The sequence below is a fragment of the Tachypleus tridentatus genome, chromosome 1, assembly GCF_004210375.1.
Source record: "Tachypleus tridentatus isolate NWPU-2018 chromosome 1, ASM421037v1, whole genome shotgun sequence".
NCBI classification, from domain to species: Eukaryota; Metazoa; Arthropoda; class Merostomata; order Xiphosura; family Limulidae; genus Tachypleus; species Tachypleus tridentatus.
Genome location: NC_134825.1, coordinates 145,871,010 through 146,159,367, shown reverse-complemented (window position 1 = coordinate 146,159,367; position 288,358 = coordinate 145,871,010). Strand labels below are relative to the sequence as shown.

The 288,358-nt window shown below is 33.8% G+C and overlaps 6 protein-coding genes across 13 annotated transcripts in view; 4 read left to right on the top strand and 2 right to left on the bottom strand.

Annotated features, from left to right (window-relative positions):
* Positions 1 to 21,498: 21,498 nt before the first annotated feature.
* Positions 21,499 to 22,883, bottom strand: LOC143255705 (uncharacterized). Its single transcript, XM_076511826.1, has 2 exons — positions 22,272 to 22,883; positions 21,499 to 21,740 (listed from the first exon to the last, which is right to left on the bottom strand). Exons 1-2 carry the CDS (start codon positions 22,539 to 22,541, stop codon positions 21,690 to 21,692), a joined length of 321 nt encoding a protein of 106 aa, XP_076367941.1. The 5' UTR covers positions 22,542 to 22,883; the 3' UTR covers positions 21,499 to 21,689.
* An 18,069-nt stretch (positions 22,884 to 40,952) lies between these two features.
* LOC143233263 (lysophospholipase D GDPD1-like) lies at positions 40,953 to 115,739 on the bottom strand. The gene is made up of 13 exons (XM_076469285.1): positions 115,407 to 115,739; positions 102,890 to 103,033; positions 86,832 to 86,874; positions 80,930 to 81,035; positions 79,984 to 80,118; positions 79,597 to 79,642; positions 75,313 to 75,434; positions 56,112 to 56,201; positions 50,295 to 50,428; positions 49,392 to 49,523; positions 48,310 to 48,375; positions 43,881 to 43,932; positions 40,953 to 42,262 (listed from the first exon to the last, which is right to left on the bottom strand). Exons 2-13 carry the CDS (start codon positions 103,017 to 103,019, stop codon positions 42,131 to 42,133), a joined length of 1,188 nt encoding a protein of 395 aa, XP_076325400.1. The 5' UTR covers positions 103,020 to 103,033; positions 115,407 to 115,739; the 3' UTR covers positions 40,953 to 42,130.
* A 32,254-nt stretch (positions 115,740 to 147,993) lies between these two features.
* Positions 147,994 to 195,674, top strand: LOC143226210 (voltage-gated hydrogen channel 1-like). Of its 6 annotated transcripts, XM_076456909.1 has the most exons (8): positions 148,000 to 148,195; positions 148,381 to 148,520; positions 154,122 to 154,271; positions 154,715 to 154,739; positions 161,969 to 162,027; positions 164,205 to 164,309; positions 179,342 to 179,573; positions 194,575 to 195,674. In XM_076456909.1, exons 3-8 carry the CDS (start codon positions 154,140 to 154,142, stop codon positions 194,823 to 194,825), a joined length of 804 nt encoding a protein of 267 aa, XP_076313024.1. In that variant the 5' UTR covers positions 148,000 to 148,195; positions 148,381 to 148,520; positions 154,122 to 154,139; the 3' UTR covers positions 194,826 to 195,674. The 6 variants fall into 6 exon arrangements, with proteins under 6 accessions (XP_076313055.1, XP_076313024.1, XP_076313015.1 ...); XM_076456900.1 differs by lacking the exon at positions 148,381 to 148,520 and having other exon boundaries at positions 148,002 to 148,195; XM_076456929.1 differs by lacking the exons at positions 148,000 to 148,195; positions 148,381 to 148,520 and adding an exon at positions 155,018 to 155,205 and having other exon boundaries at positions 154,159 to 154,271.
* Positions 195,675 to 199,304: 3,630 nt separating this feature from the next.
* Positions 199,305 to 199,607, top strand: LOC143233259 (uncharacterized). Its single transcript, XM_076469271.1, has one exon. The coding sequence runs from the start codon at positions 199,305 to 199,307 to the stop codon at positions 199,605 to 199,607; it is 303 nt and encodes a 100-aa protein (XP_076325386.1).
* Positions 199,608 to 201,837: 2,230 nt separating this feature from the next.
* On the top strand, positions 201,838 to 271,011 carry Dpit47 (DNA polymerase interacting tpr containing protein of 47kD). Of its 2 annotated transcripts, none has more exons than XM_076456877.1 (12): positions 201,838 to 201,983; positions 205,208 to 205,356; positions 215,995 to 216,112; positions 230,409 to 230,570; positions 241,298 to 241,375; positions 247,546 to 247,613; positions 251,653 to 251,709; positions 252,455 to 252,541; positions 261,275 to 261,480; positions 263,824 to 263,914; positions 265,444 to 265,526; positions 270,243 to 271,011. In XM_076456877.1, exons 2-12 carry the CDS (start codon positions 205,216 to 205,218, stop codon positions 270,334 to 270,336), a joined length of 1,185 nt encoding a protein of 394 aa, XP_076312992.1. In that variant the 5' UTR covers positions 201,838 to 201,983; positions 205,208 to 205,215; the 3' UTR covers positions 270,337 to 271,011. The 2 variants fall into 2 exon arrangements, with proteins under 2 accessions (XP_076312992.1, XP_076313002.1); XM_076456887.1 differs by having other exon boundaries at positions 201,893 to 201,983; positions 205,216 to 205,356.
* A 15,316-nt stretch (positions 271,012 to 286,327) lies between these two features.
* LOC143226199 (uncharacterized) overlaps positions 286,328 to 288,358 on the top strand; it is a 14,883-nt gene continuing 12,852 nt past the window's right edge. For both annotated transcript variants that reach the window (XR_013014416.1, XM_076456862.1), the window contains exon 1: positions 286,328 to 287,999. Coding sequence is in view for 1 of the 2 variants with exons in the window: in XM_076456862.1 (XP_076312977.1) it covers positions 286,812 to 287,999 (1,188 nt within the window). In the remaining variant the exon portion in view is untranslated. The remainder of the gene's footprint in view (positions 288,000 to 288,358) is intronic.

The following is a 288,358-nucleotide window of genomic DNA, read 5'->3' as shown; positions in this document are numbered from 1 at the left end:
TATCAGACTGTTCTACGTTAGACCAAGGTGTCCACCTTGGTCTCTCTAAATGGATTAAAGGCACAACTAAGTAGAGCTAAGACTAAACAAGTACTTCAATACAGTTCGGACGAAGAACAGAACAGTTTATCATTTTAACACGACACCCACGGTATAAAATTTCTCTTGTCTCATCACATGTTATGAAACTGAAAACTGACTTATATTACAATAAGAGCGATGGTTCGGTAGTCAGGAAAGGCCGACTTGTTGGACACTAGGTTTCAACAAGCTCGTGTGAATTTTGGTTCGGTAACCAAAGAAGACCAGCTTCTGGGTCACCAAGTCCACTGACCAGAGAAGATTAACTTTCCGGTTCCCAGCGCTCAAGAAGCTCGTATGATTACTAAGACAAACTTAAGTGATTAGAAGCGGTCAATAGTCACATCTAGAAACGTGCCCCAGTTTTGATATGAAAAATTAAATTTACGAAGGAGTAGGTTTGGTATTACAAAGATCACACACATACAGATTAGTATTTTACTTTATATTTGCATATGATAACGAAATAAAAACCTGAATATGAATAAATTTGTATAATTAATTAGCACGATAAGTAGTTATTGCTTCAGTTCATCTTATAGACTCCCTAAAATCATTAGATGGTAGTCGTGAAAGATTTGCTGTTTTTACTCTGTACCCCCGTATAATGCATTTACACCATGATAAAATTTCTATAACATAAAAAAAATGCATGTGTACACAGACTTCTGGGATAAAACACGTAATTTCAAAATGAAACTTGACGTATTTCTACTCTTACCTGAAAATCTGTAATTGGTGCTTGGGATTAGGTCAGTTTGTCGAGAAATTGCAGTGAGATTGGAGATTTTCGTGCAAGGATTACCATTTGCTATTTTCTGCTGATTCAAATATTGGCCAAAATGACCACTAGTGGAAGACGTATAAGCAGTTGTGGTTGAAAGACATACTATATGAGTTTCCGCCGATGTACATTTCATGATATTAGAAGCGATTTTATCTTCAGTTTGAAGTTGGTATTTTTTTTCGTTGAAACTGTATGTTTTGTTAAAGTTAGTGTCGTTTATTGCTTGAAGAGGTTAATAACAAGTAGCCTAGAAATGGTGGTTTGTGTATATCGTTGAAGAGTATTGGGCATTTGTTGTACAGTCTAGCTCTTTATAGTGAGCAATTGTTATAAAGGAACGACAACGGTCTTTCTCTTGTTTAGATCTTACCCAAAAGATATATCTTGGCAACCAGTCATTTTTATCTCACATACAGTAGATATATCAGTCTTAGTTCTCTTCTATTTGGTGTGATAATTTATTATTAACGCCTTTTTAGAACTTATTTGAAGTTATTCGACTTGTATATTTTTTAACTAAGGTATATCCTTCAGTTAATCATACTCAGTTAATGCCTGGAACACTCGGTCGACCAATATATCTGAAGTTTCTGATGATCGACGTGTTAACAGCCGTTAAGAATATTCGACGTAGCTCGTAAAAAACTGGTCTTAAGATTCTTAACGTCAAGTAACCAGTGTGCTTCGTTTTAAAGTTACATTACGATGTTCAATACCACAGGTGAAGCATGTCAGCTCTATATCAGTGAGAACAACAGCATTGAAATTTAATGAAAGAAGTTTTTAGTTTGTTGACAAAGAATGTAATTCACTACATTGTGTTCAACTTCGGTCAATTTTGGCCTTGTCGAAACGTTTATACAAATACAAATAACTTTTAAACGTGATATATAAAATAGGTTGAAAATAACTTATTTTCAGCCATTCAGAAAGTGTAGTCTAATTCTTAATCACAATATTTCCTCACTTAGAACACATGGATTCATAGATTTGTTCTTAAATGACTTATTATGGAAAGAGCAACATAGATATATATACGAAATTAGAATATACAATTAACGTTTTTGTTAACCAGTGAGGTACCGTAGGATAGTTAAGTTATTTGTCTGGCTTGTTTCCCTTATTGTCTGCCTCTAAACATTGGCTGAGCCAATACCGTTCGATTTCAGAAGCTGCGACATCTTTAACAACCAATCAGGAAACGTGCTACAGATAATACCACACAATCGAAACATTGTCAGAAGCGAAAGCTTCAAATCAATGTGAAGAAATATTTCGCGTGTAGAATAAATTTATAATCTTGAATGTAGAGAAAGTAAATAATAGTCGTTTTTGTGAATATAAAGTTTAAGTATTTAAAGACACAAAATATACCGTGGTCAGTTATTCATATAGTTACGAATAACAGTCAATGCCAGGGGCATAGATTTTTTACACCCGATGGGGGGGATGATGATTTTTGTAGCCACTTATGTGGACTGTTCAATTTGCAAATGGTAATCTCTGATTATGTGAACCTGAAAGCTGTAAACATGCAGTCACAAAGTAATCTTGTTGCCACGATACTTCAAGGTTTTCATGTAGGTTTGTATAAGTGAGGTGTTGTGAACAGTTTTCAAAATGTTAATAGAATAAAGACAAATGTGTCACAAATTAACTGCCACATGAATTTATTCCTGCACACTGCACAGTATAAAAGATGGCCATTATATTTGACAAGGTTACTAATAACTTTCATTGCATGAATTACGTTTTCAAATATTAATAAAATTAGTAATTACCCTTGATAAGTTTATATCTACTGAAAAACTGTTCATATTGTTTGATAAAAATAATTAAAATGTCTTTGCGAACTTTTGAAAATTACACATCAATACAATGTAGCACATAATTATTCATACTTTTCATTGAAGTACGATTCATTTAGTCCTCTAGTCTACATGTTCCCAAACATAGACCTCCTTTGTAATGATCTGTTTATGAATTCATTCACAAGCTCTTCTATATTTATCTTGTCGACCTCATCTTTGTGAATGTGACAAACTGCCACATGGTTGAGGTAGCACTGAGATATGGTTGACCTTAACTACGCCTTTAACCGTCTTAATGCAGAAAAGCTGTGTTCACATTCACAGCTGGATACTGACATGCAAGCAAAATTTTCATGAGAAGAAACACTTCACTTAATTTCTGCTGGCTTTTTTCATGCATTTTACAGTAAGTATCCTTCGCACCTTTCAGAGATACTACTTTTGTTGTTCCTTTGAACATGGACAACTGAAACTTGAGCTGTTGTGCAGAGATTTCTGGATAGAAGTTTATAACCGAGTTGTCAATCTTGCCAGATGTGATCATGTTCTCAAGTGCCAGATATTGCCTAAAGCCATTGTTGTCTGCATTGAATCTAGTGGTCAGATGTTCTATGACTGTGTCCACAAATTCAAAATATTGGCTTCTGTAGTAATCTTTAGCTGTTGCAGAATGGTGTGTTAAGTTATCACCTGCGATCCTTCTGAGGGGTCTGCGAATGCGTGGTAGTTCAATAGGCACCAGATCTAGGGAAGTTACCTATTTCTCAGCTTCATCAAATATCTTGTTGTAATTTTCCTCTGTTCGCAATACCCACAATTGCTCAACTGTCATTGCAGATGTTTCAATCATGCCAGATACTGTCACTGATTTTGCTTGGAATGCACGGTTTAGTTCCTCTAATGCAGCTAATGAATGCTGAGCCATCAACAATCCTAAAACTGTCTTTCCTTTGTCAAATCTGTTCAGCAGACCTCGTGCTTTCACTGCTACATCTGATTTTTCATTTGCTAATTTAGACAAAGAATCAACAGTGTCACTGTAGTGATCATTAGCACATGTAATTGCAGGTAGGTGACACAACCAGCAAGTTGGACACAGTGGGCGGATGTATTTAACTGGACCATTGTGGCTGTCTGACGATATAATATTTTCAAAGATTGTCTTGTATTTGCCTGACCTCTGAAGCAAGACACCAAGTTCATGTACCCACTGGATAGAATCTCGAACACATTCACAAGCTTCAACTGCATGTTGCATTATTAAATTAGCCTTGTGTGCTCTGCAGTGAAAAACAAAGTTGACGGTTGCTTCTCTTTTATTTTTGCCTGGCATCCACTGTACGCACCACTCATGTTAGCGGCTCCATCATAAGTTTGTGCTCTTAATCCTGACAGTGGTAAATTGAGTCTAGTAAGTACATCAAGTATAGTCGAGGATATTGTTTCACCAGTTATACTGGAAACACTGTACAAACCAAGAAATGTCTCATGGACGTGACGGTTCTCATCTACGTATGGTACACATATTGCTTCCTGTTCGGCACCTGTAATATCTTGAGTGCAATCAACCATTAATGTAAAGATTTTACTTTGTTGCACTTCGTGTGCTATGTTCCTCAGTATTTGATGGCTGAACATCTCCATTATTTCATTCTGAGCCTGGGGTGATGTGAATGTGGTTTTCTTTGACAAGTAGGCCGTCAACCCAGGATCTTCCTCTTCCAGGAGCTTCATTAACTGCAGGAAGTTCCCCTCCGTATCAGTATGTCCACGTAATGTTAAACCTTGACGCAGTAAGAAACGTAAGCTTCTGAATATTTTGGCTAGACTTCTTTTGCATTCTTCCTGCTGCTTCTTTTTCCATCATGTAGTTGGACAGTCACTGGAGTTACATCAAGTGAAACTTCTGGAGATATAGCGAATCTGTGCTGAGAGGAGGATTGGGGTTCGTTGAATTTCTGTTTTGCCTTTTTCCAGTTGCAAAAACCGGTGGATATGAAGGTATACTCCACTGGCCTCTCCAATTTCCCTGAAAAAAGGCCTCTATTTTCCGCCTACGCACAATGAAAGCATATGTCTGATTGTCGAAGTGTAGCCATGGGAACTCATCAAACCACTTGCCCTGAGAGTTGATATTTTGAGATTTTGCTTTCTGTCGTGGTATTAGTTGTGCATCTGGATGATATGGCTTTCCACACTGTATCTGTGGAGTGTTAGATTTTTCATTACTGCACAAACTTGTTTCACAACTATCTGGTGGTTCATGATGTGCAATAGTTGCACAAGCATTTTCAGACTCGTTCTCTGATGAACATGGTATTTCCTCTGTATGGCAAGTTTTTATTCTTTTGATTGAGGTTGTTGGATTATCTGCATCTGCATTGTCACTTGTAGTACTTGTAACTGGCTTATAGAACTGTCTAATATCGGAAAGTTTCAGACGATTGCTTGTCATAATTGGAATCTGTTTCCCAGATGACTCAACAGGCTAAAATAAGTCTTTATTGAAAATCTCTAACGTACAACGAACGAACATAGAACAGAATGGAAGTAGAACTGAACTGTACAATGTATTTAAGTCGAACGCGCGAACCTTACAGTTACTACCGAGCCGACTGACCGCCTGGGCATCGCTGGGACAATAATGTGTGCTAGTTACAACACAAGTAATTACAAGTTTCTCGAAAAATACTTAAACAATCACAAATATATTATATTCCTGTTAAAGCTCATCAAAAGGCAAACACGTTGTGATATAATGTCTATAAGCACGTCTATTAAATAAAATCACCTAAACAAAAACTAGCAATACAATTCGAGTGGAGGCTTCAGGATGTTGAAATCGCTCCTTTTGTGTTCTAATTATACAAGAAAATACAATATTTTTACTATCTATGATAAGAGAATATATTGTTCTTTTGCCATAAAGCACCAGCACTTTATTAGAGGGCGGTGATAATCTGAAATTTCATGGATTAATGAGGGCCACAAACACAGGTCTAATAAGCCCTGTTGTAAAATCGAGGTTCAGAAGGGGGGGTGATGTAGGGCGCGTCTAGATCTGGGCGGCCCGAACCTGTCGTTAACTGTACACTGAACGAACACATGGTCAGCGACTTCGGCAGCTAAGGAGAGTAAGGCGTTTGACAATAAAACCGGTTAGACATGCATAAGAACAAATGGCGTAGGAAAACCGCACAATATACACATAAGATTGATGTAGCTACAAGCTACAAATGGCCTGCCAGATCTATATCACAGGAGTTTACGCTTGGGAGAAACATTTTCGAATTTAATGCTCTGTTCAATCTGTTGTGATGAAAATTTTACTTAATTTTACACTACGTACAAGACGTAGGTAGATTCTGTGATATTGCTTGCAAGCCTTGCATGTACGTATACTTAGGCCTACTGACTGATACTTACGAACTATTGCATAGTTCGAAAAGCTTAGAAGCACGCCTATATTAAAGATGTACATTTCGGCTACTGAAAAAGCCTACATCCAGGCCTAATTATGTAATTCGATTGGTAAGAACACGAGATTCACAAGAACAAACACAATTTGTAGGCGTGTGATGCAATAAAACAATTCAACAGACCAAACTGTAGGAAGGATGATTGTATGCACCATAACCCCCATCTAAAATGAAGGGGGGATGTATCCCACCCATCCCCCCAGGATCTACGCCCCTGGTCAAGGCAAAATAGTGAATTCGTTTCAGATATTTACAGATATGAATGTGTTTATGTTTAAATAATTAAATAGTTTTTACAACATCGTATAAAATTCAATGCAATATACACTTATCATTTAGAAACTCATAACGCATATATCTTAAAACTGATTCACACGTTCATGTACAAATATATTATTGTGTTTACGAGCACAAATTACACAATTATCTAAACATTCTAGCTTCAGGCTACTTTTTAAAGATAACCGACTCTGTGAGTTAATGAGTTAAAAACTTTAATAGCTAGTTCTAAGAAATTAATATTGAAAATACTTTATAAAAGAAGAAATGTGGTGTAACATGATTATAAAAGAAGCGATATAAATAACTTATAAACTAAAACATGGCTTTATTAATTTTTAATACAAATATTTATCGCATATTACGGACAAGATTATGTGGAGTTTGTGTTGTTATGCAGACATCTAGTGCTGCCACCAGATGACACTCTCCGTTTCGTAAAAATTTGTATGTGAGGATTTCAGCCGATTCTAGAAAATGCTGTAGAATAAAGAGTTTTAAGTAACTGCGCTTTAGAATAGTTTTAAAGAATGTTGAACCAATGGATGAAGAAAAGACATCAAGAACGTGGTAAATATACTGGTCATCCCTACAACTTTACCAGAAAAGAAAAATTAATACTTCTGTGTTTTTAGCTAATAAATGTGAAGATTTAGAATTGTTATAACTGATAATTTTGAAACAAGCACAAAAATAATTTTCTAAAATAAAATAATTAAAGCAAAACAGAAAACAAATTGAGACTGTACATACAAATAAATATTGCATATTAAAATAAAAGTTATTTTTCTGATATTTTTTATTTTATCTAAGGACATCTTAAAAAAGACAGATTTCCGTTTTTTTGCCTATAACTTAAAGGTACACCTGTGTTTAATAGATTACTTTTATGATGTTAAATTATCTAGTTTTAATGCTAGTTTGGTGGACTTGTTGTTTTTCAAGTTAATTCTTTTTTATTATCACAATATTCAGTTTTATTGATATCTCGTTTATCAGATATTTAACCAACTACTTATTAAAACTTCTGGTTGAAACTTCATCCAAATCATCACGAGTTATCATGTAGTTTTCATTGTAAAAGAGGAGATACAGAGTAAGTTATGATTATAGAAAAAAAGATAAGGGTGGCTTATGAGAAGTGTTGTCAGCTGCATTCCTGTCATAGTAAAGTGGTAGCTATTGTGTAACAACATTAATGAGATTTATTATTAGCTTAATGACATTATTTTCAGTTTCAATCTTAGAATAGTGTCAAATATTTTATTTTTAATATCAGCCCAGTAACTATAGTAGCTTTAAACACAATCCAGTATCATTGTAATGATAGATTTTAATCGTCCTACCAATCAAAACTTTAATTTTATGATGTTAAAGTAGTTTAATGATGATGATATTGCATTAGATTAATTTCTTCTGTAACAATAATGCATATATGTATTTTAACAGATAAATACATACACACACATGTATATATATGTGACATGAATAACAGCTTCGTTTAATACCATTTCATGAAGAATATTTATCAGTAGGTAAGTAATTACATATTTAATAACTAAATACAATAAAGATAACTCCACTACACCGTTCTCAAACGTGGATTGGCATAGCCAGAAGATTAAAGCACTCAACTCGTAATTCGCGGGTTCGAATCCCCGTCACACTAAACATGCTCGCCCTTTCATCCGTGAGGGGGTTATAATGTGACGTTGTTAAAGAGTAGCCCAAAGAGTTGGCGGTGGGTGGTGATGACTAGTTGCCTTCCCTCTAGTCTTACACTGGTAAATTAGGGACGGCTAACGCAGATAGCCCTCGTGTAGCTATGCGCGAAATTCAAAACAAACCATTCTCAAACATATTTTAATATAAACTGAGATGCTGCAGTGAGAAATCAGGACCTGGAAACCGATTTTAAATTAGTAACGTTTTCGTTTTCATTTCAAATATTTAAGTGCGAACTGGAGATGATAAATCAAATAAACCTCATGTTTTAGGATATGTTTTTACATTTTAATTCAATAACAATATAATATATTTAAACACTCACTTAACATTGTTCATTCGAAACCATAAACAAGTAATGATATTTTATCAAAATAACTTACCTGAAGATAAAATATACATATGTAAAAACGGCTGGTTTGGGTTGAGAAAAATTTTAGCTCCTCTACATAAAAAATTTTCTCAACCCAAACAAGCCGTTTTTACATATATATATTTCTCTGGAGCCCGGAATGGCCAAGCGTGTTAAGGCGTTCCACTCGTAATCCGAGGGTCGCGGGTTAGAATCCCGGTCGCACCAAACAGGCTCGCCCCTTTCAGTCGTGCGAACGTTATAATGTGACAGTCACTCCCACTATTCGTTGGTAAAAGAGTAGCCCAAGAGTTAGCGGCGGGTGGTGATAACTAGCTGCCTTCCCTCTAGTCTTACACTGCTAAATTAGGGACGGCCAGCGCAGATAACCCTGGATTAGTTTTGCGCGAAATTAAAAAAAAAAATCTCTCTAAGTGGGTTTTCTCGCCATCACTAATTACTTGTAGATGAACCCCCTTCTTCTTACTTTGGAGATTGCAGCTCAAAGTCAGAGATGTGTAAAAAATAACAATAGAAACGGTTTTCCAATTTTTAACCAGGTTTCGGCATTTAAAACATTTTTTTTTCTATTGTTAAAACCATTGTACCCGTGACGTTATATTTTGATAACGTATTGCATAATGGTACACTTGATAGTATTATTAACTCAGTAATGATACACTTTGTAGCATTATTAACTAAATTGCACTCTTGGTAGCATTGTTAACTCAGTAATGAGACACTTGGTAGCAACAGTAATTCATTAATAACATCTCATTATTGACGCATTTTCTTAGCTCAAATCCTATATTAGTAATAATGTAAAAAAAAAAAAGCATTAATATGTTCTTAGTATTAAAATCAGAACTCTACGAAATATTAACCTCCAAAAGTCTAGTTTATAGAATACAAAAATACTATCTTTACAACAACAAATAGAAAATATCTTAGCCAGCTACAAGAACTGAACAAATATCTAATTATTAAGTTGATGGGCATTAGAAGTTATTGAGCAGCAAATTGCATAACCAGTTCTGTTCTTAGTGAAAGTCTACAACTTAAACTTAACTCTCAGTCCATAATTGTTTGTCTTTTCCTAGCACTTGTAAATCACTTCAAATGTCTTGCCTTAAGTTTTGCAAGTTAATTTAAAGAGACAGCACTCTTTCTTCATTTCTTTTTCGAAGGCATGGAAAACACGTCAAACTGGCTAAAAATGAGCAAAATCTCTACGGGAATTTTTCAGTGGGATTATTTAACTAGAAAATTGTTGTAAGACAGGGGAAATAGATTGGGAGTGAGAACAAGAAACTTGGCAGAAATAACAAAACAGTTTCATCACTTCTGGTTCAAAACAGCTCATTTCACAGTAGCGTTGTACTCAAGATTTCCACTGTCTGAAGTTGTACATTAAACAATAACCTTGAACTTTGTTTCTACGGCAAATTATATTCTACACTAAGAAGTAAAAATATCCTAAAATATTTTAATCATGAAATACCTATCTAATTCAGGCTTAAGAGCTCTTGTATAAACCAGAAGTTAAATGGTGTGAATCAGAAAAAGAGAAAAGTGAAAGTATGAGATATTAGGTGACTGTTCGTGAAGAACAGTGAAGACAGTGGTATAATAGCTTAATGTCTAACAAGTAGAACAAACAAAAACACCAGCGATAGTAGTCACACAGTGTTACTATTGTGAACAATTCAACATGTCTCTGCAGCACCTGTGGCTATACCGAGGTGTGTCGAATGTGGAAAACTTCACTCATCCTGATGCTCGAACAACAAAATACTGAAACTGTAGTTAAATCCACATAGCCAATGTACACACAGAGGTTGTAAAGATATAAACAAATAAACCAACAACACTCAACAAACAAACAAAAACTACACACGTCCAAGTGATAAAACAACATCACAACAAACCAAACCTAAACAACATGAAGCAAGCATGGAAAACAATAAAACTCAGGAACAACAACAAAACATATAAACAGCTGAAAGTGAGGAAAAACAAAACTTCAATAACAGAAAGAAAAAAAAAGGAAAAGACATGGATATCGTTAAAAACATACAGAAAAACACATCATATCATACCTATAACTTCAGTTATAGAATACTTTCCTAACTTCACAGTCCAGCATATTAGTATCCAAGGTGCACCTGCTTCCAGGAACCACGAACTGAAAACATCTTCCGACGAACAAAGTCAGATGTATTAGTAATAAGTAAAAATTTACTATATGCAACCAAAATATTTAAATTCAGTGGGTATAAAGTATTAAGAAAAGATAGAATAAATAATCTAGACATGAATATGAAAAATCCCTACTATCATATTTAAATCAAGCCTTACTGTAAGTGAAATAAATATGCAAACAACAACTGAATGTATTACAGTATATACATATATTTAAATACAAGTAGGAATATTACAGTGACCAACATATACTGCTCGCCCAATAAACTAATACATATAAATATATCACGTAATATCTACCGTCATAACGGCAACTCCATATTTATAGATTATAATATCAAGCACAGAAACTCTGGATGCCAAACGACAAATATGAATGGAAGAAATGTATTATATTTCATAGAAGAAACAAATGCGGTATTACTAAATGATACAACGCATACATTGTATATACATGGGAGTAGTGAAATACTGGATTTATGTTACTTTGATATGAGAAAAAAATTGTAGAATTTAGATTAGGGCAAGTTGTCGATAGCGATCACCTCTTGAAATATGGTATGCACTTTACCCCTCATAAAAATAAAGTACACAAGAATGAAAAAAGTGATTATAAAAAAGCCAGTTGGGACAAATATGAAATACTAGTAGACCAACTACTACCAAAAAAACATTATTCTAATTGCCGCAAATTAGACGGAAATAGATGCATAGTCAAGAAATTACCGAGTGACTTTAAAAAACAACTACAGCAACAATACCGACACACAAACACTTAACAATAAATCATATATGGCAACCACAAAGAGAACTGCTAAACATGATCAGACCCGGCATGGCCAGATGGTTAAGACACTTAACTCGTAATCCGAGTGTCGCGGGCTCGAATCCCCATCACACCAAACATGCTCGCCCTTTCAACCGTGGGGGCGTTTTATGTGCGACCAATCCCACTGTTCGTTGGTAAAAGAATAGCCCAAGAGTTGGCGATGGCTGGTGATGACTAGCTGGTTTCCCTTTAGTATTATACTGCTCAATTAGGGACGGCTAGCGCAGATAGCCCTCGTATAGCTTTGCGCGAAATTCAAAACAAACCAAACCAAATATGACCAAAAAACGGGGTCAACTACGACGACGATATAGAGACCAAACAAGCAATACTATAAGAAATAAAATAAGAATAGAAGTTAAACTTCTGAAACAAGAACAGTGGGAAAATTTCTGCTCACAACTGAACAACAAAACAGAATCTAAAGATTTGAGGACCCACCTAAAACGATTCACAAACGCAGAAATAGTAACACGTAAATATCTACCACTGAAATAAATAGAGTAGCGCATACAAACCAAGATAAAGCAGAAGCATTGAAACAACTATTACAGAACACATCACGAGCCAGAAATGAATACTTGTTTCTGACAATGTAAATTAATTTGTAATAAAGAAAAAAAAATGTACAAATCACTTTTCCAAATAACATTTAAACAACAAATAGCGACAATACAATGGAACATCTGACTAAAGAGCAGTAACAGAAGTTCAACAAGCAATAAAAGTAACAAAGAACAAAGCTCCAGGAGACGACATACAAGCCTTGAACACTTCATAGCACTCTTTAATGTATAACTTAAATCAGGATACATCTCAATTTCTTGGAAGAAAGCGAATACTTTAATTTTTTATAAAGAGAGGGAAGCCAGCCAATAAATCAAATAGTTACAGTCCAGTCATCCTGACCAGCACGATAGGAAAAAATATTAGAACAAGTAATGAGTTACATAATCTTCACCTTTCTGGAAACAGCACTAAAATTACCCGAGGAACAAAATGGATTAAGAAAGTTCATACAGACAGTTAACCATCTACTTAGACTCACAAAATTCATAATATACAGTTCTTACAAATAAAAATGTACTGTCGCGAGCTTTTTCGAATGTCGAGAAAGCATTCGAAACACTATATGGCATAATGGTCTGAGGTTCGGTATGTCAGAAACAACTTCTACATAATATTATTCGCTGGCTGTCCAACTTTTTTGGAAAACAGGAAATGTAAAAAAAAATGCAGATGGAACCTTCTCAGAGTCATTTATTTCTGAGGCAGATGTACTACAGGAAGGATTAGTTAGCCCTATTTTGTTCACCTTATACATTAAAAACATAATGACTCTAAATGTGTTAAGGCGTGCGACTCGTAATCTGAGGGTCGCGGATTCCCATTCCTGTCGCGCCAAACATGCTCGCCCTTTCAGCCGTGGGGGCGTTATAATGTGACGATCAATCCCACTATTCGTTGGTTAAAGAGTAGCCTAAGAGTTGGCGGTGGGTGGTGATGACTAGCTGCCTTCCCTCTAGTCTTACACTGCTAAATTAGGGACGGCTAGCACAGATAGCCCTCGAGTAGCTTTCTGCGAAATTGAAAAACAAACAAACAGACTCTAAATGACCCGAATCATAGATATTCGTCGCAGTTTGGGAAAGTTCCAACTCTGTCTATAGCAGTTACAAATATCCAACCTCAATTGAACAGATTAATTAAATACTGCCGAAAATATCGTATTAAACTCTAAGAACCAATTATTCGTTTTCGCAAAATTAACAAAACACAACACATACCTGCCAGAACTCTATTTGAATGTGGAACTTCTTCAGACTAAAACATTAGCTAAATTTCTGAGTCTAACATATGACACAAAATTGATACAGATTGACCATATAAACAATATCAAAATTAAAGTTTGGCAGCGCACGAACTATGCAAGGAGTCTAACAGGGAAAAATAACGGAGTAACAGCTGAAAACATAGTAGAAATATATAAAATATACATACGACCAGTAACAGAATATACATCACTAATTTGGATAAATATAACATCAAAACAAATTAAACCTAGATTACAAACACTACAGAATACGCTATTTATAACAGCATATAGGGTACTTAGACCAGCTTCCTCAACATTTATGCCCAAATATGCAAATATAGAAACAGTAACCAATATACTCTTATATAGTTCATTAAATTATTTCGCAACAATTTGGCAAAAGAATGATCTACTATGTGAACTCGGCCGTTTTTGCATACATGGTGAGAATAACACTGAGTACCTTAAGTAATTAAGACCACCTAATACTAGATATGTATATCATCAATAATTTTAATTTACTGTGATAGCGTTAAGAAAGGTTATGTACATGGATGCTCTTGGAGATACATAGAATTACTGAACTTTAGCAAAATTGGATAAGTGAAAGTTATCTAACACATTAGTATTAATATAATTATATATATCGACATGGCTCTGAAAGGAGTCAGAGTGAAAGCGTGGACTAGCTAAACTTTGACCCTTTTGTAGTGATGAAGTAAATACTGGACACAAATTAAACAACTGAGAGAAGGAGAAATAAGCCTTTTTTAAAAAAAATCTGATTCTCCCAGCTCTATAAGACCTAAATTCCGATACCGGGAAGCAGTTCCACATTCGACAGTCAGTGCACATGGTACAGATAACACTGAACTAAATAGAAATGCCCCCGTTAGTACAGCGGTAAGTCTACGGACTTACAACTCAAGAGTTCGATTCCCCTTGGTGGGCTCAGCAGATAGCCTGATGTGGCTTTGTTATAAGAAAAACACACACCCAAAGAGGAACATTGTCCTAATCTATGGATCAACCCTGACTGTGCTAGCGTCGTATACGCCAGTACAATTGATTTTACAAACAACATATTCATAACAGTGGCCTGTGTTTACTGTTTCTAACGAGTATAATAGATGTAGATATATTGTAAAATATTGTTAAACGTCACACAAAATATATAATGGAAGGGGATCTCAACAGTAAACACAGTTTGAATGTAACAGCACTACAGCAAATATCATTAGACTATTGAATTTTATAAATAATAACACTTCTGTACTAACAAATAATTATACCCCTACACTGTTGTACAGCAACAAATATATGTCACATTCTTAATGTATGTACACGTATAACATCAAATAAATTAAGCCTAAAATGTGTAGAATTTCAGATAGGACAAGATTTAGATAACGATCATTCCCACTATGAAACATGTTCGATCTCATTCACATCAAAATTATAATTAAAATAAAGCCGATTGGCTCAATCATAAAATGAACTGTTACCAAATTCATTTAAAGCAAGTGCATCGTGATCGTCCGAATTAGACGATTATAGCCAAATTATAGCTGGGTGCATTACCAACGTAGCAAAATTAGAGTGCTTAAAACACAAAGAACACAAACAAACACTTGGAAAACACACACCAATGTAATAGATATAATTAAACAAACACACTCAAAAACAAAGTAAGAAATGAAATCAAACATTTAAAACACGAAAGCTGGAACTCATTCTTTTACAAACTAAATGATTAGGACGATCCCAAACACTTACAAGTACACAAAACCACAAATCTTAAAAAAAACTTATCGAACACTAGTTTACGGTAACAAAACCACTTATGCCAACAGCAAAAAAGCTGAAGTATTCAAATAATACCTGCATAACATCTTCAAACTACAAAACGACACCGATATGGACGACCTCTACCAAAACGATGTAAATAATAGTATTGAACAAAACGAAAGTACTTCGATTTTTGCAGTTAACTTACCAAACCATATAACACACTGGCTGCAAATGTTACAAGTGAAATAACAACGACCCAGCTCTTATTAACAATAATACATACCAGAAACAAAGGAACTGAGAAAGATGGCACACACGCCATATTACTAAAAAAAGGCATTCAGCTATTCATCAAATACATAAAGGCATTTTTCACCCTCTCCCTGTTATCATGGTATATCCATGACTCTTGGAAGCAAGTGAATATTCTCATGTTCTTTAAGGAAGAGAAACCAGAAAATAAACCAAGAGCTACCGACCAATCAGCTGTGTGGGCAAAATTCTCTAAAAATAATAAGTAACACATTATTTTCATATCTGGTTTGTTTGTTTTTTTTTTTAATTTCGCACAAAGCTACACGAGGGCTATCTGCGCTAGCCGTCCGTAATTTAGCAGTGTAAGACTAGAGGAAAGGCAGTTAGTCATAACCACCTACCTACAACTCTTGGGCTCTTTTACAAACGAATAGTGGGATTGGCCGTAACATTTTAACGCCTCCACGGTTGAAAGGGCGAGCATATTTGACGTGACGGGGATTCGAACCTACGACCCTCAAATTACAAGTCGAACGCCTTAACCCACCTGGCCATGCCGGGCCTACATATCTGGAAAGCAACTCAAAATTACCTGAGGTGTCCGGGAAAAAAAATGTGACTGATAGATTAACTTGTATTTTCTTGTCACTGGGGAAGGGTACGCTTGCTTGTCTAGCTATAATTCACGAAACATATTTAGTAATATGAAATTGAAAGTTTCAAACTGAATCACACCTTATGCGTACATGGGCTAGAAGACCGGGCCAGAAAATTCTAGGATTGAGTTATGGTCTCTCCTGGTTTTGAACTACGAAAGAAAAGACAATTAACCAGTAACACCCGCTATTACAAGCGATTTGTTTTATTGTCAGTCACTTTTATAACGCATCCATGGCTAAAAATGCAAAACGTATTCTCTGACACTATGTTTCGAATCTTTAACTACTACGTCACGGTTGGCCTTTTAGGAATACAAAATCTGTCGCTTAACCCTAGAACGACAGCGTTAAGTTTTCAATCATTTCTACCAGATGGTGTAGGATCATTGTGACTATACGACGGCGATCTAGGGTTCAATCAAATCAACACGGAAATACCAGAAATGTCATCTCGTGGCACTTATCTTTAGATTGCGATTTTTCAGGTTCCTTCCCAACTTATGGCCCAGTCTATGACTATTATTCTTTTTAGTGTTCTAAACTAAAACTGTAAGATACTGAAATCCCAGTGGTTGAAATCTACCCACTGACTCTTTAAATTAGAAGAATGATTTAATGAGTCAAATTGAACATTCTGACATAATTTCGACATAAAAGATGTTGTTTACTGTACCAGCTGTAGATATTTCCGGTCATAGTCACAAATGAGTCATTACAAAAACACAGAGAAGACATTACAGTCAGAAAATGGGTTATTTAAATCTGCCAATCACAGTATTTTATCACTTTAACCTCTTTCTTTTTATTACAAGTTATATAGATTCTTCAATTGATGTATTTAGATTTCTTTCACAGTATTTGATCGTTGAATATTTAATGTATTTCACTGTGCATTCTCTCGTAATTATAGCGGTACATAATCGAGTTATTTGTGAATTTCCAATTTCAGAACCTCTTGTAACGTTGGTACGTAACTTGCGATGCTGATTCGTTTAATTTTGTGACACATCACGCTTGGCTATTGTTAATTTTGTCGTCCATATTAACAATATTTGGCTATCAGTCTCAAATTGTTGAAAGTTATTAGTTGCTTAGGATTTTTTAAAACAAATTGTTTCAAGATTTTTTTACTTTCACTATGTACATAAAACTTTGATTGTTTTCAGATAGTTTCATAAAGTTACACAGGGAATACTCGTGATAAATGTACCTAATTTTGAAGTGACAGACTAGAGAGAAGGTAGCTAGTAAAATTCACCCACTAACAATACTTGGAATTCTCTAATTGAATAGTGAGATTTTATTGTCACTCTTATAACGCATCCATGCCCCAAAGTGCAGAATGCAACGTTATTGTTTTTGCATATATATATAAATACACATGTTCATTTTGATTTGAGAAAATTGTTAGGTTTATTAAATTAGTTCTACACATTGGATATTTCTAGTGAAGACACTTAATGATCAAAATCTCCGGTTTATCAAAACTGTGAGTTAACTAATAATTGTGTAGAACATAAACTATTTGCACATTCAAAGTTTATATATATAAAGGACTCAGCCAGTTGCGGAAACGTTTATTTATTTTATCTTAATCCTTTCCTTACCAAGGATTCTTACCCACTTAGGTGAATAAAGTTCTTTTTAACTAGTAATTCACACTCTAGAAAACTTGCAATCTGCGAATCGTGGATTCAAATCCAATCATTAAACAATAGTATCCCTTTCCGTGATGGAAAAGATTATAAAGTTATGACCAATTTCACTATCGATTAGGGTAGCCCAAGAGTTGGGGATGATTGGTATTCACTAGCTCTTCATTGTCTCGTGAAGGTTTATGTGAAATTCAGCAAACAAAGAAATAAACTCTATCCTGAAATACATTACACTTCTGTTGTATTCATTTATTCCTGTGTTCCGTCGTTACTAAGCTGAAAGTTACACAGTGGGCTATCTGTGCTGTACCCATCGTATCTATCAAAATTTGTTTTTAGCGGCATGAGCCTTCAGACTTACCACTGAGCCACTAGAGGGCCTTACTTATGAATCAGAACAATGCTAGAAGTTTTAAATAAGATTAGAATTAGACATTACTAAATATAAATTTGTTCTTATTTTTCAGTTTATACAAATATCTGACAATGGAACAATGTACAACTGAATAAAACCACTTCTCATTGATATCACTGATTTAATTTGTATGTTTGTAGCCACTTACATGATAAATTGCATCGAAGCTTTGTTTTTCACCAAGGAAACCATTCAATTTGCAAGTATAATAATTATAACAATGGTATCTATTAACCAAACAGTCTCCTTGATTTTAAAAACTGCTCAAACTTAAAATTAAGAACAGTAATAACTAAAAATTGCAAAATGTTCTCCCATTCTAAATAAAAAGGTTCTGGTATTATCTCGTGCCATAAAAATAATCTGGCTCGACTTGAAACTGTATAAAGTAATAAACACGTGTTCTTTGGAGCATACTCTTGAAAATGTTTATTTAGATTTTGAAAGCACGTGGTTACAATAGAATTAGAAAAAACGATACAGTTTCTTGCCAATTCTACAGTATTCATTAATTACGTAGGAAGCTATTGTGTTCATTTTCTGCACTTTTATAGTTATCCCTTGGCGCAGTGAATGATAATCTACTGTGATTAAAGTTTTAGCTATTAGTTCCTCTTTCCACCTAAGTGCTTCACGTTTCTCTGCAACGTAACAGTTCGCCTGATTGTCGCACGAGACACATTACCTAACTTGAGGAAACGCTGATCTTATCGTCTTTGCTTTCAAAGTTTCCTACTCGAACCTTGACGACAGGCATATTTCATTTATTCATGAGGTATAAGGCATGAAAACACTCGACTCATAAGAGTAGTTCAATTTATTACAGGTTCGAAGATTTGTCCTTCTTTAAAATCGTGTACTGTATCCAAACGAGTAAAATCATAGCCAGTAATTTTCTATTATATTATAATCAAGTCTCACGTATTTATTAATACGTTGTTGCATAAGGGAGATCATTTTTTTCACCTAACACCTCAGACATATTTCTTTCATAGTTTTACAAAATAGTATTCTTCCCTAGCATTTAGACAGGTGTATTCATAATTAGATATCCCATCAACTTAGAGAGGCTGGAGACACTAGATATGTGATATGTCTTACTTTATGTTTTGGATTTAAATAACGTTAATTTTGTCGTCCTTCCACAGAACTTTAACGGTTTGTTTTCAATATACAATTTATTGTTATTTTTAAACTTTGTATAAAAGCAACTTTTAACAGAACATCGCCTGTGTTTATCATTAAATAAGTAGGGATAAGCATTATTCGAATATCAACAATTTTGCACAAAAGGCAGTTGCTTGTTCGATTAACTAAATGGAAAATGCCTATCAATTAATATAACTCATATTAGTTAATAATAATAATAACTATAATAACAATGTAAAACTATTATGTATTAGTAACGAAAATTATTTAGATATCTAACATGCATCCACATGGGTTGGGGGGGGGGCAAGCAGTCTGACCAAAATACCTGTGTATGTAAAGGGAATGCATAAGTAATGCAGGAAAATAGTCATATAGATAGAGAAGAGTATTGACATGTGGTTAATTAATGTATGGCCCCGAGTTATTTTACGTCGACAGATGTCAGGGTCGTCAACACTTAGCTAATTATAATGATAAACGATATGTAGTTCACTGTAATATTAATTGTAACTAAAATTACATTAAGTAATTCAAACTAAAGGTACAAATTCTTAACTATAACTATAAAAACACTGGTATACTAACGGCACAAGATAATCGAATTAATATATTATTTATTTTCTGTTTCAAACATTATGAGCTCAATTTTTAAACCAAAAATAAAAATTACCAATATGTTTTAAATGCATGTCGCATGTAACTGTTTAACCAAACTGAGCTCCACAAATAGACTTTCGTTAGATGTAATCGGATTACGGGCTAAATTGAAAATGTTAGGTTTAAGTACAGCTTATGTTATTAGTTTGTCTTATTTTCTGGACTGTATTCTTACTTACCTCTTTACAAGATTAAAACATATACCTAACGGCAGGTCCCAAGATGCACTATTAGCTGATAACATCTCTGATGCATTTGCTTTTAACCTGTCCTGTTGCCAGTTGGCTCCTGTAACTTATAGCCTTATCGCCATGGAGATTGGGAGGACTAAGTTTTCTTCTTCACTCTTATCGCAGTCTGTAGTGGACATAATCGGATAAAAATGTATCTATCTCAGCACGGCTGGTGTGGGTTTTACCATTTTTTCTAATAATTTGTCGTCACGAATAATCGGATAAAGGTAAATTTCGTTAAAGCTGCTTCTAGTCAGAGATAAATATTATAATACACGTTTTTAACTTTGTTGTTTGAAAGTCCTCTTGTGGATTCATAAGTAAAATTAGAAATGTTTCGCTTTCATATTCTTTTCTGTATCATTATCAAAGCTGAAAATCATTTTGACTTTTGTTACAAGGTATTACGGATCTAAGTATTCATCAAGCAACCCATAATTTCTTGCTGATTGTCCATAAAACAACAAGAACAATTAGAACAGCCGTATTCAGTTTGTAGCTCCATACCACAAGTGGTTGAATTATTATAAAAATGGGCGCGGAATGGCCAAGTGGTTAAGGCATCCAACTCCTAATACAAGGGTTGCGGGTTCGAATCCCCGTCGCATCAAATATGTTCGCCCTTTCAGCCATGGAAGCGTTATAATGTGACGATCAATCGCACTATTCGTTGGTAAAAATAGTATCCCAAGAATCGGCGGTGGGCGCTAATGACTAGCGCTCTTTTCTCTGGTCTTACCCTGCTAAATTAGAGACGGCTAGCGCAGATAGCCCTCGTGTAACTTTGCACGAAATTAAAAAACAAACAAACAATTACAAAAATGAAGCGGCAGCATGTATGGATCCCACTGTGATCCATAAAAATTGTTTTTCAAACGCAGGTTGTCTGAGAACAAAAGTTTGAGATCCATTGGACTACAGTAAATTCGCATATAAAACTATTTATTGTTAAAAGTATTGCAAGAGGAAGTAAACTTGCAATTTAAAGAGAAAATATATGTATGTAGAACATAGCAAATATGTACAAATAATAAGAACATTTTTAGGGATGGCAGTGTTAGAAAATGGGAATGATACAGCTATAAATAGGTCATTCTTACATTACTTTCAATATAAACATTTAATGTTACACTGTAAAATACACGAGTACAAAATAGTTAAAGGTGAATTTTACAGAAAAAAAAAAAACTTTGCAGTCAAAAGAACTACTCCTACTGATTAATTTTGCAGGTTCACATTTTTATAAAACATATGTGCTAATAAATGAAACATAGAACTTGGCTATCCGAACGTTTTAGTTTTTACGTTTGCCGCTAGGAAAAGTACTGTGACGTAATAGTTGCCAAACAAACCGCCAACGCCAGAGCGTTGAATGGCCAATGAATACGGAGAAACAGAGGCGGAGTCTGTTTTGACTTTGTGTTCTGAACAGTGTCGAGTAGCGCCATGTCAATTCGAATCTACTCTGAACGAACCTAGAACAGTTACTTTTGACACAGATCTGACAAGTTCTACTGATGAGGGCAGTTCCACGAGCGAGAGTAGCGGAACTGTGAGTGACACTGAAGAAATAAGATTATATATTAAAACAACATGCTTTATGAGGTTTATGAGATTTACATTTAATATGACAATGTCAAAGTACTGTGTTAAGATTAATTTTATTATGATGAGTTATGAAAATATGTTACGGAGTTTATATTTGATTGTTTAGAAGTCTACAATTTTTTTTTAAATACATAACATGTACTTGATTACTTCAACATGCTCAAGACATAGTCTTATTTTAATTTATCTTGAAATGTTAAATTTGAAAAATGGTATTCTTCAAACTTTTCCATATGTAAAAATGATACAAAAACATCTACAGAATGATCTATCAGCTTTTAAACTTGGAATATACTCTATTTGGGATAGATTTGTCCACTTACCAGACCAGGAAATCAAGGTTTCACTGACTTTCAGGTGCCACAAATGCAAAACACGCTCATGAATGTGAAATGTGTATGTCTAGTTACATTCTTCAAAAACTTGTACTTTTAATTTATTATATTATACTAGTTATTGTTTATCGCTTTATACTGCACACATACCTTTAAGTTTGTTCTTTTCGTGATGGTAATGGATGGGTTCATAAGGGTGGAACCTGTACGCTGCAGGCTGAGATCAGTCCTTAGCTCTACACGAGGAAAGATGGTGGAGACGATCCTGTCAACTGCCGATGGTTTTATCAGTCTAAACCTGCCTGGCTTGAAACCCACGGAATCCAAAACAGTGAAATCCGACACAAAACATGAGCGTTCAAAGTGATCTGGACAAAGCTTTACATGGTGTGAAGGAGTCCAGTTCTTCCTGTTGACCATCCGCACCCATTGTCGCCACCTTGCCGATCCTTCTCCTTGTACGGAAACGAAAAGAAGCTTTTGCCCGATACCGAAGCGTTTTTACAAACATAAGCAATGCAGTAAACAATGTTATCATAAAACAAACATAAAGTAGCAATATAAAGACCAAAAATAGTCTCACAAAGTATGTAATCCAAAAAAAGCACCGATAGATTTACATAAAACATCATCACTTAAAGGAACAAAATGGTCGGCGCCCAACGAAGCGTGTTTGGCAACTACTACGTGATAGTTGTGAATCGTCACGGAAACAGCCGAACGACCGAGAGGAACTTGAGATCGAGGACCCGCATATTTCGTTTCATTTTTACTCAAAAACTAAAGTGTTTAAAACTATGGCAACCACACAGGAATTATATCTAACCAAAGTACAGTTTCTAAGGCAATTACTAAATTTGTTGAAAATTCACCTTAAAAAGGTCGAATTTACAAAATGTTTTTCATTATTTGTTTTGTGAAGTGAAGAAGTAGAAAAAATTGATACACATAATATTAAATTTTAGCACACATGTTCATAGAATACACGAACTTTCAGTCACTCCTTCATTTCATACATAATAAAGGATGGATTTCTAAATAACCGATTGTATAATGTGCGAAACACTGAGTTTTCTACATGCTACAGTCATATAATGTTAATCTATTATTATGTACTTAAGTTTTTTAAAGGAACACCAGATTTCTGTAAAAAAGCTAACTTCTAGGAGTAATTATAATATTTTGTACATTATAATTATGATTTTTTATTACTATTTGTTCTTACGACTAAGCGACGACATCGTGCACTGCCTATAAATACATGTACTCTATTTAGGCCTAAACTGAAGAACTAGTCGTATAGTTATCTTGACTGAAGCATGAAGAAAGATTAACTATTTGATGAGTTGATATCTTAGTGATTCTTTCTTGTTTTGCTTTTGGCCTTGTTTGGAAGAGAAAGAAATGAGAATGAGTGGCAATAATCTTTCATGATAAAACTCTTTGTCGCTGTTGATTTGTTAGCATCTATAACTGTATTATGCCTATTGAAAACTTTGGCCGGCTCTACATATAGTCTACAGGCTTTATGATAAAGAAAACGTATGTAGGACAAACAAACAAAATGTTATATGTCAATAAAAGTTTATTTATGAAAAGCATTTATTTTCGGACATAAAATTAATAACCTATTTTTATACAGATATTTATTTGTCGTTTTTGAAGTGTTAGGACGATATTTAAATTCAGATGTCAGAGTGGTGCTCTAGAGTGCTTTGGTAACATTATATTCCTCGTCATAACATAATAAACGTATTACGCTTATTGTATATTTAAACACTACTTTGTAATTCGGTTCTTTAGAGCTTTGCTGCGAAAAAAAAGAGAGTTTAAAATAGTATTTCAACCACACTTTGTCCAACATTTCTATACCTACCAACGCTTTTCTTTCAGTACCGGAGTTAATCAGTCTGCCTAGATTATATATCGTTGTAATTATATACTGTGGAAAGAGCATCGCCTTAATGTGGACTTGAATAAATAAAAGAGCCAATGAAAGTCGTAATTCAGAAGCACACAGACATAAATGACTGTTATACTTAACAATCTGCAGTAACTCATGATGTAAAAATAGGAAAAACAAATAAACAATAAAGTAAAACAGCACTAATATAATGCGATGTGAACAACGCACCTAACTGATAACATGCTCAGTTACCCTAGTAAAGAAATATACAAAACCTAGAAACAACTCATGAAATCATTCAGATAGTTGATCCAAGTTCTAATGGGAGAGATTCTAGTCAAATGCATAACCAATCTTGCTAATAATGTCCAGGATTCATTTCTGACACAAACACTTTCAGACCTTTCCTGAAGATGGCAGTAGACTAGTAAGTAAAACGTGAAATATATCCTAATTAGTAATTAGTATCTAACTAGACTGAAGTAAATGTGTAAATCAGTAACAAATATTAATATTCGATCACCAGTGTTGCTGTGAACGACGGTTTATAACTATTTTCTACCTTATATGCTTCCAGTACATGTTTTATATTTTCCTTTTCCTGAGTCTGTATATAATTAACATTTAAACATCTTTAGGTTGAAACGGAAATATAAGAAATAAAGGATTGCTTCATGTTAAAAAGTAATGGATATTATTTCTTCCTTAAATTTCACTTTATGTAGAGGGTTAATCTTATGAACAAGTTTACTTATATTGTCCTAATGTATATGATATTTTGTACGAGTAACGTGTTATTGTATCATTTTCACATACAAAGATCCTTTAAGCCGTCAGAAGGAAGTCACAGAAATAAATTTTACTATGATTTTGACGAAGTAAAAGGTTTATTTCATCTGTGTTTCCTTTGAAATATGAATCAATTTCAATTGCGCAGTGTAATAATTGATTTAAAGTTAGGTTTCTTGTAGAACAATGTTTGTTTGTTTTGAATTTCGCGCAAAGCTACACGAGGGTTATCTGCGCTAGCCGTCCCTAATTTAGCAGTGTAAGACTAGAGGGAAAACAGATAGTCTTGAGCTACTCTTTTACCAACGAATAGTGGGATTGATCGTAACATTATAACGCCCCCACAGTTGAAAGGGTGAGCATGTTTGGTGCAACGAGGATTCAAACCCGCAACCCTCAGATTACGAGTCGAACGCCTTAATCTACCTAGCCATGCCGGGCCACAGAACAATGTATCGTTGTAACCTTAGCTTTGTTAGTTTTATTTTGGATCTGTACGTGTTTCAAGGAAAGAAATAGATGGTTGTGTGTTGTAAGATAAAGTGGCTGTTAAGAATTATGTGTTATTTGAATGTGATAATTCGTGGATAATTTGAATTTAGGTTTAAAAACCGAAGTCACTCATCCTATAGGCAGGTTTAAGATAAAGAGAAATGGAGATTTTTTGCTTTTAATTAACTAGAACTATTTAAGTTAACGCACACCAACTGTTTAAACTTTTCATTGTTAGACTTATCAGGAACAGGATTAGATCATTTTCAGCCGTGATTGAAGGGACTAATGTTTAGAGCAAAGGTCGAAGCGGGTTATTTATCCATTGCTTAGGCTGTGTACAGCAGTTAGTGCTTCCTTAATTCGAGACTACTCTTGTCATAGGCAAATGGTAAGATCTTCTGCCTGCATGAATTTCTCATTAATGTGATTGCTAAGATTATGAATATAATATGATCGAATTTCAATCTATATATTATGCCATATGTATGAAAGACACCATTTAGAATCGAGATGACTACTATAACAAACAACACTCTCATAAAGAGTTTACTTAAGTTGTTGAACATAGTTTCAAATTTCCGTTTGGTTTGGAGGAGGGACACTCACTCATTGTGATCACATTGGATTTGATATTGGATAATTTTGCAAAGAAACCTGTTTCTTTTGTAAAATAATTTTGAAAATTTTAATTCTCAATTTTTTAAACTCTAATTTAATTTATTTGTTAAGTTCTAGAAAACCATACACTCAGCAATCCTTAAGCGCGAGTAACCTTGCACTATTTCAATGATGCATTAAATAAGGTATTAACCAATAACAATGGACCACAAATGTTTTTTGGAGTATATGCTAGTAGTTTGGGTGATACTGGATTATACATTCCCTGGGAACTCAGCACATGAAACAAAACAAAAACTCAACATATTAAGAAACCAAATAAACACAGCCACAAAGCTATGTTCACCTGATAAAATTAATGATGAAATCAACTAAATAAAACAATAATTCATCCATATTAACAAATTTCCTCCAAAAACTGTAGAAAAAATTATACGCACACACACCTAGACCAACAACAAACAAACAACAATAAATCCCAAGATGCAATAAACTACAGAACCTTATAGTGCTGCATACCATATGTTCCTGACATCAGCGAAAAAATAACCAACATTTGGGAAAACTCTTGTAACAAAACACAACATTCCAATAAATGCCAAATTTATTCAAAAACCAAGTACAAAACTAAAGTCTACACTGTATTAAACACTACACTGACAAACACAAAACCAACATAATTTATAAAATACAATGCAACAATTGTCACGACTTCTATATAGGAGAAACAAGCAGAAAATTGGAAACTATATTCAAAGAAAAAAAAGACACCTTCACATGTTTTTAAACACTGCAAATCAAATAAACACGGCATAACCATAGAAAACACACAGATACTAAGTAGGGGAGAAAATATAAACAAACTCAAAATCAAAGAAACTCTACTTATACAGCAACTAAAACCAAAATTAAACCAATATAAAGGAACATCTTTATACCCATGCTAATTAATAACCTAACATCTAACTGCAACGCTCCTCCAATCCTGTACCCGTTTATAATCTCGTCCCGAAGACGTGTCCGGCAACGGTCAGTTGCAAACCCTCTTTGTTAACCTGAAGATGACCTAGGAAGATCGAAACGTTGTTCTCTGCTTGTCAGTAAAAGTGTTAATACTCATACCAACCGTTCTGAGATACAATTCTGAATCAGTTTCAATCTATACGTATAATTACGGAGAAGTTCTAGTTATAGAGTAGAAATCACTAAGTGTGAAAGTAGTATTATCATCATGTTGAATATAAAACTAGTATGAGAGTGTAATGTAACACTCAAGCATTGTGCCTATCAATCATGTTATGTAAAGGTTCTGCACGAAAGAAATATACATTGTATAGTACGGTAGATAGAGGACACTCTTGACAAATCCCTCAGATAACGTTGTTAGTTTCAGTAATATAACCATTATATTTAACAATACTAGAAATGCCAGAATAACAAAGTTTCATCCACCGAAGGAAAATGACACCAAAACCACAATGGTGAAGCAAAGAAAACAAATAACCATGCTTAACACGATCAAAAGCCGACAAATGATCAATACTGAGGAAAATCCCATCTCTGCGTTCGATCTAAGTTGTCCATTACAAATTTCAAAAGGAGGGGCACTGGAAAGCAACTAGGTTGGTCCTGTAATACAAGTCCAGAAATGACCCGAGACAACCGATTAGCTAATATTTTAGTCAAAATCTGGTAATCACAGTTCAATAATATTATCGTCTACTTCCTTCCTTTGGAATGAAAAAATATTAAGAAAACCACGCTTCATTCTTGTAAGTAAAAACCGTGAGAAAAAATCTTCCGCAGAACCTTCACAAGTCATTGATAAAAGAAGGTAGGAAACACTTATAACATTCAAAAGTGAAACCATCTTCCCCTGGAGACGTGTTCCCTTTAACGTGTTGCTGAGCCTCCCTAACATCGTCAGTACAAATATTAGAATCACACAGCAGACGATCAGAGCCACTTAATGTTTTTGGAACAAAGACAAAGCCGAATCTTTGACGTCTTCCGACCCGTAAAGTGTAGAATAATATTCGTATAAAACAGCTCCAATATCTTTGGTACCAGAAACTATCATGCCATCTGCCGTATTCTCTGCTCAAACCTGTTCAGTTCGGAAAAATACTTGTTGGATTGTTCTTATTCCTCAAACCACCTCACATAAGACCTTAAAGCTATACTCTCTACCCGTTGAACATTCAAGTATGTTAACTCAGCCTCTATATTAGAGTGTCTGGTGAGACCACAAAGATGATATTAAGGTATATTCACGTTTTATAGCCCTCTTCAAGTATGCATGTCGCTCTCTGAAAGCCCGAACCCGACAAGAACCGTAAACTAAAGTAATTTGTTGTATAGCCTCATTCAATTTCACATACCATTGGCAAATATCGTTGTGATAATTAGGCCAACCCCGACCTCACTGAATTAAAAGATATACCGTTTCAACACAACCATATCTCTTAACAGGAGATTATTAAAATTTCACAACCCGTTACCGTGAGGTGCCGACTAAATTGGAAATCAGCTGTCAAAAGAGCGTGATCCGTTTGAGGAAACTCAGAGCGATCAAAATCCTCCAAAAAGGCAACACATCAGGTGTAACAAGAATTTTGTCAAACCAAAATTGAATTAGCAATTCACAGAAATAACCTTTCCATCTGTAAAACGGACGTGTTTCTGTTACTCTAAAGAGAATTGAAAACCTGGCGATTCGCATCCCAGTAGAATTCTACAGATTTATCCAACTTGATATTAGTGAGGCAATTAAAATCACCTACTATAGACACACTTACTATAGAACCAAAGTTAATAAACTTTCTTATAATGCGATTAATCATATCACTACGAAATGTTACATTATTCACTGCTTTAAAAACAGAAAATTAATTATTTATATACTGGAAAGATAGAAAACTTTTCTAAATAAACGTCTAAAGAATGGTTTAATTTTGTAATTTTTCAAGTTTGCTCATTTCTGTTTTTAGTTTGTTAAAATCTCCGTGTTATTTTATATATAAAACAAATTTAATCTAATATATTAATATGTGTAACAGGCTGCGCTATCGTGGGAACAAGAGAGCGTTGTTTTGAGGTATACAATCACGAGTGGGTACGTTATGACTAACTCGATGAAATTTACAAGTAAAGCAAGCAATATATGAGGCTGACTCCAATTCTACATCAAAAGATATATATACTTTATTAACACTTATTAACTTAAGATATGAAGGCACAATCAATGAAAAATAATAACGTTGACTACATAAAAATATATTGTTTCAGTATCTTCCATTAGTTCCATAATCAAAGTTAATTATATAACTTTAATGACCTTTATTTTATACATCATATTTCTACCTGGCAATATTATTAGTGAAAGGAAAGTAACAATTAAAACTTAGATGGGGTTAGTGTAGTGTAAGTCTCACATGTATAAATAAACTGCTATTTTCTCTCTGTATACCTTAGGAGCTTAGCTGAAAAAACAGAACTGGAAAACGTGGAACTGCATGGAGCAACTTCGAGGCCGGAAACAATCTGCTATCGGGGACAATCACCCATATTTTTGGTCCAAGCATCAGTTTTTACATGATTTGGGAACATAACCCATTCAAACTCATGGGGGTAGATTTCGTAGTGAGTGGACTCCTCTTGTATTAATGAATTGTACCCGGTAACTGGAGGCTTAGTGTCAAATAAGGCAAAACGTTACGGAAAAGGTTACTTGTTAAAACAGTTTCTTATAGTCTGTCTTGCATAAACTTTTTCCAGCCAAGTGGTATCAGGTTACATTTCACATCCTTGAACACAAGTATTTAAACCTACATATCCGTCTAGTTGAATCACTTTAAGTCAGAATCTTCTCCCTTATGGCTGACATGTAGATAATATTAGTTGTTCTTGACATATTGTATTCAAGTTTGTCTTTCGTTAGCATTTCACAACTATTATTTTGTAACATGTCCCAAGTTCATAGTTTAGCTTGGTTGATGCATGTGATCACTGTAAAGTAACAGTTCAGCTCGTGAGAAAGAAAGCTGAAACGTTTGTTTATTATTTTGCAACACGGCCATAAGCTTAGAGACTATAGTTAGCCAGTGATAAAGTACAGTTGAACTCTGGTTATTTTAGGATGCTTCACCCCTCCCTCCTTAGGGAAAACCTTTATATTCTCTAAATATTTTCACCGCAGTACCTCCATGTTTCTGCTTTAGTTTGTAGTTCGAATAATACTTCATTAAAGTAAACCACTTTCAACATTTTACTCAATTTACATAAGATTCATCCTATTATTAACAATCAGCTATATAATCCTCTAACTAATTATGAGTTATTTAAATGAATATAGATATACCAAATAATATTTTGAAACATGGTCATAAGCTCAAAGACTGTAGATAACCCGTCAAAAACTAAAATTGAGCTGTTTGGTTATTTTAGGGCGTTTTTCACTGCATTAAACCGTGTCTATAGAAAGAGTCTAGTCCTTCATAAAACTCTTCCACTGAACTTCTTTTCATTCTGAAATTCTAAATAAATACAAAAAAACTAAGACCACTATGACAGGCTTATCAGCATGTATGAAAAACCTTCAAAATCTTTAGCAGATCTTCTTGGAGAGACTAAAGAAACTTCGTCGACTCTGTATATTACGTCTGAAATTGGACTTCACGCTACAGAATTACATTAAGGTTTGGTTTTGGAATTTCACACAAAGCTACTCGAGGGCTATCTGTGCTAGCCGTCCCTAATTTAGCAGTGTAAGACTAGAGGGAAGGCAGCTAGTCATCACCACCCACCGCCAACTCTTGGGCTACTCTTTTACCAACGAATAGTGGGATTGACCGTAACATTATAACGTCCCCACGGCTGGGAGGGCGAGCATGTTTGGCGCGACGCGGACGCGAACCTCGGATCACGAGTCGCGCGCCTTACGCGCTTGGCCATGCCGGACCATTACATTAATAGTGCTGGTAAAACAATGTTCTTGTGTTAACACATGTTGATCTTGTAGACTGGTGATATGTAATTTTTATTTTAACTTCCAGCCAGCTGTTTCTATTCTGTTACGTTATTCAAAGGCAGATATTTACCTAGGAAGTGAATTATTGTATACTTACACTTTTCTTTTAAACTTCCAATTATGGGACTTTGCACATTTTCAGTAATGGTCTAATCATAGCTATATATTTTCTCTTTTAGTTTTAATTTTGTTCACCTTAACAATAATTTATATGATATTGCCAGTATATCTGTTATTTATAATTCCCTTCATAATCAGCTGAGTAATAATATAGTGAAAATTGGTTGCGTTTCAGTTTTATTGCTGCTTCAAAGAGGCAGAATTTAATTTCAAAGAATAAAGAAAACATTATAGCTGATAGATTATCTGTCACTGTACAAGTCTGTAAAACTATGAATCTAATTGATAATGACGTCTGCAGTCTTTTGTGGCAAATTTAAAGAAACAAATGAACACCTTTATTTAGAATGCAAAGATACAACTATTTTTTGGAATTATATCAAGCGTTTGTTTGAATTTCTTACACATAGTCTTGTTTGTATTATACAATTCAAGTTAACCATCGTATCTGGATGCTTGAACATAGAAAAATCACTATAACCGATTATGTTTTATGCCATTTCACTGGTTAAATACATGGTGTTCACATTCAGAAAATTAATAAGAAATGGTAAAGCTAAATTTAACCTGCTTGCCTACTATAGAGCTAAACTTAAGAATAAAATTTATTTTGTTTGGCTGAGATTTATGTATAAGGACCAAATACAATCGCTTATGAATTGGTGTATTGAAGTTGGTGTGGCTGAACAGCAAGGAGACAGGCTACACATAAAATTATCTTAATTCAAAGTAAGTTATTTATAGTATCATATTGCGATGTTTCTATAGTGTGAAGCCTGGCATGGCCAGGTGGTTAAGACGCTCGACTCATAATCTGAGGGTCGCGGGTTCGAATCTCCATCACACCAGACATGCTAGCCCTTTCAGCCATGAGGGCATTATAATGTGACGGTTAATCACAATACTCGTTGGCAAAAGAGTAGCCAGCCATAAGAGTGGCGGTGGGTGATGACAACTAGTTGTCTTCCCTTTAATCTTACTCTGCTAAATTAGGGGCAACTAACGCAGAGAGGCCTCGTGTAGCTTCTCGCGAAATTCAAAACAAACAAATTACAAGATTCCACCAGGCATGGTAACTTTATTATACGTACAGCAAGCACTTTCATGTTTCAAATTGTTATTTTGTAATGAAACTAAAGTTTAAAAAAATACCTGATAACATTTTGTTTTTCACAAATATTTCAATCTGCATGATCGAAAATATTCCTGCCATGCTGAGCAAAACTCCATGTGAATATTGTTATGATTTCTAAGCCACCGTCATTATATTTCACACGCCATTGACAATTTAATCCGCTCATCAATTTTTAGTTGACTAAACTATGATATTTTTGCATTATTCTTTTGAGAAACACCAGGTACAAACTGGATTAGAACCACCTTATAAAACAATGTTTACATAAAACTGTACTTTCTCTCTCTTGCCAATAGTGTACGACTCTTTGTTGCTATGGTTTATTCCATGAAAAATTCACCACCTGCAATATTTAACGTTGAGCCCCTCAGTAATACAGAGGTATGTCTACGGACTCGCAACACGAGAAACTAAGTTCCGATACCTGTGGTGGGCAGAACGTGGATGGCCCTTTGTGTAGCTCGCTGCTTGATTACAAACAAACTTAACATCGAAATTGATACATTATTTCAAATTCCAAACATTAATAAAATTCACAAGTATACTTTATTTTCCAATATTACTTTTCAGGTTATTCACCATAGCTGATATCATATTAATCAATTCTTAATGACGAAATAAAGTCCTTTGTCTTCTTACTTTCAGTTTTGTTATCGTTTATAGAAAACATTATAGCTGATAGATTATCTGTCACTGTACAAGTCTGTAAAACTATGAATCTAATTGATAATGACGTCTGCAGTCTTTTGTGGCAAATTTAAAGAAACAAATGAACACCTTTATTTAGAATGCAAAGATACAACTATTTTTTGGAATTATATCAAGCGTTTGTTTGAATTTCTTACACATAGTCTTGTTTGTATTATACAATTCAAGTTAACCATCGTATCTGGATGCTTGAACATAGAAAAATCACTATAACCGATTATGTTTTATGCCATTTCACTGGTTAAATACATGGTGTTCACATTCAGAAAATTAATAAGAAATGGTAAAGCTAAATTTAACCTGCTTGCCTACTATAGAGCTAAACTTAAGAATAAAATTTATTTTGTTTGGCTGAGATTTATGTATAAGGACCAAATACAATCGCTTATGAATTGGTGTATTGAAGTTGGTGTGGCTGAACAGCAAGGAGACAGGCTACACATAAAATTATCTTAATTCAAAGTAAGTTATTTATAGTATCATATTGCGATGTTTCTATAGTGTGAAGCCTGGCATGGCCAGGTGGTTAAGACGCTCGACTCATAATCTGAGGGTCGCGGGTTCGAATCTCCATCACACCAGACATGCTAGCCCTTTCAGCCATGAGGGCATTATAATGTGACGGTTAATCACAATACTCGTTGGCAAAAGAGTAGCCAGCCATAAGAGTGGCGGTGGGTGATGACAACTAGTTGTCTTCCCTTTAATCTTACTCTGCTAAATTAGGGGCAACTAACGCAGAGAGGCCTCGTGTAGCTTCTCGCGAAATTCAAAACAAACAAATTACAAGATTCCACCAGGCATGGTAACTTTATTATACGTACAGCAAGCACTTTCATGTTTCAAATTGTTATTTTGTAATGAAACTAAAGTTTAAAAAAATACCTGATAACATTTTGTTTTTCACAAATATTTCAATCTGCATGATCGAAAATATTCCTGCCATGCTGAGCAAAACTCCATGTGAATATTGTTATGATTTCTAAGCCACCGTCATTATATTTCACACGCCATTGACAATTTAATCCGCTCATCAATTTTTAGTTGACTAAACTATGATATTTTTGCATTATTCTTTTGAGAAACACCAGGTACAAACTGGATTAGAACCACCTTATAAAACAATGTTTACATAAAACTGTACTTTCTCTCTCTTGCCAATAGTGTACGACTCTTTGTTGCTATGGTTTATTCCATGAAAAATTCACCACCTGCAATATTTAACGTTGAGCCCCTCAGTAATACAGAGGTATGTCTACGGACTCGCAACACGAGAAACTAAGTTCCGATACCTGTGGTGGGCAGAACGTGGATGGCCCTTTGTGTAGCTCGCTGCTTGATTACAAACAAACTTAACATCGAAATTGATACATTATTTCAAATTCCAAACATTAATAAAATTCACAAGTATACTTTATTTTCCAATATTACTTTTCAGGTTATTCACCATAGCTGATATCATATTAATCAATTCTTAATGACGAAATAAAGTCCTTTGTCTTCTTACTTTCAGTTTTGTTATCGTTTATTTCGCATCGTATTACCTTTCATTGTGTGGGGTCGCTTAATTTGTTTGAAACATTTATGAAGAACTTCACGCAATGTTTTCAAAGAGTGTATAATACCACATACATGTTTTTTACATATATATAGTCTTGGACAAAATATTTGCACGATATTCTATGTTTATGTTATTGCCTACTTGTATACAATAGTTTGACAGATTCGTAACGAATCTTCATAACAATGACCTTAGGTTTACAAATATGGAAACATTTGTGCCAAAATCGTATATATTGTCATATATCAATGTCGCTATTGTGTTCTGACAAGTACTGTATCAGTTTATAAAGCTTGTCTATGGCTATGGCATAAATAGACCTAAGACAAATATTTTTGTTCTGAAAGTATATCAATTAGTAATAAAATTCGTATTGTTACTACTACACTCTAATATCCAGACAAGTGATTTTTTTTTCAGAACACCAAATCACGTTTCATATCAGAAAAGTCATTCTGCAAGCAAATGGTTGGAACGTCTTTTCAATCACATGGCTATCCTAACTGTTGAAAACTGAGTGATAGATTTACAATGTAGTACGTGCATTGCATCTAAACGTTATAAAGTAGATTGGAAACAAAAGAATGCGACTTCCATTCAATCCACGATCACACACATCACCAACTGTCTAAACTTTCAAAAACTGAAAATAACAGCTGTGAAATGTACCTCATACATTTCACCGAACCTTACTACCTAATAGCCCATAAAACAAGAAACTATTTCCTTTCAATCATTAATTGCACAAATTAATGACTTCTTAGCTTTGAAGACAAGACAGTAACTTCATAATGTAGAACATACGGCATTCTTCCATTCTTACTTGATGGCTCAGAGATCAAGAGGTCAATAATCTTTCGATCACTTTGCCATCTTAGCTTTGATGGTTGATTAGTAGTCTCAAAATGTAGTTCATATGTTCTGCCAGTCCTTGCTACTTGATGGCTCAAAGAACAAGGAAAGGCAATTCCTTTCTATAATCACGATTTCAACTTAATTATCACTAACTTTCTGTAATCAGTCATATGCACAATGATAGGGAGGCCAACAATGGAAATTTGTTCGCTGGTTGAATCTGGTAGTTGCTTATTTTCCTCCACTTCATCATCTGATTCGTTAATATCTACTCTAGGTCGTATATTAGAGGACTACCTTGTTAATGTATCAGGTATGTAATAATCCAACTAAATATCAGTTGCTTTTTTGCAGCTGGCACGCACCTCACTTGCATCTTGTTTCCACATTGAGATATCCTTTCTTTTACTATTTAACCATAACAATTCTTCTGTTTTTAAGATACTTTATAGAGTTATTGTTGGATGAATTTCTGTGCTTTGACCATCGTTGGTTTCAGGTACTCTTGGTGTCACTTGGAGGACTTTACATCAACTCTACAGGAAATATGAGCTATAGTATAAACAGACAGGTTGGATGAAAAAGCCTGTTATAAATGTTTATTCCAGATAATTATTTTAGAAATTAACAAACTTTGTAGACACCTACTTAATAGTCTGTATTACTCATTCTGCCAAACAATCATAATGGAGATAATAAGGTATAGTGTGAGCTTCCCTAACAACAAGCACTTTATTCAGCTCAGAAAATAGTTGTCTGTTCAAGTTAGTTCCTCCCTTTTGTGTGGATTTCTTTAGATGTTCTGAATCGTGTACCTAGTTTTTAACTAACATATACATTAACAGTCTGTGACAGTATATTTATCAATGGATAGGTTTTGACACACTCCGATACAAATGAAGAGTATGTAGCACTGATGTTTTGTAACTTCAAAAGTGGACCAATAATATGACGAGTATGTAGCACTGATGTTTTGTAAACTTCAAAAGTGGACCAATAATATGACGAGTATGTAGCACTGATGTTTTGTAAACTTCAAAAGTGGACCAATAATATGACGAGTATGTAGCACTGATGTTTTGTAAACTTCAAAAGTGGACCAATAATACTCAAAGTTTTCGAAAAAACAACACAAACAGAATACAAAGTATCTATGATGAACAACCAGAAAACGATCATAAAAGTGGCTGAACTTCTAAACAAAGTCAGTGTCTTACACAAAGTTATTGGTTCAGGATATCGCATGATCGCCAGTGATATCTGCTACCACAAATCCTTCATGAATGTTTTCAAAGCAACACGTATTCCATCTACTGATGTGCCTGAACACAGTCCTTATGACACAATTTTCATTACACTAAAACAGCAACTGGAAGTGGATTTGTTATAAAATCAGCAGATTTTTCTGATTAAATCTTTACACGATATGCACAGACAACCTGCATGTGATCAAGAAGTGGCCAATACAGATAACTATTGCTTGAACACACTGAAGTCAAACCTTGTCCAATACTATGGCTCCGATATCACTGTTTTAGAGCAAACTTTTGAATCAAAGTTTCTCTGTTCATCTGCAGTTCGTCTTGGTGATTTTATCAAAACTGTTGGACAATTACATATGGAAAATATCTTGATAAACAACATAAAACATTTTAATTGGGAAGTTAAGTAAAAAAAAAATTAAGATTGATGCACTTGGAAGTTAAGCAAAAGAAGGTGTTTTAACTTCCATTAGTGACGAGTCAGCATTTTAAGCAATCTTGCTCATCACTGTCTACATAATAATGTGGAAATATCTGAATCTGAATTATCAGATGTTAGAGCAAAGATGTTCCTCACAAACAAACAAACAAGACATCGCTTCTAAAGCTTTTCTCTCAACAGAGATTACCTTTATGTAAATGTAATAACTCAAAAGAGTTGCTCTTACTACACTAATCAACAAAGTGTTAATTTTAACAAACTATCAATTTCTCTTCTCAATGACCAAGGGTGAACAATAAAATGTGACATGTTACCTCCAGTCATGGCTAGTACACCATTCTAACCACCACAGATAAATCAATCACTTTCACGTGGCTGTAAAAAGAACTAACTAAAAGTGTTCTTGGGCTAAGCTGCAGGTACCTTGCTACACTGGATGCAAGTGTATAGGGTCTCTGCAGAAATGTTCTAGAATAAGGTATCTTGCTCAGTTTGAGGAAACCAACACATCTACACCAGATAGACATGATAAACAAATAAAACTGAACTTCATCCTTATTTAACAGTAACATGATTCTTTTGTACTTTTATACTTGAACTGAGTTTAGTTCATATTATTGTTGTCTGTGTTAATTCTGTGTGGAATAGTTTGTACCAAAATACAATTTATCATTAAATCATTGTATATAGATCAAGAAATTGTGACACCTGTATGATCTTTGGAGCCTCTTAATTATCTACAAATGGATAAAAACTGCAGTTACTATTCTTCTTGATATATAGTATTCTGCATGTTTCACAGTATTTTTGGAATTATCACTTATTAAAAATAATGTGTACAGCACAATTCACACTTGACTTCAATCTGAAGTATTTGGGGAAAGGGTTTGCAATTGCTGTTCATTCTTATTCTATTAATGTTCTATGTGACAAGTAAAATATATGTCAAACACGTGTTATTTGAGATCATACACAGGCCCCGATTTATTCTTCCAGCTTAACTGTTTAATTTTTTTGCATCATTTATGAATGAGTGAAGATTTGCAATTGTTGCTTAAATCACCACCAGTGTTATTAGGGTTATGTACAACTGCAATACATTATCTTCGAGAGCAACAACTCACATGGAACCAAAGCAGTAAAGTGTTATAGATGCCATTGTCAGAGAATACAATGTCAGTGGCAGATTTAATGTTGTGTGGGCCCAGGAGCTAATAATTTTTGTGGACTCAACATCCCAGGTAATTTTACATAGAATAAAATTATTGATGAGTCCCCTTTAGACCCTATCTAAATATGTCACTGTACAATATTGGACTAAGTGGCTTATACTTCCTACAACATTTCCGAAAGCAATTTCCCATGGTAATAAAATCACAATTGGAATGTGTGAAAACATTTATTACACAGTCCAGTTGTGGGGTGATCCAATAAATATTGTAGGTTCGAAGCTGGGCCAGTCCAATTACATTACAAATGTTTCATCTGTCTGTAGAATTTCACAGCATAAGTGCATGAAAGTGTTACTTCAGCACATTTTTATAAAATTTTCCAACCAATCAGAACTGAGGTTCTACTACAACCTTGTAGTTTTGTTTTAATTCTTGGTTTAGAAAGTCTTTGAAGCAGAGTGATCTGTAACTAACAAGCATTCTGCCTTCTTTCAACTAGTAGTCAGAGAGAATCCACAATTTATATATGTAATTATAAAATAAATAACAGAGGATGCATGTAATATACATTTGATGTTTTATTTCTTTTAGAAATGGAATCCAAAAAATTAAAAACTAAAGTAACAGAGCTGAAAAAACAACAAAACATCTCAATGAAAAAGTGATACAGTTTCTTCTAAATATGCAATTTTCATTTTATGAAAAAGACATACTGTTAGAGAAATCTAATACTGAAGAAGTTTCAGCTAATGTTTCAGTACCTCTGACAGTATCCCTCTACAAAACCAAATGGCAACAAAATCTAGAGCCAGCTCTTCCTGATTGTAACTTGTATGATGACCTTTAACCAGCTACTTCCTTATCTGTCCATAAAGATGTGGAAACACCCAGGACAAGCATGTCAAGGCAACTTACTTCACCAGCACAGAAAAGAGGCAAGACAAAGAAAAGCAAGGAGAAGGGTAGAGCTATAGTATTTACTAGAATTGCTCATTTGCAGTAACACTTGGTCCTAAGTGCAGATAAAAGAAGAAGAACCTACCCACATACTTCAATTCAATACAGGTGAACCTTTTTCCCAATAGGTAACCTCTTCAAACACTATTATTGATTAATTTAAACTTTTCTTTGCATTTGAAATTTCAAGTGATATTCTTGTTGAAACAAACTGGTATGCTCAATGTAAACAGTCACACTAGGAAAGTGAGCCCCCATTGAAAAAAATCTGTAAAATAGACTAATGTAATTTATGAAGATATTTTAGCACACCTTGGAGTAGCAACAGCCATGGGACTAAAGCCCTGTCCTTTTTGTTGACTTCTGGTCTACCTATCTTCCTTTCCATACTCTTTGTTCTCTAACAACTTCTGTAGAGACAGGTTTTTAGCTATCCATATTAACTTATATTTCAGTAACAATGCTAATGCTCTTCTTGGAAGTGACCCTAATTATGACAAACTTATTAAAGTTAGACCTGTCACAGACCATCTACTAAACTTTTTTACTTTACACTACTTTTCTAACAAAAAAATTAACCATAAATTGTTGGGTATGAAGTGTCAAATTGGTTTTCCCCAGTATTTACCAAAACAAACTGTCAAATGGGGTATCAAGTATTTGGTTCTGACAGAAGCTGTAAGTGGATACTGTCTGATGTTTAAAATCTACATAAGCAAAGAGAGACAAAAGACAGCTAAAAGTTTAATTAACAATTAACTGAAGTTTTTTAACGTAACTGTCCCTTCCTCTTCTTATCACTATTGTCATTGTACTATAATAAATTTATGGGATGAGTGAACCTGTGTGTTTTCTTATAGCAAAGCCCATCAGGCTACCTGCTGAGTCTGCCAAAAGGAAGGGGTGAACCTATGACCAACATTAAGTTACTATTCTGCTGCATGAAGGACAATAAAATACTTGTATTTTATACAAATAAAAGACCAATCAGTTAGCATTATTCTATAAGGCATTCAAAATGGACCTGATCACAGCCTTACTTCAAAGCACACCAGGTCCTTCTGGTATAAGAACTCATCACCTCTGAGACTTACTTTTAGCAGGCATTTTATTTCCCTACACTTGTTGAAAGAGGTAACAGAAAAAGATGCAGACCGTTTTCCTGACTATAAAGTACATACAAATTGTAAAATGTGTGATGAGTTTCTTTGTATGAAACACTTTGAAAAGTATCACACTAGTGTTACTCTTTAAAAGTAGTGTAGACTATGTAAAAGGTGCAAGTTTGCTTTTTTCCTAAAAATACCAAATCTTAGTAGCATTTTTGTATTGTTTTTTATTAAATATTTTTGTAAAGTTTTTTTATGCATTCACACACTTATATGTACAATAGTGATTAGCTAATTCTTTTCATTTTATTTTTTTAATCATCAATTAGATACTATTTACTGAATAATCTGTTACTGTCTCAGAGAAAGACTTGAGTATTTTTTGTCTTGGTTGTGGCCCAGGTCTTTGAAATCTGGGCCATTATTCACTTGCTTAGAGTCAAACTGAAGTTTGAATCAACTGATTACTTGAATGTTAAGTAGTATATATTTTATAATGGTAAAAAAATAAATGAAAAATGCACTAATTAATAATTAGATTTAGGTGATTATATGTGCTACTAATCATGAAAAGATAAGACTGACATCTAGTTGCCTTGATTATCATTACATACGTAATGAAAGCTAGACAGTTTATTTTGTAAAAAAATCACAAGATAAGAATGTATATTTCTTATGATAATTTATTATTTGCTCATCTGTTACTATGTTTTTCATACCATAAATATTCTTCAATAAATTTAAACCAGAATTGTAAAAAAAGCCTAAACATGTTAGAATTAATGAATTTTCATTTCCTTTGCTATTCTATGATGACTATTTCTTATCAAATTTGTATCTTAAAGGTCTTATATTATTTTACCCTACATAATCATTCCATTGCATACTGAAAAATCTTTTTTAAATATTTTTGTTAATTTTCTAATAAATAAACAATTGGTCTGATTTTTATTGATAATTAATAATCACTTATTGATACATATTCACAAGACAGGGCACATCTACCTATCTAATTAGTCACAAATAAAGAAAAGAAATATCAATTACTTCAATTACGTTCTGAAATTTAAGAAAAATACTTTTGGGTTTCTTAGTTCTTAATATCACAAATTGAAAATGATGTTTTAAAGTGCATACTTTACAGATTCACTATCCCCTAAAGCAACAGACAAAAGACACATCTTAATAAAATATGAAACATGTTTGTTCACATTGAATAATGCCAGGATTAGCTCAAATAGATCAAAACTACAGTCATCAACTGATCAATAAATATGTAAAAATTTCTGTTTCATGTTTCTGTGAAGTAAGTAGGTCTCATAATAATTGTAATAAGCCAATCAGTGCAAACTTAATTTGTACTATATTATTCAGTACTTGAATTCAGACTGATTATATGTTGTGTCCTGTAATGAATAAGAAGTCAATACTGAGTTACATATAATTCTGATTAGCACAGCGTTCATCGTGATTACTTAGTAATAGGACCAATGACAAGTATTACTAATATACTACTTTTGAAAAACAATAAACACTTCTAAACATACATGATTAAAAATAACAACAACAAATAAAACAATCAATGACATTTCATGATTACACCCATATTACTTAACATGTTTAAAAAAGAAAAATTAATTTGAAAATCACAAATTTATTTTTGAATATTCATGTTAATATGGAAAAATACTGTGATTTTCAAGTAAATTTATTCAAAAGATTTTTTTATTAAATATTTTCAACAGTGTAAACTTCTTAAATAAGTTAGAATCTCCCTTGTTTTTCATAGGTGAAGAATATTTAATGTTGAAGAAGTAGAAAAAATTGTTTTTGGTTAGGTAGCAGCTATAATCAACTCTGAGCTACCTGCTTCAAGTCCAAGTACTTTCGGAGCTTTGATGGGTAATCAGTCATCACACCAGTAACTCCAAGTTGAAAAGCATTTTCATAGTCTTTATCTTCATTTAGAACCCATAGGTAGGTCTGGAATATATACAATCAAACATGCATTATATAAAAACTATTCATAATTATTTAATTAAACAAAATTTAAACAATGTTCATCAAATTACAAATAAAAACATAAATGCAAATACAAACGAACAATAAAACCTAAAAGTAAAACAGATAATCAGTTACAGAGTACGAGTGCTTGATAACATGCGACTTTTATTAGAATCACAATATATAAAGCAAAGCTCAATGCGATATTTATAAAATTTAAGAAAGAACATTGTAGTTAGTTTTATAAACTAAGAAAGGCATTTTTGACTTTTTGAGCATCAAAGCCTGGAAGCTCACGGAAATTGGAAAAGTAAAAAGCTCAACAAGTAGGTTCCACATAAACTTGGTGAAATTCAGAAAAAAAATCAACATTTTGAACTGTGCTGTATACTAATTTTGTGCAGCAGAAATGACCCACTTCTAGATTGAATTGTCTCCTGTGATAAAAAGTGGATCATGCAGAAAGCAATCATTGCAATGGCTCAACCACGATGAAGCTTCAAAGCACTTCCAAAAGCCAAAGTTACACCAACAGAGGGTTATGTCCACTTTACAGTGGTCTTCAGCTGGCCATTATCCATTACAGCTTGCTCAATCAGGGCCAGAATATCACTACAGAGATTTACTATCAAGAATTGGAAGTAATGCATAGAAAGTTGCATGAAAAAATACCAGCATTAGTCAATCAAAAAGAATCAATCTTGTTTTATTATAATGTTTGGCCACATGTTACTCAACTGATGCTCCAGAAGCTCAACGAATTAAGCTACAAAGCTCATCTTGCTTACTCCCCAGACTACCACTTTTTTGGGAATCTGGACAACTTTTTACAGAACAAAAGATTCAACAACATAGCAGTAGCAGAGAATGGTTTCAAATGAATTTTTGAGCTCTAGAACTTCAGAATTTTATCATCATGGCATTAATATTCGTTTCTCATTGGCAAAAGTGTGTAGATTCACTAGGTTACTATTCTGATTAAAACGTTGTTCTTGATTTCTTTATTTATTTCTTATTAAAGTTAAAATTTAAAATTCCATTATTTTTCAAACAACCTAATAACTGGCAAACTTGTAAACTGCTTGTTTCTTGCAAGTTAATTTCTCATGACAAAGTCATAAATTACTTCTCACATCATTTTAATTACACTACACTGATGTAAATAGTTTACAACCTGCTCTATTCAGTGGTATTCAACCTTTTCCTTTAAAAAAAATAATTTATTTGAGTATTTATATTTTAAAAGTTGATAAATTTGGAAAGTGCTCAACTTCTGTATAGGGTTAATTATAAATGCATAACAAAGTTAAAGTCTGTAGCTATAATTTATTATTCCATATTTGAAAAGCTTAATTGAAAATGCAACTTAGTTGATTATATCAAAAATGTCTCTTGTCAACTGTAGATCACATAAGAATTTTCAATCTTTTTATCTCAGCAACATGAGATACACTAGTTCTTTAATGGTGTACATTATATTCTAATATTCAGTAAATATAATTTCTGTGTATTAAAGTTAAAGGAAACGTTTTTGTTTTAGCTTTATTAAAACAATTTAATTACTGCTTTTTGTATTTTCTGGTATATCATCTCTTACCTGTATTCCTCGCTTCTTTAAATGATGAAAAAGTGCTTTATTCATTAGCAGTCTGAAATACAAAAACACTGAATATTAATTTACAATCAATAAATATAGCTCAACATAGAATATAACAAACTTGATTGTTATTTTACTTTCAACTGCTACTCCAGAGTCAAATGGCTATTCAGATATTTTTACAATGATTATGAAATAACTATTCAAAATAAATACCATTTTGGACTCAAATTAGAATAAGTCAGATATATTAAGCATTTTTAATGTTGTAATTCACATTTACTAGTTTGTACACAGTACGTATGATATTCTACCATGTAATTACAGGCTACTTTATGAGGATATCCTCTCCAATATCAGCTTAGGCTACTTTATACAATAATAATAAATTAAAATAAGCATGCAACAGACCTGTGAATCACAAACTGTGGTATTCATTAGGCCCATGGATACACAAGCATATTTGCAAAATATTAAAAACAAAATAAACCTCAAAAAAGTGAAGGAATCTTGGTAAGTTACAAATGTCTTCTATTAGTCAATACTCAAAAGTTGCGTGCTGTTGGCTCAATCATAATTTCTTTTGATTTACTAATACATCATTTTTAAGTTTATTACAGAAATTATGTGCATTTTAGGTACTGAAATGACTCAGAAGTCTGACTGTAGGTATACAATGTGAAAAGAATGTGAGCCACTATCAAAGATTCCCTAAGATGTTGAAAGAGGTCTTATTTAATTGTGCTCTATACAATAATTCACTCATTAACCCTCTGAGTGCAGATAGATTGAAATGAACATATTGCAACATTTTTTTAACATACTACTTTAAAAATGTAATTAAATTACTGTATTATCAATGTATATCAATAACTGATCATACTAATAATCTTGGCATCAGATGCCATTAATAAATCAAATATTAATTATTTCTTAATTTCAAAAGGAAATATTTAGATAAATTGTGATTCTTTACTTTCTGTGCCACTTATATGACCTGAACTGCCTATTTTAAATTTTACCATCACCCCTACATAATGTTTTGAGTTTAACATAAATTACACATCTATATTACATATATTACCAAAGTAAAGTCTAATTTAATAGCCTCCAATCTTTTTGGTTTATGGAGATACAAATACGAAAGCCAAACCCACTTGTCATGCCTTCCTATCATATCCTGTCTTCATAAAATATTAATAATTATCTCTCTTATTTTTGATCTTTGATTATTTATATCAAATGGAGATAAAATATTTTGATTTACTAATTTCCATATAAAACTAACTCATTCTGCAACAGTATTTCAATTATTCAGCTTACAGATTCACTTTTACTATTGCCAATTTCACACTATCATTCAAGAGAATTTTTCTAAGGCATTAATACTTTAGTATGAAAGCCAATTAAATTAGAATTAAAATATTCATAAAGCATACAATGTCTTATAACTATTATGTGTTCTTAACTACAAATTTCAGATAAAAAATAATTATGTACTACCATAATAGATATAACAAAAAAGGTAAGGATAGGCTGGAACAAAAACAAGAGGCCAGGTGTAAGGGTAAGCAAATCATTAATGATTCAAAATGAGAAGTAAGACATCATAAGATGCGACCTACATGCAACAACGAGAAAGTGTTTAGAATGAAAGTAACAAAGGAAAAAGTGAGGACAAGAGATAAAGATGGCTTCTATGGCATTTAGAGGTGGCAAAGAGGCAGCTCTGCAGTCTGTAAAAGAAACAGAAGATAAGCCACAAGTCATGAAATAAGAATATGAGAAATGAGGCAATTTGTTGAGGAACTGGAGAAAAAAACTAAGTTTCAGAGACACCAATTCGTAAATATTGCCAGTGAGATTACAAGACTGCTTAAAATTAACATGTGTGAATATGATAAAACTCAAACTACTTGAAAATAAAATACAATTTATCCAATAAAATACTGCATAACAGCCAGCTACAAAGCTGTAGATTATGAATGTTAATGTAAGAAATGAATTTTGAAGCTGGTGTAGACAACATTTCCAAAGATGTGGTGAAATGGAATCCTACTGAGATATTTATGATGCAGCAGGCAAACCTATGGTTAAGAGTCAGTGTGGACCAACAATGAGAACTCAACACTTTGATTAATTGATATTGGCCAACTTCTGAGAAAAAGATGAAGAAGGTAGAAGGAGAGAAAAGAGATTTTTCAAAATTAACTTAAAGTATCTGCAGGGATACGTATAATCATTGGCCTGGCATGACCTGGAGGTTAAGGTGTTCGACTCATAATATGAGGGTTGCAGGCTTGATTCCCTATTCCACCAGACATGCTTGCCCTTTAAGCCATGGGGGCATTATAATGTAATGGTCAATCCCACTATTCATTGGTAAAAGAATAGCCCAAGAGTTGGCAGTGGGTGGTGATAATTAGCTGCCTTCCCTCTAGTCTTACATTGTTAAATTAGGGATGCCTAGTGCAGATAGCCCTCATGTAGTGTTGTGCAGAATTCAAAAAACAACAAAAAAAACAACATATAATAATTGTAGAAATCTTTGAATACTAAGCTACGATAATAATGTACTACGAGTAGGAACTTTCAAGAAGCACATTGAACTGCCTAAAGGTCTAAAAGATTGACAGGAGATGCTTATTTCTGAAGAGACAAGGAATTTGAAAAATAATGTTCCCCATGATAGCACCTCAGCCTCAAAACAGACTTACAAAGATACAGAGATTTATGATGTAAATTAAAGAGGGGAACAAGCTGCAATAAACTTTCATTTGAATCAAAACTGAAGTTAAATAAGAGTAGTAGAAGAGAGAAAAAATTCCCTGAAATAACAGGACTGAAGATGTATGGTACTGAGAAAGGAAATTCCAACAGAGGTACCACATATAAGGAAGCCCCATAGAAATGACTGTGAAGAAGCCATTTTCCTTAGAATGAAGGACACCTTTGATGGTAAAAGACAGAAAACTATAATGTAAGAAGCAGAGATTTGTAGTGTCATAGAAGATAGTTGAAGCACTTCTTGAACTATACTGATTCAAAAATCCTGATGTACCAAATACTGTGTTAGCACTCAATGAGATGTAGAGTTGTGAACAAATCATTCAAGAAGTATGCCCAACTGGGCAGTTAACTGAGTACATGTAAGAAACAAAATGGATGAGAACATCACAATAAGCCAAAAATATAAATTTTTGTGAATGTACAGAAAATCCAGCAAACCAATACAATTTGACAGAAGTAGTGAACTGAAATTAGCCTCTTACAGGAAAAAAACAAAACAAAACAAAACAAAATGGGATGGTAGATGAATGGTGATGAACTTCATCCAAAGGCTGTGAATAAAATAACTTTTATCATAATGTCATGTATTCTAATAGAATACAAGATGCTTCCAGGAAAAGGTTAATTGAAACAGGTCTTCAAGTTCCAAATTTTTCTAAGAACCAAAAAGAGATGAGAATTAAAACCTAAAAAAAGTGAGATAATGAATTTTGAATGTTCCTTGAAGAAGGAACTTTGAAATTTCATGATCAAGAATTTGGAAGTAAACTGAACCTGAAGATGAAGAAAAGACATTTAGGCTAGATTGAAAGGTTTGTCAAACCCAGGGGTCATATAAATGAACCAATAATACCAGATGATTCCTCTCCCCACCAACAGACAAGATAGATGGTTTGTCTTGCAGAAATAAGTAATTTAGTGAGTCAAGAAGATTCACCTTTCTTAAATCTACATTTAGCAAACTAGTATATTCAAATGACATGAGCAGAAGAAAGAATGTCAACAAAAAGAACTTGTTGGTCAATTTGAAAGAAACAACTAGAAGAAATTAGAACTAATTGAAAAATCCTGTTGTCAACAATGAAAATGAATAGGCCTAAGCAAAAGCTATATAATTTCTTTTTCATCACATGAAAAGGGCTAGCATTCTCCAGTTAAGCATGTACATGGGCATGCCATGGTTGTTGATGTACAGTTTAGAAATAATAACTAGAATACATATTAATAAGGACTGGCAATGCCACCAAAGAATTTTCCTGTAAAAAGTAAAATTTCCAATATTGGCAGAAACATAAGCAGCAGCAGTACTTAATTTCAACAACAGAATTCATCTTCCAATAAGAAAATCTAAATTATGGCAGAATATATAGCTTACAAATGTACAAATAACCAAGTGTAAGATGGGAGAGTGGATGCACAGTATGCACTGTAACAAGGACATTAAAAGCTTTGAATCATGTGAGTGAGTCAACAAAGATTTCAATATCTGAGAAATAAATCTTTCTGATCCGAACTGTTATTCACCTATATATTATACAATCCTACAATGAATCTAACTGGAATTAACATACAAATATTCTGCATATTAATGTCTTATCTTGTAACATCATAATTAAAGTGAGCATATTAAATAATTTACCTGTTTATTAACCAAAACAAAATACTGTAGCTTTTCTTCTTTAAACGTTCTTCAAATGCAGGTATTCTAAAAAACAAAATTCATTACTAATTATTTATCAACAGCAAGTGTAGCAGGTTTTGATCACATGTGATAAACAAAGAAAGCATTTTGTTTACATAACAAATGTTTGTACAACCGAAGCTTGATTAAAAAAAAAAGTAATCTGGTGATTTTAAGACCACATACAATAACATTTTTGAGCTATTACAATGGTTATAGTGCAGAGAACTTTTTTCATCAATTTTTCTAATAAAGTATTGTATCAGTACTCAACCATAGTACATAAACTAAACCATCTTTATTTTGTTTTCTTATATATATATATATATATAGAGTTTAACACCCATAATATACAGATGTTCAATATGAAGATGTGAATGAGTGTATACAGGATGAGCTGATTTTTCTTATAGGTAACAAGGTGTTAACAAACACTGAACTCAGAATAAAATTTGCTAAATATTATCCTGTGATATTCTCAATTTTTGGATTGCTTTTCTTATTCCTCTCACCATCTCAGTAACTGGTACATCTAGTAAAAGAAACTTTTCCAAAATAAAACTTATTAAAACGTATAAAGACCTACCAGAGATTAACAATGCTGTAAGAACATCTAAACAACTTGGCTATATTGCATTTTGTAAACAATACTGCCAGAGACTTAGAATTTGGCAATCTCATAAAAGATTTCACTTTCATAAAAGCTTGGAAGATTTTCATATACATATTACAAAACCACCAAATGCTTGTAAGAAAAGTTTATTACCTGATGGATGCCTTCATATGTTGTTGAAAGTCAGTATTAGTCTTCCAGTTTTTATTTAATTCTTTTGATTCAGTAACTACTAATGAGTTACTACTATAGCAACTGTAATTAAACAGTTTCACAGACAAGGCTATGCCACTTCACACATTGTATTTTACCAAATATATACAGATATGTATAGTTCAAAATACAACCTAAAAAGAGACCTATATGTAATTATCAAATTAAAATTGTGCATAAATAAAGGTTGTGATGTATGTTTTTTTTTTAAAAGTGTCTTAAACAGCTCAGACTGTATTTCACGGCATGAAAGATCCCAAATCTACTGGGAGTTTCTGGCATTTTCAGACCCTTTCCAATAAAGGCAGGGACAGAAGGGCTCCACAGATTATCCTTGCTTTTGGCTCTGCAAGGAAATAAAAGGTCTACACTCTATAGTTAAGACATACTGGCCAGAGAAAGTGGACTAGAGATACACAAAGATATACTTGTTGATGACTGGAAGAAATAAATTATTACAGATGCTCACTTGGTTACAATTTGCAATATTTTTAAGAATTGTTTAACACTGCTCTCTTGTATATTTTACAAGTTAGACTGCTTACTTCTTCCAATTTTTTTTTCCTGATTTGTTATTCTTCTTATTGTTTTGTTTAATGTAATACTGACAGTGTTGTTCCTTCAAATATTTGTGATTGTTTGAGATATTTAGTTACAAAGACCTAGCTAGGAGCTAATTTATTAATTTCTGTGATTTGTAACTCTTGTATTATAGTTAGTAACTTTGTAATTTATTACACTACCATGGTAGTAAAATGGTTGTTTGATAAATTATAGCAATAGCACAAAATTACCATTACAAACCAACTAGCTTCTCTTGAAAACATTACATAAAAAAGATGAGTCATAGAAATAAAAGACTTTTTAACAAATCTCAATTTTCCAAGTAAATAAGTTAGATATACAGTGTATTGTTAAACATTTATATGAGCAGATACAAACACCTTTGATAAATAAGTTCAGACTTGTGTAAATAAGCAACAAATATTCAAGGAAAGGAAATGTATTCCATTTTAATTTGCAATATGAAAACTACAAGTCCTAATTGGCAGATAACATTTCTTGTTGTAAGTTTCATTAATTTTTTTTTTGTAAATTACACTAAAGGCAAACCTACCTAGCTAAAACCTGGGGCATAAATAACTCTAAACATGATTCTCGTAGTGGCACAAAAGGTAACAGACCAGTATACATCATCAAGACTAGAAGAAACACTTTCCTTGCAGAAAATAACAATGGGATATTTGGATTCTAATAAAGAAACAATAACAAAACATAATTACATTCTGAAGCTCATTACTATTACTGGAAGCCATACCAAGAAGTGTACATGAAACAACTTTCATCAAATGTTACACTGGAAAATACACTTGAATATTCTGAAGACAAAACACATCATCAAGAATTACATTTCAAATAGTAAATGAAATAAGTAACTAACAGTTTTTATTACAACACGGCCTATACAGAAGTTTATGGAGAGAATAATCTTCACCGAGAATTGCATTATAAAACACATGAAAATTAAGAATATCATATTAATCAATAACGGTTATAAAACATAATTACTGCAAAGATCACAACCATAATTAATAGTTACAAGAATTTACAAAAATACACATGTTTCTAAAGATTACAAATATCATTAAAAAGTTGCATTATAACACTGATATGAGGATTCTGCAAAATAATAACTACAAAAAGTCATAGTTTAGATGCTGAAAATGGCAAAATAGTAGAAAACCAATAGGATGTAACATTATTATAAATGCAGGTTAACTGCATTATGAGAAATGTGGATAATTACACCTGAAGTTACTTTGCTTTTATAACTATAAAAAGTTACATGTAAATGGAATACAAAAGCTACCACTGCACTTCCATAACATAGCTAACTATTAAGCAATACTTTATTACTCAGTTTTCATAATATAACTAACTAATGAAAAAAAGTTACATTATGGTACACATACAATAAAGTAATAAACTAACTACTGTAAACAAAACAACAAAGTGTTTAGTGTTTAAGAAGTATTTTGGTACCTATTGACTTAGAGATTTAATTTTGGACACTAAAATATGAAGGAAGATGTTTTAGGACAAAGCTCATAATGAACCTGTCACAGATGCAGAAAGGGGTTTCTATATAAACTGCTTCAACAGGGTACTGGACATAACTATTTCTTCTCTTTAATGGTAGATTAATTTGATTAATTGAGAATGCACCACAAATGTTTTGGCAGTTACAGTATAGTGTTGCAAGTCTGCAGACATTCTGCTGTGACACACAACAGAAAATTTTATACCCACCTGTATTTTAAAACACAAACTTCCATACCAAAATCAACATTTCTAAGTAACATCAAAAGTTTATTAATCTTCATATTTAGTGTACCAGAAACTCAGTGGAAGTGTTTGAGTTCAGTAAACAGGTAATATTTTGGATGTCCCTGTTTTGATTTGATAATTGCTACATTCTCTCAGGCATTATTGCAAGATATTTAATCAGTGTTCTTTGGACTCCAAATGTCTCTAATACACACCCATACAGTTTCTTTGTACATAACTTTGATTTGTTGAGTTCATCTATCAAATCCCAGATCTGCTCAATTGACTTAAAATATGGGCTCTGTGGGGGTCATTGCACCATTTGAATGTCTCCAACAGCTTCTTTCTTAGCTAAGTAAATTCTGCATAGAATGTATGAGTGTTGAGGGTCATCATCTTCTTGGTAGTACAATTCTTTACCAATAACATGCAAACCACAAAATATACTATGACAAATCAGTATCTGACAGTACTCTTGCTGGTCCACTATTCCATCTGTTTTGCAAATATTTCTTGTTGCCTCAGTAGAAAAACACTCCCAAACCATCACTTTAGCTTCCCCATGCTCATTGGCAGGCGAGATGTATTGAAGTAAGTATCTTTCACCATTCTTTAACTGGACATACAACCTGTTCTATAAACCAAATATTTCAAAACTTGGACTCATCCTTCCACAAAACCCTTTTCCAATCATCAACAGTACTTATCAGCAAATTTCAGTCTCTTGACATTTGGAGAACAAAGAAAAGTTTTTTAAACAGCTACATAATCAAACATTCTATTCTTGTTTTCTTGATGCTGTAGATATGGACATTTTTCTGTCATTTGGTACACAATTGTTTATCTCATATTTCAGATCAATGGCAATCTTCTTCCTGTCCCTAGAACTACACAAATGAAAATACTTATAGTATTGTTGAGTTTAGGTGTTTTGTCTCTTCCTTTCCTATTTTCAAATTTACCCATTTCAGTTTCAAAATCTAAAGTGTACATGACAATGTTGGAGGAATATTTCAAGTCTGCAGCAATTTGTTTGAGAGTCCAACCAACATCATGTAAAGCTTTTATGCAAACTTTCTGCTCTACTGACAATTCTTTAAGCTCTTTTGTCCTATGGCATTACAATAAATCTTAATATATAGTGTTAAACACTGTTTTTAACAAGGTTTGTTTGGTGAGTGCTATTGAACTGATTTCTTCTAGCATACATCACTACAATATATTAGCTCCTTGCAATATAATTAATTAAGATACTGCATGGGAAGCTGTGACAGTTATTTCAGACCCTAAATTTTATCAGTATTTCCATCCAAGTAGATCACTTATGAAATGCCCTTCATACAAGTATATGAAAATTCTATAGAATTACAAGTATACTCACTGGTTCATCAGTTGTCAACAGGGTTCAGCGAAGCATTAACACATTGTTGAAACTTACATTCTGTAATAGCATGGAAGTAGTAGCACCATGAAATGGAAGGAATGATAAAATATTCTCTTGTCCTAGCACTTCTGCACAGTACTGTCGGTTTAATAATAACAACGAGAATTCCCAATGTTTTCTTTTGCACAAGTACACACTTCTAGAGCAGCCCATAAGTGAAACTTAATATAAAATTACATAATGAAAATCAGAAGGAATAGAAAACTTCATTAATAAACATTAAGACTGGACTGACAAAAAATCAAAACTGTCTGACATCAGGGATAAGTATCAAAATATAAGCTATGCACTGAAAGAACAAATTCAACATCTAATGAATTCAATTCAGCAGTTTTCAATCAATGTTAAATTCTCTGAATAAGATTACTGTTATTGTTAAAGCAGATGAGAGACTTTTAGGTTTTATTACTATAGGCACAGCTAAGTGTAAAGTTATGATATTAGGCTTGATACTTTAAGCATTTCTTATTTTAAGTAACTACTACAGCTAGTACTAGATTATAAGATAATATTATTATTAAATATTATATTAAAATAGTTTTTCTCAAGTATTAGCTACAAAAGAAAGATAATTTAACTTAAAAGATTAAATATTGTTTCTATTACAATTTTATAACTGTTGATAATTTAAGACATTAGTAAAGTGTTTAAAATTAGGATTTCATTATGTGAAACTAAAAATGTGCATCACAGGTGCAGTACTGACATTGATAATTAATTGTACAAGTGATGGTTAATAAAGGATTTGTTGTTAACACTTATTCGCACCCCAATGATATTTCTGAGTACTTACAATGCTAGAAACTGGGTTTCAATACCTGTTGTGGGTAGAGCAAAGATAATTCATTCTGTAGTTTTTGTGCTTAATTCCAAACAAACAAAAAGGTTTATTTGCAGTTCAATACTATTTAATTTACATTTGAGTGTAACATGACTTTCATTAAAACTTAAGCTTATTCAGTTATTGTTAAAATATAAAACAAGTAAATTGTATTATTATATACATATAATCTAAAAATTAATATTTTGTCACATCTTGTTTTAAACTTAATTATTTTAAGGACTGAAAAGTAGATTTATGGAAGCCCGTACTGAAATTATACAATTTGTGTGTAGAGACTATGGGTAAAAAGAATGATAAACTACAGTAAATGACAGCAGGATTTTAAAAGGAAATTAAGCTTTTGCATGCTAAGGATACAGTGGTTAATAAAGATTTTCAGATAGTTAAAACAGTTAAAATATTAGTTGTGCTAATATTTGTGAATTTAATTACAAAAGTTTTATTAAGTAACAGATTTCAACTTTTATTATGTAGATTAACTTCAGGAGAGAAAGATAACAAAGGAACAGATAGGAATGGGAACCAAAAACAAAGGGGGAAATTTTAATAGTAGATTCTTTAGTACAGCACAAGTAGATTATGGTATACAATAGCAGGAGTGAAGGATATAACCAATAGAGCATGTGATACAGTAAAGAGTACTAGTCTTTGTAGTGCACACATAGGCTATTGATGTAGGTAATTGTAAGTCAAAGGAACTAACTGTTAAGTATAAACTATTGATAAAGGCATTAAAAGAAAAGAGTCATAATAACTTTACTTTGTCAAGACTACCATCAAGGCTTCACTGTTCAGTAACCTATGTATAATTTCACCTAAGACGGAATGTTATGGAATAGCAAGTAAGCAAGATGAATTTGTGGAAACATAATTAAAAAAAGGTAAGCTTTTTGGAATGAATGGTTTACATTTAAATAGGATAGGGATTGGCTTGTTTGCAAGGACTATTAACTCAACTGGAAGAGGAACTACAAACTAAGATGAGACAGTGAAAAGGACCAGAATAATGAAGAAAAATAAAATTTAGTGAGAGGTATAACATGAAAATAAGGTAAAGTTTTAATGGTAGGTTAAAATGTTATTGTTGTAAATCTTAAAGTCTAAGAAGTAAAATGGGTGATTTCACAGAACTGGTCAGAGTAAAGGATTCCGATATTATTGGAATAACTGAAACCTGCATAAATATAGAAAATCATGATGACAGTAATTTATTTGAAATATAAGGTTACAACTTTTTAAAAAGGGACAGAGTACTAAAAATGGGAAGAAATGGCTTTATATCTAAAAAGTGAGTTACAGAATGTACAACTTGATATCACTAAAGATAACAGCAAGAAGGTTTAATCTATTTGGGTCTCTGTTAGTGGTTATAATGGAAGAATGCTTTCAGTTAGAATTTGTTATAAACTACCAGATGAAACTGATGAAATTAATGAAAAATTCTATGGTGAGTTGAAGAATTCAACCATTAATAAAATTATGATTATGGGAGATTAACATTTCTTCATCTGTGTCTAAAAATTTAGAAGCCATATCATGATGGAAACAAGTTTTAGAATTTGTTCAGGATAGTTTTCTTCAGCAATTTTTTATGAAACGTACTACAGGTACAATGATTTATTGTTAACTTCTAAAACGAAATAGTTGATAGAGGGAAACAATTGGATTAATGTGATCAGTTCCGTTACATATGATGTTTTGCTCAAAAGGAGATAAGGAATACAGAGATATTTTAGATCCTAGTAACCTACTTATAATTTTATTCCCATAGTTAAGTCTTGGCATCATCCCTGACATAATACATTAATATTGCCCTTTTCTTTGAAAGCCTTTATTCATCAATTGTACTTAGCAATTATCTTCTTTGATCTATCCATTCCTATTAGTCCCTATGTGTATTACAAGGACTGTATCACCACTATCATGTTTTACAATATCACTTGTTCTGTCATTTATTTCCTCCACCCTTGTCTATGGATAGCATAAAGTGATTTTTCCTCCCTATTCACCCCACAGTCTATTTTATTCACACAAAACCAAGCATGGAGGAGTGTAGTGCTTTGGGTATAATAACCCGTTGCAATGTAAGCTATTTGGCAGAGCTATTTTCAAGATGAATGATCATTAGATAGAGTATGCCCGAGTGTAAAGGCATTATGTAGAACTAACCTGTAATAAAATGGGTTTACCGACATTTATAACTAAAATACTGTTTATTACAAAAGGGAAACTATGTGGAAGATTACATATTCCTTAAATTTATTGGTGTTAACAGAAGCTACAGATAAAACAGGAGAATTGTACTAAAGCATACTTACTTCTCTGAAACATTTGCTTGTGATCCGGTAGCTAAAGTTTCCCCATACAGTTATTTCTTCTCTTTGATATTTCTGAATCAATTTATTTGTCTATATTTAATAAAAACAAAATTCTTTAGTAAGTAACATACATAGAATTAGACTATAATTTTACTTTTTCACAGTTATGTACACTGAAAAGTTCAGTATTTTACAGATTGGTCCGTCTTATTATTTAAATGGATATTAATACAAAGAATATCTTTATCTCTTTATCTTAATGCTATACAAAAGGGGTTATGATTGAAGTTAGTTAATAAAATTAATTAATGAAAAACAAACTATAAAAATTGATAAGACATTTCAACAACTCACACAGGGTAGAAAAACAAGAGCCAATACCAAATAAACAGTTAGACACCTTTACTTATCAATTCATATTGTCAGCAGCCTATAATTTTCCTTCACATAATCACTGAATTACATTCTCCAATCCCACTAAATAAATGACCTGTAATTACAAATCCATAAACCACTTGTTTTCTATACTTTGAATAAAAATTGTGTGTTTTATTCCTAAATGTATTATAGATGCAGCTGAAATATGGACAAGCCTTTATAGAAAAATAAGAAAGCATAAAATTCTTCAAAATTATATTGATGCACTAAGTTTTACTCAAGTTTCACAGAGCTTAACAGAATAACCTTTATAGTACATGACATCATGATGTTACTCATCTACACTGTATAATTGTTAGTCACAAAGAACATATAATGGCACTTTTTAAAGTAAAATTACTGGTCATTACACTGAAATAAGGTGGGGAAGAATAATTCATCTTATCAATTATGCTCTAAAGTAAGTGTACAAACCTGTGCAGGCTTTTGATGAAAATGTAAAATTATTTAAAGCTTTAGATATAACTGATAAAGAACAGTATAAGTGAAATTATCAATAACTGTATTGTAATAACAGCAAAGAACACTATTTCATCTTGTGAATTGTGACCTAAAGCACATAGTCCGTGTGGACTTTGATGGAAAGTTGATTGATTGATTTAGTGTTTTATGGCACAAAGCAGCGAGGCTATCTGCGCCAGACATTTGGTAAAAATGTAAAAAAAATAAAATAAATAAATGTAGTAATAGACATAAATGGAAATGAAGGTAAACCAAAAAAGTATAAAACCAATGTTGACACCTAGTCTACAATGTTAAGATAGAAGGCAGAGTATAAGAAGTTGTAAGGTATTTACTCTAGCAAAAAGGTAATGATCATAACCTGCCAGGAAGACTAACAGGTAAGTTCAAGAACCACCGTCAATCACCTGAAGTTGGTCTTTCCAGTCCTGGTTCCTGGTTATGTGTCATAGCAGCTATTATCAAAGTGTAAAATAATAGAAGTTTTAAAAGACAAAATCGTAATAATGAGTAGCCAAATGTCCAGTAAAAAGATAAAAGTCAAGTAAATGGAGTAAAATTTGTAAAAGTAATTGAAGATAAAAGCAAAACGGCAATTAAAACAGAAAATGGCGTAAAAACCAATGTTGACATTCAGTCAACAAAGTTCTAAAGAACTACCTGTAGCAGAATGGTAATGATCATAACCCGCCAGGAAGACTAACAGGTAAGTATAAAAACCACCATCAGTCACCTGAAGTTAGTCTTTCCAGTCCTGGTTCCGGGTTACGAGTCAATATGGCCAGTATAAAAGTTAAGTAGTAAAGTGTGAAATGATATGCAGCAAAAGTATAATAACAACTCGCCAGGACGACTAACGAGTAGTTCAAATGGATAGTTCAAACAGTAGCGTTAGTCACCTGAAGTTGGCCTTTCCAGTCCTGGTGTCTAGTTATTTAATGTTCTGGCCATTGTCCAATGTCAAATTGAAGGAGAGAGATTAAAACTGTAAAAGGGAACCACAATTAAAAGGTGTAATGAATAAATATGCAACACTTAAATGAGATTAAAAGATTAATGGCCATTAAAAAATTAAAAACATTATCAAGGTGGATAGAGTCACCATCACCAATAACTCTGTCCAATGTTACAGACTGACCCTGGGAAAAAATATGTTTAAAATATTGCCGTCAATGAGAATTGTAACGATGGCAAGAAAGTAAAACGTGGCTGATAGTGATTTGAGTGTTACACAAACTACACATTGGTGCATCAGTTCCAGATAAAAGAAAATGATGAGTTAAAAACTGTGACCAATCGTAGCCTAGTGAGAACAACTTCCTCCTTCGAACTTTACGGAAGCTAGATGGCCAAAGTCAATTTTGGGTTTGATTTGAAAAGTTTGTTGTCACGTTGCTCACTCAAGTGGACTGCCAGCTGGCACGGAGCCGAGCCTTGAAGACAACACCATAGTCCATGTACGGAATAGGCATAGGAGTGATGGTGCTGAAGCAGACATATTTAACTGCCATGTCTGCAAGCTCATTCCTGCGAATACCAACATGGCCTGGTATCCAGAAAAACTGGATTGAAGTAGCTGCTAATGAGAAATGGGCCAGTCGGTTTCGAATGTCAGCGAGAATATGATGTGAGCTAGCATTATAGCGATTCCAAGGCAAGTATAGAACTAAGCGAATCAATATAAATAGTGCAGTTGGAGTACTGCTCAGCTGCAATATGATCCAGGGCAAGAGATATGGCATACAGTTCAGCAGTGAACACAGAAGCTGTAGAAGGGATTCTGTATGCAACTACTGATCCATAGCAAACCATAGCAGAGCCCACTGAATTACCTGATTTGGAACCATCTGTATAAATGGGAACTGAATGATTGTTTGAAAGATATTCATTGAATAAAAGACGGTACTTCCAATCTGGAGTATCTGCCTTTTTTAGGTGACTGAAAGAAAGGTCACATTTGGGGGCTGTAATAAGTCATGGTGAAATGGGTCGACCTGTGGAATCTGCAATGTTATCCAAGGACAGACCCAATTCATCCAATTGCGCCCGGATGCGAAGGCCAAACGGGAGCAATGACAGATCGTCTGTTCTGAAAAAGTACTGCCCACTGAGGAAGGAAAACACATTTCCAGGTGGGATGCTTTGGTAAGGAATGAAGTTTTAAAGTATATTGAAAAGATAGTTGCAAATGGCAAAGGTGTAGAGAAGGTTCATGAGATTCAATGTATATACTTTGAACTGGAGAGGCAGGAAAGCCCCAGTGCAGAGTCGAAGTCCTTGGTGATGAATGGGGTCCAGCATCTTTAAGGCCGAGGGTCTGGCAGAGCCATAGACCAGTGATCCATAATTGAGCTTACGATATACCTTTAACATTGAACAGTGATCTGTCCCCCAACTGGTAGAAGAGAGAACACGGAGGATGTTCAGTGCTCTTGTCCATTTGACCCGAAGCTGCTTTAAGTGTGGTATAAAGGTCAGTTTACGATCAAAGATAAACCCCAAGAACTTGGTCTCCGGGACCACTGGCAGCAAAACTTCACCGATATGAAGTTCAGGATCAGGGTGAATACCCCGTCGAGGGCAAAAGTGCATGCATACAATTTTGGAGAGAGAGAAATTAAAGCCATTCACCAGAGTCCACTTCCGTACACAATTGAGGGCGGTTTGTAGTTGCCGCTCAATATATCTCATGTTTGACGACTGATATGAGATGTGAAAGTTGTCGACATACAGCCCATTCGCAACAGTGAGAGGAAGTTGTTCAGTGATGGCATTTATCTTTATACTGAAGAGTGTAACACTCAATACACAGCCTTGAGGGACTCCAAGTTCCTGTACAAAAGAACGGGAAAGTGTCGAACCCACACGAACTTTGAATCTCCTGTCCATTAAAAAATTTTTAATAAACATGGGTAGATGGCCACGTAACCCATATGTATGGAGGTCTCACAAAACGCCATACCTCCATGTTGTGTTGTAAGCCTTCTCTATGTCAAAGAATATTGATACAAGATGTTGGCAGTTGAAAAAGGCTTCTCTGATAGATGTTTCAAGACGAATTAGGTGGTCTGTGGTGGAATGCTGTCGACGGAATCCACACTGGGTGGGCGAGAGGAGATTGTTTGATTCAAGGAACCAAACAAGACGAGCATTAACCATCCTTTCTAATGTCTTACAGAGACAGCTCGTCAAAGCAATTGGACGGTAGTTTGAAGGAATCTTGGGATCTTTCCTGGCTTAGAGAAAGGTAAAATAATAGCCTGGCACCAGGCATCAGGAAAAACATTCTCCTGCCAGATCCGGTTGAAAACAATCAGAAGGACATCAAGAGAAGCAAGAGATAGATGGTGCAGCATGTCATAATGAATATCATCAGGTCCAACAGACGTACTGGCAGACCAATGAAGAGCCATTTTTAGTTCCACCAGGGTAAAGGGACAATTATAGTCAAAGAAACAGTCAGTTCAAAAGGAAAGAGGTGATCGCTCTGCCCGAGTCTTGATGGCCAGGAAGGTGGAGGAACAAGCAGAAGTGCTAGATACCCGGCAAAAGCTTTCACCTAGAGTGTTAGCGATGTTCCGAACATCAGTCACCTCCTGACCATCAGAGAGTAAGATCGAGAGGGGGACAGAATTGTAGTGCCCATTAACCTTTCGAATCCTGTCCCATATGATCTTGGAACTGGTGGTAGAAGATATGCTGGTTGTGAACTTATTCCAAGATTCCTTCTGGCTTTGACGTCTTACCCACCTAGCATGTCCACAGGCCCGTTGGAAAGCAACCCGGTTTGAAAGTGTGGGATATCTACGAAAAGTATCCCAGGCCCGCTTTTGAGCCATCTGTGCTAAGTGGCAAGCAGGATTCCACCACAGACGAGGATATCGTGGAAAACGTGTCGAGGTTTTAGGAATACACTGAGCAGCTGCTTGTATAATACAGCCAGTTACCGCTGCCACACAGTCGTCTACTGATGGCTGATTTACGATGGCAGGATCAAGTTCTGCGAGAGCAGTGAAAGTGGACCAGTCTGCCTGATCCAGCTTCCACCGCGCACGCAGGTAGGGTGGCATCGACCACGGCCAGTCTCTCTCAAAGGATTGGAAAATGATCACTGCCTAGTGGATTACTGTCAACCCTCCATGAAAAATGGGAGAATAATGAAGGGGAGCAAACTCAGAGATCAATAGCGGTAAAGGACTGACTAGGTGCATGAAAGTAAGTGGAAGAACCAGTATTGAAAAGAGAAAGATTGTGATCAAAGAGCATCTGCTCTACAGATCGGCCCCTCCCATCAATAATAGCATTTCCTCAGAGGGGATGATGTCCATCAAAATCCCCTAGGATTAGAAATGGAGATGGCAATTGTTCAACGAAAGCATCAAGATCTGATTGATCATATGTCTCTCCAGGGGACAGGTACAGAGAACAAACAGTGATGGTATGACCCAAGGAAACACGAATGGCTACAGCCTCCAAGGGTGTGTTGAGTGACAAAGACAGGGTGGGCACGTGTTGATCAACCAACAGTGCCACCCCTTCATGTATTCGACCATCACACAACCTGTCATTTCTGTACAGAGAAAACTGCCGAATGGAGACAGTATCAGCAGTTTTGAGAAATGTTTCTTGTAAAGAAAGACAAACAGGATGGTACGAAGCAATCAGCGTTTTGATATCATCCAGATTAGAACGTAAACCTCGACAGTTCCATTGTATCAAGGTGGCCATTTTTATGAACGGGTAGGTGAAGTAGCTGGAGAACCCTTTGGTTTATGACCATGTCTTTTTTCTTTACTGTCTTTAGTCGGAGGAGGTCTATCAACCTCCATGGATCCTGCTCTGGGTCGGGTGGGCAGGTTTTTGTTATTGGAAGGGGAATCCAGTGACTGAGGATGCGAACGAATAATTGTTTTGTCTCTTGTGGTGGGAGAAAAAGATGTATCAGAAGAAATGCCTGTATTTGAAACTGAATGATGTGGATCTTGAGATTTGTTGGAAGGTATGGGAGGAACAGAGATAGGTGTGGAAGGAGGTCAAAAGGCTTTTCATTTGTTTTGAAAACGATTCTCTTGGAGGCACAGAGAGATCTGTCTGCACTCTCACTGTAGTTGTGGAATGAAGTGCAGCAGCATATGTCGAGATGGAGTTGTGGACAGCAATTTCGAGCCTCAGGATAACTAATGTTATGTGTAGTTTTCAAACGCTGCACCTCTTTTTCCTCCAACCATTTTGGATAAGAATGAAAGTAAGAGGGGTGAGAACCATTGCAGTTTACGCAATGTGGGTTCATATCACAGTCATAGGCATCGTGGTCCTTGCCTCCACAACGAGCACATGTCAGGGAACCACGACAAGATGTCTTTGAGTGGCCGAATCTCTGACATTGGAAACATCGAAGAGGGTTTGGTATGTATGGCCGAACCCTGCAAATGAGATAACCTGCCTTGATGGTGGCAGGTGCACGTGGTGAAGTAAATGTTAAAACGAGGGTATTTGTTGGCAGTGTAACTCCATCTTTGCGAGTGGAGATGCGCCTCACTGCAGAAACTCCTTGAGTGGAGAGACAAGCGAGAATCTCTGACTCGGGGACATTCTTCAAATCTCTCTCAACAATAACTCCTCGTGATGAATTCAAGGTAGCATGGGGGTAACCTCAATAGGTATATCCCCAATTGCCTTTGAATTCAAGAGGAGTTCACTGTGGTGAGTTGTGGATGTTTCAACTAATATGTCACCAGATCAAAGTTTCTTTACTGACTTTGGAGAGCCAGCAAGTCCCTCTAATCCCTTTTGAATAAAAAAAGGGGCATTTGCCCTGAAGGTTTTTTCCGAAAGAGAATGTAATATAAGAAAATGAGGTACATGTGTTACTGATGTTGAAGATTGCTGTTCTCAGTATTCAAGACGTGGTCGCTTACCCATTGACTGTTTCTTTACAATAAATTTTTTAGAGGATCCATAGGAAAAAGAAAAATTTCGGTACCCACTGACCCCACCCACCATGGTGCCCTACAAGGGGACGCTCTACAAAGTCACGCAAGGACAATGCAGCAACGTCAGGGTTTCGTGAGCACTATACCCAAACACCAGCATCAGGCACAATGTCCACAACACCCGTTGAGAACTTCCAACACTGGTACTTGGTTGACTCTAGCCCAAGTGGACCAGCCGATTGACCCAAGGGGGGCCACCCAAAGGCAGCCGTCTACAGGAATTGAGGCCAAAGTGGTGTGTTAGGGTTGGACCCCTCAACCACCAGGATCCTCTCCTCCCCTTCACGGGTCGCCACACGTGTGTGGATGTTTAGATCCATGAGAAGGTAACCAGATAGAACAGAACCTTCCCTGGGAGGTCCCCTCACCACATACAGGAATCCACACTGAGGGGTTGATGGAAAAAAAACTTATAGGAAGCTCTGGATAAAACTTCTGAAATCAAAAGTGAGATGAACATTTGTATATACTTTTGGCTTGTTTTAATGTATTATTTTAAAACAAGTGGATCATATGCTGTTCATTTACTGCTGAAATTTACTGCAAACAAGTCAAAGACTCCTACTGTAAAGAATCCCACTCATGCATACATAAAAACTGACACCAATGATATTCTTGATCAATGTCAATTTATATTTAATACTTAAACTTTATTGTCAATAGATTACAAGTTGTTTTATTTATACACATTGCTTGCATATAATATAATATTTGAGTTGCCAGAACACTTTCTCATCACCTACTGTAGTCTCTAAACCTAACAAAACTTATCTAATGCTTTGTCAGCCCAACTCTTAATCTGAGGGTCACAGGCTCAATCCTGCATCCCACCAAACATATTAGTCCTTTCAGTTACAGGATGTTATGATCAATTCCACTGTCATTTAATAAAAGAGTAGCCCAGGAGTTGGCAGTGGGTGGTGATGACTAGCTCCTTCTCTCAAGTCTTTCACTACTAAATTGGAGAAGGCTAGTGCAGTTAGCCCTTGCATAGCTTTATGCAAAATTCAAAAGCACACTAATGCCTTAAAATTTCTGTAGATTTCAAAATATGAACTTAAGACAAAAACTTCTCCACAACCAAAAAATAACACCATAAACTGTTTTTATTTCTACTATTATCATAACCACCAATAATATTAAAATCTAGACTATGACATTTTGATATGAAATATTTTGTAATCTCTTAATGACACTTAGGAAGTTAATTTCTTTTACCTAAAATGTATTTAAATAAAACTATAGCTATTTCTCGAGAACCTGGGTTTTCACTCCTTGCCCATTTATGCAATGAGGACTCTTGCTTTTATGCCCCACTCAAATGCCTCAGGCAAATTTTATTTTGAAAATTTGCCTACCAGCTTCAATATGCTCTTTATCTGGGCACTGCATAAAAATACCTTATTCTGGTAATATAATCATTTTTTTCAGATATAAACTTGCTTTTAGTGGGGAAGTAAGGATGGGAGAGTGTCATTGGAAGTAAGTATTAATGGAAATACATTTTCAGTTCAGGAAAATGTTAATTTCCAAATAATAGTTACCACCCACTGACTGTAGCTAGAATCCCACAGTGAAATTGGAGGACCCAGTGCAAAACACGATCCATACTGAAAGTGTTTGCATAGAACAGGAGTGTATCACGAAGAAATTGGTACAAAAGTGGTGGAGCCACACCACATCCAGAAGATGTATGCTCTTCAACTGATACCTAGTCCTATATCAAAGGTGGAATAAAATATGAGTAATTATCAGTATAGGCTAACCCCAAACAGATTGCCAAGGTTTCACAACTCATTGTTGGAACAAAGGTGTCATGGTACCTATATCCTACATTGGTGGCTAGGCCTATTGAACCACAATATCAGATATATACTTTGACTGGATCCCAACCTGTAGCCATAAAGTAATGCTTTTAAAACTACTGGAATCACAATGAGAAAGTAAGCAACACCTAAGTGAAAGAACTCTCCTCAACCTGAAGATGTCCTGAAGGCATCACCCCAGGTTCAGAAAGACTGGATCATGCATGTTGTACTCAATCAAAAGAAAAGAACTCATTAAGTCTGGAATTATTAATGTTCATCCTCACTCTCCCACTAAAAGGATAAGGAGTACTCCACTTGCCCCTAAGATTATGGAGAGGAGATGGAACCTGTGCTCAACCAAGAACTTAGGATGGGACCACATCACATTCAGAATTATGAGATAGTGGAACACCTTCCATAGCCAACAGACTAAAACAAGGTTAATCAATGAGAAGGGTAATGCACATTTACTGACATCTTGGAAAAGCACCAAGGGATCCTAGTAGTGGGAAATGGTTGGCAAATGAAATGGTGAGAGAATATTTCCCCTTCCCTGGTTGCTAGTCTTGGGAAGAAAAAGACCTATCAGGGTAGAGCAAGGCATATACAGAATGATAAAGAGTCTTATGCACCTGGACTGCAAACAGCTCCAACCAAAGATTTCCACAAAACAAAACAATTTAAGAAAGAGGTGAAACAAAGAACATGAAGCTTAATAGCTCAAAAGGAGAATGAACCAGTAACTATAAAACAACTGTAAAATCTCAGGAATTGAAAAGATAGTTTGGGTTGATTAATAGAAGGAGATTTGAGTAGACCTGATAAGACTTCCAATATTTAAAACACTAAAAATAGTCGATAAGGATGCCTTATATGAAGCCACTGTATATGAAGCAAGCCCCTTCTTAAATGGTATATGACAGATATTTTTGAATAAAGAGGGTTTATTGTTCTTTGAATATGCCACTGACAATAAATAGTCTATTTCCAAAGATAAACAATCATGGTTGGTCTATGGAGATATTTAGTTAAGTGTAGAAAAACCTTAGAAGTTAAACCATTATGCCTGGCAAAGGACTGCATCACTTCTAGGCCTGAAGATTGAGTTTACAAACATCTGGGTGAAGAATATCTGATTGAGATTGTCACAACAGAAATTTCCAATGTGGAAGATATAGAGGCAGACATTCCTACAGATACTGAAGAAATTGGAACAATGCTTCAACTGGCTATTAAAGTGCAACCAAGAGAACGTAACAGGGAATAGAACAAACCATAGTCAGAACCCAATGCAATAGCCAAATCAAGGGAAAGGCATACAGATGTAAACCTGTCCAAACCCAATTGAATGCATTTTCTGACCATGCTTGATGATGAGGACACCAAAACAATTGCAGTTGAGAATTCTAATGAGTTGCAAAGGCATAGATTGTTGAAGACCCAAACTGAGAACAAATCCATTTAAAAAACCTTATGATGTAGCATCCATTCTGTTGGAAGAATCCAGATGAACTGAGACAAGTAATCTATAATTAACTTTATCACTTCAGCAACATGAGATGCTCAAAGACTGATATGATGGGAAGGAGCCCAGAAGAGAAGATCCAATGTACAAAAACAAAGGTCTCAAAAATGTGTGTCTCCTTGATGAGAAATCTGAAATACAATCATGGAACTGTCAGAACACATCTTACTAATCTTTTCTTTAAAAAAAAACAGACCTTGAATCATTGCCCAATGTACTGCAAAATGTTTTAAGAACACTGATATGAAAGATCAATTTGTATTCTGTTCAAGTACACTGGAATTCCTTATAAAGATAAGATAACCATCTATGAACAGAAGGATCTCAGGATGAGATGGTGGAATGGGTACCCCAACAGTAATGTTGCTCTGATATAACCACAATTCACAATTGATGGTGTTGCTCCTGAGTGATGGGACAAGATGGTCCAAGGGACAGGGCCAATTGGTTGCATATTAACTTGTTTGAAAGGAATGAGAGATTTGAGGCTACATCACCAAAAGAAAAAGAACCACCCATGCAGTAGGAGAAGAAGAATCAAGTAAAATCCTGATGGCTTGAAGCCTGATGGGGATTCGTTCCAAGGACAATAAAATTCTAAATTGTTATTGCCTGTTTACACTCATTTTTAATGTCCCTAGAACTCCAGCATGTAACATGGAATGAAGATAAAGATATTCTCAAAACTCCCCAAAAGACAGTAAACAAATCCTTTCTAACAAAGTCTCCCTATCCAATAAACACCAACAACAGACCAGCCAGAAAACCAAAGAAAAAATCAAAGGAAGATAGTACTGATAAGCTTCTGACAGAAATTGAAGATAAATACAGTCATGAATGTAAGATAAATACAAGAAAACTATGATCTGTTGAAAGTGATCACAGATTCTAATCTAGAGCTCCATAAGTCCAAAAGGGAGTTCATCTACTGAAAATCTAAATAGGCCTCCTCCTGGCAGTGATATACCAAAGCAAACAGATCATGCACAAATAATGCATAATTATAATTGAAAAAAATAACAGTAGAAATGCAGCTCACATTCAAATTTAAAATGTAAATAGTATATAAGCACAACACTCCTTTTGAAAGAAACCTGGGCTGAATGCTTTATCAAGAATAAGCAATCATATTATTGAAATGAGATGCTTCTATACAGTTTCTTGGACAGAGGGCACACTTGTATTGGCAAAACAGAATTTCCCCAAGGCATTTGAGTGGGGTATAAAAGGAAGCATTCTCAATGTGTAAAATGGGCAGAGTAAAATCCTTGAGACAAGAATTAGCTATGTTTTCAACAGATGACAATTATTTTTGAATTAATAAAACTGATTATTGGTCCTTTTATTCTAAAGACTTTATATAACATAAAACAGAGTTACTGTACAACATTATACAAAAACTGCAAGAATCTGCAGGTATGATTAGCACTGTCCAGTGTTTCTTCCAATAATTTTTCACAAGACTACTCTACTAAAACTAAATAAATTCCTCATTAAAGATATTTGTCCTCAGATTTCTTGCACTAAAACTAGTAAAGCTTTTTGTTCTGATGAATAATGTAACAGTGAAAACAAATTCACCCAACTTCAGAAAAACAAACACTAGAATGTTTAATATTTGGCAAGAAAATTTGTGGTTATGCAACATGACCTCTTTGTAAAAACTGATTCACACAGTGTAAATCACAGTTTCAGAAGAAATGCTTAAAATCGCAGTAATACTAAAACAATCTTTGCTTGCCAATGTTCTCAAATGTTGTTTCTATTCTATCTTCATTATTTCAGTACAGGGTGCATTTCAAATGCACAAAAGTGCAAACTGTGAATGTATAGCTGTAGGAAAGAAGTAATATCTCTGTGGTATTGCTTTGTAGCTGCCTTTAGTTACTATAAACTTGTATCTGTTAAGAAATTAAAAGGAAGCAAAAAGTAAGTGTTAAGTACATGGTAACAAGAGCAGTGTTAACAACAATGTGGTGGCTGGTCAATTTTGGTTACTTCTATATGAACCAGCATTTGCAGTATTTCACTTCCATTTACTTCCTACTGGATCCTTGGCTCTGTTTATATTACAAATAAACAGTAGTGAAAGGAATGTGACTGGGTTCAAGAGTAGCTATAAACTATCACCATAGCACCAGCAACAGTGGAGAGAATAGACATACATGTCAAGCCTAAGACCATATACATGAAGATTTTCCATACTTCTCCAGTTACTTGTCAGCCTCTTGGAGCTGATCAAATACTCAAACAGGTAAAGTTACTACTTCCATTCAAGCAAAGTCTGCCAGGCCATAGAAACTGACTCTAGAGCTAACACCAACCACCTCAAAGTCAGACCTGAATAAATTTAGAGATTTGTTCTCTGATTTCAAATTTCCTACTGGGTAGTGCCATGTGGAGAAGCATCAATGGTACATAACTAAAGTGCATCAACCATAGACCTTGCCCAAATACTGAAATGATCTGACTACATAAAAATCTATTAACAAGGTAACAACAGTATAATCATCAATAAAGAGAGCTCCTTCAGTTCATGACATCAACATGAGAATATTCACAATTACAAAGGCATCTTCACCCCCAAAAAAAGAGCCTGGGCACAAACTTCATGGCCATAGAAGGTAAAATCAACCACATTTCTAAAATAAATCACAGAACCCCTCATGGTTCAGCAGATACTGGTATTAAAGTGACACTGCAGAAAAAATAATCAGGAAGACAGAGGTCTAGACACTTAACTGGGAGAATGACTATCTCCTGAAGCATGAGGATCCTCTTTTACAGTTGGAGGAAGAAATAGTGTCTCTATGCCAATCTGGTGCAGACCTGGCTGAGAGCCCAACAAATCATATGTTAAATGAATATGGTTCATTTGAAATAAACTATTGTACTAGGAAACCTGTTGTTGGGGCTGCAGTAGGAAGCTCTGTTTCACAGAATTATGTATGTATATATTTATTTGTTGTTTTGTTTGCCTTTTATACATAGTGTCCCTATTGTGAGGTATAACTGTGTGAATATTACTGTGTATACTTTATAAGTACTATATCAGTAGTATATTTTCTGAAAGGTTTTGTTTTGTATTTTGACTTATTGCACTGGTAAAGGTTTTGTTTCAATTTATTGTTAAATTAGTTTTAAATGTTTTGAACTTTCTGTATTTCAGTGTGAAGTTTGTAAAGAGTAGTTTCATACTGTTTTATTTTGTAAAAGTTTTAATGGATTTATCTTTGTATTTTGATATGTTTTGCTTTTTGTAAAAGGTTACATTAATATATTTTATATAATTATCTAAGGGTTTACTTTATTTCATGCTTTTATGCAGCATTAAGAGGGTTTTTCTTTGTGTTTGTAATCTTGTGTAAATAGTATATTTTTATGTAATCTCAATTTGTACATTGTAATCATATTACTGTATAATATTCAGCTTGGTCATACATTTTAACATGATTTTCTGTTTTAATTTGTAATATTTTGTTATTTAAAGTATTACTTGTATGTATTCTAGAGCAAGTTATTTGTGGGAATGAGAGTAAGTTATATCAATTTTTTTGACTGATATGATTAATACCATATTGGCCTTATTATAGAGATGATCTCAAATATTAGGCAACTTCCACTTTCAGAAACCATTGGAAAGAAAACAAATCCAGTGTCATAACATTTTTGTAAGTCCATAAAATCAATAATATAACTGAAGAGCCTGCAGGTGCATTACTTGCAATAATTAGCAGCTACCTTGATTGAGCCTCTGGCATGCATGTGTAGACTGATGTTATCAGATTACTCAGGAGTGACGACAGATTAGAGTAGGGGGTAAGAGTCTGTGGTTGGCTGTGATTGTAAAGGTGACTATAAATTTTGCAGCCTAATTATTAATCAAAAACAATGCCTTATACTTGGGACAAATACAGTATCATTATTTATATTAATGGTACAAGTGTGTGTGTGTGTGTGTGTGTGTGTGTAAGCTCATCTCAAATTAATTTTTTTTTATGGAATAAAAATGAATTTCAAACAGGTACTTACACGTGCATCAGAAGATCTTACATAAGCTCTGTTTTTCTACCATAGCATAAACTGTTTTAAAGTTCCAATCATGACAAAATTTCAGTTATGGCAAGACAAGATTGAAATGTACCTGTTTAAATTTCATTTTAGTATTAAAAATGTAAAATTAAAATTGGGCAGACTTACCACTGAAATACTCAAAACCACAATATCCATGATGTAAAGAAGATTTGAAATTATGACCACAACTACAAGGCAAGAATATAACCACTTTACACTACACAGAATTTTTAGTCAAGCAGAGAAAAAGTAGAATCAAGAACAAGAAATAAATTATTACAAATTGATTCCAAGAAGAACTAGTTGGATGGACCAGCCTTACAGAAAAAGGAGTAAGTTTACTGAATACATATGGTTGGGCTGATAATGGTAAATACTTGGTGGCATTAACAGGTAGAAGAAATACTATGTTTTGCTCCTGCAGTAGAACATTCTTGGGTAAGCAGACCAGACTAGTAATACAAAAAAACATACTCCAGAGGCAGTTTCCCTGCATCATCTATATTTAACTAAGATGTCACAAACAAACCAAACTTGTGAGAACCTAAGAAGAACCAAAAATAACCAAAGCAGGCTCTGATAAGAGGCTCAACAAAAACAAATAAACACAGATGAAACCCATCCTGGTTGAAGCAGAGAGAGATTTGAAAATTACCTGCTGAGAGACAACATAAACCACTAGATGGCATCCTTAGTCAATTTCTAAAGTCTGTGTATGTGCGTCTAGGACTAAACCAAAAGTATTGATGACCAGCAAGAATTATTTTTTGTAATATATACACAGAAGCACACATGCACACAGATGTCTACTATATAATGAAGATAAGTACCTGAAGAGTAATAAAAGGTGACCAACAGAATCTTCAAAATGATGAGAATCTAATATGATAAAAATAAAATTGCAAAAAGGTACTGTAATTCATCCACATGCCACATGACAGTCTGAAGATATTCTCTCAAGGATAATAAGACTGAGATAATAAAGACATTGCCATATGAATGGAGAAAAATTCATTACAGGGAATAAATATTCTACAATGTATCTCTTGAAAAGATTCCATTCATGTAACATAGCAGCAAACCACCATTAAAGGACACAAAACATTCTGTGATATTAAAATAAGGGTCATACAGTGTAGGTAACACTACAGGAAAGAAAAAACCTGTAATCATGTCTTAGGGAAATAAGATCTAATCAGGATACAAGTGCACAACCCAGTATGAAAAAAGAAGAAGAAAAAAAAGAGTACCAGAAGCATCACTGACAAACATGCCCTTCCAAAGCAAGTAACAAAATTTCAGAAATGTGGGTATAACAAGTGTTGCAAAGGTTTCAAACAAAAGAGAACAATGCCAAATTATGAACATCCATATTCAAGTCCCATTGAGGACAATGTCAAGGCATACTTGAATACAACAAATGACCATAAATAAAATGTACAAAAGCAATTTTCAGAAGTGAGGATCTGAGAGGTATACAACTTTCATGCAATAATAATGGTTGAAAAATTACACCATATCTAGCCATAAAGAAAAACAATAAGTCTTACACATGAAAAAATGACAAGAAAATCAAGTAAGCCATGGAAGGATTGAAAGACAATAAATCAAATCACAAAGGCATCAACCATGAAATATTAACAAATGAGATTGATAAATTGTCAAGGAGAAATGTTGGCATTAATGTGATAAAATACAGAGCACTAATCAAGAGAATGTAGTGCCTTATATAAAGAAATGCATAACTGACAGTTGTAAAGCCATAAAGAATGTGAATGATGAGTATTTAAAGCTAAATAAGAAAATTCATTTGAGATGGGTGGCTTTTCATCTGGCACCATGGAAATCATGGTTGAATAACTTGGGCAATCAGAAGAATCCAGCAAAGTGATCTGCTGATAGTGACCACCAGCTGAAGGAGAGAGGTAGACAAAGAGAAAGATTTTCTCAAGGCTGGTTTGGAGCATTAACTGTTAAAGCATTTGGATCTGGAACAGAAGACCAATAAAGTGGCAGAAGATCATTGATTATCACTGTAAATACAGAGATTATAGTTTGACCAAACCAAAGCACTGAAGGATGAAAGTTCAACTCTGTTGTGAGAAACCAATGTACTCATGAAAAAGAATCTTCTAGAACACTGATAACCATGGATAAATGATAATGCAAATGTTGTCACAGAAGAAAAGAAACAGCAAAACTTGATAAACATTAAATAATAACACTTGCAGTACACAGTACTGTTTATCTTGTGTATCCCATCTTGAAGAAAAATATTTAAAATATTTTTTCTACTATACATATAGACTGTTCTTGTTCCCAGTTCACACACTTAATCTCCTTATATAGTAATATAGCATCCATCAACACTTGCCATTTTCTTGTTGATTTCTCTGGTAGGGATTTACCTCAAGAGAATGCCTCATCTTTGTCCTAAACTTGTGTTGCCCGAGATCTGTGTTGCCAAATCTATCTATATGGACGTTGGCATAGTTGATCTTGTACACCTTTTTCTTCTGCTAGCTAGTCAGTTCTTCACTTATGCCTATCAGCATGCATTGATACATTAGCACCTCTCAATATTTGTAACATGCTCTGATCACTACTAGCATTGTTGATCCATTTGTTAACTTGAGATGACCAGAGAAGTAGCATTTCCTTCTTGTGATGAATATGATGAGTTCCTTCCCTTCTGTTTCTTCTGGCAGCAGCATATGTGGTGACAGTAACTATTCTTGTTTATTACCAGCACTAGCTTCAACTGCTTTTATATTGATATTTCTGTTTTTGCTTGTTGGTAATGGACTTGTGCTCCTTTGCAATGTTCCCTGTTTTAAGACAAGCATAACATCTCTTTTCCATTTTGTTCATTGAGTTATCATTACCTTTGGTGGTATTCTGTTGCTGGTCAGCCACACTGGTTTCAGGTCTAATTGATTATTCTTGGACTTATCAATTATATTCTCTCCATGGGCTTCCATACACTGTTCTGCCAGCTTGATCATCTCATCCACATCTTTTGTACTAAGTTACCCACCTTGTGACAACTACTGTTTTTAAAATAATTCACTTTAAACATTCTTGTTATGAAAACTAAATAATCATTAAATATTAAATCACTAAACAAGCTAAATAATAACTCTTAAAACTAAATAGTCTTGTAGTCCCAAAAAATTAATTTGTAAGTTATACAGAATCTCAGCAAGAGCTTTCTGTAAAAGTAGATGGAGCCAAAACATGGCTACAAAGCAAGGTTTTGAACAGAAACTACTCCCTGATGAAAGAAATGATAAAAATAAATGTAATGATGTGTGTATCAGAATATGCATATCAGCATCTTTGATATTCACTTCTATCATCCGAAAACCTGTATCAAGGAGCTTGTGAAACAATTAAAATTGCTTCCATTTTAATTAAAAGAATGTGAAGAAAATGACTGAGACAGATAAATCTAATAGTGGTCTCCAATTTTCTTAAGTATCTCAAAGAGACAAGATCCATCATGTGATGGAGGATATAAAATGTAAGTTAAAAATAAATTAAGAGAAAAGTAAGAAATAAAGATTACAAAAGAGTATCTTAGCAGCATACTGAAGTTGTAATAGAAATAGGTTCAGATGTACAATTATATATACTTGGAAACAAGGAAAACATGCAGCAGAAGCTTTATTATGACTAGAGCCACCTTGCAAATCCTGCTCCTCAGACAAATGTGAATAAGCCTGCAGAAAACAACCAACTTGTTCTGAGGAAGAGGGTCATGACCCAACCTACTGGTATTCAAGACACCCCAATGTTTGATAGATACACCCAAAAAATTTGGAATTAACGACCTTAATACCACAGATTTATACAAACAGACAATGCAGTGATAAAAATTTCCTAAATGCTTATGGAAAGACTGATGAAAGCTTCAATAGAAGCAATGAGTGAAGCAGGAACAAAAACTAGCAGCTTAAAAAATAATGTGAACATTGAATTAATAACAGAAAAATGACTCCATCACATGAACAGTAGGATTGTTAATAAAGAAATCTACCTTATGACAAGAAAATAGAACTTATACAAGATCCACTGACAATCATAATAAATCATGTAAAAGATGCAAGAGCCCATGATTTGTCTTCATCTCCAAGTTTTATCCCAAAATACCAATACTATTCTTTTTTAATTAATTATGCAATTCTTTGCATTTGTTTTTTTACAACAAACTCACCACAAATATAACAGAATATATATGAATCATTTATACAACCTCTTGTTGCCCTAACTATGAATAAGTAGTGTTGAAAAAGTCATGTTGCATGCACAAACAAAAACTATCCAGAAATGACATCATTCAGCCTATTATCTGTTTTAAACACTAGTGTGGTGTGTTTATTGATTATTCTAGAATAATCAACAAGACACTCACACCACGACTGATCTTATGAAATCCATAGCCAGTGGTTGTCAACATTTAAGCAGAATAAAATATGAATCAATTTCACTGAAAATGGTTCACATATGTAAAAGTGTATTCTGTGAAAAATCCTTATGTATTGGAGAAAAATGAACATCATTTTCAGATTCAGCATAAAGGAATTACTGCAGAACATGTAAACATTTCAAAACATTAAAACCACCACAGGCTTGTGTAATGTACACATACACACACATTAAAAATCCATTTTGTATGAATCAGACTAATAAATTTCATTATGCTAAACCTGCACATAAAAATATATACACACAAGTCATGTTATTAGTATTGTCCTCTCTTTCTCTCTCTCTCTATATATATATGGAAATGCATGCAATAATTACAAATAAAGACACATCAGGAGTAACAAAATAACTGTTCATGATTTAAAAAAATCACATATCCTTTAAACTGTTGTTAAAAATAAAAGTTATTTTACCTCTTTTATTAAAATGTCATTATTTGTTTTGATATCAATATTAATAGGAATATCAGGATATTTAGCAAAAATATCCTGAAGAAGAGGAATCTTGCGGTCCTTCCCACCTTGACAACAATGACCTGAAGTGCCAAAACAAATAAAAAATCAGAAAATGGAGTTGTTAATAAAACATTTATCAGATTCATTAAGAGAAAATATAGGAAAACAAATGTTTACCTGCAAAATTACAAAACTCAATTATGAGTATAATTTCAATTGGAACATTATTTTTTTTATTCAATCCATACACTAAGTTCACTTTCATTGGCCATAAATAAAATAATAAAGATGGACCATGCATTCCCGATTGGGAAAGCCAACTAAAAAGACAGAATTCTTTAGAAAAGCAGGAATGTAATATTTTGATTTTTTCTGACTAAATAATTTAAATCCTTTTATAAAACAACAGAAGCCTCATCACAGAAACAACACCCAAGATCTTAATATCATTAGCAAATTAAAGTAATTTAAGGCTCATTCCTTCATCTATGTCAGTGGTTCCCAACCTTTTTTATGCCCTGCACCCTTAAAAAATTTTAATATGTTCTTGCACCCCTCACAGTAATTATTTATTTAAGAATAAAGGTGAAAGTGGCCAAAACAATTTTTAGAAGTAGTTTTTAATGATATATAAACAAAAACAAAACATTTGGAAAAGAAAAATTCTTACAACAAACTAAAAGTTGCATAAACCCTACATGGCCTCCAAAAAAGGAAATGTTATCTCACACCCCCTGGAACGCTATCTTGTACCCCTGGTTGGGAACCACTGATCTATGTCCTGAGACTAAGCAGCCCTGAGATACCCCACTTGTAACAATAATTGATGGTACAAATAAAGCAGATGTCAAAGTAGCATTTTCATGCAGCTTTAATGTTTTTCTCTAAATAAAAGTATTAGCAAAATTTGGAGACATCTAGGTACCCATGCAGTACCACTAGTCTGTATGGGATATTTATAAAAGTTATTTACATCAGGACAAGTCTGGCTAAGTCAATAATTTTTGCCACTTGGACAGATTAAATAAAACAAGTGTAGTTTATAAAATTCAAGACTTTTATCACATGGAATATTAGTTATACAAGAAGAAACTACCATAGCACAGAAAAGAAAGATAGGGAGCAATGATCCTTTATCACTTATTTCGTTAATCATATTTTTGGAATTCTTGGCATATTTGGTGTACGAAGGAGGTTCAGTAGATGTAACATTTTGGTTGCCATGCTCATGTTAAATATGACAGGATGGTTTGAATTACTAATTAGGCTGGTGTATTTTTTAAGTAGAAATTGTGGTGATACAGTGATAATGTTCATATCATATCATGAAGCCATAATATGGTTGTATTGATATGTTATCCAATACGATATGATTCAATTTATATATGTTCACAAAAGTGGACAAGCTTTTAGTACACATAACAAGTCTCTTGTATAAAGAAAATCAAAACTTTTAATAAAGTACTTTTACTAAAAATTAATGATTCAATAAATGAAGATGAGTACTGAGTACAAATATACACACACACATTTCTGTTTCTTTCACCAAAAAACCATTACATGCAAAGTAACACAACAAATTAACAGCAACAAAATAGATAGACAAATATTAACTTTTTTGTATTTTACTTCTCTTACTAACATTTTTTTTAATTATCATGTTTGATCAATTGAATGGCAGCTGAACTCTTCTTGTACTTGACACCAAACAGACTTACTGAGAGATATTTTACTTATTACTTGAAAATCAGTGATTCACAGTTCATCATATTAATCAATACAATATGTATCTAGCTATTGATGCTGCAATATGTTGCTTATCCAGATACAGAAGTTTTACCAATGGTTTGTTATCAAGTTTGACAGTTGTTTTTTGTCAGAAGAGTGATGATGTTAAACATTGATTTGCAAAATTTGATTTTTGAACCTACAGAATAACAGCTTCTTGTGTATGAACACTATATTTATGCTCCAATCATCTAACAGAATATTTTAAAGCTTATTTATAACTTACATAGAAAGCCAGATAAACTATATGTTTTGGAATATTATATACTGGCAATTGATTCATGGTGTTCAAAAATAAATACCTGAATACTACACAAATTCTTTTTTGGACATCAACATCATTGTGAGACTCAATGACAGGGAATAATACAACTAAGTTAACACTACAAATCTTTGTTTTTTATGTATGTATTCTTAAGAAAAGTAATTAAAAAGTAAAAAAATTCTCAGTTTAGTGTAATAAAACATCTAAAAGTTTACAATCCTGAGATTAAGCATAGTAAAAAATATATACAATATTCTGTTTATTGTACGTCTTCTGGAGACAGCTAATGAGCTTCATCAATTTTTTGCCTTTGATGAGTTTAGTGTAATAAAACATTGAAATATACACAAGTTTGAAGCTAAGCATATAGCCCATCCGTATTTAATGTGCAGTTTATCATAGGTCTACCAGAAACAGTTAATGGAATTGCACTGATTTAATGCTTTTGTTGGGAGGAGTAGTGCTAGTTGGAACAAAGTATAATTAAACCATAAGATTAAATGAAAATGAAATGTAAAAAGGTCAACATTCAAGACTGATAACTTTCTCATTAATAATGCACTTAGTATAGAATTAGAAAATTGGTATCTGTTGGATATACAAGACTAAGAGTTTAGTTAATTTAATGGTATGATATTTAATGATTATTTAGTTTTCATATGAAATGTGTTAAAAGTAAATATTTTAAAGGCAACAGTTATGACAAATTTCATTAAATAACATGGTAGGAGAGGTACATTACATATGTAGTTTAGTTGTTGTAGGCTCTTATAGTGTTGACATAATATTTTTAAAACTTCTAAGCCTTCCCTAATATATTTAATAATATTGCTACTACAGGGCTAGGTGTTTCTAAATTTTTCTATCACTTTTTATAAGTAAACTCAGACACATTTAGCAAAGTTAAGTCAGAAAGCATTAAGTTACTGAAAGTAAAGTTAAAATGTGTGATTGTTAGTTTAGCCATAATGAGCAATATCTGAAGTGAGTTTCACTGTGGTCTTTAATAATAGAAATAAAGGAGAATAAAAAAAAAAAAAAGTGAAAAAGTGTTACAAAGTAACTGAAACTATCTGTGTGGACTTTGACAAAAATCAGATAATTAAGTACTCGATACAAATGAGGTTACCCACAGGATAACCTAAGTGAATTTATAGCAAACTGTACAGTAAGAAACAGAGTATCGAAAAATAATTAATCATGTCAATTAGGTGTTAAAGTAATTGAACCCACCTGTGTTGATTTTTGAAAAGAAAAAAGAATTGTTTAGTTTTAAATACAATAGTAATATCATATAATGTAAAGAATTTTTGTACATACATTTAACTTGTTTAGAATATATTATTTTAAAACAAGTGGATTGTGTGCTGTCTCTATTGTTTGAATTTATAATAAGTTACAGACACTTACTGCAAAGAATCTGACAATATTAATCCTTTTATTTCATGTTTTTCAACTTTTTGTTTCATTGTACACTGATTATTTCTCTGCAGTTAGTGTTAGAATAGAAAAACATAGATGGGCATAAAATTTCAAAATTAAAAAAAACTTGATACTCATTGTGAAGGTTCCAGAGGTTATTAAAATGAAATATGAAAACTGATGAAAAAGTTAGTAAAGGTTTTAGAAATTCACAATGTTTACAAAAAGCATGCCACATCTTGTAAAGATACAGTTAATAAATTAAATTATATTTTCGTGAATATTGATTTGGTCCATTTGTCCTCCCTTCATATTTTGAGATTATCCCCCTAGTAGTTCAGTGATAAATCTCAAGGCTGATAATGCTAAAAACTGCATTTTGAAACCTGTGGTGGGCACAATGCAAATAATCAGTCAATTGTGTAGCTTTGTGCTTAACTAAAAAGAGGCCCAGCATAGACAGGTGGTTTGGGTGATCAACTCGTAATCTGAGAGTCGCAGGTTTAAATCCCTATAACACCAAATGTGCTCGCCCTTTCAGCCATGAGAGCATTATGTGATGGTTAATCCTACTATTCATTGGTAAAAGAGAAGCTCAAGAGTTGGCAATGGGTGGTGATGACTAGCTGCCTTCCCTCTAATCTTACGCTACTAAATTAGGGACAGCTAGCACAGATAGCCCTTGAGTAGCTTTATGCAAAATTCAAAGAACAAACAAACAAAACATTTATAGGATAAACACTACTAATAATATAATTTAACATTACCATTTGTAAAGTCCACAGGAAGGACACATTGCAGAGATGGTATATCCTAGTGGTGACAAAAATAAAATAAATATTGCATATATTAGAAAATTAACAACAACTATGAACACTATAAATGTTTATAGTTTAAAGACACTTGCTGGATTGTAACTAAATACACCCATCCATACAGACAGTAGAGCACTTAGAAATTAAATGGTGTGCACACAGCTTAAATATACCAAAAATCAAAAATTATCTAATAAAGCTAGGAAAGGAAACAGAATTTAATAAGATGAGTCGTCTCTATATCAATAAATAACAAGTGTACCAACATATGCACTTGTTAGTTATAAACTTGTTTCTCATAATTAGTTATTAAAACTGAATATATAAACATGTTCTTACATCATAATTTACATCAGAAATATTTATGCCACACCCTGCTAATCGGAGTAAGTTGTTATCATGGGATACAACAACTTTTCCATCTTTGGTAAGCTGAACATCTATCTCCAGCATGTCGTTTTTTGCTTCACAGCACTAGAATAATCATTCAGTTATAAACAACACGTATTAGAGAACATACTGGTATGATGCAATTTTACACTTAAAACTTTAGAAATATTGTATGAGGTACTGTTTTAAGAAAATTCTAAAACATCAGTATGTCAACTACACAAAATTCACTGATTAATCTTGACTAAAAAATAAAATAAGTCACGTGAATTAGATTCCTAATTACAATGTTATTTTCGTTGTTTTTGTTTTTTTTTTACAGAAACTAAGTATGTTTTTGAATATATAAATATATGTGTACATATAAACAAAATTAACATATAACACCATAATAATTGTTTAATGTAATTTACATTATAAAGATACAGACAAACATTTTTAAAGCTTATTCTGTAACAATAAACAGTCAAAAGTTTATCATATTCACATGTAGAACCCAATATCAGTTTGTTTACTATTTCATAATTCTACTTTGAATTGGCTAGCATCTAGCCATTATTCAAGGATTTACATAAATAGTAACAAGTGACTCACATACTCAATTCTTTGACCAACTCTCTTGGTCTTATGTAATCCTTTGAGCCTCCTACAATATTAGTTACTTAAACTTCTTAAATATATAATACTTTTCTCTAACTTTATCTCATACCTTTTTGTGAGTCAACCTGTTTTTATAACTGCAATAACCACTTTTCTCTGCAAGAAACATGCCTATCTTTAACATTTAAAAGTTTCTTTTAAATTTTTTTACATTTCATCAGTATTTCTAGTTGTCCATGTCACAACAGAAAATTCTTGTTACAACCTTTCAAAATTTTCTTTCTTAAATTTGTACCAAAATCTCATATTGCAGAACTTCATATGCAGTAAAACACCAAATCAAGCAGTGATCACTTGCACTCATGTGTTCCTCAATATCTACTCTATCAACCATTCCTTTACTTAAAGTTAACAATAACAAAGAACATTGTTATTAGTAGATTCTCTAATCAAGTTGTGAAGAAAACAATCCTCAACTGTTTCTAAAATCCTGTCTATCTCATGGTTTCACTTTCAAATTTCTCAATCTATATATGATGGATAACTTCACAATTATCACATGGAGCATAGATACAGTGCCTATTTTCCGACTGACCATATACACTGCTGGCCAAAATATTAAGGCCAATGAACATAAAGAAAAAATATGCATTTTGTGTTGTTAGACTTGAACACTTATTTGAATAGAGCTTTGAAAGATGAAACTAAGAAAATGGAAAATAAAAATAGAAACATTTTTTCAGCATTTAATAGGGAAAATATGAACACTATCAAATTAGCCTAAATACTAGCTGGTCAAAAGTTTAAGACCATACTGAAATGAAGCATTAATCGCTAAACCTGTAACAAAATTTAGTGATTTGTGTTCAAGCATTAGCGTTATCAATATGGGGTGTAGAAAAGTGGAAGGTTTTGTTCTCTGATGAGAAAAAATTTAACCTGGATGGTCCAGATGGCCTCCAACGTTACTGGCACGATAAGGATATCCCACCGGAGACATTTTCTACATAATGCAGAGGAAGTTCCATTATGATCTGGGATGCTTTCTCCTTCCATGGAATAATGGAGCTTCAGGTTATACAGGGGCATCAAACGGCAGCTGGCTATATTAGCATGTTGGAGAGAACATCCTTATTGACTGAAGGCCCTCGCTTGTGTGGAAATGACTGGATCTGTTAGCAGGACAATGCTGCAATCCACAATGCCTGCAAGACAAAACTTTTTCATGGCAAAAAATGTGATTCTTTTGGAACATCCAGCATGTTCACCCGAACTGAACTCCATTGAAAATGTTTGGGGGAGGATGGCAAAGGAAGTCTATAGAAATGAATGTCAATTCCAAATAGTGCATGATCTTTGTGAAGCCATCTTCATCACTTGGAACAACATTCCAGCCAGCCTTCTGCAAACACAATGCCAAAGTGAATTTTTGAAGTTATTCACAATGACAGCCATGCAACTCACAACCGAGACCTCTTGTTGGGCATTTCCTACCCTGTTTAGAACTTCTTTTTGGTATGGTCTTAAACTTTTGACAAGCTAGTATTTAGGCTAATTTCATAGTGTTCACATTTTCCCTGTTAAATGCTAAAAAAGTTTATTTTTCCTTTTCTTATTTTCAACTTTTGAAGCTCTACTTAACTAAGAGGTTGAGTCTAACAATGCAAAAATGCATTTTTTTTTTCTTTATGTTCATTGGCCTTAAGATTTACACCAGCAGTGTATATAAAGAAAGTACTTTGTGATGCAGTTTCAGCATTTCAAAGAGATTCATTTTTCAACATCAGGAGAGTAAAATTGTTTTTATTCTGAGGAAATCAATAATTTATTGCCAAAGTTTCCTCTGGATGCTAATCTTTTATTTAGTATATCTCCAATTTGGGAGTTAGCTTTAATTAAACTTTAAAATGCTGCTTATTATAATTTTCTTCTTTTACTTTAGCACAATAAATATTCATTTACTTCAGAAATGATTCCTTTATTTTATTTTTTTTCACTTGATAATGAAATTATTTTTGTTTGTTGGATCATGGGTGGAAAGGAGGGCAAAAAATATATTCTAACTCAACCTAAAATAGTAGTTAATAATAGTATATGTAAAGCAACTAGAAAGTGGCAAGAGCATGTCCCCCTTTTGTCCTGTGTACTTCACATTCAAATTGTCTCTTTCAATTCATTTGCAATAGGTTGCCTCACTTTTATTTTCCACATGCTAAATCTTCAAACCTGTTGTTTTTAGGGAAATCAAGTATTTATGCAAAGGAAAAAACCATGATTGAGCACAACTTTTTATTAATTTACACTAAGAATGCAAAATTAATATTTGTTAGAATGAAGATTCAGAAAAGTATGAAAGTATATGTTTTGATTTTTTATATCAGATACACTACTTATGTTCTAAATTTTTATTGCAACAGGAAGTTATTTGTATAGTAATTCAATTACATGATGAAACTAGTGATAAAAAGTAATATTATCAAGAGAGATTTCCAACAAATGTAATTTACAATTATCATCACAACATATTGCCATTAAAAATGGTAATTTCTGCTGAGTTATTTGAAAGGTATAAATGAAGTCTTGAAAGTTGTAATTTTCCTGTATTGAAAATGTATTTCCAATAGGTACTTCCCCCCCCCCTCACAAGATTAGCTTTTCCCATAATGTGCTGCCCTCTATTGGTAAACATGTTTACATTGCATGCCACAAGCATTAAGCACCCCCCCCCCATTGGAATCAATACCTGAACAATCATGACTAAAAAGGAAAACAGCACAAGTGTGAGAGGAGAAGTCAAGAAAGTGATCCCAACTGGATGAATATGGAAACTCAATCCCACAAAAGTAAAGTAAATAATGGAAAATGCATCCCATGGTATAGAATGGTTAGGGCATGAAGGACTGTACTCAGTAAAACAACTAGACCCAAGATCTCCTCATTGGGTACCAACATTCATGCAAGACTAGGGTAAAGATCTTACAAGCTTCATTTTAAACACTAAAATTATGGATGTGAGGAAAATATCAACCCTAGGACACAACACAGGATTGGCATTGAGCCAGAGATTTGGGAATGTGTCATCTGGTACACAAGGGAAGTCCATTGCATGCAATCAACTCCTACAACCATGAGGCTGGTCCAAAACATCCAAATGTCAATAAAATCTCTGTTGTAAGAGAGAATGAGGGAGTGCCCAGGATAGAAATGGAAGAATCTTATGTATACCCTCCATGACTCACTACAAAGAAGGAAGAATTGAGGGTAGAAATGGGTAACCCCGAACCTATGTGAGAACTTAAGTTAATTGGTTCATGGGGTACCTATATTTATGTGAGAGTATGATGAGGGCACCCAATCAAAGGATGAACTGAATCAAGATGCCTCACTTCATGGTATATGTCACTCAATATGGAGGATGGTATGCCTTCTACACTTGCAGAACAACACTGCCCTACTCTGAATAGAATAGTTATAGCCATCTACATGGAATCCATTCAGCATGATCCCTTCATGGTCAACCACCAAAGCAGCTTGGAACCATAAGTGACAAGGGCTTCCATACTCCACTGGAAGATAGGGGGGAAGAAATCATTGGACAGCCTGGAGAAATGGTTACACCTAAGGCAGTGCAATGGGTAAGCACAAAGTACTATTTTTAAAAGCAGACAATATCAATTTTTCAAACCAAAGTATGGCAGGGATGAGCAGATATCCCCTTCTGCTTTATCCATGCCATCAATGGGTGATAAAATCCAAAACAGGTCTATTTATGAAGAAAATATCATGAGGTTATTGAGTGTCCAGTGCTTTTGTGAAACATCCATCTCAATGGTAAGTGTGCAGAGCCATGAAAAGAGTGTATAAATCAACATGGCATACAGTGCAGATTTGTTTCTGCATGTGAAGAATATCTGATCAGTCACTACTTATCAAAGAACAGGATCCAAGAGATGAAAGTTGAGGCAAGGACTCTGAAAGGAAAGAAAGCATTAACAATGACTTATCTAGAGCCATAGTTGCACTGAAGTCTGAAGTATAACCCAGATGGTAAATGCTACTCTAAGGAAGAAGAAACTGTGACATGATGTAATGGGAGATGAATGTCCAAGGGGTGGTCCACACACCCAACTGCAAAATCTCTTCCACAGGTTAACAAATATGAGAAGCAAGAAAGAAGACATGGTGTCAAATTTGATGGAAGGTTGCATGGAATAAAGCAAGTTGGGAAGGAAACAAAGGGAATAAAGCCAACTGGATTAATCAGCAAACCCATCATGACCCAAAAGATCCCAATGACAAATCAGCTATGTTTGTAGGACCAGAGCCAAAGTGACAGACAGGACAATGTAGAAGTGAGTGTATGTCCACAGAACACCTCTCAATGTTCTTGTGAAGATCCTCATATAGGACATGGATCAAGGAGAGGAACTGCAAAATGTCATTAGAGTAAGATGAAGACAAGAATATTAGACATTGCTAAGATGATTCAGGTTTCATCCTCAAACAGGCAGAACTGAACTCAAAAACTGTTGGTACAGACATAGACAGTCTACCCTATGATAAGAGGGCAGACTGATCCAAAGCCCATAAGGGTCAAGGCATGCTGATGCCATCACCTAACTGGGAGGAAAAATAGTCAGTCTATATCAGTATCAGAGGACAAAGCAAAAAACATTTTGATAAGGTTGGGTGACAGAATCATGTAGTAGGACACAACATTAGTCATAAGAAATAAGAAAAATACCTAAGAAGTGAAATGTCAAGAAAGCTAAAAAGAGCCTAACAAAATCTTCAGATAGGGTTTGAGAAGGCACAGCAAATTCTGGCAGGATAAACAATCAAAATCCTCATCACCCTGGCTAGACTTGAAAGGCTCAAGAGGAAGAGAGACAACAGTAGAAGACCAATTCTATCCCATGTAATGCTCATTCTCTCTGTGAACAAAGGCCAATAAATCCCTCGATGGATCTCTCACCACTTTGACCTAAATTATGGTATCAAACAAATGAGATGCACTTGAAGTGGTAATGTTTACTTCACAATTCATGCTTGATACCAAACAAACAATTTTTTGTGGCAAAACACGTGTAAATCAAAGACTTCAAAAATAAATTAGAAAACATTTAAATAAAGTAAATTAAATTAAACCACCTCATGATGTAAGAAACAAAAAGAAAGACATCTAAATTTTAAGCACTGCCAAACAAGTAATGTTTCAATAGTAGCAAACAGAGGAAACCACATGCATCATGTGATAATAGTATTCTCCTATTGGTGAAGAGATGATGCATGATAATTCCCGTGATAGAAATGTTGGAATGTTATTCCAATAGGGAGGTGCTGAAAGCTTGTGGTATGCATTATAAAAAGTTTGGATATAGAAAGCTGCAGAAAATAGAAAAAACTAATATTGTGAGAGGAAGAAAGTACCATACTGGAATAAGCCTTTTGTTTTATTACAAACACCACATTTGAAATTAAAAACAATTTGATCTATTGTATTCTTTTTCTGATTATGTTACTTAATTGCAGTTCTAAAATAATAGAACTGAATGAATCACTAAACACTTTCTAAAATGTACAAATACCTTAGAGTGTAAAGCTGAGGAGCTGAATACAAATTATATTGGTATTTAAATATTTAAGCCTCTCAAAGCATGGTGCAACAAAAAAAAAAAAAAAAAAGGAAAAAAGAAAAATACTGAAGGTATTTGTAAACCTCATTTAATTTTTGAAATGATTAAAAATATACAAATATCATTGGTACAGTTCCACGGTTAAAATTGTGTTTAAACCTCATACCTGACCACAATGGTTTTATAAAATGCTTATAACTGCACTAACATTAAATTAATGACACAAAGTAAAAACATTAGAACAACATCTAGTTCTTCCAGGTTCTTCTTCATTCATATTTTCTTATTTCCTTTCTTGCTAGCAACATTTTTCAAATAATCATATGTAAAAACAACAAGAAATCCTTCAATAAGTTCTTACTATACTCTTTATTGTTTATATCAGCAGGGCCATGAATAGCCCGTAATTTTACTGGGTGATACAAGACAACAGCTGCCTTAGCATGTAAAAGTATAGTGTTCATTACATATTGATTACATGTTAAATCCTTTCTCTCAAGTAAAAATCCAAACAAAATACATTTATTACTGATAATTTAATTAATAATGTTTAACACTTACTTTTCAAAGGCTGACAGTGTATTCTCAAGATTTTCTGCTGCACCTAGACACACATCATCTTACATAAGAATATTCTTTCACCAATTGTCATTTTATACACAAATATTATATATTTATTGAGATTCATATGTTAGGGAAATTCTAGTAATAAAATTTGTGTTAAACACTCTGAATTACCAAGTGGCCAGGCTTTACAATTCAGTTTTGCTTAATATGAAAATGAATTATACACAAATCTACAATTATTAAAAGTTTTAAATAACTCTGCTTCACTTGCTCACCTTTAACTTATTCTTAAGAAACATACACTGTAAAAAAAATCTAAGTACATCATAATGATCCTGGAATGACATTCTATTGGTTTAATCAGTAAGTATTACAAATATTAAATCTTACTTCAGTAAGAATTCAAATATTTGGAAAAATCCATTACACACACACACACACACAAAAAGACAGAAAGAGACCTATCTATTAATTCATTATACATCAATGAACCCGTTAAACTATCTTTCAGTGTTTTTATTAGCTTGTGTCATACCTTTAAATCTTTTCACCAATTCAATAGACATAAGCATTAGTGTAATGATTAAAAAGTACATTAAGGTACCAAAATGCTCAATGTACTACCGATGCAGCAAATGAGGATGCAATCATAAGGGGATACCATTTACAGAAAAAGTAGAAAATAATAGAAACAAGAGAAGGATATCCATTAGGTCTGATAAAAATTCCAAACAGTTGAAGAGAAGAAAATCTACATAAAAACCAGATATATCCACAGAATTATTGGAAAAGATGGACAGCTGTGACCAAAGAATGAAACTGGTCGACTTTGTGGGAGATAGAAAACTATAATGAATACTATATACACAAAAAGCTTTGGTTAAAAAAACAAACAAATTTGTATCAAGCTTTACAAGTTCCTATATTTAATTCAAAACATTTCAGATTTCTGCTTCTTGTGAGCAGTATTTGTTTGTTTGTTTGTTGTTGTTTTTGTTTTTTTTTATCAAAGTGGTTCTTTTGTGAAAACAAGGCTTAAAACTTTGAATGAACAAGTATTCATTTATTTGATCTACTTTTGACTCTTGCTATATAACAATTATATTTTCAGTTGAAACATTACACATTTTATTTGTGTGTTCACAAATATGATAGAGTGGTAAAAAAACTGGTATCTTACTTATTCTGTGTCTTCCTATTATAGATGACCTTACAAATACAGCATAAACTACAATATCCATGGAATCTTTTTTTTTAGAACACTAAACATTTTTTGTACCATACCCAACAATTAATACAGCTGGACAGTGGTCACACTCAATGGAAAGATTAGCAAATGGGATTAAATGTGGTAAAAGTCCTACTAACCAAAAGCTGAGCAGACAAAGTAAGGAGGTGTTCTCTTTTCTGAAGGGAAACATTAACAAATTGGAGATGTTTTCAGTTGTACTATAAAAGTATCCTTGAAATCATTTTCAAAACAAAATTGTCACCTGAAATAATGACTTAGGTTTTTGTTACTGTGATACTTAATTTATTACTTGAAGACAAAAGCAACTATAGCAATACTTAAAACACAGCTATTAAATCACAATTTTAGTGTAGTGACCAAAGGTAAGTTGTTGTAGAATTTAATATCAATATGCTTTTCTGTTTTCTATTTGTACTTCTTTAACATTGTTGAATCTATATTTTAAGATGAAAAGTTATTTTACAAACATAAAAAAACTTACAGCAATAAAGAGGAAATGACAACTAAGAGAAAGACTTGATTATATGGCATGTTCTACAAAAAGTCCCTTCTGAAATGCATTTCTTTTACTGGAGATGCAAAGGATCATAATTATATTTTTAATCAGACCTTAAGATCAGGGTATTCCAAAGCTGTGACCCTGAGCTAGTGGAAGATAAAGAACATCAGATCTTTCTGTGCACTATAATATCTGGATGTCCAGAAAATAAATGTTGTAGTTTTTATGTGACTAAGGGTAGTCCCCAACTAACATTGCTTAATCTTTTGCTTTTTCACAAGGCTTATTATCAAGAAATGGTTTCATTGTCCTCTTAAGTCCATTAACTCTCTTCACATGGGCTAGATTAGTTTGACCAACCACTTGACCCTTTATCCTTATTTAAAATCTTTATAAATTTAATATTTCTTACAAAATAGTGTACATCTCCACAAAATTTGGAAATCTTTCAATAAACATTATAAGCCCTTCATGTTGAAAGAAATCATACCTTTTATTGAAGTATTTTTAATATACTAAAAACAATTTATCCTTAGATACAATAGATATTCATTTTGAATATATGTGTGCAAAGTTTCATGTTAAGATTGAAAGTACTTTTCTCCATCTCAAAAGTCCCAAATTACATTTGAGAAATCTCTAAAACCTCCTAAATACACATCAAATGTTTGTGTTCAGTACATCTTTATATTTTGCCCGATATTTTTCTACCCTAACTTCATACAAGTTTGGTCATTTTGACTGATCTCTTAACTCCTCCCAAAAATTCTAAAATAAAAATTACCCTCCTTTTCTTTCTTAAAGTGACTTTAAATGAAGCATGAAACTGCATTAGTTTATCCTACATAGCTTTAAACTCATAATAAGTATACATCTATTTATAATTAAATTTTATTCTTTTATTGTTTTTTTATACTGTGTCTAACTACTATCCATGCCATTATAAGTTATAAATCATTTGGAAAATATGAAACTCATATTGTGCTATGAAATTATATTATCAAAGAGCTAACTCTAAGTCACTTGTGTGCATGCCTCATGAAATGCATTTTTTTATGTTATCATTATCTTACCTAATTTAACCTTAATTAACCTAAAGAGATCTCTAGTTTTACATTTTAGTGACTTTTATAATAATTAATAAAGAAAAAGCAAGTAAAACAAAAAATAAAATACTTACTTATTTTTTTCTTGCTGTTCATGACACTTAACCCTACTTTTTATACTAATGGTAGTGGTGCATTAATCTTATGTATTTTATTTGATGCATTATATAATTAGACTAATAACATGCAAAAATAGACAATTTCCTGTAGTAATCACAATATTTTATGGCTTTACAACCATGTGACAAGAGTCATTACAGATTCATGAAAACTAGCTATTGCAATTCTCATGAAAACCAAACTTCTATTATTATAAGTAAAACTAATGCTTACCTATTCATAATACAACATAATAAGTTATTTGATAGATGAAAATTTTGACATTTTATTGGTTAAAGATAATACATAATTAAATGTAAGAGAACTATTAACAAATCCTAAAAGAGAGGATGCGACAGGTGGATATGACAGAAGGAGTCTGATTTCCCATTTGGTCACTCTATAAAATGTATAGCTTGTCTGAACAATCACAATTTTATAGTTAGTTATTTAATTGCATCTCAGAATGGCTGGTATGGGTATAAACACTTAACGATAAGCAGAGAACGTTTCAATCTTCCTAGGTCATCTTCAGGTTAAGAAAAGAGTTTTCAAATTGAAATGAAGATTTGCAGGTTGAGGAAGGTCAAAATGTTATTCTCTGCTTATCAATCAAAGTGTTAATATCCATACCAGCCATTCCGAGATACATTTTTATTTCAAGTGGGCTTCTCATCATTAAGAGTTAATAATTTATGTTTAGTTTTATAGCTTTTTAGGGAGGGAGGGATAAAATAGAGATGACAAGGTACATAGAGAAAATATGTTAGGGGAAATTCAGCCTCATAGAATTAGAATTTAAAATTTATATACTATTAAATTATGACTTTATATTATACTAATTGTTATAACAAACAAAAAGAAGTTTAATAAAATTGTGAATGTAAGACACAAAAACCTCATGGCATGCACAATAAAGAATACCTGTGGTGAGAGGGTTAAAAAACAAAAATGCTGCATTACCTGAGACTGAGTTCAGAACTAGAAAAAAATGTCAGGGATTGCACCAATAGTAGCTGACTCCTCCATAGGAGATATAAAAAAAAATTTCCTTTTATAATACTACCAGTAACCTTTGGGCTTATAGTGTCCTAATTTTTACCCATTTTGTTTGGCTTTTCCTAGCAACACCATTTGGTAATTTGTTTTTCAAGCAGTCTCATTTCTTATGACTGTTAATAAACACCTTCCACAATTGTTGTTTTCTCCTTATTAGTTAAGAGAAGATTGATATCATACCAAAAGAACCATGCCCAAACTTTATAAAAAGACTGCTCTCAAGCTTTTCAGATTCTTTATTTAGTTTTACACTTGCATATCCTAATACATCTCATCATACATTTGTTTCATTTTCCTTCTCCCTCTGAAGATCAACCAATTTGAATTTAACACACTGCACTGTGCAGAAACACAGGCTCACATGCACTATTTGGGTTTAATTACCCTTGCCCTATGAGGATATTGCATTCAAGTCCATGTTTGTGTGTGTCTTTCTGTACAGTGCAATTTGTTTGGACCTAGGCCGAATTTGTGGACAATCTTCAACAAATTTGGTCTAGGTCCAGATCCAAATCTAAATTCTGGAAAGCTTTGAAGTTTTTTTTTTTTTTTAAATAAAAGGAGGACAGACAATATTTGCAGTTTTCAGCTAATAACTCTGCAAAGTGTTACCAAATCTGTACCAAAATTTCATGGACACATTACAGTGGAGACTCCTCATCAGAATACCAAATACAATCTGGTTCATTGGTAATTCTAGACTTAAGAAGCATCTTCTGAATTTTCAATAGTGAAATTTTACATAATTGAATATAAACACATGTAATCTTTAAAAAAGTGTGTTGGAGTGGGGGTTGGCAACCTCTTTGATTGCTCGTTTTTTTCAGAAATACAAAAGGTAGTCTATTTATTACTTTTAGCTCTTTCCTCTTACACTTTTTGTGGCAAGTTTGAATACTCCAATAACATTATGCAGAATGTTTTTGCAATGTGAGATGATGAATGACTAAACAGCTCTCTCCCTCTCTTTGGTGTATTGTCAACCATGGTCTTTAAATATACTCTTCAAAAAAAGAAACGCAAAAGGCAAAATATGAGACAAATTGTTAATGAGTTTATTTAGGGGAATTCTGTATGACATGTGTCAAACTTTGCACATTCACTGCTGAACATCCAAAGTCTGCAAAGGCGAAGTCCACGCTCACTAGGTGAAGTTTAAAGTCACTCAACGTCAATAACGAGTAAGCCCCCTGTAAGCATCAATAACTGCTTGGCATCTCCTGCCCATGGAAGCTATGAGATGACGAATCACATCCTGTGGAATGGCTGCCCACTCAGCCTGCAAAGCTGCTGCAAGCTGAGGTAGAGTCTGCGGTTGAGGTTGTTGCCATCGCAGATGTTGGTCCAACTCGTCCCAAAGATGTTCGATGGGGTTTAAATCTGGTGATCTGGAGGGCCAGGGAAGAACGTTGATGTTGTGGTGTCTGAAGAAGACAGTGGTGAGTCGGGCTGTGTGAGGACGGGCGTTGTCATGTTGAAAAACGTCGTTGACGTTCACCATGATAGGTTGCACATGGGGCCTAAGAATCTCGTAGACATCGCAATGGTGGTCCTATCCCAAAGGTGACGTAACCGGATGTAGCGATCTTGTGCGGGCGTGGTCACACGAGGTCTGCCAGATCGTGAACGGTCACGAGTTGATCCATGTTGTTGGTGACAATTCCATAACCTTGTGATGGTGCTTGGGTGGACATTCACAGCTCTGGCAACATCTGATCGAGATTTGCCTGCTTCCAACGACCAATAGCGTTGTTGCGTTGTGCTTCAGTCAGTCTTGGCATAACTGTATTGCGTGTCAGTGGCTTAACACTGAGCTATTGAAACCAAGAACCCGTCACTTTTATAGGGATTTTGCACATGTTGCACTTGCAGAACATGCAGATCTCTCAAACAAATTTACTGGACACGCATGCGTTTTGGCGAAAAATACGATGCTTTCCTCCGTTGTCAAAGTGCACAACTTTTATTGTCATTTTGGTCTGACAATCAGTGCCTTAACACGTGTAACATCACATACTCTGAGCTTGTAACGTTATTACATATATTTCTCTTTAAAATAAAAAAATATCCCTTTTGTGTTTCTTGTTTTGAAGAGTATATGTTGACAGGTTTCTTCTGCTTCACCATCTGCAGTCTATATTTCTGTCCAGCTGATTTCCATTAGCCTCAGTGGTACCAGACATTTCTTCTACATAGGAATCCCAGTCTTCTCATTGTTGGATGTACAGCACCTAATCAACCATGACTACTTTCAAAAGCACCTTTTACACAATACTTTCTTGATTGGTGTTTGTAAGTTCATTGTGGAACTGGAATGTCCTAATTAAAAGGGCAGTGAGTATGTAATGCATGTTCTTTAGAATGCATGACTCCTGTAAAAGGTTTTCTTGTAAACAATGTTGATACTATACAGTGTTTCCAAGTTTTCTGAGGTGTAATATGGCCTTGATGGGCACTGACGAAGTGCCAGAGTTAAACACGCATTTTGTATCTTTTTAATCTTTTCCGAGGTGTATAACACATACTGATTACCATTAGTGCACAATCCATGATAAAGAAAATAAGCCTTTAACAGAGCATAATCAGGCAACATCTTTCAGTTATTGGCAGTGAAGTAAAATGATTTGGCTCACTGACAAAAAAAGTTACCATCAAAGAATACCTGAAATGTTTCTTTAAGTACTTCATACTTGTCAATGCTGGATTCAGGAAAAGGTAGTGCAATACACGATGTAGGATTTGAAAATTCCAATGTTTTAGACCACATGACAGAGGAGAATTTATGTGACCAGGGTATATAATGAAAGCTAAAATGTATCAAACTTTAAGTAAACTGAGTAGTTCACTTCACAAGGATGATCTTTAAGCTAAAAGAAATGAGTTAACAGCAAATTAGTTTCACTACTATATATGATTTCTGTACTAGACATTTAAGGCATATCCCAATATAACATCTATAAATCAAAATGACCAACTCAAAAAACAAGTTCAAGATGAAAATCCTGAGAAATTCCATGTGGCATATAGATCTAGGAGATTTAAATGATTAACCCTTTTGCAATGGGCCACAGGTCAAAGGCCATGTCATCTTGTTTGTTGCCTTACATTCAAAATTTTACCGAACTATTATTTAATGAATTTATGTCAATAAGTTTGAAATAAAATTGTAGATTATAATTCAAACTTTAATATTATATACACTGCTGGCCAAAATCTTCAAGGTCAATGAACATAAAAGAAAAAATATGCATTTTGCATTGTTAGATTCAACCACTTATTTTAGTACAGCTTCAAAAGATTAAAATAAAAAACTTAATTAATAGGGAAAATGTGAACACTATGAAATTAGCCTAAATACTAGCTGGTCAAAAGTTTAAGACCATACCAAAAAAAAGTCCTAAACAGGATAGGAAATGCCCAACAAGAGGTCTCAGTAGTTAGCTGCACAGCCATCATTGCGAATAACTGCAAACATTCACTTTGGAATAGTCCATATAAGCATTTGCAGAAGGCTGGCTGAAATGTTATTCCAAGTGCTGAAGGTGGCTTCACAAAGATCATGCACTGTTTGTAATTGACGTCTATTTCTACAGACTTCCCTTCCCATCCACCCCAAAACATTTTCAATGGGGTTCAGTTCGAGCAAACACACTGGATGGTACAAAAGAATCACATTATTCGCCATGAAAAAGTCCTTTGTCTGCAGGCATTGTGGATTGCACTGTTGTCCTGCTGAAAGATACAGTCATTTCCACACAAGCGAGGGCCTTCAGTCAATAAGGATACTCTCTCCAACATGCCAATATAGCCAGCTGCTGTTTGTTGCCCCTGTATAACTTGAAGCTCCATTGTTCCCATGAAAGGAGAAAGCACACCAGATCATGATGGAACTTACTCCACGTTGTTGTGTAGAAAACGTCTCCAGTGGAATATCCTTACCACGTCAGTAACGTTGGAAGCCATCTGGACCATTCAAGTTAAATTGTTTCTCATCAGAAAACAAAACCTTCCACTTTTCCATGTCCCAAGTTTGGTGCTTCTCACCAAAGTTTAACCAAGCTGTTTCATGGTGTGGAAGGAGGCATGGCCTATGAAAATATTTACAGTGTTTAAAGCCTTTCTCACGTAGATGCCATCTTATTGTTCTTGAGCCGCATTCTGCGTCCGTAAGGGCCTTAATCTGGTTCGACAATTGGTTGGTGTCTTGTCAGACAACACGTCAAACCCTCCTGCTCAACACCGGCACAATTTTCTTGTGCCGACCACATGAAATTCTCATTCCATATCCCTCAGGGTCTTTTAAGAAATTTGCAACAGCAATTTTACTATACCCAATCTCCCCAGCAATGGCACATTGAGAGAGACCTTGCTTTTGATGCTTGAGAATTCTGCCACGTTTAAACTCTGTCAACTTTTTAGCCTTTGCAATGTTTTTACCCAATATAACACAGGAAATGTTAGGGGGAAATGTTGACAACACTAATGCTTGAACACAAATTACTAAATTTTTTTTAAGTGTTTACCGATTAACGCTTCGTTTCAGTATGGTCTTATACTTTTGACCAGCTAATATTTAGACTAATTGCTAATTTCATACTGTTCACATTTTCCCTATTAAATGCTAATAAAATTTATTTTTATTTTCCCTTTTCTTATTTTCATCTTTCAAAGCTCTATTCAAATAAGTGGTTGAGTCTAACAATGCACAATGCATATTTTTCTTCATGTTCATTGGCCTTAAGATTTTGGGCAGCAGTGTATGATTTAGGTTGGCATGAATAGAAGATCAATATAATACAAAATAAAAAATATACATATATATAGCATTATCAGACATACTACTTGGACTAAACATTTGTATTTTCATGTTATAACAAAGCCATTGTAGCACAAAAAAAGAATAATTTATATTTACTTTTTTTTTTTTATGATGGTCACAAGGTTGGTTAAGTGACAGACCCCATGTAGTTAGTGTACATAAAATAAAATATGTCAAGTTTTACTGAAAACAAATGTTTGAGATTATGTAAGTAATATTTGAGATTTTTGGGATGAAGAATATCTTTTTTCAATGATAACATGAAATCACTTTGCATTAAAGACTAGCAATGAAACAGACTATTTTCACAAATAAATCATTAAAAAAAATTAAATTTTTTGTAAACCAAAAACTTGTAATCTTTACTAAAAGTGTACAAAATTTTGTTAAGATATAAATGCTGTATTAAAAGTTATAGTGCAAATATTTAGTGTGTGCAAATGTGTAAGCATAAAGGTTAAAGGAGAAAGATAACAAATCTGATGTCATAAGGTTGTTTATTACTAGTATTAAAACCATTTTTACATATGTTTCTTTGTAAGTACCTTGATTACAGAAATCCCATACTAATCAATTAATTGAATGTAACTGATCAAAAAATGTCACTAATTACCCAGCTCTATGGCATTACAATTGTCACATACGTCCTTGACAAAAAACATTTCTACTGAAACTAAGAATAAGTTGACAGAGATAAGAATATGATGGCTGTTGCTATAATGGATAAAGATTTACTGAAACACGTTTCAGGAAGAGAGTCTCTCTGAACTCAACATTTGATCCTCAATACCAGATTCACAAGTATCACCAGGTTTCAAAGTGCAACTGCACTGGTGATCAGAGAGTAGTTAAGGCTTTTCATACTCTGACACCATGGCAGCATTATCTCTGCAACAGTCTGGTCTTAACATACAGAACTCAGCATGAGAAGGATGAATTTTCTGTTTGGTCACTGGATGAGAAACTGAGATAGGCAGTAAGTAGGGCTTTTTATTCAAATGATAAGGAGTTAGAGAGTTAATAATAAGATATGGCTGCTTTTACTCCAGTTAGTTCAAACTACATAGAAGTGAAGAGGGGTGTTACCAATTAATAAAAAAACAAATCATTACTATCTTAAGGAGGAACATGGTGCAGAAGGTAATAGCTACCATGGTCTATGAGAAAATGGGTAAACTGCAAATTCCTCCAATGCCAACATGTAATAGCCTAAAAAACAGAGCTGAACAAATTAATGTAGAAGGATGTCAATGTTGTTTTTTAAATACTGTTATTTGGAGTCACTAGTTTGTTGCCTTATTTACTTTGGTAATAGAAGTGACAAAACACACTGACTTTCTGTCCAGAATAAAAAACCTGCAGCTATCAAAGAGTTACTGCTGTACATGCTGGTACTAAGTTGTTATTTAATTATGGACAAACTGTCATGGTTATCAGAACTGTAGATGTAGAAGTGCTTGAAGCTAACATTATAACTAGCATTACTTCAGCTGCACTACATCTCAGAAGAAATGTGTGCCTATTGAAGTATCTTGAGACACTAACAGAGGATTGTGTAAAAGTCAGAAAAACAAAAGGAACTCAGAAGACTGTTTGTGAAGTTTCACAATATATTTAAAGAATATTTTTTTACCCAGTTAGCTATGTCAGTCATAAATTTCATAGAACTACCATACAGACTAACCTTTATTGTTGCAGCAGAAGTTTTATATTTGCTGAAACAGAATAAATGTTAAAGAATACAGTAACAGAAACTCTGTTACTCTCACCAAATACACTCAAACACACCAATGTTTTCTAATGCTGCAAACAGGTGCATGCCATGCAAGATCTGCTGAAAGGTGTAGGTGATTCAACAATTCCATCTCATTTCCAAACTAAACTAACTGATAAAATAGTGTAATATATTGGTATAAAATGTGGTCCACATACCAGCCAAAACAATTTCCTCAATTGAGCAATGCAACTGTACTGCCAGGATACTTGTCAAAGTGATAGGGGACAAGTTGAATGATAGCAAAGGATTCCAATGTATGAATAAACAATGACATAAGCCCCAAAATGCTTCAAGGCATACCACATAAAATCAGACAGCCTGAACATGCCATAAAAGATGATGATAATAATAATAATAATCTGGACCTGAATAGTCATACAGATGAGAAATGGATGGAAGATGTATAGGAGAGAAAGTTTTTATCTCCTTCACTAACTGCTGAAATTTTAGATAGAAAGGCCTTGTCTAGGTACAGCAGAATGTAGTTGAAATGGTTCAGTGTATTGTGAATATTAAGCAAACACATCAGAATATCAATGACCACTAGTCAATAATAGGAGAAAATATATTTTAGGTGAAAAAGTGAACATTATCCCAGAGGTTCAATATGGTTTGTGATATCTGAATGAAGAATACAGAAAGTGCAACAAGGAAAAATAACCCAAACTTATTTCAAAAGTAATAACAAAACCATGAGCTCAAAACTTTTCTTCTCTTAGAAAAACAAAAAGTAGAATAAGGGAAACTTGTATAAGGCAACAGAGAAAGAAGTCAATCTTCTGTCAAACAACCACATCAAAAACTATGTGATGGGGCATAGTGGGATGCAAAGAGTTAAACCCATGTCTCAGAGACCACTGGTGGCAAATAAACTATTTCTTTTAATAAGCTTCCAAGGAAAATACAGACTGAAATGTGCCAATAAGGATGCCACTCAAGACATCAATTCCTGATGTTGTGCAATGGAACACAAAGCCAGCCAGATGTGAACTCAAAGAATGTTAACTGCTAGATAAAAAATGTCCAACCATAGCTGGTGTAAGATAGATAGCTAGTGAGGAAGGAGAAGATGTTAACACTCCTGAGGATACTGGAGTGGAAATCAGGACTAACCAAGGCAATATAGTGCTAGCAAAAAAATCAACAATACATTGAACAAATCAGTGCCAGACCCTTAGAGAGCAGACGGATTGGAGGGAATACATAAATATGAAGACCAATCTGGTCCTGGCTGAGAGCATCTACTCTCAAATCTAGAGGGTGAGGTACTGTAAACTAGAAGGATGGGAGCTGGTATTTCAATGGGTGGCAAAAGCAGCAACCTGTGGTATCCCAAGAAAAGAGCAGATCTAACGAAAAACTTGAGGATGAACCATCCATTCCATTGGAAGAATACCTTTGGAATGGAGTAACTGATTAGTCACTAAAATCATTACCCCTGGAACATGAGAAGTAAAAGAACAATCTAGTGTTTGCACATCAAAAAGGGAAGATACAGTTTTTGAAAACATGGAAATCTGGAGAGAGTGCTCCCTTGCTTTGAAACTTACAAGATTACTGTAAAATTATCCAAATGTAGCATTACCACCTTATCTTGCAACAATTTAAAACCCCAAGTCATAGCAGATTGAAAAACTAAAGTAATATAAGATTTTGAAGAGGAGAGAAGCTTCCTCTACTGTACAAAGTCAGTTAAATTCCATATAGTTTATACAAGCAATCCAACCCTGACAAGAAGCATCTGTCATTGTTCAATACCAGCTGAGATCCAGCAAAGTGGAATCAGACAATTTCACTAGACAATCCAGCACATCTGTGCAAATATTCCACTGGTCTCGTAACAGCTAAAGAAACGAACAATTCCAAGGATGTCCACATTCACAAAAGAGATAAAACTGTGCATGTAGGCAGAGAAGGAGACAACTGTATTTGGAGAACTACTCAATCCATGGCCCAAAGGCACAGAGAAGGTTGGACCCATCTTAACTCTATGACTACCACCTACTTACAGTGTAAACAGGTTGACAACTCTTGTGAAAAATCTTTATAAAGATGAAATTAGTTGATGAAATAGTTTTAAAATTTGAAAAATATATATTTTGCTTTTTTTTCCAACATTTATAATAGAACATTTATTTAATGTAGTTATTTGGACTTAGACTGAATAGTTCACATGCAATGAGATTTTCAATTTGAGTATAAAAGTACCACTTCTTACCTTACAGTCTTCAAATTTCATTTGCATAATCTCTAGAACACCCTAAATGAATATCAAATGCTTTTTAAAGTAAATGTTTATTTTTTATATTTTCTCTACCACCTCATTAACTCTAGATATTATCATAAAAGTACAATATATATTATTTATATTTACAGTTTATATTATTTTCTCAGAGTATTATGTATAATAGCTTGTGAAATTTATATTTCTAGCCATGGGCAAATCATGTGACAGTAAAAACTGTAGATTTAATTGTTGTTTTGGATGTTTATTTTCAAAATAAAGGAATAAAACTTCAATAATATAAAACTAAGTTATAATGTACTTGATAACAGCAATTTTAATTAAATAAATTCATATTAATTAAATTTTGAATGTAACTTAGTAACATGTACAGAAACAGCTCAAAAATGGCAGAAGTACTATATGGTTAATTTGGAACTGAAAAACACTCCTAAACGGAGGAACTACTGTGTAAAAGCAAGAATATACTTCCCTTTTTTGATAAGTAATTGCAGCTTCTTATAACAGAGTTTGAGTATGCAGTTCTGTCAATTGGCAGGAAGAGACAATGAGAAGCAGCCATCTATGTAATAGAGTGTGAATACTAAGGGAATGTAGATGTAAGAAAGCTCCAACTATCCAGAAACTCATATGGAGCAGATGCAAGGACAAATGGTATATGAAGCTGAAAAAAAAAACTGATTGCTGTGCATGAAATGGAGATAATGCCTCAAAGACTTAGCAACTGGGATATAATGGTAGGTATCTGTAAGTAAAATTTTGTCACCACACTGTCAATGACCAGTTGCCCATCTTTCTTTGGTACTACACACAACTAAGAATAAAAACCTTTGAGAAAGGAGGTGATGCACTCTGACTTCATTGTACAGAAGAGATCATAGATGGTTTGTGCTCAATGACTGGATGAAGAGAATCCTTAAAAAATGAAAAGCCAACACGTATGAAAGACAGGGGAAGAGAAGATATGAATTGAATGAACAATCTACTCCCGAAAACTTGAATGACCTGCTGATCTATGGTGAATGTCTGTCTCCCATACTAATACAAACTCTCTAAGATAAGTGATGTATGAAGACTAGATCAAGTAAAGTAGAATTCATACCAATACTTAGATGGGTAAACAAGAACTTTTTATTGGTATAAAGCTGAAGTGTTAGAGGAGGTAAGTGTGTGTCAGAAGACATTTTCAGAGCTATGATATAAGAATATAAATTTTCCTGACATAGAGGATTGAGTAGTGGATACTCATTTTGAGTATGAGGGCAATAAGAAGAACCCAATAATAGAACTCACTGATCCTGGGCAACACACCACAGGAGAATACAAAGAATATTGTATATACAGACAATAAGATTAAGTTATTAATTGCAAGAGAAACTAAACTGGAATTGGAGACCAGTAAAGCAGCAAAAGATGACTGATGAATAGATCCAGAGAAGGAGGAAAAAGTGGGTAGCTTATCACAGCAAACAGAGAGAGAACCCATCATTCCTAAAACAAAGAGGACAGCTTTAGCAGAAGGAGATGAGGGAAGTAGACACACCTACTAGTCTAGGATTGTAAAGTCAATGGGGAAATGAGGAATAATTTGAACAGCATTGATTTAAAATCTGAGGTAACTGATGGTACAACCAAAGTTAAAATAATTCAATCATTCATATCGTGAGGAAAATCTAGATCTAGGGTGTGTGAAAGACAAGTAAAAGCTCCAAGTTTGACTACATAAGCAAAGACTGAGGAATAAAGCCTGACCAGAAGGAAAAGCTTTGAACTGATAAACTACGTCATGATCTAGACAAGCAAATCAAAATGGGTAAATATGCATTTCTGAAACCCTGATGAAGAAATTTACATAAAATTCCAACAGGGTCAGTTATGAAATAAAGAATGTTGAAACAATGGTTGAGATGTGAAAGATCTAATACCACACTTCATTCCCTGATTTCTTAGAAACCACAAGAGGATAAGAATAAAAATTTATGAAACCAATCACCCCCATACTAAAAGCTCCTGTGAATAAAATATGGGAAAATATCTGATCTAAGAACTGAGCCAAAGAAAATCCTATGGAAAGGGAAATGAAAGTGGGAGATTTTAAAAAAAAATAACAACAAAAAAAAAATAAATAAAATAAACATGCAAGTCCCATGGAAAGAAAAACAAGCCAATAAGTGTTACAACTGGAGAAATGTGTAAATCTGATTCTTATTTTAAGAAATGAAAATCAATGATAATTACAGCTGTAAAAGCACATTGGATACTTTAGGTGTAACAGAGGTAGACTTGTCATTCAAAGCATTACGCACTTGGGTAAAGAAAAAAAAAATAAAGAAATACATTCTACAGAATTAGGGCTGGCTAGTAAGTCCTGCTCCTCAAATAATGGTGAAAAAAAAAACCTATGACCTAACCTAGTGACATCCAGCAAACCTTAATACTCATCAGGGGCACCTGCAAAACATCTGGCATGAATGGTATCTATATTTTGAAGAAAACTGTCAAGTTTTTATTATCAAGAATGGAGACATTATAAAAATTGAGTGAAGTAAGAACAGAAATATTAGCTTCAGAAGTAACTTTTATTATAAAATTTGTCACAGGAAAAAGGCTACATAATGATAACAGAACAGCTGCCAGGAAAGAAATGTATATTAAGGTTAAAAAAAATTATATAGGATCCCCTTGATGCAGTTAGAAAAGTCATAATCAATAACAGATTGGAGAATTATGGATAAGTGATGTATGCTCTCCAATATGTAAAGGATATTTGAAAACTCGTGTTTTGTTGATATTATTAAGTTCAAACTCAGAAAAAAAAAAAGCCTTTAGTATCGAGAGGTAAGTCTACATCATTTAAAATCTATGTTTTCAGATTTAACAAGTCTTAGATATTTACTAATATATATTTTTAACAAATAGATTTTACATCACACAAATGTATATTTAATATCAGAATAAACTGATGCATATTAAACTATTTAAAAAGTGTAAGATCATAAGGATACTCTGGAAGCTAATTTCTCTGGAACTACAACTGAAATTAACCTTCTCTAGGCACTAATTTTAAAGTTAGCAGTATCCATTATTTAAGTACATATATAAATCAATTAGTTATACAAGTAAAGTAATTTTTGAAAAAAATATTTTCAGAAGAATGTAGACATTAGAATTACTAGGAAAGAATAATGTATTATACCTCCTCTGTGGCTTATGTGACAGCAATGGAACTTTAGCTGCTTTCGTCGATGAATCAAGGTTGGATATTTGAAAAGTAACAAAGAAGACAAAACGTATGCCCCCAAAAAAGTGAGAGAAATGACAATCATTTCTGTTTGATAATCTGTGAAAATAAAATAGACATATATTTCATTTGCATACACACACACACATTTATTACCACTCCATAATTTCTCTATAATACATACAGTTAAGCTATAAGATATTTATTTTCAGACATTCACTATACGTGTTCACTATTATTAAATCACATATAACATTGTAATTCTTTAACTTTCATTGATATAACTATTTTGGAACAAAGGTGATAGTAAACAAAAGATCCTTTGGTGCCAAGTGATGTCAAACAATATTGCATACATAACCTGTGCAGTTTTTCTGAGGCAATATTACGTACATAATGAGATTACTTGTATATTAGTTCTTCAAAACAATTACGACTTTAATTACTTTATTATAAATTTCTGCTGATGTCAGCATTTGAAAATACACATGCATATCTACATGGCCACAAAACGAGGCACGTCAGTAAATTTATTAAAATCATGCCAGGGTCTTCACCATGTGTCAGAAAGCATTGCTCTAATTTAAGTATCCTAGTGTTCAATATACATGCTGATTTTAACTATTTTGCAACTGTTATATTTGGTTTATCAAATAAAGTTAGGCACATCAGTAATGTAATCATACTGTGAAAAATTTATATGCACAATATTAAACACACAGCATGAAGTTTGTAAAATAAGAAACATCACAAACAGTAACTAAAAAGGTTTTGCATTAACCTGTATGAAGTAGTGTGTATGAAACTGGTGTTTCTTAAATAATGAAATGGATCAGTTGTTTGATTACTGCCAGACTGCTATTATTTTCTTAACTCACCCATCTTCACTTATGGTTCTTCAAGTATCAATGGTTTAACATTTGTATACATGTGCAGTTCTTTGAGAACTAGACATCAATAATGAATTAGCTTAATGGGTTGTAAAAAATTAAATTAGTTGTGTTGAATATGGTTATGTAAGGCATTCTTATCCTAAAAAGATCAGAAAATGAGTTTGGGAAAAATGTATACTGATGTGTCTTATCAGGATTTAAATTATATTTTGCAATTACAAACTGCTGAATGATCATAGGAAATGAAGTCTTATTTTCATTGGTGTACATACTTAAGGGATGATGCACATGACCTTGACAGACATGCACTATGACATTTCATTCTCTTGTGAGCCCAAGTGCTGGAGTGAAATAATGTTATCAAAAGAAATGTTTTCCAAACTACTAGGAACTTACAAGTTACCTTTTCAAATACTGATAGGTGACTGTTTTCATAACATCCTTGTCTGGTTGAATCTGAAAACACCAATGCTTTAAAACAACAACTTCTGGACTGTTATTCAGATAGTTACGTACGTACGAGTTCTGTTTCTACTAAACATAACACAAAAACCAGTTCATTACTAGAGAAGGATTTAAAGGGATAAACTAAATTCCTAGTAAACCTGCCACACATTAATCCCTTCCATTGGAGGTATTACTATCTGGTTTCACTGAAAAGTCCAGCCTGAATGTAATGTGAAAGTAATGAAGGTCTACTCAATAAGAGAAATTCTATTGGTATTTCATTCTTTTAATAAAATATCTTCAGAAATTCTGATTAAGACAATATACGGTCTCATGCTGATAAATCTACTAGTGTCCTAAATATAGAATATCATCAGTGAAGCAGAAAGAGTAGAGTAGATAAACCATTTCCCTACTGTTGATACCATTGAGCTGTCATCAGCCCATATTCTTTCCCAGTGACAGTTGAGAATAAGAAAATGTAAGTAAGACTGATTTAGATTATCTTCATCAAATGCATTTACTGATATAATAAATGTTACAATTGAATGAAGGATGATGTAAACATTTCATTTCAAAGGAAGTTTACTAGTGCTCTTGGGTAACTATTGAATATATCAGGATCTAACTTGTATTTTAGTTGGAGTGAAAATAAGTAAATCTCTTAAAGGTCTAATCTGTGACCCCTGTTATACTAATTAGTTAGATGTTATTGTATTTTTACTATCATACTTTTATACTTGCCAAAAATAAGATTCTATAAAAAACTGATGTAGTTGAGTGAAACTCTAGTGCCTGGATAAGTATGGAAATTTGGAAAAGCATTAAAAGTACAATGGTATGCAAAATTATAAACAAGTAAGTGTGACTGTTGAAATATGTTTATTTGAAGTATCCTGTTGAGTATTTACCTGGGTAATTTACATTTCAAAAGAAAAAAGAACATTGTAACTTTATATAAGATTCAGGTAGAACCCTTTACAGTGAAGCATAAAACAAAAATATTTGCTTAGTAATTAGTGTGAATCTATGATATTATTAGTATGAAATCTGATACATCTTTCCTTTATGATTTCATCCCCAAATGTATCTTTCAATCACCCTAAAAATCTTGTATGGACAACCCTAACAATTTAAACCCTTGAACTATGTCACTTCTAGTTCTACAAGCATCAAATAAAACAAGTTCAACATAAAACAAGATTTCAAAATTACTATTAACAGCCTCCATAAAAAATGAAATAAAAAAACTGAAATTAAACCATTATGAGATAAAATTAAAATTCCATTGCAATTATGAAATATTTTATAAGACAGAAATATATGTGAAAATTTATATAAAAATCAAAATGCAAAATAACCATCATGAAAAAAACAACAGTTCACCAAAAATTGAGGATTATTTAAGACATTTACAAATACTTTTGCTATAAGCATTACAGTGTCAAGATTCATAGATGGACATGGTGATGGTGTCACAGGGTCCATCTCTAAGGAACCAAACTGGATCATTATCACCAAATGTCAACCAGAGTAGTTGTATAAAATTATCAGCAGTGATAAGGCAGACCCTCAAATGATGCATTAGGCTGGAATCTTCAGTTCTGTTGGACACTTAACCATAGCCTTCTCAGAAGACCATTAAGCAATCCACAAGATTCATGACTATTAACAAGCCAGAATTGAATAATTCCAAGTCAAATCAACCTGTGATACACTAGAATCACACTTCAGCACTTGCAAAAGTTTGCCCAGATATGGATAAGTGCAAATTTCATTTTCACCTCATTCAAGTAAATGCATTTACCACTGTTACTGCAAAACACTTTTGCTTCAAAGCTAATGAATAATTAATCAACATAACTTCTTATGCATTAATGCACACAGGCCTATCTTAATCAAACCCCTTGACCATGCAATTCATCACCTATTTGTTCACAGCACTTAACATACTTACTGATAGAAGTCAAACATAATTGGAATAAAAAAGCAGTTGTACCGATTTCACAAATAAATCCAAAATCATATTTATACACTCTATATAAAACTCATGTTATAACACTGACTAACTGCAGTTAATAACAAAATTCAAGGATAATGACTACTTTTTTTGTATACATCAACCAAACATGTTTCTGAATCAAAACTACTCAAAAACAATAAGTATACTAAATTTTCTATAATTTCAAGTGAATAAATAATTGGGATTTCAACTCCTAAAAACTGAATTGCATAATATATAAATATCTCAGTTATACTGAATAATACTTCTTTAGTAACACTAGTTAAAGGAAAAGTTCTCCATGTTTATCACATAGTGTGATGAAAATTCTCAAACCACTAAGTGTTTTCTGTTACATGTTTCAACCAATTTGAAAATATTTATTTGGTTCTATGACTGTAACATGCACAAAAACACACCTTCTCAGGCAAGTAAAATATTCTGGTTTGGAATATTCATATATGGTAGGTTTAGTAAAAATTGCAGTGATTAGCCTAAACCACACAGAGATAAACACAGTATGTTTTGTATTTTTCTATTACAGGTGAAAAGAATATATGGTGTAGTTCCAAATTTGAATACCTGTTAATTTGTAATTTCTCACTCAGAAAAACATGCACAGTATCTTGAGAATCTGCACAACACCAGGTGGTATACATGGTAAGCCCATTGTGTTAACTAGTGCTGGTTAGTCAAATAAGATATAAATACCAGAGTTATCAAAATTGAAATGTCTTTGTTTTACTGATGTTAATGAAAATGGGTCTTTATTGCACATTGTCAAGCCACTTGGGTGTCTTTCTATTAAGTATTTTAACCAATTTGTGGTGTATATTTGCTTTTGCTCAAATGTTAGGCCAATCCCTCACTATTACATACCACACAAGAACTTAAAATGTAACAGCCACAATGCCTTTTAAGTTGTTGATTTTTCAACTGAATATCTATACTAAGTATACAATAATGGCATCTGTAGAAAATCACTTGATAATTTGGAAAGCAAGAAACTTCTTTTCAGTAACTGATTTTTTTAAAAATAAATTGACTATACAACTTGTAAGTTAAACATTCAATCCCAGTCATGACAATTCAATAACTGTTGATGTTGACATTCCTGACAGTCATCATAGTGAGAAGAATTCTTTTCTAGTAGTACTTACTCATGTAACTCCTCTCACATAATAAGACAGGTACTGATATTTTCATCTTTCTCAAGTTGTGATAATATCAAATGCTAAAATACTCTCATCATAACAATTAAGCTGCTGTGGTATTCTAAGATAATCTTATTTCCCTCAAGTAGCCTGCAAAATCCACAAAATTACAATGTTTACCCTGAACAATCAAAGTCAGATTAAATGCTTAATGAAGTGCTTACCTGTCTCACCAAAAGGAAGAACTTTACTTGTACAGAACATAAAAATGTTAAAATTAGACCAAATAAAGAAAAATGGTTAACACTGCATTGGGACTGTAAGTTAGAACGAAATCTCTGAAGGCATCAACCTTATATTTTCTTCGTTAATATATCATGAATCTAGTCATAACCCTTACCATTACCTTAAAAATTCACCGCCTTCTGAGGATTTCAAAATTAAAAATAAATCTCTCTTCTCCACATCAATGAAAATTATTGGTTTGTTGTATTTTCAAATAAAGCTTCATGGTATAATAACCACAATTATCTAAAATCATTGTGATCTTAAAAACCTAGACAAAATTCTTTTCTCATTCAAATATTATTTACCTTTTATTTTCTTTGTAATGTCTTGATGCTTATGGCGTTGTAGTGTGATATTACCTGTGAGTAGTGAAACTGTGTGTTTTATAAGCATTACAAAATAAATAATCACCAGCAAAAACCAGTGAAATGATGCTTTTTGAGCCAAAATTCTCCTCATTAAAGTTTAACTTCATGTTTTTGCTACCCTGTATAGCAATAAGCAAAAGTGGTAGGACAAGAGAGTATTTTGTCATTCTTTCCATTTTATGGAACAAATTATTTCATACCATTACAAAATGTAAATTTCAATACTATGGTAATGCCTGACTAATCACTGCTGACAGCAGAAAAAGCCATGGTGAGAATATATCTTTCTTTAGAATTCCAATACACTTTTAACTAGGGTATTTCATATATGTTCTGCTTGATTGAACATACTGATCAAATCTATGGTTTGAAATACCTGTCATACTTTCCCATGCAGTGTCTTACTTGAAAGCAAGGAGATAATATATCGTACCCATATATTCTTGAAGAAATTAATTTAATACCATTGCACCTGATGCTGGTTGGACACGAGGGCTATCTGCGCTAGCCGTCCCTAATTTAGCAGTGCAAGACTAGAGGGAAGGCAGCTAGTCATCACCACCCACTACCAACTCTTGGGCCACTCTTTTACCAACAAATAGTGGGATTGACCATTACATTATAATGCCCCCCATGGCTGAAAGGGCATGTTTGGTGTGATGGGGATTCAAACCTGCGACCCTCAGATTATGAGTCAAGTGCCTTAACCACCTGATCATGCCGGACCATTTGTGGGATTGATAAAGGTGAAGTTGAAAATAGGAAACAAAGAAACAGAACACCTAAATTCAATGATACTGATATAGCCTTCGAGACAGAAGGAAGACTGCCACTGATCTAGAGCATTAAATACACGACCATGTCCCAAATGACAGAAAATTGTCTAGATCTACAGTAGGAAGAAGACTCAATGAGAATGGAATATTTCATCACGTAGTAGTTAAGAAACCTTTACTCTGGTCTCCAAATATTGAGAAGAGACCAAAATTGCCTTCTCCATTCACAACCAGTCAGCTGTTATTTGCCATAATTTAGTCAATGTTAAGTGCCTTAAATGGCAGCTTTACTCAAAGTACATTATAAACTGGAATGCCTACCAGTGTTCTTGTCACCTCTGTATCAACCAGACAAAATATGGGCTGTAGACCCTACAGTTATCCTGTTGACATCTGAAACATGCAAGTCAGTTCTCCCTTCCACAGCAACTTCCAGTTAAAGGCATCATAAGTACTGCCTATGATGTAAATATAATATGAGGTTCAGGGTACCAGTGCTTTTGTGGGGGAGATGTGTTGGTGGCTGGGTTGCCCTTGGTGGAGTCTAGGTTCAACAAAGAGCACTCACTTCAGCAGAACAGTCTAACATTAGTATAGTCATTGCACTTGCCTTTTTCTCATGTTGCAACTTGCTTGAAATAGCCACTCAAGAGAGTTGATAATCTTTCCCAAATACAAGTTGGGTCAGATCATTTCACTTACCAGCCCATTTTGAAGTTTACCAATAACTATGTCACAGCAACATATGATGGTCATTTATACAGCTTATGTGCAACCAGCACAAATCATCAATGTAAGCACCCAAGTTCTCAAATGGACCCTTCTTTCAAGCCTCAGAATCAGTTCAATTAATATGGTATTCTGCTGCATAAAAGTATCAATGAAGCTCAACAGTGACTGTTTTGTAGTCCCAGAACTGTCTCTCTTTCAGGTGTTTAGTAGCTTCAAGAGTTAAGTAATCTAACTTCAGGGTCATGCACCTTATCACTTTTTCCAGGACCCATCATTCCAGACAGTGAAATGACTGATGAAATTGTCCAAGTCTTCTTTTGCTGTCCATAAGTGATATCTACTTCACTTCCTTTACAGATGTCTATGATCTCAGTGTTGGACTCCCTACATTGGACTCTTGGCCAGAGATAGGCTGAGCCTTCCTAACTGCTGGAGATATGATGAGGCATACTGATGCAGAAATCCATGCATTTGAACAAGAGTTATATTCCTTATCCCAGATCATAGAATGGCAAGACACTTGTCATATTTCACATCTAATTTTAAACAGTGCTGTATTCAACATAATGTGCAACTCACTAAAATCTATATTTAGATGTGTTTTATTAATATTTACTTTTAAATAACATCACACTAAATATGTTACTCTATTTCTGTGTGACTTTAGGCTCCTCTACAGCCCATGTTTGCTCTGGCGGTAGGGCTTTCTTATTTACGGATCTCAAAATTACCTCAATTTATCACATTCACTTGTGTGTACCTTGCATTTCATCTGCTGGCAAAACATATCCTGCTGATGAACACAGCATATTTGGTCTTTCCTTATAGATCAGAGGTAGTAATAAACAGAGCTGTGGTACACACAATCCAATGCACTGAGATCATAGTTCAGAAGGTGAAGTTTGTTTTACCACTCAGAGTCTACCAGATAAAAGTAGTCCTCATTTTTTAGGCTTCAGCTCCAATAAGTTGTCATTGACTTTCATAGCAAAAGTCTGATACTCAGGAGAAGGTTTCTCTAGAGCCCAATGATTTTCCTAATAACCAACTACCTCCAGTTGACTCTTTCTTCTAACTATGAGTACTTCACTCTGAGAAAAAACAAAAAAAAACATTTCCATGGGTTATTTCTCCAGTATACCTAACTTTTTCCACAAGTATCCTGCAGGATCCACAAAGTAACAAATGGTTTCACTGCATACATTTCATTGAGCAATTCTTATATTTACTGTGTTATTGGCTCAATTTTTACAAGAAAGAAATAGAACAAGTTTGTAGACAATCACAATCTTTATTATTAACAATCAAAGTCAAGTTTAACACTGAAAAAAATCCTTGTATGTTTGAATGGAGAGAAAGAGAACTATATTTGTATTCATTCAATAGCTTACTAATGCAGGGCTTAAATGGAATTAAAACTGGAGTAATAAAAAAAAGCAATGAACACTAGAAATTGAGCAACTAAATTGACTAATCAGTTACCTAGAAGTAGAAATTATATCCTTTAGTGTCTCAAACTAATTGATTAATCAAAATTACAAATTAATTAATTAATGTTATGAAATAATCAATTTACCAAAAATGATGTTTCTGATTATTCCAACACTCAGCTTATTGAAATTATGACTACCTTAACTTTCATGAAAGAAATCAACTAACTGAAATTAGAATTTTCTATAATTTATTGTTTTTAATTATTCCCAACATTTAAGTAATTGAAATAATGCCACCGTGTTTATTTGTTGTTAAGCCGAAACCCATACACTGGGTGGGTCAGGAAGACATTTTGTGATTTGAGGTTCTTTGGTTTAATTCCCATTGCAACTAAACTAACCCTTTGTCTTTCTTATTGCAAAACTACTGAAGCTACCTACCACTGGCATTAATTTTTAACTGCTTACTAGAGAGAAGACAATAGCTGGTAGCACTCATTGCCAACTTTCTGGTTACTTATATATCAAATAAAGCACAATACTGTTTTTATCCACTACATTATGTTTCTAATTTATAGTGACCAAACTCTTATCCTTTCGTATTGTATAACCAGAGATTTAGGAAACGGGAATAGGGGATCCATACAAGTTGTTCCAGAAACTAATAATTTACTTAATGATATATAAGCAGATTTTGGTTTATGGAACAGTCCCAAAGGGGGTAAAAACCCTAGCCCTTCTATAAAATTTTGGTCTATATATAAAAAGAGGCACAATGCTGGGGGACAAAACTTTTTTTCCTAGAAATTAATAAAACATATCCACCAGTATCAAAAAGACCAATTTAATGTTTAAATGTCAATTATCCTATTTTACTGGTTTATTAGTTACAGCAGAAGTTTTTATTTTCAGTTTCTCTAAAGTCAACACAGCTGCAAGATATATAGCAATCTGAGTAACATGTAAGCCAACATTAATTGGCAATTTCTACATGTATACAATATTATGAATGTCAATTAAAAGTGTGGCCACAGTAACTTTTTGTACCTTGGCTTTTGCCAGGCACTAACACTGTGTGTGTGTGTGTGTGTGTGTGTGTGTGTGTGTGTGTTCTAGACTATAGTTTTTTTCATAAAACTGTTTTTCAGAATTTGTAGTGAATATTGGAAGATTTGGAAATTTTGACAATAAAGTTAAAAAACAACCACCTTTACTCTGCAGATTAGTGTTCATCAAGGTTATTAGTAAAAGAACTTTTTGTTAAAGCAGACAAAATGCTATAACTGCACAAGTGATAACTTAAGAAAACAGGCATCTTGCTTATGAATGCCAAATTATAAAAGTTTTAGGTGCATGCTTTAAATTTTTTTCTAAAAGATAATTGTAACCATTTAATTTTAACTACAAAATTTTAAATGTTTATCTTAAACATTTTTATTTTCATATCAAATCACATTTCTAGAAATAAAACACAAGCTTTGAATTTGCTAGACAGTATCCCAACTTAACTACTCATAACAATTTTGTAAATACACTTAATGATTACTAACCTCACTAATGGTGTTAAGTTACAATGAAAAAAGGGGGGGGGAAGCAAAGTTTCATGGAATTGTCAATAGTGCTACTACAGTTCTAATTAGTGTGGAGCTCTCATAAGCAAAATCGCGGATCACCTCTGTTCAACACACATCTCTGACAATGACATAATTTGAAACATTTAACATAAGTATTCCATCTAGAAAGCTTTGTCATTTCTCTTATTTTTTGTGAAAATAATTTATTGATAATTACATAGGGTTTAAAAAATAAGTTTATTTCCAACACTGAAAGTATTCAAGTTTCAACTAACTTACATATGATACATGCTTAAGTTGATGCCAAAACACCTTTTTTCAAAGTATTAATTGTTATTCTTGATGTTTCAGAGTGAAGAAATGTACAAAATTGAAACAAAAATTTGTTGTTTGAAAATGTTCCAAAGTAATACATTTATTTTCATCAACAAACATTCAGTATTTTTATCACAGTAGTTTTACAGAAAATTAAGGAGAAACTTTCAGAATGAGATAATATCATTTCAGTGTTATTTTCAAGTTGTTACAGATTGTGTAATATTTTTAAATTTATATGTCCACATACAACACTTTAGGATGAACAAAACTTACTCTAACTGCCATATATGATGATTAGATTTCCTCTAACTTTTCAAATATTTTTGGAGCAAAATTTTAAGACAAATGTATATATTAATTAGCTCTAAGTAGTTAAACAGTTTTAACTCAAAAATACTTTAAAACTATTTATTAGGACTACTACAAATTTTGAAAACAATCAAAAGCAGTCATGTAATGGTATTTACTCTACATTTGTGATACACCAGCTATCAATCTAGAAATTTTTTTAAACAGAAAATGTATTTTTTTTTTTTAGAAAAGTGCAATGGTTAGAAAAGTTAGAAGGTAGATAATACATGACATTTTTGCTTTTGCTTGTACTAGTTATAGGGAGTTGAGGTATACAAATAGATTAGCAAATACATTAACAATCCACCTCTAGTCAGCTGTATCTGTACTTCAAGCTATATTGAATCAAATATTTAAAGGCTTTAATCCTGTAATAAAAGCTTAGGTTCTTAAAATCCTATCAATTTCTCAATCTATATAATGTAAAGAAAAAATATTGTTTTTCCTTGACTGGTGTTACTCCCATTTTCAATGAGGGGTGTCACAATCCTGTGATTATCACATGACTCCCCTGTAGAACAAATCACTGTTTCTATCACAACATCTTTGATAATACAATGAACTCCAATAATGGAGAGCACATGATGCTTTTAGCAACTCAAACAATAGCATATATAATTAAGGAGAGGTTGGTTGTTTGTAGTCAAGTATAAGACTAAGCAAAAGGGCTACCTGTGCTTTGTTCATCACAGATATCAAAACCCAATTTTGATATGGTAAGTTTACAGACATACCAAATTAGAGACCTCTTGCAATAGCTACCTTGATAAATAGTTCAGAGGAAGGTGTGTGTTTATGCTTGTTTGGTGAAGTTGTACTGTTTCATACAAGTATTAAATGTGAAATGATGAAAGTCTATAGTATTCAAATATCACATATCATACCATCTTGTAGAATATCTTACAAAATCAAACAATTTAGATTTCCCAATAGTTAGTTCTAGTTCTGAACCCACAAAATCAGGGCAGATCATGTGATAATTCCTCGATATTACTTTCAGTGGCATGAGTAAGGCAAGAATGTCACTGGCTGTTTCATCAGATATACACACCAAAACATTGAGTGTGAAATTGCTTTGCAACTGCTATATACAACAAAAATACTTCTGGATAGATGAAATCAAATTTTTTAATGGTAAAGTACAGAGATAATATAAATTGAGATGTTTTGATGCTTTCACAAAGATTTGTCCCAGTTGTACTAGAGCTGTACTTCTTATTCACTCATTGTTCATTAATCAGTTTTTATGTTTCCTCATGTTTACTTGTCAGAATAAATGTTATATGTTGAGCTAGTTCCCTTTAATTTCACTAACTATAAATCTGTTATATTTCCTTTCAACAATTAAATCCTCAACCTTCTCATTACTGTAATGATGAAAGAATCCATCATACTGATATGTTTGAACAAAATATATACATATGTATATAACACTTAAGTTATGTTAGTATTCTGAATAATTACAAACTTGTTGCCCTGACTTGTGTTACTAATTTTCTGGTACAGTAATTGAAAACAAAAACAAAATTTATTATTACACTGCCAACATTATTTCATGATTTTTGTCATAAAACTTCACACAGTGGGTTATAAAACACATTATATAACTTTTAGATGCCAAATACCTAACTTTCTGAAAGCATTAATAAGAAAGTAACTGAATCTTAGATGTTATTGTATAAATACTAAATAGTAATATAAAGAAAGCAAATATATCATTTATAGTTATAAGTAACAATTTATGTAATTATTCATAATTTTTCAATTTCATTTCGTCAACTTAGGGTCCTATTCATTACCACGATAGCAATCAACAATAAAGATTCAGCAACAAATAATTTGTCATAATTTACCTTACGAAAACTTTGAATGAGACTGATGCTCGTGTAAAGCTAAAGCTACAACACACACCCATAAATAAATAAAAACTAATACTATCTCTACTATTACTATTAGTAGAGGTGATATTGTTAATATCAATATACGTATATTTAAACATAATTAACTAAAAATAACCCACAGATACTTTCCGTTCACCAAAGAACTAATAGCTAGGAAGCCCTGCATTTCGTTTTACGAATTTATGCAACTATAGTATAATGTGCCCTTTATTTAGATACGAATATTTGTTATTACCTGTATCAGAAGTAAAACGTTACAGCTTACAAGTCATATAGACCTATCGTAAACATTTGGGTTCTAAAAGATTAGGCTGCCTACTAATACTGCTATAAAATAAGGAAGAGTCCATCTCCCATTGACCTCTTTTATTTGTATGTCAAATTAAACAAAAACTAGAATTTAAAACTGAAAATCCATTACAAAGCTTAATTTAAAATAAAGTTATACAAAAATTAAATTGCATAGGCTAATCTTTCCTCTCAAGTTAAATTACCAAAGCACGAACGCCCCATCATATCACTCTATCACACCCATACAAGTGATACGAAAACAATATTTGTACATATGCAAATACTATGGCTCAAACAGAAATAATTAACACAAAAGCAATGTGAATTATATTTATTTCTTTTCAAATTTTAACAATCGTGCTTCGCTAATTGTGGTAGAATAAAAATACATTTATTTTCATTAATCACACTGTGTATTATACAAATGTGTGTTTTCCACTTCTCAGCTTCTAAATAATTTGTAATTATCAGTTTATTCAACTATTCATTCATTCATTTGTGGCCTGGCATAGCCAAGCGCGTAAGGCGTGCGACTCGTAATCCGAAGGTCGCGGGTTCGCGCCCGCGTCGCGCTAAACATGCTCGCCCTCCCAGCCGTGGGGGGTGTATAATGTGACGGTCAATCCCACTATTCGTTGGTAAAAGAGTAGCCCAAGAGTTGGCGGTGGGTGGTGATGACTAGCTGCCTTCCCTCTAGTCTTACACTGCTAAATTAGGGACGGCTAGCACAGATAGCCCTCGAGTAGCTTTGTGCGAAATTTCAAAAAACAAACAAACAAACAATCATTCATTTGTAATGAAACCGTTAAGTTTCCTTCGTCTTACATAATCACTGTTCTGCATGAATCCCAAGTTCATGCATGTGTTTTGCTTTCGATATGATCACTGAAGCATGAGCAGAGGCAATACCCTATTGTGGCGACAAACAGGACGATTTTTTTTATCAACCTCAGTAAACCATTTCTTTATGGACCTCGCTTTGTTCACATGGGCATTGTCATGCTGAAACAAAAAAGAGCCTTCCCCAAACTGTTGCCACAAAGTTGGAAGCACACAATTCTCTAGATTGTCATTGTATACTGTAGCATTAAGATTTTCCTTCATTGGAACTAAATAACCTAGCCCAAACCATAAAAAACAGCCCCAGACCATTATTCCTCCTCCACAAAACTTTACAGCTGGCACTATGCATTCAGGCAAGTAGTGTGCTTCTGGCATTAGCCAAAGCTAGATTCGTCCGTCAGACCGCCAGATAGTGAAGCGTGATTCATTACTCCAGAAACCTGTTTCCACTGCTCCAGAGTCCAATGACAGTGTGCTTTACATCACTCCAGCCAACACTTGGCATTGTGCATGGTGATCTTAGCTTATGTGTGGCTGCTCGTCCATAGAAACCCACTTCAAGAAACTCCCGACGAATAGTTCGTGTGCTGACATTGTTTCCAGAGGCAGTTTGAATTCGGTAGTGAGTGTTGCAACTCTGGACAGACAATTTTTCGCGCTATGCGATTCAGGACTCGGCGGTTTCGTTCTGTGAGTTTGTGTGGCCTACTGCTTTTTGGCTGAGCTGTTGTTGGTCCTAGATGTTTCCACGTCACGATAACAGCACTTACAGTTGACCAGGGCAGCTCTAGTAGGGCAAAAATTTGATGAACTAACTCATTGGAAATGTGGCATCCTATGACAGTGCCACGTTGAAAGTAACTGAGCTCTTCAGTACGACCCATTCTACTGCTAATGTTTGTCTGTGGAGATAGCATGGCTGTATGCTTGATTTTATGCACCTGCTAGCAATGGGTGTGGCTGGAATAGCCGAACCCACTAATTAGAAGGGGTGTCCACATACTTTTGGCCATGTAGTGTAGACTGTTTTATTTCAAGACGATAGCAGCACTTACTTAGCAGTGGGTGATCCATGTGATAATAGATGAAGTTCTAGTTTTGGTTTTTACTTTACAATTATTGAACATTGTCTATTCAGCTGGGTGACGGAAAGGTCAAAAGTACAGTTAGAAATGTGGAAGTGACCTATGTTAACAATAGTATAAGGGGCACATCTGTTGTGTCGTAGCTAGAAGCAAATGTACAGCTATTAACACATCTGATTTATTTATTTATGACTGTAGGGAATTTTTTTAACCAAGTACCGTGAGAAGAACTCAACAACGTGGGTGAATATACCAATGTGCTTGTTGGAACAGATATCTGCCTGGGATAAACACTGACGATTCAAGCATTGAAATATATTGGATATTGTAGGAGGGTATGATAAAACTCATTGAAAGTGTTTTGGTCATCTTCAGTGGTAACTGTCAGAAAGATGAAGGTATGCCTAGGTTCAACATAGAGTTCTGACGAGTAAATGAGGTAATTTCTATATATGCATTCTCATTATCATGGACAGATGGATGTCTCGATGCAATGAAGTGTTTTCATTAGTTTAATACCTTAGATTTGGTGTATTAATACTGGCAATTTGAACCTAACAACAGAAACAGAGCATAAACTGCTTTTAGCATGAGATATGCCTTACCTAAATTCCACATCATACTATCAGTCTGTGTAATGCTTCAGCTACCTTTGAAAAGCTGACAGAGTTCACACTAAAAGTAATGTGTGAGATGCCTTGTTCATGTTGATGATGTTTCGAGGTTTGGCCTCACTTTTGAGGCAGAATCTGAGAATAGCATTTCAGCATTTAAGAAATGCAGGCTTGAAATTGAACTCTAGAAAGTGAGCACTCATGTGAAAGGAGGTGGAGTAAAGCACTTACATTATTATTTGTATGATAGTTAGGTATGGTAATCAAATAGTTAGTTGGAAAAACTGTTGACCGAAAAGCAATCTATAGAGTGTATTATTTGGTGCTTACTAGATATTACATCAATCTTTGTAGGATCTTTATGTCAAAAAGGGAGTCCAAAAGTGTTGATTTGCCCCATATTTATAATTAATTATATATTTAGTGAAGTATGAAATAAAAATGAATTGAGTTTGACAGTTACTAGATGGTAATATCCTTCATTTCAGCTGTCTTGGCCAGGTCCACTGGGGACTCTATCTTTTCCCACACTGTGACTCAGAAACACCACACCTGTTCACGTTAGTGAACACTGTGTGTTGTTCACTTTCCTGATTTCTATTGCAAGCTTTCTTTTCATATGCACTGGAATGCCACTGTAAGTTTCTTAAAATGCGATTTCAAACGTGCAGCCAAATATCAAAATATTGTTAACATAAACCACGCATTTTCCCCATTGAAGTATTTTAAATATAAATCCCACCAGCTCCTTGAAAATGAGTAAATATGTAATACAGAATAAATAGCATAATATGAAATTAATATAAGCCACTTCTTGTACTTAGACCTGCTTTTATTGCCCAGCTTGACTTACTAATATTCTGATGCTAAAACCAGGCTGCTGAACCAACATGAATTTTCTGTTGCATCCAAACATTCATTTGCTCATGGGAAAGAAAAGGTATAATCATAAGCTACCACATTAACCCTTTCTTCTAAAATTAACATAGAATGTTGGTGTTCCTTTCTTTTTACGACATTTACAACTGAAACTAATCTTACATTCTCTGAAGGTTGTACGACTCATTCCCATGACATCCAATGTATTCCAATGCTTGTGATCTTTCTAGAGCACTAAAGGAATTGGCACAGAGGTTTCTTTATTGGACTTGTATTTTTTGTATCTATATGGCTCTGAGTCATGAATTTTTTACCAAATTAGTGATTTGTTTGCAGAAACAAATTGGTATATTTTCTCAATAGGTCACTGAGATTCTTTTGCTGCATTTGTTTTATATTGTTAGCACAATCCCCAATCAATTGCCTCAATGTGTCAGCAACTCATATTTTCTTTTAACTGTGTTGCAACTGCTATAATCTTAATATTACTGCTACTGTCAGTTACTTAATTTCTTTTACTGTGCTTATAATCTTCCAGCATAAAAATGAACAGATAACACCAGTAATTATAAAGCATTGCTGGAAGTTCACCTCTTGCAAGATAGATCATTATTTGAGTTAATGTTGCTTTCTTTATGGACAGGAAACAACTTGTTTTGTACGTGGCTTCTATTAACTGCATTACATGCCACTGAAAAATTAGAATTCATATGGATTAAACCAAGAAACACCACGTGCATGAAGATACTATTATTGCCTTTGCTGTATACACTCATCCAATAAATTGTTTTTCTGCTCGAATTGACTGGTAATGTAGGACTTTTCCTATTGCACAGGTAATTGTGATGGTCAAACCAATTCTAGATTCCATGTACAAAATAATTGTTTTTATTCTGTGAGTGACACCTGCTAGATAGAGCCAGAGGTTCACCTCTCTTCTAACTAGTCTATTACAATTTGTCAAGATGAAATTGGTATAAACTGGTCAGATCTATCCTCCATTTCTGAGTTTACCAGAAACTCAACTTCTCGCCTTTGCACCACCAGTGGCATGTACTAAACTCAAACCAGCCTTGATAAAGATAAGTTGACCATCAAAATATTTGGTGTTAGCAGTTTTTTGTTGTGCTCTCACGAACCAATGGCCAATCTAAACTTCGGCTCTGTCAGCTTACTGGAGAATTTGCCACAGTAACCGTTATTTGCTGCTGGTTATCCGAGACTTCCTAACCCAACAGGTAGTACCAATAACTTTCCCGACTTTGTTTCTTGGCAAAGTATGTAAGTTCTCCAGCAGTTCATAAAAATGTCGATGCTTCACTTCTCCCATTCTGGATTATATACAGGAAGAGTTAATGGCATTCTGCAGTGCGTATCACATGGATGGATCCTTTCAGATCTCTAGACCACAACAATAAACCTAAATACTCCTGCCCACTCACTGGAAACTAGTGTGGATGCATTTCAACACTGGGATTTGTGAGTGGCTGGTTAACCATTGTTCTAGGACTAACCCAATGAGATGGAGGCTCTTTGGTAGGTTGGTCCATCTCAGGGATAAACACAAACAGCAGATATTCTAGACCAAAAGCTTCTCTAATGAATGACATGAAGTTACCACTTTAAACCACGTTACCGTGGAAACTGCCTTTTAAGCGAGTTTTGCAAGACCATGTTGGTGCAATGTACGAAAAAAAGAGAGGCTAAACATTTAAGCACAATTGCATCAATCAGTAATATAATAGAAAATATGAATAGAGCTTATTTTGCCAGTAGGTGAAAATTTCGACCAAGAATGTTAACATTAAAAATATAAGCAAGTTCCATACATCTTGACTGGAAGTATGATAAGCTTTCTTCACAGCAACGTCTAGAATATTGTGATGAAGCTCACTACCAGAGCTGTAGCCAGTCATTTTTGCGCCCTGAGAAAATTGCACAAACTGTGCCCTCCTCCTCCCTTTTCTCGCGGCCCGTGTATTAGTCAACTGGTCGTCTACAAAGGTTTCCTACAGTGTACTTTTTACGGCGCTCGTCGTTGCGGAACAAATTTCTTATTCATGGTTGCTGTTACATCTAAATCAAGTATTTTCTTAACATAAGATAGTTAATATATATATTTTAGAGATAGTTACTTAATCACTAGAAAATAAATGAATTGCTCAACAAATTAACGTTCCGCATTTAACTGCAATAAATCTCAGTTTTTACTTTACTTTATAGCAATGACAGATACAGTAAAAACCCAATTATCCTGGTGAGCATGTTTTCTGCAATATTTGGTAGCCAGCAGAATTTTAGGGAGTCCCGAAACATTGGATATGATATTTCCTGAGTCCTGTTTTCATTTTCTTAAAAATATATAGATATTAAGAAACAAACTCGTAGTTACACCTGATGGTATATACTACAACACAATAAAATATGAACATAGTTATGATATATGTTATAACTTGAGAACCAGACAACATAGTTGATGAATGAGTGAAGACGGGAAATTGAGTATCATGCTGTACTAAGAAGACAATTTATTTTGCTTAATTCGGATGATGTGTTCCAATGCTAAATTTTTCTACTTCCCCTCATCTGAATAGTTCTGCAAAACAGGCATAGCGTTCGGATTGTACCTCCCCTTTCCGGTTTGGTTTGTTTTGAATTTCGCGCAAAGCTACACGAGGGCTATCTGTGCTAGCCGTCCCTAATTTAACAGTGTAAGACTAAAGGAAAGGCAGCTAGTCATCACCACCCACCGCCAACTCTTGAACTACTCTTTTACCAACGAATAGTAGAATTTATTGCCAATAACACAATATCACAAACACTTTATTCCTACCTACGCAAAACCGACTCACGCACACCACAAATATACGGCATCCTGAAACCTCATAAACCAGATTGTCCATTACGACCAATAATGTCCACAAATGAATCGTTTAATTACAATCTTGGTAAATACATAGCATGGGCATTCTCCAAATATGTAACATCAGCCAGCTCATTCATCAAATACTCTTTTAATTTCAAGTCTAATCTTAATCAACTTAATCATAAAGCCTTAATGGCCAGTTTCGATGTTATATCCTTCTTTACAGAAGTTCCAACCGCTGAAGCCTGCAAGATAGCCTTGGAAATCTATATCCGAGACCCTAACCCATTTACAGACATTCCCAGTAACCAGTTAGCAACCCTCATAGAATTCACCACGATGAAGACAAACTTCATGTTCAACAACCACAACTGCATGCAAACAAATGACCTAAGCATGGGCAACCCAGTATCACCAGTTCTAGCCAATATTTTTATGATACAAGTCGAAACACAAGCAATTAACACAGCATTACATCCACCACTATACTGGTACAGATATGTAGATGACACGGCTGCGGGATTCACATCTACAGAACACACACTTAATTTTTTTCAATCACATTAACTCTATAATCCCAACATTAACTTCACATTGAACAAGAAGAAAGCAATCAAATATCATTCCTAACCTCAAAATTACAAGAACCGATAAACAATTTAAAACAGAAATTCACCAAAAAATCACCCATACTGGACTACACATTCTTCGGGACTCAGCACATGAAACAAAACAAAAACTCAACATACTAAGAAATCAAATAAACCCAGCCATAAAACTATGCTCACCAGATAAAATTAACGATGAATTAGACAAAATAAAACAATACTTCATCAACATCAATAAGTTTCCTCCACAAACCATAGAAAACATTATACGCACACACCTAGACAGAAAGGAAAATCAACCAACAAAAGTAAATATATCTCACGAATCAGAAAATCACGAAACCATATACTGCTGCAAACCATATATTCCCAACATCAGCAGAAAAATAACCAACATTTGGCAAAAAATAGTAACAAAATATGACATTCCAGTTAACACCAAGTTTATTCAAAAACCAGGCACAAAACTGAGGTCTATACTATGTAAAAACTACACTGGCAAACATCACACCAACATTATTTATAAAATACAATGTGATAACTGCCACGACTTTTTTTTTGGAGAAACAAGTAGAAAAAGGGAAACCAGATTCAAAGAAGATAAAAAGTAACCTTCACACGTTTTCGAACACTGCACGTCAAATAAACACAACATAACCATATAAAACACTCAAATATTAAATAAGGAAACAAACATAAACAAACGCAAAATTAAATAAGCCTTACTTATACAACAACTCAAGCCCAAAATAAACCAACACAAAGGAACACCTTTATACCTATATTAAAAATAATATAATAAATAATAATAAAATAAATAATATAAAATTATATATTCAAAATCTAAGCTCGCCCTCTACATTCCGAAACTCAGTTACACAATCCATTTCAAACATGTGGTCAGCTTCCGGTCAGTTACCTCTTCCTTTCTTTGTGAACCTGAAGATGACCGAAGAAGGTCGAAACGTTGTTCGCTCCTCTACGTAAAAAATTTTCTCAACCCAAACAAGCCGTTTTTACATATATATTTTTCTGTACAACTGGGTCTTCTCGACATCGCTGAAGGTTTTGATAAAACTAAATGTATTGATAATGCTAAGCTTACAGCTCATAAAGTTGTTTTGTTATGTCGTGTTTCGCATTATGATAAAATAATACACAATAAGAATGCTAACACTATAAATAATAAAGATAATCCTAATGATACTGATTTTGTTTTATTCTGTATAATTTAATATACATAGATCTGTTTCTCCCACAACTGATAAAGTTACTAAAGACAAGTTTGAGAAAGTAAAACAGTGCATTTATTTATATCAGAGATAGTGTTTGAAATTATAATGTTAAACTCAAATTATCAAAATGGACCAGTTGCAATGAAAAACCTCCAAGTAATGATGATAACATTATAGAAGTTAGTATAAAATGTCAAGGTTTTGTTATAATTAAAACTACTATATTTTCACAGAAAACTGATGTTGCACGATATTTTAATAAAACTCTTAACAGCAACTCCATCAAAACACTTGAGTTAAGAACAAAAGATATACTTTAAAAAAGACGTTTTTAGCGCAAAGCTACATAATAAGCCATATGCACTCTTTATATCACGGACAGCCAAATCTGCATTTTAGCACTGTAAGCTTGGAAACTAACTGTTGACCAATCAGAGAGAAAACATTACTTGAGAGCTCAAAGCTGTCGCACAGAAATATCCCGATATACTCAAATGTTTCAAATTGCATCTACTTGTTCATTTACACTTGTTATTTGAAAACATACTACATTCTATTCTGAATAAAATTTAAAAACATCATATCAGCAATAAGAAATATATTTCAAAGTTAAAAAAGGACGCGACGTTAATCACTCCATAAACAGCACTTTGTTTTTCGTTTTGAATTTTGCGCGGAGCTACTCCAGGGTTACTCGCGTTAGTTATCCCTAATTTTGAAGCATTAGACTAGAAGGAAGACAATTAGTCAACAGAACTTACTGTTAAATCTTGGGCTACTCTTTATAAACGAAAAGTTTGATTAAGTGGCACAAGAAAATGCTTCCACGGCTGAAAGGAAACATGTTCAGCAACATGATTCGAAGCTGTGACTCCCAGATTACGAGTCGAGTATCTTAACCACCAAATCCCACATTCTTTTTCTCATGGGTATCATTTATTTATATATTTCTAGTTCCTCTTGATAACTGTAAATAAGTCGCAATGATTTTACAAAAAAAGCACCACTCGCTGTCTTTACCTCTTGAGATATCTCTTACCATAATATTTACTTAATTTGTTTGTATGTCGTTAAACACATAGCTACACAATATATTACCTGTGCTATGCCCACGATGCGTACGAAATCCGATTTTTAGCATCGTAAGTCTATAGATTTATTGCTGAGCCACTGGAGGGGGGCATTATATTTTACTTAACATCTATCTTTGATTCAACATAACACTTAATAAACGTGAATTTTATTTAGTTGTTTCAAGAAGATTCCCTTATAGTACGCAAATTCGAAACCAACCTTAGATCCACACTTTGGTTGTGTTTTATGGCCGAGCTTCTCTTAGCAGATGGAACTACAACCTCACGTTACTTGTTTATTTTCTATTTATCCTGAATAATGTCGGATCTTTTGTTAAATTCGTATTTATTCACACTGATTCTCGAACAAGATCAGTTCTTTAGTGAATTAGTAACTAGCTTGCATACACAAAAAAGTAGAAAAAATCCACGAAATCTATTGTCTTCCTTTTTTGAGTCTCAGCAACCTATGATTCTTAAGTATTATTTTAACCTATCTTAAACACTGTAACATAATTTATACTACTTCATAGTGAAAAAAGCTGCGAGTAAAGACCTCCGAACTATATCTTAGTTGTTTGATCAATTTTGATGAGAGTAACCTACTTTGAGATCAACAAAGTTTAGAGAAGGAATAAATGGGTAATGAAGAGAACTTAAACTTAAGTATCAAATATAGAACGTTCTAACAAGATACTGTATATGATAACTACAAAACTTTGTCAAAAAGTTGTATATTTGCTGTTATGGTAACCTTGTACTAAAGTTATCTTTGCTGCACTATCAAGTGAGCCTGGCATGGCCAAGCGTGTTAAGGCGTGCCACTCGTAATCTGAGGGTTGCGGGTTCGCATCCCCATCGCGTCAAGCGTGTTAAGGCGTGCAACTCGTAATCTGAGGGTGGCGGAGTCGAATCCCGGTCGCACCAAACATGCTCGCCTTTCAGCCGTGGGAGCGTTATAATGTGACGGTCAATTCCACTATTCGTTGGTAAAAGAGTAACCCAAGAGTTGGCGGTGGCTGGTGATGACTAGCTGCCTTCCCTCGAGTAGCTTTGTGCGAAATTCCAAAACAAACAAACACAATCAAGCCCTCCATATATATTTTAATAATATAATCCTACTGATGAATATAACTCACATTTCGAAATAAAACATAGATTGGTTTGGTTTATATTTCGCGTAAAGCTGCTAGAGGGGTTTCTGCGTTATTTTACATTTTCGATCAAAAGATAAAGTTTTGAACTTTGCAGTTTTGTAATCATATTTTATTCAATCTATTTCAAGCCAGCAACTGATAGCGGTGTTTAGAGAAAAAAAAATAAGGATCCAGGCCTGTATTGATGACAACGGGGTCACTTTCAACATTGTTTATAATTGTCATTCACATTTACCTCCTTATTCTATATTAAAACATGTCTGTTAATAAATATATAAGTGCACAGTGACTTTACGAATACCCTGTACTTGCGTTCTAACAAATTATAATAGTTCACTAAAATGTTTGCTTCTAAATGGCTCTCAGTATCAAAAATGGTATGTTCAGTTTGTATTTCACTGTGCACTTTTCTAATTAACTTATCTTGACGTTCTGAGCATTTATGAAATGGTTTGCTACGCATTTTTGATTTAAGTGCTAATTTTACTAATTTATCTCGTAATATTTTACTAGATGTCAGAAACTACTTTTTAGTAGTATATATATTAAAGTAAGTATGTGTATAGATGTATTAGGCAAAGGATTATTCTACAATAGTTGTCTATGATTTGTTGATAATAAATTCTAGAGTATGAACGTTTTTAAAAATAATATAATACTTGAAACAAGCTGAATATATATACAAAATAGTTGTACCTTAGACACAAGTTCTCTTCTTTTTGTCAAAAGTCCACTTAGGCCAATTCAATTGTTCTATAATTCAGTTGACAAGTCGAATAATTTTTTAAATTATTTATATATACATTTCAATAGTTTCCATATGTAATTCACTTAGGCTGTCACATGATCTACCGCAATTGTATCCTGTATTTCCAATAATCGTCTGCTTTTTCGTTGAAGTTCATAAATGCGGGCTCAGTTAGGTTACAATGTCTTTTAACAAGACAAATTACTCTCCTTATATCCTTCAAACTTTTAATCTCACTCTTAACATATCAACCGTTAAGCCTTTCACTCCTACAATGACTAACTTTGCTCTTTTTAACTTTTCTCTCACGAACTTCTCTTTCCCGTAACGTCCGTTTTACTTACTGTTTCCGCTCCTCTGGTCGTCGTTATTTATACGTCTATCACTTAAGCCTTCAGAAATCTCTATAGCCTCGAAATTAGTAAATTGCACACAACGTACGATAGCCTCGATATCAATGAATTATTACTTACACTAAACAGTCCTTTATGTCTGACCCTAGGGTTTTTTCAGTCACTACTATAATAACATTTGTTTTGGTAACTATTTGAAGCGATAATTAAAACTGTTCTAATTTACTCTTTTTTTTGTGCACTTACTATTGACAAAAGATTTTCCATGTGTGCATTTATATTCGTTCATACTTTTTGAAGGTATTCTCAATACAGTGTTTAAGTTAATAATTTATTATTAACATGCGCACAAGTTCAGTTAGTGTTTTAGATGCATTTATTTTTGTTGTTGTTAAAGTATAAATCCTGTTAATATATATATGTTCACTAGTAGTGCAAACAGTTACACGCTTAGCCTGTGATGAAAAGTGTGGATGATAACCATGAAAAATATATTTAGCACATGATGTTTATTAACATTTAGGTGCTAGTCTATTGTTTTCAATTGTAATTTGAAGTCTACAAATGACAATGTTTTGATATTATCAGTGTTTCAACGTGAATTTGATTCAGGGAAAAAAAAATTATTATTTTTTAAAAAGAGAAATTTTAGACTATCTATGAAGTTGTTCTAGATAAGAAAAGTATCATTCATTTATAAGTCAAATTTAAGTTGTATTACTTCATACCACTGATTTAGTGAAGATCTCTATAACTTGTACAGTACTGTGCAAAAGTGTTAGGACAAAGTCAAAATTTATACGTTAGGTCCCTTTCAAAAACAATGGAAGGTATATCACAGGTGAAACATAAAGATTTTATTATTCTTTATATGTAGTACGATAGAAACTCAGTGGAAGTTCATGAGTTTAGCAAACAATCTTTCAGGCATTGTTGCAACACATTTAATCAAAGTATCTTTTGGGATTTTACTCCAGATCTATTTATTTTTCTGTGATGCCAACAGTAATAAATGAATCGCTTTGCATGATAGCTAAATAGTTTAGTTAGTGCTGTTGAAAGCTCTGTCGATTATTGTATTTAGCAAAAATTCTTATGAGAATGTTATTGATATTCAGTACTGTGAAAAAGTGTTAAAACAAAATTAAAAATTAGAAAAAAAATAAAAGTTACCTCCAAGTAAATATTATGGAAGTGTATTAGAATACATAAATTTTTTAGAAAGTAATTTATGACTTGTCGAGCATTTAATTTATGAAATCCCAGATCCGCTCAACTTGGTTGTGATCAGGGCTCTGTGATGGTTACTACATCATTTGAATGACTCTAACAGCTTGTTTCTTAGCTGAATAATTTCTGCACAGGTTGGATGAATGTTTGAGGTAATTATTTTCTTGGTAGTTGAATCCATTACCAACAATAAACAAATCACTGGGTATACCATGACGGATTAGCATTTGATGATACATGCACTGGTCCATTATTCCAACTATTTTGTAAGTATCTTCTGTTGCCTCAGCAGAAAAATACCCTCAAGCCACCACACTGACTTCCCCCATGCTTCATGGTAGGTGCTATGCATGGAGATAACTATCTTTTATCTTTCTTCCACTAGACGTACAACCTATACTTTGAACCAAATATACTCTTCAAAAAAAGAAACGCAAAAGGCAAAATATGAGACAAATTGTTAACAAGTTTATTCTAGGTAGTTCTGTATGACATGTGTGAAACTTTGCACATTCACTGCTGAACATCCAAAGTCTGCAAAGGCGAAGTCCACGCTAACTAGGTGAAGTTTAACGTCACTCAACGTCAAAAACGAGTGTGCCCCCCGTGAGCATCAATAACTGCTTGGCATCTCCTGCCCATGGAAGCGATGAGATGACGAATCACATCCTGTGGAATGGCTGTTCACTCAGCCTGCAAAGCTGCTGCAAGCTGAGGTAGAGTCTGCGGTTGAGGTTGTCGCCGTCGCAGACGTCGGTCCAACTCGTCCCAAAGATGTTCGATGGGGTTTAAATCTGGTGATCTGGAGGGCCAGGGAAGAACGTTGATGTTGTGGTGTCTGAAGAAGACAGTGGTGAGTCGGGCTGTGTGAGGACGGGCGTTGTCATGTTGAAAAAACATCGTTGACGTTCACCATGATGGGTTGCACATGGGGCTTAAGAATCTCGTCGACGTATCGTTGAGCCGTAAGATTCCCTCGAATGTGCAAAAGGTCTGTTCTGGCATTGTAGGCGATGGCAGCCCACATCATGACGCTGCCACCACCAAATATGTCAACATCCTGCACACAGTTTGCTGCAAAACGTTCACCTCGGCGACGGTAAACACGGGTCCTTCCATCCTGCCTACAAAGAATAAAACGTGATTCATCGCTGAACGAAACATGCCTCCATTGTCGATGAGGCCATACCCGATGTGCCCGAGTCCACCGCAGCCGTGCTTGACGATGTTGCTAGGTGAGGATGACGCCTCTGACTGGATGTCGAGGTCGGATTCCTGCATCTCGTTGACGGTTGCATACGGTCTGATCGGAAATCCTACGCAGCCCTGGTATGGTTGAGACAGTAGACGTCGCAGTAGAGATCCTATCCTGAAGGTGACGTAACCGGATGTTGCGATCTTGTGCGAGCGTGGTCACACGAGGTCTGCCAGATCGTGGACGGTCACGAGTTGATCCATGTTGTTGGTGACGATTCCATAGTCTTGTGATGGTGCTTGGGTAGACATTCACAGCTCTGGCAACATCTGATCGAGATTCGCCTGCTTCCAAGCGACCAATGGCGTTGTTGCGTTGTGCTTCAGTCAGTCTTGGCGTAACTGTATTGCGTGTCGGTGGCGTAACACTGAGCTATGGAAACCGAGAACCCGTCACTTTTATAGGGATTTTGCTCATGTTGCACTTGCAGAACATGCAGATCTCTCAAACAAATTTGTTGGACACGCATGCGTTTTGCCGAAAAATCCGATGTTTTCCTCCGTTTTCAAAGTGCACAACTTTTATTGTCATTTTGGTCTGACAATCAGTGCCTTAACACGTGTAACATCACATACTCTGAGCTTGTAACGTTATTACATATATTTCTCTTTAAAATAACAAAAATTTCCCTTTTACGTTTCTTGTTTTGAAGAGTATATTTCAAACTTGGACTCATCCTTCAATAACACACTTTTTCAATCACCAACAGTCCAGTTTTTTCTACTTTTTAGCAAATTTCTGTCTCTTGACAATACTTGGAGATCAAAGTAAAGGTTTCTTTACATTGTTATTCTGTTGCTCGAATTTTCAATAATCAGTACGCAGAATGTGTCACAAAACTCCTTCTATAAAACTAAAATTTATGTGACAGTCAAAGCATGTTTTCACAAGTGATAATAACAAGCCAGAAGGAGTGCAAATTTGTTCTGTAATGCCCTGTAGTCGAGCTGGGTACGAATCCGTGCGTCATCACAAAATATTCCCAACACGCTGTGGGTATGTTTTGAAAGTGACAGTCATTCCAGTTGCGTGGATGGTAGGTACTAAGTTGCTGCTAACTGGCCGATTTCCAAAATATGTTAAAATAATGTCTAAAGAAATAAAAGCACTAGCTACGATGTTACTTAAAGCAGGAAAACTTTGATTTCACACATTTCGAGCCAAATCCTTTCTTAAAGTGATGTTTGCTGAACTGTTATATATCAGCAGACATTACCTAAAAATGAGCTTAGAGAGCAAACTTTGAATGAAATTAATATTTGTCTATTTTTTATTGACATCATATCCAGAGTTTGTATTTCTTTAAGTGTATAGACTTTTGTCAAATAATGTTTAAATTATTTTTCTCTCTCTCACTGTTGTAAACCTCTTCTTAACAAAGTATACATAAATTTAACCTAAGAAGTAGTTCCAAAGTGATAAAATAAATACTTTTATTTCACTGACAGATAATTACAATGAGGTTATTCTTATGAAACGTTATTTATATCCAGTAACAGCAGCTTTCGCTCCCGATCACCGTATAAAGTAAAAGTATTAATAATGTATGCACATATTTCTAATCAAGAAACCAAGCTTAAACAAAAATAAAAACGCTACACAAATGAAAAGGATCCCAAGGGTATAGGCAATAATTTGGAATATAAAATTTACCCAATGTTTTGAAAGTGACTGAAGAAGTAGAACCCACATTGCGGTGGGAATACACCGTCTACCAGTCTTAGCCTCCGTTCGCCTGTCTCACATGAAGAAATTCATAAATAATCAAATAATAAAAAAACAATAGAAATTATAAATTAGGAGAAGGAGATGTGTGTGCTCACAACGTCCCACATCTGTATCATCCTTCTCTGTCTACAGACAGTTGTGGGAAGGTTACTGCTCTCCAAAGTAAATAATAAGAAAAAAAGTAATAATAATAAGGTACTACCACTTGGGGGTAAGTAAAATACACTAACTTCCTGAAGTTGACATTCCATCCCCTATTATGGAGATAAAGCACGAATTAGTAGCCCAGTAGACAAATTATATTATAGTATAATTCATGTGAACATGCGCCTCGCGTGCTACAATAATTTTCGTTATTCTATTTTACTCTACAACAGCATTATGTAAAGAGGGACGTCCATTAGCTAAGTTTTTATATAACGCTAACTCAGCAATATGAACATTAGTGAACTTAAATACACTAAGTTTAAAATTATTATTCGTACTACAAGTAACCTAACTGATAATTTTGTTTGAGTAATGTAGACTACTTAATACTACACGTAACTTAACGAAACTGGAACTGTCAAGTATACATGTATTACAGATATTATAGTAATATCATTTCTTTGATATTCTATATAATTAAAATAACCCATCATCACCAGTTATCTTGATCGTTTTTATAAAAGATAACTCGTTCTTATTAATTAATCGTTGAAACTCTGTATGTATGAAATATTATAAAAATGTTTACAATTGTAAATATTCATGAAACGACATTACTACTAGTAATAATTAAATAGGAGTTGGCTTAAATTTTGAACGTGTACCTTTTCACTTGTCTTCTAGAATCTAAATAACGTTGCTTGAAAGTTGTCTTCAAAATCGAGGCTTCTTGTGAGCGAATAACTAGATTAAAGGGATAAAAACGGTTTGACAGGTGATTAAATATATAACATTTAAACTGTTGACGACAACCTGCGTCATTGATGAGGTAATGTCATTAAAAACTGTGGATAAGTATAGGGCATTTTGATGAAAGATATTATATGACTTATATTTGTACAGGCTTTGCTTAGTTCTCCAAGTTGTGTATGCACACCTGCTAATGTTGCTCTGTACAATATTCACCAGTAGTATCTGAACCTGTAGCAGCTTTATATGCGTCACCTGTTACCAGGAAAACCTATGGAGCCTTCGAAGAAAACCACCCCAAGTTTCGTTTTGTATCTCCATCCCTTTAATAGGATGGCATGGAAGAAATTATGAAGCACCATTTGCATTGATTGGAACATATCTCAATGTCAAGCGGGCTATAAACCAAAATCATCTTTCTTAGGCTCAAATCTATCTATATTATGTTAATATATTTTGCAGAAGAATTGTATCCCTTTCTAACATGTAGAATTCTGCATTTAGCAGTGGGAAAATAAAACCGCCTATTATCTAGTCACGTTTTATCTTTTCACTTGTTTCTTTCATTAACGGCCCGGCATTGCCAGGTGGTTAAGGCACTTGACTCGTAATCTGCCCCCCAGTGGCTCAGCGGTATGTCTACGGACTTACAGCAATAAAAATCGGGTCTCGATACCCGTGGTGGGCAGAGCACAGATAGCCCATTGTGTAGCTTTGTGCTTAATTCAAAACAACAACAACAACGACTCGTAATCTGAGAGTCGCGGATTCGAATCTCCGTCACACCAAACATGCTCTCCCTTTCAGCCGTGGGGGCGTTATAGTGTGTCGACCAATCCCCCGATTCGTTGGTAAAAGAGTAGCCTAAAAGTTGGCGGTGGGTGGTGATTACTAGCTGCCTTCCCTCTGGTCTTACATGTACAACCAATTGTTTAACCAATAATATATAATATGGCGAAAATGTGGACATCTATTCGCCAAAAAGACGGACAGTCTACTTGGCAGTAGAACTCAATAAGAATATAAAGTCCAGCTGATAAGAAAACATTTTGACTGCGAATTAAACACGCTGATCGGCTTTTCTCTCGTTTCATTAGCAATTTATAACATGGAACTTGTAACTGTAAAATAATCACATGGCTATTGGAACGTGTTTTACTACATAAAAGATACATACTTTAAAAGCACACGTTCAGGAAAACTTGGCTTGGTTTGTTTACAATTTCGCGCAAAGCTATACGAGAACTATCTGCGCTAGCCGTCCCTATTTTAGCAGTGTAAGACTAGACGTCACTAGAGGGAAGGCAGCTAGTCATCACCACCCACCACCAACTCTTGTGCTACTCTTTTGCCAACTAATAGTTGGATTGACCATTATTTTATAACACCCCCACGGCTAAAAGGGCGAGCATGTTTGTTGCGACTGGGATTCGAACCCCCGACGTTCGGGATACGAGCAGAGTACCTTAACCACCTGGCCATGCCGGGCCTGTTTGGGAAAGCAAAATTAGTATTAAATTTAAAAAAAACGTTTTAAGAACAGCTATCATGAGGCTTGATACATGAATCAACAATTCAAAAGTAACGTGTATTTATGTAAACATAGAAGTCAAGATATATATATATATATATATGTAAGCAATTAAGAGTACACACACGGAAACAACAACAAAAAAATAATACACATATACAACTATTGTGGAGTAAAGTGTAGCAGAGTAATGCCACTTGATATGCAGTTTTTCATTCAGATCTTGACCAGTTGAATTAACATAAGACAGTCTTATATCGCTATGGGTCGAAGAGTTGTAGTGTCTTGGTTGGGTCAGGGTGTTGTTTTTTCTTTACCATCAGAAACAAGAAAATTAGGAGATTTGTGAATTATTTGCGACCCACACTTTGGTTACCTTTTTCTAGAAACACTTAAAAACAACAGTTAACAATGTTCTACAAAACTCATCACAGAATAGAAAACATATATAAAATTATTTCTTAATGTTCATACACATAGATTCGAATACGGTTTCTCGAAGAATGTTTATCACAAGGCCACTCACACTTATATCTATCTAACTTGAAACTCATCTCACTCCACTTATCAAAAACAGATATATTTAAAGCTCGAGATTTTCATTTTTAAATTCCAAGACATTCTGAATCCAAAAACCCAACATCTAAAATGTTTTATTTACGTCAACAAACTTTCCAAACTATCATAAAAAACAGTTACTAACATTTACAAACATGACCAGTGTACTTTCCCAGGTAATTTTAACTCAGCAAAGGCACCAGTATTCATTACCCTATAGTTCTAGTGTTTCTCATGCTACAAAGAGATTATGGTTGTATTTACGGAAAGAGGCAATATAAATGTAAAGTTTAGAATCCAACTTTATTCCTGGTACAATGTTTAGGTAGTAAAAATCCCAAGACAAACATATATAACCAACTCCATTTATGAATATAAATGAATATATTTATGAATATTCGGCCTATTAATATTATATGACAAGTTTAGACCAGTCATTTGAGTTGTGAAGGAGACGAGCCCACAAACAGACACAAAAAGTTTCTTGACACTGGACGGTTATCGAACCATTATGGTTTAAAATGTTTATTGCACATCTGAAAAACGCCTTCGCTTAGCTCGTCACAGCTTGATAACAAATAAAAGACAAAATCTATAAACATATATCATTGTCTCACAATGTTTTTTCAACAATCGTATTTCATCTGCTTTATAACTGTTATATTTCAAATGAAATGCTACAACACTAATTGTCTTCAAATACATTACTTAGCTCTTTGCTACAGTTTAATGTCAGAAAGGATGTACAAGACGATCATTTATCAATTTGGTGTAACCTCTTTTTGTCCTAACTATGATGTATAAATATATACACCATATTACAATTTTAAAAAATATAACTGCACAAAACAAAGATATTTTGAGCAGCAATTTGCCAGTCAGCACCAATACCAGTATACAGGTATCTATATTTATTGCAATACAACCGCAGAAATTATACCCAAAACACTATCCCACACGTAAGGTGATCTCATGAACAACTGATTAATATAATCAAAATATGCCAGAAAATTATGAAATTTTATGCGAATACAAAAAACACAACAAAAAACTTAACACTTTAAGAAATAAAATAAAAAACAAAATAAAAAGTACTTAAAGCAGACAAACAGAATGATTAGTATTCAAAACTAAAGTAATGTACAGATGCAGTATATTACTGATCACATCTTAAACGATTTACAAGAAGGTAAAAAACACAAATACTGAGGTCCATAGAAACACTAAAAAAATAGAATCCTCTAGAACACTTCTACAACACTCATTGAGAATACCAACTGAGCCAACAATAAATCAATACTAAGTGTTTAACAGATATGTAAGCACAAACAAAGATAACTTCACACTTATCTTCGAAGTCTTACTCGAAGGGGCTAAAATATAAAGTACATCCGAACATCATCTCGTCTGCTTCTAGATAAGATTAGCTGTTAATTCTGGCCATATCCATCTGTCCTGTTCCTTCCTTATACAAACACTGTAGCTGGACTGCAACCACTCTGTGACATCCGTGACACATTTTCTCCATGGTTGACATCTGTTTGTACAGCCTTCCACCTTGCCCTCTATCAAAGTTCTATGAATTTTACTTCTGATAATGTGTCTAAAATACTAACACTTCTTTTTAGGAGATAACTTTGGGCTTTATAGTGTGTGAGGTCCCAAACTCCTCAGAGGGGACTGGCCACTCATCCTACTAAGCATCAAGAATGTGCCTCTAGATGCGTCACAGACATTGTTGTCATGCACATTCAGAGCCATTATCCTCTAATTCGTCAGGATCTTCCATTTTCTCTGCCATATCTAGTAATAATGAACTTTAGAATTGATATCCTCAAACTGCCTCGCCTTCAAAGTGGTTCCCCTCGCTTAATTTCGCTCCATTGTCTAGTGGAGATACAGGGGTACGGCTGTTAGTGTGCAAACCAACTACTTGGTGTCATAAGTGAGAGTTGGGGAGTTCTGGAACACCAGTGGACCCACCACACCCATATTAACATGGATGTAAAATAGGCAGGTTAATCAAAGATTCGAGCTCTCACAGAAATCCTCAAGGATGTCAAAATACTGTCTAGAAGATCACTGAAAGATATGTTGTCAGTAGTAGAATAAATGTTAGGAAATAAAATGCAGTGACACTGAGAAGATTAAACGTTGTGTAACTACTTGATGGTTATGCTACCTAACATTTTATTATGATTAAAAATTATATTACAAATGACCCTTTTGAAGGAAAAGCTAATAGTTGGATATCTATTTTGTCGCAAGTTTTGCTTATTTGGAATTAAACACAAAGCTACATGATAAGCTATCTGTACTCTGCCCACCATGAGTATCTAAACCATTGTACGTCTGCAGAAATACTGCAGTATCACTAAGGGGGAAGAGGACTTTTGTGATAATTATTATATGGGAATGTTGTTAATCTACTGCTTAACTATTTCCAAGTAGTATGAAATAAAATATAAAAAGCTGTAATAAATGTTCCATCATAAACAAGTAGCCCTTGAAATTAAGAAAAAAAGTGGTAGATTTTAGTGGATTAAAATACAAAAGATTGCAAAGATAGGGAAACATGTTTACCAAGTACTTCAAGATTGGTGATTTAAGAGTTGAAACAAGCATAGTTATTAGTGTGGATGCCACTTTTGTATTTAGAGTACTACAGTTGGTGCCACATTAAAGTATTTTAAAGTTAAAGTTTTGTATAGTTCGCAGTTATAATTTTTATTAAAAGAGATGAAGAGTCATAGAATAGTTAAGACATTTTTCGTACTGAATACGGTCTATTTCAACAGTATTAACAGGTACGTATGTTAAACATTAATAATGTTTACACATAAATAACTGCAGTGAGTCCAAATCTTCCTCATTTATCTGGCCAGCTAACACTGCAGTATTTAAAACTGCTGCATTAATTAATTTGTTTGACACCGTCTTGTCTATTTTGCTTAAAAATTACCAACGTTTGCTTAGAGTTCTGTTACTACTTTCACTAGTTTACCACAATTCGTGTTAATTGCTTACAAGTTAGCCAACATAAATGTGGCCTTTGATACTAAACCTAAATTACTGAGACACTGTATCACTATTTTAGAACAATATTTCAAAATCATAGTTAGGTGTAAACAGTAGACTTGAAAGATGTGAAAAATGAAAAAAAAAAAAACATCGACCAATGGGATTACATAGTTGTATTTATTTGTGTGTATCCGGTATCTTTTGAAAACGTAAAAATGTTATTCCAGTGGAAGTGGAGTTTCATGGGTCACATGATTATCAGTGATTGTGTCCAATGATACTGTAAAGACTGTAGTGGTCAAGAACTTGTATCAGCCAAAAACCAGACGATCAATATGGAGCTTTTAAGATTTCACGTCATATAATAGTCAGCTTTGCCACTTTATTTAATATAATCAGGTTGAATATGGCTAATATCTACTTTATGTAATCTGGGGAATGTAAAAACGTGATCTTTTATTTAAAGCCTTCTTTAGTTAAAGAACTGATGATTGATTATTCTCGGCAAGACTGTCCATTCATTCCAAATACTGGCATTAAAGATAGTAAAATTGAAGATGTTTTGTCTAAGGTAAAATTTAATCTTGTCTCTCAGCCACATTTAAACTGCTTTTGAACATCAGTACTGTAATTCCTTGCAACAGTTGCCAAACATTATCATGACTACTTGCACGGTTAGGAGTTCACTATTCAAATGGGCTATGCATTGCTGAAATGGATGCTGAACTTCAAAAATACGAAATATGTAATTGCACTGCTAAATTAGGAATGGCTAATGCAGATAGTTCTTGTGTAACTTCATGTGAAAATAAATAAACAAACAAAACAGTGTCCATTAGACAGGCCTGAGGAGAGGGGGTCGGGGGTGCTACAGTCCCAGGGACCTAGGAAATATGGAATGAAGAATAACGTATTTTCATTTTCATAATGTACTTATGGAAAAATCGAAGTACTGCGGGAAATTGCTCTGCCTCAAAAATACCTATTTATATATAAAAAAGAAGTAAATACTCAATACATTTGGCTTCCGCCCACCAGAATGTTCTTCATACGCCCATGAATGTACCTGAAATTACGAAGACCTCAAAAAGGGGACCGGTGACGTAAATGTCTCCAGGGCTCGGCCTGCCTTTCGACGCCCCTGTCATTAGAAACTCAACCTTAAATAACTGTATCATTAAAGCTTCATCAACATCAACAGAGCTACCCACTGTTGCTTGGGTTTTCGAAAATGAAACAAAACATCATTCCTTTTCTGCTTTCCTGTTCCATATCTCAATAGGTGAACAATATTTTGTAAATTTATGAAAAACAAAAACAAACTTGATTTGATTGTTGAAAATAAGCTATGAAACTATTTTAAATCAGGCATTCATTATTAAGGATGTTTTTACTTGCAAGGATAAATAGGCCCTTATGGATAATATTTAGATTATCTTATATATATATGAGTACCCATTCTGACCAACAGGATAAGCCTTTCCCCTCTCATCCCCTGTTATTCATCCTCAAATATGAAAATTTTAAATTTAAATGTGTATGTAATATTACGTTGATTTTTCTTTAATGTAAATTTAAAATATTTTTATGAATTTGATAGCGTATACACGCTAGATCTATAAACTACATTACAAATAAAATGCATTATTGCTCTTTATAATATATACAAAAATACAAAACAAAAACAAACACTTCCAGTTGCAAACCAGCCAGAAAAAAAAAAAGTATAATAAAATACATTCACTGACTTGAATTTCATGCCATTTTACAAAATAAGTACTACAATGTAAGCCTGAGTCTTTTCACAAAGTCTAATTTATGGCAGGCAGCATAATTATATTTGATAGGCTAGGCCCACTGTCTGCTCTTTCACTCACGACATTTTAATTCTGTGTACATTTATTTTGTCTGTGATGTTAAATATATGATATATTAGTAGATGTACAATTAATGACCTGTAACTAAATAGGCCTATAGTGCTATATTCCAAATTAAATGGCAACTCAAACTTACCGAAAATGTTAAGTCTGCGTGTGATGTATATGCTAACAATAGAGTTACCGCTTCAGCAAATATACCATATACGGGTATGTCAGCGAATTAGTTGTTTTGTGTATACCTTTACGGGAAGGAAGTGTGGTCTGCGCAGTGAAAATGATAAACAAACAAACAAGCAAACAAACAGAAATTTTGAGTTTTATATATAAATGACAACAAATCCGTGGCTGTCTAGACAAACCACTATAATGATGGATGCAAATTAACTTATACAAGTGCTTGAACTGATAAAGAAACTTTGTTAGTGCTACACTATTAGTTTCATATTTACTGTCCTGCAGCTGCTTACATTGGCAGAAATAGTACTTATGTATCTCAGAACGGCTGTTATTGGTATTAACACTTCAAATGATTAGGAGAGAACAATGTTTCGACCTTCCTAGGTCATCTTCAGGTTAAGAAAGAGGGAGTTCGCAAGTGACCGTTGCTGGACACGTTTTCGGGACGAGAGTATAAACGAGTACGAGATTATAGGGGACGTTCCAGTTGGATTTTTGGTTATTAATGTTAGGTTATCCCAGCATTCAACTGTATCATGCAGTAGTGCTACGGGTAAATTAAAAATGTTTCTTCATTAGTGTGATTTAATTCGTCTGTTATTTGTTGATACGGTTACTTTTCATCTGATTCTAAACCTAAAAAAGTTAATCTGATATTCATCGCATCTGCTGCGTAAATAGTTTTAACTTACGTATTAAGTACAATAAAAAGTGGTTTTCTCTCGTTTTTAATTTTATTTTACTATATATTTTGTATTAATCCTGTGGTCTATCGAAAGGTAAGTTTAAAACGTATTGTACGCTAATACGCAAAATATGTATACACGTACTTATCAGTGCGGTTACTTTGCATGTAGCCGCCTAGTGGCACAGCAGCATGTCTGCTGACAAAAACCCGGGTTTCGATATTCGCGGTGGGCAGAGCACAGATGGCCCATTGTGTTGCTTGGTGCTTAATTAAAAAAAGAACGACGACAGCGACCTCTATATGTAAATATATTTACATATTAAGTCATTACACAGTAAAAAATGAACGGAATTGAAACACGGTGTACACTAACATCAAATCCCGTACCCATTTATACTCTCGTCCTGAAGACGTGTTTAGCAACGGTCACTTGCAAACTCTCTCTTCTTAACCTAAAGAAGACCTAGGAAGGTCGAAGGGCTGTTCTCTCCTAATCAAAAAAAGTGTCAATACCCATACCAGCCATTCTGAGATACATTTTTATTTCAAGTGGGATTCTCGTCACCATGAAACAGTACTTATGACCAGTAATTCTATGTCACAATAGTAAATAAGCGTGTACATTTCAATTGACAAGTTAATGGCTGAACCAGATACTCCTTCCTTTATGCTTCTTGTTGTTTTGTTTGCTTTAGGTCAATCCTTACTGCATAGGTGATGAATTCATAACTAGACTTGGCAGTTCTGTTGGTATTTTTAGATAATAATGGAGATATCATGAGAAACTGCAGCATGTGTCATAACGAAGCTGTTGCTATACATTTCAGCCAAGCCTTAGGAGCATTCATGGAAATTGTAGGTGTTTTGGAGCAGAGCATATGGCTTAACTCACCATTGGTATTTAATTTTCCAGTATAAATTTTAATATGACAGACTTAAACTGCAGTAGTACCTAAACTATTCATGAATACCATGCAGTACTGTATGAGTTTGCTCTGAAGTTTGTCATTGAGTACTTCACCTGGATAAACGCGAAATGTGTTGTGTATACAGCATCATACCATTTCAATATAAATTCTGTTTACTATCACTGGTTCTAGCGTCACCTTACGTGTTTACTTAGGGAATATGATAAGTGTTTAGTTTTATATTACAACAAGAGCCTGACATGGCTAGGTGGTTAGGGTGCTCAACTCCTAATAAAGTTTCTTTCATTACCCACTCAAATCGTCTCCAAACTTTATTTCCTGAAATTAAGTTCCTGCATCTAATGTCTTATAAAATTCTGTGAATTCTAAACATACACTAAATTCTTTTACAGTTTGTGCATAATTTATAAGTACTTTTTACTTTTTCTTTTGTCTGGTTTTACTAACGAATAGTGGGATTGATCGTAACATTATAACGCCCATACGGTTGAAAGGTCCACTGTGTTTCGTGTGACGAGAATTCGAACCCGCGATCCTCGCCTTACAACTCGAGTGCCTTAACCATCTGACCACGACACTTTGATATAGATGTATTAAGTGGGATTAAAGTGGGAACCTGCATTTGATACAAAACAAATAATTAACAAAATAAGGAAAGTATAACATATTATATTGATAACTATACTGAGAAGACTCAGTATACTTTGTAAGTTGGTAAAGCTCTTGTATATAAACCAATGTTTGTAATAACCATTATTATAAATTGTATTGTTTTTTATATTAAAATATATTTGTATTAAAAAGAAAATTATATGTATCAATCTCATTGGCAAATATCATTAAGTTAACACTTTACTAAAATTAAAATTTCCGGTTATTTCATATTGTAATGCAAAACGTACGCAACATAATAAATCGCAATCTCATCCAAGATAAATTATAATATGTAACGCATTATATAAGGACTATAAAGAAGAAATAATGCAAAGGATGTAGGTAGAACTTAATATAAATAAATTACCACTTAATTAGATTTGTCGAAAGTAATGAAAGACGGATAAACAAAAAAGTAAATTTAGTCAGATTAAGCTCAGAAATAAAGCGTTGCTATGCAGTTCCCTTATTAAAAAGAAAATTATGAAAAACTTGCTAACTGATGGAGAGGCCTGTTTAGAGTGAGCACAACAAACCAAACCCTGTGAAATGTAACAAAGAAAAGAGATTTGTAGGGGAAAAATAAAAGTTGTACACGTCCATAGTTTAAAGTGTTATAGATATTAAACACTATAATGATTAACGCTTATCAAAAAATTAAGATGTTGTTAAACAGAAAGAAAACAGAAAAAAGTGAAAGAATAAAGATTTAGATATTAATGGCGAAATAGAGTTACATGGAAAGTATATCAAGCCAAGAGATAACATTTACATTTTACAAATGATGATGATATCTTTATAATGATGATGTCTACTGTGAAGGGAGAAACTTGTAAAATACAGGGACTGAAAGTACATACACTAAATATTGTTCAGAAGTAGACCCATGAGTTAATTAATCTTTTACTAAAAGTATACAACACTAAATATAGTGCATCAATTTTAGATAGGTATAAACACAACAAAGGATTGAACAATATGGAAAGAAGTGTTTTTTGGCACTGTTAAATCAGACTGTTTACAGGAATTAAATAAGAAAGAACGTAAACACACAGATATCAACACCAAAGAACAACAACATGAATTCTCTAAATCATGCAACGGCCCGGCATGGCCAGGTGTGTAAGGCACTCGACTCGTAATCCCAGGGTCGTGGGTTCGAATTTCCATCACATCAAACATGCTCGCTCTTTCAGCACTGGAGGCGTTATAATATGACGATCAATCCTACTATTCGTTGATGAAAAAGTAGTGCAAAAGTTGGCGGTGGGTGGTGATAACTAGCTGCCTTCTCTCTAGTCTTACACTGTTAAATTAGGGAGGGCTAGCGCAGATAGCTCTCGTGAAACTTTGCGCGAAATTCAAAACAAAAAACAAACAAATCAGGCATCAAATGCATCAGTATCATTAATAAGCTTGTTTGTTTTTGAATTTCGCACAAAGCTACTCGAGGGCTATCTGTGCTAGCCGTCCCTAATTTAGCAGTGTAAGACTAGAGGGAAGGCAGCTAGTCATCACCACCCACCGCCAACTCTTGGGCTACTTTTTTACCAACGAATAGTGGGATTGACCGTCACATTATACACCCCCACGGCTGAGAGGGCGAGCATGTTTAGCGCGACGCGGGCGCGAACCCGCGACCCTCGGATTACGAGTCGCACGCCTTACGCGCTCGGACATGCCAGGCCTAATATGTATAACAATGATTTCTACTACTTATAATATTACAAAATTTATATGTATTTGTGTGTTGTAATTGTTAAGCCTAATTTATTCTCTGAAGCAGGGAAGAAGACAAATAAGTTTTGCATATTTTGATGATTAATTATAGAAAAAAAAAAAAAGAGTCATAATACTCGACTTGCACACATAAAACCGATGACCTTGCTTTCTGCTAAGTTATATGTGGGTTTAAAACTTATTTATGTTCGCAGTAACGACTTGATCAACAGACTTCACCAGATTCCGTAAAATTACAAATTTCCTTTTCAAGCCAATTACAAGTAGCTGTCAGATTACGTAGTTTGTTTGGTATGTGCTATTTCTGCTGGTTATAAACGTACACTTAAATAGTTGGGAGTAGACAAGAGGTTTCAAAAGAATGAAGTCTATCTACCCTGGTAGGTTTGCAAAATATATTGTTATATCAGAAATCCCAATGGTAGGAAGCCCTTATTTTATGTTCTAACTTATAAATGTCTGAAAGTTTGGTTTCTAATTCACAATTCATTATAGATGTTGTATGGCAGGCGTAATGAAATATATATACTAATAAATGAGACAAAGAAACATCCCACATAACAAAAAAGCATATTTAGCATGTTCTACTTTTTCGAATTTAGAAACTAAAGCATATGTAATATTAAAATTTGAATCATAATCTACATTACAATGCTAATTTTATTGACATGCAATCTTAATATGATTTCAGTGGCGTATATGTCAATATCTGTGTGCGTAACAAACACTACAGAAAAGTCTTTAAATATCAAAATAATCATATTGATGCAAAGAAGAAATACTCATTGTTTAGAAACTTTTCTGTATTCTTAGGGTACGGTTTAAGCTTGTAAGAAAAGGATACAAAAGAAACGTTGTGCTCAAATATTTCAATGCCAGAAGAGGTGATTAGGAAATGTAGCGCCGTCTATTGAATGCCACCACAAACATCCATGAAAACTTGCTTTCATTCAATGTTCAAAATGCAGACAATTTAAATAATAACTACGACGTGTGTAATAACCATTTATAAACATCACAGCACAATTTTAAGTAAAAGTACTCTCTTCAAAAGAAGAACACGGTTTTCACTACGACTGTGTGTGAGGCTTCGTTCATAACTATTAATGCAATTTTTAAACGCAGTACTTAAAAACCGGAATTCTTTTTTAAAAAGTGCATTTTTTCAATAAACGATACTGCTTTTAATATATAAAAATAGGTTTTATATAAGTAAAATTGATGAAATTTTGAACTTTGCATACTGACTCATTTTGATGCAATAAGTTGCGTATGACTTGCGGAGCACGATTCCAACACGTTTTTCGAACTTCCCCAAAAAAACTTTTTTTTAGAAAATATTCATCTTTTTTTCACAGTTATTTAGAATTGGGTATGAATACTATGATTAGTAATTACTAGCATAATCAGTCGTCCATAAAATGGCGTTTCTGTAAATGATAATATTGTTGTATAATTCTGTTTTATGTTTAAAATCATTTTATAGAATGTCGTCATGTGCGCTCTTTTCCTTTCTGTTGCGAAAGGGTTAAGTTTAATGTTTCTGACTTCACTGGTAATGTTGGATTCGCTGAGAGTGACCTGTTATAACCACGTGATTGATAATTCTAATTTAAACCCAAGAGGACGTTGTAACCTCCAGATACAATTGAATGTCACTGCCTTATGTATATGCACAGTGTGCAAGTTTACAGTCATGACTTCATGATTACAACAGATGTGACCTGAATAGATTTATATAGGAACATAAAAAGTTAAAATAAAATTAATTAATAATTTTCTAATAACTGTATATCTTATGAAAAGTGAGCATGTGCAGAATAAGTAATAAGTTTATGATAATTCTGTTTTAATATAGGAAAGTAGAAAACACATAGCATCTTTATATACTATACTTCTTTCTCCTTACTTCATGCCTGTCCTCAGCCAATAATTATATTCAATTTTAAACTAATAAACTCATTACATAGACGTCACAACCCTTTTAAAACGACAGTTCAGTAATTAATAGCCCTTTAACAATGAGTTACTAACATAAAGAAAAATGCAGCAAATACAACCATTCCAAAACAAAAACAATCAATAACAAGACAAACATGGTAACCACATACCGAAATAATAAAAATAATAAAGGAAAGAAGGAAATTACGAAGGCGATTAACACAAAGTAGAAATCCGGCATTAAAAACACAAATAAATGCAAAAATAAATAAGAAATGAAATACGAAAACTGAGACAAGACAGTTAGGATAACTTCTGTTTAGAACTACATTACAAAACCGACCCAAAACAATTTTGTACACATCTGAAACGATTCAACTATTCTGGAAACTCAATGACTACCCGCCACAAGAAACACACAATAAAACAACATACATTAGCTCTGTAAAAGCAGAGGCAGTTGAAGAATACCTACATAATACATTTAAAAAACATCATGAACCAGATATGAACACATACTTTCATAACAAAGTCAATAACTTCATACAACAGAACAAAACTATGCACACACTTAAGTTCACAGTAAACATGAAAGTCGTATCAATAAAGCCTGATGGAACAGAAAATCTAATTACATACCAGCTCACAACAAATACAACAGAAATGAAAGTTAAACTAGCCATAAAAAACGCAACAAAAAAGGCACAAGGAGAAGGTGGCATACAAGCCGTTCTCCTAAAAAAAGATATTCAGAGATTGTATGAATACCTAACAGCACTATTTAACTTATCGCTTTATTCCGGATACATCCTGGTTTCTTGGAAGTAAGCAATAGTTCCAATGTTCTATAAAGCAGGAAAGCCAGCAAATAAACCAAATAATTACCGTCCGATTAGTTTAACAAGTTGTATAGAAAAAATTATCGAAATAATAATTAGTAATAGACTTTCAAATTACTTAGAAATAACCTCGAGATTACCAGAAATTCAAAACGTTTTTAGAAAATGTAGACAGACCACCTGGTGAAATTAACAGAAACAGTTTTCGATAGTTTTAACAAAAACGAATGCATGGTCGCATGCTTTATCGATATTGAGAAAGCTTTCGGCTCAGTTTGGCATAACGGATTGAGATGCCGCGTGACAGAAATGGATATACCCCAAGAAATTATTTGCTGGCTATCCAACTTTCTGGAACATAGACCCTGCAAAATAAATATAAAGGGAGCTTTCTCAAAATCATTCACACAAGAGACCGGCGTCCCTCAAGGAGGGGTAGTTAACCCTATCTTATTCTTCATGTATATGAGTAACATGCCATTAAAAGACCTAAATTATAGATACGTGTCACAAGTCGCGGACGATGTAGTGGTCTGGAAAAGTGTTCCAATCCCATCAATAGCAGCAGCAAACTTTCGACCAGTATTAAATAATTTGAAAGAACACTGCAAAAAATATCGGATAAAAATAAAAGGCCCCAAGGCCAAGTAATATTATTCACAAGATCCTCCTAAACTGTACATGAACGAAGCACTTTTACAGATATATACTTCAGCAAAATTCCTAGGTTTAACCTACGATTCAAAGCTAACGTGGATTAACCATACAAACAATATACTGATAGGAATCTGGAAGCGCACTAATTATGTAAGAAGTCTAACCGGTAAAAATCAAGAAACTTTACGAGATAGTATAATTAAAATCTACAAAACGTACATAAGATCCATCATAGGATATGCATGCTCAGCTTGGATAAATATTGCAATGAAACACATAAACGAAATACAGATATTACAAAATTCAATTATAACCTCAGCATATAAAAACCCATTGTAGCACATTATCAAAATTCATACACAAATTCGCCAATCTTGAAACTATTTCCGATAGACTCTTGCATAATTATATAAATTACTTCCACAAAAATTGACAAAAATGATTTATTATGTGACCTTGATAGATACTACATACATGATGAAAATAGACCTAAGTACCTCTCTCCCGTCAACGTCTATCTAAGAAATATGAATCGTTAACATCTGTTGTAGAAATTAGATGGTCACTATCTACTAGACTACTAGTCTAAATGCTGATCGTCTTGAACCTATGAATGCTCATTGTACTATTAAGCAAAATGTAATTACATAATTGGGCATACGCCTTGAAAATGGTCAGAGCAAATATTATTCACTCTGACCTCAATGTAGTTACAGCATTAACAACCCACAGTTAACAATTCAAAGTACAGACAGGAAGAAGAGGTCTAAAAGAACCTGGCCTACAAGACCAAAAATCCAACAAGGAGCGAAAGAACGATTTATATAACAAAAAGTGAAACAAACGATTGAAAAAATGTAAAAATAACCCTTTAAGGCCATAATCAAAATATTAGTTGGTACACAACAAATTTATTTTAATGCAGAATTACTAACACAAAGTGAAAACCTTCAACATTTTTTGTCACGAACACAGTTTATCGGTTTTTACGATCGTTTCTGTGTTTATTCACCGCAACTTCGCATGAAGATTTGTTAGATCCATTCAAATTTGCTATTTCTGATTTTTGTTGTGCCTTTTTTATGGGCGATTTTTCAATAACATGTGAGGAAAGCAACTATTATATTCCAAGATAACATTTCATTAATTATGAATTTCCATAACTTCTCTTCGAGGGACAGATACTCTAGCTAGTAATTAAATAATTTACATAGTGTAATACTTTCAACAATAAGAACTTTACTTGCCGAATAAACATTAATCCAAATCCAACTTGAATAATAACGGATCAGGCAAGAAGTGAACAGATTATTATAAACATAGGGACTCTTGAGATGATTACTGATCAAAGCCACCATCCTCTTGATGCTAGCGCCATTATGCGTTCTAGTTCCTTATGCCTATAATAAGGCTTTATTGATAATTTTTATGTATCCTGCTCGTGAGAGGAGGGGCGTCAAATAATATAACTTTCAGCGCTTAATTTATGGTGTAAACAATTGTAATGAATATGATTTGATTATCTTTTGAAGTTATCGGAAATTAAGGTAATATCTAAACATAAATATATGTCACTATAAAATTTAGTGAAGATATCTTAGAGCATAGAATAAGCAACAGATTTTTTTTTATATAATTATAAGTTATAATGTTGTATAAAGGATTGGATTGATATTGTTACAAGTTAAATTAGTCCAACTGCACTTTACATTATAACTTCAATAAGTTCTAGTGGAAGTAAGAAGTTGACTCTACAGTGACACCTCGCATGTTTTCACGTATCCCTATTGTAATTTTAATACTAACAGTAGTATTACTAGGCTACAAGGGACTGGAAATTACACTTCTGTTACTGCTAGGACTTCTAAGTTGGTGAGCTAAAGCATAGAATAAAACTGCTATTGAGTTTCAGTCTTAAGCTATATATTTTACTTTTAGCCTTTTAATACCTAAAATCTCGGCTTCTATTACAGTTCATCATAAAATGGAATGCTGCACCATCTTTTACTTGTGAATAAATAGGCAGATAAGTGTTTTAATAAAATGTATAACATCTAGTTACCTTGTAACTACTCATATTACTTAATGCAGAGCACATCTGGAACTATAGTATAGTACTATAGGTACAGATATTTAAACAAGTTTCGAATTTTACCTTTTAAAAAATGTGGTCATCTTGAATTAATAATAACATCGGTTCATTTTCTTTATTTAAGATACTTAGAATTATAAGAATATAAAATGAGGATTTATACAAATATATTTATTTATAAAATGTTTTTTGCATTGAGTTTGCAAAATAAAAAACATTTTACTGTTTATTTCACTCTCATTTCATTTCTAAAACCTGTTTAGGAAAAAATCATCAAAGAAATGTCAATACTGTTATATCATATATAAAAGTTTAATGAGTAATATTACAAAAAAAAAATCATATAGTAAGCGTCTCTCAAATTAACACGAGAAACAATTGCACACTAAAGATTTGTAAAAACATTTTCTGGCCTTGGCATTTTCTTACTACCAAATGATTTCTTGTCAGCAGCATTCTTTAAAGGACCATTCTCCATTCTTACATTTAGCACACTTGTAACATGATTAAAGTAATTATTGGTGTCAATTTTGACAGTTTCAGCCAGCTGTTTCTCATAAGATCTTTTGGATTTCCTACTTCCTTTTTTTTTTATTCAGAGCCTTGTGTGACTATAAACTTTTAAATCTTCCATTATATCTGTCAGTTCAAACTGCTTAAACTTTTATTTTCTTTTTCCTCTGTTTAGGAAGCATGTTTATCTTGAATTGAAACAGACTATTTTCAAATACTTCCCTAACATGTTCTACTCCACCTTTTAATTTTTTTTTTCCCCAATATACTAGTGATAAATGTTGCCTTGCAACCTCAAGAGTGACCCTCTGAAAATTAGAAATTTCATTTTGTTTCCTTTCAACATGCAGCAAAGCGTAATTGTTCCATGTACAGTCCTTCACAAATATCCTTCTACTTCAGTTTTTGCAACTATATCCTTATTGATGATTAACAGTCAATCTAAAGCAGTATCTGCCTTGGTTGGCTCTGTAATAATTTGGTCCAGAAGACCATCCTAAATCAATTTATTAAATAAATCCTTTTCCCTTACCATTTGTTTCCACATGTCTGAAATAGTCTCTCATAATGATTGCCTTAATATTATTATTATTAGTAGTAGTAGTAGTTGTAATGGTGGCAATACTGATTACGTTGTACAATTTTTCATTTGCCCCTTCTGTCTGATTGAGTGGCCCATAACAACTAACAACTAAAAACTCTTCTGTTGAAACTCCTGATTGTAACCAATGCATATTCAACCTCTTAACCAACAGTTTTTATGCCTTTAGTCCCAACAGACTGTAGTTTGTTTCTTGTAAAGAACCACCTGCTACTCTCTCAAAAAGTATTACTGTAAAATAACATGAGCCGGGATTCCAAAATGATTCCTATTATTAACAATCTCTGAATCTAACCAAATTTCAGTAGTTTTCTATGTCATAGTTTTCCAATTCAACTAGATCCCTGGACCTCATTTTTTATTCCTTATACTCATAGCATTACAGTAATAGTAACTAATTTGATGACAAGAAACCTAATTTTTTTGAAAAGTAAAAATTTGGAGATGCCTTGAATGGAAATTGAAGAAAACTTTATAAATGTACAATGTTTTGACAAGATTTTGTCTTCATCATATACAAGATACACTGATACAGTATTATGTTTACAATATGGATCAAAGAGATCACATGCTTTTCAATTGCTTAATGGCTTAGTAAAGGAATCCCAATACCCTGGTGTATGTTTTTTCAATTAAGGTAGCTTCCTGTTTGTTTGTTGGTGTATGGTTTTTGTTCAAAATTATTGTGTTTTGTATAGATGTACTGTGGTTTTTTTTAGTTTTGATGGTAGTAAACATGGGAAAGCTTATATTGTTAGATGAATCTGGTTTCCATTTCTTTTATGGTTTCTCCAATGCAGGAGCTTGGATGGTTAATGCTTGTTATTTTATAAATGATGTTAGTATTGTATGACTCAACATAATTTTTATCTGGTAATGATTTTAGTTTAGGGCCATGTTTTTGGAGTGAAGTTGAAATCATCAAGATGTTTATATTTAATGACAAAGTTTAACTGATTTCAGGGATAAATAATATTAAACTGCAATGTAATGTTGTATTGTTTGGTGTATCAGTGTTAATTTTGTTTGTGAATTTAAGTTTAAGGTTTCTATTCCTGTGGGTGTGTGGAGATTTATGTAACAAACAGAGAAAGTGATAATTTGCTATTATAGTTTTCAGTTTCTGGGTTGTTTTGGATTTGTATAGTCTTTTTTTTCTTCTTTTTCTGAATATGCTTCTTAGTCGTGTTGTTATAGGGAACTTGCCTGGACCTCTATCCTATTCAGAGGGTATGATTATCCATGTATGTGATGCTTTGTCCTTATGTTCCATTTCCTATGTTCTACCCCTTTTTTTGGTAGAGCATCATATATCAACCCTATATGCAGTAGAAATTCTGTAATTTTGTTTGCTGTAAGTCCTTATATGCACATTGCTCTTTTTTTGTATCTTGTTAAATCATCCTTTGCTTCTTTTAACTGGTTCACTAAGACTTCACAGTTTTTCTAAACAGCTAAAACTGGCTGAAAACTAGATTCCACCCATTGAGTGCTTAAAATTTGGCTAATTTTTAAAAGTTGAATCTCCAGCAACTTCATGTATACTTTTAGTTCTCTAGTATATTTAGGGGATGAATGATACAAGACATAAAATTTATCAATAAATACATTCAATCTGTTGATCTTTGAGACAGATTTTACAGTGTTATTGACCAACAATTTAATCTGTGATTAGCACAGTGCTACACAATTACAGAAGGAAAGTTCTCTTTCATCAGTTTCTTTACTCTTATTCCCCAACATCATGGCTGCACCATCACATGCCACAAAAAGTAAATAACTTTTTGTATAGTCTTCATTCATTCTGTAGTACTGAATACAATCAAGTAAAGAATCAAATGTTCCTTTTACAATCACATTTTCAACTTTGATCAGTTTCAAAAATAACTTTACCAGCACATTTATTCCATTATTTGGAATTCAGATTTGAAGGTATGCTTTCCAGGTAGATTTTTTGCTCAAAGAAATTGACTCATTGATTATTAATGAAATTTTACTTTTCAATTTAGTAACTATATTATTTAGTATTTTTTCATTTCATCACTAACGTGGTTCACAATTGGTGTCAAAATCTCAACTGAGTATGTCAGAACAAAATTATTTATACCTGATGCTCACTTGCATGCACATATTTTTATCTTGGCTGAGAAATTGCTGTGCAAGTAGTGATGTCAGCTGTCTTCATCCACGTGACCTATTTTACTTGAACAAATGTATAGTCCAGATCTGCATACTGGTCAACATGGATTGTTTCCCAGTCTCAAATGGTCTCTGAATTTAGTATTGCAATCATCCAGCCCTACTCTTACCTGCCACTGCCCAGTTGAAGCATGTCAAAGTGAGGCCACTATTGTACGATGTCTGATAGCAGCCACGTTTTGTAGGTATTAAAACCAGGTATCAATGTTCCATATTAATGGTATGTTAACTCTACCTGATGCTTCATACCTCATGCTGCACTGATGATCACCAAAACACATGATCAATCAGACAGTATGTTTTCACACTGCTTTAATCTTTGTCAGTTGTAACATTATTAATTAGGTTCCTCTTTGGTTTTCTTGTGAACAAAAGGTTTGTTCAAAGGGGAAATTCACACATTCATTTACATTACTCTTTCAAGTGTTGTCACCTTTCCCTCCATTTTGCAGTATGAAAAATGGTGTCTGAATGCCATACCAGTGTATAACATTTCAAAAAAAACTCTAGCTTTCTTCCTTTCCCTTCAGGAATTGAGGATGCTGATTTGGCTTTCCATTTCAGTCTGAATTTCTTTAACTCTGTGTTTCTCTCACTTCATGTTTGAGGCAGTCTCACTCTGCTTCTTTGTTTTTGTGGAATGGTGTCTTTGGTACCAGAGCTTTGTTTGGTGTATATATTTTGTTTTGTTTTTAGAACCTTTTTTACCATCAGTCTTTTGTTTCTCTTGGATGTTGCTAATAAATGCTCTCTTCACTGGTTTCAGACTGTCAATACACATAACTACAGAAATACCCAGTCTTGTTGACATGATGGCTCATTTGATTCCACATTACTCTAGACATCTGTCTTCTTTCCATCTTACCCAGACTTTAATCTTTTTAACATAGCATTAAAGAATAACAAGGGGCTGTTTGGTCCATCAAGCTCATACTATCCACTAATATAAACCAAACACTAAAAAAAGTTAACCCAGCTCTTATCATTTAAATGTTTATCAAACTTTCTTTTAAACTATTTTAAATTAACTGCATCTACCACATTTAAGAGCAACCTGTTCCTGAGACCAGTCATTATTTTAGAAAAACAAAGCTGTTTTAGCAGTAGGTGATTCATACTTTGCCAAAATTTATATTTTTGTCCCTTACCATTTTCACTATTAAATATGATAATAGATGATGCATTAATGCTATGAATTCCTGTAACAACAAAAACACCTCAATCAGATTCTCTCTAACTTCTTTTTCAAGAGAAAACAAGCTTGTAGGTTTTAACATATCTTTGTATGACAATTCTTCTATCCCAGATATCATCCCAGTAGCATTGCTCATAACCTATTTCAACAATTCAAAACCCATTCTAAACTAAAGATCCCAATGCAGAGTACTCCAAATGTGACCTATATAATATTTTAACCTCCTTAGATTTATATTCAGTAGTTTCATAGATAAACTCTAAAATCTTATTTACCCTGGCAGTAGCAACCTTATATTTTTTGGATGACAGAGTCATCTGTCGTTTATTCACACTAAACTCACCGAATAACCAATTTCTTTTGTAAAGCAACAGTATCTTTCACAAAGCCAGAAACACCAAAAACTTTAATGTCTATCGACCATTCTTTCATCTGTGTCATTGGTGTAAATCAAACAAAAAAGAGCAAAGTTCCTAAAACTAGCCCTGAGATATGCCACTCATTACATTAAGCCAGTTTCACCAAACTCAGTCTGTTACAACCCTCTGTTTTTCCACCTAATCAGTTTTAAATCTAATAATCCAATGTATTCATTCTCCACATCTAAGTTTGGAAATTGTAATATGGAACACAAACTTATTAAACGTGGGCAAAATTAATTAAACATATGATAGTACAAGTGATGTGTTGTTGATTTGGTTAACAGCTATAAGATGGATTCAGAAAACATTCATAGCTTATATCTTTCTAATTTAATTTTAATGTCAAGCTGTATTTCCCTAAAGCTAAGATGTTAATACATAACTTATTTAAGAGGTTTTTCTTTGATTTTTTTTGTATTTCTTTTCATTCAATTGGTGTTGTACATTTCAGAAAAACTGAAAGGGAAAGATGGAGGACACTACTGAAAAGACAGGAGATTCAAGATCTATAGCCACAAATCTTGAGTTGGATTCTGACATTCATCCACTGATTACCTTCAGAGAGCGTCTAACCAAACTCTTACATTCCTACAAGTTTCAGGTAATATAAGTTTTTATATTTATTTTAGTGTTTATTGGAATATTTTGTTTAACTTGATATTATATAAAACATCACACTTGCACAAGTTATGTAAATATAGAGAAATATCAGTTACGTAACTTGGTGAGGAGGTATATGTATGATAAGTAGGTAAATCTAAATACATCCTTTACGTTTTACAATGATTTTTGCCATTATTGCAATTCTGTGTGAATTTACGAGGCAAAATGGTATATGAATTAAATTGTTTGTAGATGGATGTATTCAAGAGAAAAAAGAAACCAAAATAATGTTACATTTAATGCTTTCTGCTAAGTACTTTACTATATATAAAGTTTTAGTGTTACTGTTAACTTCTTACTATGGAATGAATACATGCTTTGTGTGAAATGTACATACTATTTGACTTCTGAAACATTTTTTTTTTAATTCTCTTTCCACAGACATTCTTTTCTGCACATGTAACAAGTGAGTTACTTAAAAAAATTGATGAAACTACTTTCTTTTCATGGTATACCAATAAATGTAGCATAGTTATTGTTAGTTATCTGTATTTTAATATAATATAAACTTTAAATTCTTAATTTTATAAGGAAATATTATAAATAAATACTGAATTTCTCCTCATATGAGAGAATTGCAACATTTTCACTTTAGACATATCCTTTTCTCTAATATACTTAACACCCCTCCAAGAAGTATGAAATTGCATGTAAATTACTCATTATAATCTTGTTGTGATTCAGGGTGTTCAAAAGCAGGTCATTAATAGTTGAAGTGGAGAAAAATTTGTAAATTTGGATGGCAGAGAAGCAAATGAAAAGTGATTCAATAAGGTCTGAATTTATCTGTGAAAAGGCCCGAGAGGTTTATGAACATTTGAAGAGAAACTTTCCTGGTAGTTCAGACACTGAAATTGACGAATTTAAGGCAAGTAAGGACTGGTTTGATAAATTTAAAATAAGAGCTCAAATTGTAAGTGTAGTAAGGTATGATAAAGCTACAAGTGTTGACAAAGAAGCAACTGACAAATTAAAAATTGAATTTCATTAGCTAATGGATGAGAATTATCTTTCACAGCAAGTTTTTAATGGTGATGAAATGGAAATGTTTCAGAAGAAAATGCCTCAAAGAACCTATATGACTAAAGATGAAGCTGCTTGACCAGAACATAAACCCAAGAAGGTCCAATTGACTTTGTTGCTTAGTGGTAATGCCTCTGGAGACTTCACATTGAAGCCGATGCTTATGTACCATTCAGAAAATCCTAGGATGTTCAAAAACTTTAAGTATCCAGAAGGCATTTTGTGGTTTGTTGGAAGTCATACAACAGGGCTTGAATGACTAGGGAGCTGTTTAGTGAATGAGCATTAGAAGTGTTTTTACTCTTCTGTGGCAAAGTACCTAATAACCAATAAACTGCCTTTGAAATCTCTACTCCTCATGTACAATGATCCTGGCCATGACCTTGAACTTGCTAATTCTCTGAATGCCCAATTTTATTTTGTTAAAGTGATGTTTTTGCCTCCTAACACAACTCCAATCTTGCAACCCATGGATCAAAATGTGATCTGTAGCTTCAAGAAACTGTGTATGAGAAAAATGTTTAGAAAATGTCACTAAGCAACTTTAACAGATTCTAATATGAGTCTTGCAACATTATGGAAGACAGAGTACAACATCTTGGAAGCTGTAAGATTGTTTGCAGCAGCATGGCAAGATATTTCAACTTGCTGTATGAATTCAGTGTGGAGGCCACTGTGGCCAGAAGCAGTCAATAATGTTCAGAGTTTTCAAGATTAGGAAACAACAGAAATCTATGTCCAGCAGCAACAAAGTACAAAGGTCATAGTAAGAAGAGATAATTGTTTGTTTTACTTCTTAATTTATTGTTCTATATTTTAATAAAAATAAGTTTAATAATTTATTTCCAAATAGTAATAATCTGTATACATTTATGTAATGTATAATAATTGAAATGTGACTGTATATTACAAATTGCCAGTTCACTAAAATGCAGCCAAAACAGGGAAAACTAAAGGTACGTTTTATATTACTTGATACACAAAATGAGTATATATGCACCTTGTCAATGCAAGTTATGTAATGTTAGATAGGCATGACTGTAAGGCCAGTATAATAAAACATAATAAACATATATATATATAGCATTATGAGATTTAAGCTACTTAGGCTAAGTATTCGTATTTCCATGTTATAAAATTTGATTATTCCAAGATGAAAAAAGTGTAATTTATATTTCCTAATATTTTTGACAGTTTATGATGTTGGTTAAGTAACAGACTTTACATAGTTAGAGTACAGAAAATAACATAAAATATAAGTCATACTAAAAACAAATGTTTGAAATCTGTTTAAGAGGTTTTAGCGATTATGCAAATAACATTTCAAATTGTGGGGATAAAGAACAGTTTTTTTAATCATAACATGAAATCACTTTGCACTCAGACTAGTAACAGACTCTATTTTTACAAACAAATACTTAGTTAAAATATTTCATAAAAAACATCTTTTTTTATACAGAATACTTGTAATCTTTACTAAAAGTATCAAATTTTGTGAAAATAATCATGCTGTATCAAAAGTTATAATGTAAATAATTAACATTTATGTGCAAATGTGTAGAGAAACTTGTATATATTATACTGAGCCTTTAGTGAAAATGTTAAATGGGTTCAAACGTGTGACCAAAAATATCATAATCCAAATGTATCACTTTGCATTTACTGTAATTAGAGGTAACTTACAAAGTATATTTCCAATTTATCAATTGATCTAAATCATTCTTTGTAAAGTTCCTCAAAATCTTCAATATAATTAAAATATTCAAGAGTTTAAGATCATTGATCATACTTGCTAAATTACTAGTTATAGTTCCATAAATGTTTTTAGTGTTAACAAAAAAAAAAGCAAAGGTACAACCCTTATCCTTAAGGAACTCCACTAGTAATAAGGATCCAGTTGACATGTACACAGGCAAAAGGTACTACATCTGGTCTATAAAGGCTATCTGTGCACACCATCCTCGAGAAAAGTAAAAAATGTAATCCAATTGACCAAATATACCTTGAAAAATTACATCAACATTTATAATTACTTTGAGCAACATGTCAGTATGAAGACGTTCCACTGTGTACGAGTTGTGACTCATTTGTGTTTGGTGATTTAATCAAAGATCTGCAGTTTTTCTGATGTATCTGTTCAAGTGGTAACCAAACAAAATTCAGAATTTTTTCAAGTTTAAACCATTTGGAGTCACTGCAGTCACAGTTTGTCATCAACCTTGCTATATTTGTTAAACCACACATCATGCATTTGTCTTAATCCTCTTACTATGAGTAGGTCAATGTACATTTGTCAGGAACTTGGAGAGAGTTACATTAAAAAGTTAATTCCATTATGCTATTATCAACATGTATGAATTAACTTGGAATCAGACATAGCTAATAAACCAAATTTAAATGTTGTGTAAGCTTCAAGTTTTTAACTAAGTAAATATTTTAAAATATCTTCAATTTGTCATGGTATGAGAATTATGACATTTGTTATCTAGGTCTACTATCTTTTCTAATTTATTTATCCTCTCTCTTAGGAATACAATAATTATAATATATATACTCTTCAAAAAAAGAAACGCAAAAGGCAAAATTTGCGACATATTGTTAACAAGTGTATTCCGGGTAGTTCTCTATGACATGTGTGAAACTTTGCACATTCACTGCTGAGCATCCAAACTCTGCAAAGGCAAAGTCCCCGCTCACTAGTTGACGTTTAACGTCACTCAACGTCAATAACGAGTATGCCCCCCGTGAGCATCAATAACTGCTTGGCATCTCTTGCCCATGGAAGCAATGAGATGACGAATCACATCCTGTGGAATGGCTGTCCACACAGCCTGCAAAGCTGCTGCAAGCTGAGGTAGAGTCTGCGGTTAAGGTTATCGCCGTCGGAGACGTCGGTCCAACTCGTCCCAAAGATGTTCGATGGGGTTTAAATCTGGTGATCTGGAGGGCCAGGGAAGAACGTTGATGTTGTGGTGTCTCAAGAAGACAGTGGTGAGTCGGGCTGTGTGAGGACGGGCGTTGTCATGTTGAAAAACGTTGTTGACGTTCACCATGATGGGTCGCACATGGGGCCTAAGAATCTCGTCGACGTATCGTTGAGCCGTAAGATTCCCTCGAATGTGCAAAGGTCTGTTCTGGCATTGTAGGCGATGGCAGCCCACATCATGACAGCCAAATCTGTCAACATCCTGCACACAGTTTGTTGCAAAACGTTCACCTCGGCTACGGTAAACACGAGTCCTTCCATCCTGCCTACAAAGCATAAAACGTGATTCATCGCTGAACCAAACATGCCTCCATTGTCGATGAGGCCATACCCGATGTGCTCGAGTCCACTGCAGCCGTGCTTGACGATGTTGCTGGGTGAGGATGAAGCCTCTGACTGGACATCGAGGTCGCATTCCTGCATCTCATAGACGGTTGCGTACTGTCTGATCGAAATCCTACACAGTCCTGGTATGGTTGAGGCAGTAGACGTTGCAGTGATGGTCCTATCCCGAAGGTGACGTAACCAGATGTTGCGATCTTGTGCTAGCGTTGTCACACGAGGTCTGCCAGATCGTGGACAGTGACAAGTTGATCCATGTTGTTGGTGACAATTCCATATCCTTGTGATGGTGCTTGGGTGGATATTCACAGCTCTGGCAACATCTTATTGACTGCTTCCAAGTGACCAATGGCGTTGTTGCGTTGTGCTACAGTCAGTCTTGGCATAACTGTATTGCGTGTCGGTGGCTTAACACTGAGCTATGGAAACCGAGAACCCGTCACTTTTATAGGGATTTTGCACATGTTGCACTTGCAGAACATGCAGATCTCTCAAACAAATTTATTGGACACGCATGCGTTTTGGCGAAAAATCCAATTTTTTCCTCCATTTTCAAAGTGCACAACTTTTATTGTCATTTTGGTGTGACAATCAGTGGCTTAACACATGTAACGTCACATACTTTGAGCTTGTAACGTTATTACATATATTTCTCTTTAAAATAACAAAAATATCCCTTTTGCATTTCTTGTTTTGAAGATTATATATATATATATATATATATATTACAAAGGCAAAGTTAAGTTTTTATAGATTTCAATATTATTTCTTAACAATCACAAACTAGAAGATGACACCCACTTGGCATAGCCACCTTCACATTCTCTCATTCACAAATTGCCAATAGTTGTCTCTGATATTTTATTCTTTTTTATTTATAACCAACAAAAAGGCAAAGTTTTAATCCATCAAATATTGTATTATATTATGTTCTTTTAAATACAGTGTATTTGACTATTTTATCTTCATTTTGAAAGTTTCTCTTAGAATATTCAGATCAAGAAGTTTTGAAAATTTTTTTAAGGCTCTTTTGCCATAGTTAAAAGCCAGTTAAATTTTGCTAGTTATAGGATATTGTTTGCTTTGTGTATGGTACTATTTTGTAATCTTTGGTGTATTATTTAAGTATATAAAAATTATTTAGTGTACTAGTACCATAATTGTAAAAAAGCAGGCTTTAAGTTCATGGCAACTGACCAAAGAAAAATAAGAGATCAAAGGTAAGTACTGTATATTATTGTTTTCCCTATATATTTTATAATTATTATCATAAAAGTAACTAAAATTACCCAAAACTTGTTAGGTTATATATGACTAACTTAGATAACATAATGAAAGAAAAAATAAAATTCTTCATGTGTTATGCTTTTGAGTAGTTTATATGTTACATCATTCAGTATGGTAATTTAAGCTGTGCATTCCCTAAGTGATTTACAACTCGTAGAGTGAATTAGTAGTTAGGCATGATTCAAAGGGCATCAAAGTAATAGAATTAAGTATAAACAAGTGTAGTCTGTTATGATTTTTAAACTATTTAGGATAAATAGTTGTGATTTTATGTTACAATTTGTTGTTATTCTAGGAAGAAAAAAGGTAATTTAGATTTATTTAGAGTAAGTCCTCAGAGAGTTTGAGAAGAGAAAATAATAGATGCAATGTAAAGTTTTAATGAAAAATATTTAATACTTACTTAGATGATTTTAAGACATCAAGTAAATTAAATCTGAATCTTTTCAGGTGAGTAAAAGTATTTTTGATCTTAAAATGAAAATATTTTTGTGCTTGAAGCATTTGATACTCTGACTCCATATATTTATGGACAATTGTTTTAATAAAAATACTTGATTGAAAATAAGATTTTATTTACTAAAAAGACTTGTAACGTTTATTGAAGGCTTGGTAAATTTCACGAAGATACACAAAACTTAAACATTGTAGCATGAAAGTTCTTGGTCATTTTGTGGTTACAAGGACAGTCACATTGACTGGCCTCATATGGAAGAGTTAATACACAATTAAAACATAAGCTCCATTATTCATGCTCTAAGAATCTTCTGAAGCACCTTTTGTGCTTCATTTGTCAAAAATTGAGTTGAAACAGTGTGGTATAGGCCTGTAAATACAAACACACACACACACACTGTGTTTGTGTCTGTGAACAAGTAAAGATTATGTACTTATATTTTGCACTGTATCAAGTCTCTTTCATGAGCTCAGTTATTCAGAGATTCGGAACTAATTCTTATTAAATATCCTGCAAAAACTCTTGTTATTAAGAGAGCATACCCTATCGTTGTAAAGTTAATACAGTTTAAACTAAATATACCACATAGAACAAAAAACTGATGTAAAGTAGAGGTGACTGCATTACATTTTCACTAACACTAGCTAAATGCAAGAGCATCTGAATATAAATTTTTAAAACTCTTAATATATTCAAATAAAGGTGGAGTCATGCATTCATTTTGGAAGTGTAAAACACTGGCAATTCTTTTGGCCACAGTAGTACTAGTTTTATGTTCCTGGAGCTATATAGTTGCATCAATAATACAAATTCTTGTTTTTATATTACTGTCAAGCTTTTATGTATAATGACTTATCCTTGGAGAGTCAGAATATTTCCTAATGAAATTTTTTTTTCACTTATATTTTCAGCTGTCTAAAGCATCTTATAATTCAAACTCAGTTTTGAAAGATTCCTCTTTGTGTGAAAGTGAAATTATGTAGCCTCAGTGAGCTCAGTTTAGTTCTTTGCTGATTTGTTTTATTGAAAAGGAGAATTGTGAAATGTTAACTGATGTTTCACAAATCTTCCTGCAACCTTAAACATTAAAAAGTAATAAATGTAGTATAATATCTCTGGGTGGAGTCAAAAAGTGAAGTGTCAGTAGCATATAATCTGAACATAAAATGCAAAACAAATGATAAAATCCCAAAAAAATTAGAATTAATGAGCTCCTGGTCAGAATTAATAATAATAGGTTTACCTGTTAGTGGTGATCTTAACAGTTGAGGTGTGATGTGTCTACATTTATTTTCTGTTCCTATGAAAGAAAAAACATTTTAGTAACATTTCCTAAGACAAAAATTTACAATACTGAGAAGGTTATCACCACAGTATCTAGTCAAAGAACTACATGGTGTAAGTTTTTACATTCTACAGTATCATGTCTTACCCACTGTTGTGGATTCGTGTAATAATTTTCATCTTTCAGGGATATTTTGTAGATACCAAATAACACTGTCGATTAACGAGATTCCCACTGTCCCTATCTACTATCTAGGGAAACCACAGCCAAGGGTACGGGCTTGGAGAAATGTATTTCTCTTTATATGTGAAAAAGTTAGTATTTGTTATGTTTGATATAACTACTTTTTTGGTTTATCCTTCTTGGATTAGCATTGTGTATTCTTGGCATTGTTTCTGTTTTACTACGAAGTTGTCTTTTTCTTTTTTTTTTGAAATTTCATTAATCAACTGTGGTGCTATACTCACATTTTATACCTACCAAACTTTTAAGGGTTTTTCAAAGTTTTAAGAAGGTTATTAAATAATTCAAGTATGAAAAACAGCTTTAATATAGTACACAAAAGAATGACTTTTTGTTTTGTAGTGTGAACTTAATTAGTGAGCTTTGGTTTCTTGAATGTTTTTCAGAACTTTAGTTTCTACCATCCAGTAGTATGTTTAATTATATTGACCATTTTGAAATTCACTCAATCTGACTCAACTCCTGTTTGTGATAATCACACACTTAAGTCTTATTGAATATACTGAGCTCCATTGAAATAGTTTGATCAAAGTACCTATTTATCTGAAATGTTTATTTTCTTGTTCAAAGGCAATATATGCATGTATCAGATATCTTGAGAACTAAATAAAAAAAAATATTAGGTCATGACAGTTCATGATTTTCAAGTCATGACACAGGAGATAATTTGTGTCTTAATTAGTCTTATTGGTAATTTGGAACTCAAAGTGATAGAGATGTGGGACATTGTAGACTTGAGTACCCACATCTTGCTCTCCTAATTTCTAAATTTCTAATCTTCTTATGTGAGACAAGGGAATTGGAGGTTAAGACTGATAGATGGTGTATTCCTATGCAATGTGGGTCCTACTTCCTCAGTCACCTCCAAAATCTAGGATACATTTTATAATCCCACATTGTAGCTTGTACTGGAGGATCCTTTTTAAAAATATGCAGCATATTTTGTTTAATTTTAATGTGTTTTGTTTATGGCTTAAAAATTTATGGTTATAATACACACACACACACACACACAAGTATTGCAATACCTTGTTTGAATTCTGTTTCATTACTGCATTATGGCTTTGTAAATCTGTTATTTATTCTCAGCTTAAACCTGAATAACAGTTATTTGTAAAAAAAAATGTTTCTACCAAGCATGGTGACTGTTATATTATGGAATGGTATTATTTAGAATTATAGAATATATTTGAAAGAGGATAAGAAGAATTAGAACATAGTTACCACATGATTTTTAGCTACATGTTGTTTTTAAACAGATTTTAAACTATTTTAATGGGACTATGTATGATGTAGTATTTTAATAGCAAAAGTAGAATTAATGTGTTTTACAAGGTGTATACTTTCCATTTATTATTATCACAGATATCTGCTAGATTCTAGTGATAAATTTGAACAAAACATTCTAAAATATATAGTTTGTTAGTTTGACTTAAAATAGAGTATTTGCTTGAATTTTCACTAAATAATAAAGCAAAAGAACATACAAGATGACATATTTGTAAAATTTTAATTTATTTCTTTATTTAAACTTTTCCCACTTTGAATTATATATATATTATAACCATAAAATATTCAAGCCATAAACCAAAACACATCAACATGAACTTTTTTTTCAAATATGTTGCACAGTTAAAAAAAAGGGGGGATCCTATATATTTGTGTGTGTGTATGTCAAATAACATTTCAAATAATTCTTAGTTAATAATGTATTTACTTTTGTAACTTTGAAATTAACAAAAGAAAATTTAAATTATTCTTCAGGAATATTTGTGTTATATTGACCTTCACAAGAAAAAAGAAAGATTCAGTTAGTCCACTGTTTATGTATGTAAAATTTGCTAAATAGGGATGAATGAATTAGGTATGAAGGAAAATATCACATCGAGGCTCACACATTCTCTCCTTTGTCTCTGAGTGTTACTAACTACTGTCTAGATTAAGGTGATGTTATGCCTACCTTTGTTTTTTTATGTGTATGTCATTCTCTATACCTAGTAAGACTTCCATCGTGGAATGCCAGGATCTCTTGCTATTAAGCTAAGGAACCCAACTCATAACCAGAAGATGATTGTATTGGCATAAAATCCTTGCTTGTGAAAATGTAAAGATATAACAGAACATGAACATTTATGGTTAACTCAAAATATCTGTAAAAGCTTAGATTTTCAAATTTACGTATACATTTGTTTCTATTGTGAAACATTTTGGATAGTGTAAAACACAGCATCATATTTTTTTGTTGTAGGTTGCTGTTATCACACTGGTTATAGTGGACTGTCTCTTTGTTATCTCGGAGCTACTGATTGACCTTGAAATACTTACAACAGAGAAAGAAAGCTCTGCTCCACATGTGAGTATCTTACCCTAAGCATGTTCATAGATGAATTCCACTAACTGTTGTTAGTAATGCTCAAAATATTACCTCATGTAAACATATTAACAAACATTTACAGATATGTAATTATGTCAAATAAGTCCAAAATATGCAAGTAGTTGCTCTGTATACTACTATAAATGTAATCCTGCTACTGACGTAGCTATGTAAACTTGTTCCTATAAATGACAAGCAAAAGTGCCCACCACCAGTAACAGGAAAAGTTTAAATAAATCTTTCAATTTAAATTGATTCATGGACATTAAAGAGATTGTGTTGAGCTCTTGGTTTCACTCAAAATCAGAGCTTTGAGCTACTTATATCACCCACAAAGAAAAGTAACTGTTGACATTTCAGTTATGCTAATAAACACTCAACAATGACATATGGTAAATCTACATTTTTATTCCTTAAATTTTGTCAAATTTTGAAATGTGAATGACAGTGTGATTAATTCCTAATCATTTAGTGTAGAATATCCTGCTGGTGAGATACTATTCATGCCTGCTCCCACCCTTCATTTTGAAAGTGAATATTAAGCTTTGCCTGCATGTGCAGCTTTTCAAATGCAGCATGGGAAGCAGCTACTACAAATGGGAGGCAAACAAACACTCAGACACCATGAGCCATAATATATACAAGATTCTACCTGTTATTTGAGTATGATACACTTATAAGGGGTTTCATTCATATGCATAATCTGGCTACTTTTTTATGTATCTGTTGTTAAAAGTAGTTTTCTTTCATTCTTATAGGAGATAATAAAAATTATCACTTTAAATAAAATAGTTACAAGATACTAAGATTTTTGATTTTCGTTAAGAATATTTTTTATGAATGAAATGCATATAGTCAAGTCACATGTATGTAAACTGCATTCAGACAACAAAAAAGAAAATCTGTATGTTACATTGTAATTCATAATAATAAATTGTAAAAGTGGTTGTTGCTAACTGGTAGTTTGGAACAGGGGATGGTACAATGTTACCTGGACTGTGCACTTATGCATTGATAAATATGCTGAAATAGGACCCCACAATTCTAAGGGTGAGAGCCAGTGCTTTTGGTTGGTGATAAAATATTGTCTGGAAATAAAATGTTAGAGCATTCTCTAAAAACTTTAGTTTTTGCAACTTTGATGGTGTGCCAGATACTTTGCACTTTAACCCTCTTACTTTGGGTAGGTCAAATTGTTCATAGTACAGCAATCTTTTACATAGGTACATTTAAAAATTTAAACTATTGCATTGTCAATGTATCTGAATAAGTTTGGCATTGAAATATAGTTACTCAATCAGATGTTAATATAGGTCTTAATTTTTTAATTCCAAAAGGAAATATTGAAATAAATTCCCAATTCTCTCTTTGTATATATGTGTCATAATATTGGTTTGCATAAGTATTCAACCCCTTTGCTACAGCAGCCCTAAATTGGTTCAGTTGTAAGATTAGTTTGAAAGTCACAAAATTAGTGCAATGGTTTCTATCTGTGTGTAATTAAAGTTGTTTAACTTGGTTTCACAGTAAAGGCATCTGTTCAAGCTACATAGTTATACAACAAACCAACCATGAATATGAAGGAGCTTTCCAAACAAGTCAGAGATAAAGTAATAGAGAAGCATGATTCAGGACAAGATTACAAGGAAATTTCAAAGTTGCTATTATTTCTTTGAATGTGGTGAAATCCATCATTAAGAGGTGGAGTGTGCTTCATACCACCATGTCACTACTCAGATCAGTGGTGAAAGTTTGTCCACTTCAGTGTTTCATTTTTACTTTCTTATCATGATTCTGGTAGTTCAGAAAGCATCACTATATGGCTACATAATATTGAAATATAACTGTATTAGCCATCAAGACCAAGACCACTTAATTCCAAAACTGAGTTATGAAACCTTGGCTATCTGGGTGGGGCTTAGTATATACTGATGATTAATCTTACTCTGTTTCACCTTTGGTACAAGAACTAGGTTTTGAATGAAGAGAGTGCCTTTTCTGAATGTAGTACAGTTTCCTTATTTGTGTACTACTTTCATCTTGGTAAACTCGTGTTATATGCAGGTGTTTTCTATAATGTCTGCACCAGCCCCACCATCTTATTAATGAGGGATTCTAGCTATTGTGTCAGCAGATGGGAAGTGTGTTTTGGAAATTCATATTTTTCTAAACTGAAAATATATTGATGCTCTCTTTGCCCTGCTTCCTCACTAAGAGCTGATGCAAGTCTCAAAAGGTGATTATATTAATATACATTACTTAAATAGCAGGCATGTTGAAGTTTGTGGATGATTTTGCCAGGGGCATTTGAGTGAGATATAAAAGACTGGAACAAGTGTGATCAATGTTTAGGTGGATAAAGAAATAGAAACCCAGAAATAGCTATAATGTCAGCATAAGTATATGTTATTGAAAATGTATTTTCAGTTTAAAAAAATGTTACCTTTCAGTCATTCTAGCTCTCAGATTCCATAGGAAGTATTAGCTTCTGAGTTTCAGCTTCTTTTACACCACCATTCTATATTAGATCGTACATACATTTCTATAGTGGTATCTTACATCTAGAATTTTAGGCATGCTCATTTTGACATCCTTTGGCTTCATTCTTAGTTTGTTCATTTTTGGATCTCTGTCACATTTCCCATCATTGAAAGTCAATCAGAGAAGCTTTTCTCAAACTACATGTTGTATCAATATTCTTTGACATTGAGAAGGCTTATGATACAACATGGAGGTATGACATTTTGAGAGACCTCCATATATACGGGTTAATTGGCCATTTGCCCATTTTTATTAAAAATGTTTATGGACAGGAGATTCCAAGTTCGTGTGGGTTCAACACTTTCCCATTCTTTTCTATAGGAATTTGGAGTCCCTCAGGGCTGTGTTCTGAGTGTCACACTTTTCAGTATAAAAACTAATGCTATCACTGAACAACTCCCTCTCACTGTTGCAAACGGGCTCTATGTCGACGACTTTTGCATCTCATGTCAGTTGTCGAACATGAGGTATATTGAGTGGTAGCTACAGACTGCCCTCAATCGTTTACTGAAATGGACCACAGCAAACAGCTTTAATTTCTCTCTCTTTCTCTAAAACCGTTTGCATGCACTTTTGCCCCAACAAGGTATTCACCCTGATCCTGAACCTCGTATCGGTGAAGTTGTGCTGCTTGTGGTCCCTGAGACAAAGTTCTTGGGGCTTGTCTTTGACTGTAAACTGACCTTTATACCATGCATCAAGCATCTACGGGTCAAATGTACAAGAGCACTGAACATCCTCCATGTCCTCTCTTCCACCACTTGGGGAGAGGATCGATGTTCTATTCTAAAGATGTATCATGCTCTTATTCAATCGAAACTTGACAACTAATCACTGGTTTATGGCTCTGTGAGACCATCGGCCTTAAAGATGCTAGACACTATTCATCATCAAGGACTTCGGCTATGCACTGGGGCTTTCCGCACTTCCCCAGTTTAGAGCTTATACATAAAGACTCATGAATCTTCTTTGCACCTCCACCATTTTCAACTGTCTTTACTATATGCTTCAAAACTTCATTCCTTACCAAAGCATCCCATCTGGGGTTGTGATTTCCTGTCTCAGTAGGCCATATTTTTTTGGAACAGACTGTCTGCCATTGCTCCTTTTGGCCTTTGTATCCAGGTGCAGTTGGATGAATTGGGTCTGTCCTTTGATAACATTGCTGTATCCACTGGTCAGCACATCCCACCATGGCTTCTTATAGTTGCCAATTGTGACCTATCTTCAAGACATCTGAGAAAAGTAGACACTCCAGATCAGAAATACTCTGCTATTTACTGAGCATCTTTCGAACCATCCTTCCATTCCTATTCATACAGATGGTTTAAAATCAGATGACTTTGTAGGCTCTGCCATTGTTTGTGGTGGTTTGGTGGTTGTGTGCAAAATCCCCTCTACAGCTTCTGTGTTCACTGCTGAACTGTGTGCCATTTCTCTTGCCGTGGATCACGTAGAAGCTAATCAGTACTCAAACTGCATGATTTATACTGACTTGCTTAGTTCTCTACTAGCTCTGTAATTGCTTCACGTTGGTTCACACCCTGTTCTCACCGATATTCAAAACCGACTGGCCCATTTCTCTTTAACACCTACTTCTGTCCAGTTTTTCTGGATACTGGGCCATGTTGGTATTCACAGGAATGAGCTTGCCAACACTGCAGCTGCACTATCTGTTCTGGCACTATCACTGCTGTGCCTGTTCCATACGTGAACTATGGTCCTGTATTCAAGGCTCAGCTTTGTGCCATCTGGCAGTCGACTTGTAGTGAACAATGTGAAAACAAGCTTTTCCAAATAAAACCTATATTGGATTTTGGTCGTCTTGCTTCCGTAAGGATTGGAAAGAGGAAGTTGTTCCAGTGAGTCTATGCATTGGTCACACGTTTTAACTCATTGTTTTCTTTCATCTGGAACTGAGGCAGCAGTGTGTAGTTTGTGTAACACTCAGATAACAGTATGCCACATTTTACTTTCTTGTTGTCATTATGACTCTCAACGACAGCACCATTTTAAACATGTTCTGTCCCAAGGTTTGTCCATAACGATAGACATTGTTATTGGTGATGGTGACACTGTCAACCTTGTTAATGTTTTTAGATTTTAATGCTACACAAGTTTTTTCCTTTATACATTATACCTTTTTTTTGTGGCTCCCTTTTAAAACTCACAGCTCATCTAGTTCGACTTGAAATTAGAGACTAGCTGTAAGATTAAATAACTTGAAACCAGGACTGGAAAGCCAACTTCAGGTGACTGATGCTACTGATTGAAATGTCTGTTTGAACTTCTTGTTAGTCATCTTGGAGAGTTATTATAATTTTGCAACATGTCTTTTAAAACATTTTTATTACTTTCCTTTTTGAAAATGGTCATAACGTTAAATAACTCAAAACCGGGACTGGAAAGGCCAACTCAGATGACTGATGGTGGTTTTTGTACTTCTTAGCCTTCCTGGTGAGTTATAATTACAGTTACGCTACAGAAAGTCCTTCACAACTTGAATTACTGTAGTTTTTCTCTTAACATTGCAGACAAAATGTAAATGTTGGTTTTATGCTATTTATGTGTTTTTTTCAACTTTGTTTTGTTTCACCTTAAATTTAGTAAAATTCATAAAAGGAAATTACTTTTAACTTTTCACCAGATGTTTGGTGCAGATAGCCAAGCTGCTTTGTGCCATACAACACCAAATCAACCAACCGTCATATTTTTGGTGGAATAATAGTTTTGGCATATTGTCTTTCTTTGGTTTGTCCCTACACAGAATAGGCTGGTTACCCAATAATTAATAAACTGTGCTATGTTTGTCAACCATCTTATTCTATCTAATCTTGTGATTACCAGATCCAAGTTCAAATTCTTTGGCAATGAATTACCTTGAACCAATCTTGAAAGAATCACTTCCATTATGCCTACACTTCTCTCAACTTTCTTCTGTTAGTCCTAGTCAAGATCAGTTTCTTCATTTTTCTAGCATAACCTAAGTTTTCCATATTATGCAGACATTTTAATGGAGATCCAGTTCCATATAATCCCCCTCGATGTGGATTCCTGTACATGGTGAGGGTACCTCCCAGGGAAGGTTCTATTCTATCTGGTTGCCTTCTCTGGGATTTAAACATTCACCCACGTGTTTGCCTTGCATGGTGACTTGTGAAGGGGAGGAGAGGTCCCTGGTGGTTGAGGGGTCCAACCCTAACACACCACTTTGACCTTGAATTCCTGTAGACGGGCGGCCTTTGGGTGGACCCCTTGGGTCAATCGGCTGGTCCACTTGGACTAGAGTCAACCAAGTACCAGTGTTGGAAGTTCTCAACAGGTGTTGTAGACATTGTACCTGATGCTGGTGTTTGGGTATAGTGCTCACGAAACCCTGGCTTTGCTGCATTGTCCTTGCATGACATTGTAGTGAGTCCTCTTGTAGGGCTCCATGGTGGGTGGGGTCAGTGGATACTGAAATTTTTTCTTTTTTCCTATGGATCCTCCTTCAAAAAATTTAAATAAAATAGTGAAAAACAGTCCATAGGTAAGCAACCACGTCTTGAAGACTCTGAGCAGCAATCTTCAACATCTGTAACACACGTACCTCATTTTCTTATATTACATTCTCTTTCAGAAAAACCTTTAGGGCAATTGTCCCCCTTTTTTATTCAGAAGGGACTAGAGGTTCTTGCTGGCTCTCCAAAGTCAGTAAAGAAGCTTCGATCTGGAGACATATTAGTTGAAACATCCACAACCCACCACAGTGAACTCCTCTTGAATTCAACGGCAATTGGGGATATACCTATTGAGGTTATCCCTCATACCACCTTGAATTCATCACAAGGAGTTATTGTTGAGAGGGATTTGAAGAATGTCCCCGAGTCAGAGATTCTCGCTGGTCTCTCCACTCAAGGAGATTCTGCAGTGAGGCGCATCTCCACTTGCAAAGATGGAGTTGCACTGCCAACAAATACCCTCGTTTTGACATTTACATCATCACGTGCACCTGCCACCATCAAGGCAGGATATCTAATTTGCAAGGTACAGCCATACATTCCAAACCCTCTCCGATGTTTTCAATGTCAGAGGTTCGGCCACTCAAAGACATCATGTCATGGTTCCCTGACATGTGCTTGTTGCGGTGGCAAGGACCACGATGCCTATGAATGTGGCATGGACCCACATTGCATCAACTGCAATGGTTCTCACCCTTCCTACCTTTGTTCTTGCCCAAAATGGTTGGAGGTAAAAGAGGTGCAGCGTTTGAAAACGACTCATAACATTAGTTATCCTGAGGCTCGGAAATTGCTACCTGCCATTCCATCTCGGACATATGCTGTTGCACTTCGTTCCACAACTACAGTGGGAGTGCAGACAGATCTCTCTGTGCCTTCAAGAGAATCATTTTCAAAACAAATGAAAAGCCTTTTGACCTCTATGGTTAAAAAGGTTGATGAATCAACTTCCACACCCATCTCTGTGCCTCCCATACATTCCAACAAACCTAAAGATCCACATTTTTCAGTTTCAAATACAGGCATTTTTCAGATACATCTTTTTCTCCCACCCCAAGAGGCAAAACAATCATTTGTTCACGTGCTCAGTCACTGGAATCCCCTTCCAGTAACAAAGACCTGTCCAATCCACCCAGGGCAGGATCCATGGAGGTTGATAGGCCTTCTACGACTAAGGACAGTAAGGAAAAAAGACGTGGTATACACAGAAGGGTTTTCCAGCCACTTCGCCTACCCATCATTAAAAATGGCCACCTTGATACAATGGAACTGTAGAGGTTTATGTTCTAATCCGGATGATATCAAAACACTGATTGCTTTCTACCATCCTGTATGTCTTTCCTTACAAGAAACATTTCTAAAACCTGCTGATACAGTCACCATTTGGCAGTTTTCTCTGTACAGAAATGGCGGGCTGTGTGATGGACGAGTGCATGGAGGGGTGGCACTATTGGTTGATCAGCATGTGCCCACCCTGTCTTTGTCACTCAACACACCCTTGGAGGCCGTAGCCATCTGTGTTTCCTTGGGTCATACCATCACTGTTTGTTCTCTCTACCTGTCCCCTGGAGAGACATATGATCAATCAGACCTTGATGCTGTCGTTGAACAGTTGCCGTCTCTCTTTCTACTCCTGGGGGACTTTAATGGACATCATCCCCTCTGGGGAAGTGCTGTTATTGATGGGAGGTGTCGCTCTGTAGAGCGTATGCTCTCTGATCACAATCTTTCTCTTTTCAATACTGGTTCTTCCACTTACTTTCATGCACCTAGTCCGTCCTTTACTGCTATTGATCTCTCAGTTTGCTCCCCTTCATTATTCTCCCATTTTTTATGGAGGGTTGACAATTATCCACTAAGCAGTGATCATTTTCTTATACTTTTGAGAGAGACTGGCTGTGGTCAATGCCACCCTACCCGCGTGCCCCGGTGGAAGCTGGATCAGGCAGACTGGTCCACTTTCACCTCTCTTGCAGAACTTGATCCTGCCATCGTGAATCAGCCATCAGTAGACGACTGTGTGGCAGCGGGTAACTGGCTGTATTATACAAGCAGCTGCTCAGTGTATCCCTAAAACCTCGACACGTTTTCCACAATATCCTCGTCCGTGGCGGAATCCTGCTTGCCACTTAGCACGGAAGGCTCAAAAATGGGCCTGAGATACTTTTTGTAGATATCCCACACTTTTGAACTGCGTCGCTTTCCAACAGGCCAGTGCACATGCTAGGTGGGTAAGACGTCAAAGCCAGAAGGAATCTTGGATTAAGTACATAACTGGCATATCTTCTACCACCAGCTCAAAGGTCATATGGGACAGGATTCGAAATGTCAGTGGGCACTACAATTCTGTCCCCCTCTTCATCTTACTCTCTGATGGTCAGGAGGTGGCTGATGTCCGGAGCATCGCTGATACTCAAGGTGAAAGGTTTTGCTGGGTATCTAGCACTTCTGCTTGTTCCTCCACCTTCTTGGCCATCCAGACTTGGGCAGAGCGTTCACCTCTTTCCTTTCGAACTGACTGTCTCTTTGACTATAATTGTTCCTTTACACTGGTGGAACTGAAAATGGCCCTTCATCGGTCTGGCAGTACATCTGTTGGACCTGATGATGTACACTATGACATGCTGCACCATCTATCTCCTGCATCTCTTGATGTCCTTCTTATTGTCTTTAACTGGATCTGGCAGGAGAATGTTTTTCCTGATGCCTGGTGCCAGGCTATTATTTTACCTTTCTCTAAGCCAGGAAAAGATCCCAAGATTCCTTCAAACTACCGCTCAATTGCTTTGACGAACTGTCTCTGTTAGACCTTAGAAAGGATGGTTAATGCTCGTCTTGTTTGGTTTATCAAATCAAACAACCTCCTCTCGCACACCCAGTGTGGGTTCCGACAACAACACTCCACCACAGACCACCTAATTCGACTTGAAACATCAATCAGAGAAGCCTTTCTCAAATGCCAACATCTTGTATCAATATTCTTTGACATTGAGAGGGCTCATGACACAACATGGAGGTATGGCGTTTTGTGAGACTTCCATACATATGGGTTACGTGGCCATTTACCCATGTTTATTAAAACAATTTTAATGGACAGGAGATTCCAAGTTCGTGTGGGTTTGACACTTTCCCGTTCTTTTGTACAGGAACTTGGAGTCCCTCAGGGCTGTGCTTTGAGTGTCACACTTTTCAGTATAAAGATAAATGCCATCACTGAACAACTCCCTCTCACTATTGCGAATGGGCTGTATGTCGATGACTTTCACATCTCATGTCAGGTGACTGACGGTGGTTTTAGTACTTGCCTGTTAGTCTTTGTGGTGGATTATGATCATTACCATTCTGCTACAGGAAGTCCTTTACAAGTTTATAGACTGGATGTCAACATTGGTTTTATGCAATTTTCTGTTTTTAATTTGCTGTTTTGTTTTTACCTTTGTTTACTTTTACAAATTTTACTACATTTACTTTACTTTTACCTTTTTACTGGACATTTGGCTACTCATTATTACAATTTTGCTATATGTCTTTTAAAACTTCTATTATTTTACATTTTGATAATGGTTGCTATGACACATAACCTGGAACCAGGACTGGAAATGCCAATTTCAGGTGACTGACGGTGGTTCTTGAACTTACCTGTTAGTCTTCCTGGTGGGTTATGATCATTACCATTTTGCTAGAGTAAGTACTTTACAACTTCGTTTACTCTGCTTTCTCTCTTACCATTGTAAACTAGGTGTCAACATTGGTTTTATGCTTTTCATGTTTTTCAATGATGTTTTGTTTTACCTTCATTTCCTTTTCTGTGTTTTACTACATTTAATTTATTTTTACCTTTTAACCGGACATTTGGCACAGATATAGTACATGCTGTTAATATTTGTGGCACTATCTGTATACATATACCTTTAAAGAATTATTTCAAGTTCCAAGCATACACTGTGTATGTCTATATCTATATAAACTTTAAATTAATCATTGCTTCAGTAATGTGCAAGCACAACCTGTATATCTAAAGTGTATGCTATTATTTTTTACCGATCTTGAAGTGCCATCATTGTATATAAATGTTAATAGTTCATTTTAAAGCATTCAAAACTTTACCTCTGTATCTCACCTCCAAAGTATTAATTCTGTAACTTTCAGAGAGTATCCATATATATATATATATATACTTTTATTAACCCTAAGTTACTTTTTAAACTAAATTGTTATTTCAATAACTTATCAATTCTAACTAAAATGTATATATAAACTTGAAATCGTGTCTAATAAACTTGTAATTGCTTGTGTTACATGCACAATTTTAATCAGTGTTATATCAATCTACAAACAGTATTTGGATATATATAAACTTTGTATAATTTTTCAAAAATTCATAAGTACTATTTTTATGTTCAAACATTTATTATTTTGTTTAACCTTTAACACTACTTGTACATGTAACGTTTGCAGTGATAATTCACAATATTTCTGAAAGAACTTTTCTGTTTTATATTATTATCTCACTAAACTCCAGAATTTGTCATTTCCAATACTGTACATTGCCTCCCCTCACATAAATAAGTATTCTTGTTCAGTGCTTTCCTGTATATGCAAAATTTGTTATGCCTAGTAGAAGTCTTTTATCTTTTGTACATTGGAATTCGACTTATTAAAATGCATATCTCATGGAAATCATAATGTGTGAATCCTCCACAATTGAGAGTGCAATGTACTCGTGATGCATGTGACTCCCTCTAATCTATTCTACTGAACTATCACTGGTCACTTCTTGTGTTCAGACATTTTTTTTTTTGGTGCTTTCTATGTTAATCATTTTTATGATTTTAATAGTTTCAGTTCCAAAGTTGGATTTCTTCATTACAGTTTTTCTCCCAACACACATTTTACATTGAACACTTTTGTTTGGTTTTTGTATTTCTTTGAGTGCTATATCTTTATCTCTATTTTCATAGACTGAAGATGGGGGACACCAATTGTTGGATTTCTGTACTTTTATCTTCTGTGAGATTGATTTTTATATGGGTCAATCTCCTCCTCCAGAACTTACCTCAGTAATCCTATTGAACAAGCCAAATCTGTTTAGAATGATGAAAATGTGATAGCCTTGTTTTACCACCAAATCTTTTTAGTGTCTTTCTCTACACTTACTGCAGAATAAGCTAGGCCTAATTCAGCATTATTTTTCAGGTATGTGATGTTTTGTCATCCATTTTTGGTTCATGTTTTACAAGTGATTTCATTGTTGTTGGATCATCTGGGTCATGATGCTTGATCTTGTCTGGGTTTATTTGTATGGTGATATGTTTTGGATAAGGATCTGAAACTTTGGAATCATGTGTGTAATTTGTGCATAAACACTTTACCCCTTATTTAGTTGCATGTTTGTGCCAGTTTGAAACAGGACAAGCTTTTATTCCTTTGCTGTCCTGGTCCTTATCTATTCCTTACTCTTCCTCCTTCCAGGGCTTTTTTTTCTCATCATTTTATTTTATGTCAATAGGCATATCACCAGTAGTACTGGACTTACCACTGGTTCCTAGTCCAGTGGGAGCTTGACTGTGTAATTTTATTGACCTTTGTTGGTCTTTAACTACAAATTTATGGGTTCCTGAGAATCAGAGTGGTTTATCCTGCTATTTCTTTTCACCTTTCTTTGTCTCTGGTACCATTTTTCTTCCAAATGACTTCAGATCCTGCCATCAGGTAGTACAAGATTTTCTGTCTCAACAGGTCATTACATATGTTCATGATCTTTCTCCAGGCTGTTTGTCATTCTCACAACAATCCAGAAACTGGTGGCATGGATTAGGTTTTTCCCCACCTCAATCTAATTTTCCATCTGTCCTTAGGTGAGTTTTTTTTTTATTTCTGGGAACAGGGTTTACCCCTGTTCATCCCACTATTCTTCACAATATGTACTTTTTCACTTGATGTTTGAAGTGGGGTCTTCTGACTTTTCACAGGTAGGCCTGTCACACACTTTTAATTTTTGGTGATCCCTCAAGTATTTATTTACCTCTCCTACACTTTATGTGTTCTGTGTCCTCTCTGCATTCATCAACCATCATGGTGGGCTGCCCTTCAGAATGTGGATATTAATATGGTCCTGCACTGCCTCACTTTACCTACTTTTGAATTACTCTCCCAGTGTTCCTTATTTCACCATATGTCTTCCTTTTTTCTCCTATGTTTAACATGTTCTTTATCCTTCTACATATCTTTACTTTCTCTCGATCATTTTAAACCTTCCTATCTCTTTGGTGGCTAGTGAAGATAACTTCTTCATTTAGTCACTTTCCCATCCTTCTATTTCACATCTTTTTCTGTGGCTTGATTTGGAGAAACCTCTATGTCCTGGACAACTTTTCTGTTATCTTGCTTGCATGGCTTCCTTTGCAACCATCCTCTGTTTGTGATCTTTCTCCTTTCACCTTCACTAGTTGGGTTTGGCTCTTCCTTCAATTGGCTTATTCCTCTTTATCATCTTCCTCCTGTACTTTTTCCATTTATCTTCTTATCCAATTGAACACCTTACCTGTTCATTGGCATTCCATTTTTGTTGTCCCTTGGAGGTGCTTCTTCATTTGAATATGTGAACTACTCATGATACATTCATCTCTCCCTATTTGCATCAGATCATGATTTTCCTTCTCTTAGGGTTATGTTTTTCTGCTTGTAGCCATTCTCCAGAATTCGGTGAGTCTTTGAATAGGTAAGTTATTTTTCCTTTTCAGGAGTTCTTTTCTCTCTTATTGTTGCTCATTGTATGGATTCAGCTCTGTAGTGAGTGATGCCTGATCAGGTATTCTTTAACGAATCAAATCTGCACTGTAAAGCCATTTCAACTTCAGTATTATACTTCTATGAAAATGCAGTAGACACTGCAGAGATTGGGTGTTCCTTAAGATTGCTTGTAGGTATATCCTTGAGATGGAAAGTTAACATAAAATTTGCCTATCCTAAATTGCATGGGTGAATTAGAATGGGATAACTGCCCATCTCTGCCATGTCTTCTGTTGAATAAATTGGCATGGTCTGCTTTTAAAAACACTGTTTTGTGGTCACTCATTGCACTGTCTGTGGTGTTGTCATTCCTCAGGACTCTCCACTGCATTTTTCACCCATTTTCTTCCAGTGGAGTTTGAAAGAACTTATTACATTTTAGTTCCAAGCCAGTGAGGTTGTGGATCATGAAGGAATCCTTCTGAATGTGTTAATGAAATATAAATACATCAGAACGTAGAAATGATTATACAACTATTCAGTAGAATAAGGTGGTGGTGTTCTGCTAGTGTAAGTAACATAATATTTTCTGTTACAAAACATACATAAATGGGAGTGAGCCATCAAAATTACAGTTATCCTTTAAATTGGGATCCCTCCCCTCCCTCCTGTGGATATTAGTTTCTCGTGGCTGGGCTTTGGATTTAGATTGGTTAAGTCCTCACACATATTGCATGTGTGTATATATTCCTCCTGCAGTTGTGCTCTTTTTTTTTTTTTTTTTTTTTTCCACCTGTGTTGTGAGTCATGATGGAAATACAAATTATTATAGTTCTTCCACTTTCATTATCTGATTATATTTATTATTCCAACATTGTTACTGTGCTTGGGGCAGTTCTGGTAAGTTTTACTTTTGAGGAAGATGGTTTACATTAGACAGCCATCTTTACAATAACAAATGTCAGGTTCTTAAATTGATCTATCAATTTTTTTAGTAACATATGCCACATTCATAGGTCTGGGGTTCTTTATTCCCTCTGGCCTCATGAACTTGAGTTGAAGATGATATGGTACTTTTTTCTACTCCCACCAGATGGCTGTGTTTTGGATTATAGTTGACATGACACTAGTATAGTCCACTTTCCTACTCCAACATGGATGTCCATTCCCAGTGGCATAGTTTTTGAGGTAGTTAACTTCCCATATATGGTCCATTTCATCCTAGCCACTCTACACATTTTTACGAGTTTACCTACATTTATTATTTATGCAATAGAATTACATAATTATATGCTTCAGATCACTATCTGGCTTTAGTTCTTTCTCACTTGGATCTACTTATCCATTTTCTTCTCATATGTGCAATATCTTTTATGATGAGCAAAGAGTATACCTGTTTCAGAAGTGGTAAGGCCCTCTTTCAGGTCCTAGATTCTGTCTCCTCTTAGGGAGCATTTTTCTGACATCTTCCAAGGATACTTCTTCCTGTCCCTTGCATCAGTCCTTTCACTTATTCATTATCAGATTAAAGGTATTTATGGGAGAAGTGGTAATGTACTATATGGGAAATTATAATATTTCTGTGCTGAAAATGTATTTTTGATAGATATCTTCTTTCATACTTCTCATCCTTTCTCCCCACAGAAACTGGTGCTTCCATCTTCTGCCAAAACACAAAGTGATAGCTCAGTAGAACTGAATAAAGGGAGTTGTGTTGGGAAATAATATCACATTCTTATTGGTGGAGGATTGATGCATCATGATTTACAAAAGATGCATTGAAATGAATTTCCAGTGGAGGGAAAATAAAAACTTGTTGCATGTATAAACAGGCCTTGCATGGCCAGGTGGTTAGGGCACTCAGATCGTGGATTTTAATCCCTGTCACAACAAACATGTTCACCCTTCAAACCATGGGTGCATTATAATGTAATGGTCAATCCCACTATTCATTAGTAAAAAAGTGGTTCAAGAGTTGGCAGTGGATGGTGATGACTAGTTGCCTTCTCTCTAGTCTTATACTGCTAAATTATAGACAGGGAGCTCAGACAGCTCTGTATAGCTTTGCATGAAATTCAAAACAAACAAAGCATGCATAAACATTTTATTTTTCATTTCTTAGAGGGCATTACTAAATAATAACAGTTTTATGTGTGGGAGGTAAGTACCTATCAGACATTCACTTTCAGTATAAGAAAATTTTCTCTTTTATGTCATTGATTCTTTTTTCACCTCCAGGTTTTGCATTACCTGAGTATTTCCATTCTTAGTCTATTCATCATTGAAATTGGAGCCAAGCTTTATGCATTTCGACTGGAATTTTTTCATCACAAACTTGAAGTTTTTGATGCTGTTATTGTGCTGGTGTCATTTGTTCTTGACATAACCTTCAGAGACAAAGAGTCTGCTGTCAATGGTGTTGGGCTGCTAATCATTCTTCGATTATGGCGAGTTGCACGTGTGTTGAATGGTAAGCCAGCAGTATTTATGTAACTTATGTTTTTTTCACCTTAGAAATAATGTATATAGTTATAAGCTCTTGTTTAGTTTTTACATTTTTTTAAATTGAGAAACAGAACTACTAGAGCAGAAATTATGGATGTTATTTCTTACAGTTACAATTAGAAATGTATCAACAAACCTATGTCACATTTGTTATGTTTTCCAAACTACTATTTGGCTCTCTTTCTGTTCTTACATCTTTTTTGGGTCATAAGACCAGTTTTACTTAAATATATAATTTTTAGTGCAACTATTAGGTGTGTAGTAGTGTCCAAATATTTTGCAAAATTTTAAAGTTGTCCTTTGCAGAAACTTTAACTTGACCTCCAGGGATTCTAACTGGTCCACTTTATGTTAAGTCCATTTTATCAATTACAAATGTGAGATTTGAAAGAGAGATACAATTGCAAATATGTATGTTTGTGTTTATATAAAACTAAACAAAAACTCTAACTGAAAATAATAGTTTTTGAATATATCACTCTTAAAGTGTACTTAATCTTTATATTAATAAAGACAATATAATGTCTACTTCATATTTTAAATTTATTTTGATTTCATATTAACTTTGTTTGTGTGGACCCCATGAGCCAGGGTCTACATAAATTTCTCTCATTATTGTACATATTATTAGTAGGCTAGGATTTGTAAAATTATAGCTTTGTGATATATGTCATTGTGTATAGTTTGATTAGGCTTAACAAATACACTGTTTTTGGTTTGTCTGTAGTTCAGCTTATGGGTAACCTACAATTAGGTTAAATTATCTTGTGTTCTTCAACACATAGCATTTTAAACATGTGTTTATTTCACTACACATGCTTTTACATTTACATTATATTGACCTTTTCATTTTCATGATTCTTTATAATTTATACTTTTTACAATTATTTTTGTTTGTGAAGACCCCAGTGGGCAGAGGGCCATCTTAACTTCTTCTGCAACTGCTGAACCTATTTAGAGTGACAAGATTTTGACAGTTTTCCTCAGTCTGATTATATCCTGCCTAGACATATTTCAAAGTTGAATCTTCTCTCTCCTTCTTCAGAGAGTATTTTTTGATGAGCATTTTTGTGGCTCTTTTGAGATAGGTACTTGCATGGCTTTCCCTCCACAAGCTTTGGTTCACTTTGCCTTAGCTTACCATCAGGTATATTTCTTCTTGATTCTGTCTAGTTGTTCAGCTTTGTTTTACTCTCCTTGTTGACTTTTTTGACTCTCCTTCAGGAAGTGCCTACCTTACATCTCCTTTCTTAGGCATTCCACCTATAGGATCTCTCTTGTTTCTTTTTCCATCATGGGGTGTTTTCCATCTTCAACTGTTTTCCTCTGCACTTCATTTCTTGCCATTTGAGATTTTCTGGGGTGGGACACTTGTCCTATACAATTTGTTTACCATCCATTTATAATAGGGACTTACAGTCAGCTCTCTTTCTCCACTGATCCATTTTTTTGGGGCTACTCCTGTGCATTTTATTGATTGGTCTTTTTGATTGTCATCTTTATTTGTGTTTCATTTCCAACATCTTCTCAAGATTTACATGTACTACCTATGAGTTTCTCTATTTGTTGTGTATGCTTGATGCTTACTAATGTTTTAAATTTATTGGTTTTTCTCATTTTTAATGCATAGTTTATATCACAGTTAGATGAACTATTTCACAGGCCTAAAAATGCTCTTGATATGCTTTCTCATATTTCACTTCTTGGAACATTATCTAAGGTTTTGCTCCATATAATTTTGTGCCAGTTTTGTGACTTACCCTTTGGACTTATTTTAGTTTTATATATCTTTTGTAAGGTGGTCTGCATTTACCCTGAATTGAGGATTTTACTAACACCACTATATGGCATGCCTGGCTTCAGTTAGCATCTTCAGAAAAGGGGAATGGTCATGACATACTTATCTGTTTTTTTACACAAGTATCTCAGGTGACTGGATTTCCCAATTGTATAAGTTTTTCCTGTTACCTACCTAACAATCTCAACTATTTGGAGAGTGTCTTTTTATCAACACTAACCTCCACTGAAGCCATCTGTTCTTCTCCTCAAATGCATTTCAGGAAGCTTTTTGTTATCCACACCATTTTGGTTCCCTGTCTTATTACTAGTGATGTTTTAACATATTGGGAGGTGTGGATCTATGGAAGCATTTTTCCTTTTGGGTCTTGCACATTTATGATCTTTTCAGGAAAAGATGCATAACCTATGGTTTCTTGCTAAAGTTCCTCTGGATTTTCCTTTTAACTTTCCTTATTCCCTCTTGAGCTGTATGTATTGATGGTTGAACATATCTTCCATGTTGTCAGATTTACTGTTTCCTTTGACTCGTCTGGATTTGTTTTTCTTCCCCGGAGCATGGGTCGAGCAACAGCAGGTTTCAGGACAATGGTCAATGGACAAAAGGTCTTACTATATTAACACCCTACCACTTGTACCAGTCCAACATGTTTTAGTTTACTTTCTCCTTATCCAGATTTGATTACCACTGTTTGATTCTGACTATTTGATGGTAATGGCTTTATCACTCTTTCTTTATCCATTTATAAGAGACATTAGATCTTCATTTTTGAGCCTACATTCTTGAGATACATCTCCTGTTTTGTTCCAGGTGCTTTCATTCTTCTTGTCCCAACACATTTTTTCCCAAGGAGTGGCCTCTTGATCCTCAAATTTTCAGTTGCTCTACTTCTTGTGGGGTATTTTTTCATGTGAAGGAAGCATTTGCCTCCTTTCTTGACTTTAAGTTACCTCTTTTGTTTTTGGTCGTCAGTATATCATTCATTGACCCTAGCTGTCAACACAATTAACTAGTTTTTCTCCTTCCGTCACTTTACTTTCCAAGGTGATTTTGTTCATCCATACCACTCCAGATCAGGTCTTTCTAATTGATTCTTCCTGGCAAGTACAGATCTGGTTTTATCAACTGTTTCACTTCAATATATTTTGTTTTGTATTGGTTTTACTAACGTAAACTCTGGAGGCTTTTGTGGAATATTCTTGTCATCTTCCATCTTTATTCTAGTCAGATCCAGATGACATTCTTTGGTCCTGTACATGCTCAGAGTTGCTTCATTGCTTTCAAGGCTACTTTCTGTTGGCTTCATTTCCTCCTGATTCATTCCCATGCATTGCTCTTCTGTTTATCATTTTTTCCCCTTTTTTCACCTATTGGGTTCAGCTTATGATTTGATTAGTCTTTTATCCCTGTGTGTCCTTCTTCCCCTAATTACTTCTTGGTGTTTTCACTTCATTCAGGTGCCTTGAATTTTACCTGCTTTTTAACCTCATCATTAGTAGGAGGTATTTCATCTGTTGAGCACGAAGACTACACCTAATACATTCATCTCCTGTTGTCTGCTTTGGGGAGATATTTTTTCCTTGTTGGGATACCATCTTTCACGTGTTGCCATCCTTCACTGTTTGGTGAGACTGGAACTAGCTAAGTTTTCTTTATTATGTTATACATATTATTTTAAAGGGGCCTGTCCCATATTTTGTTCCTTCACTTTCATAATTTCCATGGTTACAAAATGCACATTGTTCATTACAATCATATGAACTAGTGAAGGAGACATTTAGAGTATATTCCATATGATGTCTTTGCTTTATAAATATGTCTGTTCTGGACCATTCTAACTTGGATATCTTCCTGAATGAGAGATACAATATGAACAACAACAACTCCATTCAGTTGAAAGTAGGGTGGTGGTGTTCTTCTGGTGCAGATGATGAGATGTCCTCCATATGGATACTTCATCATTGTATGGATTTGTTCAAGGAGCTGTTGTAGCCTTGGAGTCATAATGATTGTGATCCTTCATCCTACTCTTGCATACTGGGAATTGAGTTTTGGATTTGGATATGCACCAAACAACATTATGTCTTCACATATATAGTGCAATTTTGACCCCTCATCCTACCCCCATGTGGATCTCAGTTCCCAGCAGTTGAATTTGGATTTAGGGCTGAATCATGTGCACAGGATGTTCCTGGTCCCTCTCTCAGTTTTCCTTGATTGCACTACCCCAGTGTTGTGGGACATGGAGGATGAACTGTTTGGTTACTCTGCTTCTTCCTCTTGCTCTACCCATCAGTGTCTTTATGCCATGAATATAACTGCATTTGAGGTGATTCTGGTCTGTTTGGTTTAAGTGGGATATATTTATATGCTGTTTTACTCCTTCACATGTGCTCTGTTCATGGATTAGTAGTGGGAATTTTCAGCCCAAATCTGCCACATCTTTTCCTCATCTGGGTAAAAAGTATACATGGTACAGAAGAGGTGCAATATCCCTTAGTATAACCCTTTTATTAGAAGGTTCCCTTATTTGAATATCCTTTAGATGCATTGAAAGTATGCTTTTAATTTCTCTCTCCCACCAGTTTCTCTGTCTATTTAATATGGAATTCTAGCTATGTATGTGAGCAGAAGTTATAGCTTTCCTACACTAAAAGTCTTATTTCTGACAGGAATTTACTTATATTTGCACTTCCCACTCTTCCTCTTCACCGTCAACCCGTGCTTATGTTTCTGACTAAATTCAAAGTGATAGGTAAAATAGTTTGAGGTGAGTCGTGAGTGTTTGGCACTACTATTGGTGGTGGCTTTTTGCAGGATAATTTGCTTGCAAGAATAAGTTAAATCATATGAATTGAGGAGTGTGTGGAAGTGATAGATTTGTGGCATGCAAAATAATTTTTCCAAATAGCAGAGCACTGAATGAGAATAGCTGTGTATATGAGTGGAAGTAAGTATCTGTCAGAAATACATTTTCAGTATAGGAAATTTATAACTCTTAGAAGTTATTTCTTTTGTATAAGGATAACTTCTTAAAATGTTTCTCTTTCAAAGGAATATCTTAGTCTATATCTACTTCCTGGAAAATGATACTACCTTTTCTTATTCAAAGCTATCTCAACCTTGCTTTGCCCTTAAAACATTGCAAAATTTCTAACAGCACACCTGTCTTTTATGCCTCTTCATTTTTATGTCATTGCAGCAACATGTGTTGATCATGTGACTGCTTTCTACCAAACATACTGCACCACCTGTACTAGTGCAGGTAGCTTTTATACTATTCCAGCAAAATCCTTCCTTTCTCAGTTGTGCAGTGTATAGAAGTGTGTTTTAACTCATTTTCCATGTGGCTACACAATTTTGATTGTACTTCAAGTTTTGACTTTTTGTGTTTTGATTTCCATTGTTTCTACTCATTTGTTTTATAAATGTTTCTGCTTTTCACATTCCTTTATTCATACAATTTTCAGATTTAATTTGGTGGGTGATAAAATATCTGCTGTAGGTAGACAATGGTTCTGACACTATTTCTCAGGTCGTAGGGTCATTGATGTCTTCTGTCATAAGTTAGCAGGGAGTTTGTGTCTTACATATGGCCAATAATTTTTCCTCTAAAGTTATATTTTTTATGAGGAGTGATAAAACTAATGTATGGAAATTTTCTTTCTACTGCATTTTTTACCTGTTACCCTGCCTCCACATAATCTGCTTGGTTAGGTATTGTTCTGTTTCCCAAGGAATCTGTGGTAAGTTTTTCAGTATGTATTTCTCATAGGTATACTTGTATCAGTTTGTGTCAATGGGCCTTATTTTCACACTTGCAGTTTAGATCTTTCATCTCAATTTTGATCAGTGTTGTTTAAGTTATTCTTTTACCATATTAGTTACTTTAGTTTAAAATTGCATTTGGAATTTGATTATCCCTATGTTTTGTTTCAGTTTTTAATTTTTTTCAATGTTAATCTTAATTAGTTTGTAAGTTCCTTTTTCTTTGCTATTAGTCACAAATAAATGAAGATTGGATTTGAGTCAGTCTTTGTTCCCTGAAGACCTTTTTATTCACATGTTCTTTAGAGTCAGTTTTAATTTCATATCCTTTGTCTTATTGATTCATTTTGTAGACTTATCTGTTTGATATCTAAAGTTCATTTATCTTTCAAGTTTCTTCAGTGGTTTTGTACTTTAGGTGTTACTTATTGTTTTATGTTGTAAGCTGAATATCACACTTTGCAGATTTGTTATTTTTATCTACCTTGGAGACACAGTATGTTTCTAAATTTTGTTAGTTCATTAGAAATGAATGCTTTATCTAACTATGATTAATTTATGTGTCTTTTTAACTACACTTCACAATAGTTTTGTGGGTCATACAGGTTCTGTCTGAGGAATTCTGCCTTCCATTTTGATCACCCTGTATCAACATTTCAGATCTTCCATTCTTCTCAAGGTTGTACAACCAGTCATTTTGCCAAGTCTGTTCAAGACTTAGTACACAAAGGAGCTACTAAGCAAGTGGTGCCCACTCGACTGGGATTTTACCCCCATCTGTTTGTTGTCTTCAAAAATATGGGAGATTAAAGTTTCATCATGGATCTGTCCCAGCTATACACTTATCTAGAGAAAGCTTACTTCATTGTGGAGTTCTACTTCTCACTTCAGTGTTTTTTTTGTCCGTCACATTGTTTTTCTCTGGTTTGTTCATGATGTTTCTGTCTTCTGGTTCTGAGCATTACCATTCCGTGTTTCTTCAGTTTCATATGTAGTTTGTTAAATGATATGCTCCTTTGCACATCATCTTCACTCGCTCTTTGGACTCACCATTACATGAATGACTGGCTTTTGCTTACTTCTTCCTGTGCCCATTTAGTCACTCGCACCCACTTACTTCTTCAAGAAAATGCCTAGGTGGGGTTCCTCATCAAGATAGTTATTCACTTTGAGGTTCTCTTTATCTCCCAGTCACATCCTGCCTTCTCAGCTTCATCTCTGGAATATGGAGTGGGCAGCTGTGAAGGCCCTATCTTTTCTTTTATCTGCACAAGAGTTTCTCTCTCTATTTATGGGATGTGGACTTCCTTGGAAGCTGTTATTTCCTTTGGTCTGGTGCACATGCATTCCCTCCATTGAATGCTTCTCTAACTGGAGAACTTCCCCCATGATCTCATGGGAACAGGGCAATCCTTGCTTGATGACTTCATGAGGAATTGGTCATGGTGGGGGTTTTCATTCCTTTGAAGTGTCCTGAATCTCATCTGTTGACAGATGCTCCTTTGGTAACTAGGAGGACTGTTATCGATTCTTGAGAGATTTCAGACCAGTGATCAGTCAAGGAAGCTACTCTGCATATCTACATTTTGGAGTATTTGGCAATTTATTGGGCTCTGTATAATTTCTCCCATTCCTTTGGGGGAGGGTGATTATAGTTTTCTGACAAATTTTACTATCATCAGCTATATATCACCAAGCAAGGGGAACCAAGTCCAGGCTTGTAGCCAGTCAGGTTCTTCCCATGAAGTGGTTCCTTCATACTCATGTTTTTCTGTAGGTATGTTCTCAACAGGGAACACTGCATAATCAGTGATGTCGAAAAAACCCACTTGTAGATAAATATATATGCAAAACCGGCTCGTTTGGGTTGAGAAAATATTTTACATAGAAGGTCGAAACGTTGTTTGCTCTTCTATGTAAAATAGAACACTGCATGTATATGAATTTCCCACTCACTGGAATGTTACACTTCCTTTGTGTTCTTCAGTTCCTCATCCTTTATCTCTGAGGTGGAGATTTTTTATTCAGGAGTGGAAGGGTCTTTATATATGTTTGTCTTCTGATCAGAGTCATTTCCTAGGTCTTTTCCCTTATCCAGATCACTCCTTGTTGCATTGCTCCATTTTGGCTGGTTCAGAAGTTTTTCTTTGCTCTGGGCCTTACTGGAGGAATAGCCTCTGCCCTTACTTCTGACCTGATCACTCCTCTGATGAAATGTTTTTCATTCCAACATCATCACACTCCAGCTTTGTGTTTTTTTTTGTCCAGTCCCAGGGACTCATCTTTCCTAAAGAGTCTTTCCTTACCTATGAATTTTTTTCTTCCTCCTTGCCTATGTGTCAGAGTCATTGGTCTTACTTCAGACTTTGGTCTATTTGCCTTGGCTTCTGACCTTCACATTTTTCTATTTCTCACCTGACCCATTTATTCATCTGTTGTGTCATCAGGGTTTATCTGTTGTAACTGTTGCTTTTATAAAGCTGTCTTTTCAAACACTATCCCTCCTCCTATTTCTGGAAAGTTTTCTCTTCTTTGATTATTTCTCTCCTTATTGTTCCTTTTATTTGGTCCATCTGTCATGTTTCTTTGTTCTGCTGGATTGTATTCTTCATGTGGTTGTTTATACCCTGTCTGATTCTCCCTCTGTACCCATTGCAAAGTGTTCCTTGTACTATTTTTCTCTTAAGACTTATTTCTTTCCCTTCCTAGTGTGTGGTCATAATTGTTCCAATATTTATGCCTTTAATGTTTACTGCATCCTTTAAGGTTCTTTATATGTTATCTGCTATCCAGATCAGGTCTTCCTTTCCAGAATATTGTCTCTCCAGGAAGTTATTTAGCCTTTTATCCCTTATGCAACAGGCACCTTTTGATGCACGTCATGATGTTTTTAGTGACTTACATAAAAATTTAATTAAACTACCTATTATTTATGTTATACCAATTAGTATAGTTTAAAATAGCAGCTAATAAATCATATTTTACTGGTAATTAAGTTTTAAGTTTATAAGACAATACTAAAAATAAATCCTGAATTTCTTCAAATGTGAGAAATGTAATTTTTTTTTTGTAGGCATTCCCTCTTTCATAATTTATTCATTATCCAAACAATAAGTATGAAATTTAATGTAAAATACTGGCTATCAAATTGACGTTGTTCTAACAAAACATAGTTTATGTAACCTTCAATCTTGTTTGGTGACAGAGTGAGCAAAGAGCATACCTGTTCCAGAAGTAGTGCTATACACCCCTGTTCTTTGACTACTGTTGAGCCTTTACTGGTCCTTCCACCTTTGCATTGTGATATTCTAGCTTTGGGTGAGTGGAGGTAGTACTGTTTTGGAGTTAACATTTTCTAATGCTGAAAATGTATTTCCAATAGGCACTTACCTCCTGTTACTCACTTCCCACCAATATGCCTGCATTTCTGGTTTGTATCTGGCAAGTCTTTAAAGTGAGGATTTTGCTGGAATGGTAGAGGGGTGTGTTTTTCTCATAGCAAAGCCACATTATACTATCTGCTGTGTCCACTGAGGAGAATTGAACCCCTGATTTTAGTGTTGTAAATACATAATTTATACTGCTTTCCCAGTGGAGGATGAATGTTAGATATCTGCACTAGTGTATGTGGTGCATTGTGATTGGTGGAAGATAGTCACATGATCAGCACATCTTGCAGCAATGGTACAAAAGTAAAAGGGTATAAAAGACTAGTGCACTGTTTAAAATTTCAGTAAGAAAATAAAAAATATTTTGATTGTTAACCTTGAGCAGTAATCTTACATTCCCCAGGTTTATTACTTAACCAGAATCAAAGAATGTTCATAAAGAGAAATCTCACAGTAGCCTAGAAGTAAGTATATGGGTTTATAACACACATACAAAAAAAAAAAAAGGTTTTAATACTCGTGATGGACACTACACAGATAGCCAGTTTTATAACTTTGCATTTAAGGACAAATAAAAACCCAAAGAGGCAAATACAGTATATTTTTATGTTTGTGAACTCTTGTTCTCAAGACATGGTATATTCTAGGTTATTTGTTTTATCAATACATATAAGTGAGCATGCTAAACATGGAATATTTAAACACCTTTAGCCTGTAGTAAGTTATCAAGGGGTCAGTTAACAATTGTCTCAGAACCCTGAATAGTGATGAATAGAATAGAACCCTTAATACTCGTGATGGACACTACACAGATAGCCAGTTTTATAACTTTGCATTTAAGGACAAATAAAAACCCAAAGAGGCAAATACAGTATATTTTTATGTTTGTGAACTCTTGTTCTCAAGACATGGTATATTCTAGGTTATTTGTTTTATCAAGTAATTTTAGTAAGTGAGCATGCTAAACATGGAATATTTAAACACCTTTAGCCTGTAGTAAGTTATCAAGGGGTCAGTTAACAATTGTCTCAGAACTCTGAATAGTTTGATTATAAAAACTATATTTCATTGTGTCTGACACCCTATTTCTTTAATACCTCTCATGTAAGGAATAACCAGTCTTCTTCAAATACTTATTCATGAGTCTAAATTTCTTAATTTTTACTTTCCTTTTAAGTAATATTAACATAGATATCTTTATCTCAATATTAAAATATGTATGTGAACTCATTAATAGACAAATATGAATACTTTTTTAAAAATATTTTTCTTGTAGAAAGTGATCTCTTCTAACTAATGTGCATTTTTCATGTCAGAGTTAATTACCTATAAGTTTATAATAAACTTTAGTAAAAGAATTATCTATTTATCCATATAACAAGTTAGTTTGTCTAGTCTTGTAGTTTTTTTAATGTTTTTTTTTTTTAATTCTGGCAAAAGGGGTATTGTTTTGCTACTCCAATCATTTGTATTTTACTATATTTAAAACTGCTCATTCTAAATTTTTTATTTGAAAAAGATTTATTTAAGTTCTCAGTATATTACAAAATTTGTATTTCAATGTTAATTTATAAAATTATGAGTGGATAACAAACATTGTGACATTTGAAGATTTGACAGCAGACCTGTTGCATCAACTAATTATAGTTTGAAACAAGTGATTCAGGAAGCTTTTTAGGTGATGTTTTAGCTGATAACACATCAATATTGTTTGTATTGCTTGTAGATAAAGAAATTTGCTTATTTACTAATGTTGCAAAGACAAAAACACAATGTTAGTAAATTTAAGTCATGCCAGAATTCTTTCTTGAACTACTGTTTAAAGTAATCATAAATAAATTCAATGTAAAGCAACAAATATTTACACAATAAAAATCATTTGCAGATTCCTATACACTCTACTTACTGATGCTTCAACACATCTTAAGAAGTAGAACTTGACAAAGACTCTGTTGAACTATGAGTATTATAAAAATTTTTTTGGTCAGTGCTTTGCAATTTATATTCAAATTGTCTAACTAATGATGTTTAATAGCTTTGCAAACACCCCCTACTAGTAACATCTTTTTGGATTTTAATACGTCTTTGGATGCGAGATAAAAAAAAAGTAAATGCAAATAGAACTTAAAATGCTACTGCATAGTGCAACCTTAAACAGATTAATATTGTTCCAAGCCATCTGCACATGTATAGTTTTCATCTATAATACCTAATTAAGTTTTAACTATGTTTACTTTATGATATTGCAGTTACCATGTGAAGAATCAGTTTGAAGCAAAAACTTTAGTAAAACAAAATCATTTCTGTATAGAGACATGATATTTAATTTAATTCATTGTAAAGTTCTGAAAGTGCATTCTTTCCAACCAGTATTGGTTGTTATGGTAATGACCATTGCTTTTAAATGCAAACATTTTAAAACATTAATTCTGTTACATACTCTAAATTAATAGTTAATGCAGTCAATTCTTTAAAAGTGATGTAAATAGCTTTCTTTTTAAATTGTGTAAGTCTTCATTTACAGCTAGGTTAATTTTGGCTTATTTTCATGCTAAAATACTTCTCATTTATCTTTATACATGCATTATTTCTTTTTAATGCAACAAATATGAAGCTGCTACAGATCTGAACTTGAAAAAGTGTAACTGTATCATAATGCTTGAAACATATTCACTATAGATACACAACTTTAGTATTAAAGTAATCTGTAAGGATATATTAGATTGTTTGAAAAATAATTTTATATTAAAATTTTAGTCATTTATAAGGATAAGAAACCTGTCTTTTTTGTGGCTTTATATATATACCATTGAAAACCTGCAACTTGCTTCTTTTCATTCGTGCTTTTATTCTTTTCTAAAATTTTATTTCCAATATTTCATACCCTTACAATTAATGATGAAAAAGAAAGTTGTGCATCATTTTTTTGCATCAGTTCAAACTTGGTCATAATGCATTGCAAACAGCTTGCATTATCAACCAAGCATGGGGTAAAAGAACAATCTCATAATGTATAGTACAGTACTGTTTCCAAAAGTTTCATAACAGAGATATGAGTCTTGAAGACAAGAAGGGCAGAGGAGGTCCTTCTGCTATTGAAAATGACCAACTGAGAGCATTAATGGAAAGAAACCCTCACAAAACTATTCCAGAAATGGCACAAGAATTGGGTGTTGGAGTTTCCATAATTCTGGACCATCTCAAGCAAATTGGAAAAATGAAAAAGCTCAACAAGTGGGTTCCACATGAACTTAGTGAAAATTGGAAAAAATCACCATTTTGAATTATGCTCCACACTGATTTTGCACAACAGAAGTTACCCGTTTCTTGATCAAATTGCCACCTGTGATGAAAAGTAGATCCTTTATGACAACAGAAAGTGATCTGTGCAGTGGCTCAACTGTGGTGAGGATCCAAAACACTTTCCAAAGCCAACAGAAGATTATGGTCATTGTATGGTGGTCTACAGCTAGTATTATCTATTACAGCTTGCTCAGTCAAGGCCAGAATATCACTGTGGAGTTTTGCTGTCAAGAATTTGAAAAAGTGCATAGAAAGTTGCATGAGAAAATGCAGTAGTTACTCAAAGAGGACCAGTCTTGTTTTATAATAATGCTTGGCCACACGTTGCTCAAATGATGCTCCAAAAGCTCAACGAATTGGCCTGTGAAACATTGCCTCATCCTCCTTACTCTCCAGACCCACTGACTACCACTTTTTCAAGCATTTGGACATCCTTTTACAGTACAAAAGATTCAACAACAGAGAAGCAGCAGATAATGGCTTTAAAGAATGTTTTAGTTCTAGGACTTCAGACTTTTATCGTCATGGCATAAATAATGTTGCTTCTCATTGGCAAAAGTGTGTAGATTCACTAGGTTCCTATTTTAATTAACATAGAGTAACTGTTTGATAAATAGTGAAATGAATTAAGACTTAATTGAAAAAGTTAGCAGACAGGCTATTGTATGAATTTAAATTTGTGAATTAGTTCATACATATGTATTCAAATTCATCACAGAAAAACGTAATAAATTTTCATAACCATTATAATATTACTGTATAATTGAACAGCCTTAATCTTATGAAGTTTATCTTAGCAACAAGACAGTGTATTGTTATATATACAAGGAGTTTTCAGAAAAAAATGAATTTTCTTTTGTATGTTGAACATAAAGAAACAGTGGGTAATCATACTAATGGTCAAGATCTATCTTGGGTAGAGCATCTTGTGTGTGGCTGTGATAAGGTTGAAAATTGCAATTGTAAATGAGTTGGCTTTGAATAATGTGCTGTAATTAAGTTTCTAATGAATGAGAGACAACCAGGGTATGGTATTTAACTGTCATCCACCCGTTGCCACTGTAAGTGTATTCTGACATCAGGATGGAAAGTGTTTTCTTCCAACAATGTGCCACATTCCCATGTTGCATATTGTTCAAATGACCGAGTTAAAGAAAATTGAGTGGTCAGTTCTTCCTCATTTCGCAGATATTTATGACCCAGTCAGATCTTGACTCCAATTTCTCATTCTCCTTCAAGTTGCATATTGTTTAAATGGCTTTGTTAAAGAAAATTGAATGGTCAATTCTTCTCCATTCCACAGATATTTATGACCTAGTCAGACCTTGTGACTTTCTCCCTCAAGTTCATAAGGACAGCACTTTTAGATGAGTTTGAGCACTACACATGAACTTTGACAAACTTACAGGATTATGGAAGAAATGCATTTAATGAGAATTGTGTTGAGATGTAACACTTGTTTATGCACATCCTCAACAGGATTATACTATTCTTGATTTTAACTTTATTTTGTTAGCTTACAGTAAATAAAACACCTCTTGTTTCTGCATATCCCATATAGAATCATCCAATTATTTGAAAACATTGGTAGTATTGATACAGAAAATAAAATTTGTTGATGAAGTAAACTGAAAGTAGGTTTCTTTCGACTTTATTAATCAGTCACTAGTAATGAAGTAACATGTTTAGAAATACAAGGATTGGGTAGGTAATAAAAAAAACTAGTGTCACAGAAGAATAATTATGTTAAAGTTTTTGTATGTAAGTTAGATGTAGTAGCATTTTATTAGAATTTTTTTTCTTATGATGCAAGGTTTAGAAATGGAATAATTGTTCTTGTCTAGGAAGAACTGGATATCAAAAAGTGCAGAAGTTTCTGTTAATGAAGAAAATGCATTATACAGAGCAGTATGTAAAATATTTACATAATTCAGTTATACTTGAAAAGTTATTATATGCATGATTTACAATGTATTCTGCCTGTAATAACATCATCATCAGAAATAAATAAATGATTAAACACTTTATAGTAAATATAAAAATGTTTTCAGGTTTTTACATAAATATTAAGGAACACTATATGGAGTATGCATAAGAAAGCTGGAGCATATAATTGAATATAAAATAGGCGTAAGTTAGGCCAACTGTGCTTTTGCCAGTACTATATGGGATTTCTTTGTTTTTTCCCATCTTCCAGTCTATACTGAGAAAAACATGCAAATAAGCTGGTTTCTGAACTTTATCAGAAGAAATTTTACCGTGTGTGGACATGCATGCTTTCAAGTATACTTGATATGTTAAGGATTATAACCACAGAAATAAACATTTATAGGTTGAAACTTGTAGTTATAGAAATAAATTACTTATTAGGTTCAGATAATTAGTTTTTGAATCCTTATAATCTGATCCTGTTTAACATAAAAAATGAACATTATAAATTTATATTTTTGTTTGTTTGCTATTTTTAATATTTGTATGCATTTTTAATTTTAGATGCAGTCTTGCTGGTGTTTCAAAACTCATATTTTCTGTTTTTCATCTAGTCTGATTTTTATTTGTATTACTTCATGTATTTCAGTCTTTATTGCCTGCTACTGTGATATTCACTTCTCTTTGTTCAATACAGTGAGCTTGCTACCTTAGTTTATTTATTTTCATCAGTTATGTGGACATACCAGTTAATATTTAGCTTGATTTTTCCAACATAGGTATTGTGCTTTCTGTAAAAACCCAAGCAGATCACAAATTAGCTAAGGAACAGAAGAAGAGAGAAAATCTGGAACAGGAACTCGTTAGGAGTAGAGACTATATTGCTGCTTTAGAAGAAGAGGTGGAGACCTTGCGGAGAATTCTTAAGGATAATAACATTAAAGAATTGCCTCCAACTGTTATAGATAATAGAGCTTTTAAATGTACAATCTTGAATGTTGTAGCTGAAGTTAACCACATGATCACATAAAGTATATGAAATTCATAGAATGGGCCAAGTATGGAATTTTAATAAACGTTTTGAAAGTTTCTGAATTAACTACAGAGATGTTGGCACATATGGTTTATGTAATGTGTTTGTGGTGACTTACATGAACTGTACATAAGAAAGCGTATAATCTGTAAATGTGAATTTTTTGTAATCTTAAGGTGAAACAATAATCTCTTATAGAAACTAGCTCTATTATTTTCGTTTGAATAACTCAAAACTCTAATGAATTTTTTATGAGTGTTGAACAAAAAATAATTGTGAATGAAATTTATGTAAAAAATGTACTAATATGGAGATTTCTTGTAAGGTTAAAAATACTCTGCTTTTAGTAGTATTTGTAAAGCATTTTCTCATACAAATTCACTGGAACAAGAAAAGAAAGAAAAATATATTTTGGTGCCTTATTAAGAGTGTTAAACATGTGACTTGAAAGCTAAATTATCTTAGGCAGACTATTATGTTAAAATGAGTTTTTTGAAGTCTTATAACAACATTATAAAACAAATTACTACACCTTGGTGGCTTTAGGAATTTAGGTAGTGATTTTAATGGTTCTGATGTCTGTAGATACATTGCTACCCTATTGCTTAGATAGTTATATTACTATTGGATATAACAAATATAGATTATTTTATAAAATCATTTGATATAACAAAAGTGCATGAAATTATATATATATGTACTAAACATCAAGCTGACTGATGTCTATTTATTTTATATAACTCTTGTTAAGCATACACACATGATAAATGATTACAATAAAATGTTGTTTGATGTTATATTTATATATGTTTTATAAAAAATGCATTAAAATGTTATTAATCTGTTGTGGTATCTTTATATTCAGTTAATAATTTATGGAAATTAGAATATTTCTAATGCATATACATATTTTTTATTCATATGAAGCATACTTTAATAAATATTAACTTGTAAGATAATTACACAGCAATCACTTCATGACTTCTTTTTGTCAGGTTTACAAATTAAAATCTAAATTCTCAATGCACAACAATTAATTGATTGTATGTGCCTCTCATATGTTTTATACTTCAATGTTCTTATATTTTTTTCTTATGGAGTTTGGTGTCATCTATGGTCATTGTGCATGGATTGTGAATTTGGAGACTTGTGCTCCATGACTTATTACCACATAATCTTGCTTTGTACTTTGGATGTGTGGGGTCACTTTAATAGTAGCACTTAAATCCAATTATTCAGCAACTCATTCAAATTTTAATTTTCATTTTTCTATTAACTGTGACCCAGTTGAAAGTTTGAGTAAAGGAAATCCAGTTTAACCTGTTTCAATCAATATATTTATGATTAAGTGGAAACAATTTTATATATCCACTTGCCTCTATTTCTCAGTTTTCTGAATTATTTTCATGGCTTTTAAGTATTTACGTTTTATTGACACTTTTCTTTTAAACTTGAATGTAATTGATCCTAACACTAAGTTTGAAGTTGAAAATGAAGTTGATAGTAAGTTTTTATTTTTAAATATTTTATTGGAAGAAAGATACAAAGAATCTCAATCCACTTTATTTCCTTAGGAATACAGTACAAATTCACTCATTTATTGTCAGTAGAATTCCTTCCCCAATTCTAAACAATAAATAGAGGTGATGGTAAGAATTTCTCCATCCTCCTGATACAGCTAAAAATATGTTTTCCTTTCAACAGCCTTTTCTAACCAAGAAAAATTTTCAAGAGCCTCAATAAGTAAATATCCTTACAAAGTGGTAACTAAAACTATTGACCCTAGAAAATGAATTGCAGGTTAAAGATCTAAAAGAATTAAATTTTAAAACCCTGCCACTTATTTTATGTTGCTACACATTTTTAAACTTTCACATGCTATTTAGAAAATATAGTCAAAAATTGTTAAAAGAGAGTGATATTCATTTAATTATGAAATTTTCTTTCCTGTCACAGAAACTATTATGGCAGCTTCTACAAGTAGGAAATTTACTAACAATGCTGCATCATGACTGTTGTATCTAATTATGAATCTGATTCATGATGATTGCCATAAATACCAAACACGACAGTTTCAAATCTTTTAGTAGTTGACTTTATCATGATCATCCAGATGGCCTTCACTGATAAAAGTACATTTGAAGAATTTCCTAAGAAGCGTCTAAGTGTGATTCTTTCTTAAAACTTCTAATACGTTGCAGTGGCTGGTGACAGTTATTCTTATGACCAGTAAATCAAAAGAAGAAAATGAGTTGGATGTGCCAGATTCCACATGCAGGGAAAAAGGAAGCCATCAAAAGTTATTACCTCACCCAAACAATGATAAAAAAAATCTTTTCTAGATCTGCTGACAAATCTAATGTGACAAATTTATTATTGAGAGATTAGTTGGAGGTTGATCCAGAAGGATTGTCACGTAGAAGAAAGTTTTCTTAACAAAGGGCTTCAGAGACACTCGAAACGCAGTTGTAGTGAAACATGGGTAGTTTATCAGAGTGAAAGAGTTCCAGTCAGATCATGAAAGGCTAACTCAAGAATATCACCACCTGTCAGCAATACACTTAAAACACTGGACATATAACATGTACTGTGGAGCATTGACTCAGATATCACTGTTGCATACCCACAATATATCTTACCATTAAATACTCAAGAACTACTCTTCAGGAATTGCATTGCATTAAAGAGTTGCTTCATCTCAATGCACTCTGTTACTTAAGATCTTGGATATATATCTTCTGTTATCCACAATCCATGCCTTGAAGGGTTGTAACTCCGTAAGTGCATTTTAGGGGATAGGATAAAGAAATTGAATGAAGATCCTGACTGTAAATTGTGATCTACTGGATGACTTCAAGCAACTTGGTCAAGACTTTGAATCCTCATTGATGATGCTATGGTATCATTAATACAGTTTACATCACTGGACATGTTGAGATATGATCATTTCTGTAAAAAACGTACTACCACTTAAAAGCTAGTACCCACGATTGATGCTTTTTCACAATATGTAAAAAGAATAAATTATCAAAGATTCATATGATTGTATGTTACACTACAATTGTTAAATTTCCCATCACCAGGTGGGAATGGGAGAAAAAATTTTCATGGTGGAGTGCTTAACCCAGTGCTGATAGAAAATTCTCTAGATCCTACACCAGTCTTAGTTTTTGCACGTGCAACTAAGTAATGCAGATATAGAAAGGAAAATTATTGTGCTTTGAGGCTTGTTTTTGGAATAATGAAGAATGTATCAGCAGACTTGTTGAAGTCTTGTCTGACTAAGAGAAATGATGAATCTTAAATTTCAGGCTCATTTCTCATAGTCTTGTGCTTGAAAGGTAATTAATGTTTTGAGACAAATACTGTCATTTTATTTACAAGCATAAAAAGGTACATTTGAGTTTGAACTAATTATCTACCACATTGTTTTAATGATTATATTTGTAGTAACAACATGACATTTCTTAATTTAATAAAGTTCTTTTAATTAAACATATCACCATGAAAGTTTTGGGTACTTTGTTGAACATATTGTAAAAATCTGAAAAATTTGGTAGGAAAATTTAAATAAATGAATAAACTATTTGATATGGCAAACAAACAGAAAACACTGTGTATACTTGTCCAGATGAAATCACAGTTGAAAATACTTGAATTTGTTTAAGATTCACAGCTCTCTTTATAGACTTTCACAATGATTTTAAAGTTAGACTTCACTTAATCATATCCTACGAGAACCACTTAAAGAAAATATGACTAAGTTCAGCAGGTAAATTCACTTTTTTTGCACAATCCATAGCATAATCTCTTGATCACTGTTCTCTAACAGCATTGGTCAGCTGTTCAATTTAGTCAACATCATTCTGGCCAGAGAAGAACATTACATTTCTTTTCAGCTTGAATGTTATACAGGGTAGCCCATAAGTCCCTACCCATCCCTATGTTATTATGTTATATTCAATTACGCATGTATTATAAATTTATTTTTTTCAGAGAAATATGACCAATGTAAGCCCATTTACACTTGAAGAGTGTATTGTGACAAGAAGTATGTGGGTACATGAGAGCAAGAATACTGGTGACACCCTGGATACAATAACTGGCAAATTTAGAGAGAGATTCAATAAGGATCCACCAACACGAAAAACAATGCCAAATTGGGAGAGCAAATTGTTTCAAACTGGCAATATTAAGGATGCACCTCGTCCAGGAAGACCAGTTAAACGTAGAGAGTCATGTGCTGGTGTGGAAGAGTTAGTAATTTACTCACCATTAAAGTCGACAAGGAAAAGATCAGATGAACTTGGTATCCCGCGAGCAACCATGCAGACCTTTATGAAAAAGGGCATGGGAATTAAAGCATGGCGACCCACATTTGTGAATGAACTAAGTGATGTTGATAGAGAAAATAGGAAACTGGCGTGTGATGAGTTACTGCGAATCTTCAATACGATCCCTTTTTGAGTAAAGGTGATGTTTACGGATGAGTGTGCAATTTACCTTTCGAGTCGAGCACGAAATGTTTACTTCTGGGCAAAGGAGAATCCTCATTATTATGAAGAAATTGAATACAATACTCCGCATGTCATGATGTGGGCAGCACTTAATGCGTGTCATGTTATTGGACCATGCTTCTTTGACGGGCCAGTAAACCATACCTCATATCTAAACATGTTACAACAATGGTTTATACCGAAACTCGATGAACTTGGAATCAGAGATGAGATTTGGTCTCAACAAGATGGAGCTCCTGCTCACTATGCGAGATTATCTTAATGACACTTTTCCAGACAAATAGATAGGTCGTGGTTCTGTGACATCCATGAAATGGCCCGCAAGAAGTCTGGACTTGACAACATGTGATAACTTTCTTTGGGATACATAAAGGACATTGTGTCTAAACAACATTATAATACTAATGATGAGTTGAAGGCAGCTGTTACCACGGCATTTGGAACAATAACCCCGGTTATGTTGAGGAAAATGTCTCGCAGAACATGGCGTCGCATAATATTATGCAGCGAGAATGAAGGACAGCACACAGACACACTGAATAAATAAGATATATGGATGGGTAGGGACTAACGGGCCACCCTGTATATTATTACAATATTCTTTTAGGCAGAATAGAGAATAACGAAGCAAAGCAAGGAAAAAAGGCAATCCCAGCAACTATTCACAAGATATTTATGTGTTAAAGCTGCATACACATCAAAAAGGAGAATTTAAAAAAATCATATATATTTAAAGTGAGCACAGAGCTTATGAGTGCACACCACAAATATATATATGTATGTGTGTGTGTGTATTCCTAGCTAGGCTTCGTTTACAGCGCAAAGGTGACATGAAACATTTTGAATTTTATTAGAACAAAAGAGTTCAGGAAGTAGTTTATTCTAACATATGCTGTAAATTACCCACATTTTATTTCAAAAAAACTCATTTAATAAAACATAGCTCAAACTTAACCTATCTCCAAAATATAAAATTAGTGCCAATCTTATTTGCATAATCCTACTGTTTTATAATGACCACTCCCTAAAATGTGGGCCCGGCATGGCCTAGCGCGTAAGGCGTGCGACTCGTAATTCGAGGGTCGCGGGTTCGCGCCCGCGTCGCGCTAAACATGCTCGCCCTCCCAGCCGTGGGGGTGTATAATGTGACGATCAATCCCACTATTCGTTGGTAAAGAGTAGCCCAAGAGTTGGCGGTGGGTGGTGATGACTAGCTGCCTTCCCTCTAGTCTTACACTGCTAAATTAGGGACGGCTAGCACAGATGGCCCTCGAGTAGCTTTGTGCGAAATTCTCAAACAAACCCTAAAATGTGATTGAAAGAATACTGTTTTTATTTTGTGGAAATTTTGTTAACATAGTTAGAAATAAGCAACAGAGTTTTTAATAATAATGGGGCACTTGCACGGGATTTAAACCATTTGGCGAATTGGAAAAATAACTGGCATGTTACTTCTAATTATAATAAATGTAAAGTAATACACGTAAGTTTTCATTATTTAAATGATGATAAACAAATTATAAGAGCACGAGAAATTTTTCAGTGGGTGGCTGTACAATTTTTGTACAAATGATATTATGAGGTTATATTTTCTACTGCTAATTTTGCCTATATAAAAATTTGCCCGAATGGCCGTATGTACTGCTAGTTGGGAAAGATGCTGCTCCCCTCCATTCATCTCGTACGCTTATAAATATACATTGGATGAGAAATATCTGAATTGTATCATGAAAGAAAAAGACCTTCGTGTTTTGGGTTATTAGTCTCTTACACCATCAAAAAAAAGTACGTGCAATTGCTAGTAATAGGGCAAATACGATTAAAGGTTACATATATAAAAAAAAATATTGGATATAACTTTAAAATTACCATTTCTTTGTATAGGTCATTGGTTAGACCTGATTTGGAATATTGTGTTCAGTTTTGCGTTTTTTACCTTACAAAACACATTGACGTTTAGGAAGAGGTTCAAAGGATGGTTATTAGAGTGGTAACTGTGACGGAAAGATTGGCATTAGAGGATAGTTTAAATACTTGAAATTGTCTTTTATTAAGCGGATAGAACATTCTCGATGTATCATCAAGCCCGTTGTTATGTAAATTGTGATCTTACAATAATGATTTCTGTTGAGTATAATTATTTGTTTGTTTTCTTTAGAGTAAAACAACATTGGTTATTTACTGCTTCCGTTGGCCCGGCATGGCCTAGCGCGTAAGGCGTGCGACTCGTAATCCGAGGGTCGCGGGTTCGCGCCCGCGTCGCGCTAAAACATGCTCGCCCTCCCAGCCGTGGGGGTGTATAATGTGACGGTCAATCCCACTATTCGTTGGTAAAAGAGTAGCCCAAGAGTTGGCGGTGGGTGGTGATGACTAGCTGCCTTCCCTCTAGTCTTACACTGCTAAATTAGGGACGGCTAGCACAGATAGCCCTCGAGTAGCTTTGTGCGAAATTCCCAAACAAAAATACTGCTTCCGTAGCGGGAGAATTGAATCAATATATATATATATATATATATCAATCCTCTAGCTGTAATAACTGGCTTCAGATGGCGCTTGGGTGATGTACTAATTATTGTAAACATCTTTAGAAAACATGTGCTTGATATAAATAAGTTTAGAAAAGTTAGTAAAGCAGTAGGTGAGTACTGATAATTTGATGCATTCAGTTGTTTCTAGCGATAGTATAAATACGAAGTGTTTATATAATTGCGTATATTAGATACGTATTAATATTTAATTAAGATCAACCAGCACTGAATGGTTTGACGCTATTTGTAACAAGAAGTTTATGACTCGGAAGTATTAGTAATAATATTAACATGTATTACTATACAGATAACATTTTAGTTCATATTCAAAATGATATTTAAAATAATTAGAATGATTGAAGTTTGACAGTTTGTTATTAACCACAAAGCTACTCTGCGACTGAGGGGCTCGAAGATCAATGAGAAAGAGAAAGAAAAATTCTTTTTTTTTTAGGAATTGAATTTGAATATTTCTTTTATAATTTAATTTTCTCTGTCAATAATATCAAAGATTAAGTTTCAATACAAAGCTGATGGTAAATAACTAATATTTAACCACTTAATTGCATAATCACTTTACATTGCCTAATTTAAATTTTAAGTTACAATAGATTTAATGGTTTCCTTTAATTAATACAGAAGAAAGTCCAGTTTGCAAAAGTTGTGAATGTATAGGCCTGTTTGTTGAGATGTGTACCAGCAATTCTGTAATGCTAGTGTAAAGAGGTGCTACTTTTTTATGGACAAACTGATAATTCTGTGGCTCTTGGCTTTCAGACTAATAGCCTAATTCATAAAATATTTGTTTTAATTAAGCTTCATTCAGATTCTGAACTAACATGCAAACATGTATAGTGTGATTGAGTTAAATTTTAGAATATTGCATGTTTTATTGTTGGAAGGTGATGAACTTAAATAAACATTACACTATGTAATACAAATTTTGTTCCTGGATAGTATGTGTTATTTCTCAATTGCTTAAGTTGTAAAAGTACAGAAAATGGCCATTATTCCTTTCAAACTTTGCTTTTGTGACTTGGATAATGAAATTTAGAAATTAACATATTTTCTATGTAAAAATGGGCAAATTTGGACATTTTCATTTACATAAGATCTGAATAAAACAGCATATGAATCAAGATTTGCATGTATATATACCAAAGTTACACAAAAATGTTTAGAAGTGAGTAGTTTTTTGAGACTTGTGACTGTAAAGTAAATCACTTTCACGTATCAGCTCCAAATATAGTCCACCATCATGTTTTCGTTATACGCTCCTTGGTAGCAGCGTTCAAAGTCCAGTATATCTTGGTTGAAGCACATGCCTTGTTCCTCTGAGTATGCTCCCATGTTCTCCTTGAATTTATCAAGATGAGCATTAAGAATATGGATTTTTAGGGACATCCTGCAGCCCATTTTGCCGAAGTTCTTCACCAGAGCCTCAACAAGTTCCACATAATTTTTGGACTTGTGATTGCCCAAGAATCCCCAATCCACTGTGACAAAACTGCTCCAAGCTTTTTCTTCCTTCCCACTGAGCTTTTTGGGGAATTCTGTGCACTCCAGGATCTTCTTTATTTGTGGTCCAATGAAGATACCAGCTTTGACCTTTGCCTCAGACAGCTTAGGGAAGAAGTCTTAAAGGTACTTGAAGGCTGCAGTCTCCGTATCAAGAGCTGTGACAAATTGTTTCATAAGACCCAATTTTATGTGCAATGGTGGGAACAATACCTGCTGGAGGTCCACTAGTGGCTCACACTTGATATTGTGCCTCCCCACAGAAAACTTGGTCCATTGAGGCTAGTTCTTCCTATTGTAGTGTGCTGCAGTGTCTTTGCTGTCTCAAAGGCAAAGATAACAGGGAAACTTTGTAAAGCCTCCTTGGAAACCCATCAGGAATGGCACCATTTTGAAGTATCCGATAACCTCCCAGCCATACTTATACTTCAAGGCTTCTAGCAAGGTCTTGATGCTGTTGTATTTCTCTTTGAGGTGCATTGAATGAGCCAGGGAAAGAGATGGATACTTATTCTCATTATGGAGCAGCACAGGTTTGAGGCTTCTTCAACATTCTAGAAAGTTCTTAAATTTTTGTAAGTTTGAGAAATTTTTCTATCAGCTACTCAACACTGAATCTACCTGACATGTTCTGGAAGATGGGTAAATTTGAAATTGTCATTACTCAGGTCACAAAAGCAAAGTTTGAAGAGAGAAATAGGTCTTTTCCATTTACTTTTGGCACAAGTATTTGGGAAATAACACTTTCTGCCCAGAAACAAGGAAAAGTAAAAATTTTGTTACATAGTGTTATTTGAAGAACTAGAAGTATCAGTGTTTAAAAATAAAATTGTTCAGACTATTTCAATGTATTTTTCTAACACTGAACAATCCAACTTTTGTTTTTATTTTCATTTGCTAGGGAAGTTGAATAAGCTGATCCCCAAGGTTTTACTTGGAAAGATGCTACAAAGTTAATTATTTCACCAAAAATGGTTAGCTAGTATAAAAGCCTAAAGTTTTGTTTTTACATTGGTGAAAAAACTTATGTTCTTCATTTATTGAGCATTTTTATGTGACAGAATAGTTTCAGGCATTAGGGCCCACCCTCTACTTTGCTAAAATTGTATTTTATGATTTTTTTACATTTGTTGGCAACAAAGCAGTGTTTATCAATTTTTATGCAATTTTCTCTGGCTGAGGAACCCTCCTTCCAACCATACACTGAATGTTAGCTTCTGGAGATGAGGTATTGGTTGGAGCTGGTACAGCCACATAAGTTCTGGATCCTCCACCTTATAATGTGATGTTCTAGCTGGAGTGTGAAAAGATGAGTGTGTTAAGGAAGTTAACATTTTCTTATATTTAAAATGCATTATCAATAGTATTTACCCCCTTTCACACTCTTCCCACATTTCATTCCCACTAAGAGACTCATATCGAGTCAGTTTCAAAACAGTTATCATTTGAATGAGATGCTGATATGCAGTACCAGGATAGAAAACACACTGATATAGGTGGAAAGTGTCACAAGACAAACATTTGCAAGAGGGCAACTAAGTGGAGTATAAAAGCAAGAAAAAATCTTCCCAGTACTTAGAGAGGTAAAGGAAGAAACTCTGGCAGTCGAGTAATAGTTGTAGTATGAGAGGAATAAGTATTATTAGAAATACATATTAGATTTAAGAAAATATCAAGTTCTGCCATAAGTAAGTTAAAATAGAACAAAATATAAAATCTTGGCTCTGAAAAATTGATATTTACTGGTTAGAAGCATCTTTTTTTGTAAATGATAAAATCTTGAGTTATTCTTATACAATAGTAAGTTACTTTAAAGTTTTATAGATGGCTGAAGGAAACCATCCAGTGACTGAAAAAGATAGCCATGGACTTATTCAAGATATGAATAAAGACTTGGATAATGATCTAAAAAATATAAAACCAAAGAAATATGTAGATGGATGGTCTGAAGATAACTGGGAACAGGTAAAGTTTTATATTGCAAACATAGGCTGAATGTAACTGATGTTTCATTGTGTTCCTGCTGTCACTCAATATAATTAACATATTAATTTCTGACAATAGATTTATCTATTTTTTACAATATATATCAGGATACTGTATGTTTATGAAAATACATTATTGTATAACATTAGAATTATGTGGTTACTTGTTCTTCCACATATCGCTTTTAAAATCACATATAAATAAGCATTTGTCATAATAAACGTACAATATAAAATAAAAAACCTATGGTAGATCTCTTTCACACAAGTAGCATCACTCTTTCGATTAACATGAATAAGCTTTTGGAAGTGTATGCTGTCCATATAATCAAGGTTTGCTTGTAGTGTTTTTCAGGTTAAATAAACTTGGTTTCCTGTTAGCAAATAACATTGATAATCAATGCTTTGGGTGAGTTTAACTAGCTGTAACTTATGAAATGGAGTTGAACAAACAAACACATGACATGCAAGTGATAGATCATACTTAATTTCTTATATGTAGTATATTTTTCATAAGTTTTGTCATTTTAAAACAAGGAAGGTTATTAGGCTATCTGGAAACATATTCAGAATGAAATCTTTACAATAGATACTAGTTTTGTGCTACTTGTATAGTTCCTATTGAATTGGAACCAACATCACTTTGTAAGATGCATTTTCAAACATAAACATTATACTAAAGTATTCTGAAGCAACTGACAGTAAATTATTGACCTGGCTTCTTATCATTAAAGAGAACATAAAGATGGATTAAAAACCCAATTTGCATTCTGTGTATTTCAATATATCTTAATTATGATCATTATGATGTCCACTTTTTTGACAAACATCAAATGGTTTCATAATTCTGTGGTTATATTCACATTTATGCACAACTTAGTGCTATACTATTAATAGGCTATGTATAATGAGTTTTATTTTTTTTAAATTAAATTACAAGTTTTTGTATAATCATACATGAACAATGGAATATTTTGATAACATTTTCCTTGTAGAAGCATACACTCCTTAATTGGTGTATGATTACATATTTGTAGTATGTGGGTATACTGTAAGTTTATACCTCCTTATTTTAAGATAGAAATGTTTTAAAATTTTCATTTATTCAGATGTATACAGTTTGATTATTGAAAATCAGTAAAAAAAAATTGCTAAATTCCTTTTGCCTTAGCCATTTATTGTTCTGAGTCATTAATCTAAAAGTGTCATCTTTCTTTGTTTTTGTGTGGGTAACATATCTTTACAATTGTATTTACTATGTATGAAGGTAAATCGGTTTCTGTTGGCAGTATATTAAGAACAAGGATGTAACTTCTCTTGTGTTTCAATTGTAATGAGCAAGAATTGTGTGGATAGAGCATTCGAGAAGATTAGCATTGTTGTTTTTTGTATATAATGCCATTCTTTCTTCACTTTTAAATAAAAGAAACTTCTACATTTTAGAGATATCATTCTAATAACAGAAGTATTCTTCTGTTAATCCTACCTTGATTGACTTTTTGTTGCTCCATGATATATTTTCTAACTGAACATCTTGTTACTGACATCATATTTACCTTCACTCATATATTAGTTTGTTTTAAATTGGTACTGCCCTCTGTATGTGCAAATTTTCACTTGTCACCAGTTTTGAGACTGTACTCTAAACTTAAATGTCACAATGTGCAATTATAGTGTTGCAGCATGCAACATAACCTCCTGGCACAACATGCTCCTTCTATACTGATTGTTATCATCACTTTTCAATATGGCACTCGTGTGTAATGGCATGTTTTTTCACTCATCAAATTCTCATGCATCAGATATTTTATTTTACTGGATGAACCTACAAAGGTATTACCTGTTGTGAAAGTATTTATTATTGAAATTTTGTTATAAAACATTTTCTGTACCTGCAGCTTTTGTTATCTTTTTTTTTTTTTTTTGTCTACATTATTATTTCAATAGTATTAGTAACTTTCACTTTGTTAATGCTAGTCTAACAACCATGCTAGAATTGGATATGTCTTTATCTGTTGGAAGAAGTGATAGCTTTGTACAGTATGTGGTGGATTTTTTTATGTAGTTTAGACCTTCCTTTGTACCTAACATATCTATGCCAGTGTTTCTCATTCATGAAGGAAGGAATTTTACTGGCTTTTTTTTCTACAATCTGCCTTTGTGTTATCTACTCATGCTGTCTTGAATCTGCCTAAGTCTTTTTCATAATTTTGGGACTGGGTTTCTTGGATATGTTTTCCTTTACTTTGTAATTTGTCACATTTTTCTCACTTTTATGTTTACTACTACTTATCTGGATATGGAAGCTCATGTTTGATTACTTTTACAACTACTTAGGTGTATGCATGCCTAATTCTTCCTTTATCTCATGTAACTAAGCAAAACTTTGTGCTATATTTTCTTTCTTTGATTCTTAAGCTCTGATGTCTTTTTTTCAGACTTTGGGATCAAATCTTTTTTTTTCTTCTATCTTTCTTAGGCTTAAGGTTTTCCATTTTTATCTTGAACTCTCTATCCTTTCCCTTTATTATTTTCCTGCAGTTACCTTCTTATTCCAATAATCTACCATTCCATCAAGGGGATTTAAGTGAATGCTTATTTACTTATCTACTCTTCATATGCCTTTATCTGCTCTTTTCATGTGCGGAAGTGATTTTAATGGACTGGAGTCATATGTTAGGGTTACATGCCAATGTTATTCTTGATCCTCACTGGTTTGCAATTTCTCCCAAGATCCTTATTTGTCTCTTTCTGTATCCTGCCTTCTTGCTTGTCCTCTCTGTGTCACCACTTCTAATTTCTCTGATTCTATATCTCATCCCACCACTCATAGACTTCAATGTTATAAGAGTTGATAGTGGCTATTCATAGGCTCAGAAACAGTAGTGCTCATCTAATTCAGTTTAGAGACCTTTGCCCTCTGTTTTTGTGTGATATTGTTTGGCATTGGGAATTCTCTCAGAGAACCTCACTCTTCATTTTTAACTGTCATTCTTCATTGTCAACTATTCTTGTTGTTTTCTTTCCTCTAAGAGATCTTATTTTTTGCCATCATTTGTCCTTGGTAATTATTATAATAATTAGTGTAGCATAATGTTGTAGCTAATGCTATAGTTCTAGTAATATTCTATATTTAAATAGTATACAAGTTATAATTTTAAATTTCATTAGAAAATATTACAGAAAAAGATCCTGAACTTCCCCAAGAGTGAGAAATGTAATATTATTTTCTCTAGGCATCTCCTCTTCACTAATTTATTTATCACCCCTTCAAAAACTACAAAATAAATGTAACTTGTAACATTGTCATTGCTCAGGTAAAGCATAATTTTTCTAGCTTTCAATTTTGTTTGGTTACAAAGCTATCAAATAGAACACAAGATCCCTCTTGCAGCATCCACCTGTTACATCCTCTCTTTTGAGATTTTTGCCAGTTGTTCTCTCTTGTGTTTAATACTGTTATTTTTAACCAGTAGAAAGCCATGATTTTTATCTATTTAATTGTGTATTATATTATACTGTTTTCTGTACAGAAAAATATTCACTTCTCTTTCAGTACAAGCTTCATTCCCACAGGATTCCTGTACGTGGTGAGGGGACTTCCCAGGGAAGGTTCTGTTCTGTCTGGTTACCCTCTCTGGGATCTAAACATCCACCCACATGTTTGCCGTGCGTGGCGACCCGTGAATGGGAGGAGAGGATCCTGGTGGTTGAGGGGTCCAACCATAACACATCACTTTGGCCTTGAATTCCTGTAGAGGGGTGGCCTATGGGTGGTCCCCCTTGGGTCAATCAGCTGGTCCACTTGGGCTAGAGTCAACCAAGTACCAGTGTTGGAAGTTCTCAACGGGTGTTGTGAACATAGTGCCTGATGCTGGTGTTTGGGTATAGTGCTCACGAAACCCTGGCGTTGCTGCATTGTCCTTCCATGATATTGTAGGGCTCCATGGTGAGTGGGGTTAGTGGGTACCGAAATTTTTCTTTTTTCCTATGGATCCTCCTTCAAAAAATTTAAATAAAATAGTGAAAAACAGTCAATAGGTAAGCAACCACGTCTTGAAGACTCTGAGCAGCAATTTTCAACATCTGTAACATATGTACCTCATTTTCTTATATCACATTCTCTTTCAGAAAAACCTTTAGAGCAGTTGTCCCCCTTTTTTATTCAGAAGGGACTAGAGGGTCTTGCTGGCTCTCCAAAGTCAGTAAAGAAGCTTCGATCTGGAGACATATTAGTTGAAACATCCACAACTCACCACAGTGAACTCCTCTTGAATTCAACGGCAATTGGGGATATACCTATTGAGGTTACCCCTCATGCTACCTTGAATTCATCACGAGGAGTTATTGTTGAGAGGGATTTGAAGAATGTCCCCGAGTCAGAGATTCTCGCTGGTCTCTCCACTCAAGGAGTTTCTTCAGTGAGGCATCTCCACTGCAAAGATGGAGTTACACTGCCAACAAATACCCTTGTTTTAACATTTACTTCACCACGTGCACCTGCCACCATCAAGGCAGGTTATCTCATTTGCTGGGTTCGGCCATACATACCAAACCCTCTTTGATGTTTCCAATGTCAGAGATTCGGCCACTCAAAGACATCTTGTCGTGGTTCCCTGACATGTGCTAGTTGTGGAGGCAAGGACCACGATGCCTATGACTGTGACATGAACCCACATTGCATAAACTGCAATGGTTCTCACCCCTCTTACTTTCATTCTTGCCCAAAATGGTTGGAGGAAAAAGAGGTGCAGTGTTTGAAAACAACTCATAACATTAGTTATCCTGAGGCTTGGAAATTGCTGCCCGCCACTCCATCTCGGACATATGCTGCTGCACTTCGTTCCACAACTACAGTGGGAGTGTAGACAGATCTCCCTGTGCTTCCAAGAGAATTGTTTTCAAAACGAATTTTACTACATTTACTTTACTTTTACCTTTTTACTGGACATTTGGCTACTCATTATTACTATTTTGTCTTTTAAAACTTCTATTATTTTACATTTTGATAATGGCTGCTATGACACATAACCCAGAACCAGGACTGGAAAGGCCAACTTCAGGTGACTGATGGTGGTTCTTGAACTTACTTGTTAGTCTTACTGGCAGGTTATGATCATTACCATTTTGCTAGAGTAAGTACTTTACAACTTCTTTTACTCTGCTTTCTCTCTTACCATTGCAAACTAGGTGTCAACATTGGTTTTATCCTTTTTCTGTTTTTCAATGATGTTTTGTTTTACCTTCATTTCCTTTTCTGTATTTTACTACATTTAATTTATTTTTACCTTTTTACTGGACGTTTGGTGCAGATAGCCTAGCTGCTTTGTGCCATAAAACACTAAATCAATCAATCAAAATCAAACCCAAAGGGAATACATCAACTAGCTTCGATGAATTTGTAACAGCTGCTGCCACACAGTTAGAAAGTCAGAAAAACTATGATGGTTATAGACTTTGTTTTTTTTTTGCATATACTTATTCTGTATTCATTGATACATTATTTAATTAAATAAAGATTTAGTCCACTATTACCATTAGTATAAAATAAAAAAGTATGGTAAGTGTCTTTGACAGTTGACACCAAAAAAAAAAGGCGAGGTAAATATCAGGTCATCCTTTAAGTAATGTCTGATTTTTAAGTTCAGGAAAAGAGAAAGGATTTTAAATGCTTTTAATGTTATTTAATCAATAATGTATGTTCTGTTATTATTAATTACTTCCTGCCAATCATTCATAAGCTTCTGAATGCCACTTTTAAAAACGTTTTTGGGGTTTGGAGGAAAATGTAGAGAGGGTAGTCTTAACATCTTCATGTGTTCAAAGCTCTTTTCAATCAAGATAATTCTGCAAACTTTGGAATAGATGATAATCAGATGGGGCAAGGTCTGAAGAATAAGGAGGATGTGGAAGTTTTCCAAAGTCCTGCTCTTCAATCTTTGTAAGTGTGATCCTTGCTGTATGGGGCCATGTATTATCCTGGTGTAACACAACACCTTTATGATTGATCAAAATAGGCCTCTTTTTCTTTCAGTGCAAGATTCAAGCTCTCTAACTGTTGACAGTAGAAGTCTGATGTAATTGTTACATTGAGTGGTAACAACTCAATGTGGATCACACCAACAATATCCCGCCAAACACTTAACAAGCTACTTTCCTAGGGTGGAGGTCCATTTTGGGCTTGCTTTAGCCAGTTTACCTACACTGAGCCATTGTTTGCAGTGCTTAACCTTTTTACAATATATCAATTTTTCATCTCCAGTCACTAACCTTGTGTCCAATCATGAAGTGGGGGAACCATTTTCCAAATTTTAACACCTTTTCAAAATGTTGCAGATGACGGTGAACTGTTCAATGGGTTGAATTAAACTTCTGTGTGAGTTCTTCAACTGTTATAGCACAATCTTCATCAAGTGTGACCAGTAGCATTAAACTCAACAGGGCAACCTGAACGTCGTGCATCATTTAAGCTGTAGTCACCTGATCTGAACTTCTGAAACCATCTTCAACGTATTCTTTCGTTGAGAGACTCTGCACCATAAACACCTTGAATGTTTCATGTAGTTTCTGCTGCACTATTGCCTTTTTATAAACTCTTAAAGCATTATATGTCTAATATGCTCCTCAGACATATCCATCTTCATAAGGATTGTTCCATTAATGATCTAAAAAAGTGGAGTTGTGTTGGTTTCTTTTGTTTGTCTGCACATGTTTATACACATCCTATTACATGTTTTAGTCATTAAAACCTTTTACAAAGACAGAAATGATGATGTAATTTCTGTATTAAATATTTGGACATTACTTATGGGATGACTTGATACTTTATTTTTTGCTTTTCATGTATGTTCTTTATTTATTATTATAAAGAAACTAAAATGGAGAAGTAGGAGACTGCTTAGGCTAGTTAAGGTTAAATTAGGTAAAATTAAATAATAATAATGTGATAAACATTTTTCATGTGAGCAGCTTAGGGTTGTCTGTGGGTAATTAATTAAAAATTATAAAGTGAAATGCATATTCCTTGAAATGATTTATAACTTTTATAATAGTGTAAGTAGGATTAGTAGTTGGACAAAGTATAAAGAACAATAACATTTATGTATAAAGTTATTTAGGATAAGTGTAGTTTTTGTTACAATTTGAATCATACTAAAATTAAAGAAAAGATGATTTAGATTTATTTTGATTTTTTATTGTTGTTGTTTGTGATGGTGGTTACAAAGTTGGTCAATTTTACCAACCTTGTATAAAATTAGTATAGATAGAACAATAACAATAAAATATGAAGTTTTACTGAAAAAAGTGTTTGAAATGTATTTAGGTAGTTTTAATCTTAAATTGTTTTGCATTCAGTCTGGTAAAAAAAACCAAAAAAAAACTTTATTTTCACAGACAAATCTTCAGTAAAATTTTTCATTAAAGATTATTTTGTATACAAGCAAATTCTAATGTTTGTTAAAAGTCTACCACATTTTGTGAAGATATGCATACAACATTAAAAGTTATAATATTAAAACTAAATTGAAGTAAAAATGGTCATGTGGTCAGTTTTGTTAAATGTGTAGTATATGCACTGTGGTTAATACTGTAGTCATAACCAAACTACTTCAACATATATGTGTATGCAATATGTACATGACAAAGTGTGAAAATACTGTATGTGTTGTTTGGTGGGAAGTTCTGAAAAATAAACAACAGCTTTGGTGTATCAAATTAAAATTTTAGACCACTTCATTGTATTCTTGGAAGTTTCAAGTCAACTGGCAAGAGAAAAAGTGATTCACACATTATGCTAAGCAAAGAAGAAAGTTATTTGCAACTGAAGTTGTTTTGATTTGCAAGTTGTTATGTGAATTCCTGAAACATGAGGCTTATTAATCAAGCTAGCAATAACTGTATACCATAGTATGCTATAGTTGATTATTTCATAACTCAGTACTGGTATACATGATAATGAAAATATTTGTACATAATACTTTCCAGCTATACTATTATGTGCTTACTGTACTCTACACAGTTTTTGCTTAGATAGTCTAGCACAAGTTTTGTAGAGTGATATTTTATGAACTGCATACTTAAAATTAAATGTTTAATTAAATTTGTTCTTATGGATTATTTAATCTTATACTGCTTTAGTTATTTGGCCAAATTTATTACAACAATTATTGTGATTTGTAAAAAATAAATAAATAAAAGACATGTTTTGTGTGTTATCCTTGAAACAACCTTTCATCTACTTTTGATTATGATCTCATGACTGTTGGTTTTAGGGTCTGCAATAGCATACAAATTCTACAAGAACTTTAATACAAAAATATCACCAATATTATAATAAATTTCACTAATTACTGGTGGTGTTCTCTTTTTATTTGTCACCCAGCTAGTACAGCAGTAAGTCTACATATTTACAATGCTAAAATCAGGATTTTATCTCGTACACAGTCACCATAAACACTGGCATGGAAGAAAATATTTTATATAATCCTTAAGATCAAAATCATACTAGGATCATGGAGTATGTTACATCACAGTCTGGTATACTACAAATAAGATTTGAAAACCCAGATGGGACAAAAAAGTATTGGATATTTTGCAAGTTACAATATGGCATCTCAGGTGAACAGGTGAGATTGCAGAATGCACTTGGTCAATTTCAGAAAAGGTTCTACTGAAGTGGTGTGATAAAACATGTTTAGGAATGATGTTGAGCATATGAAGTCTGTAATGTGAAAATGAAGCCACGTAAACCTAGGTGAGCAATATCAAACTGAACTAGGTGAAAGCACAAATGAAGAGAATAGCACTTGACATCATCACAAAATACTGATACTGGATATGTACATGCACACACTAGAAGCTATATGTTATTTTACAAAGTGGCCAGATGCTTAGGGAATCCCAAACCAAGAAACCGTCGCAGTGAGCAAAAGTGTTAGTTTATCAATTCTTTACAAAATTCAGCTTACCTATGGAACTGCACTCTGACTATGAGAATAATTTTGAGTCAACAGTACTTAAGGAATGTTGTTAATTACAGGACATAAAGCAAACCAGGACAATGTCATTACATCTCCAATCAGGTTGAACAGTAGGACACTTCAATCAGATACAAGGCAGACAGTTTGCCAGGTTTAGTGAAGAAAATCTTAATGATGGAGATCTAATATTACTAATGCTACTAACAGCTTTCAGAACTTCTGAGTATGAAGCTACAGACCATACATCAACAGGTTAATGATGGAATGATATCATCAACTATCAGTTTACTTGATAATTGAGAAACTACTGGATGAAGAATTGGCAGATAATAGCCCTGACTTTGTGGTTAATTTGTGAAACAAATGGCAGAAGTAGAACAACATGTAAAAGAAAGTCTGCTTAGTTGGAGAGGTAATGAAGCAGTACTTTGATGCCAAGTTACATTCACATTGCTTTAACATTGGAGACCATGACTTATTACATAATCTTGATAGAAAAAGATCTCTGTGGAATCAGAACAATTAGGAAAGTCTCTCTAAAAATACAAACAGCTTTCAGGTGCCACACACTGGATAAAAGGTGGATAATAGAAGAGGTACTGAGTGGTCTATGTGGGTTGGTTATGAAAGTTCTATGCTCCTGGGACATGTACTTGGAACAGAAACACTTGAGGCAAGGGTAGTGGTAAAGAATTTGACATTCCAGGTGAACCTGATGAAGATTGTGTCCATTGGTCAACTCCTGCAGTCACTTCGGCCCAATCTGGAAGTGAATAGCAAGTGCTTCAAACGTCTGCTTAGAAGGAAAAGAATATTACTGATTGGGTTGGGAGTGAACAAGTGGACATTATGAATGACATAAATTGTTTTTCATTTGCATATTTGTAGTTTCACTGAGTCTGTTGAAATTTAGGGAGTGTTCAGAGTTGTGAACAATTAAAATTGTTTTGTTTTTACATGTATCTGGATTATATTGATTGTTGGAAAAAAATTAGTATTACAATTATCTGTTTTGTAAGTTATTTGGAGAGAGAGCATTGTTTGTATTCACAGTCATGTGGTACAAATCTGATGTAAACTGTATACATTAGCATCATTTTTTTTAAATATTATGTAATCAACTTTTTGGTTATGAGGAATTGGAATCAGTTATGGTTGAGTTAGATACATATATATGCAGCACAGTAAGTGTAGATTTTGCCTTGTGGTCTTCAAATAATGAGTAAGAATTTTATTTATAGGAAGGAAGTCTTAAAATATTCCAGTGACTTACATTTTAATGTTTTCAAATTGCTCTACCAAAGAATGTCATTCCTTTAGTTTTTCATAGTCATTAATGTTTCCAATGCTCTTATTTTACTGTTTTTCTTGTTTTTTTCAGATTTATCTAAGTAATTTGTTACATAAATTCAGATAATAAAAGAGAATAAAATTGTTTCTAGAATTGTTCCAGCTTGCTGATGAATTAACACTGGTTTTATAATTGCCAGTTAGTTTTTAGTTTCTTTCAATGGTTGTATGTATGTAAATTTTTTTAAAAACACAAACACTATATACATGCATGTATTGTTATTGATTACACTTATGTTTATGTTATATGTTATCAGTTTTACTTTTTTGTTTTATCTTTTTACAAGGAAATGCAAGAACATCCAGCTTTTAGAACAGAACCTTTAGATGACACAAGTGAACTTCCTCCTTGGATTGAAGCACTTCGGCAACTGAAATACAATTATAAAGAGAACACAGCAGAGGGTATTTATGTTTAACCCAAATAATACTGGAGAGACATTTTGTACATGTATAGTTTACAATTATTCTGCATGTTCACAAAATTGAATAAATAGGGTGGGATGGAGAAACAAAATATACAGGGTGGCCCGTACGTTTCTACCCATCTATATGTTATTATGTTATATTCAATTACGCATGTATTGTAAATTTGTTTCTTTTTTTCAGAGAAATATGGCTGATGTAAGCCCATTTACACTTGAAGAGCATATTGCAACATAATATTATGCAGTGAGAATGAGGGACAGCACACTGGATACATAAGATATATGGATGGGTAGGGACTTATGGGTCACCCTGTATATTAGGCCATTTTATAAATTAAAGTATATGTAAATAGTAGGTAAAAAAAAATTAATGGGAACACAGACCAGATAAAAACAACATAGTAAGTATAGAAACAATTACATGTTATCAAAAGAATAATAATCCTAGATAATTTGGACAAAAATAAGTATTGGACAGATAAGATCAGTGTGAATGGCCTTATTTATATGTTATACAAAAGTAAAGAAAACTTTTAAGTTATTTTGAACGAGAATTATTTTTGTTTGACAAAAAAGTATTTTAATAAACTTGATTTTTATAGCAGATAGTATCAGTGTGAATATTGTGTAAATGAACAAATTTACATTATTGAAAAACCTTTGTTTTAAAGAAATGGCAGAGAGAAAGCAAAAATAAGCTTTTAGTTTTGTTTTTGTGTTGTTTGAGCAAGAGCAAATTGCTATATTGAGAAAAATATATGCCTAAAATTATAAGCATTCAAGCAGTACTGCAGAGATGCCAACCATTAGGACTTGAGCGTAATCATTATGATTTTGGTGTATACATTATGACTATATGCTCATACAGACAAATATTACGACTTGTTGCAACTCCCAAATTATTATATATTATATAAGCCTATACAATAAAGTGATAAATTGTTCCCCCAGGGCTTGAAAGGGATGAAAAGAAAATTTCTAGTGACATGCAAATAAATTTTGATAATAAATAAGAGACATAGTTGAAATGGCTACTTGCGATAATCATGTTTTTCCTTGAAATAATAAAAAATATTTGTAACTCTGATATCTACCAATAGTTTGAGTGTGGTGCTTCTCCATACTGAGTACTTGGGGGAATCCATAGTTACGTCATCAGTGCTTGTCGGCCAATCAGCGCTCGCGTAGATGGGTATTTCTCATTTTCTGAGTGGCACAGAAATACAAATGCGATTGTTCACAAGATGGGAAAAAAAGAGGCCTCGTTCACCAGATTGTCTGGTTTCTGGCAAATCTAAAAGGACTAAAACTGTGAAAGGGCTCTGTCTACAATCATTACACTCAGTCATTTGAAATAGTTGGCATCTTTGCATAGTGTAAAATATTTAGTTCCCAGTCTGCAGGGTAAACAGTGTTGCCAATAGGATATTTGTAGTTGTTGATGATTGTTTATTTCCAGACTAGAGTGGTTAAAAGTAGTGTAGTTTCTGTGCTCACACAATTGTTAAGGTGCAATGGGCACAAAGGATATATTTTATTTGTGAACTTGGACTGGTATGCACTTTTAAGAAATCTAGTAGTGAAGATATGCAGCTTGTAGAGTTTGTAGGCCAGAGGATAAATTGGAGACTATTCTAAATAGAGTGGAGGTACTAAAGAAAGATAAACTTTAGGAAATGGTGGGGGGGGAGGTAAAAAGAGAACTTAAACAACAATACAGTTGCTAATAGTGACTTTTGAGAAGTTAGGAACAGTATTAAAATGGCTAGAAAGGGTTGATATTATTATAATAAAGAGGTTCTGTTAAGAAAAGATTTCAGCTTCTAGATTGTGAAGATGAGGAGATATGGGAGGGAACAAAAATCAATGGCAGGTAACAATGGGAATGTAAAACATGAGGTTATATAGGGTGTTCGGAAAGTCACTGTGCACTTATACATTTATTAACAGACATGTTTCAATATAGAATACAGGAGGTAATTTTGAATGACAATTATAAACAATGTTGAAAGTGACACCCATTGGCATCAATAGGGGCTTGGATCCTTCTTATTTTGTTTCTAAACACTGCTATCAGTTGCTGTCTTGAAATAGACTAAATGAATGCTGTTAACATATGATTAAAAACTGCACAGTGACTTTTCGAACACCCTGTAATTACAAGTGATTCTTTAGTATTGCATGTAGAATGAATAGAGAGAGAAAATGCTTATGCTATTCAGGTGCAAGGGTTAAAAGATATAATTAAAATAGTAAGTGATATAATGATGATATTTGAAATGCACAAAAAGGATAATGATTTAGGCAGTGGTTTGTCATAGGAGCTAACTGATAAATACAAGGGATTGATAAAGGCATTTGAAGAAAAGGACAACAATAAATTAATTTTGTGAGAGACATGGCTGAGACTTAATTATGGGGATGAAGTTATAAATAGTTCTCTGGGGCTGAATGCTAGGATTAAGTTTTTAAGTAAGATTGAGAAAACTGGTTGGTTGGACTTGTGGGTTTAGTTCAATGAGAAAAGGGAGATATTTGAAATGGATAGTTTGTTTAAATGTCTAAGGGGCCAGCTTGTTTTTAAAGCGTATAAACTCAGTTGTAGGGGCAGCTTTAAACTATGACTAATAGAAATAGTCCAAAATGAAATAAATGAACAAAAAGATTGTAGAGATTGTAGAGAATATAGTGTAAGAACACACTACAATAATATGTTTTAACGATAGATTAAAAATGTTATTTTAATATTTGAAGTACAAGAAACAAAACAGGAGGATTTAGAACATTTCAAAACATAACTGAAACTTTATTAAATTTACAATTTTATTGACAGAACTTTCTTTGAAGTACAAGGTTATGCATTAGTTAATAGGGACAGAATATAATTAATAGTGGGAGGGGTAGCTTTGTATATAAAATATCAGTTGTATTCTGTTGAAGTTGAGGATATGAAAACTGCTAGCAAAGAGGGTGAATCTTTTGGGTCTCTATGAGAAGATATAAGAGGATAAGGCTTGGTGGTACAGCTCTTTATGAGAAACTGAAGTGAGATAAATAATTCAGCTGTTAATGAGATCATACTTATGTCTCTCTTTTAATTTAAAACATATATTGGAAAAAGCTGTTCAAACCATGAAAGAGACAGGTTTTATAAACCATTTAGGAAATTTGGGAACATCTGAATGCATGTGGTCATTGCTGAATTTGGTTTGATGTTTTTCTACATATGAATATAAGGAATACTGAGATTTTGGTTACAAATTTCAAAAACAAATTTCCAAAGGATACTACAAGAATGAACTAACAGAAGTAATTTGGAATATTGGTCAACAACAACAAAAAAAGTAAATATTCAGGATAGACATCTCCTTTATAGAACAAAATGTGGTTGCAAGTATTGAAAAATAACAACAAAATATGCTAATATCTGATGGTTATGAAATGACTAGGTTATGAAATTCTAATTTTTCTTTAGTTCTTAGTAATGCAGAAGCAAGAAATATTTCTTGTTGTAAAGAGTGCTAGATGGCAACAAGGTAATTTCACTTGGGGAAAATCTTGCTTTATTATTTTGATATTCTTTCAAGGGGTTGGTGTTTATTAGATGAATGTAAGGTATATGTTTGATCTGTCTAGATTTTCAGGAAGCATTTCTTGAGGTGCTAGTTAAAAGGTTTCTGTGGGTTGGAGATTATTTGATTAATTTGATGGAAGAAATCAGAATGTTATAAATATAGTTTGTCAAACTGCATTAATGATGCAAGTAAAGTGCCTCAAGGCACAGTGTGAGGACCTTTATATTTTTTATTTTCATGAATAAGAAAGATGAAGGAATGATCAGTAAATTATACAATTTGCTAATAGTATAAAAGTTTTGGGTGCTTTTCGATGTAATGAGGATGCTGCTGCTTTTATGAAAAATAGTTGGATCATTTGATTAATTAGGCAAGTAAATGGTTGATGGCTTTTAATTACAATAAACACAAGGTAATGCATGCAGGGTGTTATAGTTTTTATTATAATAACTTTAACATTGTTATGGAAGAAAGCATTTTTGGCTATTGAGGGCTTGTTGTCCATGGAGGCTGTGACAGTCATTGTTCAACATGTAGTAGATTATTTTGTACACACTGAGCCTCCTCCTCCATGGTAAATTTTATCTGTTACCAAAGAGACACAAACCAAACAATCCTAGCTAACCCATAATTTCCAAAATAAACATTGCTCCTGGAAACCTGTTCAGTTTTGTTGACCAACACATAAAATATATTCCCTCTATGCTTTCTTCTTATGTCAAGGGTACTACTCACTTTCTTAATATCATAGAAGATATTAATACTACCAGACAGCTATCACCTGAACAGCCTTCTTTGCACAATAGATATTTCATTTATTTACACTAATATTCCACATGATAAAGTCTGCATTAAACTTTTCTATCCCATCAGAAGCTTAAACAGTAACTGATTTTGCCAGCTTGTTTTAACTGTAAACAACTTTGAAATCAATAACGAGTATTACCTTCAGGTTAACAGTACTGCAGTGTGTACTAAACTGGCTCCCAATTATGCCATCATTTGTATGGGTCATATTGAAAACCAGCTCTTATGACTTCAAACATGTGTGTTCTGTAGGAGCTTTTCATTACCTCTTCTTTTGGATTGTTTGGTTGTGATCCACTCTGGCATTTCTGGGTTTGTTCCACCTGCTGGTGCATTGGATCTTCTGTTTTTATTGCTCATTTCCATTAGGTTTGACTCTTGGCTTGTCATATATTTGAGGCCCTTAGTATGGTGGAAGATCATCATCTGTATTGGCAAGACAGGGTTCTACACATGTTATGATTTCTCCACTTTCAGTATTTTAATTGATTTGCTCTAAGTTGGGCACAACTCTTTGATGCTTTTGCCACTCCTCTAAATACTAAACGTTCCCTCTTCTGGTTTCCAGATCCTTATCCTTTAGCCCTGGTGATTGATACCCTTAGCCAGGACTTTAATCACCTTTCTGTATATGCCTATTCACTTCTTTGTCTTTTTCTTTATTTCCTTATTGTGATACATATTATTTCTTGTTGGATCCAGTTGATAGTATTGCTTTGGCTTGCACAATCCTAGTTTCCCCTTTTTCATTAGTTTATATTCTTGTCTTCTCTTCTTCTGTCCATTTCTGCTCTTTCTTGTTCAAAACTATGCATATCTCTATATATGCAAAAACGGCTCGAAGAAGTGAAGAAGGTCGAAACGTTGTTCGCTCTTCTATGTAAAATATTTTCTCAACCCAAAAGAGCCGTTTTTGCATATATATTTATCTACAAGTGGGTTTTCTCGACATCACTGATTATGCATATCTCTCTTTCATGAAGAGATGTTGTCCCTTCATCTTCACATGTGGGATTTATTTGATCCATTGCCTACAGAGAAGGACCCTCCAGTTGTTTATTCTTTTTCTTAGTCCATTCCTATGGTTTTTCAACTCTCTCCATCTATCCATGGAAATGTTGGGTTTTGTAATTATCATTTTGTAAAACTTAAAAAAATGTTATCTTTATTGTGTAAATCCTGATTCTTATCGCCCAGATTTTAAAGAAATCATCTCCATGCTACAGAAATGTAAAATCACTACCATCTGCATAGTTCTGATATGTTTAATAAATAATTTTTATAACAGGTACGAGATAAAGACAGGCTCAAAAATGGGCCTGAGATAGCTTCAGATGGTATCCCTTTCTTTCTAACCATATCATTTATCAGTGAACCCCTGGCCATGCTCAGCAGGTCAGGTGCCAAAGCCAAAAGAAATCTTGGATTAAGTTCACAACTAGCATCTCTTTTACCGCTAGTTCCATATCTGCATAGTTCTGATATGTTTAATAAATAATTTTATAACAGGTGCGAGATAAAGACAGGCTCAAAAATGGGCCTGAGATAGCTTCAGATGGTATCCCTTTCTTTCTAACCATATCATTTATCAGTGAACCCCTGGCCATGCTCAGCAGGTCAGGTGCCAAAGCCAAAAGAAATCTTGGATTAAGTTCACAACTAGCATCTCTTTTACTGCTAGTTCCAAAATCACCTGGGAAAAGATATGGAAGGTCAGTGGGAGGTGTGCATCCTTTCCAATTTCTCTACAACTGCTAGGAAGTTGATGAGGTACAGAACATTGCCAATATTTTCAGTGAGAGGTTTTCTCATGTATCCAGCATTTCTGTTTCTTCCCCCACCTTCTTGACCATCAAGTCTTGAGCAAAGCAGTCTTCTCCATGACTATAGTTATTCCTTTCCACTGGTGAAACTCAATCTTGCTCTTCATCAGTCAGACCTGATGATGTTCACTATGATATGCTGTGCTATCTCTCTTCTGCCTCTCTTGCTATTCTTTTGGTTGTTTTTACCAGATCTGGCAGGAGAATGTTTTTTCTGATGCTTGACTCTGGGCTATTGCATTCCCTTCCTCTAAGCCTGGGAAGGATCCAAAGATTTCCTTTAACTATTGCCCAATTTCTTTGACAAACTGTCTCTGTAAGATCTTAAAGAGGATGGTTAATGCTCATCTTGTTTGGTTCCTTGAATTAAACAGTCTCCTCTCTTCCAACTAGTTTTAGTTCCATTAACAGTGCTCCACTGTCGACTACCCTATTTGACTTCAAATGTTGATCATGGATGTCTTCTTCAAAAAATAACATCTTTTTTCTGTGTTTTTTTACCTTGAGGATGTTTACAGCACTATATGGAGGTATGGCATTTTGTGAGACCTCCACTCGTAAGTGTTGGGTAACTATTTACCCATTTTTATCCAGATCTTTATACTAAACAAGTGATTCCAAGTCTGTATGAGTTCAACACTTTCCCATGCTTTTCCACAGGAACTTGAAGTTCCTTGGGACTGTATCTTGAATGTCACACTTTTCAGTATCATGGTTAATTCTGTCACTACATAACTTCCTTCTACTGTTGCGAATTGACTCTGTATTGATGACTTTTACTTCTCATGTATGCCCCCTGCTAGTACAGCAGTAAGTCTATGGATTTACAATGCTAAAATCAGGGGTTTGATTCCTCTCGGTGAGCTCAGCTTAATGTGGCTTGATTATTATAAAACACACACACAAAGTTTTAGACTGCTCTCAATCACTTGCTGAAGTGGACCACAACAAAAGGTTTTACCTTTTTTTCTCCAAAACCAGTTACGTGCACTTCTGTCACTAGTGAGGTGTACACCCTGGTCCCACATTCCATTTCATTGATGTTGTTCTTTTGATGGTCTCTGAAACAAAGTTATTGGTGCTTATCCTTGACCATAAGCTTACTTTCTTTCTTCACATCAAGCAGCTATGTGTTAAGTGTATGAGGGCACTGAACATCCTCCATGTTCTCTCTTCAACCTCTTGGGAAGCACAAGATCTATTGTGCCCTCATTTGCTCCAAACTCTGCTATGGGTCTCTGGTCTATGGTTCTGTCAGAACTTCAACTGTGCACAGTGGGCTGTTTGCCCTTCTCCAGTCCAAAATTTGTACACTGCGTCTCACAAACCTCCTCTTCACCTCTACCATTACAACTTGTTTTGCAGCATGCTGTTAAATTTTTACCCTTACCACAACATCATACATGGGGTTGTACCATCCTTTCCTTAGTGGGGAATAGACAGCCTGCCATTCTTCCAATTGGTCTTTGTATCCAGCCATACCTAGCTGAGTTGAGTGTGTTATTGGGTGATGTTGCTGTATCTGCTGATCAGGCCATCCCACCATAGCTAATTAACATCCCCACCTTTCACCTTTCTTTGATTCGTCTGAGGAAGGCTGATACCCACAATTAGAAGTACCATCTTTTCTTTGCTGAACGTCTTTCAAACCATTCTGCCATTATTGTTTATACAGATGGTTCAAAATTAGGTGACTCTGTAGGCTTTGTCATGGTTTGTTGTGGCTTGGTAGTTGCTCACAGGATCTCTACAGTTTCTGTGCCACTGTCAAGTTGTATGTCAGTTCTCTTGCACTAAATCATGTTGAAATTGTGCAGTACACCAATTGTACTATTTACACTGACTCTCTTAGCTCCCTACTGGCCCTGGAATCATTTAGCATTAGTTCTCACTCTGTTCTCATCAATATTCATAAATGGTTGGCCCATTTTTCTTTATCTTTTATTAGTATCTAGTTTTTATGGATACCTGCCTATGTTAGTATTCATGGGAAAAAGCTTGCTGGCATATTGGCTAAGTCCATCTGTCCTGGTGCTATCAGAGCTGTGCCTATCCCATATATGGACTATGGTCTTGTATTGAAGGCTCAGCTTTGAACCAATTGGCAATCAACTTGTGGTGAGAAACATTGTAACAAGTTTTTTGTTCTTTGGCCATCTTATTTCCGTAAGGTTCAGAAGGAGAAAGTTGTCTTGTCTATGTTACATATTGGTCACAGTTTTTAACTCATTGGTTTCTTTTATCTAGGACTGATCCACCAATGTGTGGCCTTTGTGACACTTAAGTCACAATAGCCCATGTTTTAATGTCATGCCCTTGTTACAGTCATAAGCAGCAGCATTGTTTAGAACGTCTTTTCTATGTGTTTACCAATGATGTTGAACCAGCCTCATTGACAATAGTGACAGTGTCCAACTCACTTGTGCTTTTAACTTTTCACGAGCCAATGTTTTTTTTTAATTCTATTTAAATTTTTTATCTGAATTTTGGACATTATTTCATTTTACCTTAATTTATTTTTACATTTCAACAATTTTACTTTAAAGATTTTTACCAGTTGTGTAACACAGAAAGCGTTGTTGGTTTGTGCCAATAAATGCCAAACAACCAATCAATCAAGCAAAAAGATAAAGACCATCATCACATTTTAAAATAAGTTTTTATTTTTTCTCCCCAATAACTACTACTTAAATCAGACTTAGGAAAAACAAAACTGTAAAGAAAAATTTACCTCTAAATAAAATACATATTTAAAGAACCTAACAGTTAATTTTAGCTAGCAGCCTTAGTATAAAACTGTGATATTGACTATCAGAGCTAGAAAAATTCTGTAAACTCTACTTTTGTTTGGACAGGTCATTGTAGAAATTTGATTGGCAAAAAAAATTTCATGTTACTCAAATAACTTAGTTGACCACATGGACTGAGATCTGCACGAAGTATCCAATCTGTGAAGCCAAGACTTAAAACAGATTATTTTTCTGAAGTTAAAAATACATATTCTCAAGAAAATTTCTGTAAATTATGAAGTCTAAAGTCACAGTTTCTGGAATCTGCACAATTATTTTAAAATACATATAATCTGTCTGGAAAAGGTTTTTGCTCTCATCAGTACAGTGAACAAGATAGTGATCATAACTGTGTACTGTGAGCTTGTAATTAGGTCTTGCTCTACTGTAGCTTGACTAAGTAGTCATAACAGCTGCTATAGTAACCTAGAAGTCTTGTTAACAATTACTTTTCTTTGACCTAAAATCATGGTAACTGCTGACTTACTTTGGCATAAATGAAGTGGTAACAACTACAGCTTAACATAAGAGATCACACCAAACCTCATAGTGTAACTTAGAAGTTATAATAACATTTACTGTACTTCAACTGAGAATGGAATCATGTTAATAGCTAATACAGCTTGATATAAAAGACATGGTCACAGCTGCTATAACTTGATCAAACAATCATGGTAACAGCTGTTATACCTTAACCTAAAAGTCATTATTAAAGCTAATTTAGCTTAACATATAAATTGCACTATCCCCTATAACATTACTAGAAGTTGTAATAGCTGCTACTGCTTAATTTAGTAGTCATAACAACAGCTAATATAGCTCAACCCAGAGGTCGTGAGAACTACTACATGTACGTATATATATACACACACATATATAACGACCTAGAAATTATGATAACAGCTGCTATAACTAGATCTAGAAGTTGTGATAACATGATTAATATCTTGACCTAAAATTGCAGTACTGACTACAGCTTGATCTAGAAGTTATTAAAGCTTTTGTATCAGGGCTTAGAAGACATAACTGCTTCAGTAGCTTGACTTGGAAGTCATTATTACAGCCACAATTGATTTACCTAGAAGTAAAAATAACAGCTACGATATCTTGATGGAAAAGTCATAAGAGCTATTAAAGCATGACCTAAAAGTCATAACAACCACTTTTTTTAACATAAAATTCTCGCTAAAAGGTACTATAGGTTAACCTAAGTATTATACCAGTTACTATAGCTTAGCCTAGAAATTACACCAGTTGCTACAGTTTGAATTAGAGGTCATAACAGGTATTGTTACATGACCTAGGAGTCATTATAACAGCTACTCAAAGTGACCCAGAAATCAAAATAACAGTATAGCTTGACCTTGTACTCATATTAGCTACTACAGCTTCATAGAGAAATCATACTACTAGCTACTATAGCACTGTCTTAATAGACAGTGACTTGTGGCAAACAAAGGTCTGAAGCACTGTTCTTACAGTCTGTAATTTTGAATTTGCAACAAACAAATTAAGAAAAAGATTTTACAGTTGGCATTTGTATCACAAATCTAAGGCTTATCTTTTATTATATTCTAGTATAAATTTATTATAGTTAGTACAATTAAGACAAAAAATTTTGCCCATTGTGATTTTCTGTTATTACCTGTTATATTTACATTTTCTTATTAGGTTTGTTCTTGTGAATGATAGAGGAAAATATACGAACAACTTATAACTAAACACTCAATCTTATTAGCAAACATCATACATTCAAATCAGCTTTGGCTTCAGAAATTTGTTGGGTCATGAAAGTAGTCACTATAAATAGTCACTGCAGAAAGATCAGCAGCATATTATAATCTATGTTTAATGACAGTGAGAGTTAAACAGCTCACTTGTGAGGAAATGAAAATAGCATACTTTACAAATGTGGAATAGCACCTCAATTATTATCTCTATTAAAAAAAAAACAATCTTATACCAGGATGTGTTTTGCTGTTTGAATAGTGAAATGCAAAGCAGAAAACTATGTCCACATCTTGGAAATGAGAAATGTGTCAAGTCAAGATCCTTCTTTCTTTGTGGATCATTATACCTCTAAGCATATTTATGAGAAATATGAAATAGTATGTAGGCACTTAGATTTCATTAATCTTGTGCATCTCTCCATGGATACACCTAATGGAATTTCTATATTGCAAGAAAGCACTGAAAACAAACAATTACAAATATGCTTAATGTTGGCAACTTTGGTATGCATGTACTGCATAATGCATTTAGAAATGGATGTACATCAGCAAATGGAAAAAGTGATTATGCTTTCTTCAAGTCTGCATTGAATATTTAAATATTCACCAACTCACTATGCATTATTCATAACTGCAACAGGTTTATCAACTTTTTTCCCTTGCATTTTTGAAGAGGTAGATAGGTTGAAAATGTAATGGTTGCTGAGAAAATCCTGCAGATCATACCTGATGTTGAATTGTATATCAATACAGCAAAACCTGAACAACTTACATAGCTGAACATCACATTGTTTAGTATTTACAGCTGTTTTTTTTTAGAGCTATGCTCAACTTCTTCATGGCCATGGATAGAGAAAGCAAACTATTCCTTAAGCTTTACCAGGTAGACAAACCAATGCTACCAAATTTCTACAGTTACATGACCTTAGAACAAGGGGTTAACAGAAAGGTACATCAAATCTTAAACAATGAAAAATGCCACATTTGCATTTAAACTTTTATATATTGATGTTCTAAACTCAGTCAATCACATAAATATATTAAAACAATTCTAACAGAACTCAAAGCAAAGAAGTAAGCTTCTGATAAGCAAATTTTGAAACTCAAGTGAAACTGCAAGCTTTTTCTCTTGAAGATTGTAACTAAACTCTCAGAAAAGTCTCCACAGAAGTACCTTTTGGTAAAAAAAATTGAACTATTATAATCCTGCAGTTATTATCTCTAATAAGGAAGCGTGAAATAGAAAACTTGGGTTCTGAAGGCCACGTCAGAAAAAAAGTATGACAACTTTTAAAATAATTTAGCCATATTTACATTTCAGTTTCTGACAATTCATCTTCCTTTAGTAGCTTCATACCTGAAGATGAGAAATTGTATATATTCTTCCATGACCACTTGACTACCAAAACTGAGATTAAACTTTACAGAAAAGTTTATATTTCTGTGAATATTTTACTTCTCCTGTCTCTGTGGACAAAGAACTGTTGAACACGGGTTTTTAGTGAACAAAGAAGTGATGGTGGAAAAACTTGTTGGTTAATTCATGGTAACACAGCATTGTATTAATGATCATGTTCATAGTGTGCTTAACCTCAGTTAATACAAAAAAACTGCTACTTTCTACAGCAGGTACAAGGCAGAAAAAATACAGACATACCTTGAGTATCGACACATAGAAAAGGAGGTTCAGAAAAAAAATCATCAGAAAACATTCTGGAAGAATGAGCTTTTAAACATTAAGGGAAAAATATGCAAATGAAAGATGTTTAAGTCTTCATGAAATCATCTGACAGACTTACAGAAAAAAGCTGGCACTACTGGACAAATTAGTTTAATTTCTAAATCTAATAGCTTGAAAAAAACAGGAAAACATTAAAACCTACAGAGGTGGAACTAGAACAGAAAATGAAGGAATCAGAGGAATTATTTGAATATTGTTTAGTTCTTAGCATATATACTTAATGTTATCTAAGACAATTAACACTTACTACTTGGTGTTTCATTATTATTCTTACGTACAAATTCTGGTACCCATTTACAGAGATGGGATTTTATCAGAAAAATTTAGATAAAGTATTTGCTTGCTGAGGAAGACAGACAACAACAACATGTTTTATGTTTTGATAAAGGTAGTGAATTTTGTATTTCATTGTGTATCCAGTTTCATTATTTCATTTAACATAATGACTCAACTGCTCAGTTGTTTTGATTATATATGTATATACATTATTTTAAAAACAGGTGGAGTACATGCTGTTTGTTGATTTTCACATTTATCACCAGTGCATCGCAGATATCTACTGGAGAAAAATCCTTAGCTGAGCACACCAATATATCTACGTGACTATAAATACTACTAAAATGTAGTTTCTGACAATGATTAAACCTTTGAATGATGCACTTTTAGGACATAAATCATATATAATTAACTAAAATATAAAAGTAAAACCTAAATTTAACTGTATATCTAACTATAACATACTTAGGTAAGAAATAACCATAAGTGCTACACTTAATCAAGCTTTTGACAATTCTACATTCAGTGACATGTAATCCATGCCAACAACTGTATGCCCATTTCCAGGTAGTTGCTGTAATATTATAGTTTAAAATGAGCTCTTTGTAATCAGTATACATATGTGTGCATAACATCTACATGTAGGCTATAAAGCTCAATCAAAGCTGTTGAAGGTAGACATGGAATGCTATCAAAGGTTGAAACATTTGTTTACTTTTTCCAACTTTGAAATGAAGTCGTCTAAAGGATGTGTAAGCAACTTACTGATAAGACATGCTTCTACTCAACTATCATTGTATTATTGAAGATACAGAAAGCCAAAGTAGAGAATTTTCATAGCTCACTGATAATATACATTTGAAGTTTTAAGTAGTTTTTAAAAGTTTATTTTGAAGTAAAGGTTTTAAAGCTTAGATAACATAAAACTTTATGTTGTAAAATACATTTCCATGTTAATTAATTCACATTCATTGCTATTTAAGGTGTTTAATTAAATTTTGAATGTCACATAGTGATTTGCACTATGTGTTTAAAAGGGGAACCTGTTGTGATAGGGTTAAAGGGACCTGTCTGGTTGCTTAGAAGGTTAATTGATTTTCATCCCAGTATGCTAATAGTGAAAAAATGCTGTCCCTAAGATGTTTACTTGTGAGGCCAATTCTTGTAAAAAAAAAATGATATAAGTGAAATAGTTAAAAATGAATATATTGCAAGCAGCTTTCTGTATAGTGAAAATATCTTTAACCAATTCAACTTAGAAGTGTAAAAAATATGTAGAACCAGATTTCAATCACTATGTTACATTGTTCAAAAATATCTTTCATTTTACATGATAATTGCTCCAGTAAAATCTTTAAGAGTAGAAAACACTTTTTCAAATCCATAAAACTTAGGTTATCTAAGCCTTTTGATTTATTCGTGGATTTCACAAATAAATTTCTAGTTATGGTTGTTAACCCATTAAGTTTGTGATATGAAGAGATTCATTAATAGCAACTGTTTTATTTACTCAAGCATTTTTGTGTTTTCAGAATTGGCTCTAAACTACAAAGTCGATGGGAATGAAAACTTTCAATTGAAAAAATATCATTGGGCAGTAAAGTCTTATACAGAAGGACTGAAGCAAAGGTGTTCAAATACAGAACTAAATACCCAGCTACTTACCAACAGGGCTGCTGCGAATTTTCATATAGGTATTTGATACAAATATTTTTATATATAAGGAAAGGTAGTAAATTATGAGAATTCTTTATTTTTCATTTGAACTAATAATTTAATTGCTGCAACTCTCGAGAATTTCAGGTCTAACACTGGTTTGATTGCTCAAATGAAAATTAACTTCAGAATGATAAAACATTGTGTACTATTTGATATGTTAAATTCTGCATATTGTGATTTTTCTAAAATATAGTATGTTATTTTTGTAAATATGCCCTCAAGAACTCAGTTGATCATTTTTATCTTACCATCTCCCCTTCCTTTATTACTTTTCATGCATATATTCTGCTTAGAGGATGGATTTTCAACCAAAACTTTATGAATATATGTACCTTCTGTATATATAGTGTTTCCATAATTGAAATGATTGAATTTTTTAGCTTTCAAAAAACAGATTAATATTAATTTAATTAATTTCTTTATATAAAGTATAATGCTGTGAGATGAGTTTTACAAGTAATGTTACATCCCTTGTTAATCTATTAATTGCAGGAAAAACAGGTAAATTAGCTAGTTTTTATATTGATTGCAAGTGTAGATTTTCCAGAAAATTTTTCTTTTCAATTTAATGTTCATACTCATTACATGTTAGAATGTAGGTTTTGGTAACTTGAAGAGCATGGCAGCAAACAATTCATATTAACTGTAAATGAGAAAATCCTCACATACAGTAGGTCAAAAGAAATAATTGCAAATTATATGCTGAATTTTATATATTAATAAAATGATAAACTTAAGAGAATCCTATGTTAATCCAAGAACTAAAAAAACAAATCATTAGTGTCTGATGAGTAACTTTAATGTTTCTAAATTGCCTATGTTCACTACTGAAAAAAAACTTTTAATCCTGAGCTTTTGTTTATTTATTTTGCTACTTCTATATGAACACATGCTATTTTTTGGTAAAAACTGATTTCCTGATGTATGTCAGTAGTCATTTCTTTGTGTAAACTTAGGGTATTTCAAATATCATGTAAAATCAATTTCATAGCAAGTATCAGACAGACAAACTCTCATATAACAGCAGACTTGATCAACAAATAAGGGGGGTGTTCTGTAGTTTAAACTTTAATACGTTTTAAGTTCCACAAGAAATGAACAGATTAAAAACTTATGCAAATAATCAAACTTCTGTTGTGTCTAAATAAAGTTTTTTAATTAAAAGTGGATGATTATCTGTACTGGATTGTTGAATACCTTGCTTGCTTTTGTTCTCTCAGTATAAAACTGTTGAACTCGTCACAATAAAAGCCAATAAAACTGGAAAAAGCACATCTGAAATCCAGCTTATACACTTGCTTTGTATGTCATAATAACTTTAGTCAACAAAAGGGTAGTAAATGTTTTGTTACTCACATTTTACAACACTTTATAAAGCCATTCTGCACTTACATTTTTGTGTATGAACAAATTTTAGCCAATCTATTACTGTTACCAGCAAAAGATATTTTATTGCTAACCTGTTAAATTTGGATTCTATGTACAATATTGAAATATTCCTGGGTACAGAGGAAATATCATCTATGAAAGAACAAAGAGTGATGTAGCTATAACTAAATAGTGTTAGCAGTTATGGGCTATGTTTTACTTCAGTGACAGGAACTAATTAATAATAAATTTAGAATAATCTGTATAACTCTAGTAGGTAAAAAACTCATGATATGCTGCATATGACAAACACATTTTTTAAGTATAATTTTTTTTTAATCTGACACAGAAGTATGTTGTGAATATAAGACATGTTCTTCCTAACCAGCTATGCAAGAAGAAAACTGTTTTAACAACAGAGATCTAAATTAATAGTAATCAAGTACACACAAGATATCAGAATGTGAATTAAGAAAATCTGAGAACAAGCTACTGGAATTATGATTGGTATAAGAAAAATGAAGTTCAGTCTTAAAAATTACCCGTTACTATTAAAGGTTCTGAAAATATAAATAGCAATTTGTTAAGTGGACATGAAAATTGTATTGTATCTGTATGCTATTTAAATCCTGTGAATAATGAGAGTAACTTCCTTTCTCTTCTGGGTGGGAGGGTGGCTATGGTACATTCTGACATCTCTGTAGGCATTGTTTGTATCATAGAACAAGGTGGTAGCAAATCCAGGTCTGTGTTTTCATATCCTGAATTTCCTTTCTGGGCTCACAGTTTCCACATTGTGGTCTTAGCTTGTCATTTTTCTGGCTCCCTGAATCTGATTGTGGATCAATTATCTTCTCTTAACAAAGTTCTCTTTACAAAATGGTCTGTCCTGTGATCCACAAGTTTTGAGGTTGGTGTGTTCTTAACTGGGGACACCTCATATATACCTTCCTGCCCCTTGAAACATAAAACTTTATTTCCTTTGGACTCCCATTCCATACCTGCTAATTTTTGGTGATTATATTTTGTCAAAATTGGAGTGGTCTTCACACTTATGCTTGCCCTCCTATTCAACTCCTCTACAGAGTTCTATTGCTATTCCAAAACACTCTGTGTCTCATCCTACTGGTGGGTCTAGATTAGCCAGTGTAACAATTGTTTTCACTGCTCCAACTGTTACTTGTATAACCTCTGTCTTGGTCCCTGTTCTGTCAACCTTAGTCATTGTTCATCCACTGTTTTAGCCCAGGGACTGACTCCACATGTTACATCTTTCCTTTTCTGATCTATTAGATCTTCTTCCATGTTACATATCACAGACACTTGTATATCTTCCACCTCTTTGACATGGTTTCTGTCCTCCCCATCTTTCATTTCCTCATCTTTCCCATTTCTTCACCTGGATGTTTGACAAAGGCTCATCCATTTTAATTTGTTTAGCTATCAGACAACTTTGTTGAACACTTTCTGTTTTGTCTTCCCCCTGTCATTTCCATCCTTTTCCACTGCTGTTGGGTCATGCATCCTCCACACTCCTTTCATATCCCTTCTTGGGATCTCAGTGTGAAGCTGTATGCCTTTCCTGCCCTTCTTTGAACCTTATTTTCATGTTCCATCTACCATCTCTCCTTCAAAATCTATTTCCTTTTTCTCCTTGCTTGTAGATGTTGTAGATCAGATATTTATGCCTTTACTGTTACACACTTCATTTAACATTCCTCTTATGTTATTCAATAGTCTGATGGGTCCTTCCTCCCTGAGATCTATGCTGCCCATGAAAGCTGTTTGGCTTTTACATTTCATCTCCCACTGGTACTCCCATTCCAATTCTGATAAGCTTTTTTGTCTAGTTCAGTCCTTAGGATGCTATGTGGCACATCCTCCCTCCTTTTGAGCTTCATGTTTCTGACTTTTTATTCCCTGGAACCATTCTTTTCCTATGATCTATACCCTGCATGCTGTTTGGGTTTATCAACTCGTTAGGCTGGCATATTCAGATTTAGCTGTGGAAGATCACTGTCTCCACAACATTTCTCCTCTTCAAATTCAACATATCACTATATCTTTAGCTGTTCACCTTCACCCTCTGTTGGAGAAGATCACTCAGGCTGGAATGTGGACTACTCCAATATTTTCATTGCTCATTATCTTATAGGATTTTGCTCTGTCTTTATCAGGTGAATATTATGTCACTCCCATGCCAGTTCTACACACACATCGTTTCACCTTTGCTTGTGGTAAATCATATCACCTCCTTTCATTTATGCTTTTATTTTTAGTATCCTTTGTTTTTACTACTGATAATGGAATTCTACCTTACAGCAGGTGTTGCCTGGTCAGGTATGCTTTGTCTCAGACCTACACTCTTTACTGATTGAACTATAACACTCACTTTAGAAATGGGTGTTCCACAAGACCACTGATGACATACTGAATGGTGTTTGTGTATATTAGTATACACTTTTCTAACTCAACTTTATTAATAAAACAGAAGGAGATTTCTTCTTCTTGTCTGCCGAACCTCTGCTTGAATGGATCAGGGTTATCGCATATACTTTCCTCTTTATTTTCTTCCAGTGAAGCATGGGAGTCCTTCCCAGTTGCTGGAGTGGTGAGCAGTGGAGACTTCCTCCTGAGTGCATTGTTGTGAATTTTTACTCAGTGAGAAGAGGGCAATTCTGATTTATCTCATACTGTGAAGAATCATAGCCCCTTATAAAATCTAACAGTTGTAATTTAGTTACAAGTATCTAGTTTGTTAGCTAAAACTGGAAACACTTTCAAACAAGTAATAAAATTGCATAAATACCTGGACAAGGCAAACCTCCATCCACAACACAGTTAGGTGACAGTAAGGCAAACACAGATTAATTTGTAAGTGAGAAGAGGGCAATTTTGATATTTCTCCTTCCATTAATACTTGATGCTCAGGTAATCAACTGTAGATTATAGCAGGACCAGCCTACATGGAATCCTTCTCATAATATCAAGTTCAGGATGACAATGCCTTACTCCTATGATTGTGTATGGTAGAGGACTCTTCTCATCTTCTCATTAATTACAGTTGAAGGAGGTTCTTTGCTTGTTTCAATGGTTGTGTGCAATAGAGGTTCCATCTTATTTTTAATTCCTGTTGCAGGAGGTTCTTTCCCAGCTCCTGCAGTTAAGTTAGGAGAACTTCATCTACTTCATAATACTGGTAAAAGGACATACATACACTGTCCCTATGGTTGAGTGAATGTTTCATTGAATGATTTATGATTTTTTTGCTCATAATATTAGTTACGGATATATCACTGTTCATATGGTTGAGTTGAGGCAACTCCACAGGGATCTCTTGTACTGAAAACTTACTTAGAGATTTTATTCGTTTTTATTGAATAACAACTTGTGGTTTTCTTTAACAACCTACATGAGTCATACAGTTTACTGAAGAAAGGAAAGCATAAGAGTAATATTCAGTTAGAGAGGGTCAGTGTAGGAAATAAAGTAATACAGTTATATTGATTAAAGAAAGGATTAACTGTACCAGTATATCCCCAAAAATATTTCACCTCGGTGTGGATTCCTGTACGTGATAAGGGGACCTCCTTGGGAAGGTTCTGTTCTTTTGGGTTACCTCCTCTGGGATCTAAACATCCACCCACATGTTTTCCATGCATGGCAACCCATGAAGGGGAGGAAAGGATCCTGGTGGTTGAGGGGTCCAACCCTAACACACCACTTTGGCCTTAAATTCCTGTAGACGAGTGACCTTAGGGTGGCCCCCTTGGGTCAGTCGGCTGGTCCACTTGGGCTAGAGTCAACTAAGTACCAGTGTTGGAAGTTCTCAACAGGTGTTGTGGATGTTGTACCTGATGCTGGTGTTTGGGTATAATGCTCACGAAACCCTGATGTTGCTACAGTGTCCTTGTTTGACATTGTAGTGCGCTCCCTCGTAGGGCTCCATGGTGGGTGGGGTCAGTGGGCACCGAAATTTTCTTTTTTTCCTATGGATCCTCCTAATAAAAATTTAAATAAAATAATGTCAGTAAAGAAACTTCGATCTGGAGACATATTGGTTAAAACATCCACTTCCCAACACAGTGAACTCCTCTTGAATTCAAAGGCATTTGGGGATGTACCTATTGAAATTACCCCTCATGTTACCTTGAATTCATCATGAGGGGTTATTGTTGAGAGGGATTTGAAGAACATCCCCGAGTTAGAGGTTCTCTTTTGTTTCTTCACTCAAAGAGTTTCTGCAGTGAGGCTCATCTCCACTCGCAAAATGGAGTTACACTGCCGATGGATATCCTCGTTTTGACATATACATCACCACGTGCACCTGTCACCATCAAGGCAGGTTATTTAAATTGCAGGGTACGGCCGTACATTCCAAACCCTCTTTGATGCTTCCAATGTCAGAGGTTCGGCCACTCAAAAACATTGACCCACATTGTGTCAACTGCAATGGTTTTCACCCTTTCTACTTTTGTTTTTGTCCTAAATGGTTGGAGGAAAAAGAGGTGCAGCATTTGAAAATGACTCATAACATTAGTTATTTTGAGGCTTGGAAATTGCAGTCCATCACTTCATCTCAGACATATGCTGCTGCACTTTGTACCATAGCTACAGTGGGAGTGCAGACAGATCCCTCTGTACCTTCAAAAGAATCGTTCTCAAAACAAATGAAAAGCCTTTTGACCTTCATGGTTAAAAAGGTTGATGAATCAACTTCTACACCCATCTCTGTTCCTCTCAAACATTCCAACAAACCCCAAGATCCACATCCTTTGGTTCCAAATACAGGCATTTTTCAGATACATCTTTTTCTCCCACCCCAAGATGCAAAACAACCATTTGTTCACATCCTGAGTCACTGGAATCCCCTTCCAACAACAAAGACCTGCCCAATTGAACCAGGGCAGGATCCATGGAGGTCGATAGACCTCCTCCGAATAAGGACAGTAAGGAAAAAAGACGTGGTCATAAACAGAAGGGTTCTACACCCACTTTGCCTATGCGTCATTAAAAATGGCCACCTTGATACAATGGAACTGTCGAGGTTTACGTTCTAATCTGGATGACATCAAAACACTGACTGCTTCCTACCATCCTGTATGTCTTTCCTTACAAGAAACATTTCTGAAATTTGCTGATATAGTCACCTTTCAGCAGTTTTCTCTGTACAGAAATGACAGGCTGTGTGATGGATGAGTACATGGAGGGGGTGGCACTGTTGGTTGATCAGCATGTGTCTACCCTGTCTTTGTCACTCAACACACCCTTGGAGGCCGTAGTCATCCATGTTTCCTTGGGTCATACCATCACTGTTTGTTCTCTCTACCTGTCCCCTGGAGAGACATATGATCAATCAGACCTTGATGCTGTCGTTGAACAGTTGCCATCTCTCTTTCTACTCCTGGGGACTTTGATGGACATCATCCCCCCTGGGGAAGTGCTGTTATTGATAGGAGGGGTTGCTCTGTAGAACGTATGCTCTCTGATCACAACCTTTCACTTTTCAATACTGGTTCTTCCACTTATTTTCATGCACCTAGTCAGTCCTTTACTGCTATTGATTTCTCAGTTTGCTCCCCTTCATTATTCTCCCATTTTTTATGGAGGGTTGACAATAATCCACTAAGCAGTGATCATTTTCTTATACTTTTGAGAGAGACTGGCTGTGGTCGATGCCACCCTGCCCGCATGCCCCGGTGTAAGCTGGATAGGCAGACTGGTCCACTTTCACTGCTCTTGTAGAACTTGATCCTGCCATCGTCTGTCAGCCATCAATAGATGACTGTGTGGCAGCAGTAACTGACTGTATTATACAAGCAGCTGCTCAGTGTATTCCTAAATCCTTGACACGTTTTCCACTGTATCCTCGTCTGTGGTGGTATCCTGCTTGCCACATGGCATGGAAGGCTCAAAAATGGGCCTGGGATACTTTCCGTAGATATCCCACACTTTCAAACCACATCGCTTTCCAGCAGGTCCGTGCACATGCTAAGTGGGTGAGATGTCAAAGCCAGAAGGAATCTTGGATTAAGTTCACAACTGGCATATCTTCTACCACCAGTTACAAGGTCATATGGGACAGGGTTTGAAAGGTCAGTGGGCACTACAATTCTGCCCCCCTCTCGATTTTACTCTCTGATGTCCAAGAAGTAGCTAATGTCCAGAGCATCGCCGATACTCTAGGTGAAAGCTTTTGTCAGGTATCTAGCACTTGCTCCATCTTCATGGCCATCAAGACTTGGGCAGAGCATTCACCTATTTTCTTTTGAACTGACTATCTCTTTGACTATAATCTTTCCTTTACACTAGTGGAACTGAAACTGGCCCTTCATCATTCTGGCAGTACATCTGTTGGACCTGATGATGTACACTAGGTCATGCTGCACCATCTATCTCCTGCTTCTCTTGGTATTCTTCTCATTGTTTTTAACCAGATCTGGCAGGAGAATGTTTTTCATAATGCTTGATGCCAGGCTATTATCTTACCTTTCTCTAAGCCTGGGAAAGATCCCAAGATTCCTTCAAACTACTGTCTCTCTAAGACCTTAGAGAGGATGGTTAATATCCATCTTGTTTGGTTCCTCGAATCAAACAACCTCCTCTCGCCCACCCAGTGTGGGTTCCAATGACAGCACTCTACCATGGACTATGTAATTATACTTGAAACATCAATCAGAGAAGCCTTTCTCAAACGACAACATCTTGTATCAATATTCTTTGACATTGAGAAGGCTTATGACACAACATGGAGGTATGGCATTTTGGGAGACCTCCATATATATATGGGTTACGTGGCCATTTACCCATTTTTTATTAAAAATTTTTTTAACAGAAGGAGATTCCAAGTTTGTGTGGGTTCAACACTTTCCCATTCTTTTCTACAGGAACTTGGGGTCCCTCAGGGCTGTGTTTTGAATGTCACACTTTTCAATATAAAGATTATGCCATCTTTGCAAACAGGCTCTATGTCGATGACTTTCACATCTTGTGTCAGTCGTCAAACATGAGATATATTGAATGGCAACTACAAACTGCCTTTGATTGTGTACTGAAGTGGACTACGGCAAACGGCTTTAATTTCTCTCTCTCTCTAAAACCGTTTGCATGCACTTTTGCCACCAATGGGGTATTCACTCTGATCCTGAACTCCGTATCAGTGAAGTTTCACTGCCTGTGGTCCATGAGACAAAGTTCTTGGGGCTTATCTTTGACTGTAAGCTGACCTTTATACCACACTTAAAGTAGCTATGGGCCAAATGTACAATAGCACTGAACATCCTCTGTGTCTTCTCTACCACCAGTTGGGAAGCAGATCGATGTTCCATGTTAAAGATATATCGTACTCTTATTTGATCGAAACTCTACTATGGATCACTGGTCTATGGCTCTGCCAGACCCTCGGCCTTAAAGATTCTGGACCCATTCATCATCAAGGACTTCAACTCTGCACTGGGGCTTTCTGCTCTTTCCCAGTTCAGAGCTTATATGCAGAATCTTGTGAACCTTCTCTGCACTTTCGCCATTTGCAACTGTCTTCACTATATTCTTTGAAACTTCATTCTTTACCAAAGCATCCCACCTGGGGATGTGTTTTCCTTCCTTGGTGTGCCATACATTTTCAGAACAGATGATCTGCCATTGCTCCTTTTGGCCTTCGCGTCCAGGTGCAATTGGATGAATTGAGTCTGTCCTTGGATAACATTGCAGTATCCACTGGTCAGCCCATCCTACCATGGCTTATTGCAGTTCTCAAATGTAACTTTTCTTTAAGTCATCTGAGAAAGGCAGATACTCCTGATTGGAAGTACCGTCTTTTATTTACTGAACTTCTTTCGAACAATCTTTCCATTCCAGTTTATATGGATGGTTCCAAATCAGGTAACTCTGTGGGCTCTGCCATGGTTTGTTGTGGTTCGGTGGTTGCACGTAGAATCCCCTCTACAGCTTCTGTGTTCACTGCTGAACTGTATGCCATTTCTCTTGCCTTGGATCATATTGTAGCTAAGCAGTACTCCAACTGCACTGTTTATACTGACTAGCTTAGTTCTCTACTGGCCCTGGAATCACTTCACATTGGCTTACACCCTGTTCTCGCTGTACTTCTATCCAGTTTTTGAGGATACCAGGCCACTTTGGTATTCTGAGGAACGAGCTTGCAGACACGGCAGTTGAATCTATCTGCTCTGGCACTATCACCACTGTGCCTATTCCATACATAGACTATGGTCCTGTATTCAAGGCTCGGCTCTGTGCCAGCTGGCAGTCAACTTGGAGTGAGCAATGCGACAACAAGCTTTTCCAAATAAAACCCTCTATTGGATTTTAGCCGTCTTGTTTCCGTAAGAAGCAAAAATAGGAAGTTGTCCAAACTGGACTACACATTGGTCACATTTTTTAACTCATCACTTTCTATTATTCAGGACTGATGCACCAATGTGTAGTTTGTGTAACACTCAGATCACTGTAAGCCACATTTTACTTTCTTGCCATCATTACAACTCTCGTCGACAGCACTATTTTAAACATGTTCTGTCCCAAGGTTTGTCCATAACATTAGACAGTGTTATTGGTGACAGTGATACTGTCCACCTTGATAAAGTTTGTAGTTTTTTAATGGCCATAAATCTTTTTAATGTCATTTAAGTGTTTGATATTTATTTATTACACCTTTTTAATTGTGGTTCCCTTTTAAGAGTCACAATCTCTCTAGTTCGATTTCAAATTGGAAAATGGCTATGACATTAAATAACTCGACACCAGGACTGGAAAGGCCAACTTTAGGTGACTAACACTACTGTTTGAACTACCCATTAGTTGTCCTGGCGAGTTATTATTACAGTTTTGCTGCATGCCTTTTATAACACTTTTGTCACTTTTCTTTTTGATACTGGCCATAATGACACATAACCCAGAACCAAGACTGGAAAGGCCAACTTCAGGTGACTTGACGGTGGTTCTTGTACTTACCTGTTAGTCTTCCCGTTGGGTTATGATCATTACCATTATGCTACAGAAAGTCTTTTACAACTTCTCTTACTCTGGTTTCTCTCTTAACATTGTTGACTAGGTGCCAACATTGGTTTTACGCTTTTTATGTTTTTCAATGCTGTTTTGTTTTACCTTCATTTCCTTTTATGAATTTTACTACATATTCTTTATTTTTACTTTTACTGGATGTTTAGCGCAGATAGCCTAGCTGCTTTGTGCCATAAAACACTAAATCAACCAACCAACCAACCAAAAATATTCTGGTGAATTAAATTAGAAAGTTGTAAAATTTGTATTAAAAATTAGGATGTCATTAAAGAAATTACATTTTTGTTTAAACCAGGTAATTACAGATCATCTTTTAATGATGCTGAGGCTGCTATGAAGTTAAATCCTAACCACATGAAGGCTTTAGTGAGAGGTAAGAATTGTTCCCAGTAACTTCTTCTATGATAGGAATAAAACTGTTATCTAAAATCATAATTTGCTAGAAAAATACTAACAACTATTTATTGCTTTGTTTTTCATAACTAGGTCAGTAAATTGCATTAAACATAGCAGAGTGAGATCCATCTGCTTGTTATCTTGGCATTAAAGGACAAACAATTGTTAATTTGCCTATCATATAACTTATTTCTTAGTTAGTGGAGTTTTCAAATCATTCTTATTCATAACTAAAGTTTATGTTTTTATGCAGGTAATTTTCTTAAAAAGCAATATTTCTGTATGTGAATTCCCCTCAGTGGACTCAGCAGATAGTCCAGTGTGGCTTTGCTGTAAGAAAACACACACTCGGTATGTGAAAGCCCTTATGCAGTAATTACTACTTCCCTAGCTGCTGATTTGACAAATATTGCAAACCATAGTTGAGCTAATATTCAAAGAAAAATAAATTACATGATTTTAGATTCACCCAAAGATTTCCTTCTAATGATATTAGAGTAAAATATAATTATATAAAAATATGATGTAAAAAACAGTTGCTAGAATGCAGATGTTATATTTTGTTTCCTCATGAAAGTAGGATTGGATCTTGTTCCAAATTTTCACAGAATTAGTATATATTATCTGGCTGTAATGTGAAGTAAAACTCATCTGTAAAAATATTATTTTGTTGAGCTTCTGGACATAGCTCTGTGCATCATTGCATATGTACTTTTATGATTTGCTGTAAGGGGAACATCCTTCTTTGAATCTATATCTTACAAGTTTGACTTGTAAAATCTGTTTTGAACCATATGTACACTGATACAATACCTTATTGTAGTAAACTTTGATTATAACAAGTGAATGATTTCTAGGTATTGCTGTTTAGTACACATCACTGTCATTTAAATTTAAAGGTAAATTATGATTGAAATAGTTATAAAACACAAATGTTAAATTTATTATTTTTAGAAGCAATAACTTATCATAGATTTGCTTACGTAACCATTTATGAATCATTTGTTGTATAGCTCAGTTATTGTGAATTGACATGTTAATTGAACCTTTTGGATTTTTTATGTTGCTTTAAATGGGTATTGTTGCATTATAACATCTTGTAGTTTGTAGAAAGTTCTAGGCCTCAGTCAGACAATATACATAGGCCACAAAGTAAGTTAAGTAAGGAAAGTGAGAGTGTAGTTAGACTGTACATGAATGAGCTATAATAGGTGTTTTATCAAGTGAGTTTTACAGCTTGTATTGTACTAACGGAAATAGAATAAAATAATTTGTCAAAGGGTGTTCTAAAGTGATTGAACTCACCTGTGTGGACTTCAATGAAAAGGAGACAATTATTTAAAGCTACAGATACAACTGTAGTAATTAACAGCTATTGTGATGATATTAAAGGAATGTATTGTATAAAAATAGTAGAGGAGAATAATATTGTGTGGTCAAAGGATGTTTTAAAGTTATTGAACCTGATTGTATTGACTTTGGTGAAAGAGAAAGTTATTTAAAGCTCTGAATACAATTATAATAACTAATAGTATAACAAATTTTGTGTACATACTTTTGACATATTTTGATTATATTATTTTAAAACATGCAAATTATGTGCTCTCTATTTATTGTTGAAATTTATCCCCAACAAGTCACAAAAACCTGCTGTAAAGAATCACAGCTCCTTATAAAATTTGACAGTTGCAATTTAGCTACAAGTGTCTAGTTTATTAGGTAAAACTGGAACCACTTTCAAACAGGTAATAAAATTGCATAGATAAATGAGCAAGGCAAACCAACATCAACAACACAATTAAGTGACAGTAAGGCAGATACCGTCTATGACATGTTAATTTGGAAGTGGTGGCACATTTAGCCGACAACATTTGAGAAAGGTGTAGCCAACTTGGCTTCCATTTCATTAATAATTGATCACATGATTGAAATACCAAAATATTGTCTTTGAAGTTTATCTGTATTTCATGAACCAACTTGTAACATCTTAAGCTTTGTGACTTACTTCTGTGATAATGGAGATATACTTGTTTGAAGCTATTGTTAAGATGTATTTGAATGGTATATTACTTAAATTTCATATCACATCACTGATTATCAAACATTGGTTTGCATAAAAAATAAATTGTAATTAGGTAGTAGTTGGAAGCAATTTCAGTGAAGAGTAACAGTTATGGTATATTTTTTCTTAACATACATAACAAATTGAATTTCATGTTTTTAAGTAAAAACTTGGTCTTTGATATTTTGGTGAACAACATTACAGTACATCTACATTAAACATATTTATATTTTTACATAGTTGAAATAGCCAAAAACCATGATTTCCAAGTATTATATACATTGGTGAAGATCTACATTACACATTATTGAGGGTGTGACATAGACGAGGAGTTGTCTTGTGCTTTTTCAGTTAAAAACTCAATTTGTGCATGTGAATTTCTGTTAATTTAAATGTCATTGATTTTGTAATCATTCACTTGAAAGCAAAATTTGTTAATATTCATACTTAGCTTGTTTCAATATTTAAAAAATTCATTTTATCTTAATTCAGTCTTTTTAATCAATTAAGGAGCTACCAAAAGTTAGGCCAAAGACCACAAGCAGCTCCTAAAATTTTGGGTCAGTATTAAATATTATTTTTTGCATAACCATGTTTAAGCATGAAATGTGTTTTATGTAATGAGTATTGAGTGTTTACTCAATTAATACTTTTGCAGTGTGCTTGTTATAATATATAAGTTTATATACTCGGTTTATGCATTAATAATTTACAGCTTGTGTATCTTCACAAAATTTGATAGACTTTTAGTAAAAATTACAAGTTCTTTGTACACAAAAATTAATTGTTTTAATTAAATATTTTTGCCAAAGATTTGTTTGTTAAACTATTGAATTTATTTTATTATTGATCCAAGTGCAAAGTGATTTTATGTTATGATTGAAAAACAGCTATTCATCCCAAAAAATCTCAAATATTTGTGTAATCTCTGAAACCTCCTAAATACATTTTCAACCATTTATTTTCAGCAAAACATCATATTTTATGTTATTTTTTATACCCTAACTATAATGGTATAGTTAGGGCTCACAGTGGGGTCTGTGAGTTGACCAGTCTCGTAATCATCATAAAAAAACAATTATGAAATAAATATAGTTTTTTTTTTCATGCAAGGATGACTACATATTATAACATGAAAATACAAATGTTTAGTTTAAGTAGCTTAAATCTCATAATGTTATATGTTTATTACTTTTTATTATATTGACTTTCCAGTTGTGTCTAGCTAACATTACATAACTTGCATTGATGTGGTGCATGTGCACTCATGTTACTGTATCCAGTAATATAAAATGAGCCTTTAGTCTTTATAAGGAGACTCTGTCTGGGCTGTTTTTTATTGGACTAGCATTTTGTGTAATGTACAATCACATTTCAATTATTATACATTTTATATTATTATTATTTTGAAATAAGTTATGAAACTCATTTTTCCCAAAATATACAGCAATAAGTAAAGAATTAAAGCAAACAATTATGTTTTCTTGCTGCAGTCTTTAAATTCGGTTGCTGTTGGACATAGGTTGCTAAGCCTTTTAGAATTTTGCACGTGGAATCATCAACAATTCTTTTTTTAATATATACAGTTGAATAACCAGAAAATTATAGTTTACTATACTGATGCTATAGAATTCAACTATAATTAATTAAGCTTAGTAACTAAGCTGTATTTAGGTCATAAAAATATATGAAACTTCGAACAGACTAAAGACAATAAAATACCTCCTTGAAATCCTGGTTCAAAAGAAAGTGGTAATCTTTTCACAGATTAAAATGGCTGAGAAAAACACTAGAGGGGCATTCTAAGCTATTGATTTGTTATTTGCATGTCATATGTTATTAAAGAAAGTGTATAATGGACCATTTCAAAGAATAGGGGTAAATGGGACCATTGTGTTTTATTCAACACATAAGCCATATCTCAATAAAATAAAAAAATACTAGGTTCTTATATGATATTATAGCTCGTCAATATTGGTAATTTTATATCCTAAGTATGTGGAAGTCTGTCAGTTGACTAATCTCATAACAATCATAAAAAATAATTAGGAAATAAATATAATTTTTTTTCATGCAAGAATGACTACATATTATAACATGAAAATACAAATGTTTAGTCTAAGTAGCTTAAATTTCATAATGTTATATGTTTATTATGTTTTATTTACATTTACATAAATTCATAAAATAGTAGTTCAATAAAATTTTGAATGTAAGTGAACAGAAAAAATGACATGGTCTGACTTGTTATCTATTGGGAAAGGGTTAAAGCAACTTTATTTTCTTTTATGTCTTGGTAGTGTTGCATACACATCCACTTTATTGTAACCCCTTATCTGTATATCTTTAAAGAGGATAATTTGTGTCAGTGGTCCAAGTTTTGAACCTAACATTGCAGCCCTACCCATAAGAGACTCATGGTCTTAATGATATTTAGCTACTTCTTACCATAGTAGCTGGCATTTAATTTGTGATTATATATGAGTGTCTGTAAATCAGAACTAGAAGTGAATTTAATAACCCATTATCAGTGACCTCCAAGTCTAGTCACAACAGTGAAGTTTCAACCAACTTTTGTTTATATCAAATTTTGATGATTGAATTTTTCGTTCTTGTGTATGTAGTGTCAGTAATGGGCTGAATTCCTGTGTTTCTATATTCTACATTAAAACCACAGTAGAACCTCTCTCCTGTTTTGTACTTTACAGTTTCCAATTAACCAGAGAACTGATTAAGGTGCTGTTTAGGAAATGATGACTTCTTCTTTGATGGAGAGTTTTTTTCATTTTCAGTATAATTACTGACCTGTGATATTGGAACATATGGATATTTCTGAACAACTGGAATTATTATTTATTCTAACATTTATTTGTGATTTTGTTTAACTTTAGGTTTGTAATGATAGTCTTCAGGCATACATGGTCTGTTTTATTGTATCACATAGGTTTTTATTAATAGGTTCTGCAACACTGATTAAAAATGATTTCCTACATTTTTCACATGTAACTTTTAAGACTTCTTGTAATATCAATTGTGATTAATTCTAATTTAACAAAATTGCAGCTTGTTGTTTTACACTTAATTTTATAAGCAGGGCCAACATGCCCAAGGTGGAGTACATGCATTTGAACATGTTAGCATGTTCTCAGGGAAACAAAAATGAATGTCAGAAAAATGTTTCTGGTCACCAGCTGTTCCCTGGTTGAGTGAAAAATTCTGTTAGAATAAGCATTTACAGTAAAGCATATGGCTAGAACATAACACTGCTGCTGCCTACAGATGATTCATGGAAAATTTGTTGGGAAATGAGTGGCACATCAGTGCTTGTGCAGGGCAGAAAAACACATCATGCTTTTCCTGGTTATAAAATTTAAATAAGAGCTAACTGTGGTGAACCTTCTGTTAATTAAAGAATACTGCCTTACATAATTGTTTCCAGTATAGAGTTGTTTCTTATTTCATGTTAACCTTAAATAACCCATCATATTAAATGTTGCCACAATCAACACAGTAACTGTCATACATCAGTATACTCTGAGACAGGTGTGTATTAAACATAAAGCCTGGCTTGACAGCTTACAGATGAGAACTTTACAAAATAAGTAACAAAAATTAAGCTCACCAGCTACTATCTTAGAAACACATAAACAAATTGATATAGTCTTACTGAACCTTGTACATTTAAGTAGCCAAAATTAGTTTCATTCATTATCAACTTGGGAATACATAAAGTAGTTTATTCTACATTATACTATACCTTATATATAAGTAGTCAGAATTAGGCCCATTAATTGGTAGCTTAGAAATAAACTAGTCAATCAGTGTTATACAATAAGTAGCCAAAATTAAGTTTGTTAATTACTAGCCTAGAAATACATGAACGAACTTGATCTACATTATACGTAAATAGTCAAACTTAGGTAAATTAACTACCAGCATAGAAATGTAAATCAGCCATATATTGCATAATAATAGTTAATGTAACCAAAGTCAAGCTTGCCAGTTACTAGCTTAGGAACACTTAGATCAACTTTATATACCTTATATCATAGGCATTACTTAACATCTAAAAATCTCTTTATCAGGGGCCCAGTGTTGCTGGAAGTTGGAAAGGTTTAAAGATTGTGTTGTTTGGTGTGACAGAGGCCTTAAGGTGAGTGATTCTGACCTTGTGCTGCAGATGGAAAGAGTTTTGGTGTATAATATTTTTATATCTTGTCTTCACTGAAATATAATTCTCATGAAAGAACTAATGTTTCAAATATTGAAATTCATTATTTGACATTAACAAGTTAGTGAATGTGCTAGACAGCTACATTTTGTTCATTTTTTTATTAGTATATGTTACATTTTTTGAATTCCTCTTTCTTTTATGCTTATTCCCCTTATTTTTTTTAGAAATTTTGTTCCTATCTTAAGTTCAGTCATTTATAACCTTGTCTAATATAATAATTATTAATGACATATTGGGAAAACAGTATAATATTCCTAATGTGAAACATTTCTTACTGGTAAGCAAAACAGATCGAATTAATATAAATATTGTTTTTAAAAAATCCAGTTTTTAAGATGGTTAACAATCTAAAAGTTTGCTTGGAACATAAAGGATGAGGCATTTGTATGGTAATAGACAACAGACGTAACACATCTTCATACTTTCTTTGTTGGTTTTTCTAATTATAGCATATCATGTTTTGATTTATCAACCTTTTTGGTTTGTCTTATTATAACATATCGTGTTTTGATTTATCAACTTTCTATCCCTTTGTGAAAATTGAATCTAGTGCAACAAATTAATGATATCTGTTGGTTCCAAAGTGAATGAATATGATATAAATTGAACTTACTTCTTCAAATATGATAGAATGTCTTTCTGGTCCATTTATTAGCTGTGATGGGTTGAAAAAATATTGATGTAAAAGCTGAAAATGCTTATGTTGCAAGTAGTTTTTAGAGAAAGTTTATTCATAAAATTACAGTTTTCAACTTAATTAGGACCTGGCATGGCCAAGTGGTTAGAATGCTTGTCTCATAATCTGAGGATTGCGGGTTTGAATCCCTGTCACACCAAACATGCTTGCCCTTTCAGCTGTGGGGGCGTTATAATGTGACAGTCAATCCCACTATTCGTTGATAAAAGAGTAGCCCAAGAGTTGGCAATGGGTGGTGATGACTAGCTGCTTTCTCTCTAGTCTTACACTGCTAAATTAGGGACGGCTGGCACAGATAGCTCTCGTGTAGCTTTGTGCAAAATTCATAAAACAAACAAACAGTCAACTTAATTCTAGCTGTTTCACAAATCATTTTCTAACTTCTTTGTCTGTGTATCCACAAATGTAAATGCACATCAATCAATTTCGGAATTTCATATTAATTGGAATAAACTTGCAGAAAGCCTAGAGTTAGTAGCATTTTGTGTAAGATGAGAAGTTCAGTCTTGATTGAGATTTATTTTTCAGTAACTGTACTCCTGAAAGAGTTAAATTCTGGAATACCAAATCATGTTAATATATGTGAATAAATATTGCAGATATGTTGTTCAAGTATAATGTAAAGTGTATAAGGTCATAATATTTTTTGTGCATTTACTTGTGTACTTTGACACAAGTTTCAGTTATTAATTCCATTGGTTTCTGGATCATTAATTTGAAAGACTAAGTTTTTGTAAATTTGAACCAGTATTTATCACAATAATATGACAATGTTTAGGGATAATAAGGAACCTATTGTTTGAACTAGACTTTCCCATTTTATACACTGAATTATAAATATTAAATAAAAAAGAACCTCAAAACCAGATCTTCTCATTCATATACTTGTTAAGATTTCTCTTATACTCGCTTAAATTTACTTCCTTCACAACATCCATAGGCAACCAATTCCAAAGCCCAATGACCCCAAAGATGACTTCTTCCCTGCTAAAATTTATATTTGTGTCCCCTCGGACTATGCTTTTCACCATTAGGTATAAAAAAAAGATGATGCATCAACACTATCAATCCCCTTAACAATCTTCAACAGCTCAGTTGAATCCCTTCTAACTCTTCTTTTTTTCAAGAGGAAACAATCTTAAAGATCTTCAGTCTCTCCTTGCATGACAACCTCTTCATCCCAGGCAAAACTCTAGAAGTCCCTTTCTGAACCATTTCAAAGAGTTCAATGTAGCCCAAGACTGAACAGAATACTGCAAACTTGTACATCTAACCAGTGAATTATACAATGAACTTTTAACCTCTTTAGACTTGTATTCAGTATTTCTGTAGATACAGCTCAAAATCATATTTGCACTACTTCTAGCAACAAAACCCTGCTTAGATGGCTTAGAGACTGATCAACCACTACATCCAGATCCCTTTCTTTGATGACACTCTTAAGGTTATTTCCATCTAAATTATACTTGTAAGTCAAATTGTGATAATCTATATTCATTTATTATAATTAAAACCCATCAGCCATTTATATGTCCAACTCATTAAATGATCTTAATTCCTTTGTAAAGCAGCAGCATCTTCCTGACAGCCAGCAACAACAAAATCCGTAATATCATTTGAAATGTTAAGTCATTTATTGACAAAATCTTAAATTGTGTTAAATTATTTTGCAAAGCATCTTCTATCAGACTTTCCAAAATTTCTCCCACGACTGATGTAAGACTAATAGGCTTATAATTACTGGGACAATGTTTAGAGGGACATTAGCTATCTTCCAACCCTTTATCAGTTGCCCACTATTTAAGGACTTTCAAAAAATAGTAGCAATTGGCATAGATATCCAATCCTTAACCTTGGGAAAATATTATCTGACTTATCATTCTTTAAACTTTCACATTTTTTTTAACCAGCTCAGATTTAATGCAGTCATCTTGTTTGATATTGTTTCCATCTATCAAGTGTTCAAGACTTGGAATACTGCTTAAATCTTCATTATTAAAAACTGAAGAAAAAGCAGAATTTAATAATCCAGCCATCTCATAATGGTCTTACCCCCATTCTGACATTTTGTTTACCCTTAATGTATTTAACAAAATCTTTATTATTTTTAAACTTTCAGTCAACCTTCTTTCATACATTCTTTTTGATGTCCTAATTTTTTGTTTCACCAACTTTCTTGATCCTCTATAATCTCCTAAATCTTCCATCATATCAATCAATTTAAGTTTCTTAAACTTATGATGCTTTTCTCTAATTTTATTTCTTGTATCTTTTTCTTTCTATATTTTTAAAAATTTTCCACATTTGATCAGTGTTTCCAAATAACTCAGCTGCTCAATTCACAACAAGTAATTATTGTCACATCCCTTCAAAATGATGCTTTTTTTTTAAATTTGTAACCAAAATATTATTCTTGATCTTCATATGTAATAAAAAATAATCAAACCTAATAGAGCAGTGATCAGTTGCACCCAGATATTGACCATTTTGTTTGCACTTTTGATATTGGTAATCTCATGTTTTGGCTGCAGTTCAATTTCAGGTGATTTTTTTCCATCTTTGCCATATTTTTTATTAACTCTCTCTACAGGCTTCATTTTCACCACCTTTGCAACCATTAGGTAATTCAGAGAGAGTATGTACACTTCCTAACTTTTAGTGTAGTAGGTTATATCTATATGAAAGTTAGCAAGTTCTTTGCCAACAAAACAATTTCCACAAAAAAAACTGTATTTCTTAGTTAAGCATTTTTACTAAATATTTCTCTTTAAATTTATAAAGTAGGAACTTAACTACTAATTAATCTAAGTGCAAGATGAATTTCATTTTAAGATTAAAAGTACTTTTTTTTCATTTTACAATTTTCATATTTCTTATACATAATGTCTAGAACATTCTAAATGAACATCAAAGTTTCAATTCAGTAAAACTTCATACTGCACCTCTTATTTTTCTCATCATGACTTATATGGCTGGAATATTGTGTTGAGTTGTTTGTCAGTCTTGTTGCCTTGATATGTGTGTAAAAAGCTATCAAAAATATGAATCAGTTGTTTTTGAAGTAATTTTTTATAGTATTTAATTTCCTAAAATATCTACATTTATTACTGTAATAAAATAGTAGCATTATAAAGTATACTAATTAACCCAAGAAGAAAATGTGCTAGTGGATTCAAACTTAATAGTTAAAAAACAGATTTCTCTTTAGTTTTCCAAAAAAATGTAATTTACATCTAATACATAAATAGTCACTTGTTACAGCTAGAACCTGGTAACCAGACCCTGTTAGAACTGAGGAGAAAAGCCAACATTGAACAGGTAAACTAGAATTATAGTTTAATTTGTGAATATTTTCATGTGCCACTCATTATGCTCATTTTATTGTATAAAAAGTACTATATTTGATATGCAGTAGCTCAGTCAGAAAATTGACAAAAAACAAATGTAACGTTCTGTCTTTACATTTTGAGTTAAATATTTGTTATTGGAAATTTCTCACTTTATCAAACAGTGAGTTCTTATTACATTGAAATTATGGAATATCTCAGTGATAATTATGACTATTAATTTGTTTTCCATCTGAATTTTTTAAAATATTTCTTTTAAATCACATTTTGATAGAAAGGAATTTGAGTTGCGTGTATGTCATTAACAGAAAAAACTTCACACATTTTCAAGTCAATGTTTATTTTTAGATCACACTTTGATTAAAAATGTTATTGTATATTGCTTGTAGATCACCTTTAAATCAGGAATACTTCTGCATTTTGCCTTTAGGTTCTATTTTGTGTGAAGATACTTTTTAATATTGCTTCCAGGCTATGTTTGATACAGATGTATTATGTTTCTGCCTTAGTTGTTTTAGCTTTTTCATAATAGTAATAATGACTCTGTTTTTTATCTTTAAAGAAATTTCAAAATGGTGATTAGTAAGTACATTTGTAATTACACTAAGTTAAGATACTGTTTAAAAAAGAGCTAGTTTAGTAAACTGTGATTTACTTTCATTGACAGTTTATGTATAAATAACCCAAATAAATTTAGTTATTGTTTCTCTGTATAGAAAGTGGTTGAAAGAAATAAACGAAAAGCTGTTCTAGAGGAAAAAGAAAAACTGAAAGTTGATGAAAAGCTCATAAAAGCAATACAGGTTGGACATTGACTTTAATAGTAATAGTGAAAAATAAAAATGTATTTATTTATAAGGATATTTCACATTTAATAATATATTAATTTTATAATGTTTATAGTACAAAATTTTAAAAAATAGTCATTATATATCAGTGATTTATCACAGAATATATAAGAAACCAAATATTATAATATTGTGAAATTGTAACGTTTGTATACACTTTCTAAAATCTGCATATTACAAAGTTTTAAATTTGTGCAGGTTTAATTTCTCAGTATATCTTTAATAGTTCAGTTGCTCTGATTGTTAGCAAGAAATGTTTTTCTTTAACTGTTTAAGCTTAGCTTATATTGTTCTAACATAACTACTCCGTGCTACATTAATATAAGATAAAATGGATAATGTAATGTTGCATGAATTAAATATACATTAGCAAACTTACAAGTTTTGACAATTCATCCAGTGAGATGTTATACCTTTGTTTTGACAATTCATCCAGTGAGATGTTAACCTTTGTTTTGACAGTTCATCCAGTGAGATGTTATACCTTTGTTTTGACAATTCATCCAGTGAGATGTTAACCTTTGTTTTGATAGTTCATCCAGTGAGATGTTATACCTTTTTTTTGCTTTATTTAATTTTTGTTTTTTGTGGATTTTTTAAAGACTTGATAAGTTTTGAGTACTCATAATGTTAAGCAATTTAATGTCAATGCTGAGACACTGCCAAAACCAAAATTGGTAAGTTGATAATCACACTATTGAAGTTCAACTGAATGTTGAGAATCTTACTATTCAAACTGAACAGTTGTACTAAAAACTGAACAATTCAAATTAATGAACAAAGTTATATGAGATGATAATTCTCCTTAATAGTGATGAAAGATAAATGTTTAATACAGAAGTTTTTTCACCTTTAAAGGAACTATTTTATGGAATATTTGCAGAAATTAACTTATTTATTGCCAGATACTTTTCCTGACACCTCTAAATACTCTATATATCCACTTTTTCTGAAGATGAAATAGACATTTTTCTTTAGTGAAAACAGTACAATAGATTAAAACCTTAGGTTTCTGTTGGTCATAAAAGATATACTATAAAACTTTGGAGAAAACTATTGGAAGCTAGTAAAAGAGAGGATCTGACAGGTGAGTCTGATTTTCTAGTTTATGATTCTGTAAACAAATAAGATTGAAGGATATAAAAATTATTATTTGCCTTAGTGATAACTATATTATAATGAGTAATTTACATTGAATTCTGTACTTCTTAGACAGGTGATAAATAAACTATAGAAGAGGGAAGACCAGAGAACAAATGTCACACACAGTTCTCATATTAGGAGAGACTGAGGATTTTTTTAATATTTCATTATATAATTACGAAGTTAAAACTTGTATTAAAATTTGTTTCATTAACTATGCTTTAATGCCATTTATTTGTATACAATGATAAGAAAGTAGTTTAATTAATCTTTGAGTGTAACTCTACAAAAAGTTGTGGCATGTGCACTTTAACTTACCCATAGCAAGAGGGTTAAGTAAGATCAAGTGGATTTGATTAGTCTTACAAACTAATTGATGGTGCATACTTTGACAAAACTTAAAGAAGTCTCAGTTTGATGCCCTGCCTTCCAGAATCCAACATTTGAGAAATGTGGGTAAGATCTATGTGAAATCAGTAAGGTTTTTCTTTGTTTAAGATTCTTACCAGATTTTCCAAGATAATTCTACCTAAAGTTTATGGTTTAGAAAATACATTTGCTTTAAATTGAGCAATACATTTGGCTCATACTGTTTTTTTTAACAATTTTGTTTCTATATGTCTTGAATTTGGACTTATTGGCTGCCAAAACTTGTAGTTAATTACATTTGTTCCTCTTGCATGGAAAAAGAATAACATTATTGTCATCCTGGTTTTAGATACCACATGATGTGAATCTACATTGAAGTGACAAATATGTATTCCAGAGGCAAAGCTATGGCATGCACATGCAGGAGACATTTGTAGAACTAGCAGTGATTGTTTTCCATTAAAAATAATTGTGTTTTGTGTTGGTCTATATGTTACTTATGTGCAAAGTAATAATGATACTCATTATATTTTCCAAATTATATTCAATACATTCACACATGGATACAATCATAATTTTGCAATTGTAGATAAAGGATGCCTTAAATATATTTCACAAGCTTAGCATGAAAGCTAGCCAAATGGTGTTCTTTTTACAAAAGGGATCTAACCTTTCAATTTTTTTACAAAAGTATATTGAGTGGTAGAAATAATAAGTAGTTGTGTAAAATATTTAACACTACAAGACATAATATTTGTAGATTCCCATTTTTAGGGAACTATATAAGAACTGTCAGTACTCTTTACAATAGCTGTCAACATACATATCATAGAAGCTGACCAGAAAAAACTTATTGCAAGAGGAAAAGGAAGCCATACTTCCTCAAACATTTTAAACAAATAAAATATTTCAAATTTTTTATGACATATACTTTCTTGTGTAGTGTATAGAACTATTGACAATCTGAAACAGAATACTCAAACATATTCTTGTCCTGCTCTGTGACATTCATCCTGGTGACAACTTGCTTTATAAGGCACAAAGTGGCTGTATCTCTCTGTTCTTTTTACCTGTATCATGTTTTTATGTTGCTAAGGAAACAGCCAAGAAAGACTGATCCTTCTCACCAAGTTCAACAAGAATTGTGATACTGGCTACATAGCTTATGGAGCTAAACAGAATAAAGGTGTTAGAAACAAGTAATCAAATCCATTTTTATAGTAATTTGCAACCATTTATCAGTGGTTAGTACAAATTTAATGATTTTGTTGTTATTTAGTGTTATATGTTTACAAAAGTTGTAGGTAGAGAAAACTGATAATTACAATCCAATACAAACAACATAGCATTAATGCTATATCCTTTCTAAAGGATTACACTGTACATAATCCACATAACTCTGAGAAGAAGACTGTGTGTTTGTCTACTCAGTTTTATGCCCTTGTTATTACAATACTGAGTATTTATTTTAATAACATAATATAACATTAAAGGACAACAACAGGCCTTTTAGTCTGTCTGTGCTGTCCTATCCACTAAATTAAAAACCAAAAAATCTCCAAGCCATCCCTTACTAAATTTTTCCTCAAACTTCCTTAACTCTTTCTCAACATATTTGTACTCTGAGGATGCTATTTCATTGCTACATGTACAACTGGCCCCTTCTACCTCATTCTGAGCAGGTGTTGAGCACTCACACTTACCAACTTCTATTTGTAGCAGTTTAAGTATGATGGTTAATCAAATTGGAGAAGTCAATTCTTTGACCCACCTGACATCTTGTGCAGTTGGACATTTTCTTCAATACCAACATCAGTTGTGCTCTATCATCACCTTTATGTGCATCTTTCAGAGAAGTTTTAGTTCACTGTGCATTCTCAGATCAGTCACTTACTAATTCATGAGTTTCTGTTGCTTTTGGGATGTTGTTCTTCATGAACACATTGATCCCTCTTGGTCATGCTCATATGAGATCCCTGTGTTAGACACTTCATGAATGATGGAATCTTGGATAGAATCCTCTTTCTGCCACCATTTCTGTTCCTCCTTCCAAGAGAGGCAATCTGCAGTCGTGGCTAGACAAAGTCCAAACATAAGTAGGTGTACCACTTCTTCCTTTGCATCCAGATATATATCTGTTCACAGATACTTCCCTTCAAAATGGGGGCATAGTTTTAATCACCGTGAAGTTTTGGGCCATTGGTCAGCAGATAAAGCTGTTTTCCATATCAATATTCCCAAACTTCTATTGGGTTGTCAGACATTACGTCACTTCCATTCTCTTGCCCATCACCATCTAATTATGGTTCATTTAGACAGATCTATAATTGTGGCTGATACCAGTCACCAAGGGGCACTCGGTCTTCAGATCTTTATTTATGGACTTTGGATCTTCTATACTGGGCCCATGCATATCTCATTTGTCTTATTGCATGTCATGTGTCAGGTGCTTTTAATCTAGTCACAGATTATACTACTTACATGCACTGAATCTATACCATGAAGAAATCATCATATGTACTCTTTTTCAGAGACATTTGCCTTCCATGGGGCTCTTCCAATTTGGATGCATTTTCAATGAGTCTCAGTGCCAAATTGCCTCTCCTTTGTTCACCTACACTGCATACACAGGCTCTGGCTGTTCATGCTTTAATCCAGATTAGTCTCACAGACACTTTTGTGCACCTTCCTATGTAATTGCTTCTTTGAGTGGTTTCTTTGGTACACTTCACTCATTTTTGGGTCCTGATTACACCCTATTGGCCAACACTACCTTGGTTTTCAAGGTTACAGTGTCTGCTCCTTTCACCTCCTGTTCCTCTTCCACTGTTTCCCTTTCTTCTTCTTCTACACTCCAATCTCTCTGTGCTGTGTCTTCATGCCTGACTTTTGTCTGGTTGTTGGTGAGAAGGTCTGGCTTTGCATGTAGAATCTGTCTTCTTATTAGATACTTCCATGAGTCCATCTTCCTTGGAAGTGTACCAGTGCAAGTGGAAAATCTTCCACTATTTGTCTGCTGGCAGGAAATTTCCTGCCAGCAAGTCTTCTGTAGTTTGGGTGGCAGAATTTCTTACCAGGCTCTTTAGCTGTGAGTTTTTGGTCTATTTGCTTTCCAGATATCAGGCATTTCTCTTTCATTTTTTCAGATATATAAGATTTTTATTTCTCCTATTCTTCCTGTGCTTGTGTGTTTCTTCTGGATTCAGAAGCCTCCCAGGCATCCTACCTTTCCAGATTGGGATATTAATGTGTTCCCTGATGCTCTAACTTTATGTTCATTTGAATCATTTTCCTCATACTTCTTTTTTTTTATCTGTCCCTTAAGACCTATTTCCTTCTTCTCTGGGTCTGAGGATGTTGCAGATCTGATTTGTTTGCTGATAATGTTCCACATACCCTTTATCACTCTACCTATCTTCCCCTTTATCAAGATTGTTCCTTTCTTCTTGAGACTGCAGCAGCTTGAGGCAGTTGTTTCTCATTTCATCCTATTTCCATTCCTTTTCTCTCTATCTTCACCCTCATCTGACCCCTAATAAAATTCTGTGTCTGGTCAGGGCTCTACATTGTTATATTGCTTGTACAGCTGCTCTCTAAGGTAAGTGTAATCATTGTGTTATTCCATGGCAGTCATTCTCCCTTTGTGATCTTTTGCTTTCTACCCTTACAGATTGGGTCTGTCTTCTTGTTTGTTTTGCCTACTCCTCTGTACCATCTTCCTCCCATAACTTATTCCATATTTCCTTACACCAAATATGTCACCTCACATTTGTCTTCATCATACAATGGAGGAGATTCTCCAAGCTGGTAATGTGGAACATGTCCAGTGCATCACTCTTTCATCCATGTTAGAATTTTATTTTCTATCTGTGGTCATGCTTCAGACTTTGGTGCAACTTTAACTGGTAAGTAAGTTTTATATGGGAGCTCTTACCACTTTCCAGTTCCAAGCCACTGGAGTAGTTGACTATGGAAACACCCTTCAGAATGAGCTAAAAAAAAAAGTTGTTTATAATCATTCAGTTACTGAGTAACAAGGCTTCCTGTTACACATTCAGTACACAGAGTTGATCCACTATGTATGCAGTTCACACACTTTGATTGGGAGCCTTCATCCTACCTTTATGTGGATGTAATTTCTTTGCATTGAGGTTTTGAATTCAAGTGAACCAATCACATTATTAGCCATGTCATTCCTGTTTTCCACTTTTCCAGTATCTTCAGATGTGTTAACCTCTTCCTCTCTCTCCTTGGCCATCTCTCTTATGCCAGTCTTGATCAGACATTTTTCATTCAGCATGCTTTAACTTTCACACTTGGCTTTTGTACAGTTTATTGCCTGACAATAGGGATTGACATCTCAAGTGGTACTGTTATTAACATGTTTCTTTTGATATTCTTTTTTTAGAAGCGTATCAAAGACAATGGTATAATTATCATAAGTGGTATCTTAGACATGAGTTTAACCCTTTACATCCCACTATGTTACATGTCTCTCAGTTTTTGACACAGCTGTTTGAAGCCTTTGTCTCTTCCCTTATATAAAGCTGACTTATTAGCTACTTTTCATTTTTCTCAGAGAAAAAAAGTTTTGAGCCCCTGGAATGTGCAACAAGGAAAGGTAATCTAAACTGATTTCAAAAGTAATGACAAAACCAACAAACACTTAAATTAAAATTTTAAAAGGTAAAGTTTACAAAAACATTTGAAATTAATAACTTTCAATTAATCTGGTGTATAAGAAATGACATTGCTAAGAATGGCGAGAAAAAGGAATGCAGTTTGGCTCCTAAATCACCTAAGAATCATCACTGAGCTATTCTGAACCAAATATAATGTGGTGAATTGTAAGCTAAGTATAATGTAATTGCTTTATAACACACAAATAAAATGATGCAATGTGAGTAATGCCAACTTAGTTTATTTTGTTGTATTTATGAGATAACACTTATTGTTTGAGCTACATAAAAGTTCTAGTTTTTGTGGGTTTTTTTCATTCACATGTTTTTAGATGGATATCACATATATTTGTTAGTTAAATCAACCCAACAGTTATATCAGAATTCATTGTTTAACTAGTAATATGCAGATCAGGATCTTATTTGTAATACATACATTGTCAAGTGGATTACATACCATTGGTATGTGTTTAACCTTAATGGATGACAACACTGTTTTTTTATTATATAGAAATTTATCATGGTAAATTCCTATAGCTAACCATTAAGGTGTTGTTATAAACTTTTAGTTAAATCTTCAAACAGTCTATGGATTTAAAATGCTAAAATCAGGGGTTTGATTCCCCTCAGTGGTCTCGGCAGATAGCTCAGTGTGGCTTTGTTATAAGAAAACACACATATCTTCAGACACGGTTATATGCAATATGCTCCAGTTACCAGCCTCAATCAAATTGCATCTTCTACACCAACATGTGACAGCAGTTGCAGTGCTGCAGAAAATAAAAGTATGCTAAAACTGATGTTTTATAAAATTATTTTACACTTAGTTACAGTTTTAAAAGGTTTTTGTTATATCTTAAAATTGTAAGTCTATTATACAAAAATTGTTTTTTAGAACTTATAGTACATACAAGAAGGATTTAAACATTTTGGCAATAAAATTAAGAGGGAAAAGTAATAACTTTTTATATAAGCTTCATAAGGGTTAAAAGTACAATAACTGTTTGATGTGATATTATACATTAAGTTATTAAAGTGCTTTCTATTCCTTGAGCCTCCCTAGTGGCAGAGCAGAATGTCTGCAGACTCACACTGCTAGAAACCAAATTTTGATACTTGTTATGTAGCTTTGTGTTTAATTCCAGACAAGCAATCTATTGCTTGAAACTTTCATCTATGGCTAAGAAATTTTGTATCTCTTCAGCTAAAACTTTTGTTTCTTAAACATCTTATTTTTTTTTTAATTTTATCACAAGACATAAAACATTATGAAACTCTTTAATTATGTATTTCAAATGTTAGTGTAGTAATATTGTATCATAACTATGCTACAACATCAGAATAATAGGACTAATTCTAAACATTGTTAATAACATGTTACAAAGTTTTGAGCCATACAATATGAAATGGAGTTTAATAACCTAATCAACAGATAACTACCTGCCTTGATGAAGCCATAAGAGTACAACATTAGCTGAAACATAAAGTTTTTTCATTATCATTTGAAGAGAAAATGTGATATTGTTTTCCTCTGACTTTATTGTCAAAACATGTAGAAATTACTAACAGCAATTTTTGACAAGGAAAAGTCTGCTAGACCACTTTTTCATGTAAAACTTTTAATAAGTTTTCTTGTTTTGAAAAGCACAATAAAATTTCCAAAATATTGTTTTGATTTTAATGAATAAGGGTACTTTTGTAATTGTCTAATATGAACAGGCTGCTCCAGTCAGGGTTCAACAAGAATAAAAAATGTATTCAACAATAACAATGTTTAAAAATAAATTAAACACTTACCAAAACAGAGTTGATAAACATGTGGCTGGCCAGGACTTGATACTAATATTAATGAACAATGTGTCATAAATACCAATATTATTTCAAATAATGGAATCAGGAAAAAAACCTCATCCCAAGAAAAATATAAAAAACACAATATTCCAGAAATGCCTTTCAATATCAAAAACCATATCAAGTGATAAACTGCAGTAATTCACTAATTGTATCATTCACTAACTATCTTGTGATACCCCCTCTTTAAAGCTTCTGGCAGAATATTTATTCACTGAGCAGGTCATCAAATGTGTGATCACAAATTTATGTAATCTTCTGCTGCATTTCAAGGCTTTCAACTGAAAAGCTAAACAGTTAGATAACATTTATTGTATTTTTCTATGCAGAATCATGTTTATGTTTATATATATTCAGTCAGAGAAATTATAAATTATTTTAAGTCTCAGATGCCTAAGCTTATCCAAACAACATACATGTTTATAATTTGTCAACAAATGTGAACTGAAATGTATGCTGATTACTTGTACATTAACTTTTTTTCACTCAAACAGTTGTGTGAAGCCTTCAAGTAATAATTATATGCAGGTAATATAATTAAGGTTCTCTTCATTTATGTGATAAATAAAAGTTTAATATCTGTTACAGGTTAACATGCACTTTAGATTTTTATGTATAAAAAGTTTTTTGTTGTTTTTTTATTAAGGAAAGAGGGATTAAGTTATCTACAAAATTTGACAATACAAAGACCTGCAGTATTGAGACTATGTCATTCTTGCAACCTGTCCATCCAGCTGCTGCATCATCAAAAGTGCACCAGGATGAACATGGTGCTCTCCTGTGGCCTGTTTTATTCCTTTATCCTGAATATAGTGAAAGTGACTTTATAGAAGCATTTCATGAGGACAGCAGGTACTGAAAATTAAATAAAGTGTAATGAAACCATTTTCAAATTAAAAATACTGAATATGTGTGTATACATAATACTAATACAATAAACTTTTGAATACTTATTTGAAATTTTGAGAAAATATTTTTAAAAAATTGTTTTGTTTTTACTGTAAATGTTGCAAGCAAGATATTGCTGTGTACATAAAAATCTGTTATTTTCAGTCTGCACATAAGAAAAATAAACAAATAATATGTCTCATGTAAGTGCTACAATGCATTTGTTGTTACTTTATGTAAAGTATTCATGCAGCAACTCTCTTTTTGATTTATTTGCATAATTTTCTTTATTTTATAATTGTAACATAGTTTATGGAACACTAAACTTGAATAACTACACAAAAGAGTAAAAACTCATTGAAGCAATTACTTGTGAACCAACTAATTGAATGAAGTTTGTATTAGATTTATTTGGAAATGTTTTCTTGTAAAATCATCATGCTATCTTTGTCCGAGTGCATTTTAAGTTCTATTTACATTATTTCTAGGTTTGTTGATTCATATAGTAAATATAATGTACTCCTCAGGATAATGTGCTTGTCATTATGTGCAATGTTGAATGTCTTATGCTAATAAGACAAACATTGGTGGATTTGATACATATAAACATGATAAAGTGCTTAATGTTGATTAGTTTCTATAAACAGATGGCTCTCATTAATGACAGTCACTTTTTCTGAAGACTATTAATTACAAATGTCATAAAATCTGTAACATTCAGATGAAAGTTAACATAGACATTTAATCATCCATACTTTAATTATTTTTACTTACTTGTAAAAGATTGCTTTAATGCTTTGTAACAAACTAATTACAAATGGAACACCAGGAACTCAAAGTTTACAGGAAAAAGAGAAGAAAAAGCTATATTTCAGATCAACAAAACATAAATTTTATTCACTGCATTAACAACATCAATTTATAAATATACCAATCTCTGAAGTAAGAAAAATGTACATTAATTGAATACATAACTCTGAACAAATATGGTATTACTTTTTCAAAACTTTACCTCATTAATCTATTTATTGTCTTTTCATATTTCCTGTCTTAATGGAAACTATTATAAAAGTACTAAAAGATAATTTACAGTTGAACAGAGAGTTGATTCATATTTGAGAGCTGTACTAGCTCAGACTAGATGCAGGCTCAAGGCTGTTAATAATATGCTATTTTTCACTCATTAGTGTTGTGGTGTATTGTCAATTATGATAACGTATCTACAGTGTTGATTTAAGAATAATTTTCAACATGTACCTAGTAAATATGTTTATTAGACAGTGATTTTTAAATAATTTACAGATCTGTAATGCTCTAAACAAAACTGCTAGATATATGAATTTTCTGTAGCTAGTTAACCTTTACCTTGACCCTACTCTTCTAATGCCTAGTATAAGAATACTATTGATGTGACACATTTCAGATCTCATAGTATTATCCAGTAACTTCTAAACATCTTATATATGTTGGAAAATGTTTGTATTTTTCACTTATTTAGGCAGAAGATCTGTTTCATACTTCTTTGTGACACTATCGTATAGTCTAGTCTTTGCTAGTAGCTAAAAGTCTGTGATAAAATTCAAAATTTTATTTCATTGGTTATGTAAAATTATTTAGTTGAGACTCTTCCTCAAATATTTGTACTGTTCTAAGAGATTATAATACATTGTTCTGTAATTTATTCCTAATAGTATTTTAAATCTTTTGAACTTGAATTATCTGAAATAACATGCATGATGTGTTTGATCGAGACACTTAAAATCTGAAGAATTAGGGAGAAAGTTACTTTTGTCCAATATTTAAAGAATCTTAAAAGTGTTCATATTGTTGAATAGATCATTCTCATAATTAATAATTAACATTAGTATTAATGGTTACATAGCTTTTTAGTTATGGAAATTGTAAAGGTTGCACACTGTCTTGTGCAGTAAGGAAGTTTTTTAATGAAATTAGTTGTTTCAGTTCTTAGTTCTTAAAACACAAACATTTAACATCATAAACGTTAATAAATAGAGTTGTTTGCTACCTATGTAATTAATATAGTGTCTTTTTCCTGTTTTCCCAATTCTATGTCATACATCACGATTATGATGCTGACTTGTGTTGAGATGATTATTGGATGCATTAGGTTGATTTCAGTTAATTATACTGTTAAGGCGCGTATTATTGGTAAAGTTTTTGCTCTTAAACATGTATCATTATACATATGTGTTTATTTTATGTTGCTTAAAAATTAAACTCATTTTAGTGGTTTCAAAAGACATTAAGTATCATGATGTATTATTATATATTATTACCATCTCTCAGGTTTGCTGATCATTTAGAGGTGATGTTTGGATCCAGTGATGTCCATCCACCATGGGATGTAGAGAAGAAGTATTTGCCTTCAGATATTGAGGTCAGATATTTTGACTGTGTTCACATTTGTCATGTGCCACTGTTTTTTAGTCTGTTTTTGTTAATCTCATTTGATAGTGTACCACCTACAACTGTCTTCTTCTGTACTTGATGAATAAACTTAAATAATTAGAACTGAGCTTGAAAATTGTAATACTGACGAATGCTCAACAGACTCTTACAGTCACTTTACATAGTGTAAAGTGTCAAAATGATTCTGGATTATGAGCTTTTTGGATAATGAATTTGATAACCAAATTAATAACATTTAACTTGTGTATATAAACTAAAACTAAGTATGGGATATTGTAATTATGATTAGTGTGAAAGCCTAAGTAACCTTGATACATATTGATTTCAATAAAATATTCACTGGAGATACTGTGTCTTTAAGTTTTGGCCTTAATCTATTGATTAAGATTTTTTTTATGCATGAACTTTTATTATAATTAGTCTTTTAACCCTGTATACACAGGTGGGAGTCAAATTACACATTCCAAGATCTTTGACAAAGTGCTGTTCATCATGCTATTATTATGTTGTTATGCAAGTATAATATGTAAACTGTATAATTGACAAAAAGTATATTTATTTTACACATGAACATCACCTTACACTCCAACTTATCAGAATCTGAGTCAGACTGATGTCAGTAGTTCATAGATATATCTCTAGTACAAATGCATCTGATTTTGTGTAGATACATATAGTGTATTTAGAATTATAGTCAGCATTCATTTTCTGATACAGAGTCAGTTGTGAATCCATGTTTTACACATTCAATTAAAAGAATCTTAAATACATTCCAGTGTATGTTTTTAAAAGAGTTTTTTGATTGACAGATAAAAGCAAAGCTATGATCAGTGTGTTAATGGCATTGTTATTGCCAACTATCTGAACACAACATATAATTCCAGCTAATTTACTATAACTAGATAAAGAATGTAGTGTGTCAAAATACTCTGGTCCTAACACTTATGTCTCATGAGAAGTACAATAGTTTTATTTTCATTAAATTATAATTTAATTAGTAGTAACCTTCATGTACTTCAGACATTGAAATTTCTTTGATAAATTAATAGTAATAGAATGAAAAGCAAAACCTTGAGAAAATGTTTATTATTATGGAAGATGTGTAGGAGCTGTGTAACAGTCAGTTGTTTTATTAGGCATATCATAACTTTACTTTGTAGCAGCCACAAATATAATTGTTTATTTGAATCAGTTAGTTATCTGTAAGGATATTTTCTTAGATCAAACTATGTAATCTGAGATTTTTACGAGTATACTTTTTTGTGTGGCAAAGTTTAAAATCTTGTAATCTATGGTTATACAAGTATACTTTCTTGGATAGTATGATTGCAATGAATTTCCTCAGGCATATTTTCTTCCATGCTTTTTTTAAGCTCATTAATTTTTATTTTTATTAGCTTTATACTTTCTGCTGGTGTATTTTTATAGATAGCACATGTGTGTTTGAATCTGCTGGAATTATTAGGTGTGCTTAAAATTAATTATTTTTATTTTCAGATTTATTTTGAAGATATAAAAAAATCCACTCATTGTAAAGTTGATACCTCTCATACATTAAGAAAAGTTTTGTCCGATTCAAGGTATGTAAATGTATGTTAGATTTCCTGTAATCATAGTCATGTTGATCCAAGGTACTTTTCAATAAACAGTAAAGATGCTACACTTTTGAAAAAAAATTCTGCTTCATACTGTTTAGCAATACAAATTATATAACCTACAATAATTATTTTCTTCAAGCTAATGCTTTAACCTTGAACATAGTTCTTATATTCATGTTAAGAAATATGTTCAGCATCTTGGAGTTTAACAATTTTGCCTCTTTGTTTTATTATTCATTTTTATATTATTTTATAGAACATGTGGAATTAGCTTCAGACTTTTCCCATGGTATTGTTATGTATTGAATTCAATATCCATTATACTTAAAGATATGTGGACATCACTTTTTTAAAACAAATGTTTTTCTAGCTTTTGAAATGTTTTGCATAGTATATATAGTTTATATTGTGATATAAAAAATTAAAGTTTGTTACCGAAGAAAAGTAAAACATATCTCGTTTTACTGAAGATACAAGTTGTGATAATGAAGCCTTTAAGGTTCTATGTAAGAAATTTAAATGATATATAAATTTAGAATATTTAAATCATATTCAATTTGTAGAAAAGGATGTTTTAAAGAATACTAAAGCATTCTGATTATATGTAAGATCCAAAAAATAATATAACAAAAATGTAAGGCCACTGTAATTTAATTGTGCTGTAAACTAGCAGTTGGAAAAAAATAGCCAGAGCAAGATATTCATAATTTGAGTTGTCTGAACACACTGAATTATGTCTATCTTTTAAGTGTTACCAGCATTACTCTTAATGAATTGTATCTGCAGTTAGGTCATTTAAACTGAAAAGTTTATCAAGTTTTGACTGTATTCAACCATACTTATTTAGGCATGTTCTGAAATATTGTCAAAATATTTATGCAAGGTTTTTAGTTTATTTGTTTCTGAAAATATATGTGGAAAATTACTAAGGATTTTCCAATTTATTATAAAGTAGGTAAAAAATATATACATGCCAATTACAGTATTGTCATTATCCGTCAATGAGTGAGTATAATGCAGTAATATGTTTTGGTAATGACTGTCAATTTATTTAAAAATTTCAACATAGAATTATGCCTAGGATATTACTTTGACAGTTCAATACAGTTTACAAAATGTTTATTTCAACATAAGTTTATGCCAAGGTTGACTACCCTAATAAGTCTTATATTTTTCACAGTATTTCACTCTTTTGATGAAGGCTGCAAAGTTGAATGCTATTTACGTGGCTTTTGAAAAACCATCTGACACAGTGAATCATGATATTCTATTAACTCTCTTGCTACAAGCTCAGTCAAACCAACTGAGTTTGTGATCTTTATAGGTTCTGAACTATAACTTCTTACACATTTTTGTATGTTCATGAAACTTTACAAACCTTGAATAATTATTAAGTCATTTGTTAAAGTATTGACTGCTCTAAGTGCAAAGTGATTTTCAAATTGAGATTAAAATTACTTTTTCTTTAAAATATCTTAAATTTCATTTGCATAATCTCTATAAAACCTCTTAAATAAATTTGAAACTTTTTTGCAGTGACACTTTTTTATTTTCTGTCCCCTAAGTGACTTTGCAACTGCCAGAAAAAAATTAATTTTGAAATGAATCTAAATGACCAGGCCCAGCATGGCCAGGTGGTTAAGGTACTCAACTCATAATCCGAGGGTCGCAGGTTCGAATCCCCATCATACCAAATATACTCATCCTTTCAGCCATAAGGGCATTATAAACTTATGGTCAATCCCACTATTCATTGGTAAAATAGTCCAAGAGTTGACAGTGGGTGGTGATGACCTTCCCTCTAGTCTTACACTGCTAAATTAGGGACAGCCAGTGCAGATAGCTCTCACATAGCTTTGCACAAAATTCAAAAAACAGACAAACAAAAACAAACTAAATGATTATTTTTTTCTTTCTAGAATGACTTAAATTGTGACATGAAACTACATTTGTTTATTATTCTAAATAGCTTTAAACTCGTGCCTCTATATATTTGTTTATACTTAAATTTTATTATTTCATTGACATTTGAACCATAATTAACCAATACTCCCACCATAAAATTTGGATCACTTTGTGAATGTAAAGCTCATGTTACTCTATCAAATTATGTAATGCATGAACTACTTGTGAATTGCTCAAAAATGTATACCTTATGCAAAAATTAGTGTTATTATTTATTTTTACCTCATCTAACCTTAAAAGCTTTTAATTTTTACATTTTGGATACTTTTATAATAATAACTAAAGAAAAAAATGAAAAACAAGAAATAAAGTTCTTACCTGAATCTTCTGCATTTTTTTTTCTCTTGACTGTCAGTGACAACTCTGCATTTTTATCCTAATGGTACTACTGCAGTAAGTAATGTTTTATTTCAACTAAATGATGCATCAAGGAACACAGAATAATCACATTCAACAAGAGATGTTAAAAATTCAAATCAAACTGTTGATGTGTTTCCTGTGAAAATAAAATTTGAACTGGAAGCAAAATAGAAACTTTTTGTACAGAAAAAATGTAATATAGTATGTAATTTGGTAAATTAATACTGTGGCATTCTATTGGTTATGAAATATAATATTAAATGACAAAGGAAACTATTGGCAGTTTCTAAAGGAGAGAATGTGACAGATGAGCAGAGCAAGAGGTGTCTGATTTTCTGTTTTATAGTTCTGTAACTAAATAAGTTGGAAGCTTTTAAAAATGATGTGCTTTGCATGAGTGATGACAACATTATCATGAGTAATTTACATTAAAATTTGTTCTTCTTGGAGGGATTGTACATTATTTAGAGAAGAAGGGACGCCTAGAGAGAAAATGTCACAATTTTCATACTAAGTGAATTTGAAGATTTTTTTAAATATTAACATATAAAATTATTAACTTAAAAGTTGTGTACTATTAAAATCTTGATTATTAGTTACATTTTTATTCCAAATTTATTGATATGCTTTGATAAGGAAATGTTTTAATTAAATGTTGAATGTAACTAACTATAATCTTGTGACATGCATAGAAAAAGATGTCCATAGTGATAGAGTTAACAAATTGATATCTTCATAAGTAACCAAGATGTTGTTTTATTGAGTCATTCTTATAAATATATTGTTAAACTGTGTGTGCCTCAAAGTCCTAATGTAGGGCTTTCAGTTGTTTTATTGTTTGTAAATGACATGTCTGTTGTATAATAAATTAAAAGTGTATATTTTTTTTTTGTAGTCTGAAAATTTATAAAACAATAAATTCAATTGATGATTGCCTTCTTATGCAGTCAGAGCTAAGAAACATGATTGTTTGGAGTATAATAAATGATTTACATTTTAGTATTTGTAGATGTGCAACAAGGATTTCCATATTTTAGCAGATATTCCATGTTAGATAGTAATCTTAATAGAACATAAGCAATTATAAAGAAATCAGAGGCTTTTATCCCATTGATCTAACCTCCCATGGTATGATTGTGTAAACATCAATAAGATCATCTTTTGCATTTTTTTTCTGGAGGGAAAATAAAAGATCTTACCCACTTATCCTTGTGACATAATCATTTTCAGAATCAGCTTTGCAGTCCTGCTTTGAACCTATTCCAATAAATCAGTATCTCTTCTTATATAAGAAAAAAACTACACAGTATTCCAAGAGAGGTCTATTTAGTAATTTCTCTGAATACATGATTAAATTTTTTTATTTGTAATAAAAAATAAGTACATCTCAGAATTCTTTGAGCTTAACTGCTATTAACAGAATACTGCCTGGATGATTTAACTGACTTAACTGCCACTATGCCAAGGTTCTTTTCTTGAATCATGCCAGGGTGTTGATTCCCATTTATATTAAATGTATGATCGACATTATGGTAACACAAGACCATAATCTTGCACTTACCATAAATAAAGGATGTTTTCCCACTGTTTTGTCCATCTTATCAAAGGATATAGTCATTTTGTAGTACCAAACATTCTCGCCCTTTTAGCCGTGAAGGTGTTATAATGTGACACTCAGTCCCACTGTTCACTGGTAAAAGAGTAGCCCAAGAGTTGGCAGTGGGTGATGATGACTAGCTGCCTTCCCTCTAGTCTTACACTGCTGAGTTAGGGATGGCTAGTGCAGATAGTCCTTATGTAGCTTTGTGTGAAATTCAAAACAAACCAAACCTTCTGGTTCTTTTTACTTCCGGTGATCTGCCAGCTAGGCAACATTCGGACTTTAACATACTGGAAGAATACTGTTACCTTGTTTAGTGTGCATTTAATATTTACATCCCAAATTTTTGGAGAAACATTTCACACTATATGCATGTACTTATGGTGGTAAAAATGTATTTCCATCCTAAGTATGCTTTGCTTTAGTCTATAATATGGTGACTTGAAACCAGTGCTACAAGGGATCAAGTAGCATTAATAAATTTTGATGTCTGATGATTTAAGTAGAGAATATTACATTTCCGGTGATACTTCACTCGGGGTATAACTGTTGTAGTTATGTTAAAGTGACTGCATGTAAAAAGATATGCAATATTTTCTTCTTTATCATGGTATTCAAAATGTGTATGTATATATCATAAGTTATGTTTATGTCATTTGTGCCAAATCAATATCATCTTACTCATGATAGTTGCTACCATGATTTCAGTAATATGAAACTTGCTTCTTTTTGTATATAATATTATAATACAAGTTTTTTGTTTGTTTGTTTAGGTACTACATCACTGCAGGAAATCCTACTTTTTTACTGATGGTCAGAAACTCCAGTTTCCATAAAAAATTCATTCAAAGCGAGCTAAATGAATAGAGCAGGAAGCATCTTTTTATCATGTTTAGTTTAAAATAAAAGTTGTATAAGAGAGTCATTACATCTTTAACAAATGAATCTAAACAACCATAGATTTATTCTTTTTTACTTTATGAATTCGGAATTAATTGTACAACACGCAAAATACTTGAGAGTGTGAAATGTACAGTGACGTATAGTGTAAGTTTTACAGCGTATTTAATGGCTCTTGGGAATACTTACTAAATATAGTTGTAGGCAAAATTTTATATTAAAACTGCATTTTAAAAAACTGTATAAATTTGTACTGAAAAACATATTATTCAAACGTTTTTGTCATAACACAAACTACATAACACTAGTATAGAGTGAGGCACAGAACAAAAAAACTATAGTTAATTATTTGAATGCAGAAATATATAGAAAATTACAGTAAGATGTGCATTATTATGAAATATATTACAGAATGAGGTGAAACGTAGTACAACATATAATAAGTATTACAAGAAAGAAAAAATATTTCATTTACTAAATTTGTTATAATGCTTTAAGAATTTTCTGAATTTTTATGTAACAGATTATTCTTTTTATCTGTCTAAATCTCTACATGGATTATGAAAAAACTTAAATACTTCGTTTATATTTTTACATATCGATGTAATATTCGAGTCATTAAAGAATTTTTACGTGGGTGACTGAACATTACGAATGTAGTTCTTGAAACATTCATGCTAATAAATAACGCAATGTACATAAAATTTTATAGATTTCGCTTTGATACAACAAGATACGTTCCAATGTTAACTATAAACTAAAAATCCAATACCCAATGACTTTCTTCAATTTAAATTGTCCACAATTACACCCACAGAGCTTGCTTGTGGTACGACAGAATGTCAACTGAAAATGCTAGAAACAGATAGCCATTTGTACAACTTTGTACTTAATTACAAACAAGTACAGCTATGGAATCTTTTATCACCACTAGCGTTGTTTTGTTGGGTTTTTTTTCTCTAAAACCTGCCATTGTTAGAATCGAATCTTTGTTTGTAATGATTTTCTATCAGTTTATTTTTTTAACTTTTATCTCGGCAATATGTAATTCATACAAGCTCTAAGAAAATATTTAAAGTCCTCAAAGAAATAATAACATCCAAAGTAGTTCACTGAAGTTGAATGGTTTATGATGTTCAAAATCTATAAACGTTCCTGGTTAAATCTTGTAGTTTTCCCATTAATTGGCGTTAATCACAAAGCTTCTGATGGATATAGTACACTGACTGAAGCAGATTAATAATAATTGTCTCGGCATGTCGGTTTTGTATCCCAATCACGCGAGACTTTGGAAGTTTCAACAGTGTTTGAACATGCTACTGTTTTCGCAAAATAAAATTCTTGATTCTTACTTTCAAATTTTTTCATCAAATTTAGAGTACAGGCAGGAGTTGTGTAGTACATATCCAACAATATACGTCACATGCATCAAACTGAAATACACATATATATTTAAAAAAATGTATAACGGTAAATCCGTTACCCTTCCCTCCTTAGGAAATTCAAAATTAGTGTTAGACAATTTTATATATATATATATTTACATTGATAACAATACATTGTCAAAGATTATACAATTTCAAAAATCCTAACAATACACAATACAATACAACTAACCTTATGATAATAAAATTGCATATCACGTGAAAGTGCTTGAACACAAATGTTATTTTGCCTTAACACAATCCGTAATAACACGACTGAGGTGTTCTTTGAAAACTGTGATGGGTTTTTAAAAAGTGACGAATTTTCTTGCGGTGTTTACCAGCCAATTGACATGTATGAAAAGTTTTCCAAAAATGAGAAACATCTTGCCTTATTTTTGGCCAAAAGAAATCCTTATAATTTTGTAAAATGTCTCGTTGATACCTAGGTGATATTCCATTGGAAGTACATGGGCAACTTTCAATATTTCAAAACGATATGCTTTAGGAACAACAATTTCATAAATAGCTCAGTTTTTCTAAGCTAGTACATTTGGTGGTCTCAATTTTTTTTCGTGAGTACACCATTTTTTGAAAAGTAACCAACCATTTAGAACGATTTTTTTGGGGACTAAATTAGATCTCTTCAATATTATTTTGTTGTGTACAAATTTACTTTTTCTTACATTCAGCAGAGCTACATTGGTTCTACGAAAAAAGAAGATAATTAGTATAAAAATCATAGACAGTTTTTTAAGGAAGAGTCCTGGTTTTCTATGACTGAGTCTTCCCAACAGTAAATACCACCCAGTTTGAAATTGCAAATAACTTCATCTGGATTTAGCATGTTCCAAGTTAGAAATTTAAATACAATTTAAAATATTTGATATACATTATAGATTAGGAAGTGAGTTATTTTGCAGTTGTTTACTATAACTTTTTGTCCTTTATATTAAGCTTGTCCACAAGCCAACTCTAATTTAAACTAAATGCCAGTTTAAAAGTTTTAATATGAACCAATAAAATGTTTTAAGAAGTGCAACCTTGATTTAAACTGGATTTTCACTGTAGCATAACATCAGATGCACAATAACACATCTAGGAAATACAAAATAGGAAAACTTGAGATGGTAGAAATCCTTTACGTGGTGGGGAATATTCACTAATTTTGATTTTTTTTTTTTTTCGCATTAAGCTACTCGAAGGCTATATGCGCTAGTCGTCCTTAATTTAGCAGTGTGAGACTAGAGGGAAGGCAGCTAGTCATCACCACCAACTCGTGGGCTACTCTTTTACCAACCAGTAGTGGGATTAACGTTGAAGCTTCTTTCCATTCCACCATTGTCAAAAGAGAACAAAACTTTTCCATGCAAAGGGTCGAGATATCGTACAACCACTGGATACAGTTTTGAGTCATCCATGTCTGTGGCTAAACTGTAAACACTGTTAGTAAGTATGCTTGAAATCATTTTGTCATCTTCACAACCAAACATTTGTACAATGGCTGTAGTTTTGGTTCTAGCACAGCCATATTTTGTCGCTACATCAGAGTCTGGCAACATTTTTCTGAATAGATGTCCTGCATGATTGGATACAGCTAGGGGGTAAATTATGAGCAATGACGAATTGCTTGAACATCACTTCTGCTTTTATGGTTTCATATTCTGAATTCTTACTCATAAATGTCGTTATCTGCATCGTTTTTGTCTTCGCCTCAGCCTTTTGTTGGTAAGATGCCGATTTTGTATGTCTGGAACAATCGTTTATCCCGCCATGCGCCACAGAAAAATCGATGTGACAAACTGTACAAAACCGTCACTGACTTTTGATGCAATGACCGGATATTTTGCACTATACTCTTTCCTAAATTTTTGATTCACAGTTTTAGTCCTTTTAGATTTGCCAGAAACAAGACAATCTGGTGAACGAGGCCTCTTTTTTTTCCATTTTTGAACGATCGCATTGGTGTTTCTATGCCGCTTAGAAAACGAGAAATACCCATCTACGCGAGCGCTGATTGACTGACAAGCACTGATGACGTAACTATGGATTCCCCTACGTACCCAGTATGGAGAAGCACTGCACTCAAACTATTGGTAGACGTCGGAGATACAAATATTTTTTTATTATTTCAAGCAAAAACATGATTATCGCAAGTAGCCATTTGGACTATGTCTTTTATTTATTATCAAAATTTATTTGTATATCACTAAAAATTTCCTTTTCACCCATTTCAAGCCCTGGGGGAACAATTTATCACTTTATTGTATAGGCCTATGTAATATATGATAACTTGGGAGTTGCAACAAGGCGTAATATTTGTCTGTACGAGCGTATAATCGTAATGTATACATCAAAATCGTAATGATTATGCTCAAATCGTAATGGTTGGCATCTCTGTATTAAATCAAACCTTTTTTTATTTTATTTATTTAACAGGTTGAGCATGCATCAAAATCAAGTAATGACTGAGGTCTTTTATTTAGAAATGATGTGGGAAATCACTTCTTTGATTAATGATAATTAAAAATAATTATTTTTATTGTATATTTGTTTTTACTCTGAGTTAACAATTCTCACTTTGTGTTCACAAATTCACACTGATGTTAACAAAAATGAAAAAAATTTACTCAAAATCCTTTTATTCAAAAAATGTTCACATCGATGTTAACAATTTCTCAGTTTCAACTTGAAACTCTGTAAGCAAATTATTTACTTATACCTTAATGTTTACTTAAAATTTGATAAGTTTTCTTCTAGATTTCGCGCCAAACATGTTCGCCCTTTCAGCCATGGAGACGTTATAATGTGACGGTCAATCCCACTTTTCGTTGGTAAAAAAGTAGCCCAAGAGTTGGCGGTGGGTGGTGATGACTAGCTGCCTTCCCTCTAGTCTTACACTGCTAAATTAGGGACGGCTAGCACAGATAGCCCTCGAGTAGCTTTGTGCGAAACTCCAAAAAACAAAACAAACAATTTTTTAATTTCGCACAAAGCTACTCGGCTAACGCCCCCACGGCTGGGAGGGCGAGCATGTTTGGCGCGAACCCGCGACCCTCAGATTACAAAGTGCACGCCTTAACGCACTAGGCCATGCCAGGCCTTGCGAAATTAAAAAAAAAAAAAAAAAATCTTGATTTTTTTTAATTGCAAAGTCTTTTATTAAGTCCTCAAAACTAATTTGGTGTAACAAATCTGCTTCTATACTAAGCATAAACAAGGCATCCAGCTTGTCTTATCGCATAGTAGTTCTGTTGGGATTTTTAATATGCTTGAGTTGAGAAAATGAACGCTCAGCTGTGCAATTTGTGACCATTAATGTTAAAAATATACGCAACACAATGCCTACGTTTGGAAACGCACACTCAATTTTGTCTTCTGAAGTTATTTTATAAAGTTCAGGATGACTGAATCTGATTTTCACAGTTTCTGTTGCACTAAACTTATGGCACACATCTGAGTGAAACTGCTGAAGCTCGGCAGAGAGATCAGTGTCCAAGTCCTCTGGGTAAGCATCAATTAACTTTTGGGGACACTAAGAGAACCTTTTAGTTTCAGCAGATGAAGTGACATCATTTGTCACTTCACTTAGGAAAGAAAATCTGTTTGCTATTTCTTTGTACACCTCTCCTCTTCTTCTCATCCGGGTTTCTAGTTCGTCAACAACTGTGCAGAAGGTAGTGATACGAAATTTATCTCTGGCATTCAGATCTACTTATTGTGCATCTTCGTCATTGGGTACCTTCTCTTTGACAGATTTGCGAGTTTGAACTTATTGTAATCAATTACTGGTAGTATTTCCTTTGCAACTGCTTCAAATCTTTCAACTAAAGATCCCTTAAAGTGCGTAGTTGATCAGATAATGATCCGTACAGCTCTGCACATTTTTAAGTTCACATCCTCATTTTGCAGAATTCGACTTGCTTTATGAAACTTTTGCAAAATCTCATCCCACATGACAAACATAAAAACAAATTCTAGCTCTTGTATCTTATTTACAATATTGTCTGCTTTTCTTCTAGTATCTCCCTTTTGGGACCGGTCTTCAACTAGGCATTCTAAAGCTTCTAAAATCTTAAAGAAAGACTTTAAAAATTGCTGTTGTTGCCATAGCATGTGCCTCCCATCTGGTATAAGAAAGGGATTTTAATACACTTTCATTACCAAGACAAGCTTTAAGAATTTTCCACTGGCTGGTTGAGGCTGAAAAAAATGTATAGAACAAATGCATTGCAGAGAAACAATTAACTGCCACTTGATAGCAGTTAACAGCACATCGGCCTACGAGGTTTATTGATTGGGCTGCACAGGGCACATATGAGGTAAACTTATTTTCTTCTAAAATCTTTTGCTCCATCCCCTTATAACGCCAAGACATGTTAGCAGCATTGTTGTAAGACTTACCCCTACATTTTGAAAAATTAAGTTTGCAAACTTCACCTAAGTACCGCAATACCTGATTTGCCATTTCCTCACCGGTATGACTTTTCAGTTTCAGAAAGGTTAAAAAGCGTTCAATAGGCTGTCCATCTTTTAAGTACAACACTTATCTGATCTATATGTGATAGATCTTGGCTTGTGCTAAAATAACCAGAAGAATTTACTTCATCAACAATCAACGTGTGGACCCTCTGAGCCATAGGTTCAATGAGTTCTTCATAGGTGGTTTTGGATAAGTAAGAAGGATTTCCTTTTCCAGGATTTCCATATTTCGAAATGTGCCCTGATAAAAATGGATCAAACTGAGTTATGACCTCAAGCAGCCCTAAAAAATTCTCATTCTGCAGTGAGCCAAATTTTTCATTTGTTCCTTGAAAAGCCAGGCCACATTCAGTTAACGTATGAATAACAGCTATTACAAGCTCCAAGACGTTTCCAGTAACTGCACTCTTCTTTAATTTGTTTTTCTAACTCTTGTCGGAAGCCTAAACCTTGTCTACGAGTTAAGTATGTTAGCACAGAGTCTTGGTGAGTAGTGCTTCTTTCATGATGATCTATTACAATAGTATTTCTCCAGTCACTGAACCCTTCTCTTTCAACAAAACGCGAGGAAATTTTAGGGGCAAAAAGTTTACAAACAAAGCAGTAAACTGCCCCTCTTAATGTTAAATAAAATAACCACTCTCTCTTGTATTGCTCAGCTTTGGCTTTTACCCCAAAGAAAAGTTTTTGCGAACAGTATTTCGTTGGTTTGCCACTATTGAAAGTATGGCAGTATTTTCCAAATGGTTTATTGGATTATTTGTGGACCCAGTGACTATCAAACACCACAAGTCTGACAAATGATTTCACTTTGCCTGTAAATTATACTGATATCTCTAGTGTTAACGTTGATGCAAGTTGGTCTACAAGATAGTATGAAGTTGAAATAAATGTTGAAAATGAATATCTACTGGACTATGGTAAAATGCTTCAATCTACAAAAGATGAAGAAACTAAAGCAAAAAATACAGGGTTGTGAGACTTGTGCCAGTTGAGCCAGCCTGCGACACCCCATCGTCATCATGATGTTCTGACCTTGAAGTGGACAAAGTGGTACTTGTAGGCGTGAAGCTTGTTTCAGTCATTGCAAAAGTTTCATTAAGGTTGTTGCTATGGTAACTGTATGTAAGAAGCAATGTCAATGGTGATATTCAAATCCATTGTGAGCCAAAGAGTATTACAAAACAATTTGTGATCAACAACACATACTGTAGTATACTATATATACAGTGATCATTCTGTACTGGTACACATACATAACATATAACTAATTGTAAACTGTACTGCACATTGAACTACAAAATACTGGGTTAAGCCTTGGCTAGAGTACCTAATTCCAAATCAAATATGTGAAGAATGAGTTGTAACCTCAACTTTGAACTCAGTTTTGACCTGGACACTTTAGATGAGCCAACAAACCATACAACAACAAAATAGGCATATGTCTGAAACTTTATCTGCATCCCTGGATGAGAAAGCAAATTCTAAACGACGGCATATATATTGGGAATAGTCCACTTCATTATTCCAGGCTACAGTAGTGTTTCCAGTGTACTTGTTGTAACTTAGTTACAGTATTTAGGCCTAACGTTATTGTCACTTAGTTCTTAGATAACAACACTCACGTTAAGCCTAATGCTAATACATTGCAACTGAGGCCACTAACGTTAAGCTTAGTACTCAATACTAACCTTGCTCACATGAACTTGAGCAATTCATGCACATTTTCAGACAATCCTAATCGATTCTATTGATTTGTCGGTTTTTTACAGTATATTTGTATAACCACGGTACCACAGTACTGTACAAACTACTAGTATAGTGTATACATAACAACGTTAAGAATGATGTCGTACATGTCGAAATCTTACAAAATTTGACTTAAAAAGTCGAATTATCACATTTAGACTGCTCTTATCAGTCAGTTGTTTCCATAGCTTTTCAGAAATGTAATAGAACATATACTGATTTTATAGTCGTAAAATAGTTGAATTACACCAAGAAGTTTGTCGTCGTTGCCTCTGCGTTTCTGTCTTGGATTGTTCGTTTGGCTCATAAAAATGTATCACCAGAGGGCCGAATCGGGTCAGGGCATTATGACATCAGGATAAGATCAAGGAAGAAGTAAGGAGAATATAATTGTGATCTCCATTTTTGGGTCTAAAAATGGCATATTTGATGAAATTGTGTTGGCTGTTTATGAATGGGAATAAAAACTAGGGTGCCTGGTCTTAAATCACATTTAAACACACATGAATAATGCAATACTAACGCAAATAAAACTAAATCAAACGAGACTATAACCCAAATATAACGTGCGAAAACAGAAGCCGAGAAAAACATAAAACTAGCCATGTCTCTGTACACATCTGTCACCATTTCGTTTTACTTATGTTTCTGTGGTATTATACTCTTATTTTTATGTAAATGTTACTGAATAAAGCAGTAAAAGGTAAAACAAAACAGTTTCACTGCCTATAATTTCTTATAAAAAAGCCACAACAGAAGGAATGATTGAGAAAAATATTTCATCTTCAAGGTCAGACATCATGACATACGATCATCTTTTACCTGAAGTTTTATCAACATTTTGTACAGTAATCTTTCGCAAATCAATGACAGATACCTAGTTGAGTAGTTTCTCGAAACTTTAGTCACTCACTGAATAATCACAATTTGTTCTAGCAAAATTGGCATGATCAATGATCGCATGATACAACATGACTGCAGAATATTTGCGTCAGTAATTCATTTATGTGCACTTGTTGTCACTAAGGCCACTTGCTTGTGTACACAGAGCAATAAATTTTGCTGTTATAGCAATAAACTTATCAGACTACGATGTTGACAGTTTCCTCTAAACATTTTGACCTAACCAAAAGTTGATTGAGGCATGTGGTAACTTTAGCTTACATTCATTAACTAGTACATTTTTAAAAACGATTAGGAAATAAGCTTCATTATATCAAAAAATTATTGTTTTTCATTACAAAAATTAAACTCATGTAAATTAATTTATAGTTTTTATTGACAATTTTAAGAGTCAAAATATATTCCCATTTCACTAAAATCTGTTTACAACTCAGCAGAAAGTTCAAGGACTGATAACATTAAGGACTGGTGTTTGATTCCTCGTGATGGACATACACAAGGAATGTAACACAGGCAACCTATTGTTTTGCTTTGCACTACAACAAACAAAAGAAAGGTAGCAACTACTTTGAGCATATAATAAGGTCAACTCATATCTGTCTAATTAATCAAATATAGCATTTCTAATTAAAAGTGTATCAAACGCTACACCAGTGGCCCGACTTGGCCAGGTGGTTATAATGTTCGACACGTAATCAGAGGATCGCGAGTTCGAGTCCTCATCACACCAAAACATGCTCGCCCTTTCAGCCGTGGAAGTGTTATAAGTAAGGTCAATCCCACTATTCGTTGCTGAAACAGTAGCTCAAGATTTAGCAGTGAATGGTGATGACTAGCTGTCTTCCCTATAGTGTTACACTGCTAAATTAGGAATGGCCATCGGAGATAGCCCTCGTATAGCTTTGAGCGAAATTTGAAAAAACAAACAAATTGCACTATTAAAGGAAATGATCTATGTTGATTCTATTTAAAATTTCCAAATGATTGAACGCAGAACAAAATATATTCTAGTGCAATAAGTATTAAGACTATTTCTTATAAACTGGGGGAAATACTCTAAGATAAATCAACGTTTGTCGCTACTGATGCTGTACAGTCTACCATTATTTTACACTATATATGGCCACAAATAAAATGCATTTTCTTAAAGTCGAAACAACGGGAAGAAGAAACAATAAAATTTCACAGCCTATATACCAAGCTGACAGAAACATGAGTGTGTATACCTCCTACAAGCTATCATCTATCGCAATTAGTGGTATTTTCTGGTAAAAACCAAGTTCCTGACAACCATCAAGTAAGTAATTCTGCTAATTATAGAACATTTGATTAAGAAATAAGATTATTTATTTGAAAACTTGACTGAATTTTTTCTTAATGTGAAATAATGAGATTGGACATATGTATGCAAATAAATAAACAGTTTGTTATGACAAATAAGTAGAATACGCAGACCACAATTAGAACCACAATTAATTTGAAGAGAGTGTGTTTTACTTCACAGTTCTCTTTCTTTCAGAATTAATCTTCATAAAACTGATGCACGATGACCATGAAGTATGTCAATGCTCGGAATGACTCACAATCTGATGACGGAGGGGTCCGAATCCCGTCCCTGAACTTTCTCGTCTTTTCAGTTGTGGTGGCATTACAATATTACGGCCAATCCCATAATTCATTGGTAAAGAGTGGACTCGTGAATTGGCAGTAGATAGTGCTGACTAGTTACCTTCCACCTAGTTTATTACTTGAAAGTTGAGATGGCTAGCGCAAATACTCTTCAAGTAACTTTGCGCAAAAGTCAACAAACAAACTTGAAATATTTCTTTACTTGACAATTCCCTGATAGAATTAGTTCAAGAACGACTTTTTGCTAATATTTTAAACTCAAATACTGTATGGTGCTGTAAAATTCTCACGAAAAAAATTAAACTTTCTGTAGAGAACAAAGAAACAAAGCAACTTGAACAGTGTAGTCTCATTGATTTTTTGGGGCACATGTTGCCGCCATAAGAATTCCTACATAACTAAAGCAAGCAGAAAACCTTTGATATGCCTACATATCACGAATGCACGCAAGATCTCTCACATAGTCTAACTTTATCAAAAAGACCCTGACTTTAACATTTGTTGTAGTACTCCCATATCCAGACCAATCTATCACACTGGATATAAATGCCAGTATTTGTGGAAGAGAAGTTACACTATAAGAAAAACAAAGTCAAGAGAGAGTGATGACATACGTGATAGCAGAATGCTGAGCGAGAGTGAACATAATTACTGTATTACCATAAAAATCACTATGATGAATGTTTTGGGTTATTTTCACCATTGTTTGTAGAGAGAGACATTCTTGACTTAGATAGATCATGTGACTTCACACTGACTTTGTAATTTTAGAAGACTTAATGGACAATTAACCAAATGAATTGTAAAATTAGACCAGCGCCATTAACGGATTGAATACTCTGTAGGTAGGTCTCATGATAGTGCAGATAACCTGAGAAAATGATCTTGACTAGAAAAGTGAAAGCATTTTGATAAGAAAGAATAATGTTAAACAATTAAGAAGCTGCTGCTTCGAGAAATAGTGATCCAAGTACTAAGTTGTACCAAGGACAGAAATCCAAGTACTGAGTTGTGCCAAGAACAGAAAAACGATCCAGCTATTACACCCACTATAACATACATGAGACAGTTACCAGAAAGTGTAGTATGGAGGAAGATATTTTACACAAGTCATGAGACCAAATCATACTTGGCTCAGTGGAACATGCTTGTATCTACCGTCTCATATACTACAAATAAGATGGGGAAACCGGGATGGGACAAAACAGCATCGGCAACCAATCTGTCATTTTGTGAGTCATATGCTAGCCTTAGGACAACTTTTTAGCATAAATAAAATATTTAGTTGAATATAGAAAATGCTATTATAAAGTGGCATAAGAAGAGATGTTGAAGAGAGCTGTAGAGCATGTGTGCTACTAAAATAAGGTCGTCTAAACTGAGGAAACCAATACTTACACTGTGCAAAGTTGAAACATCAATGGAGAGAACTGCATTCAAAACCATTAAAAATGTTGATAGTAGAAATAAATACATACTCAAGTAGTTGTGTGATATTTTACAAAGTGACCAAAATCTTAGGGAATCCTAAATAGAGGAGCAGTCATGGTATTGGTGGATCAATTCTTCATAAGATTCGATTTACCTATTGAACTTAACTCTGACCAGAGAAGAAACTTTAAGTAAGCAATAGTTAAATAATGCGGTAAATTACAGAACATAAAGAAAACCAGAATAATACCATTACACTCTTGTTTGGTGGAATGGAATAAATATTTAGCAAGACACCAGGCAGACAATTTGTCAGATTTAGTGAAGAGAATTCTTAACACTTGGGATTTTATATTTCCAGCACTACTCATGGTATACAGAAAGGTTGTGTAAGGAGCTACAGCCTGTAAACCCACCAAGATAAAGGGCAGGGGCGTAAATCCTGGGTGGTATATGCCCCCCTTTATTTTAGGTGGGGGTGGGGGTATGATGCATACAATCCCCCCTATAGTTTGGTCTGTTGAATTGTTTATTGCATCACAGACCTACAAATTGTGTGTTTGTTCTTGTGATTCTGGTGTTTTTACCAATCAAATTACATAATTAGGCCTAGATGTAGGCTTTTTCAGTAGCCGAAATGGACATCTTTAACATAGGCGTGCTTCTAAGCTTTTCGATCTAAGCGATAGTTCATAAGTATCAGTCAGTAGGCCTAAGTATACATGCAAGTATCGTGGAAACAAGGTTACTCTGTGACTGCATGTTTTCAGTTTTCAGGTTCACGTAATCAGAGATTACCAATTTGCAAATTAAACAGTCCACATGAGTGGTTGCAAAAACCATCACCCCCATCGGGTGTAAAAAATCTACGCCCCTGATAATGGGATAATATTTTTCACAACCAACCAGTTTCGTTACTGGATGGCCAATGGATGAATACTTTCCAGATAATAGCAATCAATTCAGTTTTCAAGGACAAATAGCAGACACGTACCAATATGTAAAAGAAAACTGTAACTTGGTTGGAGAAGCAATAAAATAGTGTTGTAATGTTCAAGTTGTATTAACATCATTTTAACGTTGAAGATGTTAACTGGTTTCATAATCCTTATAGGAAGAAAGAGAACCCTCTGGGAAGGTTCTTATGAAATCACACAACAATTTTTATATGTCACATAATGGATAAAGGATTGATGACAAAAGAGGTCCAATGTGAGCTGTGAGAGCATTATAATGTGACGGTAAATCCCACTATTCGTTGGTGAAAGAGTAGCCCAAAAGTTGACGATGGGTGGTGATGACTAGTTGTCTTCTCTCTAGTCTTACCTTGCTAAATTAGGGACGGCTAGGGCAGATAGTCCTCGTGTAGCTTTGTGCAAAAATCCAAATCAAACAACAATCCTAACATCTGATAACAGTAAAGTATAGTTGAATCATCACTACTCTTGGGTTGCTCTTTTATCAACGAATAGTGGGATTGACCGTCACTTTATAACGACCCCACGGCTGAAAGAGCGAACATGTTTGGTGTGACAGATGTTAGGAATAGTGATAATAAATTACTTACAGACAGTTCAGGCAAGAAACGTTTGAAGAGTTGGTCAAAACTGTCTTCAAGATGCAGCTGGCTTAGGCTGCAATTCACCTCAGCTCCATGAGAACTTTCAAGAAAACTGGCTTAGAGCTCAGAGAATTTCTTGAGTTCATGAGAGAACTATTTTCGAGTTCATGAGAAATGACCTTTCAGCTTCAAAAACAAGTTTTTATTCAAACTCTTTCTAGTATTCTTAAAATCTTCCAGATAATATACCCAACAACCCGCAAGTAGTTCTGACACTTAACTGGTTTTTTACTTCATTGTTTTGCAATACTCAACAACAAATATAAAACTGCTTGTTCATTGGTTACACATAGAGTCGGTAAAATGGCAGCCTTTTCTCTTGTATCAATAAACACATTCTTTTCACAGATACTTCTTCAAATCTTTTTGGGCAGTTTGGTGCATGATAAAACAAATATTATCGGTATCTTCCCTTACGCTGTGTTGACGCCAAGCTGTTGGGAATATTCTGAGTTCCATCTTATTAATAAGGCTTTTGTAACTCTTCTCACGACCTTAATAGCGTTATTTGTAATTAGTATAAACAGACAAACAGAAAGTTTTTCAGCATGTTTCTCTTCTTAGGCAGTTGTCGTTATGTAACTATTTTTCATACTTTTGTGAATGTGCTCACATTTCTCCTTAATACACATAACTGTTCAATATTTGAAGCACTTGAAATGCCTAAAATGCCTCAAGATGCTTCATTTGTTTCGAAAGTGCTAGGACACTTTACATTATATTTTAGCGCTTTCTAGGCTTAATTTATTGAACATTCTGCGTTAACATTATCATCAAGCTCCTCCTGACTAACACTTTAACTACAACATTAAAAATATTGTTTACAACATTGCCCCTTGTTAGATTGTAAAGTGCCTTGAAAAATCTTTTACTCACTAAGTTTCCTTGTTGTTTTTTTTCTTCCAAGACTCATGGTATACGGATGTGATGGCATCTTGGCCTTTGTTGTCACAGGCCATCCTGTTACTGGCAGAGTCTTTTCTGGGTAGGTGATATTGTGAATTCACTGATAGACCCAACCTTGATTATTTTCTGAAGTTATTCATCTTACCACTTTCTTATCAACATGCTTCCAAAGACGATCATGAAACACTTTTTTGTCTAGAATCGCCAACTTTTCAAGATTGTATAACCACATAGTTCATTAATTCCAGTCTAGTATATAGCTCCGTCTACTTGATTGATTTCAAAGTGTGCAGTCATATCTCTCCAACATGTCTTCAGGGTATGGTTATTTTTGTGGTATTTGTAATGTCAAAGGTCTGACATATTCCTACAAATAAGTTGTAATTCTGACATATTCCTACAAATAAGTTTGAGTTAAAGTTACAATTTGATCTAAACAAATCTCTATAGTAGCGTCAAATCATAAGACAAATTCATTGACGAATTTCTTGTTTTTGCAAGAGTTTCTGATTTCTGTAATCAGAAAACAGTATATGGTTCTGAACATTTCGAGACACAATCCATCACAATTGCAATGTATATGTTCTCATTGTTGCTCTGAGGAAAAGAATCAATTACTTCTGTAGTTATTCTCTGCAGCAGTTCACCAATAAAATATTATCGAACCGTATAATGTCGTTTTTTCATGGATAAATACTCCACAAACCCTTGGCACCAAACAATATAGAATTGCTCCCTTAATCAATTATTTTTTTTCTTAAGACCTAAGTATCTGGCTGTTGGAAGTTTATGAAGTCAATAGATTGCTTTGGAATGTGGAGACCGAAGAAATGTGGCCATTGTTTCGGACTACTGATATCTTCCAATTTCAAACATATTAAAAAGACTTGCACCCAATACTTCTTCATTTTTTGGCTGTAAACAGCCCAATTTTTCCATGAAAATCTTTCTTCACCATTCTTAATCCATTGATTTGTTTGTTTGTTTAGAATAAAGCACAAAGCTACACAACGGGCTACCTGTGCTCTGCCAACCACGGGTATCAAAACTTGGTTTCTAGCACTGTAATTCCGCAGACATTGCGCTTTGCCACTAGGAGCTAATCCTCTGATTAACACAGACTTGCGAATTTAAACTTCATACAAGTTATATGGGTTTTAATAATGGATTGTACATAATTCAGATATGTCGATTTCGTAAAGGATATATATTTTTATCTATCTCTTCATGATTTTTTTTTTACAAATCCCGAAAAAAAACTTCTTACTTAGATCAAATTATTATTTCGTTTACCACAATGAGTATTTTTTTATTCTTATGATTGTGTTCTAGAACAATTTATAAGACTTTCACGTCGTGACTGGTCTAAAGAAATCTATAGCTAGCGAATGTCAACATTTTAAATATAACAAAATGTAACCCGATTTGAATGAAAATGATTTAATTATTTGCAAAAGTACATATGACCATTTGTGTGAATCTGTACGCGACGGAATGAAATGGACATTGTTTTCTTCATCATCTTTCAGGAATTACTATGGAACATGTAAAAATTTGAATGCAATAAAATCATCGCAGGCCTGTGTAATCAACATTATAGTCTATTATTTTCATCAATTACTTTTATCTGTAACTTTTATGAACTCCATTTGACAGGTTTATTTTTGAAAAATGTGATTGTAAGTAAATTAATTATAATCTTTCAGATAGATTTATTTTTAAATAATAGACTGTAAGGAATCACTTTTAAGGAAAACTAATTATAAATATTACGTATTTTAATAATGCTTTTTAAATAAAATTTTGTTAGGACACCAGGACACCTTGGTAAATAAATAAACAAATTTCACTGATGTTTTCCAGAGTTTATGTAATGCTAGATGGTTCGTTGGTTGATGTATCAGAGTGATTGTGAAGTTCAGTGAATTCTTTGGCGTTTATCCAGGATATATTAAAGTTAAATACGAATTTTAAATATTATGTTCTGTCTATGATGAATAAATTCTTAACACTAAGAGTAGTAAGTTGTAGGGTAGGTTAAACTTGGTCCTAAGAGTGAGAGCGATTTGATAAAAACATTATAAAGTGGCAGTGACGAAGTAGAAAAGTTCAACTTGAGGAAGACATTGAAAACCAATGTTACGTCTTTAACGAATGTACTTTTACTTATTGTTTTAATTCTAACTCTGATGTTACTATTTAACTTTAGTTTGGAGTATAAGTCATTTCGTAATCGTAATTTTACTTTTAAGCTTCAGAATTTAATATTGTAACCGATTGAGATAAATTATTTAAACATGAGTAACTTGTTGAAGAAAGCTCTGTCACCTACCATTGAGCAAGAGATAAAGGAGGTGTTTATAAAAAACTCTTTGACAGCTGAACTTGGACGAGCAATTCGTCATCTGCAAAAAGAAAATATCGATAAAAGTGGACCAGTATATGATGGAGAGGGTTTATCTTACACCTGCACTTGTCTTGAAGCTATATTCATACATGGAATCAAAGATAAATTTGCCACTAAAGTTTCTGCTGTATTAAGTGGAACAGTGGACAGAATGCCTGAAATAGACTTTTGGCCTGTTGTTATGGTATGTAGTCACAAAGATGTTCTCAAACAAATCCGGAAATTAAGCCAAATAACAACTGATGTGGGACGTTGTCGAGCATGGTTGAGAATGGCTTTGAATGAAGGTTTGATAACAAGTTATGTAGAAGCTATTTTACAAGACAAGGCAACTCTTCATTCTTATTATCGTAGCACAGCATATTTAAGAGATCTTGAAGAGCCTGCAATAATGAAGCAATACCTAGATGGTTTGGATGTATTTAGTTTCAAGTTATCTTTTGACACCACAGTGCTGAACTCATGGACTCGTGCCCCACTAGTTCTAGCAGGATTATGGATTCCTCCAGAGGTCCCAGAGCCTGTCATGCCTGCTGTGGATGTAGAAGATTTTTTTCAGAATGAGGAAACAAAAGAGCAGAAACATAGCAACAAGTCAGCAAAATTTATAGATAAAAAGAATGAGTTTATAGTTGGCTGTGATAATAAATCCAGTCAACTTCAACATCTTGCTTCTGCCCAAGTAACAGATACTATAGCAGCAGATCAGTCTGAAGATTTACGTGAAATAGAACAAGTAGATGAGGAGAGTGTTACACTCAGTCTGAAGTGGTCTGGTGTTGATGAAGATGTAAGTACATTGGAATCTCCAAGCTCTGTACCAGATTTAGAAACTGTGCTTGAATCATCTCCTGTAGCTAGTGGAAACAATCTGTCCAGGCAGCAAGGGTGGTCATCTTCCTTTGATGAACAGCAAACTAAAGCAGATGATAACCAAAGTTATGATTCACTTTTGCAGAGCTATAATCAGCACCGCAGCAGAATGTTGATTGGAACTCCAGAAATGTCTGACTTCATAAATTCAGTGGTTACAGTTGACACAATAGAGGATACAGAAGTTAAAGAGAAAGAGTTAGAGGTAGGAAGTTAATTACAAGACTAAGTAATTATGTATATAGTAAAGTAATAGTTATTTTGTAATTAATAACTGAATAAGTACAGCTGTGTATGAATCAGTTTTATGTAAGTCACCAAGTGCTCTAGAACTTTGTAGAAGTAGAAGAAAGTTTTCAAAATAAATGTTATGATTTCTTAACATTTCTAAATACGTAAGGAAAAAGTTTGAAATCAGGTATTCTTCAACTTATGCAGATGGATGTTAAATTTTTTCCATTTTCTTAGCGTTATTAAGTTGTTTTATGGAATTCATATTTGTAAGATGCAGTCAGTTTGTCAATTTAGTGCAGTATTAGCTTATTGTGGTTTACCTTATGCACT

What these genes read in the sequence shown, in the direction of transcription:
- LOC143255705 (XM_076511826.1), bottom strand. Translation starts at nt 22,541, where the DNA reads ATGGTCAACAGGAAGAACTGGACTCCTTCACACCATGTAAAGCTTTGT. An exon ending in CGAAAAGAACAAACTTAAAG is followed by an intron (nt 21,741 to 22,271) that starts GTATGTGTGCAG and finishes TTATTTCTTCAG; the next exon opens with TGTCACTCACAGTTCCGCTA.
- LOC143233263 (XM_076469285.1), bottom strand. Translation starts at nt 103,019, where the DNA reads ATGATTGTCATTTCTCTCACTTTTTTGGGGGCATACGTTTTGTCTTCT. An exon ending in TCCTGTGGACTTTACAAATG is followed by an intron (nt 75,435 to 79,596) that starts GTAATGTTAAAT and finishes TTGGCACTTCAG; the next exon opens with GTCATTGTTGTCAAGGTGGG. An exon ending in TTGTTTTGGTTAATAAACAG is followed by an intron (nt 43,933 to 48,309) that starts GTAAATTATTTA and finishes TTTGTATTTCAG; the next exon opens with ACTGCTAATGAATAAAGCAC.
- LOC143226210 (XM_076456909.1), top strand. Translation starts at nt 154,140, where the DNA reads ATGGAGGACACTACTGAAAAGACAGGAGATTCAAGATCTATAGCCACA. An exon ending in CTTTTCTGCACATGTAACAA is followed by an intron (nt 154,740 to 161,968) that starts GTGAGTTACTTA and finishes TCTACTATCTAG; the next exon opens with GGAAACCACAGCCAAGGGTA. An exon ending in AGTTGCACGTGTGTTGAATG is followed by an intron (nt 179,574 to 194,574) that starts GTAAGCCAGCAG and finishes TTTCCAACATAG; the next exon opens with GTATTGTGCTTTCTGTAAAA.
- LOC143233259 (XM_076469271.1), top strand. Translation starts at nt 199,305, where the DNA reads ATGTTTACGGATGAGTGTGCAATTTACCTTTCGAGTCGAGCACGAAAT.
- Dpit47 (XM_076456877.1), top strand. Translation starts at nt 205,216, where the DNA reads ATGGCTGAAGGAAACCATCCAGTGACTGAAAAAGATAGCCATGGACTT. An exon ending in TGCTGCGAATTTTCATATAG is followed by an intron (nt 230,571 to 241,297) that starts GTATTTGATACA and finishes TGTTTAAACCAG; the next exon opens with GTAATTACAGATCATCTTTT. An exon ending in GAAAAGCCAACATTGAACAG is followed by an intron (nt 251,710 to 252,454) that starts GTAAACTAGAAT and finishes TTCTCTGTATAG; the next exon opens with AAAGTGGTTGAAAGAAATAA.